This window comes from Myotis myotis, unplaced genomic scaffold, assembly GCF_014108235.1.
Source record: "Myotis myotis isolate mMyoMyo1 unplaced genomic scaffold, mMyoMyo1.p scaffold_m19_p_6, whole genome shotgun sequence".
Lineage (NCBI taxonomy): Eukaryota > Metazoa > Chordata > Mammalia > Chiroptera > Vespertilionidae > Myotis > Myotis myotis.
In genome coordinates, this window is record NW_023416368.1 from 13431900 (window position 1) to 13720257 (window position 288358).

The 288358-nt window shown below is 43.7% G+C and overlaps 1 protein-coding gene and 1 non-coding gene across 6 annotated transcripts; both read left to right on the forward strand.

Moving 5' to 3' along the window:
* Positions 1 to 60557: 60557 nt before the first annotated feature.
* ATP10B (ATPase phospholipid transporting 10B (putative)) lies at positions 60558 to 240913 on the forward strand. Of its 5 annotated transcripts, XM_036314368.1 has the most exons (23): positions 60558 to 60808; positions 161656 to 161950; positions 162944 to 163138; positions 177080 to 177284; positions 188910 to 188995; positions 190378 to 190484; positions 194158 to 194289; positions 195942 to 196069; positions 197588 to 197840; positions 199042 to 199280; positions 204035 to 204226; positions 206158 to 206764; positions 209130 to 209239; positions 211153 to 211279; positions 214106 to 214290; positions 218543 to 218864; positions 221675 to 221751; positions 223073 to 223198; positions 227665 to 227865; positions 229096 to 229176; positions 230218 to 230322; positions 234720 to 234907; positions 238140 to 238593. In XM_036314368.1, exons 2-23 carry the CDS (start codon positions 161676 to 161678, stop codon positions 238591 to 238593), a joined length of 4395 nt encoding a protein of 1464 aa, XP_036170261.1. In that variant the 5' UTR covers positions 60558 to 60808; positions 161656 to 161675. The 5 variants fall into 5 exon arrangements, with proteins under 5 accessions (XP_036170261.1, XP_036170264.1, XP_036170266.1 ...); XM_036314371.1 differs by lacking the exon at positions 190378 to 190484 and having other exon boundaries at positions 194158 to 194285; positions 238140 to 240913; XM_036314373.1 differs by lacking the exon at positions 161656 to 161950 and having other exon boundaries at positions 238140 to 240913.
* Positions 240914 to 265670: 24757 nt separating this feature from the next.
* LOC118659410 lies at positions 265671 to 265772 on the forward strand. Its single transcript, XR_004968541.1, has one exon. It is a non-coding gene; the product is annotated as a U6 spliceosomal RNA (small nuclear RNA).
* The last annotated feature ends 22586 nt before the right edge of the window (positions 265773 to 288358 follow it).

The following is a 288358-nucleotide window of genomic DNA, read 5'->3' on the forward strand; positions in this document are numbered from 1 at the left end:
CTCAGAGAACACTTTTGAGAATACTGTCTCCTTTGTCCATGTATAACGATGACTGGTTTGAATCAGTCCCAGTCTTTCCATTTGGAATTTGCAAGTCAATGGTCAATTGGCTTTGTTAGATATAGTATTTTACTTAACGAAAACACCAAAACCCAGGAGCCAGTGCTAAATTTCTAATTTTGGACTCAGACATGTCTGAATATGAACCTTGTATTTTTTGCGTATACAAATTCTGCTATCTTGGGTAATTACTTAATGTTTCTGAGCCTCAATGTTCTCATCTATAAAGTGAAAATATATAGTACTTGCCTCAAAGGCTGGTATGAGAATTAAAATGTAAACTTTATAGGGGAGAAGAAGCATGGAATTGGGAAAATGCATGTGCATTTGAATCTGGTCTCTGAGACTTCAAAACATTTAATATGTTACTCAGTGGCTGTGTGTCCATATTCTTTGACTATAAAGGGGAATAAGGCCAGCCTGTGTTTCTCAGTGGTTAAGCATCAACCTGTGAACCAGGAGGTTACAGTTTGATTCCTGATCAGGGCACATGCCTGGGTTGCAGGCTCGATCCCCAGTGTGGGGCGTGCAGGAGGCAGCCAATCAATGATTCTCTCTCATCATTGATGTTTCTCTCTCTCTTCCTCTCCCTTCCTCTCTGAAATTGATAAAAATATATATTAAAAAAAATAATAAATGGGACTAATAATTCTTGTTTAAGGGTTGTGGTAAGAACTAAATGAAATAACGTATATCAGATGCCTAGAGCAGCCCCTAGCACAGAGTGCTCAATAGGTCTATATAGTTCCTTCTGTTTACATACATTCATATTTTGATGTCTTAATTTTTTTCAATCACATATAGCTAAGGGAAAATTCACTAATTAGATTGATGAACATGAACATCACTCAGGAATTCAGGGGATTGATATCTTCGTAGATAAATTAGTTTCTCCCAACTTTTATAGTTAGGAGTTGTGAACTGCAGTCATACAAATGCATATGGGTCAAAAGTGGGTCTCAGCAAATGGTGTAGTTGAAAGGTGTGTATTCAGCCACAGTGACCGAAAGAGCTCACGCATGCTAGTGAGCGGATAGCAGCACAGCCTGTTGATTCTGTGTGTGTAGAGCAGTGTGACTCTCTCTCCAGTAAGGGACACACTGAAGCCAAGTCTGTCCTGGGAGATGGGGCATTTGCTGGGGGAGTTAGTGCCTTGAGATGTTGGCCCTTCCCAAACTGGAGCTCTTGTAGCAGGACCTCCAGTTCCTAAAATTGACAAAATCTTTCCCGTGGTTTCTCAGTTCTTTTATTCCTCTTAAGTGTATAATTATTGGACTTCATTTTTCTGTTGGGAAAAGTAATTGCAGTTCTTGGGAAGTATCAAAAAATGTTTCCATGCTGGGTTTATATAAAAGTATAGTTGTATTGGCTCTTGGGAGAAGGGGGCTTGACGTTGCAGAACACACGTTCAGGGGCTTTCTGTGGCACTCCTTAAGGAGTCTGTCTTGAATAGACGTATGGAAACCTGTTTCCTCTAGGACATGTCTATGCATAGCAGGGCACTGAAAACAGGCAGATTTCTTACTCTCAAAAGCTGACTTCTAGGCCAGGAGAGGCATGTGGAAACCTCAGACCCTTGGCATAGGAGAGTCTTCCAGGTTGGAGACCAAGACCCAAATCACAGGTGCAGTACTGTTCCTGTAATAGTGAGCTGTTGAGAAAGAGACACTGTGGGGAGCTGAACAAAAGTATTGAGTTTAGACTCAGAGATCTTGCCTAAGTTCCGACAGTGTGACCTGGACTAAGTTGCCCATCCTCTCTGTACATGACCGTACCTTTCTGTAAGGGGGGATCCTAACATCCACCTCAGCAGGGATACTAATGCCCACCTTGGGGTTTTGTGAGGAATAAGTGAAATAACATACACAAATTCTTAGACTATTCTGGCACAGAATATGGACAAATGCATGGTAACCTCTCTCATTCTTGATTCCTTGTGAGGAAGGGGGGTTTGTCAAAGTGTTGCAGATTTTATAGTGTGTCTTCTGTCCTCCATGAATAAAAGGAACACTCAGACTAGGGTAGTAAGTGACCCTAAGGCCCTTTGTTGAATATTTACTACACACAGGCATGATATGTGTTCAACATTACAAGATCTCTTTCATCATCATCTCCTTTTTTTCTTTTAAATATTTTTTTAATTTTTTTAGTATTTTTTAAAAATATATACTTTTACTGATTTCAGAGAGAGGAAATGAGATGGACAGAGAGACACATTGATAGGAGAGAAACATTGATTGACTGCCTCCTGCATGCCCTTTGCTGGAGATCTAACCCACAACCCAGGCATGTACCCTGACTGGGAATCAAACTGGCAATCTTTTGGTGCATGGGAAGATGCCCAACCACTGAGTCACACCAGCCAGGGCTATCATCACCTCCTTTTTACAGATTAAGAAACTGAGTCTCCAGTTTTAAGTAACTCCATCAGTAACCTACTTAGGAAGTAGCAGAATCCAGGTCTACCAGGAGAGCCAATAAATACAGTCCATGCTGCACTTACAGCCACACTAAAATGTTGGTGGCATGCCTGTACTTTTTTTCCCTTGTTCCTGACCTTTTTTCAATATCTTTTCTACAGTAAAGCCCTACTCATGTGGGATTTTTAAGCTTCTGATGTTGAGGCTACCATTGTACATTATTCAGCAAACACTTCCTTCATATCCAGTTTGAAGTTATGGGTGTGTTGGAACCACTTGGAGAAGCAAACTGTCCTCAAAGGCATTGTAAACACTCGGTCACATAGGTGGGCTGAGTATCATTGTTCTTGTTTACTCATTAAATCAGGTCAACTCTCCTGGGCAAACAAGTGTCAGTCCTAGCTCGGGGCCTATCTGTTTCTGACACTGAGCTAGAAGTAGCTTTAGAGTTGACCTTGTCTGTCGTCTTCATTTTCCACCAAAGGACCCTAGAGTTTAGGAGCAGTAATGCAGTGGAATAGCAGGAGCTACAGCCATAGTCATGTTCGTAGCAGCAGAACTGACTGCTCTATGAACCAGGTAGAGTGCTCTGCCCCCCATTTGAACTATTTCGTTTAGTCTTCATAAACAGCTATGAAAAACAAACATGATTTTTATCTTCATTTTATCGGTGAAGAAACAGAGAGGTTAGGTAATTTGTTCAAGGTCAGTTATCCAAGAAGTAATGACACTAACACATTTGCACAGTGTATTCAACCGAAAAATAAAACATCGACTCCATCTTAAAGGCATCGTCACATTGGAGTCCCTCAGACTACCCCACATGGGTTTGGTGGGTGACATTTTCTGAAATGTGCAAAACCATATAAGTAAGGCAGATATAAATCATGAAGCCTAAAAAGGCAAAGAACAACTATGAACAGCCGTGGATGAGGTCATTTGACTTCCTGTGAAGAATTAAAACAGGGATCAGCAACCTATGGCCTATGGGTCAAATCCAGTCCAGCATTTGTTTTCCTAAATGAGGTTTTATTGAAACACAGTCAAAGCCCTTTATGTATATATTGTCCCTGGCTGCTTTCATGTGACAATGGCACAGATGAATAGTCTCCAGAATGACTTAATGGCCTGCAAAAGCTAAAGTATTCACTATTTGTCTCTTGACAGAACAAGTTTGCTGACCCCTGGCCTAGAACGTCACCGGTTCTAATGATGTCCTACATTCCTCCCAGATCACATGGCCACCTCCCGCTGCTCCAAGAGGTAACCGCTATTCTAAATGTGCGGTGCACCATTATCTTGCTTAGTTTTAAAAAAGCTTCTTTTTTCTCTTTTAAAATATGTTTCTATTGATTTTAGAGAGGGGGGAAAAGAGAGGGATAGAAAATCTATCAGTTGCTTCTTGCATGCCCCGTACTTGGGAGCGAGCCCACAACGAGGGCATGTGCTCTGACTTAGAATTGAACTGACAACCTCTCAGTGCTTGGGACAACATTTGAGCCACACCGCCCAGGGCAGGAAACTTTTTATTGAGGTACACACGTAGAGAAATGCACAAACCCCACGTTTATTCCACAAGTGCATGGTCATCTGCCGTACAGTGGTTCTCGCATCGGATCTGGTTATCCGGTTAACTTTCAGAAAACGGAGTGAAATGATGCCTGACACAGAGACCACAGCAAGAACAAAGGGGTGCCAACGAACTCTGCTGATCTAGCTGGGAGCATCCCAGAGGCTAGGCTTGAAGTGAACCAAGTGGTTCCCCAGAATGACCTTGGGTGGGAAAAGTCAGAGGTCAAGTGGAGGTTGTATGAACAAGAGAAGCAATGTGGGAAAATCCAATCTGCTTCACTTAGGTGGTTGGAAGTGGAAGAAAATTCGCACGAGGGCTGGAACAAAATGAGAAGCCGAGGGAGTGCCCAGGAGTGAGGCAGTGCTCATGGCAGGGACCACTGCTGTGCCCATTCTTAGGGGGAGTGGGTTCACTGGGCTGGTTTCAAGGCATCACGTTGTAGCTGGTGTAGCTTTGGATTTCTCACCACAGGAGCATAAATGTGTCTTAAAAGAATGGGTGCATACTACCAAAACAGGGTGGGACAACATAATCAGACAAACTAAGGCCTCCCTCTACTCACCCACCCAGGTCCCAGTTACCACGAGGAATTTCATTATTAAAGGCAGATGGCTCAAAAATATTCTTTCCTATACTTTTACCTCACACTTTTTATGACTTTGAGGACTCAAGATTTTACTTTTCCTATTAAAAAAATTAAACAACCTGGGATCTCTAAAAGCAGTGGTTCTCAACCAATTAATATGTGATTTACATATTAATCACAAAAACAATATGTAATTATATATGTGTTTTCCGATGGTCTTAGGCGACCCCTGTGAAAGGGTCGTTCGATCCCCAAAGGGGTCGCGACCCACAGGTTGAGAACCGCTGTTTAAAAGTGAAATGCCAGTCTTTGTTTCAGATTATCTGAGAGTTGGGAAAATCCTGAATTGTTGTTTACTGTGACTACCAGAAAGATTACACATATATTATGTACACGTCACTTTGGAATGTCCTTCTGCTGGGCATCAGGGTGAAAGGATTTCTATGGTTTATATAAACCAGAAACGCTCTCTACTCTTTTGAGAAGGGCTTAAGCTATCACCATGCTTTCTCTGGTTCAAAGCCCCTTTTCTCAGTTACCTGGGCACTCTGGGAGAGAATGTCCCAAATCATAACCGCCTGGAGAAACCTGATTACATTGAATTAAAATAAGTTTGCCACTCGCTCTGAATTACACGTTAGAGGCATCAGAGCCCTGTGTTTGTTTGAATTCTGTCCTAAAGAAGAAGGTGTTGGGAGGAGCTGCCTGGATGAGTTCCTTCCTTCCGGAACAATAGATTTGCAAACACTGAACTCAGGAATATGTATCCTGTCATAGAAAACATGAAAAGTGCATGTATCCTCCCAGCATGGGTGAATATTCCAGTTCCAAGTTCCCAAGCTGAGGTGTGAAAAACAGAGAAGGTGGCAGAAAAAAAGTTGCTGCTGCCCCTTCAATGCACATCAGATTTAGAGGCTAATTTGGAAACTGCATTTGCCTTTATTCTTCTTGACTTAAGTTAATGGGATGAAAATAGCTTCAGAACACATCATTTCTTTTCCAATTTCACAAAGCCACAACCCTTTATTAAGGCACCTGACCTTCCCCACTCTAGTGAGTGTGTTTTGTTTTCTTAATTTCACCAGCCAGCAGATAACCAGTCCAATGTCACTCACTGAACCTGACATAGGACAGTGAACACCTAATTAGCCCCGTGTTAAATGTAAAGTAGACAAAACCATCACCGGGGGAAAATCGTTTTTCCAGAAGTGTACACTCAATAGGATTCGCAATTTCCTATCTGGGATGCAATGTTTTCAATAAAGGGAGAAATACAAAGGATGCCTGTGGTTAGGGTTTTGTTTGTTTGCATAAGTTACCTTGGAGGATCATCAACAAAGATGAAAAAACAAAAGAATATAGAATTTGGATTCAGACAGACCTAGGTTAAGTACTGGTCCCACCAACGAGCGGTATAATCTCCCCCAAGTTACTGAACACACGGTTTCCCAAACCTGATTCATACACCAGAATGACCCAGGCTTTGGCCAAACAATCTGTTTTTTAACAAGCACTTTAGATGACACTAATGCACAGCCAGGTTTGGGAGCTTCTCACCTGTATTCTCTACCCCCAGTGTCCCCATCTACCCGATGTGCTTCAATACCTTCCCCACATGTGAGTCCTCAAGGAGATAAAGGACATGAGACATCTCTGTCATTGTCCTGCACTCAGTACAGTCTAGATATTCTCTTTTGGACTAAATGCTTTGAGATGATTTCATTCAGATTTCAGCTCGCTTTTAATTCATCATCACTGCCATGGGTCTCTTATTTCATTACCACACAAGTCAGTGACAGCAGTTTTGCTGCTAAAGAAAACCAACAAGTCACAAATGAAACATCTCCCAGCGGAGGGGCATGCGGTGAAAGTCTAAGAAACATTTTTCTTCCTTTAAACCAAACATTGAGCTCTGCAAAACCAGTTCAACAAAATGGATTTGAAGGGATTACGGGTTCTTCCCCATTTTCTTTCCATCTGGAAGCAAATGAAGATGTGAGAGCCACTGTACAGCAGGTGACCATGCTAATTTTCTGGGTCCCTTCCTCAAGGTATCGATCATCTCTGTTCACAGCAATTTCCTCCCATTTGACCCATCAGTTCCTCAAATGGTTGACACCTTTTAATAGCTTCTTTCTGTTCCCTCACAAAGCATTTCCTGTGTGGACTGGCGTTTTCTCCAGCCCTGTCCACCGTGGAAACCACAGCGTTAAAAACAACCAAGCTCTTACCAGACGATAATTTCAGGATAGATGGCATGATGATGTCTGTATAGCAGTTCTTTACTTCTCAGTCTGTTTCATAGCCTCATCATATCCGCTTGCCCAACACTGGAGGTAGGTAAAGCAGGTATCATTGCTGCCTTTTTAAAGATGATAAGAGAGAGGAATCTGAGAGAGCAAGGTCACAGAGCTGGTTGAGTGACCACGATGGAGTCAGAAGCACCAGATTCTTAGGTTGAATTGTTCAGGACTCCAACCCACATGGATGGCCTTAAGGATGCTGGCTCTTAGAACCAGGAAGTCTAATGAACAGGTTAGTGTTTTAGGCACAGATGGTTGCAGAATACAAATGATACCATCCAGCATAAGTGGCACCGAGTCCCTCTGACTCTCTCTGCATATACCTTTGTCTCTGTGTATGTTTGTATGTGTCTGTGTGTGCTTTGCTTCCTGGCTGTGTCTGTGTGTCTGTACCTGGGTGTAAAGTAACTGCCCTTTCTCTGGTTTTGTTGCCATCTTCCTTTTGTCTCTTTCTGCCTTTTTCTCTCTATCAGTCTCTCCCCACCCATCTCTCCAACTCTCTTTCTCTGGCTCCCCTCTCTCAGTTATTAGCTATTTTCTTCTTTTTGAATTTCATTCTTAGATAGATTTCTTCAATAGGGTGTTAAGATGGTCCCTTGTAGTTTCTGTAAGCTTCCCTGCTTACAGAAACATGGGGTACAATGGAAATCTCTCTCTCTTTCTTCCCTTCTCCACCCCCCTCCCTTCTCTTCCGTTTTCCCCTCACCCCCTCCCTCACTCTTGCTCTAGCTCCTACTCTCATCAGAACAAACCCCTAATACGGCCTCTGATTGACTTTGCTTAGTCGTGCTCCTCACACAGACAACACTGGTGCCCTGGACAATCTGAGTCACATGCCAGCCCTTAGGATTCAGTCCCATCAGATTCACTTGGAGGGAGGAATAACAGCTTTGTACTGAAAAGCAGGAGGCTCTCACAAAAAAAAAAAAAAAAAAAAAAAAGAGAGAGAGAGAGAGAGAGAGAGAAATCTGCTGCATTGGCAAAATCAGTACACATTCATACAGCCTTCATTTTAGTGCACCACGTATTACATCCCATGTATGGTGTTTTTAAAGATTCTTAGTCCTTTGGAGTTAGGTCAAAGAGAGAATTCCATATTGTTACCTGAAATAGTGCCACGTGATAGGAATCACTGAGGGCAAAAGCATTTGAACAGGCTGATGACCTGCTTCTTACCGATAAACCTCACCCATAATGGACTTTTATGAGAAAATGTGTTCACCTGTGCCAAAGGAAGATGATAGAAGGAAGGGCTGCTTAAACAAGTCACATCATCTGAGCCTCAGTTTCCCCATTGTCACATGGGGTAATATAAGTCATAGGTACTTTTGCAGATCACAGAATCCACCCTGGTTAGTTCCAACAGAAAGTGCTTAATTGCAAACTTACATAATTTCTGGGAACCATACTGGGCTGCTGTTTAACCAGCACCCACGGCAGTTAGCAGAAATGTCCATTCATCCTACGGGCCATTCTGTGGAAGCTCTGTTATAGATTTCACCCCCAACTTGGACTGAAGACGATGGAGACAGAGAACAGCAATTTCACCCCAGCTGCCCCCCAAGAGCCTCCACCATTGTGTTTGCAAGAAGATCCCATCTCAGTGTGCAGAGCCCCCACCTCTTGGTGATCATTTCCCACAGACTGCCGGGAGCCGGTCCATCCTTGCTGTTTCAAGGGACCTGGCATATATGGCATACTGTTCTTAATATGTTTGCTCACCTTCTAGGCACTATGTGTTTTAACCAAGGTCTCTGAGAAAGGTTGTTTCCCCAGGTAGGGATTTTCCCCTGAAGTTAGGGAGGGAATAAAACCTCTTAACTAAGTGCCAGGCGGGTAATTAATCACTTTAACTACGAACAATCATGCTTAAGCTACATAATCTTTACTCCCTGGAATGGAGATAAGAAACGCCCTAACCTTTGTAATAGAGATTGATAGGATTGAATCAACTGGTATAAATACAGTTGTAACAAGACAGCAAGACACAGAACTTAGAATACAGAGCTTAGAACACAGAACTAAGAGAGACAGAACCTAGGCACAGAACCTACACAGAACGTTCTCTAGAGACAGAAGAACTTCGCTGGAGAGAACATGGCAAAAGATCCTGGACAGAAACTGGCCTCAGAACCTAAAGACAGAACCTAGCGAGAGAACATGGCAAAAGATCCTGGACTGAACCTGACTACAGAAATTGGCAAGAGAACCTGACTAGAACCTGGTAACTGAACCTGGCTGGAGAACATGGACACAGAACCTGGCTGGGGAACCTAGCAAGAGAACATGGACACAGACCCTGGCAGGAGATCCTAAGCAGAACTTCGCTGGAGATCCAGACCAGAACTTGGCTGGAGATCCTGGCTAGAGATCCTGGCTAGGCTGCTGATCAACTGAACGCTGTCTCCGTGTCCTTCCTTCTTCGCCGACTCCGTCTACACCTTTGGGGACCCCTGGACCTGCTGGGGCAGGACCCCGGCAACAGACAGATACAGAAACCACACACAAGCCTGCGCCTGGTGGGAGGGGAGGCCCTGCCCATGCGCTTTATCTATGGCATGGGTCCTGTGGGCCCTTGTTAGACACTCCAGTGTTAGGTCAACAAGCCTGGGCCTTGCATTCAGGCCAATCTGGGCTCAAAGAGGTGTGATTTTTACTTTAGCATCTTTAAATTCTCCATTTTTAGCCCCCTCTCCCCCCTCCGTTAAATAGAAATCCCTGCAAAGAGAGACCAAGCATGCTGGGCACCTGACACATACCACACACTCAGCACAAGGCAGCTATTTGTGTTTTCTCTATGAAACTCAAAACTGTGTGAAAATATATCACAGACACACCTTTTCCTTCTCTCTTATGATCATCTCCTTGGCCCATCTTTCTACACACAATGGCACTGAATATATGTGTCTGCAAATGTTTGCTGCGAAAGCCTCCTCCAGTGAAAAGATAGTCCTTGGCAGCCTTTATTTTCACCTTCTAATGACCCCACCTGAGACCTTCCTCTGCAGCTCATGCCTCCTCCTCCCAGGCACAGGCGGGGTCCTCCCACAGAGGCCACCCTGCCGCTCTCCTGGACCAGGAGTCAGAAGGCACGCCAGGACACATTGCTTAGATCTCTGCTTCCTGGACACCAAGCCCATCTCCATGGCATCACTCAGCTGAAAATAGACAAGAGGTTTATTTCAGACCCATAGAGAAAAAAACAGATAGATGGGGAGATGATTAAAACGAGAGACTGGCAAGTCTTCCTGCACATTCCAGAACCAACCTCCTCCTCTACAAGCTTTCTAGCCACTTCAGCCCTAATGTCCCCATTCCTCCTGACCCATAGCACTCAACTGCCACATTTCAAACCCTGAACCAGAGTTTTCATTTAATTTTGCTGTTTTCTGTCAATTGTGGGTTGTTATTTTTGGGGGATTTTTTTTTTTTTTTTGGTATCCTTTATAAACTACAGGGGAGGAGTCAAGATCTATTATTTTCCTTTTATATATATATATATTTTTTAATATATATAATTGATTTCAGAGCGAAAGGAAGAGAGAGAGAGAGAGAGAGAGAGAGAGAGAGAGAGAGAGAGAGAGAGAGAGATGATGAGAGGGAAACCTTGATTGGCTGTTTCCTGCATGCCCTACACTGGGAATTGAGCCTGCAACCCAGGTATGTGCCCCAAACAGGAATTGAACTGTGACCTCTGGTTCATAGGTTGATGGTCAACCACTGAGCCATGCCAGCCAGGCTATTCTTTTTCTATACTCCCCCCATTCCTAAATCAGGAGTATGGCTTTGAAATAATCAGACTTGTCTCAACTACTTACTAGCTATGTGGCAAGTCTCTTGATTTCCCTGTTTAGTATTTTGGGGGTGGGAACTGTTTAAATAAGATTATTGTAAATCATGCAACATAATACTTGCCACAATAAGAGAGAGCTCTCCCCTGAAAATGTAGGTCCTGAACTCAGGCTGTCCGGGGTTGTATGTTGGCCCCAGCACTTATTGGCAGTTTTATGTAACTTCATTGTGTATCATTTCTATATCTTTAAAAAGGAGTCCAATGATGTTGGGAGAGTTGAGTGAGACAAGCCATAAAAAGTGCTTAGTAAAATGTCTGGCTCACATACACTTCAGCAAAATTCTCTGTCGCCTGCTCCTGAGAGGCTAAATTCAGACCAGCTGAAAGAATACACACCATCTGAATCTGCTCAGTCTTTCAGAAACATTGTTTGAGTCTCTTTTTAACTCAACTAAATATTTCCTTGTTACCCACTCTTGTATTTTTATCACTGTACCCCTCCTTCAACCTTAGACTATCTCTTGCCCTTGACTGTTACAAAATAAATTGTGTAGGTGCCTTCTGATAAAGTGGTGGATATGGAACATCAGCGCTTTTAAATATAGCAAGTGAGTACTTTGCTCTACAAAGAAAGCTGCCATACTTTCCTTTCCATAGCCAATAGCCAAAGAGCAGAGGTCTGTTCAGGCAACTTGGCGCCCCCTGCTGGCTTCAGGGGATTTGGGCCCTCCTTTGGCTCTTGGATGAAAGGAAAGAGTCAATGCAAATATGTAAGAGCTCTCCCAGCTTCCCACACTACACATGCAGCTACTGTTCTGGAGGATGTTCTCTTCTAAACTTGACTCTGGCAGCTGAATGCCACACGAAGCCCCAACCCACAGTCATCACCCCCTTCTCAGAATGCTTATTATGCTCCTGGTCTAATTTGGAATTGCTTACATCTTGTTTATGTTCTAGCTTTGGGTTCTTCTGTTTAGTTTCCTCAGCCACCCCTGCAATCATTAGTTTTGTCTCTATTAAATTTTCCACTTACAACTTATACTTAGATAAACATAGTCCTAGGAAAGGACCTTAAACTTCCCCTTCTCTTCCATCCCGTGTCTGTGACTACAAAAGAAAAAACAGGGGGACTATTAAAAATGAGGGCAGTGAAAACAGAGGTGTTCTAAAAGAATGGTTAATGAAGGAAATTGTGTAATAAGTGTCTGGTCTGAGCCCTGAAGTCCTCACAGTTAGCTGAGAAAGACAGACATGAACACACTCCACTATGGCATGAGAAGACACACCCATGCCTTGGCTCTCAGGGGAAGGAGCCTCTATAATAATGGCTCAGACAAGAGTCAGAAATAGATTTGTGAATGTATCTTCTCATTAGAATCAGCTATATTTCCGGTTTTTCCCCCTTCATAAGGATCCAATCTCTTTCAGCTGGTGACCGTTCATGTCTTTGGAGGACTTACAAAAAAATAGAAGCCATCTCACTCATCTGAAGCCCTGTCCTCCTTTGGAAACCTTTCAATTGTTGGTGATATCTTTTATTTCTCCACCCCGCTCATTAGTGGTTGGGTTCTCTCCTTTTGGTCTCTTCCTTCCTAATGCTTTCAACTCAACAGGTGATGATGTCATGTTATGGGGTTGGATTGTGCTTTGGCTGGGACAGGAGTTGTCATTGCTCTTTGAGGTTGGTAGGAAGAAAAGGCAAGCCCAACATCACAGAGTGGGTTTTTCACTCTGATTTTGAAGAGATATCAACTTTTCCTGGTCATTGATTCTTAGAAGAACCAGATAGAGCTGGGCAGGATCTCTCAGCTAATGAGCCGCTGGGTGGCACTGAAATCAGACAACATTAGTAGCCTGAAAGCCAGTGTCCAGGACAACCCCCTAACCAGTGAGCAGTGCACCGATTCACTGGAATGAAGCTGCAGTAGAAGACAGTGAGACACACACTGGGGGGGGGGGGTCCTTATATTTGAATGCTGGTTATAAAAAGTGAAGCTGAATTAAATGAGTAACTGCACCTGCAGCAGCAAAAAAAGAAAAATGAATCCTCTAGGAGAAAGTGAGACAGACTCAAACTTCTAATTTGAAAATGAGCCAAATTATAGTCTGGTACTTGTCTTCTGATCTACCAAGTGGCAGGTGGGCCAACAGATACAGATTCTAGACAGCGATTTCCTCCTCTCCTTAATATATATATAATTTCAGAGAGGAAGGGAGAGGGAGAGAGAGATAGAAACATCAATGATGATAAAGAATTATTGATTGGCTCCCTCCTGCATGCCCCCTACTGGCGACTGAGCCCACAACCCAGGCATGTGGCCTTGACTGGAATTGAACCTGGGACCCCTCAGTCCAAAGGCAGACGCTCTATCCACTGAGCCAACAAGCTAGGGCCCTCCTCTCCTTTTGAGCACAAGAAAGAGAAACAGACTTAGTAGACTCAAGCAATATAAAATCTGGAAGCAGCTCTTGAGATCATTGCTACCCGCATATGTTTTAAGTGAGGAAATCAAACCCAGATAGTGTTCGTGACATGCCCAGTGCCACCCGCCTATCACTGGCAGGCTGAGATTTGAACTCAGGACCTTTGACTTCTTACCTACTGCTCTTTGAAATCTATAGGATTTCTATATTGGGGGGCAATACTTGTTGGTCATTATAATTAGAGGAATCTTAAATATTGCCATTAAAAACCACCTACCAGTTTTGTCTTATGAATATGCAGTATTATAGGAGTTGTCCAATATCCAGACATGTATTCACCCAGCAACACGCTTTGAGTTGAGGTTCCAATGTCTCTAGCTGCAGTTAAAGTGCATGATGCCTGATCATGTTAAAGTCAGAGAAGGAAGCAAATAGGAGATTGACTGTCCATTGTAGAAATCGGTACAGAAATCTCACACCTCGACTGGGGACAGGGGTCTCAAGTCAGCTTCTAAAGCAAACACCACAGATAGTCAGAAATCACCCATCAACACCCCTCCAAAGGCACGAGTGGAGATCATAATACGAGCTCTCAGCGTACCCAGCACAGACTGCATTAGCTCCGATTTGGGAACAGATTGCTCTTTCTTCGACTGAGCACCAGATGAAGTGGTGAGTTGGCTTGCATTCAGGGGCAATGTTGTATGAAAAATATGTATCTTTAAATACTAAACACTCAGCGGAGTGAGAGGCTCACTCCCTGGGAAACTCGCTACCCAGGGAGAAGAGCATATTGGTAGCTCCGTGTCAGGATGCCTCGGGCCATATGGTTCAGTGGAATGACTGGCGAGTCACCTGCATTATTTATTCTCTGCCCTTCCTCTTTGCGACTCCTTGTCTTCGCTGAGCCCCTGGAGTCAAATTTGCCAAATGTAATGTATATTAGGACTTCAACGAACTTCCCTGAAATTTAGCCACTTTGGTTGCCTAACTCACTGGCCCAGAATAATGAAGCTACATATATACACATATGAATTTATTTTTGCGGATTTCTCTGCCAAAGAGCCTCTGTGCTTCCATCTCAGCTCAGTTATCGCTGCAGCAATTGTATGGTGAAATTTTTTTTAAACATGGTGTAATTGGGAGTTAAGAGAACTAGGTTCTGATCCTGGTTTTACAATGAACTAGCTGGGAAACCTTGTACAGTTTGTCTAACCTCTGAATCTCACTTTCTTCATCTTCAAAGAGAGGGCTCAGAAAAGATATCCACGGTGACTTTTAGTTCTAAATTTATGTTAGGACGCTGCAAGTACTGGGACTTCAACCAGAAATAGAGCACAGGTAACATCAGTCATTTAATGCCTCTCCTTCCTGTTCCCTTTCTTCTCTGCCCTTCTCTCCCTCCTTTCCTAGTACCTTTCTGATGCCCCTCTCCTGATCCCTCTCTCCCTATTGTCACTTACCCCTCCCTCCTTTCTTTCCTCTCTTTGTTTCTTCTTCCCTCCTTCCCTCCCTCCCTTCCTCCATCCCTTCCTTTCTTCCTTCCAAACCATAATTAGGTGCCTATTGTGTGCTAAAGTATATGGAGGCCCTACGGTTATAAAAACAACCTTGAGATTAGAACATACTGTCTCTTGCACATTGAAATGGCTCTTCGCTTATCATAAATGAAACTGAGCAAGTCCAGTCTAATACTATTATCATAGAATAATTCAGTGTAAAGTGGTTTGGGAAAAGCACATCTTTTATCCAATTTGGATAAGCAAAGATGCCTTTTAGATTCCAGCAGGAAGTCACACACATTTTTCCTGAATTATGTTTTCTAAAGCTGCACTATTTATTGGTAAAGAAACAGAAAGGACTAGCCCTAGCTGGTTTGGCTCAGTGGATAGAGTGTCAGCCTGCAAACCAATGAAACAGAAAGGACTAACGTTCCTAGCATAATAGTCAGGGCCATCTGGAATCTTCTTCCATTATATTCCATTCACCCCCAGTGCCAGAGCAGGAAGCCGGTACAGTTTACAAGAGCCCAGGTGTGGAATTAAACAGACCTCATTCACACCAGAACGCTACCACTTCCTGGCTGAGTCACCCTACATGCACACCTTCACCTCTCAGAGTCCCTGATTCTGCTTCTATAAAATATAAGTGAGAACACCTACCCTGCAGAGCTGTGGTGAGGGATGATACTGTGCGGGCAACGAGCCTAGGAAGGTGCTGCACCACAACAGGTAGCAAACAGAAGGTATCTCAGCATAATTATGAGCACAATTCAAGGGAGAGGAACTCACACTCACATCGCACCTGCCATGTGTCAAGAATTATATCCTTAGACGGGGCCAGGCTGCTGTGACACATTGATCGCAAAGTGTATTATGGCCCAAACAAAGTACAAGTTCATATCACTCAACAACAGCACAGGTGGGTTCATGGTCAGCAGCTGGCTTTCCTCCGCGTGGCACCTCCGAGACCCAGTCTCCTTTCATCTTGTGCTCAGCGTCACCCTCATCATCTCGTCTGGCAGAGACGGCAAGAAGAAGGCATCCCTACTTCTTGAAAGCCATGGCCCAAAAGTGATAGATATTACTTCTGTTCTCAGTCCATTACTGAGAAGTGCTCACCAGGCCACCGCTGGCTGGAAGCAGGAGCTAGCTGGAAGCAGGAGCTAGAAAATGTCCCTGCTTCAAAGCCACTACCTAGATGTGACTGCATCCCAGAGAAGGACAGCCAAAGGCTGGGGGACAGCTGACTCTGTTACGGTGACTTTGACTGTTAAGCCACTTACCTATGACGTAGTTATGATCATCCCCCCTCTTATTAATAAGGAAATTCCAGGCCAGTTATTGAGTAACCTTCCAGGTCAGCGGGACCCAAGTCCAGCAGTCAGACTCTGAGGCCAGCATTCCCAGTCTCACCTCACCTTCTGCGGCCCAGATCACAGACTCCGGAATGGTGGGTTGGACAATATCCACACAGCATGCCCCAGAAGGTATTAATCAACATGCAAAATGAGCATTTATAGCCTTTCTTTATAATTCATAACATCTGACAACTCTGGGTCCTTATTCTAGCAAAGCAACAGCTGCCTGAAGATTACCCCACCTCCAGTGCTTTAGATGGGTCATGTGCTGTCCCTACCCTCCCCAGCTTATCCCCATCCAACTTCACCCATAAGCATGACAGCTCTGTTATAAGCGATATCTTTATAATTTAATTTCTTGACAGGGAGAGTCGGCATTTTGCTCTAAAAAACTTGTAATAGGCATGTGGAGATCAAAGAAATTTATATATATAAATACATACATATATATACACACACACACATATATATATATATTCTCAGAGACTAATACTTTTTGTGCTTCTTTAAATTTTGTGCTTCACATCACTATGTCTCACCTCAGATTTATTATTCTGTCTGGATTCACAAACTCACCTAAACAAATGTCCCTCCCCCAACCACCCCCATGGGTTCAAAGACCTCTCCTCCTCTCCAAAACCGGCTTTGTGTCTCTTTTTCTAGTTCCCTCCCTCTCTGCGCTTATCTGCACTCCTCATTCCACTCCCAACAATAGCTTGGCTTCTATCAGTTTCATCCATCTAATCAATACAGCAGCTATTTGTCAACAGAGCCCAGAGAGTTTTGACTTCATGTTCTTAAGATCAGAGTTCAGTAAAGACTCAGAAAAGCAAAGAACAAAGGACGGAGGGGGAGGATGCACACTGATTGTGGAGCGAGAGCACAGGATGAGCCAGGAATTCACTTCTCAGGGGGCTTGTCCCCGAGCATCATCTCCAGCTTTGCAGTCTGCAGCACAGCACCTCAGAGGGTGGGGAGTGACCAGCCAGGCCAATCTCACCACATTTAATGAAACGCACTTTTAACTCAGAGGCATAACTGTCTCATCTACCAGGTTTGGCTTTAACAATACAGTGACTTGCAGCATGGAAGGTGCTCATTGGATTCTCAATTTCTAAATGTATTTATTATCTGGGTTCCCCAAGGGCATGATTTTTTAAACAGTTGCCTCACTATGTGCATTTCCTATTACCAGTCTTCATTTAACTTTCTAATTGGTCATTCTTCTGCCCTTACTACTGCCCTAATCCTTCTTGAGCTCACCAGGAAACCTTTCTAAGCAAAAGATCAAGAAAACCTGTTCCCATTGGTCCACACAACATGTTCCCAAATGAGTCCCAGGGAGCACTAGTTCAACAGGAAGCTCCTAAAAGGAAAGTTTTATGCTCCTGTCAGTTTTGCTAGAACTACCTACTATACTGTCCTTTAGCATATTCCTGACACAGGTAAAACAATGCCCCTGTTAACAAAACAAACACCATTGAAATGTAACTTTGTATTCCCCATACTTATTCTACTATAGAATCCCACCCCACACACCCCACCCCTCCTTTATCCTGAAACACCTAGTCCTGTCTGCTGGAATGAGTGTTCCATGATAGATATTTTAGGAACTGTTTTTCCAGCACCAAGATGGGTGTTATTAGATGGAAATGTTTATTTCCTTTTTATTGCCTTTTTCAACCCTGCAACAAGTGTGCTAGAATGAATTTTTGGTTACAGTTCTTCGTCACTTTCTACATTCATAACTTTTCAGTTCTTCTCATAAAAGATGACTGAGGTCTTAACCATGTGGTTTGCTGTGATCAATGGTATATATCAGATAAAACATGAGCAATGGCTGAAAATGGCTAACATAGTTTAGCTTATCCTCCTGCACTTCTGCAGTGATCATGAGAAGAACATGCTCCAGGTAACCAACTGGTCCCAGAAAGAGGATGAGAGACACAGGGGATAGAGCAGCCCCAGCCAACCCACAGACATGCAGCCTGAAGCAGGACTTCCCCTGCTGACCAGTAAAGCATGATCCAGAAATCAATGCCAGTTGCATATGAGTCTGAGCTTTCCAGAGTATTTGTATGCAGCCATAGTTGGTTAATAAAACATGAAAATGTTGAGCTACCAGAGAAAAAATAAATAAAAAGTACTCTCCGCCTTCGGAGACCTCATAGTAAGAGAAAATAGAAATAAACAAGTAATAATTCAAGACAAAATAAAATGAGAGTGCCAAGAGATATTCCAATAATACTCGTGGTAAGTAGAAGTGAAACCGATGCTATCCATAAGAAGAAGGTAGAATTTAGGTTTCTTAAAGGATTAAAAGTATTATATTGGAAGAAGAAATTAAGAGGAAAGACAATCCAGGAAAGTGGGACAGCATCCATGAAGAGAAGTATTAACATGTTCCCTCCCAGGGGATGGTAGGGTTCTTTCATGTATATGACTGGTATGCTTTGTTTGCAACAAACTGGATAGCTACTCAAGGTCACATATGGCAGAACTGGGTTCTAAGAGTTAGGTCTCCAGACTCTTATTTTAGATCCCTGTTCAATAGGTGTTTACATAACCTGGAGTAGAATGGAGAAGCAAAACTAGGAAATTAGCTTGCTGTTGTGTCTGGGAGTAGCCACAAGGGTCCAGGCATAGGCAAATGAAATGTATATATCATACTGGTGATCATCATCATAATCACTTACCATGTTCTCAATCAGTGGTTCTCAACCTGTGGGTCACGACCCCTTTGGGGGTTGAACAACCCTTTCACAGGGGTCGCCTAAGACCATTAGAAAACACATATATAATTATATATTGTTTTTGTGATTAACCACTATGCTTTAATTATGTCCAATTTGTAACAATGAAATTGGGGATCACCACAACATGAGGAACTGTATTAAAGGGTCGCGGCATTAGGAAGGTTGAGAGCCACTGTTCTAGATACTGTTGTAAGTACTTTTTATGTGTTATCTGTTCTTCATAATAATAACCCTATGAGGAATGTACTATTATTAGGCCCATTAAACTAAATAAATAAGGAACAGAGAGGTTATACCACTTTCTCATGGTCACACTGTAGGTGGGGAAGTTAGAACACAAAACCATCCTTGACTATGTCAGGAACCTGAGCTCTTACCACTGTGTTCAAGAAAAAAATGAGAATCCTCTCTGGGGCTTTTTAAAAAATACCGATGCCCAGGTCCTGCTCACACTAATGAAATTAGAACCTCTGCTCTGAACCATCTTAAAAGCTTTCCAGAAGATTCTTTAGTACAGTCAGTATTAAGAGCCACCGTGGGAGCAAGGCCAAAGTCAGAGGCAGATGGGTCAGCTGGATTCAGAGTGTTTCCAAGGAGCAAGAAAATCAAACAACAAATCAATCAGACAGAAGCCAAATAGGGTGAGACTGGCCTAAGAGTTATAAATCAATTGGGAAAACCTTGGAGTTAACTTACTGATAAAGGCAATGTTCTTAATGGAGAAAAGTTTCCAGAATAACCCACTAGGGCCCACTGACCATACAACGAGCAATCTAAAGTACCAATAAAACTAGATGGCATTTAGGCTCTTGAGATTAAGAAGGGAAAAGAGCTGGTGACAAATTCTGCCATCTTTCCTTGTCTGGTTCTAAAATTTTGAAATGGTCCCTGTTAGATTTTGGCATCCTCTCATCTTATTTTCTAAATTGCCCTGTATGCCTTTCCAGGGGCCTAAAACCTACACAGCTCCCCATGGCAGTGGACACACTCGGGTCCCCAAGGCAACTTGATCTATGATGGGTCTACCCTACATGACATAGTTCCCTGAGCAACCATTGTTCTCACGTAAAACTCTTCACTGTAGCTGACACAGGCTCAGAATCCTTCTCAGCTTAAGGTCAGCCTTGAGAGGAAACCAGCATTGACACTTGCGGGGGGAGAGAGGGGACAGATCAGGTAGCCATCCCTGCCCTGAGAGCTAGACACAGTGATGATGAGGCAGGAGTATGGCTTCAGCACCCGCTGAGGCTGAGTCAGGGCAAGAAAGTCCAGCTGCTGGAGGTACATGCTTCTCCTGCCTCTTCCATGTGTTTAACTGCTCCTAGCTCTTCCTCTGTCCATGACAAGGGATGTTCCTTTCAGTTTCATTTGCCAAATCAGACCTCATATTTGCATGTTTCTTTGTTCACTACATTTTCATAAAGACCTCCTGGTGGTAGGTTCAGCCACACAAGGTAGAAGATAAACTCCCTCCTGTGTGTGCTGTGCTTTATAGTTCACATCCAAGGGCAGGGTCCCTTTGCTCCCGTTCTCAGAACCCTATGAGGGATGCAAGGACACTGGTATTTCCCCCATTTGTCAGATGATAAAATTGAAGCTAGAAAGAGAAAGACTGTTCGAATTTTGAAATATTAGTTGGAAGGGAAATTGTCTCAGCTCACGACATAGTTTATATCAGGACTGGTATCATCTATTCAGCCAAGAATCATTTTCTGAATACCCACCATCTGCTAGCTCCTAGAAACACACAAATTGTGTTGGTATCCTGAAAACTCTATGATCTGGAACAGAAATCAACTAACTATAGACTGTGGGCCAAATTTGTCCCAATGCCTGTTTTGCTAAATCAACTTTCATTGAAATACACGCATGCCCATTTGTTTTCATATATGTGTCACCTGCGGCCACTGTCACGCTTTGGCAGCAGAGTTGCGCAGTGGTTGTTACTGGAACTGTGTGGCCCACAAAGTGGAAAATATTAACTCTCTGAGTCTTTACAGAAGGCGTGTGCGGACCCCCAATCTAGTAGAAGAAGTCTTAGGTGAAATCAAGTGTTTCAGGCGTTATTATAGAAGTCTGTGTCGGGTATATAGTGGGTGCTCAAATTAAGCAGGGGAAGGCTTAATTAAGGCTTCACGGAAAAGGTGAGGTCTGGAAAGATATCCAAGGGGCGAGACAAGAAACAGGAATGCAGGCGGAGGTAACAGTGTGAGCAAAGTAACGGAGAGAAGAAATAGCAAGGCTCACAGGGGAACTGTGGTAGCTCAGCACAGCTGGCCTCTATGGTGGGGGCGATGGGAAAGGAGGAAGAGTCAGCAGAGAGCAGTGGGTGGTCAGGGGCCACCTGAGGAGCGCTTCATCTACAAACCTAAAGCCATGGACTGTGTCCAGATACCTGTGAGATTTTTGTGTGACAGATACAGGCTATTCTAAAAATAAAACCCTATATTTCTCTTCCAGGCTGGGCAGCTCCCCAAGACTATTTAGGGTTCAGGAACCATGATGCCAGTATAGCATAAGTAGAGGTATAGTTTCAGTGGAATGCATTGCATTTTTGTTAAATGGATTTCAAGTTAGTTCCTTCTCTTAAGATTGTTCATGGCAACAAAGGATAACAGCTAAGAGGGAGAGTTCCAGGGCTCCATGGGAGCCTGTGATCAGAAGAGCTGGTTTACTCTGGGGGCATGGACAAGGTTGTCCCAAGGGAGTGGCATTGAAGGCAAAAGCTGAGAGCTGAGTACACATTAGCCAGGGAAAGACTCAAAGAGTCACATGAGAACTTGGTCTGAACATTTCAAAATCTGCAAAATTTAGTCATTCCAAATTGGTACTCCTCTTCTTGGCAGAATTTCTGGATTAAAATATCATTGGCCCACCTGGGAAATGAAGATAATGATGTCCCCACATCACAGGGTTGCTCTGAGGATAAAATAAAGTAATACTAAGGGTGCTTGGCATAGGTCTAGCAGAGTATAAGCATGCAATGAATGCTAGATATCTCAGTATCTGTTTTGTCATTGTTGTTGTTCTCTAAGCATGGTGAGCCTGTCTTGCTTGTTTATATAAACTTTCACAGTGTCTATATATAAAAGAATGTTGGCCCATATATTATTGTGGAATATCAATTAATACAGTTTTGTTGTTGTTGTTATTTTTGGTGAATCAGTGAATCTCAGACTCAGAAGCCATGGAGCTTCACCTCACTAAGTGAGCAGATGGTCTTCCAATATCCACATGGATGAGTCCAAAGATCCCTTGCTCCCCAGCTGGGCATCTCTGATTGCAGGAAAATTCTTCTCTATATGGAGCTCAAATTAACTTTCCTGAAACAGCCACCCATTGGTCTTACTTCTGTCCTTTGGATCATGCAGAACATGGATTCTGCTCCTTCCTTAGGACAACGCTTCAAATGTCCTCACAGCAGTTTTCCCATGCAGAGCCCAGACCATGGGTGGGATCCCTCTCTGCTACTGCACTGTCTTCTCTCTCTGACCTTCCGTGATTTTAAAACATAGAGGTCCCACCCTGGCCAGTTTTCTCAGTGGTTAGAGTGTCAGCCCATGGACAGAGGGTTCTCAGGTTTGATTCCCAGCCAAGGACATGTACCTCAGTTGTAGGTTCATCCCTAGCTCACGTGAGGGAGGCACCCCATCAATGTGTCTCTCTCTACCCCTTCTGCCTCCCCTCCATTCTCTCTAAAAGATCAATGAGGAAAAAAGTCCTTGGGTGAGGATTAAAAAACAAACAAAGAAAAAAACAACAACACAGAGGTCCTTTACCACAAAGCTCACATCTTACTCGTCTCTGTATCCAAGCACCTAGCACCATGTCTCTCACTTAGTAGGCACTCAGCAAAAGTTTGTTGTTAAAGGAAAACATGCCTATTTCAAAGCTTATTGCTCTTTTAAAAGCAAAATGAGACTGTATAATCTTTCAGCCAATTTTGTTCCAAACTCTAGTGTGCATCAGAAAACATCATGGGAAACTTAGTGGAGATACAGATTTCTAGACTACACCTTCAGACCTCTGAGTCCATCAGTCTTGAGTTTTCCTGGGCATTTGCAGGAATATAGCTGAATCCGGTGGTCTACGGACCACACTTGGAGAAACACTTCTTGGAGCATTCCGAACAGCAAACCGAACAACTTCTATTAAACTTGTCACTTGGAAGTAGCAGACACATTTCAGTTACATGTACTTGGAACAACTTCACATTTGTTCTCTTATTATTTTCTCCTTGAAGCATTTTTTTTCTGGGTTACCCAGCCATAGCTCCCCTCCCATGCTGAGAGTTAAGTATGCTCCATCTATTACATTCTTTTCAGACCTCCTAAGGAGATAATTAGGCATTGCAATTGATTGCAATTTATTAATCAGAGCAGGATGTTATAGAGTTTGGGGGTGGGGGGAAGCACAGTGCTGAAGTCTACTATAAATGCTAGGCAAGTGCAGAGTGACAGAGGAATAAGGCAAAAAATAACCATCAAATCACAGGATGTTTTTAAGCTGATTCCCTATTTTATACTGCAGTATCCTGATCTATGAAAAGAAAATATTAAAACCTGGTTGGTCTACCAGCATAGCTAGGTGTGAGGTCTATTCCATAAATATTTACTGAATGCATACTATATAGCAATACTGTCCTTGATGCTAAGGATACATTAGAGAACAAGACCAAATCCTTGCCTCAAAGAGAGCTAAAAACATGTAAATATATACATGTGTATTTATACTAGACGACAAGTAAGTAGAACTGAATAATGGAATAGAGAGGGAGGGAGGGAAAGTTGTAGGGAAGGTCTCCTATACCATAGGAAGGTCAGGGGAGGAATCTCCAAGAAGGTAGTATTTAAGAAGAAATCTAAATGATATGCAAGAATGCCACGTGAAAATCTGCGAGAGGATGCTTCAATGGAAAGGCCAAGGCGGGCATCGGGATGAGGAGCAGGCTCTCCTGTTGGAGGAATAGCAGAAAGGCCTGTATGACTGTAGCTGGTGAGTGAATGAGGAGAGTGGTAGATGCAAATAGGATGACACAGATGGATGCATAGTGGAAAGTAATCTATAATGGTTGGTATTACTCTTATACAGAGCTATAAGCCATCAAGGACCTGAGCTATCACCTAGTCCAGTCCATTCATTCGATAGGTGGAGAAACACAAACCTAGAGAGGCTAACAGATCTCTCTTAAGTACGAGATGGTGCCCAGGTCTTACGTTGTGTCATAGTTTTTGATTCATCTTTCCTGGTTTTCTTCTTACTTTTCCTCCATTTTCCTTGCTTTCTTTTTTCTGCCCCATTCTACTACTTCCTTAGAGTTCCCTTATTTCTCTTCCTTATTTCCCCCTAGCTTCTCCTGTTTTCTCCATTCTACTGCCCCTTCTTCCTATTCATGGTCTCAGTCTTTTTAACTCTGTGACTTGTGGTCAGTATTAGGTCAAGGCAATAAGATTTATTCCTATATGAAAATAGTTCTGACTAGCAGGCCTTTTCTACTCAACAGCATCAGGTGATTTCAAATCTTGATATCTGAGAATCTCAAAATATCATTCCCCGAATTTCTCTCTACTCTCTTTAGAAGCATCATGTTAATTCGGCTAAAAAATTCCTTTTCCAAGTTTCTGATACACAAACCACCTTGATGATCACAGGGGTTGTATATCTGTTCCCCAATGTGGGGTATGTGGTACAGAAGGTGCAAATCAAGACCTGAGTATAACAAAATCCAAATACAGCATCTAATTCAATGGGGCAGGCATTAAGTACAAGTCACTGCTATTAGATATGGGGGGGGGGGGGGATTGAGATAGTAAACAAACCATAGGAAATCCACCTCTTTTAAAGAGGTCTGTTTGTCCCTGTCTGGCCATTTCTGAAAGCAGTTGTCTTACTTCAGCCCAGATTCCTATGATAGGTACTAGGGTGATGCTCTGAGCAATATTAGTGACCCAAACGGATGTCTGATTTCTAAATTGTGAGTGTAGAAGTGATGCTTTGTGACTTCATCACATCCTCTTCCCAGCACACATCCCCAAGTGAGTCCTAATAAAAATCTTGACCATTATATTTCAATTTCATATTTCTTACCACATAGTTAAGAAATACAGAGCTGGCATCTCTAGAAATTGATTTTTCTTTTTCTGTAAAAGCAGTCCTTTGCTGTCACAACAAAGCATATTCTTTTCCTTAGAAAAAAGTAAAAGGAATTACTGGGCATACTTTTATCCTGCCAAACAGCCAGAATCAGTCTTCCACACAGCTTCTCACCTCCTCCAACCCTACCTGCACTGCTGAAAAATAATAGCTTCATACACATAAATGAGTCCTTTAAAAGGAGCAACCCAAAGTTTACTCTGACAGATGATATTCCTGGGACTCAGTTTACTCATATTTAAAATGAGGGAGTTGAATAAATGATTTTTGGGTTTGTGGCAACTCTACCATTCTATTCCTTCTAGCTTCTCAATTCGTTATATCAGGAATGATGTTACATGGGAAATAGGATAAGTACCAGACTTCTCCCTTCTCTTCCTCCTTAATAATGAGCAATGAAAGAATGTTCCATGTCTTTTCATCTTGATATTATTAAAATTACATATTTTTCATGAAATTTCAGAGGGAATAAGAAAGAAGTAAAAATTTGGTTGTGCGTTGCTGTGAGATGCTGGAAGTACTTCATGGTGGTTTTGGGATTCAGCTTTGGAGCTTGATTATATTTCTAAATAGTGTTTAAATGTACAAGAGAATTTGCTTTATAAAATGTATATGCTTAGACAAAGAAACACAAACTCTCAGAGAAGCTCAACAAATCCTCACCCAAAAAGCAATGATAAAACTGGACGGAATTGTTAAAACAATCATTGTAGGGTTTTGTAAATTGATCAAGGGCATACAATAAATTGAGAAGTATTTACTTAAGAAAAACTACTAAACATCTGTAAGGACAGTAAGAGTCAGTGACTTTTTAGGCTGTTCGCCCTTTCACCTCCATGCCATGTAGCTCGACCATGACTGGGCAGAAGATGAAAGCAGACAGCTCTGCCATCATGGAGGGCTGGCTTGATGTGGAACAGAGGAGAGAAAAGCCACATGCCCAAAGGCTTTGTAAAAAACAATAGAGATCTCAGTGCCAATCTATGAGGGCAAACACCTCATCAACCTGAGGCTGTGATACTGACCAGGCCAACCAACAGGTTAATCAGAAATGTAGCAGGGCAATACAAGGAATAAGGTAGGCATGAAGCATTTTGATAATAATCCAGATGTTTCTGGTGGTCTGGAAGGCTATGTGTCTGCTCAGGAAAGACAAGAAAAGACCCGAGCTATCTACTCATCCCTAGCTGAATATAAGGCCTTACGCAAGCAGAAATTAAAATGTGAAGCATAGTTCATAACTGTGTCTTGAAGCCATTCTGCAATCTACAAAGAGAGCCATCAGCAAAATATGAAAGTCTCAAAGTCTATAAGCACACCTTCTGACCAGTCTTTTTAGGTGACCACTAAGATATGCTGACCAGGGACAAACTTAAGAAAGCCAGGCTTCAAAGCTAAAAAAAAAAAAAAAAAAAAAAAAAAAAAAAAAAAAAAAAAAAAGAAGTAAGAAAAATAAGCTAAATAGAGACAATGGTGGTCCCAAAATTCAGAGTAAACATTCGACAGAAGCCTGTTCACTAAACAAACAATGAATACAACACCCCTTGGGAGAGGGGAAGTCAGAGTTGAAAGGATTACAATGTATTATCTTAAAATGCCAAGATTTCAAAAAAAAATTATGAAAAGTACAATGTAATAGGAAAGTTTGACCAAAACACAGAAAAAAAGCATTAGTAGAAATTATCTTTGAGGGGATCCTGATGTTTACTTTAGCAGACATTTCAAAGCAGCTATTGTAATAAATGTATTCAAAGGAATAAAGGGATCCATGTGTAAAGAATTAAAGGAAAATATGGCAGCAATGAATCACCAAATAGAGAATATTGATTAAAAGATAGAAAGTATAAAATAGCCGAAACCGGTTTGGCTCAGTGGATAGAGCGTCGGCCGGCGGACTGAAAGGTCCCAGGTTCGATTCCGGTCAAGGGCATGTACCTTGGTTGCGGGCACATCCCCAGTGGGAAGTGTGCAGGAGGCAGCTGATTGATGTTTCTCTCTCATCGATGTTTCTGACTCTCTATCTCGCTCCCTTCCTCTCTGTAAAAATCAATAAAATATATTTTAAAAAAAAAAGATAGAAAGTATAAAATGAATAAAATTAAAATTCTGAGTTAAATTGTACAAGACTGAAGTTTAAAAATAGAGGGGCTCAATCATTCTGAAAATCCATTTCCCCTCAGCTTCCCATTTTTCTCCGCTGAATATATTGACTCTAACTTTCTCCCAACAATTTAAAATGCTGTTTCAAACACTAAATTTCTTTGGGATTTGAGATTGGTTTCCAGACTATGTTCTACTTTATTGTTTTTCTGTCCAGCCCAGATTGGTACCACTCTTTCAAGTTATATTCTTCTGATAGGCTTAGTTTTTTCTTTATACATTTGTTTTTATGAATCATTTTCATATGGCTTCTCTGTGTTTTCTTTTCTACTTAAACTACTGTATTTATTTCCACATTCTAGATCCGAAAACTGAAGAGCATGGAGATAAACTGTGCCACCCCAGTGAGTGCCAGGGTAAGCGCTGGATATCAGGTATGTCAGCCTCCTCTGTGTATCTTCGTATTTGTTTTGTATTTTTTTATGTGTGTAGGTTTTTTATTGCATTTGACTTTGCCTTTTTTCCAGTATTTTGTAACAGAAAAACCTAAACCCTGTTTGAAATACTTTACCGTCGGTAATGTTAAGTGTACCCCCGGGCATCTGCCTGAGAGAGCACCTAATGCAAAGGGTTTAGAGCTGGATTCCTCCATCTCCGGGGGCCTTGCATGGTGGTGGCAGCTGTGGAAAGCAAAAGTCAGAGAATCTCAAAGTGGCAGTAAGATTTAGGGGGCAGGCTCATGGGCCATTTTATGAAACTTTTCATTTGAAAATAATTTTGAACTGACAGAGATGTTGCCTGAATAGTTAAGAACACACTACCCAGATTCGCCTGCTTTTAACATTTTGTTCCTTTTGCCTTATCTATATGCACACATCACTACTCTTTTTTCTTAAACATTGGAAAGTAAATTGCATGCATGATTGCCCATTAACTCTAAATACTTCAGTGTGTACTTCCTAAGAAGAATATTCTCTCCTATACCCACAGAACCATTCTCAGCTTCAGTGAATTGAACATTAATACAGAACTTTTATCTAATCTGCTGCCTGCATTTCTTGTCAATTTGCTCAATAGTGTCTTTCATTGAATTGGTTTATCCTTTAGTACAGGCTCCTGTCTAGGATCACATATTATATTTAGCTATCATGTCTGGAGTATCTTTTCTTCTACTTTAACGACATTACCATTTTTGAATAATAAAGTGTTTGGGCCTTCTTGAGAAAAATAAGGGCATTTTTCTCTAGGGAACTTGGTGAGCTGACAGAGGGACCTCCCTCATCAGAGAAGTAATGGGTCACCCTGCCCAGGAGAAGGGATCAACACAGACTGGGACACCCGAGTTATTGCCTCAGAAAAGACAGTCGCCTCCAAAAAGCAAACACAAAATCAGGATGAGCCATTTGTTAATGTAGATTTGTCCAAGGGGAAAGTGAGCAAGTTGCCCTAAAACCAAGTAGGTTAGTGTCAGCCTCCCAGCAGCTGAGTCTGAGGCATCCCTTTCGTCCCTCCCAGCAAGCCTTTGTCTTCCAAAAGGACCCACCTCCTGGCTCCACCGGAGACCTTCCTTCACCTTGCCCTCCCTGCTGAATCATGGGCCCAGAGAGAAGTGGTTCTAATACCTACATTTTTGCTCATTTCTTATTCCCCAAATTCCCTTGCAGCTGAGTTTAAGTAATGGAGAGGCTTGTCTCCTGAGTTTGAGAACTTCCCTTGCTCCTCTGTCTTGCGTTCAAGACCTTCCTTCCCATCTTGCCCGTTAGACTGTGAGCTCCATGAGGGCAAGGACCTCACCTCTGTTGTTCTCTATTGTGTCACCTGCACTAAGTGCAGGGAACAGAGCTGGTCGGGAGTAAATGCCCAGAGCTCAGAACTGGTGTCTGAGTTGTCTGCTTTTTTCTACAAGAACATCTGGTTCTGCAAACCCAATTGGCAGGCATGCCTGTTGCAATGAAAATGAAAGTACTAGAGGAGAGTGCTCCGGCTGGGTTTTTGCTGTGAGGCTCATAGCAAGCTTTCATGTTTCAGGTTCCTTTTGACATAAATATTGCTGCTCTGTGGGGAGCTAGGCGCTTACATCCTGAAGCAACATAAATCTCTGGATTTAAATTTCATGACTGCATCACAGAGATCTCACAGGTAGGAACAGATCCCCAGTTTTGAGGGGTTAGGCTGTGTGACTTCTGCAGCTCTCTGAGGCTGAAAAGCCCCTGGCTCCTGGCATCTCCTCCCAGAGCTGCAGCCTCATTATGCAGCGATGACTGTCACTCACAGGAAGGATGGGGGATGAGAGCCCTATCTCATTACACACATGGTCACTCAGAAGGATTCTTATTTGTGGCTTTCAGTTTTCATTTGGCTTCTTCTGTTTCAGTCAAAGAGATTAAAATGAAGGACCTAAGAAAGGAATCAAAATATTAACAGCTTGTTGTTTGTTTTGATATTCCCCCTGACCTCTTCTGGTGACAGTTTAAGGTCATAGGAAAAAAGTTTAGGCTAGGGGTAGGAGATCTTGTTTGTCACTACACCCTGGTTTGTCATTATTCTCTGTATGACATTAGGCAAGTTAATGTGTCACAGTCACTATTTCTTCAGCCATAAAATGGAAATGACTGGATTGTTTTAAAGAAAAGAGAAACATAGTTATCAACTGTCCTCTTGTCCTGGTGATCCTTTGTCTCAATGGGTGTCTCCATGATCACCCAGCACCCACTCAGATGCAGATCTCAGCACCTCCTCAAGTTCCTCTAAAGAACCCACTCACACAGCTGTCTCCATGAGCAATGCCTGTTTTATTAAAGCCTTTATAAGTCTGAGGAGGAAGTTTATATCACATATATGACTCTTTTTTTTTCACTTTCCTTACTCGTTTTTATTCTCCTAAAGATCCTCAGCTGAGCTGCCTAGGTGTGATGGGGGAGAGGTGTTTTCCAAATCTTCCTCCCCAGAGGGACCAACCTGTCTGCCCCCTCTCATTCCCTTCCTGGGGAACTTGAATGCCCCATCTGACAATTATTATACAGAATAGTTTTCCACTCTTTAGAGCCTTGGGGCCTAGACCCTGCAGCCCTGAACCCTAAGAGGCTTATGAAGCAAATGGGCAAGTGTCTTTAATGAGAAAGTAGTGTCCTTTATTATAAAGAAAGTTTAAAAATCTCCCTAGGATCAGCCTACTTGGATTGAATTCTGGTTCTGCAACTTACTAGCTGGTAACATTCAGCAAGTTGTTTTCCCTTGTTAAATTCCCATTTCCCTATTGTAAAATAGAAATAAGAGCATTTACATTACAATGTTATAATTACATAAGATAGTCCCCAAAAAGTGCTTAGCATTGTTCCAGGCTTATAATCCTACAGACATTAAGAAATCATTATGTAATAAACTGATGAACAAAAATAGATCCAGAGACATAGAAGCATTGAACAGACGGTCAAACCTCAGAGGGAAGGCAGAGGAGGGAGGGGTGAGGGTGGAGAGAGAGGGGATAGAGATCAACCAAAGAACTTGTATGCATATGAGCATAACCAATGGACACAGACAATAGGGTGTGAAGGCCTGGGCTGAGAGGTGGGGGCGGGCTGGGAGAGACCAATGGGAGAAAAAGGGGATATACGTAATACTTTCAGCAATAAAGATTTTTTAAAAAAAGAAATCATTATGTAAAAGGCCTCATACCTAGTAGGCTTTTACTAAGGAGCAGTTATTGCTATTTTGTAGGGTTTTGTGTGAGTCAGATGCCCTATACATTAAAAATAGTAGCGATTTAAGGCATTGTTGGGAAAATACTTTGAAAATATGTGATTCAATGAGGAGCATTTCTGTAGTCATCAAATTGGAACTGTCTGTGAAAAGGAGTAGATGGATTTTGGAAATGTAAGGTTTCCTATGTGTCCAGCAACCTTTTAAATTTGGGGAGGGGCGAGATGCATTATCTGCCCCCAGACCAAGATATCATCACTGTTATTTCCTTATTAAGTAGAATCTGAGTTCATGGGTGGTCTTTCACCTTAACCAGAGGCCTGGCCAGTGAGGTTCAGTTCTACAGGTATTTATGAAACTTGAATTTCATAAGCCTGTGGATGTAAGAAACCTCCAAATCTGTAGAGAATTTTTATGAGTTTATTTAAGCCAAACTGACAATTGTCGGGATGCAAAATCTCAATGGATTGAGAAAATGCTCCAGAGAATGGTAGCATTGCAGTTTATTTTCTATATTACAACCAAAGGAGGAGGTGTAAGGAAGGTTACATGAAATTCATTGGTGATACTTTAGGGAGGCGGGAGAAAGCAAAGCAAGGAAACATCCGAGATTGGACAAAGAGCAAAACAGAGAGACACATACTTTTCTTACACTGGTATGTGCAGGATAGCTAATAATTAACATTTGTAGCACTTACAGATGGTATGTGGGGGAATAACATAGCAACACGGGGTTCTGTGGTCTCTGCTCTGGTGGGAGATTGTGCCCTGAGGGGTCTAGAAAAAGGGGATTACACTGAAATTCCAAAAGTATATTACCTTAGATACAAAAGACAATAGAGAGGCTCAGTAACAGTAATGACTGACCTTTGTCAAGCAAGATACCAGCCTAGGACAAGACTACATGCCATGACTAACTTTTAGTTAGAAAGTTTTAACTTCAGACCACCCTATGGGGTTACTATGGGTCTGTGAATTTGTAAGGCCCAAAATGCAGGCCTCCCCTGAGCTTGTCAGGTTTAGTATGTGGCCCCTTTTTCATCCACAGGCTTTTATTGAATTGTGTCACCAACTTTAGGGTGGACAGGAGATAGACTACCCACATTCCCATTCATGGAAGGACTTGTTGCCCAAGTTATCAGCAGGCAGCCTCAGCGGACCAACAGCTTCTCCAGGCTTTGCTCCAGTGGCAGAAAACCACCCAAGGGTCTTCCTTCTAGGGGGCCTCACGTATAAGGACTGATCAAGGCAGGGACTGGAGATAGGAAGGCCCTGTCATTTGGGTGCTTTGTAGAATAATTCTGTGAGGTTAGCTGAGGTTTTGTTGAGTCTGGACTCTAGTTGGACACTTTCTTCTGCCCAGTCCTTCTCCAAGTTTCCTCCCACGTGCATTGATCCCAAACAAATATCCTACAAGCCAAACTTCATCCCAATGCCTGCTTCTGGAGAAGCCAGCGCATGCCATAATATTGTGGGGCCTATATCCTTGACCTCTTAAGGAATGCCTAGGACCACGCTACACACTACGGGTTTTATAAATGAAGTACACATGTTCTTGTCCTCAAAGGACTCCATAGGGAAACAAACAATACCCACACAGCCCTAAAATAGCTAAATAATAAGTCAATATCATTTATGTGATAATATGTGACTTTACATGATTATGTGACAAAATTAGAGGTAGAGAGAATGTAAATAGAAACTAACAATTGGCCAGGTTAGCAACGGGTATTTTCAGAGAGGAAATAAATAGGCTTGTGTGGGCTCTGACGTTTGGGGAGAATTGGGACAAACACTGTAATAAGCAATTTAAAAAGGTTTCCCTTTTAGGAGGCAATAGCCAGACTGACCTTCTTAATTCATGATAAACAGAGTAAATTCAGCTACTGATCCCAAGAGTCCTTGCAGTTCTTTGGGAAATTGCAAAACCAGAGCCTAGAAATCACTGGGACTGCAGCACTCGCAGGGGCTGTGCTCATTTTAATCCAGCTGACCTGGCAGCTTAAAGGGTTATCATGATGTAGTGGGTGTGGGACGTGTTGGGCAGCCTTAAGGAGATTCTGGAAGGTTATAGATAAGAAGGTTTGGCAAAGACCAAGTCTGAGCTCAGGTACCATGCCCCAACACTGCCTCCCAGACAGCTACCTGCTCAGTTGCAAGTAACGGATGGCAGAGCAGATGTCAGGTCAAACCCTGCATCCCCTTCATACACACACAGGGGGTAGAGGTTCAATAGGCACTTGTGGAATGGACACATAAATGAGCTGACCACAGGCAGAAGAACACTTTTCCAAGCTGCCTAGCAAGCAATCATTCATTCAAGCATCCATTCAACATTATTCATTGCAAGTTTATCTGCCAGAAACTATACTAAGTACTGTCTGCAGAGCTTAACAAGGTCTAGTGGGAGCTGGAAACCATAAAGAATAAAGTCAATACATATGGCAAAGTGGGGGACAGGCCCTTTAACACAGGGTAGTGGGGAGGGCTTTTCAAAAGAGAAGACAAACAAGTGGAAACAATAAAACCAGAAAAAGTTGACCAGGTTGAAAGGTAACAGCTGGGATAGGAAGGGGGATGGTAAATTTAGGCAGGGAGAAGAGTGCATCGGAGGATTCTGCGACAGAAGCTTGGCTCATATGAAGAACTACAAATAGGCCAGGTGGCTGGAGCAAACAGAGGCAGGGGGCAGGTAAATCAGGTGAAGATAAAAAAGAAGTGGGGCCAGATCCCATAGGAGCATATTCAGGAATTTGGATTTTGACACAAGAGCAAAAGGAAACTGTTTGTTTGTTTGTTTGTTTGTTTGTTTGTTTGTTTAATTTATTGTGGTGACAGTAACTAACAGAATTGTGTAAGTTCCAAGTGTATATTTCCATGATACATGATCTTTATATTGCATTGTGTGCCCACCACCCAAAGTTAACCCATCTTCTGTCACCATATATTTGACCCTTTTTACTCCCCATCCCCACACCCTTCTCTCTGGTAACTACCATACTGAGGTATGTGTCTATGAGTCTCTATTTTATATCCCACGTATGTGTGAAGTCAAATGGTGCTCAGCTTTTTCTGAGTGACTTATTTTGCTTAGCATGATATTCTCAAGGTCCATCCATATTGTCACAACATGGGTGGTTAGAATTACATTGTGTATATGTGCCACATCTCCTTTATCCAATCCTCTGTTGAAGGACACTGGTTGTCTCCATGTCTTAGCCACCATGAATAATGCTGCAGTGAACAGAGGGGTGTATTTATCTTTGCAAATAAATGTTTTTGGGTTTTTAAATAACTCCATTCTTAGTTTTTTGAGGAACAAACTGCCAGTCTATTTTCCACAGTGGCTGTACCAGTGTACATTCCCACCAACAATAAATGAGGGTTCCTTTTCCTTCACAATCTCTCCAACACTCATTATTATTTGTCTTGTTGAGAATAGGCATTCTAACAGGTGTGAGGTGGTATCTCATTATAGTTTTGATTTGCATTTCCCTAATAGCTAGTGAAGCTGAATCTGCTGACCATTTGTATGTCTTTTGGGAAGGTGTCTGTTTAGGTCCTTGACCCATTTTTTTTAATTGGATTACTGTTTGTTTGGTGTTGAGTTTTATGAGTTCTTTAATATATTTTGGATACTAACCCTTTGTCAGAGCTGTTGTTTAAAAATATCATCTCCTATCCAGTGGTTGACTTTTTGTTTTGTTGGCAGTTCCTTTTACTATGCAAGAGCTTTTTAGTTTGATATGGTCCCATTCATTTATTTTTGCCTTTACTTCTCTTGCCTTTGGGTCAAAGTCATAGTGTTCTCTATGACCAAAGTAAACGGAAGTGATCTAAACTTTAATAATGGTCAAATTAAATTTAAAAGCACATTCCCACTGTAGGATGGGAAAAAATCACCCTGCTTCCAGATGACTTCGCCAAAGCCCCTTGAAAGGCCAGTGATGATGGAGACTTTCTGTGTCTCCTTGTCTATTCTTTCTCTTTGTAGTGCCATCAGCACCAGAGCTATGCTGTAGAGCTTGCCACAGTGTGTGTGCAGGCAGGCAAAACTGATAATTCTCAAAGCTATGTTTTGGGGTTGCATATCAGAAGCAATGGAGAACATCAAGAAAGAACATGTTGATGCCAGAGATGTGGCCTTTGAGCTTTGACTGATCATTTTACCTTCCAGGGCCTCGATTTTGTTCATCTTTAAAGACAATTAAGCTGCACCCTTCCTACTTTTCTTATATAAGAGAGGTGAGGAGACATGAGATAATAGATGACTTAGAGGCATAGTATTTTTAAAAGATAGAGCCATTTTCTTTGTAAAGTCTTAAATAACCAGGAAGACAGGTTGGCTGCATTGGTGAGCAATCAGAAGTACAGAACTTGAAAGGAGAGACACAATTTTGCGACTTTCAAGCACATATGGTTACATATCAAGTAGAGAAAAATGTATTCTCAGCAGGATTCTGCAGAATTTCTCTTAAGAAGCCAACCACATTTCTCAGATGAATGCCATGAGAGGCTTTCTTGGGGTCATTGAGTGGCTCTGGGGCAGGCTTGTCAGCTTACATGGAGCTTTCGCAGAAGGGCAGAGCCACCTGCTAGTGACAGGAAGGGGAATTTTTTCCTAAGAGGGAAAGTGAGAAAAGGAAGAGGGGAGGGGGGGGGAGGTGGCAGAAAACTTTGCAGGACACAGTGACACCTCTACCATTGACCTTTCCAATGTTCATGGGTTTGCAAAAGAACAGATTACACAAAGCAGTTTCCTTACTGTAGAAATTCCTGAAAGTTTAAATGTGAATGTGCACTGCAACTTTTGAAGGGAGTTTTCTTTGCAGCCCTTGTAAAACTTCGTTGATGCAAGAGTCATTTCTTTTTCTCTCAGTGGTGCTCACTTCTTGGAGCAACCTTTGAGAAACATGGAAGCAGGCAACCAGCGAAGTCCTTTCTGACTTCAGCAGCCCTAGGTTTTGTAAATTTGGGTTTAGGAGAGCAGTGGAGGAGGAGGAGAAGCAGATTTCTTTATTGTTTATTTTTTATTTTTTCAAAGGTCCTCTGTGCTTTATTGTGCAGCAAAGACCCCTCCTGGAGCTTGTGTCTTGGCATTCCTAGGGGCTCCTGGGGCCAGCCCCTGCCCCAGCTCCAAGATGGAGAGAGATTCCAAACCACTGAATCAGTGCAGCCTCATTCAATGTCTGCAGTAGAGCAGCAGAGTTAAACTTGCCTTCCCTGGAGCCCAAATCCACAGGCCCAGAGGAGCTTGGGCTGTGAAGGCACTATTTCTCCTGTCTTATTAATCCTTCAAGATAGAACGATGGGGAGAAATTCTATGGCATTGTAAAGTATTATAAGTCTCTTGTCACTGGAATCTTTCATAATTCAGGGAAAAGCAATCTGGACAATGGAATGTTAGATTTCTTTTGCAGAACTGGTCGAGAGAATTGAGCGCTCTTCACCTGTCTGATGCTGATAATTATCCATGAAGACCTCTCTTGCTCTCTCAGATGAGTTTCTCTGGGTTAAGAAACTCATTCCACAGCCACATGAAAGGGTAGGAAAGAGGTTTTCAGGCACATAGTTGTTTGGCATGAAATTAAAAATGCTGAGACTTAACATAAGAAGGAACTTCTAACGGGTCGTTCTCAATAATAAAAATTAGAAAAGTCTACAATCACAACAATCTTTCATACAAAGTACTTTATAAACAAACAAAATTGTGTTATAATTTTTTCAATTTTGTCTTTATTACAAATTCAGTGATGAGGGTATTAGAAAACTTGTAATTTGAACATATTAATGAACGACATGGAATTATAAGTATTAAAAGTAAAAAGACCTTAGAAGACGGTCATTTGCTTTCCTTTCTCATTTCAAAGAAGAAATTAAGTTAACGATGTATACAAGGTCACATAATAAATTAGTGTCAGAGCTGAGTTTAGAAATCTTGTCTCAACCCCCCATTCTCTCTTTAGGTGAAGTTAGATTTGGAAGAAATTGATCTGGTATTTTGTCTTTAAAAATATGACAGGCTTTTCTTTTTAAATCCTCACTACAATCATCCATGGAAATATGAATGTGTAAATTTTCAGAAAGTTCCCTATTATCCCTTTAAGAATAATAGCATGAACAATTATCTCTATTGAGCACAGTAACAATACTCCTTTAATAAAACGCCACCTAGTGGAGACTTGGAAGCAGAACATACTTCTTGGAAGCAGAACATGTAGTCCTCTTCAAGAGATACCTTTCTTAAGCTCACATTTTAATCAATATCATCATCTTCCCCAGTGGTACGTGATTAAAACTAATGCTGAAAATTGTCCTACTTTCAGAGCACAGAGGGGAAGACAAAAATTAGTTTGTTCGCAAGAAATAAGGTAATTATTGTTCCTGTTTTATACACAAATAAACAGAAGCCACAGTGACAAAACAATTTGTCCAAAGTCTACGATTGGTACTTTCTAGTGCTTGGATGCAAGTCCAAGTCTGTGTGATTGACAATGCCCATGGCTGCTCTTGCACTCCCTCTCCCTCACATTCAGAGGGAGCACTCCTGACCATCAGGAACTGGTTTGCATTTATGTGTTTATGCATCCGACTATGACATCCCTGTCTATCTCTCAGTTAAAACTTCCTCTTCCTGCTAGGCAGTGTGGCCAGTGGCCTGATTGTGGGTTATGTGGGGTCAGACAAGAGCCAAAATTAGTATTAACCATTTGCTCATGGAGGGGCCCTCTGGGTGGACAATTTTGAAAGAGTCTTATCATTGCATGGTAGCACTGTTGTCTTGTGTTATTATACCACGTACAAGTGTCACTCCTTCAATTAAAAGAAAAGCCAGGTATGAAAGGAGAAGACAAATGAAGGAAGAAAGGAAAGAAGGATGGAGCTTTTGAGATGGAATTAAAGGAAACATGACATTTTGAAAAACAGAAAATAGGAGAAGACATTCTGAGAGCAAAAATTTGAAGAAAAAAAAAGCTTGTGAGAAGATATAATGGGCTGAATTGTGTTCACCCCAAAAAATTTGTGTTGAAGCCCTAACCCCCCAGTGCTTCAGAATGTGACTGTATTCAGAGGTAGGACCCTTAAAGAGGTGGTGAAGCTAAAACAAGGCCATTGAGATGGGTCCCTAATCCAACATGGGTGGTGTCCTTGTAAGAAGAGGGAGAGACACTGGTGAGGCACATGTACAGAGAAAAGGCCACGTGAGGATACAGGAAGAATCTAGCCATCTGCAAACCAAGGCGAGAGGCCTCAGGGGAAATCAAATGCCATCACCTTCACTTTGGATCTCCGGTCTTCCATTCTTCCAAGGGAAAAAATGTCTTTTATTTAAGCCACACAGTTCATGGTATTTTGTGATTGCAGCCTGAGCTGACTAGTACAAACAGTGAAGTCCAACGTCTTTGTGCAGAAGAGTCTGAAGTGGCCACTATGATGGAAGGTCAGGAGGGATTATATAGAGAGAGATAATGTAGGGAAGGCAGATGGGGAAGATCCTGGAGAGACTTTGATGTCATTAAAGATGTTCAAATTTTAAGACCAGCTATGAAGAGTGAGAAAAAGGAAAAAAGTGATTTCTCATCTATAAATCTGCACATCTCAGAAATACTTGTAGCACAAGAGAATCTGCCAAGAATTTCTAACAATGCTTTTCTTTCCCTGGCCACTCGTAAAGTTACTTTATCTAACCAAATTTATGATTTTCCACACTCTAATTGTTGTCTTCCTTGCCCCATTCTATTTATTTCTGTCTTGATTCCATCCTCTACCTCATTTTTGTATCCCAATTTTATTCTAAACCTTAACTTTCTGAGGATTTTGCAACAGCAAAAACATTGACCTGCTACTCTGCTAAATAGAATATCACTGTGAGAAGAGCTTCCAGAGTATCTTGTCTGGTCCCCTTTGATCACAAATAACGAGTTGGAAAAGGCTCTCAGAAGGTCACGCAGGCACACTTAGTCCAGTGTCCTTCTGGCCAGTTCCCTGCGCCTGGGCCGTCACCTCTTTGCCTGCACAGCTCATTCCAGGAGCCCGGTTTTTGCTGATGTCAGAGCAGCTCTCAAACCAGGTTGTGTTTTCTCTACACACAGAGACTATCAGTCCCTTGCATGCAGGTGGCAGGAGAGAGTGCACAGGGAGGTTAGCGGCTGACCTGAGGTCTTCTCCACAGTCCTCTGGCACCTTCATTTTCTTCACCCTGCAAGGTGATGTCAGCATGAAAGTCTCGATGGAAAAACAATTCCCACACCCATTTCCAAACCTAAACAAGGCTAACTTTCATCCAAGAGTCCACCTGTGCACTCTGTTCCACCCCCAGAAGCTTTTACCTGACAGTTGACTAGAGCCTTGATCTGCTGTGCTCTGGTGGGAGTTAGAGCAGAGTTCAGAAATTAATCTATACACTACTCTCCAATTAATTGTCTTTAAGATTCTGCTTAAATTTCATGTGATAAGCCCTTAATCCTTTATCAGGCAATTTTTCCCATTTTCAGGCAATTGTTTTAAAGTTGTATCTTTTTTTAAATGTAACCATTATAATTCAGGGACACAAGTGGCTCAGTCTCAGAGGAACTTTATGTTGAAAAAGTATAGTCACTATCCAAAAATAACATGAAAGGAATTCCATTCTCCACTCCGTAGCACTAAAAGGGACCCAGACCAACAGGAAATGAAATTATCTTTCTTCTTCCATCCTTCTCTCTAAGCATGAGCTGTCCCATCACCAACCTCTCCCTCAGAAATCCCTTCTCTTCTCCCACTCAAGTAGATTTTCTTTCCTTTTCCTTTTTTTGTCTTCTCTCCCCCAACTCTTTATTCTATAGGTTGACTTAGCATATTGGATGGTATGAGGAAACACACCTGATAGGCAAGAGAAAACGTCACAACAGCAAGCAAAAGTGTTCCAGGCCAGTAATGAGATGGTTCAGACAGGTAATGAGGGAGAGAAATAATGAGCATGGTTCGGTTCTATGACATGTTTTAAGCCAACAGGATCTTGGTTTTCTCAGTGAGTTTTTGACCACCACGCCCATGCGACCTTCCTGAAGTTTTCTGTTGCAGCCTCTGACATCTATGGGCCACTGTTCAGATAAAAATGCACACATCACCCTAGAACAAGCCACCAATTTTAGTCATATTTAAGTCTCAACCCAAACTTAGAAAGTTAAAAGTATCCCCCGAAGGAATGTAGTCTGAAAATACATTTCTCTGCCTACAGCACAGAAAATGTGTTCAATGATTACAGAGTAGTTTAGCGCCTTAAATCCTCAGTCGTTGCAACCTTGACCTCCTATTTTGGCCTCATTTATATTGTTTAACTAACTGCTACCTTGCCCATGGCCAGAGTTAGAACCCCAGAACACCAGTACTGTTAGTTTGATCCTGGAGCTCAAGAGGTGTGGGCATTTATGGGTGACTATTTATCGCTGTTCTACTCCAGGTGACTAGTCTAGCTAGCCAGGTAATTCCACACCCCTTGCTCATGGTTGACTCTGAAATGTGCCATGTGACCCATCTGGCTAATAGAATTCTAGAAGACAGTCTGCTGGGGATGTCTACTAAAGGATTCCTTGTCACTAGGAAAGAAACACAGAAAGTCTACCTTCTTCCTCTGGATGTTCCGAGGTCTGGAGGGGAAGCCTGCAAATCCAGCAGCCATCTTTGAATGTAATCACTCATAAAGTGAAGCCAATGCTGGTAATGACAGAGTAAAAGAATGGGAAGAATTTGAGTTCTTGGTGATATTATTAAGGCACTGATCAAAAATACCTAGAACTTGTCATATTGCTAGACTTCTAGTTTTGTGAGATAACAAACTTCCTTTTTTCTCAAGTCAGTTTGTGTTGTAGTTTTCTATTACATTCAGACAAGTTTGTTCTGCCATATATGTTGAGTTTTATTTTGTTTTTAATTCAGTAGATATTTATTGAGGATTCACTTTGTGCTATGCACTGTTCCAGGTGCTGGTGATACAGAGGTGAATAAGACAACACCTGCCTATTCTCATAACAATAATTTTCTGATTGGGGGGACAACAGAAGAATGCAGAAATAAATGAGTTAGCCTAGGTAACACCAAATACTGTAAAGAAAATAAAGTGTGGTGCTAAAGAATTACTAGGAGCATGGAGGAAAAGGGAAAAGTTTTTTTAAAAACTATTTAAAGTAGCCCAGCCAGTGTGGTTCAGTTGATTGAGCATCATCCCATGCACCAGGAGGTCACCAGTTCACTTTCCAGTCAAGTCACATGCAAGGGTTGCTGGCTTAATCCCCAGTAGGGGGCATTCGGGAGGCAGCCAATCAATGTTTCTAATCTCTCTTTTTCTCTCTCTCCCTCTCTCTGAAATTAATTTAAAAAATAATAAAAACAAAACAAAAATAACAAGAGTCTATTTGATATAAAAGGAAGTGGGTCAAGTACAGTGTTTGTAAAAGCAAAACTACTTATAGTTGCTACAAATTACCTGGATGTCCATCTATAACAGCCTAATGCAATTAATTTTTATACATTTGTGTGAAGGAATAGTATATTGACAATAAAAAGACAAGAATATAAGATTACATTGCTTTTATGATGCTTTCTCCAAGATAAATTATTAACAAAAAATAAAAGCTGATTGTAGAATAGTGTTAGTGTTATCCCACTTCTGGGAATTAGAAAAAGGATAGATGGATATAGACATAGGTAGAGACAATTTCTGGATGGATACATAAGAAAGTTTACCAGTGTCCTTTAGGAGAGAGAAAGAGAAGAGACTTTTATCTTTCACTTTATTCCTTTCTGTACATTTTTATAATTTACTAGAGGCCAGGTGCATGAAATTCATGCATGGGTAGGATCCCTAGATCTGGCTGGTGATCAGGGCCGATCAGGGCCTTCTGGCTGCTGGCTGGGGCCTTCCTTCATTCCGCACCGCCCCTGGTGGTCAGTGAACATCATAGCGAGTGGTCAAATTGGTCAAATTCTGGAGGGGACACTTTTCATATTAGCCTTTTATATATATAGATTTTGCCATATACATATTTAATATATAAAATAAATACCTTGAAAAATGTTTAATGTCTAGATTTCCTTCCAAGGCAAATCTGAGTCCAAGAATAACTAATGGAAGTAAATATCACTGCTTAAGAGGAGTAGCTTTTAACATGCATGACATCAGAGGAGAAGAACCTGACTTTAATTAGGAACCCAGCAAAAAAAAAGTGGGGCCATCTGTTCTATCTGGTGTCACCTGGCATATACTCCCACCACCATTGGAGTTAAAGCTGCAGGAAAAGATTCTACCACCAGAAGCTCTGCAACCACCATGAGCAACCTTGTGTGGGACCAGCTGCCAGGATTATCCACAAGATAATTTCAGGGCAGAGATGATGGGAGAGGATAATAAAATAAAATAAACTCTTGAGGATGCCAGGAGAGGTTAAAACCCTGACAGATCATGGGGGCACCTGAGGAAGGACCCCCATGACAATGGATCCCTGAAGATGTGGAGGTTGATGAGGGGTTGTCAGGTTATGTCCAGGTGTACTTACATGACCTTTCGGGGATTTTACTCCCCGGGTCCTTAGATCTGAGCCAGGCCAAGAACTCATGTTGATTTCACTTAAGCTCTGACCACCCTCTTCACTGAACATGTGTTTTGAAAAATCGTCATCTGCTACATGTCATACCCATATTTGTAACACAATCAGCAGGTCTCCAAAGGAAGCTGATTCAAAGCCAACTTCAAGAGGAGGACGTTGGACCATCCACTACAATAGTGATGAAGATTAGTGCCAGGGCGCTTTTCTGGATGGCTGACTTTTTTTTCTTTTCAGTTCTGTCTTCTTGTCTTATCAATAACCATCACCTATTTGGTGACTAGTGAGCCGGTTTTCTGATAAATAGCACATGTGGTGAGAAATGATAGATCAGGAGGAGGAAAATAGGTTTTTGTTCATCCATGGAAGCTTCCACACATTCAGCGTCAAGCTCTGTAAGTGCCAATATTTCAATGTGTCAGAGGCAGTCACTTAATGATAACCAGAATTGCTATAAACCTTGAGACTTTTTACTGTTTTATACATTAACTCTTTGGGTTCAACCAGGTCCTTTAACCTCTTTCTAATTTGGTTTCTTTGTCTCTAACATGGGATATTATGCAGGGGTGGCAATCCATGGAAGAGGAAGGGATGCACAGTGGTTCCCATTCGTTTGTTTTGCAAATCCTAATCTTTAAAATGTTTTCTCTAACTCAAAGCAAGCAAGGTTGTGACAGATATGGCTTTCCTGTGCCCATGGCCAGCCTCACTAACCCAACACAATGGTACTTTCTTCTAATGCTTCTAGATGAGGTCTCAGAGCTTCAGGCAACTACTGTGCATTAGAACTGACAAGTGAGCTAGACTCTCTGCTATCCCTGCAGCTGCTCTTACCAGGCTTTTTCTTTGAATCCTACCCATGGTTTGGTCCCAGAGGTGTCAATTTCCCTTGCATTTGTGCAGTGTGATGTGTGTGTGTAGTGTAGCATTCATGCCATTAGCTATGGATGATGGCTGAGGAGCTTGTAATTTGCAGATAATACATCCTTATGCTGGAAAGGAAGCTAAACTTGCTCATGTATCATCCTCTGTCATTGAGAGAATGTCTGGAAATTTATGGGTTCCTCATTAAATCATTTCCTGGAGACTTTCTGAAGAGTTGAAAAATAACCCAAATAAAGGGGGAAGGAATTTTAACTGTCTTTTCTATCCACTCCTTTCAAGGGAAGGGGGGAGAATGACTAGCATAATTGGTCAGAGATCAAGAATTAATTGTGCCGTGAATATTAGTGGTTGGGGCCATTGCATTAAAAGACCTCACCCCAAGTTCTGCTCCTCTCTCCATGCCTTCCTTCCAGTACGCAGTTTGGTAAGTCAAACTTGTCCTTGGCAGGACTTGTCAGCTGCCTCACCCCTTCTTAAGCTTCAGGAAACACTCAGATGCTGAGTCAGGATTCTCCCTGGAGCCCTAGCATCGCTCTGTGTGTGCATGCCGAGTCATGCTGGACATTGCCCTGGGTTAGCGTCTCATTCGCTTCAATTCTTTACAAGTAACAAAAATGTTTTAAGCATCTGCTATGTGCAAGCATCAAGGTAGAGGGTGAGCATATAGCAGTGTACAAAGCAAAGAAAAATAGATTTTACATCCTAGTCAATTAGTAAGAAAAACCTAGAGTTTGCCAGATAGTGATAAGTACTTTGGAAAACAATAAGGCAGGAAAGTGGGACAAGGGATGCAAAGGAGGGGTGCGAAGGAGATGTGTTCTGATTTCAAGTGAAATGGTCACTGAGAAGGTGACAGTGGAACAGCACCCAAAGAAATGAGGATCGTTGTTTTGGGAGAAGAGCCCTACAGGTATGGAAAGATCAAAGGCAAAAAGCAGGGGGTGTGCCTGGGTGTGTGAGGAGAAGCAAGGAGGCCAAGTGACTGGAACAGAGTGAGCAAAGGAAAGAGTGATAGGAGGTAAGGTCAGAATTATAAAATGGATTGGGGGGACCACATTGTGGGGGCCTTGTAGGTCATTGTGATAACTTTGTATTTTATTCAGGATGAGAGGGAATAAATAGGAGCTGTCTTAGTTTCCTGTTGTTAAAAAGGACCACAATCGTAACAGCTTAAAACAATACAAATTTATTCTCTTACAGTTCTGGAAGTCAGAAGTCCAAAATCAGTTTCTGTGGACTGAGGTCAAGGTGTTAGCAGGGGTGGTTCCTTTTGGAGCCTGTGAGGAAAGATTCTATTTCCTTGCCTTTTTCAGGGTGTAGTGGCCCCTTCGTCCATCTTCAAGCAAAGCCCACCACTCCAATCTCTGCCTCTGTTGTCATATCACCTTCTTCTCTAGCCCTGACTGTCCCAGCATCCTTTTATAAAGATCATTGTAGTTACATCAGACCCACCTAGGGAATCTCTTTGTCTTAAGATCCTTAACCAAATCTGCAACATCTCTTTCACTATACAAGGTAACATGGAGGCCATTATTCAGCATACCCTAGAGACCCTGATTTGACTCAGGTTTCTAAAGGGTTCTTTAGAATAGACTTTTTGATGTGCAAGGACAGAAACAAGGAAACCAGTTAGATGGCTCTTGTAATACGTCAGGGAAAAGATGATGAGGGTTCAGGATGGTGGCAGCAGGGTTGTTAAGTCATACCTTGGACATGTTTTGAAGACAAAACCAACATGATTTACTGATATGGGTCATGAGAAAAATAGAAGAGAAACTGATCCCTCCAAGTTTTTGTCTGAGCAATTAGAAGGATAGATATGCTTCTTCCCAAAGTGAGAAAGCAGATTTAGAGGAAAGATAATGAGTTTGGTTTTGTACATATTATATTTGAAATGTGTATTGAAGATTCAAATCGAGATGTCAACATTTGAATTAAATCGTAGGACTTTAACCTAAACAGGTGAATCAAAATAGCCTTTACCAGAATTGTGCACTGAGGGTTATTATACATTGTACTTTAAATACCCTTTAGCTATTATGCTTTGCATGTAATTCACATGGGAACACTGAGAGCAGGAGAACATGGAAGGTGGGCAATCGCAGGGCAGGACTCATATACTCCCAAAACTCTGGTTGTAATATCGTCAAAATAGCATGGAAAAGACCAAAAATCCCATTTAACCCTAAACACTGTGTTTTTCAAATATAGTTGCAATTTTCAAGGAGAGAGAAAGGACAGATAGATTGTGGCAATGAGTATATGTGGTGGGATTTGATGGGGTTTTGTTAAGAATTCAGTGAGCACTTACCATGGGCAGGTATGATATCACTTTATTCTCACAACACCCTAAGAGACAGCGGTTCTCAACCTGTGGGTCGCGACCCCTTTGGGGGTCGAACGACCCTTTCACAGGGGTCGCCTAAGACCATCCTGCATATCAGATATTTACATTACGATTCATAACAGTAGCAAAATTACAGTTATGAAGTAGCAACGAAAATAATTTTATGGTTGGGGGTCACCACAACATTAAGAACTGTATTAAAGGGTCGCAGCATTACGAAGGTTGAGAACCACTGCCCTAAGAAGTGGGAGGAAAGTACTATTACTAGTCTCCTGGTGCAGATGAGAAAACTGAAGCCCTAAGAAATTAGACAACTTTCCCAGATCACATAGCCCGTCAAATGCAGAGCTGAGATTTTAAGCTGGATTGTTTGCCTGACTCCCACATTTATGCTGGAACCCAACATTCTGTATTGGGATGGGAACATGGACTGATTGATGAGTGGTTGGGTGTGTGAAAGGGCATCTGGTTCTATTGATAATGTCTGGATTATGTAGCTTGAGTTCTAAAGCCAGGTTGACGGGGTTCAATCAAATGTGGATTCTGCCACTTGCCAGTGACATGACCCTGACCCTGCTATCTCATCTCTCTAAGGCTCACTGTTCTCTGAAAGTGGGGATAAAATAGCACGTGCACCACAGAGTGACTGTGATGGTTAAAAAGGTAACACATGGAAGTCTTATTCACCATGGCCTACAATACAACATCTCAGTGTGGTCTGCCATCTGCTTCCCTCTCCAACCTCTGTCTGTCCCACTCTCTCCTATTGTACCTCTTGCTTCAGAGATGCTGGCTTCTTCTTGCTCCACAAGTAAGTCTGCTTCATTTGGGATGCTTACCTTGGGATTCTTGTCTGCTAAGAAAACTGCCCCCACAAACTGTGACAGGGCAAGGTTTGTGGTTGGTTTGTTTTTTAATGTCAGTTTAAATGTGTCTCCCATAGAGAAGTTCTCCCTTACGTGTAATGGAAAGTAGTTTGTTATCCCTGGGTCACCATCATATTACTCTGTTTTATTTATCATTTCCTAGTAGGTATTACTCTTTGAAGATATATTATTTATTTGTTTACTTGATTATTATTAGTATCCCTCCAAATGGAATTTAAGGTGCATAAGATCACTTGTTCACTACGGATAGCCTGAGCTCTTAGATGAGTACCTGATATGTACAAGGAACTCAATGGATAGTTGTAGCAAGGAAGAAAGAAAGGGAGAGAGAAATAAAAGAAATTAAAGGACTTAGCATATCACCTGTTGCGTAGAAATACTAAAAACATACTACTATTATTATTCAACAAATAGTTATTAAATACCTACTCTAAGCCAGGCATTGTGCTGAGCTAGATTTATCAGCTTTACAGCGGAGTATATCCGTATAGCCCTCTAACCCACTGCTGTGTATGGACTGGAAAAGTTGCAGGGGACACAATGGGACACAATGAGAATCTCTGACTCTTAGGGCTCTTTGAATTCTGGACTCACAACCACATTTTCAATATATTTAGGAAATTCTGATTTGACTGGAACCCATCCCAAACACACAACTCATTCTCCAAGTCCACACCAGACAGAGCGACCGAGCAGATGGACTCTGCATTGCACCCGGGAGTCCAGCCAACTCTGGCGGTGCCGGCCGCATTGGAGAATCTCACAGAAACGGGGCAGGATTTGCAAATTTCCAAAGGGGGCTGAGGTCCTAAGTCCCACTTCCATTTTTGAATCATGCAGATTATGGGTTTTAAATGGGCCTCTTCATTATTTCACTCCACTGAATGTTTGCTCCTTTTACATTGGGATGATGAGACACATCAGGCCCCTCTGCCAGCCTCATTACCATAACTATTTGCCTGGCAGAGGATGGCTGGTTTGGGGGACATATACAGCTTCTCTAGAGAGTTCAAACATACACATTTCTCTTCTGCGGGCTGGTGGGCATTGGTGAGGGAACAACAGGGAAGGTCTGTGTATCCAGAGAACTTTTAGGATTTCTTATTCCTTCACTACCTTGAATCAGCAACTGAGCAGAAATGTCCTTCAACTGAAACCGAAACAGAGTAATTCCCAGAGTGGAACCACAGTCTGTGTTGGCAGTTCTGAGTCCTCTCTGGGCATCTGCAATGAGATTTTCAAGAGGGAAGCACCAGTAACTTGCTCTTCCTTAAAAACATCCATTCTAACCAGACTTGGAGCCAGTCAGTCTAGTAGTCGGGCCCGACCATCCTCCCTGTTTTGGCAAAGTAAATGTCAGAATTCAGTTCAAAGATTTAGAGAACATGTACTGTGTGCCAGGTCCTAGGTGTTGATGTTACCATGGAAAACAAGTCACTTCTCTCATGGAGCTCAGAGTCATATGGAAAATAAAATCAAGGAAATGGCCCAGCTGTCATGGTTCGGTGGTTGAGCATCAACCTATGAACCAGGAAATCATGGTTTAATTCCTGGTCGGGGCACATGCCCGATTTGTGGGCTTGATCCCCAATGTGGGGTGTGCAAGACACAGCTGATGTTTCTATCTCTCTCTTCCTCTCCCTTTCTCTCCAAAATCAATAAAATGTATTTTTTTAAAAATCAAGAAAATGTGATGAGAGCTAGGCTACTTTTTGGAACCCAGAGATATTTACCTAATCTAGACTTAGGTAGACAGAAAAACCTGTCCAAGGAAGAAGTATCTTAATCCGAATCCTGAATAATAGAACATACCTGGAAGAATCCTGAACCAGAAGTCTGTGGATCTGGGATCCAGGTCCCAGTTTTTGAGTTATTAGCCTTGTAAACATGAGCAAGTCATTTAAAATCAAAGAACACCAGTCTCTTAATCTTGGAAATGGGGATAATTATCCATCTCACAGAATCAGGTAGCAAATGTGTGCAAGTGATTGGCAAATTCTAAAGCATTCTACAAGGCGAGAGGCAAGGTATCTCATAAGGTCATTGCTGTCAGTTCCCTGGGATCCCAGCCTGTGTGAGCTTGGATTAGAGCCAGAAAGTGCGGCTTCCCCTCTTCCCAGCATCATTCATCCTTGCCAGAGCTGGAGTTATTTTGCAACCAAGCCCCACAAATGGAAACCCACACTTATTTCTAGCTTGACTCTGCTGATGTTCAATCTTATCTTTCAACACACCCCACTCTCTGACCGCATAAGGTTTTTTTCTACTCTTCATACTTTGCTAGGAGGCCAAAGAGCATGAACCATGACTATTTACCAGCATGATTTGTGATTTGTAAGTAGGCTCGAAGATAAAAATGTTAATATTTCAAGCATCAAGGTTGAATAGTTTTCAAACTGAAACATAGCTCTAAACTAAAACATTCCAAAGTAAATGTGAGGAACAAGCCCTTCCGAGGCATTGCAGCAAGGTTTATTTTTCACATCTCGTCTTTCACAGAGCACAGCAGCATTCTCAGCTCATGGGGCAGCCACTTTCACCTACCATCGCTGGAGGCAACCGAGTTAAAATCTCTCTGCCTGAATAAAAATACATTTTTCCCCTAATGAATATAATAGTGACCAATGTGTTCACATCCAGGTGGCATATCTGGAATCACATATGAGATAGAAAACCAAACTTTAGAAATCCTAGGCCCAATGCTCAGAAAACTAGTGTCAATTCCTTAGATATATTTGGACAAAAAACAACACCTCTTATCCATGTTTTCACTTTCCACGGTTTCAGTTACTCGTAGTCACCATGGTCCAAAAATATTAAACGGAAAATTCCAGAAATAGAAGTTTTAAACTGTGTGCCCTTCTGAGTGACACGATGAAATCTCGCACCATCCTGCTCCGTCCCTTCTGGGACATGAACCATCCCTTGGTCCAGGTTATTAGTAGCCATGCAGGTTACCAACTGTCGTGGTATCTCAGAGCTTGTGTTCAAGTCACCTTTATTTTTCTTAATAATGTCACATTCACATAATTTTATTACAGTATATTGCTATAATTGTTTTATTTTATTGCTACTGTTGTTAATCTCTTACTGTGCCTAATTTATATATTAAACTTTATCATAGGTATGTAAGTACAGAAAAAATTGGTACTATCTGTGGTTTCAGGCATCTACTTGGGGTCTTTGAATGAATCCCCAACAAATTAGAGGGGACAACTGTATTTTCACATTTTTAATGTAAAAACTGGTTTTCTGATGACTGGTGAACTAGCTGGTGACTCCTGGTACCCTAACTGTACTAGTCCTGACTATGTTTTTGGAGGTTCCTGGAGACAAATGCCTTCATAAAAGGAATTCTATGTCTGATTCCAGATTGTTTAATAGGTCAATGGAAATATAATCTGGAGTGGACAAGCTTTCTAATCTTCACATCACACAGCTTGCAACCCAGATGTAGTGAGGCAGAAGCATCCAAAGGATGAATGTGAAAAATTAAGATTAAGAAAGCATAAATCATTCTGTTTTCAAAAACTCATGTCTAGGTGACGCACCAAAAGCCTCCTAGAGGAGCAGCTGCTGGAGAGAAGCATTGTATTTTATGTGTTTAAATGCATTAATCTTGGAAAAATTAACAAGCAGGCAGGGAGGCTGGGGGTTTCTTATCTGTGGAAGTCCAGACCTTCAGGGTGTCCTCCTCCTCTTTAGTTTCTTGCATCTGCTGTTTTGCTGTAGGCTGCCAGGATGCCAAGCTGTAAATGATCATTACAAGTTAAATAGGCTGCTTTGGCTAAAGAGAAAACCCAAAGGGAAGATAACAGAGGGTGCGGGGGGAGAGGGGGAGGAGTTGGGGAGGTTCTACTATAGGCTGTATAGGAAAAGAGGCGACTGTGAAGGACATGATTCTAGGTGGGGGAATTTGAAGAAAGACAGCTTAATGTTTTAGTCCATCTTCAATTTTGAGAGGAAGATGAATACTTAACACAGAGGGAGAAGAAAGAATAGCAGAGAAGTAGCAAAGCATGGTGGGAAAAGCAGGTCTTTAAATAAAGACACCTGCTCTGTCACTATATAGGATGTTTCCATGAGACCAAGTTGACCCAGATTAGAAATGAAGATGTTGGACCAAATGATCTCCCGAGTCCCTTGGAAGCAAGCTGTGATGTGCAAGTTCAGAAAACTGCGTGGGGAGCTTTGAGCCTATCAGCTCCATGATTAACATTTTCACTGAGGCCCACTTTCCTCTGGTGCAATCTCAGGACACTTGGCCGCTGGTTAGGTAGACGGATCAATTCCCAGGCCTTTGGATCTGAAAAACGAGGTGTCACTTTCTCATCTTTGATTCCAATTATGTATTTTGGCTTATGATGTATAAAAGACTACAAAAAATAAACTCTCCAAGCTGTGCTACAGAACCTTAGACACTGCATCTCATCTGTAGGTCAAGTTTCTTAAAGGGTTTGTCATACAGATACACCATGAAAACCAACCATAACGATGTGATGTGATGTGATGTGATGTGATGTGATGTGATGTGATGTGATGTGATGTGATGTGAGGTGAGGTGATGTGATATGAGCACTTCAAATGGGCCATATTTCTGCTTGAGAGGGAGTACAACTAGGCTCAGACCTTTGGACATTGAGGGCATAATACAGAGCCTGCGGTTGGCACGGGGCTGCCTCTGTCTCAGTCGCGCATCCATTCAATAAATATCTATTGAACATCAGTTGTGTACAGGCACTGTGCTAAGCACTGGGGTCGCAGTAGTAAGACAAACTTGGTCCATGTCCCAGTGACGCTTACAGCTTAGAGGTTTCTGTGACAGTTTCATAGGCGAGAACCTAGAGTTGAATGTCAGAGAAGCCCTCCCTTGAAGACAGCAATTGAGAATTACAGATAGCTGTCCTGTCTTTCCTACACCTTCTGGTTGTTTTACATAGTCCCCCTATGAGAAATTTCCCACTTCCTACCCCAGAATGCACATCGTTTATCGGGGTCCTCTTTAAGTGGGGCCAGAAGTGAACCCCAGATGTATCTAATCTGAGAAGAGGGGAACAGGATTCTTCATGCTCTCTGTTCCAAATACATTAATAAAGCCTATGATCCCATTGGCTTTAGTTACAATAATCATGATGATTATAAGGATGGTGGTGAGAAAAACAATGAGAACGCCAAGACTTTGACTGCCTGGACTAGTCTATTCCATCTCTATCTTGGTTTGGGTTCCCCCGAGAACAGGGATAGGTTGGGGAAGATACAAGGCCTAGGTCACCTGAATCTGCAGTATATTCTCTACATGTAGTTTCTTCTGCCAAGAAACCCTTTCCCCTTCTTTTCTTTTTTTTTTTTTTAAATATATTTTATTGATTTTTTACAGAGAGGAAGGGAGAGAGACAGAGAGTTAGAAACATCGATGAGAGAGAAACATCGATCAGCCGCCTCCTGCACACCTCCTACTGGGGATGTGCCTGCAACCCAGGTACATGCCCTTGACCGGAATCGAACCTGGGACCTTTCAGTCCGCAGGCCGACGCTCTATCCACTGAGCCAAACCAGTTTTGGCTCCCCTTCTTTATATTTCTCTTCTTATCCACTCCCCAGCTGGCAGTGCCTATGAAATTTTCCAGTCCTATCCTGGATACCACTTCTTCCAGGAAGCCTTCCTCAACTCCCAGACCTGATTGGCTTGCCATCTTATGTGTTTCCACAGCTTACTGCCTTTGCTTCATCTTGCTATACTTGAATTGCCTGTTGTTTGTTTGGATGTGTGGGACCTGAGTTCAAAATGGGCATAGAGGGTAAATAAATAAATGAGTGAATGAATGAGTATATGATGTTGCCTACTTTGCTCTGGGCCAACCAGGCATGATCTTCCCCATGATTTTTTAAAAAAAACAAAACAACAACAACAACACAGATCTCCCTCCAGCATAAATGTATATTTATTCCCAAAGAGTATTGTTCTGTTAGGCCTACTCTGATTTTCTCCATTTCATGAAATCTGACTTATTTTGGTTACTGGAACATAATGAAGAAACACGTGGTGTTTAAGACTGGTGGATGTAAGGGGAGACAATCCCACAATAATCCCAGTGAATCCCTCCAAATCACTTCTGGGTGGTCTGCGTCCAGGGCACTACTCAGACCTCAGGGTCCCACAGGGCAGATGTCCTGGGGATAATGCTATTGATGATGCGCTAATAAAACTCTCAGAATAATCCTCATGCAGCTCAGGAAAACAAAAGCCAGGGCCCAGGAGCCAGTAGGAGAATAAGAGAGAATGTAGCATTTGTGTCTGAGAGATGTAAGAACATTAAACCCCAGGTTTGTCCGTTATCAGCTGCAGGTCCTCACACAAGTCGCATTCTCAGAGCCTCATTCTCCTCGGCTGCCAAGTTGGGTAGCATTTACTTCTCTTGTAACCACACCTGGAACTTAATACGTACATCCTGATCTTAAAAGCTATATGGTAGCATATAGCCCAACGAATATCCCACTTAAAATAGGCAGGGAAAAATAAGGGCAGCAGGTTGCTACTCTTAAGAAGCAAATGGCTTTTCTAAAAAGATTCTTATGCATCAGGCCCGTTAAAATAAAGGTCAATGGGCCTGAGCCCCAAGTTTCCAATCCAGCAGGTATGGATTGGCCAGGACAGCACTGGGCCCTGGGGGTGTGAGAATGAGCTCACTGGTCTCTATCTTCACAGACGTGGCTGTTTAATGGACGAGGTGGACATTAAACAATGTTCTGATACATGGAGTTTTAAGAAGACAATACCACGTGCGGACGCCTCCCAGAATATCGTTAAATGCTCTGTTGGTTCTCCAATTTTGGTGCGCATAGACATGATCTGGGGCGGTGGGTGAGTGTTAAAATACAAATATCAGGCTTCACTTCAGAGCGGTCAGTAGATCTGGGGTGGAGTCAGGAACCTGAATTTTACACAAGCTCCCCAAGTCACCCTAAAGTACATGGTCTTTATCCCACACTCCAGAAACACTGCTTTATTGAAGGCCATCATTTCTTGTTGATGCATTTTTGTTTGTTTTATTTTTTAGTTCTTTATTGTTGAAAGCATTATGTATGTCTCTTTTTTCCCCCCATTGATCTCTCCCTGGCCATTCCCACGCCCCAGCACATGCCCTCACTCCCCTACTGTCTGTGTCCATTGGTTATGCTTATATGCTTGCATATAAGTCCTTTGGTTGATATCTTACCCACCCCTCCCTACTTTCCCTCTGAAGTCTGATGGCCTGTTCAATGGTTCATTTTTAATTCAGTCTCTTATGTTAGGATAGACCAGATTGTATTTCCTTCTCTTTTAATAAAGGAATTACTCAAAATTACATTTATATGCTTCAGTATCTCCCTCTGGTATTTCAACGGCCTTCTGGGAGCTGTTTTAATTAAGTAATTCATGCAGAGAACACCTGCTCAGGTGTACCTTGACTTTTTTGTGGCAATGATTAAAAACCAAAATCTCACTACTTCTAGTACAAGATGTGCATCTGTTTGTTTGAAGGCATAGATAATATTTGTAAAATGGGAGAGAACGTGAGACTGTATCGTAGACTGTATTCTACATTCAAGCACCTTCTGATAATCCTGATGTGCATAGGCAGTGCAAATAGGTCTCATCTCCCATAACCATTCCAATTACTGAAGGGGTCGCTGTGTGGACCTATGTGAGCGAGCCATCCTCAATTACTTCTGGGTTCAGTGGCACGAATGCATAGCAGGCTTTAGTCTCTGTGCCTTCAGGACCAGGGTGCACATGAACAGCAGAACACAGCTAAAGCAGAGGCAGTTTTAGAAGGAAGCCAATACAGACATAAATCATCATAAACCCAACTGGCCCGAGGCCTCTGAGAGACTTCAGAGCAAACAGTCCACACCCCAGGAAACAAGTGGAATGTTCTGTTAATGGCCCTTCCCTGTCATGAGGCTTTGTCCCCTCCCAGGAACATGAGATGGGAGCACAAGGGTACAGTTTCACTGTCAGGTTACCTTGACAAGACATTAGCACAACATGTAACAGAAGAGAAGAAACCTCCAACTTTTTATAAAAATTAACTGGAAACCACACCACATATCAAATGGAGGACTCTGGCCAAGAGGAAAAAATAATATATCAGAGAGAGATAAAGTAATTGGGCTGCTATCAGATCCAAATGCCCTGTGTTGCTAACCTGTATTATGAAAGTTGAAAAATTGGTGTTAGATTGCAATCTAAAAAGAGATCCCGAGTGGCATGCACAGTGAGTGGTGGCCCATCGTCTTTTATTAATATAGCCACGTGTGAGTCTCCGCAATTGGGTCATTCTTCAAGTCAAAAGTGACCCACCCATTGCACCATTATGCCTTTTTTTAGCATTCACTCACAAATATTTGTGGACCATAACACATGCAGAGCACAGAGTGAAAGACTGTGGGAGGGCACAAAATTCAATCACAGGGGGGCACCCTCTCCATTAGGGGAGACAAGGTTCATGTGAACCATATCATCCCACTGTATTGTAGAATCAACTGTCCATATCCTCACTGGCAGCTCCCACAGTGAGGCGATAATCAGGGCTGAGGGCAATCAGAGCAGGCTTCCTGTAGGAAGCAGAAGAAAATCATGTAACGAGTTATAAGGGACAGAGTAATTGCAGTTTGTTGAGGAGAAAGCAAGAGTTCACTCTCCACTGATGATCCAAAAGGCCAGGTTTTTAATCAAGTAAGTCTTTTCTTGGTGAAAGCACCTGAAATTATAGAAAAATGGTCCATCCTTAATGCTCAAATAAATGAAAAAATAAAGCAATCATCTCCACAATTAAATTGGCCATCTAAAACAATTATCAGCAGGATTGGCAAATCCTCCTCTGGGGTCATGTGTGAAATGCTTCAACTTTTCTTGAGGGAAAACTGGCCATGTCCTTTACACTTGTCATAGCCTTTAGGATAGAAATGCCATGTCAATGAAATGACATCCACATTGCTAAATATAAGAAACTTCATTGCAGAATTTTTACAAAATGAAAAAATTACAAAAACCTCTACCTATAATAATAAAAGCATAATATGCAAATTGACCAAATGACCAACCAGCAGAATGACCATCCAGATGACCTTCCAGACGATCACACTATGACATGCACTGGTACCAGGCCAGCCAAGGCGGGTGCGATGCAATTGGTGGAGGGGCCCTGCCATTGCCCCACGATCATCCCACAGAGGGAGGCCCAGACCAACCTCTCCAGGTCGATCAATGCGGGGGAAGAGGGGCTCTGCAATTGATCACCCCAAAGAGGGAGGCCAGGCCACCCTCTGCATGGTGATCAATCATGGAGCCCGAGATGGGTGGGGTGATCGATCTGGGGGCCCCGTGATCGATCGCCCCACAGAGGGAGGCCCAGGCCACTGGCCAGTGATGCTGTGTCAGGTGTGCGGGGCCAGCCAGCGATCGCTCAGCAGAGGGGGGGGCCCAGGCCAGCCAAGCAATTGCACCCCATGCCTGTCGCCCGTAGAAGGAGGCGACCAGTGGCAGGGGAAGGGGGCAATGCCACACAGATGGCAAGCAGTGGCAGCGGTGGTGGTGGGGCCAGCTGCCAGCAGCTGGGGGAAGGAAAGCCCCAATAGGCTGTGATCACCAGCCAGGCCTAGGGATCCTAACTGAGGGGTCCTGGATTGTGAGAGGGCGCAGGCCAAGCTGAAGGACACCACCCCCACCATCCCCCACCCCACCCTGTGCACCAGGCCTCTAGTATCTAATAATTTGGAATTAGTGAAATTATATTGTATCCATAAGATGATAATGGGGAGACTATTTAATAAACTGGAAAATTTTCATAACAACTGAAAAAGAATATGATCAAATTTTTGGTCTTAAAAATGCTTTATATATATTAAAAAGCATCTAAAATTCCAGAAATCTGTTAATAAAAATAGCAATCAAAGATGGTGCTCTCTGAATGGTAAAGGGTGAATTTAATTGTATTTTTTACTTATCTGTCGTTTTCATATTTTCTTTAATGAACATGTATTACTTCACAAACCAGAAAAACATAAAAGTGTTCTTTTAATAACTAAGGAAAGAGGTTATATGGGTAAAAGTCAGTGTTTCCCCATTGCTCACAGTATAAACATCAGATTCCCTTACATGACCCCCGCCCCCTCCCCCTACAGCTCTGGTCTTGTCTATCAGTATGTTCCCACCAACATCTTTAGCATTAACCATACAGGCCTCCAGGTCTTTTGCCATTTGCCTTTTATCACAAAGCCTTCATACAGTAGACTGTATTATCTTTGCAATTATTCATCCCCACCCCTTCCATGTAAGAGGATTATGTCCCAGCCACTGACATATACCTTGCCATGTCCCCAGTGTTGAGAACCATACATCCCTGTCCCATTAACTTTGGACTTTGGCCTTGGTCTCTACTATTCAGGCTTCAGTGGCCCCTTCTTTTGGATTTGGAGACTGTTAAAGAGTTCACTGTCATTAAAAGGAATGTAAGCAGTCACAACAAGGCTATATTGGAGCAGAAGCTTTCCGAGTCATGGCAAGCTTCCACCAATGTTCTTGACCTTTCTTTCTGCTACCAGAATGGCATGTCTCACATAGGGACTCAGTTTGAGCCTCTGAATGAGAAGCAGAGTCATAGCCCAAGCAGAGCTGTGGTCAACCTACAGCCTACCTGTGACATAAGTGATTAATGAACCTTCATGGTGTAAGTGACCGAGGTTCAGAGGTCATTTGTTACTGCAGCAAAACTGACTAATACACATGGCACATGCTATTTCTTTATCTGGAATATTCTGACAGGCCACCCTTACTCCACAGATTTAACTCCATCTCTTCATTCACATCCCAGCTCTGCTCTAACCCTTTGACCAGGTCAAGTTCCTCTTCACACACTTTCTCAGCACAGGTACTACTTCTTCTTAACAGGCATCACAATCATAACTTCACAGTTTTTGTGTGATTTTTTAAAATCACTCCCTGGTATGCCAATGGACTGTAGACTCCTTCAGAGCAGGGATAGTTGCTGTCCATTCATCTGTATCCCCCATACCTGGAAGAGCTGTTGGCACATTGTAATCCTAGTAAAAAAAAAAAAAAAAAAAAAAAAAAAAAGTTAAATGAATGCATGAAGAAAAGCATGGATAAACTAATAAATATCCTTGAACACAGAGCTGAGAAACATAAATCAAATGGAGCAAATATTTGGAAGACATTATTGGTCTTCAGGTGAGAAAACATGAGTCTTTTATAGTGCAAATAAATACACGGTAACCATGTTCAGGATCTCCTGAGTAAAAATATTTAAGCACTATCACTGTTCAAAGCACTTTATACACATTAGTGCCAGTATCCTATCAGCCTGTATCAGCCCTGTGATGTGAGTACTATTATTATCCCAGAGGGAAGGTCGACCCTTTGCCCAAAACCACAAGCTGTGAGCTGGTGGAGACAGGGCTTGAATCCAAATAGTCTGTGTGTTTATAACCTCTGGACTGTGCTGCATTCATGTGATCTGAAAGCTATGAATACTGGGAAAGTTGTGGAACTGCACTGGCAAGGCAAGAAAAATTTTATGTTTAATTTCCCTATCTTATCACTTGGGATCACCTGAGTTCCTACTAGGGTGGTGGCTGGCAGAAAGAGAGCATTTCCCCTTGGGCAAACCAAGCACACATTTTCCCACATCACTTTCATTATTTGATTCCTATTCAGTGCCCTCTGCCCAGTTCATTTGTAGAATTGAAAGGGCGAGTCGTCGCGGGGCCTACGTGGGCCGGCCGCTGGGCCCCATGAGGCACAGCCTGACCACGCTGCTGGCGGCCTCAGGCACCGACTCCCCAGCCCACGGCGAGAGCCTGGCACAGGCCGCCACCCGCCCGCCGCCCCTTGACCGGACACGCGCAGTGGTGGCGGGGCGGGGCGCGTACCCTCGCCCGAGGAGATGGAGGAGGAGGCGATCGCCGTTGCCCCCGGGGACGAGAAGGAGGATGTGGACTTCCTGTCTGGGCTGGAACTGGTCAATCTGCTGGACCCCCGGCAACCGGACTGGCCCCTGGAGCCCGGGCTCAGCTCGCCCTGGGAGGGGCGAGGACTGCGCCCTCCATCTTGCCCTGGGTCCTCCATTTTTGGGCAGAGCCATGTGCTTGGCCGGGGCTTCTCCCCGGAGGCCCAGGCCTCTGTTGGCCACGCCCAGGATTTCTCTGGACTAACCAATGATAATCAAGGGTAGTGCACGCCATCAATATGACTACATCCTGTGTAATGAGACACCAACTCGCGCCTGGCCAATCGGCAGGGCCCACAGTCCCCTCTCCTGCCCTTACTCCACCCTCCTATAAAACCCCCGTCCCGTCAGGCTTCGGTCTCTCTCTGCCACTGGGCTCACGTTGCATTGGTGAGTGTGGTCGGGGAGCCGAACTAGTTCGAAATGAAGGACTCTTTGCTTTTGCATTGGACTCACTGGCTCCCTGGTGGGCTTTTTGGGAACCTTGAAATCTGGGCACAACAGAATAATGTCAATAACAATGTCATCATCAACACCTTTGGGTCTTCTTCACCCCTTTGCTGTGCCTATCACAAGTACCTGCACATATTAGGTGCTTAGTAAATGTGTTTTGAATCAAATGGGTCCTATAGTTCTTGCCTATGATTAAGTCATTGACTTGGGCAATGATGAGATCTAGTTGACTTTATAATAATTCTATTTGAGGGAGCAGGCTGAGAATCTCATTCTAAACTAAATTGGACTCAAGAAATAAGGAACCTGAACACAGGTTGCCTTAGCCATGGAGCAAGGAGAGGAACTGATTGCGGGACCTTTGCTCTTGGCTTCTTCTCTGGCCACAGTGGTACTAAGACAGAGAGAAAGCCCTGGAAGGGGCTGGCGTGGGGAGAATTCACTTTGAGACAGAGGGTGTAGAAGTGGCAACAGTGTGAGGTCTGGGTCTCCGGTGGGAGAAAGGTGGGACTCTAGGACTCACTGTCTTCCCTGGTGTGATAAGAAAGAGTTCAGTGACATCATTTCAAGGGCCCCTTAGAGCTGGACTATCTCTGAGGCTAACACTCTGCCCTCTTTCAAAGTTTCTTTGGGAGTTAAAGGAAAGAGGAAGATATTGGAGTCAGCTGAGAGCAGGTTAGAAGAGCCAGTAGAAAACAATGGAGAAGAGCTGGTCTTCAGCTGAGTTTTAAAGGCACCAATGTCAGGCTGAGAATAGAGGGGACAGACCTCGTCTAGGGCCGGAGTCCTTGAACCACAGGTGCCAGGCCACCCACATCAAATCACCTGGGAAATTTTTAAAATGCTCATTCCTGAGCCTTTCTGGAATCTGGGAGTTTCATATAGAAATCTACATTTTTAATACCCCAGATAATTCCTTTGAATCCTAAAATCTGGAAATGTCTGACCGGAAGAGATAATGCTTACTTGCTAGGGTAGGTAAATAACATCCCAAATGCTTTTGTTTGGGACCTATGCCATTGTCTTATTTCAAGGATAATTTAACTCCTTATCTTTAAGACCACCTGTGTGTTCAGTGGAAGAGCCATCACCTGGGATGACTAAGTGCCCTTTAATAACAGACATGCCTGCCTGACCCAGCTTTCCTCGCTGATCTCCCAACCCCTCCCAGAGGAAGAAGCAGGCTCTCCTTTCAGCCTCTCTCACCTCCCACTGGGAATAAAGGTAGCTCCTCATCTGCTGTAAGAAAAGCCAGGACCCTAAGGGAAGGGTGCAGTATAGTCAGGTCTGGCCTGGACTGAGGTCACCCCGTGAAGCAGCTCAGCTGAATCCCCATCTCCTGACACTTGGCCTTCAAAATCCTACAGTTTTCAGTTAATCACCAGAAAATGGAAACTCCATGTGCCCACAGCTGGGCCAAGTTCCCAAGTTCTGGCTCTAATTAACACAGCAGCATAAACTGGGGTGGAGTGGGGGGCAGACCAACCACTCACCAGTTAACAGCACAGCAGCCTCTCTGGGGTTAGCTCAGGCTCCAGAGCTGGTTAGGCCAGCCCTGCCAGGCAGCCTCAGGAGGAAGAGGAGGAGGAGGAGGAGGGTGGAGATGCAGAGCTTGGAGGAGGAGCCCGAAAGCCTTGGGCAGGGCGGGGCTAAGCAGGCCGGGAGAGGAGGAAATGGGGTGGAGGAATTGTGTGCAGGTCTGTGACATTGAAGGCTGGGCTTCTGAAAGGGCTTGGGGCTGCCTTCTCAGGTCAGAGATGAGAAGGAAGCTCTCACTGGCTGTCCCTCTCCTTTGATGGGATAACTGGAGGCTGTGGCAACCCAGCCTCCCTCCCTAGTGGCCCCACCAGAATAAAACCGCCCAAGGAGTGTTGACTACCCCGGAGAGCTTCGGAGCCTGCACCAAAGAGGAGGAGGTAAGCACCCTGCTTGATGCTGTGATGGGAGGGTGGTCTTTTCCCCTGAGCTCTCCTTCCTGCTTGCTGGCCTGGAGCAGGGATGCTACTCAAAGGGAGCCTCTGAGGTACCCTGGGTCCTGGGGCTGCAGCTGGGTCCACCACCAGCCACAGGCTTCCGGGAACCTCATTCCTCTATTTGGGGAGCTCTCTGCTCATGATGGAGGGCCCTGTGCGTGCAGTTGACTGGGTTACAATGGTAGCTGTGGATGGTGATGGTGATCACTCTAGTCTACATGGTCAAGGCTTCTTCCATGCACTGATGAGCAGGCAGCCTCAGCCTTTGCTGCCTTAGCTTGGAATGAGTTACCTGTATGGAGGGCCCATAATATGTGAGCATTGGTCATTACCTGTACTATGTCAGGGCCTCTTTCCAAAAACTTACAAAACCATTATGCAGGACTTTGAAAGAAGTACGTGTGTGTGAGGAAGAGAGAGAGTGAGACGGAGTTGGGTTTTTGATGATGGTGACTCATGAAAATAGTATTAAAAGCTTATGATTTGCAAAACATGAGGTTGAAATACTATACATCTTGTTGCAAACCCGTGAGGCAAGTGTCAGTATTACGTACAATTACAGATGAGGATGCTGAGGCTTGGGGAAGTTAGCTGAGCCACTGTTCCCATTGCGCGTTGGGGCACTAATTTAGACGTGGGTGTCTACTTCTCAGGCCTCGGTAGCCCCTTCGTATGGATTTAGAGACTCACTGTTAAAGGGTCACTGTCAGCAGTACGTAACCCACATGGTCTGTGCATTAAGAATCAGAGACTATCAGCTGAGCAATGGAGTTAGTCTTTCAAACACTGGAGCCAGCAATGGAGAGGAAAGGGAATGTGTTTGAGAGCTGGATACTGGATCAGTGCACTATGGCCGATTAGAATTAAATCCAACCCCAAAATGGTTTATCAGCCCTCCCCTGTCTCTAGCCCTCACCCAGCTTCCAAGCTGGCCTATACCAGGCCCCTCAGTTCATGCTGAGCCAGGACCATGAGCTATCTCTGTTCCTCCCCTCTGCTTGGGACACATTCCCAGGGCTTTTCCTGTCTTCAACCAAGTCGCAGCTCAAATGTTGCCTGTTCAAGAGGGCTTCCCAGACCACAGAATCTAAAATGGACCCCTCAAAACCACTACCAGCCCCATTAACTTCCCTTGCAGTGTTGGTTAATTTCGTAAAGCTGGCAACAATCTGAAGTTCTGGATTCTTGATTGTAACGTAGGTTGGGGACCTTCCATGTCTTCTGCCTGCTGGACACTGCTGGGCCTCCAGGGTTTTGCAGATTTCCCAATAATAACAGGGGCTCAGTTAATAGTTGTCAAGGGAAAGAAAAATAAAGGGATCAGGAGAAATCATGACCACCTGTTTGTCTCCTGCTCATCCAGCACCTCCACTCAATCTCCCTTGGGAAGGCAAACATCTTGTTCTAGAAAGTAAAGAGCTACCTGAGTTTTCAGGTATTCGATGGGGGGGATGATTTCATTTTGGGGGTAACATAGGGAACAAGGCTAAATGGCATCAAATGGATTTAGTTTCCTAGTAAATAGCAGGGTATGTATGATAAGGCTGCCTCTGCTGCCTGCGACTCACCCCAGCATGTTCTTCTGGACACCAAACCTGGTCTTGATCTTAGCACGTAGGGTACTCGCCATGCCTGGGGTACTCGCCATGCCAATACGGCCTCAGAAAGCTCAGAGTGCACCCTTCTAGCCCTGCTTTATCAAGCCGCTCATTCATATTCTCACCAGGCTATGCTATTTTGGGTGTCATCCATTTATAGGATAAGAAGGGCACCATATTTGCAATCAGGGGATCCAATGTGCTTCTATGGGCTCTACCACTCTGCCACTGTGGGCAAGTCCCTTTGAGCCTTATCTCACATTTATCCTCAATCAAATAGAAGGCTAGCAGCTGACCTTTATGCCTGTGAGACTAGGAGGTGCACCTGTGATAGCAGTCCTCACGGAGCATAGGCGTATGTCATTCTATTGTGCTTAGCTTTATTGTGCTTTACAGATGTTGCATTTTTTACAAATTGAAGGCAACACCCTCCACCAGCAAAAAGATTAGGACTCGCTTGATTATGGTACTCGTTTTATTGTGGGTGTCTAGAATCAAACCCACATCATGCCTGTATTCTTTGTGACAGTGATGTCAACACCAGAGCCATTATCTCTGGCTCACAAGCAGCCAGCCCTGCAAGCAATGGGTGGCAGAGGATACAATTGCAGAAAATTTTGGAGGGAATCCACAATTCCAAAGAAATCTATCAGAGGAAGAGACTTCTCTGCAGGAATCCTTTTCTCCGGCAGCTACCTTCCTCAAGAATCGACTTAGGCGCTGTAATTAACACCCAGTATTCGCTTTGCAGCGAGGAGCAGGAGCAGTAGAACCCAGCCTGGCGATGCTTCTTCCTTGGCAAGCATGCAGCATTTGGCAGTATTTTACAAGCTGGTGGTTTTATGAGTCCCTTCCTGCACTTATGTGCTCTTCATTGTAATGTGTGTGGAGCCTTCCTGGCATCAGCCCTGGCCCTATTTGATTTAAGAGACATCTGATTTTTATTTCTAATCCTCAGGTTGTTCTGTGATTTTTTTTTTTTTTAAAGACACTCCTTATCTGTTCTATTCCCTCATGCTATTCTAGATTTTTTATTGCCTTTTATCAAAAACATATTTTGAATCAGGAGCCAAGCGACAGAGTCCTGGTGGTTTTCTGGGAAGGAAGAGGCTCACAAGCAAAGTGGTATTATGGAAAGAGAATCGCATTAAGTGCCTGAAGACATGGGCTTGAGTTCTGGCCATGCTTGTCACTAACCATCTTCCGATTCCTTGGGCCATGCTGGGAATAATAACAATATTGACAGTGGGCTTTTATTGAGAACTTACTAAGTGCTAAGAGGATTCCTTGGATAATCTCATTTAAATGTTCGTGCTGACTGTCTCTGTTTTTGGAAATAAGCCAATGAGCCTTAGAAGATAGGAGGCCCTCAGGTAGTGAGTGATAGAACCCAGTTTTGATGCATGCTGATGCTGATGGATTTATTTCTTTTCTCCAAGTGGCCTTTGAAGAAAATGACAAATATTTTCATAAAGCAAAATTGTGCATCTTGCCAAAAGGGAATATGAAAACCATCAGACCTATTCCAGAACATACACTGGATACTTGCCGGAACCCAAACTGTTTTAAATTCTTAAAATCTGTAGGTAGGAGACCTTGCAGGTACTATAGGCTGTGCCAGGGACTAATGATACAATGATGGCAGTCAACATTTATTAACTAAGTCTTCATACTCAGCACTGATAGGAGCATTTTCCTCATATTATCGCATGTGCAAGAGGCAGTTCATCATGGTGTAGAGCAGTGATGGCGAACCTTTTGAGATTGGCGTGTCAGCATTTTGAAACACCCTAACTTAACTCTGGTGCCGTGTCACATGCCGGGAGCCGGTCCATGCTTGCTGTTTCAAGGGGGTTGGACCCTGGCAGTCACATATAGAAATTTTTTGATATTTGCAACCATAGTAAAACAAAGACTTATATTTTTGATATTTATTTTATATATTTAAATGCCATTTAACAAAGAAAAATCAACCAAAAAAAATGAGTTCGCGTGTCACCTCTGACACGTGTGTCATAGGTTCGCCATAACTGGTGTAGAGTGCCTGGCTCTGTCAGCTGCTAGCTGTGTGACCCTGGACACGTTTCTCATCCACACTATTGAATATTCCCCATCTGTACATGAGAATATTCCCAAGCTTTCCCCCCAGTGAGCATGGTATACGTGAATACACATAAAGGGCTGAAACAGTGCTCGCTGTGTCATGTTCTCTCAAATGTTTGCTGCCCCTGCTTCAGTTCCCTCCGCGCTTCTATGAGCAAGGTCCTCTCACTGCTCTTACTGCCAGCTGTCCAATCGATGTAGAAACTGAGGGAGGGTCAGATCGCATGGCTGGATTCACGATTTGATGCTTCAACTGTGCTCTCCAGAGCCTTCTCTCTTCTGTGTCATATTTCCCCAATAAACTCTCAAGGAAACACACATTCCTCTGGGAACTCACAGTGGGATGGGAGCTGATACTCCAAAACCCAAGCTACTTTCTCTCCGTGCGTGTTCCTAAGCTGATACCTTTAGGCTGGTGAGTGAAGGGCCTTGTTGAAAATGACTAACATCTCTGGGATAGCGCCCAACCAGCCAGAACTTTCTCCTCTCTTCAGGATTCTTTTGTGGGCAGGCAACCGCACTGCCCTTGAGGTGTGAAGTTTGCTGATTAAAAGCAATCAATGGTGCTGCTGTTCCCCCAGACAGAGAGCTGAGCTGGCTGGTCCAGGGCGTCTTCCAGCTCTGCAGTAACATTGTCCTGTGCTGGCTTCCATCTGCTGATAGTCTCTTAAATTAGCGTCAGTGTTGGGATAAAGAACCAGAAAAAAATTGTGCAGAGGTCTGTCCTGGGCTGGGCAAAGACAGATGCCAGCATTTGCAGTCTCTAGGCTGTGATACCCAGTTGGGTATTGGAGTTATTTTCTGGGTCCATTCCCCTTTGGATGGGGACTTGCTTCTGCCAAGAATCCAGCCCACAACGTAAGACCAGCATGACCCCTGAAAAGCAGTCATCCTGCTGCTGCCTGCTCTGAGGGGGCGTGGCTCTGATATGCCTTCCAAATAATGACAGTAATTAATAATTAACAGCTTCCTTTTATTGAGTACTTACTACGTGTGAGCTTATTTAATGAGCTCATGTAATCCTAACATAACAACCCTCTCAAGTAGGCTCCAGCAGTGTCCTTCCTATTTTAGGGAAGAGGAAGGTGGCATTTGGGAGGCTACACACTTGGCCAGGGTCCTCTGCTGAAAGAGGCACCACCATGACCCAGTCCTCACCTCTGTGCCCGACTGCCCCAAACTCCTCCTGCCTGAACCACCCTCTCTGAGATGGTTTGATAACATGTTACTGATTAGCTGTGGAAAAACCCGTCCAGCTGGGCCAGCCCACGAGGGATGTGGGCAAACCTGCCTTGCCCGGTTTCCCTGGTCCTTCCCACTATGGGTACTGAGCCTGTTTGTTTTTCTTTTGCCGCATCTTATCCAGATGCAGCTGAGCTCCATAACTACTCAGCTTGGCTTCCCCTACCACCACCACCACCCCACCCCCAAACCCTTTAATTTAGGAAAGTCACAGAAGGAAAGCATGAGGGTGAAGTTGTCTCTCTCCAAGTCACCCTCAGTCCAGTCCTTACCCTTTTCAAAAGTAACCCTTTTGTGTTTGCCAATTTTTCTTCCCTTCTTTGTTTTCTTTTAGCCTGGTTTAAGAGCAAGCCGATAAAGCACATTTTCAATGTTGTGAGATAGTTCAGTCATTGGCATCTTAGCCTGAGGACTGGCCTGTGAATTCTGTCATTTACAAAAGCAGACAAAATCTTGGTCGGCCTGTGACTGTGTATCCAGAAAGTGCTGTCCCTCACAAGAAGGGACTTGTGTAGCCGGGCTGTTCCCAGCAAGGGATGCAGAAAGGACTTGGAAAAATCTAGTTGGGTCTTGAATATCACACCCCTTAATGCCTATGTGATATTGCACAAATTGTTTATTCTCCACGGTAGCATGACACTGCTTTCATTTTGTTCAGCTCTGCAAACATTCATCGATAATACTTCTACATTGACCCCTGTATGCATAGCATTTCACTCAATTCTCCCACCAACCTAATGACATAAGTACTGGGATCATCACGTTGCAGATTAGGCGACTAAGGCTGGTAAGGTTAAGCACCTGTTAAGTAAGTTATGGAAGTGGGATTTGAACCCAGTGCTTTCAGTGGCAGCAATTCCTTCCCCGGACCAGCTTAATGCACAGGCTGATGGTTGATATGAAATTCTTCCTTTTCCACCACAATATCACCAGTCTTTCTCTTGTGCACAGCAAAGGCAGCTGGGCTCAGCAAATGGACAGGTGGAGTGTCCCCTGCTCCCATCCTTCATGGTAGCAACTTCATATCTTGTGGCTCAGCCAGGGACAGCCTTCACTGATCCCTACAGGACATCATTATTTCAGTAGCAATTAGATTTGTTTGGAAAGGAAACTTCTTTAAGTGGGAAATTAGTATTTCTTATCACAAACGGAGTAACTGAAATTAAGTACAAGGAGTAAACGCTAGCAGATACCACTGCTGTCTGCTGAAACCTGGGGCCCTGAGGCCAGAGTCTTGCTTTGTTGAAAAGGAGACTCGACATTAACTGGCTCCATTTCCTGTGTATGCACTTTCCATCTGGGACTTTCTGAAGCTGGTGGCAGTGATGGTTGTGCAATGTGAGTGTGCCTACTGATGCCACTGAGCTCTGCACTTAAAAAATGGTTTAACATAGTGAATGTTATATATACTTTGCCACAATTTAAAAATCGGGCAAACCTACATGCAGTATGAAACTCTCCCCAAGATATATTACGTGAAAAAAGCAAAGTGCTAAATGGTGCAATTAGAATGCTGTCATTTGCAGGTTTTTAAGGATATATACACGCATATGTCTATGCTTGTATATGAATGGATCCCTCTGAGGGGATGACAGTATTTGAATCTGTAGGAAAAGAGCTTCTGGCATTTGGGATAGAGAGTGAAGGAGGGAGGGTCATGTTGGCTATTTGATTTGTATTTCATGTGTAGGTATGACTCATTCTAATGGATAATCAATTTTTCAAGCCTAAAACCAAAGAGTAGTGAGCATCAAATGGAAACTGTCTCCCTCAAGCAGTGGTTCTCAGCCTTGGCTGCTCCCTCAACTGGAGCTGCTAAGAGTAAGGTCCCCCAACCAGCAACGAGCATCACCTGGTTAAAAACACATGGTCCCAAGCCCCACCCAGACCCACGAAATTGGAATCTGCACTTGACCAAAATCCCCCAAGTCATTTATAGGACATGAAAGTGTGAGAAGCACTGCCCAGGGCTGATTCAATGGGGGCGGGGCGGGGCGGGGGGGGGGGCGGTGTCTGAGGTGGGCTTGAGCCTGGGGATTTGTTAAAGCTCCTGGGATGATTCCCTGGGGCAGTTGAGTCTGAGACCCACTGACAGCATAATTGGGAAAATTGAAAGGGTTGAAATAGGGCCAATATTACTATGCGATTCTGTTATAATCAATGTGGGCTCCGTGTGCCTCTTAAAAGTCATTGCATGTTCCACGCGTGGGAGCAGTGGCCAGGATGGCTAGCTCAGATCTCACGAACGTTACAGAAACATACAATAGTGAGACGTGCCTGAGTTTGATAGGACAGATGTTCCTCTCTACTAGCTTTGACCATATTTCCCTCTAAAATAAAATAGATGATATAATTCTACGGCAAAACACATACCGATTCAGGGCTCTTTTGATCCAGAGATGTAGCAAATCATCAGGACATCATAAAATCAGATTTTGGAGTGAGAGAGATACAGATTTGAATTCACCTCTCTGAGCCCCGTGTCAAATGAGGTTAGTGCCGACCCCATAGAATCATCATTTGAAATGAGATGGTGTAGGTGATGCTCGATCCCAGAAGTGCTTCAGCACTGTTAGATGATAATTTTGCTGTTCATGTGCACACACCCCACATATTGTCCTGGGCCCCACTCACCGTCACTGCTACTTTCACATTTGCTTATTCTGCCTGAGCATGTCATGCACAGATGACATTTGTCACATTGCAGTTGAAGTCATGGAACTTGAGTCCCACCTCCCCCATCTCCTGACAAACAGAAGCAAATATCTACTGTCTCTTACCAGATTACCTGACACATTTCTCAAATAGCTCCGAGACCTCATTACATGGCTGAGTGGCTTTCTATCAGCTCGTTTCCAGCTCTGATGTTAATATAATTGTTGCCGAGACATTGAAGTTGGCCTCAGACACAGTCGGGAAGGAGTCATTGCTTGCCCCTGCCGCCCCCATGGTTCCCAGTGCAGAGAGAGTGAGAGGAAGCTGCTAGGATTTCTGCGTGGATAGATGATGCTACATACAGAGTACATTTCATGGTTCCCTTCCATTGCCGTGACTGTTACTGCTTGCAGAGGGACAGGGTGTCCAAGTCAGAGAACAGACACTCTCCTCTCACAGCACCAGAATCATCTCTCCAAATGCAAATCCGAGCATGTTTAAAACCTGCTTATAACTCTCAAGAGCTTCTTACTACTTAGAATGAAGACCAACATTCTTTGTTTTAATTCTTTATTAGTTAAAGTATTATAAACATGTCCTTATCCCCCCCTTGACCCCCCCCCCAGAGGGAAAGTAGGGGAGGGAGGGGGTAAGGGGAAGAGATCAACCAAAGGACTTGTATGCATGCATATAAGCCAAACCAATGGACATGGACAACATGGGGATGAGATGACCAACATTCTTAATGGGGTCTACAAAGTTGGCCTTCTAGCCCCTCCTCCCAGGCACCTTTGCACCTCCCTTTGTCTGACTGATGGGTTGTCTTCCTCACTTGATGGGGTCCTTGCTGCGTGTGAACTCTAATTCCCAGGCCATGGGCCAGGTCTGATTCTGTGCAATATCATAGCCCCAGAGTCTGGTTTGTAGCCGATGCCCAATAAATGTTCATGGAAAAAATATATGCATGCAAGGATGTCACACAAGGACTTCCTGCCTAATCTGCCACCACCCCACCCCTTCCCCACCCCCACCCCCCCGCTTTACAATGTGCCTCCCAGTATCACCAAAATGCTGGTAGTTACCTGTAAAGGTACCATGCTATTTTCCACACGTCAGCTTTTGCTTAAGTCTACCCTCTGCCTAATCATCTTAGTCCTCACTTTCTATGCCTAGGAAATCTTACTCTTAAGCAAGGGTTATCTCCTCCAATAAACTTCCCTGGCTCTCCAACCTTCTAAGCTACTCTGGCTGTGTCCACATATGCTCCATATAGGACCTCTCATTTCACTTAGCTCTGTTCCATGTTTGCATCGGCTTCTCCAACACTCTGAGAAAGAGAAGTGAGAACAAGTGCACTCACTGTGTGTGGGATGGTAGGTGATGAGTAGATAGGATTGTGGTGTGAGTGCATGTGAATGGGTCACTGACACTTCATGGCAAATAAAGAAGGGTGCCCTGTAGCCTCAGTGCTTTGCACTTGCTGTTCCCACCTCTTCTCCTAGTCATTTTACCTGTTCTGCCGTCCAGTTTTATCACGGCCACACGGAAGTTTTCCTTACCACAATGCCTAGGCTCAAACTCCCAGCTGTATGTTTTCACTCCTTGTCTTTTTTTTTTATAAAGCTTCTTACCAATTCTACTTCTAAACTGTGTTTTTATTTTATTTCAGTTTGCTTTTCCCTTTATACTGGCTGCTGCATGAGGCCTTGCTTTATATCCATTTCCCCCCAGCACCTAGCATAGTGCCTGGCACCCTGTAGATGCTCCCTGAAATGAATGGTGGATCATCTGCAGCCCTTGTGAAAACCCTGAGTGTAGAGAGAGTGTAGGCAGAGGAGAATGCCCAGCTTCCCCCTCACTCTGGTCCCGGGAGGGTGTTCCTCAATGACTATGCATAGTAACTACGCCCAGTCACTCAGTAGCCAGGGGACCTGCCAGGAAGCACTGTGGCTGCCGATCCCCACCCTGCCCCGCAGGGCTCCCCTCCCTGCTTAAATCATGCCACAGCTCTCCTGAGCCCTTGCTCCTTGGAACACTCAGCCAGGTCCAGCTGCCAACTGCTGAGGCAGCAGAGGGGCGTGATGGCAAACCCAGAGGGAAGGCAGTTGGCAGGGAGGACAGCAAAGTTGTGTCTTATAAGTAGGTCTGACAGCCCCAGACACATTCTGTCCAGAGACTGAGCCTCACCAGATTAGGGGGGCTGGCAGGGGAGAGGCTGTGACCTTCCTTCCTCCCACCCGTGGCTACCCCACTCAAGCAGACAGATGGTGTGATTTGACTTGAGGAGTATGAGTATGTTCTAGATGACACCCCCCCCCCCATTACATCACTTCTAGCTGAACATTTTCTTGACATCACCAAACCACCCCAAAGCTCTTCTTCCATTTGTCCTGCCCTAGAAATCCTTCCGGTGGCTGTCCCCAGCCAGCTAGAAGGTTAGACGCATTCAAACATCCAGGCAGCCCAGGGAGAGGCTTAGAAGATAGCTATGTAAGTGTGGTAACAGCCCCATGGCCACGAGCAGTGGCCTGGTTACAACAAGGAGATGGAGATGAGGCAGAAAGTGCACTGGGCCCAGGATCCTGGGACCCACACCCAGCCACCTGCCCTTCGTGCCTCATTTCACCACCGTAAAGCAATGCGCAGGGCAGTGGGAACGATTTCCACCCTGTGTTCTGTGGAGCTGCAGGGTTTGGAAGAGATGGTTTGGAGCCACCGTGGAGAGCAGAGGGGCCAGACTTTGAGGCACTCATCCCACACACTAACCTCTACATCTCACACACATGCATATTCATACACTCCATGTAACCATGGCATGCACTCTGTTCTTTTCTCAGAGACGCTGCCATCTGTTTGATGTGACAGCATGCTGTACAGGACACGTGGCACTGTAGGTGATAAGGAAGTAGGGTCCAGTAGAGTATGCAAAGGTTTGGAAGCCACTGAACCAGATGACCTCTGAACTGTACCAGCCCCTGGAACCTTCGGCTGTCACTGGGATGGATGCACAGTCCTGTTTCAGATGTCTATTAGAAAGTAATGAGAGCGTTAAAGACAATGGGTGCTAGAGCCAGACTGCTTGGGTTCAAATCTGGCTTCTACCAATTACTGTGTGTCCTTGGGAAAGTTACTTAACCTCTCTGTGCTTTCATGTCCTCATCTCTAAAATGGATCTAAAGCAGTAGAGTTGTTGTGAGGATTAAATAGGTTAATAGGTAAAATGCTTAGAATCATGCTAACATATAGTAAATATAAGTATGGGCAATGATGATTTTATTGCTTAGCGTCTTTAGTGGCTCTTAACGTTTGGGGGGGGGGGGGGGTCGTGAATCCCTCTGTAAATTTGTTACAGCTGAGAACCCTTACCTTGGAAAAACCAGATACCAAAATATCTTGTGAATTCAGTTTAGTGAGCAGCGGGTGTGTGTCTTCATTGGAAAACTGAGGCCCCCAGCAGGAAGGCTTTGCCAGGATCATGCAGTACAATAGCAGTGGAGCAGGGACCAGAGCCCAGCTTCCCCAGTTTGCAGCCTAGTATTCTTTTCTTGCAAATGCAGATGTCTGAGGCAGCCACAAAGATTTGGATTCCAGTGCTGCTCTCCCCGCTGTGAGCTGTGTGACTTTTGCACGTTTCTGAATATCTGTGAGCCTCAGTTTGCTTGTTGGTAGAGACATACTGTACCTGAGGGGTGTTATTCCAGCCCCACTTCAGTGAGAGCACAAAATAGGTGAGCTACTACATCCTAACCCCCGTTCCTATGGTAACAGAAGGATGCTCTGGGAAGTGAAGACTCGCCTCCACACAGATGGCAAGCTAAGGGAATGGGGAGGATCTCCTCTGCAAAATGCGGTGGTAATGGAAAGTAAGTTGGCGCACTTCAGGGATGGCCCTGTGCCAAAGCGGGAAGGCTAACGCCTCATTCTGTCTTTTTATGTTGGCCCCTTGGCTAGAGATCCAGGAAGATGGTTCTCTCAAGAGGTGACCTCCAAACCAGGGTCCCTCCTCACTTCACAGGCCATCTCATCCTACTTCAAAAACTTGTAAAAGTGTGAATCGTTCAAGGAGGGAGCTACTTGTGAGACTGGCAGGGGTACCCAAGCATTTATATTCTGAATTCAGGACCCTTCCTTTGTTATCGCATGTACCTTGGTCTTTACGGAATGTTGCCCTGGGGCCCTGAAGCTGGTTGCAGGCTTGTGCTGGGGCACCAGCCTCCCCAGAACCCTGTCCCAGTCTTTACAGACACCTCTGCCTGTAGTGGCCGGGATCCTGGCCATTATGCTGCTTCTCAGGAGAGAGGCAGCTGTGCCCAAGGTCTCAACCCTGAAAGGAAGTGTTCCCATGGTCCTTTCCAGGGGAGCATTTTATAAAAATCATAGCAAGTCCTCCTCCTTCATCCCATGTTGGTAACATCTTTCCCTGAACAGCTGTATGATTAGTGCCTGGACTGTATATCATTGTGGCTCCATAGAGCCTTGCATTTTCCTGTAGTTTATGTTTTCATTCCCCAGACTGGCTTGTAAAAGGCCTAGAGAGGAGGGGAGCGTTTTACCACCTCTTTGCCAGTGGGTCTAGCCCGGTTCTGAACATACAAGAAAGCATAGTTGAACAATTTGGTGGGTTTTTTAAAATATTTATTGTTGAAAGTATTTCATATGTTCCCTTCTTTCCCCCCATTAAACTTCTAGCCTACCTCTGCCACCTGCCCCAGGAACTTTGCCACACAATTGCCTGTGTGCATGGGTTAGGCATATATGCATGCAAGTTCTTAGGTTGATCTCTTCCCGCCCACCCACCCCAGCCTTCCTTCTGAGATTCAGCAGTCTGTTCCATGCGTCTGTGTCTCTGGATCTATTTTGTTCATCGGTTTCTTTTGTTCATTAGATTCCACATATGAGTGAGATCATGTGATACTTGTCTTTCTCTGACTGGCTTATTTAGCTTAGCATAATACTTTCCAGGTCCCTCCATGTTGTCTCAAAGGATAAGAGATCCTTCTTTTAACCTAACCAAGCAAAACACAAAGGGCTGCTTGCTTTTCTTTCAGAAATAAATGCATGCATATGTAAATAAAGACACACATATACATGCATGTATATGTAAGTGGCACATAACTGGCTTTTTTTTGGGGGGGGGAGTATTTTGGTGACTCAACACAACCTATCAAATAATAAATAACCAGGCAATTAACAGGTTCTGATAAATAATGGCTAATTAAATTTTATGGCAAATAGAGCAAAGCCAATCTACATTTATATTAGAAAGCACATCTCTTGAATTGCTGCAAATCTCTCAAATAAGGTATACATTTATTTAAGCACCTTCCAAAGGGGCCTGGTTTCATAGATTGCAATTTACTAAGAGATTGGACTGGGGATTTCCACGGCAAATAATTCCATTTACCTTACACCCAGGCCCCGTAACACGGCATGCCATGAATAACTCATTACGATCAGTGCAAGGTGTCAGCCACATAATAGGTGCAAGAGCATAAAGAATATATAAAAGGGGATGAATATACAGGTTCTTCACATTCCCTCAGGTTTATACCAGCACTCTCTTCTCCGGGGCCTTTAGCGAGGGAGAAGTAAAAGGAGTGAGTTGCACATAAGAGAAATTAGGATAAGAGATGTGTGCACTGAGGTGAGGGAGGCAATAGATGGACTGGGATGATGAGCTCAGAGACCAGCTTGCGAATACTGAAACAGGATGTGCAGCTCTCATTCTTCTGAAGCTAAGCTTGGGAGGCTGCGTTCCCATGGCAGGCGCCTCTGGTGCCTACTCGTCCTCCGTGGTCCAACCAAGTGCTGAGGTGGGGAAGAAATAAAAGGAGCCAGGGGGATCCCTCCAGTATCCACTGTCTCCATCAGTCACAGAAGGGCACCAGGAGCAGCTGGTTCCTCTGTGTTGTAGAGGGTGGTTAAGAGTCCTTCTGCAGGGTGCAAACAGCACGGAGCTGGGGCTGGAACTTGAACTTGGATCTCCTCATTCTCATTCTCCTGCCAGTTCCTTGGAAAGAGGAGGAAGAGATCTCCTATCTGTGTATCCTCTAGAGACCCCGGAGAAGGGGTTCTTTGTTGTCTTGTTTAATGGAGTGAAGCGTTTCAATCACATAAAGAATTTTGTGCCAAAACCGGTTTGGCTCAGTGGATAGAGCGTCGGCCTGCGGACTGAAGGGTCCCAGGTTCGATTCCTGTCAAGGGCATGTACCTGGGTTGTGGGCACATCCCCAGTGGGAGATGTGCAGGAGGCGGCTGATCGATGTTTCTCTCTCATTGATGTTTCTAACTCTCTATCTCTCTCCCTTCCTCTCTGTAAAAAATCATCAATAAAATATATATTTTTTTAAAAGAATTTTTTCATAATGTGCAGATTGGCTGTTGTATACGGGACATTGTTTCCAGGATAGTGAATTCTTGAGGAGACTAAACTTGGCAGAGTATTTTGAAAACGAGAGAGACCTATACACGCACTGGTGGTTGTCACTGTATTATTACAATGCATCGGCGACTTGGTATTTACTGAGCATATGCTGTGTAGCAGACTTTGTTCTCAGGATAGGGACTGGAGCGTGGAAGAAGAAAAAATAATGACAAAGTCCCTCCTCTCCTAGAGCTTTCCTTATTGGAAAGAGATTGGGAACATACACACAGAGAAGGGAGATTTTAGAAAGTGATGAATCCTGTGAGTAAAACAAGGGAATGGAGGATGGCACTAGCTCAAAGAGTCAGGAGAAGCCTGTCTGGGCTGAAACCCAAATGTCAAAAAGGAACCAGTCTCATCTTGAAGGGAAGAGGCTGAGAAAGCATTTCAGACGGAGAGAAGGGCAAACCACAAAGGCCATGGTACAGGTTTGTCAAGGGTCAGAGGAGAAAGAGTGGCCAGAGCACAGTGGGCAGGGCAAAGGAGGGGCCGAGAGAGAAATGGCCAAGGCCACTCATACCGGGCCTCCTCGGCTCTAAGGAGTTTGGATTTTAATTGACCCAGTCCCTGCTTTTCACAGACGCAGGAACCGAAGCCCAAAGGTGAAGTGACTTGTTCCAGGTCACTGAAATACTCTGTGGTTTTGGACATGCGATCTCTTCACTTCCTGACCGCTGTTCTGCTTAAGGGGGCATACGGCAGCGTTGACTGGTCAGCTAAGGCCTCCGAGATGGAACCCGACACGCCCCCGCACTCCTCTGTGATTTTTTTTCTAGTTTTTCTGATAACATTCTTTTCCTCCTAATTAGAGATGAGTATGTGTGCATAGCTTAGCTGTCTTATGAACAAAAGCAAAAAATAGAAGTGATTGTGAACCATGTAAGTTAACATTAGTCACTAAAATATTGAAATAGTCAAGATGGAAACAATGACCTGATGGGTCGCCCTGCAGTGGGCTCTGGTATCACAGCTGACATGGAATCATTCTTCAGTGTCATTATTTTTCTTCATCTATTATATCAAGATAATAGAACTCAGAGGGTTGTTACCGTATTCCACTGGACAGTGTACACAAAAAAGTACTTTGCATACAAAACTAGACAAAGTGCCCATCTAGGTATCTGGTATCATAATGTCCTGTTCCTTCCCACACGTGAGAATCGAGGGCAATTTGTGCCCCAGATCAGTCTGCCTCTTTTTGCTCTATACATCACATGCTGTTTACTGAGCACCCACTGAACGCCTTGAACTGTGTGTGCCATGTATGCCCAACTAGTTAATATTTCAGGAGTGACCCTCATTGTACCAAGCATTGTGAAGTTTACAGGAGGTTTAGTGAGACGTAGTTTTGCCTTAAAGAGCATAAGGGATACTCACAGGGATAATTTTCAAGTAGGATATTCTTAGGATTTTATATTTTCTAGATGCCAGAATGTATGTCGTTGGGAGGAAGAGAGAGAGGAGAGAAGGATGAAACTGGAGCAACCAGAAGGCTTTGTGGGAAAAGCTGAGGGGAGAGTAGAGGCCTGAACTGGGTAGGATTGGGGTAAACCTAGAAGAGATGGGGTGGTGGCCCTCCAGGCCAGGGGACTAAGAGCAATGTAGGCATGGGCTGGACATAGGGCAGGTGAGAAGGGGAGAGGATGGTGAGGAGGTAGTGACCTCTGACCCTACCTGGATTAGATGACTTGTGAGGAAAGGGGCATTGTGAGGAGCTGGTGCAGGAAATTTGGGTACCAATGCTGCTTTGTCCCCGTGATGTGAATGTGGCCTTGGTGCTTCCAAGCTGAAGAGCCCAGAAACACTGATACTTTTAAATGTCTCATAGTTCCTGTTGAAGGTTCATAAAAAGCCCCAGAGATAAAAAGGCAGGGATGTGGCAGAATCCTCTCTTGCCACACTATCTGTACAGAGGAGTCCCTAGCAGCTACCTGTCCTGTTTGGGAACTAGGATTTCAAAAAGAATATATACTGCATCTTATTCCACTCACCTCTCCCAACAATTTGTTTTCTGAGTTCTTTGACAAGTAAATTGACTCTTTAGAAAGCTGAGAAAGGCTTCCTGACAGTTCTGGTTACAGTGACTCTATGCTGGTCCCCCAAGCCCCCTCAGACTCCCCCATCAGAGTTTAGTGCCATTGCCTGTCTGTGTCTGACCCCCACAAGACCACAGGCCATTTGAGGTGAGCAGGTCCCATATTTGTTTTTATGTCCACCATTCATATGCCTTGCATAGTACCAGGCACTTAGTAGAGATTTGATTCATATTTAATATATTAAACTGAGACCAGCTTTCCTCAAGCTGAGGGTAGTGGGTGGGCTAGAAAGAAGTTGGGATCAGAACTTAGAGCCCATTGGGCCTGACAAAAGGTTGGATCTGATGAGAGTTCAGGAGAGGATTGGCCAGAAGAGGAAGGAAGTAAATAGTAAGCATCAACATGCACTGCCTGCCCCCTTCTCAGCAGAGCCTTTCATGGGGATGAATGGAATAAAATTAGCAAAATCATTAGCAGGGTGATAACCAGAGTCCCCTCATGCTGGGAGCTGGGAGGTAACCAGAGGTGTTCTCTGCTCTGGGCTGCCAAGCCTTCCAGATAGATCACTGTTGCTTTCCTGTGGAGACAGAGTAAAGGATGCTCAAACCGGGCAGGCCCCAGGGTCCCCTCTGTCATGAGATCTCTGGGGGGAAATGGGGGAAGGGTGAGGGAGAGAAAAAGTACAAAGCTGACTCCAGTCGTCTCTTCTTTGGAGGCAAGTGAGCCTCACTTAGGAGCACTGAGATTTGGAGCCTGAGTCTGGGCTTTGAAATTAGATATTCCAAGGTTTGAATCCAACATCTTCCATTTACTATTTCAGTCGCCAATAGCAAGGGAACATTCAGTAAAGGGTAGAGGTAGTTATCACCTCCTATGGCAATCCTCATACTGCAGATCAAGAAAACAGAAGGGCATATCTTCCAGAGAGGCCCAGGCAAGGACCAGAGAGCTAGAAAAGGGTCATTTTTTAGTAGGTATCCTTTTTATCTCCTCTCTTAGTTCTGTATTGTTTTGTTAAAAGATAAAACCTCGAGAAGTGAACCAGAAATGATTTCAATTCACTCTGTCAACGCTTTGGGCAGGATAATTAACTGTAAGCGCACAACAAATAAACCATGAATTTTCAGTGGCTTCATGGGTAATAACTTACTTCTCTCTCATATCACAGCCCAGTGTGGGCTGGGAGACCATTCTTCGACCCATAGCCAGGCCATCCTCCAAGGTCTTCAAGGTCACTGAGGCAGGTGGCAAGGAATAGAGGAGATTCGCCAGCTCTTACCTGCCTCAGCCTCCTAGTGGCACGTGTCACACTGCCACTCACAGGCCATTGGCCAGCACTAGTTACAAGGGTCCAACCTGAATGGATTGTTATAAGCACTTGGTATAATACCCAGTCGAGAGTTACTGTTCGATAACTGTTAGTTGTTATTTTTCTTCTAGCCTGTTGGAATTTCATCCATTTACCAACTTTTTTTTTTTTGATGGTTTTTTTTTTTATTAAATCTTTATTGTTCAGATTATTACATTTGTTCCTCTTTTTTCCCCCCATAACTCCCCTCCTCCCAGTTCCTGCCCCACCCTCCGCCCTCACTCCCCACCCACTGTCCTCATCCATAGTTGCACGATTTTTGTCCAGTCTCTTCCCACATCTCCCACACCTCTTTCCCCCCCAAGAATAGTCAGTCCATTCCCTTTCTATGTCCCTGATTCTATTATAATCACCAGTTCATTCTGTTCATCAGATTATTTATTCACTTGATTCTTAGATTCACTTGTTGATAGATGCATATTTGTTGTTCATAATTTGTATCTTTACCTTTTTCTTCCTCTTCCTCTTCTTAAAGGATACCTTTCAGCATTTCATATAATCCTGGTTTGGTGGTGATGAACTCCTTTAGCTTTTCCTTATCTGTGAAGCTCTTTATCTGACCTTCAATTCTGAATGATAGCTTTGCTGGATAAAGTAATCTTGGTTGTAGGTTCTTGGTATTCATCACTTTGAATATTTCTTGCCACTCCCTTCTGGCCTGCAAAGTTTCTGTTGAGAAATCCGCTGACAGTCGTATGGGTATTCCCTTGTAGGTAACTGAGTTTCTTTCTCTTGCTGCTTTTAAGATTCTCTCTTTGTCTTTTGCTCTTGGCATTTTAATTATGATGTGTCTTGGTGTGGTCCTCTTTGGATTCCTTTTGTTTGGGGTTCTCCGCGCTTCCTGGACCTGTAAGTCCATTTCTTTCACCAGGTGGGGGAAGTTTTCTGTCATTATTTCTTCAAATAGGTTTTCAATATCTTTCTCTCTCTCATCTTCTGGCACCCCTATAATTCTGATGTTGGTACGCTTGAAGCTGTCCCAGAGGCTCCTTACACTATCCTCGCATTTTTGGATTCTTTTTTCATTCCGACCCTCCGGTTGGGTGTTTTTTGCTTCCTCGCATTTCAAATCATTGACTTGATTCTTGCGCTCCTCTGGTCTGCTGTCAGGAGTCTGTATAATATTCGTTATTTCAGTCCGTGTATGCTTAATTTCTAGTTGGTTCCCCATCATAACATCAAGGGTCTCATTAGTTTTCTTGTAGATCTCATTAAGTTTATCGGCGGCTTCTAAACAGTTCTTGAGAGACCTTAAAAGTGTGGTTCTGAACTCTATATCTTCCATTGACAATTTTGTCCTGTTTCTTTGTCTCCGCATTTTGTTATGCTTTCTTGGTGCACCCCCTAGTGGTCTTTGTGCGCAGTCTTGTAGTTAAGCCTTGATTGTTGTAGCTAATACCAGGGAGGGTTTGACCTCCAGGCCAAGTGGCTGTGAGAATCAGCTGTGTCTGCAGTGAGAGAACTTCTGTCCTCTAGGGAGGTGCTAATCTAGCCTTTGCCTGAGGCTATCCAGCAAATGCCTCTGTGCAGGGCTTGGGCGGGGCGGGTCGCACAGGATCCACAGGGTGGGCCGGAGAGAGCAGTTATGGCGGCTCTCAGTCCTGTCCCCAGGGGCTCTGCCTCTCTGAGTCCCAACAACCGCTGCAAACCTCGGAGAGAAAGCTGCACTCGCTCTGACCGAAGCCAGACAGTCCCGCTTCTCCCGTTTGAGTCTGGGTCCCTAAAGACTCGCCCGTATCTGGAGCTCAGAGTCTGCGACTCCCTCCCGATTGAAAACGCCAACCGCGCCCTCCGCCGCCAGCCCGCTCCGCGCACTCCGCACCTCAGAATTTGACTTCAGCACTGTGCCTCCTCTGAGTGTCCGTATGCGTTTCTCTTTCCTCCTAGTTGTAGGACTTCCACTCAGCCAGCGGTCCTGTGGTTCTGGGTGATGTCCGTTCAGTCTTTTAGTTTCACTTTTGAAGTAGTTGTTCAAGGCAGCAAACTCCGGCGTTAACCTATGCCGCCATCTTGGTTCTCCCATTTACCAACTTTTTGTATAGCCTTGGGAATCTCTCCCTCTCTCTAGGCCCCAGTTGTCCCATTTGTGAATAGAAGAAAGTTGTCTCAGTACCCCCCAAGGCCCCCTCTAGGTGGCATTCCACGCCTCTCACACTGCACAGTCAGACGCCACATGAAGCAACGCTGTCTTGCATGGGCACCTAAAGAAAGCATAAGGTCTCCGTGAAAATAAACACGTGGTTAATGTTGGCAACAGAAGTGCCAGCAGCCCCCAGCTTCTTAAGATGATAATAGCTATCATTTGCAGAGTGCTTGCTACGTGCCAACCACTCCTAAGAACATTATAGACACATTATTGTGGGCAATTCAAGAATCAACTCATCCCTTTCCTTCTCTCTTGCTGATGTTGGCAAAATATATATGGCAATTTGGGCTGGCAGGCTTGATGAGGTGTCACATTAGCTAAAATATATATCACAGCTAATGTGACTGATACACAAACACACCCATATATATACATATATATATATATATACAAATACATATGTATACATGTATATACAGGATGGAGCAAATGTAGGTTTACAATTGTTCACATGGAAAAATAATACAATAATTAATAAGTAGTAATGCAAGATTTTGCATAATTACAACTGTAAGCCTATATTTGCCCTACCCAGTATATACATGTGTGTATGTGTGTGTGTATGATTGTGTGTGTGTGTGGGTGTGAGGGAGGGAGAGAAAGAGAGTGAGTGAGAGACAGGGAGTGAGGGAGAGAGAGAGAGAGAGAGAGGATAATGTAATTACCTTTCAGGGCTGTCTGCCCATCTTTCATGTCTAGATGGTGAGGACCCAGGAGAGGAAAACCTAATGTCTATTGGATAACAACTAAGTTCCAGGCATCTCACATAGGCTGCCTCATCTACTCCTCACAGTGACCCTGTGTGTAGGTACTACTCGTATATTTATTTGTAGATAAATACATAAGATGCAAAGAGATTAAGTAGCATGCTCAGCTAGGAGGCTAGACCCCTACCTGGCAACTCCAGAGCCTTTATACTATTAAGTTTCTAAACTTAAGCTCCTTTAAAAAAAAAAAACAAGTAACCATGTCTAGCGTCCTGAATAGTAATAAGAGAACTGGGATCTTTCCTGGTCCTGGAAAGAAGTGCAAGAGTGCTGTCTGAGGCCCTCAGTCTTCATGCCTTTGGTGACAAAAGCAACCAGGTGATTCCACCCCATGGATATTCTGACTTCCACATGTCACCCCGCAGACACTAACTGCATCACTAGTTGGGGATGACCTTCTGGTCTAAAGACACAGCCCCCCACGCCTGCTACAGACCTCACTGACTTAGGATGCCCATAGAGCTGAGGCTTACAGCGACTCTGCACACCTGCACTCCTTTCTGCACAAGGAACACAGAGAGGGAAGACAGGGCCATACTCTGCTCCTATTTTGCTATTGTTGGAAGGGTGATCCCTGCAGGGAGCAACCAGGCTGTAACTTTGTCAGGCATGTGACAGTGACTCCTTAAATGATGACTGGCAGCATTCTGCAGTGAGCCGACTGGGAGAACAATAGGGATGTTAAAATTTCATCAAGACATCTGTAATATTTCATGTGCAGTGGGCCGGCCGTCAGATGGTTAGGTAGTTAGTCTTTTGTGCAACAGGAAAGAGCAGATTCATGGTAATGCAAGTCTTCCATTTACCGGGAGGGAGCTCTGTGGTTCTGGTCCATTGAGGGCTCTGTGGTGCCCACTTGCCATGGAGACAAAAAAAAAAAAAATGTGTTTGAGCCTGTGAGAGCTTGTGCACCAGGGCCCGCTGGAGAGGTCTTTCTGTGTTTCCTGAGTGGTGAGCTGGGGACCACACGTGGGATCCCTTCAAAGCCCTGTGCCTGCCACCACCTCGGTCTCACTACAGTTAGAAAAGGACTGGCTTTGCTGGACCCAGTCTAGTGACTTAGAAACTTCGAGTCAGCAGACCAGGTTCAGGTCTTGGGTCTGACACAATGAATCTACATAACCCTGAGCCAGGTGGTGAGCCTCCGCCTTCCTATCTGTAAGATATGGATGTAATGTTTAGACTAGAAGGTCTCTGAGACTCCTTCCTTTTTAGAATGTCACATGGCAGATAAAGAACTCTCGGCCATTTTCTGCTGCTATTAATATAGTTAACTCATATTATTAGTTTGGGGGGCAAGGCCGTTGATCTAATAGGTTCTCGGCTCCAAGAAGGCAGACTTGTTTTGTTTTGAGATTCTGTCTCCTGTGTCCAAGGGGACACAAAGTGGGTGCTTAATGAATGTCAGGTGGAAAGTAGTTGGGTGGGTGCAGTTTCTCTTCTGAATTAAACATTGCCTCCCATGGACACCCATAGCCTGTACTGACATGCACCCATCAGATGTCGGCTCACCCTTCTGTGTATACTCCCGCACGTGAAGTGTGTCTGTGCTAATTGCTGGTGACAAACTCCCTGGAGCTTACGCAGTGGATCCCTTTAGTCATCTGGCTCTGTGTCCTAGTTTAGTCTGTCACTTATCAGTTACCATGTCTTTGCAGTTACAGTGTCCTTTCCCATCTCTCAGAATATTCCAAAATATTAATCCATCAGTCATCTAATTATCTACTCTATGCTAGGACCCTCTGACAGGTTCTACAGGAAAAAAATAAATTAGGAAAAACTGGCCATCAAGGAGTCTGGCCATCTGGGAAAAGCAAAGATGCATCCGTTTTTCTCTGTCATCCTCAGTTCTTACCCTGTTATTATTTTTTCTTCTCCACTATGAGCTCCATTCCTTTCCCCCACAGCAGACTTCAAAGCCATGTTCCACGCTGCCATTCTTTATCTCTTCAAATGCCCAGGGTGTCTCATTTTCAGGGAACTTTGACCCCACAGGTTCTCACCCACACATGTGCCACAATTTCTCACGTTGCTGAGAGTTCAAGAGCAAGGGCACCATTAGAGACCCTGGTGTCAAGAGTGGTGAGTTCATTTCTCTGAGGTCACGTAGCACATCGATCACAAGGCCAGCCTAGGAAATAGAATGCCAAGCCCACCCAGTCCATGCTCTTGATTCTCCTGACCATAAGGACGTTTTCTGGACATCTTATCCTATCTCTGAGCTATTACCGAAGCAACAAGACTTCTCTTTTATCTTATAAAAATGGTCTTTTTTTTAAATATAATTTCACCATACACTTAAAAGAGGGGAACATTTTTCTGTAAAGCTAACATTTGATTATGAATTTTCATTATAGAAACAGTGATATGCTTAATGTTTAGTTACTTCTCACATTAAACCCTGTTGTACATGAGCTCATACCTTTGCTCTTTCCAGAATGAGTGGAAGCAGGTGCATTTTGGAGCTTGCCCAACACAGATGGGCTTTGAGCTCAATTCTGTTACTCTCCAGCCATGTTACCTGAGGCAAGTTCACTGAACATTTTCACCAGCAGAATGTAGGTTCTTTATTTAAAGGACTATGGCCTGTGGTTGTTGGGGAGATTGAGTGAGGTGGAGACTATAAACGTAATGCTTTGCAGATAACTTGAAGCTCCCTAACCTACTGTCTGAATCAAGTTCAACAATTTATTGGTCTCCTGAATGTGCAAGGCCTGTTGATAGATGCAGAAAAGGACTGAGCCAGCTGACTCATTTCCAAAACCAATATTTAATATGTGGCTTCCTACCCAATCCGCAGACTTCCAAGTCTCAGCTCAGATATCATCTCTATAGAGAGGCCTTCCCTTCTGCCATATCTAAAACCAGCCCCTAATGACTCATTGTAGTGTCACCTTGTGTATTTCCTTCCTGGTGTAACAGGGTTTTGTTGAGTGCCTTCTGGGAGTCGGAGTTCATGGTTTCTTTTTCCATTTCTCACTAAAAACTGTGTTGCAGCCCCAGTCCTAAGCCACTTCTGACAAAGCAACTGACTCTCAATATTTCTTCATGTAATACAAACGCTTCCATATCAACTCTATCGCTTTGACTTCCTTGTGGAACTGGAAATGAGGCTCGTTGGGGATGATATTTGGCACCACCGCTGAAGAGAAATGCTGGCTTCACACAGCCAACAAAGGGAGGTTCTGTGTGGGTGGCTGTGTGCAGGGGAGGGCTGGACAGCCCAGGCTCCATGCCTCCCAAAGCTCACCATTTAGAAAGGGGGACTGACTATATCCAGATAAGTACATAATTACTTATGAAGGAAGACAGAAAGCATGCAGTGACAAAACTTGTGTTTTGGTTTTCCTTGTTAATATAAAGCATAAAGCATGGCCTTGGATGGAAGCAGATAACTAAGTTGATAGCAGGTTCTTTCTTAGCCGACAGCTTGGGGAAGCCTGGGGGATAAGGTTCTAGGCTGGAAAGAAATTGGGGCCTCGGGGAAACAGCGGGCCGGGCCGGGGTGGCTGGATCAGGAGAGACATGGAGAGAGGCCTGAGGACACAGCTGGAGGGGTGGGCAGGGGCCAGATCACAGAGTCCTTAAAGGACTTGGACAGATTTGGGGTTTTACTCTGAATGCAATGAGAAGCCATAGGGAAGCCTCAACCACAGAAGTGACACAATTTGATTCGTTAAAGATTACTGTGTCTCACTAATGGACACCTAAATTTTTAAAAGGTTAACTTTCTGATTAAGACAAATTATTATGAATAGCTATAAAATAATTATTACAATAAAATTCTCTCTATATTATTTGTTATTAGAGAAAAATAACAAATGACAATTTTATACTGAAGCGTGTTATCAGGCACAAGTCCGGGCACTTGCCTCTACAAAACAAGTGTTATCCCTATTTTAAAGACTCAGAGGTTCGATAATTTCCCCAGGTTTACAAAACTGTGAGACTAGCTTCCTAAGGAAACCAATAGGACCAATGGACACGTCTCTTTCTAGCAAAACTCATCTGCAACTTTTGGCCCTCGGGGCATGTTTAGACCTGTGTCCCAGCTCTAAGCTAATGGCCTTTGCAAAGGAAATCGGTCACCCAAGGAAAGGAGGAGCAGATGGAGGAGTCACTGGGTGAAGAACACGTGTTGGGGGGACTCCCGGGCCAGGGACAGCGAGCCCACGAGGGTCACCCAGAGTGTGGTGGGCTCCTCTCCACTTGGCAAAGGAACTTGAGGGACAAGTCAGGGACCCAGACAGTCTCAGCAAAATGAAACATTTGGAAAAGAGGAACAGACTCAGCACCGCACAAACACGGGCATCTGTTCTTCACACAAAAGTCCTCAAAAACTTACAGAAACTTATAAAAATATGGTCATAACTTTCACCAGCATGCAGACCCTGGGCTGGTTTTTAGAATGGCTCATAAAATGAGGAAATTTGAAACACACTGCCTGGCCTTGAGGGAATTCTGTTGGCTACTTAATGAAGTTTCTTAGAAGCAGAACTCCTGGGTCTTCCAAGCAGAGTGACCAAGTCGGGCAGTGGTGTCGCCCTCTCTCTTGGCCTCTGCTGCGTTTGTGTTTTTTCTAACAGGTTCCTTTGTCAGAAGACTGATTTTCTCGTCTCTGAGCTCATTAATTTCTCAGCATTAATACATTCCCTGTGTCCTCTAATGAGGTGCCACCTCTCACATACTTATGGTAGTGAATGCCCACAGGCCACGGGTGCCCCTTCATGCACAAGCCAGTCCACACCTGTGATCTGCGCTGAGTGATGCATGGACAGTTGGGGAGCTACTTGTCAAGTGTGAGTCACCTAGAGCCTTTTATTCAATGCATCAAACAAATATTTGAGCTATTACTGCATTCCAGGTACTATTGTAGATGCCAGAGATTTTTGCAGAGAACAGAAGGCAAATATCTCTGCCTCCCAGCATGAGTAAACCATATCATAGGTTAGCAGTTCGTAAGTGCTGAGGGGGAAGAAGCAAAGAGTGGGGGAATAGAGGCTAGGAATGCTAGTGGCAACAGGGTACCGAGTGTTTGTAAATAGGGTGTTGAGAAGTTGACCCTTAACAGGGACTGTTTGAGGATATCTGGCCATGCAGATGTCTGGGGGAAGAGCAATACAGACCTTGGGGAGAGTGAGTAGAAGACCCTAGGAAGGGTGCATGACTGATATGTCCAAAAACTAGTAACAAGAGTGAGGAGGTCATGGTGAGGTTGAGATCTAAGAAGTAATGGGGCAGATAGCATGAGATCTTGGGGACCTGGGTGAGGGCTTGGGCTCTGACTCAGTACAATGGGGGCCAATGCTGAGTTCTGAGCAGAGGAGCAATGGGATCTCACTTGTGTTTTATTCATTACTTGTTTGTTTCTATTCACCTGATAGTTTTAATATTCCTGAATCAATGACATTAGAGCTTGCACAGCTTTCTCTAATTTTGTCACTCATCTACCCTCGCTGGCTGACATTCCTTTGTGAAGTGGAGCTTTCTCTCATCAACTCTGGGTATTTGATTGTCCAGGAATACATTTCCTGCTGGAAGGTAAAATAAATGCTTAGGTCATTGGCTTAAATGGCAAACTTTCAAGGATAGCTTTTTAAAAAATAAAATAAAATAAATAAATAGCCACCTAAAATGGAGACCTATGTGACTCATGCTTTAGAAGGACTCTCCCTTTTACATTATTTCTTTTTACCGGGGATGACATTTCAGCTGGGAGCCACTCCTTGCGTGAGCTGTTATCTTCTGGAGTTCCCTTGTGGGTGGTGCACCCATGACACCTGGAAGGAAAAGGAAGACCCCGGAGGAGAGGATGTTGATAGCACTTCCCTAGATTTGTTGGTCAGACGGGTGCATTGCTGTGTCCAGATCCTAAAGGGCAGCTTAGTGGGTGCCATGCTTCTTCTTGACAACCTTCATTCTTTAGTTGCGCTCAAATAGCTTCACCCGGTTTTACAGACGCTCCGAAATCTGTGCCAAGGTGATCTTTTAACTCCTTGATTCTTTTCCTATCTCCCTACACACACACACACACACACCTCTCTACATTCTAGACATTACTGTAACCCCTCTAAACTACCCAGTACCCCAAAAGCCAAAAGACACTCTTTTCTGTTCCACCTCCCAATTTTGTCTATGGTATACTTGCCCCTGATTTTATCGCTGGTACAATTTTCTCTTGGGACATCCTTCTCCAGTTTTCTATTCCTGTTGAACTTCATCCTTCAAAGCCTCCATCAAATGCGCCTTCCCTCATCCCCCCCCTTCGCAACCCCAAAGCTGAAATCTGTTTCCTCTTCTGCTCACCCACATCCCCTGGCTTCCCCCCTCTCGCTTGTTTCTCATGCTCTCAGTCAAATGAAAGTTACTAGTGTTCATGGTTATCTCAGCCGCCGGTTTACAAATGTCTTCAGAAGTGAGGCTGTTGCTCTAAAGCTTTCCATTTTTCCCAGTGGCTACAAGTAGTGTCTGGTTCATAGTAAGTGCTCACACATTCCTGGAAAGAATTTACACAGCAGCTGTAGCAATATTCAAAAGTCTGCTTTCCTTCATGCATTTAGCCAGCACCTATGGAGCATCTGTTGTGTCTCAACCAGGGCCGTGGACAGTACAAAAGTGAACCAGAAAGTAGATCCTGCCTTCTGGGAGACTCCAACTTAGAAGGAGAGAGAGAGGGCACGTACGTACTAGTACATTGCTAATGGCAAAATGAGAAGTGCAAACAGCTAGAGTCAAGAACAATGGTCAGATTCACTCTGGTGTTTCTCTTTGCCCCTGATACTTTCTCCGGCGGTCTCTGACTCATCCCACCAACAAGGATGAAAACAACTTTCACTAGGCCGACAGGGACTTTCTCTTGTCCCCACTAGAGCTTTCAGTGTCATCCCGATGTCCTTCCTGCGCAGAGAACAAAGACAGGTCATGTTTTTGCTCACTCGTTAATGCAGGCTGGGTTGCCACTCCAATGGGATTTTATAATTTTCTACCAGCAACCAAGACTTTTCTTTTCATGATTCCTATAAAACAGGAATCAATGCAGTTAGTCCGGAGGTTTAGCCAAGGTGACCACACACTCTGGCTTCCTCCGACTTGCCTGAACGTTTTCTGGGTCCATTGTCTGTGTGGGTTTGTCAGCCAGCCCTGCACACACATCTGGGAGAAGAAAGACACTCACTAAAGAACTGCCTTTTCTCTAATTTCCTGCTGGTTCTGACTTGCCGTTTCCCATCTGGGCCGTGCAGGGTGCTACCTTCCTTGTTAGAATCACAGTGTGCTCCTTGCACCCTCTCTCCTTACTAGAAGAGGCGAGCTGAGAACAGTTGGAGCTTTGCAATTCTCAGTTCGTTTCTTTTCTGCTTACTTAGTCATTCACTTATGTATTCATTTATTCAACAAATTCTGATTAAGCCCCTCCCTTTTTGTGTACTCTGCCTATTCCCAAAAGGATCAGAGGTGGCCTAGGGGATCAAACATAATGCAAATCAGGGTAGCCAGGATTAAAAACAGAAAAGGAGCAGGAGGCCTTGCCACCACCTCCAAAGGTGCTTGGAGTTTGGCCATAGCTCTATTTCAGCAAAAGAGAGATTTGTCAGATTTCTGGGTTGTTGCTTTCTATCCAACCAAAACATGCAAATTTGTGTGCAGCGTATAATTTTTTCCCCCTAAGTGAATAGGTTTATTGAGCATTTAGTGAACATTTAGTGGAGTGCTTTGTTCTTATATGCAAATACCTTCATAATAAATGAAAGAATTAATTCACTGGTTCCCAAATTTTAGTCATTTGCCTTCTACTTTTCAAATTTTCACTTAACTACATGACTGTTATTTATTTTATAGTTATTTAAATTAGCTTTTAAGTTTATTCTTTAAAAACTTGTGCTTTTCATCAATGGAATATTTATATCGATTGTCATAACTAGAAAGTAATGATAAAATAAATGTAATAAAAACTAGCATCCCTTTCCAAGTAAACAATGGTATATATCAGTGATGGTGAACCTTTTGAGCTCGGCGTGTCAGCATTTTGAAAAACCCTAACTTAACTCTGGTGCCGTGTCACATATAGAAATTTTTTGATATTTGCAACCATAGTAAAACAAAGACTTATATTTTTGATATTTATTTTATATATTTAAATGCCATTTAACAAAGAAAAATCAACCAAAAAATGAGTTCGCGTGTCACCTCTGACACGCGTGTCATAGGTTCGCCATCACTGGTATATATCTACCTAAAACCCTAAGCTGTACTATCTTCATTTGTGTTACAAGGGAGGTTTGAAGGTGTTTAGGACTAAAATTGCACTAACACCTATTCTGCTGAATAATTTCTGCACAGATGCACATGAAAAACTTCTCATTCTTTGGAAAGGGGATTCACATCTATTCCATTCAAACACAAACACATATGCATCATAGACTCTGCGACTAAAAATTCCACTTTAAACTAGTAGCGATAGCATAACTCTGAATGTTCCCCACTCTTTGTCATTGACCTCCTGAACCAAGTCAGGAGTATTATATATGGAGATTGGCCTGTGTTTTGGATTTGTGTACAGGTTATTAAAATTATACAATTTTAGAAACACCTGAGATTCATCCTATTGACCTCCTGTGTGGCTAGCTGCTCAGGAAAAAATCTCAGTTCTGTGTGTTTTTTAAAATAAAGGAGCCTCACACTAAAGCCAAGAGCTTGTTTCTATTTAAAATAGATGTGGCTCATTGGTTGAGCACCAACCTATAAACCAGGAGGTCACAGTTCGATTCCTGGTCAAGGCACATGCCTGGGTTGCAGGCTCGATCCCCAGTATGGGGCATGCAGGAGGCAGCCAATCAATGATTCTCTCTCATCGTTGATGTTTCTATCTCTCTCACTCTCTCTCTGTCTTTTTCTCTGAAATTTCAGTTCTGTAGATGCTTTTATATTCAGTTTTATATGACTCTTATAAGATCCTCGACATACGCAGAGATATTTATGCAACCTATACAGTTTGTTTGTTGTTTGTTTGTTTGTTTGCTTGTTTGTTTTTGGTCCTAGATTGGTGCCTCCTTCATGATTACTGTTCTGGAAACCTCTATTTAATTTGCCATGTCAGCAGAGAGATCTTAGAAGCCTAACAACTATATCAGGGGCCTTGACATTCTTTAAAAGTTACAATTCTTGATTTCTAAAATTCTTCCCTAAATCTAATCAATGAAATACTTTCAATATGCCTATACACATTTATAGTTTCCCTTTTGTCAGGGAAACTTAAGGACAGACCTTTTGATCCTGTTTAGGATAAACCACTAATGTCAAAGCTATAGTGTGTGTGATGATCCAGTGAGAAAAGCACTGGGTAGGATGTCTCTTCCCCTGCCACTTCTTTGTGCTTGGACTGTTAGGCGGCCTTTTAACTTATTGCTCTGGCTCCATTATAATGACTCATTCTAACTAACATCAAATGCATTTTGCCAACTAATACCTGACCCCAAATCACCATCCCAATTCAAGACCTCTGATTGACTACTTGTTGCCTAGAGGAGTAATAATGATAGTAACATTAGTAATTATGGGAACCAGAACTTTTTCGATTTACTCTAAGCTAGCTAGACACTATGAAATATACTTTACATACATTTTATCATTTAATTTTTATAATAACTCTCCAAAATCTTATGGTTGTGGGAACTGAGGCTCAATAGAGGTTAGGTAATCTACCCAAGATTACATAGCTAGTACTTGATGGAACCAGAATTCAAACTCAGATCTGTCTGATGAAGTTCATACTCATAGCCATGATACTATTCTGACTCTTCTTCCTAGGGAAACCAGGTTCCTTGGCTCATTTTTTCATAAAAATGGAAACCCTTCATTTGTCTCATAAATGTCTTAATACTCTGTAACGCATATCCTCTTCTCCAGCTGTTTTCTTTTTATTGTCTTTAAAAGTCATATTCCATCTTTTAATTCTTTAGTGTGTGTGTTTTTTATTCCTCCCAACTTTTCCACCTGTGTTCTTCCTTTTTGCCTTTAGGTATTGTCCCCATCTTCTGCGACCTCAGTCAGTCATTCAATAAACAGGTTATTATTAAGCACCTACTGATTGGTCATTATCTCTGTCTGTCATGAACTCACTGACTCCTGGGGGCATCAAATATGGAGGGGGATCTATTCCATAATAAAAATAGCTGGAAAACTGCCTAGTGCTCAAAAGTATTGGGAAAGGATTAAAGTCTAATCTCTTTATTAAATCGTGTCTAATAATTTCAGTGGTAAATAATCTTATTTCTTCCAGGTAAAGTACAATAAATTCCTTGAGCATAAAACAAACCCCTGCATTTCTTTTGTATAACTTTCATTTTGCTTGTTTAGTGAAGATTCACAGAGACCCTTGATTTCTCATGGCTAAAATTCAGACAAATAGCACTGACTTATCAAAGTCATCATAAGAAGATTTTTCTCTACAACCTCTTCCATTATCTTTCAGTTTGTTTGAAGAATTTTATAATCCTGTTTTGGCTTCTTTTGTTAACTTTTTTTGAAGTGGGAAAATTTCATGAGTACTTATTTATTTAAGTATAGTTGGTATATAAAACTGTCAGTTATATTAGTCCCAGGTGTACAATATTGCCATTTGACATTTTTATACCTTGTAATGTGATCACCCCACTAATCTTAATATTTTTTGATGGGAATAATTGTGGTAATTTGTTAAAGTTGTTGGAGAATTAAATGAGTTGAATTATTTACTAGTAGATAATAACATGCCTGTTATTATTTACACTTACTAAGCAGCTCTGGAAATGGGCCTGTGCTTTGAGGACTCCATAATCATTGGTCAGCATGACAGCCTGAGAGAGACTCCAGACTCTTGTCCCAGAATGATGTGTGCCTCCCTTTTGACTGGGGAAGTGGCGAGGGAAAGAGCACTGGCCTCAGGAGTGGGGTCATGGGGTCTGTGGTCCCATCTCTGCCACCAACTTCCTGTGTGGCCTTGAGATATGAACTTCTCTAGGTGTCTGTGGCCTCACCCACAGCACAAAGAAGCGGCACTAAATGACCTCTAATTACCTTCGGAGGCCAACTTTCCGTGATTAACCAAGTCTGAGTCTGGTCACACTTGTGCCAAGAAGCCACAGGATACTGAGAAAAGGGAGGAAAGGAGCAAGGACTTGCAACATGCCCCTCTCTAGCAGATGGGGAAATGTGAAATGCCAAGTGCCTTTTTAAAACCTCCAGACTATCGAAAGCGTTAGGAAAATTTCATGTTCTTAAAAACCGCTAGCTTGTGTCTTTCAGCTCTTCAGATGTTTAGATGTTGTGGGTGATTTATCTTTTCTAAAATGTTTTCTGTATCCCTGTTTCTTCTGAGTAGTCTGATAGGATCCTATAGTACTCATAAATTCACAGTTACCCTAGCAACCAACCGAGATCATCGAGAAGGATTATCATGAAATTATATTAATTTCTTCCCACCTTTTATTCCCAAGCTTGGGAATATACCCCTCTTGCTTCCCTCAGAAAATAGGCTTGCTGCTTGTTCTACCTTCTCTTATATTTATGGACCCACCAATAACTACCCATCAATAGGGCAACTGACTCATAACATTTACCCCAACTACAAGAGTTAGAGGAAACTCAGAATAAAAGATTATACATGAAAATTTCCGGACAAAAGGCAAGATGGCGGCATAGGTTAATGCCGGAGATTGCTGCCTCGAACAACCACTTCAAAAAACAACTAAAAGACAGAACGGACATCATCCAGAACCACAGGTAGGCTGGCTGAGTGGAAATTCTACAACTAGGAGGAAAGAGAATATCATACCCAGACTCAGAGGAGGCGCAGTGCTGAAGTGAAATACTAAGATGCGGAGTGCACGCTGAGCAGGCTGAAGGCGGAGGGCGCGGTTGTTGTTTTCAATCAGAAGGGAGTTTCAGACTCTGAGCTCCAGATCCAGGCGAGTCTCTAGAGACCCAGACTCAAACGGGAGAAGCAGGACTGTTTGGCTTCGGTCGGAACTTGAAGGCAGCTTTCTCTCCGAGGTTTGCAGCGATTGCTTGGACTCTGTGAGGCAGAGCCCCTAGGGACGGAACTGAGAGCAGCCATAACTGCTCGCTCCGGCCCGCCCTGTAGATCCCTGGGGACCCGCCCCGCCCAAGCCCTGTGCAGAGCCATTTGCCGGATAGCCTCAGGCAAACGCTAGATTAGCACCGCCCTAGAGATCCAGCACAGAAGCTCTCCCACTGCAGACACTGTGGACTCCCATAGCCAGTTAGCCTGGAGGTCAAATCATCCCCGGTATTGCTGACAACAATCAAGGCTTAACTACAACAAGACTGCGCACAAAGACCACTAGGGGGTGCACCAAGAAAGCATAAAAAATGTGGAGACAAAGAAACAGGACAAAACTGTCAATGGAGGATATTGAGTTCAGAACCACACTTTTAAGGTCTCTTAAGAACTGTCTAGAAGCCGCTGATAAATGTAGTGAGATCCTCAAGAAATCTAATGAGACCCTCGATGTTATGATAAAGAACCAACTAGAAATTAAGCATACACAGACTGAAATAACGAATACTATACAGACTCCCAACAGCAGACCACAGGAGCGCAAGAATCAAGGCAAAGATTTGAAATGCGAAGAAGCAAAAAACACCCAACCAGAAAAGCAAAATGAAAAAAGAATCCGAAAATACGAAGATAGTGTAAGGAGCCTCTGGGACAGCTTCAAGCGTACCAACATCAGAATTATAGGGGTGCCAGAAGATGAGAGAGAGCAAGATATTGAAAACCTATTTGAAGAAATAATGACAGAAAACTTCCCCTACCTGGTCAAAGAAATAGACTTACAGGTCCAGGAAGCACAGAGAACCCCAAACAAAAGGAATCCAAAGAGGACCACACCAAGACACATCATAATTAAAATGCCAAGAGCAAAAGATAAAGAGAGAATCTTAAAAGCAGCAAGAGAAAGAAACTCAGTTACCCACAAGGGAATACCCATACGACTGTCAGCTGATTTCTCAACAGAAACTTTGCAGGCCAGAAGGGAGTGGCAAGAAATATTCAAAGTGATGAATACCAAGAACCTACAACCAAGATTACTTTATCCAGCAAAGCTATCATTCAGAACTGAAGGTCAGATAAAGAGCTTCACAGATAAGGAAAAGCTAAAGGAGTTCATCACCACCAAACCAGTATTATATGAAATGCTGAAAGGTATCCTTTAAGAAGAAGAAGAAGAAGAAAAAGGTAAAGATACAAATTATGAACAACAAACATGCATCTATCAACAAGTGAATCTAAGAATCAAGTGAATAAATAATCTGGTGATCATAATAGAATCAGGGACATAGAAAGGGAATGGACTGACTATTCTTGGGGGGGAAAGGGGTGTGGGAGATGCGGGAAGAGACTGGACAAAAATCGTGCACCTATGGATGAGGACAGTGGGTGGGGAGTGAGGGCGGAGGGTGGGGCGGGAACTGGGAGGAGGGGAGTTGTGGGGGGGAAAAAGAGGAACAAATGTAATAATCTGAACAATAAAGATTTAATTAAAATAAATAAATAAATAAATAAATAAAATAAAATAAAAAATTTGAGGACCTCTGGTACAGAGAGGAAGAAAAAAAAAATTTCCTTTTAGGGCAGGAATCAAAGCTCTCATTAAGCCCATTAATAATCATGATTTTCTGTATGTTTGAAGCATTCACATAATCCATAAGTATAATACGTTGTTCCTACTTATTTTGTTTAATCAAAAAGTAATCAATAAAAACTATGACTACTGTGAAGTGGGACTTTTGAAGCTTTGAGGCAAATTCATCACCAGAGTGCATGCAAAAGTCCCTGCAGAGGGCGTTTTCTTAAGTGCCCTTGAAACCCAGCAACTGACTTCTATTCCAGGCCCCCCAGGAGAGCTACAAGGTTATAATTGTGTCACACTTAATTACATGCATTGCCAAAGGTGGATGGGCAAAGTCATTTTTGTACCATTTGTAGAGAACAAAATTGCTTCTGAATTTTGATATCGCCGGCTCATTGAATTACAGAAAGTAGAAATGGATGCACGAACCATGTCTAACAGTGATGGTGCTGTGTAAACACGCAGCCGAGCCGAGAACAAGTGCCTTCGCTGTCTGGGCCTGGGGCCCACCCTCACAGACATGCTATTCTTCTCTTTCTCTGGCGGTCCAAGGGCGGCGGCTTACTTTCCCCTTTTCCTTTACTGGTCACAGTTGTTTCTTTCCGGGCCATCTTTTTCTCTGAATTTCCAAGCGAGTGTTAGCTTAAGGCCTGGCCTCAACACCATCAGCTATAATCAGAGAAATGAAAAACGCCATAGGAAGAGAAGTGATATTTTAGCTGAGATGTACAAGAGACACGATGCCGCATTCAAGCCTTGTTTTCCGTAGCTTCTCTTGGAGCCGGCTCAGAAGGGATGCCGGCTTTGCTGGGGTGAGTAAAGCAACCTGGCCCCTCCTATACCGTAGGGTAGCTACCGCCGATTCTAAGGTTTAAATCAGGCCCAGGGCAGAACTACTTTTGTTTATGCCACATTTGGAATTTCATGTGGCTTGCTGGGTGTGAGATCCACATCCCTTTTGTAACAGAATGTTGTCATTTTCTTCAGTTGATTTCGTTAGGATAAGCAGATAGCAAATGCTACTTCCTTATACAAGGGAGCTTGCAACCCTCTATGTACCTGAATACCTTTTATAACAAATAATCTACCCTGCATCATCCAGTGTGGCCCGAGGGAGCAGATGGAGTTAGTGTCGTGTTCTCAAAACAGAAAGAAACTACAGCTTTGGGGAGGAGAGTGAGATCATTGTGTGGCTTCCCAATTTCATCTTGATTAACTGAAGCTGGCACACGGCAGTAGTTTTCAGCGGTAGGTGGGAACTTTGGTCTTCTTTTGAGCTCAAAAGAGAAAACTGATGCTTAGAGGAAAATGTATTTACTCTCTGAATATTAAGTACTCGCTCCAGGAAAAGCCCCATGCATACAGGGAGGTCCGTGATGAGCACCTCTGGACAGTCCTCCTATGGCACACTGTTCAGGTTGGGGTCAAATGTCTCCAACCACAAGGTGAAAAGTCAGGTTTTGTAAATCCCTGCGCAGGTTGTTGTTTAGCCTGCAAATGTTCACATCCATGGTAGAACTCATTTGTGCTCTGAATGTGCTAGATAATTCTGGTCCCGGCAGCAGAGCGGAATTCAAACTTCTGGGGAGGAACTTGACCTCCAAGAGTCCATCAAGCAGCCTGCTCCTTTCTTCTTCAACAGCCCTTTCTCTGTTTCCAGATCTTGCAAACGCACAGTCGAGTGGGCTAGGAGTGTTATTCCATTAACAGATGCACTCCTACATGAGGCCATTAATCAGGCAAATCACAGATGTTGTTTTCTTTCAAGATGTTCCTATAATGACTCCTAATAACACCTACTGAATTTGTCATTTTATTGCCACTGATGACTTTTAAAAATTACATCAGATGACTTATTTCTTAAAGTCCATCTGTATGGATTTCAGTTGTATTTGTACCTTGGAGGGTTGGGATTTGTCCTCCAGTTGTCAGCACGTAGTTCTTAAAGGATGTAGCAGGGTAACCTCACACATGGGTAGATTCAAAGGCTCTGGAGACACTGGAGGTTGAAACTCACATGCCGAGTTTGCAAGCAAACAATAGTCTCCTTATGCTAAAAGATGGGTGTGCTCGTTCTGAGGCATATGGTGCTCATAAATCAGTTGAAGGAATGTGCGTTCTCAAAGGCAGAGCCAGGCAGGGACTTAGTGCGTCTGTCGGGTTTGCAGAGGGTGAGGCTGGGACCCAGAGAAATGAAGTCGGAGTTACTGAGACAAAGCAATGACCAGAATCCAAGGCTCATAGCTGCTGCTGGTGTTGGTTTCTCTAGCACACTTCTGAAAGTCCTTGCCATACCAGAAGGGACTGGCTCAAGCGCAAACTAAAACAGGCTGCTTTCTGAGACTGGTTCTACCCACTTACTCTCCTAAAAGCAAAACTTTGGCCAGACCTGGTTTAAACCTAGGAAGCTCTATCTTCATGGCTGATTAAATATCACCGATTTGTCCTTTATTCAGTGACATTGTTTTAAAATTTTCTTCTAAACAACTCAAGCATCTGGAGCCCTTTTTCCTTCTTATCTTTTAGTTCTCTATGAAATACATGCTTATTGAGAGATGAGTAAGCGGGTAGTAAGTAATAACGGTGGTGTGGCTGCAGTCCTCAGAAAACAGTACGCACTTGCTGCATTCTTATTTCTGAAGCTTTACTTGGAAGCGACATAGCCATGTGGCCTTCCGAATACCATTTTTGCCTGAGGTTCAGAGTTCTTGTTTGTAAAGCAAAGAAGACTTAATGATCTCAAAGGGGCCGTCTAGCTCTTCTTAACTAATATGTATTTATAAACACATATGTTATGTGTATAACATACATATACTGCATATGTAATAAATTCTGTATTTCGTAGACATAAACCTTGAGTGCCTGGGAATAATATTGAAAGTGGCCCTAGTTGTTCTGGCCCAGTGGATATAGCATTGGCCTGCAGACTGAAGGGTCCTGGGTTCGATTCCGGCCAAGGGCACATACCTGGGGTTGTGGGCTCGATAGGGGGAGTGCAGGAGGCAACCAATCAATGATTCTCTCTCATCATTGATGTTTCTATCTCTCTTTCCCTCTCCCTTCTTCTCTGAAATATATATATAATAGATATTTTTTAAAAGTGGATAGGTTGTGTTGGAAAAAAATCGGGTTACAAGGAATGTGTGAGCTGATGTACATGTCAGAGCTCAAAGGTAGTTCCATTGTGTTTTATTATCATCTGTCAAACTCGAAGCAAGACAGAGCCTAGAAAACAGATTGTCATGGAGGTGTATGATGACAGTGGTTTCCATGAACTGGTGTAAATATATTCAGAGAGACTTGTTCCCACTTAATAACCACATTTTTCCCTCTGCATTGCTGATGCATTCACTCATAGCATTTGAAAGGCAGTTTGTCCTTTGCTGTCAACTGAACTTGATAGAATAATAGAAGATCCTGAAAAATTCAATCAGATCTTGTTGCTTCTTGAGGGAATTTCTTGACTACTTACTCTATTTAAGGAGTAAAAGAGAAGACATTTTTTGGTCTTGTACAAAACACTGAACAAGTTTAATAGCTCACGTTCTAGCTATTTTCCCTTCTCAGCATCCCAGGGTGGTGCTGCTGGAACTTGGGGGCCCTTTAGGAGGGAAAAGCAATACCTAAGGGGTTGCTACAAGATTGCACTGTTATGAAATCAGAGGTGATAGCTATCAACTTATTTATTGCTCATAGCATTCTTAACAATCAGGAGACTTAAATTTAAGAAATGGTGAAATCAGTTTCTCTTAATCAACATATAAAATAGCTTGCACTGTCTCTTACATAACCTGGCCATCAAAGTATCCCAGAAACCAGATCCTCCCTGATATTGGCAATTCTGATGAAACACCCCAGTGGGTGTTTAATGTAGTTGTCACTTAGTTGCAAATGACTATATAAGGCATAGGGAATGTGCTTGGAGCTAGACCGGCCGTGGGCAAACTACGGCCCGCAGGCCTGGATCCGGCTGTTTGAAATGAATAAAACTAAAAAAAAAAAAAGACCGTACCCTTTTATGTAATGATGTTTACTTTGAGTTTATATTAGTTCACACAAACACTCCATCCATGCTTTTGTTCCGGCCCGCCCGTCCAGTTTAAGAACCCATTGTGGGCCTCGAGTCAAAAAGTTTGCCCACCCCTGAGCTAGACAGACAAGGGTTCAAGTTACTGACTTAACTATCTCTTTAAGTTCCAGCCTCTTTATCTATAAACTGAGGATAAAATATTCCTACTTCACAAGAGTGATCTGAGGATTAATTTAATTAAGGAGGTAATGCTGGAAATAACCAGAAGAGCTCATATTCACTGAGCACTTACTATCTGCCAGGTGCATGCCAATGGCAAGGACCATTTGAGCCCCAATAAATCTCTGAGGTAGGTACTACCATTAGCACCAGGTTATGGATGTGGGAACAGACCCCAGAAAGGACTTAATTAACTTTGCGAGACATCATGTAGTCTGGCTCCAGGTGCCTCTTCTTTTAAGGCTTTAAAACACTTGACATTGTTCTCAGCGTTTGAGTTGAACCATGTGAAATTACCTATATAAATAGCAAGTTCATGTGGTTCAGCCTAGTAAGTATTGAATATGGATTAGCAGTAGCTATAACTGCAATGGCTAATAATAGTATCAATAATAACATTGATTTTATCTTTGAATCTCCTTAATATAAGTAATGCAGGTGGCATTATAGTGTAAAGTTCATTAGCTTGGCAATCAGGAATTAGGTGAATTCTAGGTCTCAGTTTCCTCATTTAAAAGAATGGGGTCGGAAAAATAAATTAAATAATAGGATTGGCCTTTTTTTTTTAGCTCTAATAGTCAATAGCAGAGCTTTAAAAATTACCTATGAAAATAGCTATTTTTTTGTCCAATCATCTTGGACCAATACCTAGTTCTATTATCAATGAATAAGCACATTATCATCCACCACATGCTTGGATATTGCGGTAGGGTCAAATCAATGTACCCATTTCTCAGTACACATTCTCAACTTCTGTATGTAACAGTTGTAAACTCGTAATAGTGTCCCTGAACTGACACTGGTCCATGGACTATACATTGAGTAACCTTGGAATTCTATGATAAATATAAGTAAACTCTTAAAGAAAAGGCAGTGTGTGTGTGTCTGCACACATGCACGTGTGCACATGTGCGCTCGCGTATACACGCACATATCTTCACCCCTTTAAAAATCTATTATTTGGAGATCAGAAATGAATATAATGAAAAACGTAGGGAATTTTATAAAGAAAGGCCACAGATGTGTGATAGTGATAATATTACTTGGGGCATTTGAAATAAGATCTGAAAAGCAATATGTGTACCAAAGTCTGTTAGTACATCTATTTTTTAAAAATGTTTTAATTTAAACAATAACCACCTTGCGTGTTGTCATGTTTGAAACAGTAGGGAAATGGAGGTAAATGAAACATGGCCCTATCCTACAGAAGCCCACGATCTAGCCAAAGGTGCCAGCGTACAACACATAGTTGTAAAATAGTAGATAATTCTCTGAAGAAAAATCAAGGAAGAAGTATTTAATTTGGCTTGGGTGTCAGCAGGGACTGCACCTGTAAGGTGTATTTTTTTAATATTTTATTGTTTAGAATGCTTTTTTTTTATTTAAAAATATTCTGATTAGTGAATAACTTACATACAATAGACTAATCTTCAGCACACAACATGATGAATTATAACAAAGTGAACATGCCCACATGGTCAGTTGGTCAAGAAATCACCACTTGATAGAGAAATAGAACAATCTGTATATGATCAGTGTTAGACACTCCTTGTTTTTTTCAAAGGAATCATGAGTGAAGCCACATGGCCCCTAAATTGGAATGTTTTAAATAATGAATTCAATTGCTTTAATAGATATAGGGCAATTTAGATTTTTTCTTCTTATATCAATTGATAGGTTTTATTTTTATAGGAACATGTCCATACCATCTAAATTTTTAATTTTATTGATCTAATGTCACTCATAATATTTTCCAATGGTATTTTTTGTCGGTTGAAGCTTTAATGATACTTTTTTCATTCCCTTCATAGTACTGGCTATTTGTGCCTTCTCTTTCTTTTTTAGATTAGCCTTCCCAAGGGTATAACAGTTTTATTAGGTTTTTCTGAGTGGCAACTTTGGGATCTTAAAAATTCTAGCTACAGTACATTATTCTTAAAATTTCACTAACGTTCTTCCATTTGCATTCTTTGGGTTTCATTTGCTTTTTTCCCCCACCTTATCTCTTTGAGAAAGATACTTAGCTAATTGATTTTTAGTCTTTGTTCTTTTCTGATAGATGCACTCAAGGCCATGATTTCTCTCTAAGCATGGCGTTAGCTATATTCCAGAAACTTTGATATGCTATATTCATTACAATTCAGTTCAAAATATTTTCATTTGGTTCAAAATATTTTCTAAACTTCCATTATGATTTCTTCTTCGGCCCATAGGTCATTAGTGGTGTGTTGCTTAGTTTTCAGATTGGGAGAAATGTTTTCTAGTTACCTTTCAGTTATTTATTTCTAGCTTATATCCACTGTGGTTTGAGAACATAATATGATTTCAGTTATTTTGAAATTTGCTGAGACTTGCTTTCTGGCCAGCATAGAGTCTGTTTTTATAAAATGTTCCATATGCACTTGAAATCCTTTACAACATCCTATGCTTAGATATTTGACTAGTTTCCTAAAACTGATACTGTAATAAATAGCCTGTGCATATTTATTTTTGTGCTGCTGGGGTGTACCTTCACGATAAAACCCTAGAAGTGGGATTTCTGGGCTGAAGATAGATGTAAATATGTGTTTTATTATGTTTTGCCAAATTGCCCTCTAAGGATTTTGCATTCCTACCATTTTGTATGCCTATCAGCCAGTAATGCAAAGGCTGTCTGTTTTTCTATTGCCATGGGAACAAAGTGCATTGTCAAGCTTTTGGATTTTTGCCAATCTGATGAGTGAGGTGTAGAATCTCAGTGAGTTTTATCTTAATATGAGTGAAGTTGAATATATATACTCATATGTTCAAGGCTCATGTTTATATATCTTCTCCACTTCCTGTCTTTTATCCATTTTTCTGTAGGATTTGTTTGTATTCTTTTTTTCTCCAAGTGTTAAAAGTTTTCTCTATGTGTATTAAGAATGTTGGCCCTTATCCTGTAATATAAACTGCAAACACTTTCTCTTTGTCATTTGCATTTTTACTTTGCTTTTGATGATTTTGTAATGTATAGTCAATTTGTCAATCCTTTATCACATCTGGAATTTTTAGTCACAGTTAAAAACATTTCCCTAAATCCAGATTATAGATGAATGCACCATTATTTTCTTCTAATACTCCTAAAATTTTATTTTTCAAATTTGTATTTCTGATCCATTTAGAGTGTCTTTTGTATATGACATGGAGAATTGATCTGGGTTTTTTACTCATTTATTAAAAAAAAAAAAAAAAATGGTTAGTCCCAACATCTTTTATTAAGAAGATCACTTTTCCCAAGTGATTTGAGATACCACTTTTAAACTATACTGTACTTGTATAGATTTCTACTCTATTTGGTCATTCTATCTCATAAGCCAGTACTATACTGTTTTAATTATAGAGGCTTTATAGTATTAATATCCAGAGAACTAGACCCTGCTCTCCACCTATAGCTCTTCCTACTCACTCTTTTCCTATCTTCCCTTGTGTATTTACTTTTTCTTTTATTTATTAGACTATAGGCCTGGTGCACGAATTTGTGCATGGGTGGGGTTCCTCGGCCTGGCTGGCGATCGGGGCCAATCGGGCTGTCTCCCACCCATGGGAGGTTGGCCAGCTGACCCGCTCTGATCAGGGCAAGCCGGCTGAGAGGCGGGACCTGGGGAGATTAGCTGACCACGGGAGGTTGGCTGTGGGAGCAGCTCCTGCATTGAGCAGCTTCCCCCTGGTGGTTAGTGCACAGCATAGCAACCAGTCGACCGGTTGTTTGGTCACTTAGGCTTTTATATATATAAATAGTGTGAGGCATCATTGACAAAAAAATTATAAGATATTTAAAGTATAATGATGATGACATAATGACTTGAAAAACATATGTATTTATTTTTATATGAACTTTAGTCTCAATATATAAATAGCTTGATAATAAAGCTTGTAATATTTTCATTGGGTAATATTAATTTATATTAACATGCTGAAAAATTAGTTGTTGATTATGTTGAGGCATCCTCAACAAGAAAAAGGATTATCTTTCAACTTGTTCAAATCTACTTTTGTGTCTTTCAAGAGTGTTTATACTTTTCTTCATATAGATTTTTATCATTTCTTATGATGTTTGTTCCTAAATATTTTCCCTTTTTCATTGTTATTATAAGATTTTTCTCATTCATTATATCTTCTAACTGGCTATTATTTGCATATATAAATGCTACTAAGTTTTGTTATAGTTTCATTGCAAAATATGGTTTCTAACATTATAAAATGTCTTGGACTCATTTTATGGTTTTGGCTTGAATTCTACTTTGATTTGAGGATTTTAATTCCTGCTTTCTCATTGTTTTCATCTGCCTGGAAAATCTGTGCATTCCTTTACTTTTAGCCTTTTTGAATTACTGCATTTCAGATATATTTCCTATATACAACATAGGGTTTGGATTTTCATTAATGGATCTATTTGAGAATAATTTTAATAGATGAGTTAAGCTCATTCATATGTATTGATATAACTTAGGTTTGGTAAAGTCTGTACTATTGTAATTTCTGTGAGCATAATATTTACTCTGTTTCTTTCTCTGTTTGATGTATCTTCTTTTCTGATCCCACCCCCTTTGGCTATTTATAAAATTTTATATTTTTGCCATAGTGTTTAGTTTTGTATCAACAGTATTCTTGATTCCCTTTTGTCTCACTCAAACTTTCATCAACTCAAAGCTTTCAATGGTTCCCCTATCTAAAAATAAAATCCAATATCCAAGGTTTTCCCCAATCTGTTTTCTATTACTTCTCTTGAATTTTTTCTTATGACTCTCTCTTAACTTTAGCAATATGACTTTCTTGGTCTTCCTTAAACATTTTCCTGTCTCAAGACCTTTGCAGTTAGGTTTTCTCTATCTGAATATCTTTCTGCCAAATTTTTACACTATTCACTCCTTTACTTCATTCCTGTCTGCGCTCAAATTTCAGCCCATCTTTCAAAGAGCTCTTGACCCTCATGTTTAAAAGAACACCATTACTTCAATCCTAACCCCATACCCTATCAAGCATGCCAAACTCGCTGCCAGGGGGCGGGTTGCATGCCTCGAGGCAAGCGGACATGCTTGCAAGTTTCCTTCAAAGTATGTGCTACCACTTGCCATTATTAATATAAGTCACAGGTGGACCTGTTTTCTTATGTTCCCTGGACTATTTTAGTAGGAATTCAAAGTAAGGGTCCATTCTGAACCCATGAGTAAAACTGGACAATGTGAAAACTCCTAGAATGGAAGTCTAGCACCAGCTGTCCAATGCAGTTTTCCAACTTCACGCTACATAAAGCAGAGACGAGAGCCATCATGAACTGATGAGGTATAGCATAGTAACCTGGGGCTTCCAGATCTGTGCCAGATGAGAAGCCAATTGGAATAGGCTTCTAAGTATCGGCATAATCTCGTAATTCTGGCAAAAGTTTTGAGTGAGAGATATCCTAATCCCAAATGGTGCCTGCAGTCTGTAGCTACATTGTAGAATCCTGAGGTAGATAAACTTGGTTCTGATAATGTTGCTAAAACTTCTATGAGGTAATAAATATCTTTATAAACAATAATGGTTATTGCATCCTTTTATGAGCTAATTAATGGAATATCTCCAGGGGATGGAGAATGGATTGAGGAAAGAATTCTAACAAGGTTCTCCAGGGCTAAGGCATAAACCAGATGGTACTGTATTTTAAAAATGGGAGAAAACAAATTATAGCTCTTTACATTTCTGCTCTGAAGGTAATGCCTGTATTTTATATAGGATGGCTTCTTTGTTAAGAACTATTAACTTGAGTGGGGAGAACTACCACCAAATGATATTTTAATGGCCAGCATAAAAAATGTGTTACTTTTGCTGTGATTTCACTGGAAAACAACAACCCATATCTTGGTTTTTTTGCAAAGAGAAACTTTGATCCTATTTTAGAAGCTCTATTGGGTCTTTCTCATGAAATAAAATAGTGGCATTTCAGGAAGAGAAACACTAATATGGACTTATCTTTCAGAAATGATTCAACTCCACAAGTGTTTAACAAGCTCTTGCTCTGTTCATGGCACTGTACTAGGTACCAAGGGGATCTAAAGAGGAATAAGATATATCCATTGAGTGCATTTATGATTTTGTGAAAAATATTTCAGCAGCAAAAGCTTCTGTAGTATATGATAAGAGATAGAAACAATATGTAAATGAGCCACCTCACCCACATTTATAGCAACTGATTTTTTTATTCCTGCTTCAAATGGACCTTTCTAGTTTAAAAAAACAAAAAAAGAAACTCCATAAAACTCTTTCTTAGACCAGCCAAACTACTTGCAGTGTTAGACGAATGCAATCAGTCGTGAGGAGAAAACATGACAGACTGACTGATGAGGTGGAAAGGCTTTTGATTGTCTGGGTATGTGATAAGACAGTGAATCCATAGCTTTAGAAGCCAAGTGATAAATTTTCCAAAGGATTGTTGTGCTGAAAAACTCACAAAGAAAGAAAAGTGAGACATTAAAGAAAGATATTTTTAGTTAGAGCAAGAGACTATTTGATCACTCCAGGAAGAGAATCTATTGCATAACCTCCTAGTTCAGGGGAAAACTGAAAGGAATAATGGCACTGTGGAATACAAAAAGGAGGAGGAAATGAGGAACAGAAATGGGGTCTGAAGGAAGGATCCTTGGAGGAGGTGGCATTTAATCTCAGGCTTGAAGGATGCAGATGGGACAAATCCATGGGAAAGAATGATTGAGTCAGATGAACCAGAGTGAGCAAACATGAAACCCTGAATTTGCTAGAAATCTTGTGAGGGAAAATAATTTCTCTGCTGGGTTGGTAAGAGTCGAAGAAGCAAGGATAGTTTGCAACTAGTTCACAGACGGTGTTCATTTGAACTTTGTTCAATAAACAATAAAGAAAATGTTGGGTGTGAAGAAGAACACAATGCGATCAGGGTTTTAGAACGGTAACTGGAGGAACAAAGGATAAGTACATGTGACAGTCCAGACCGGAGAGAACCCTATCTCATTTTGTCCTCTACAAATAACTAGCATATTATCGAGCATATGGAAGGCATTCCACAAATATTTTATTCACTCAGTGCTTGAATCTGGCATGTCTACCACATATAAGCATCTGTGGAGGCTAGAGAAATGTTCCATTGTTCCCAAGAAATTTAAATTTTTTTTTGGTTATTCATGAATTTACAAGGTTTTGGGGGGTCATCCAAGGTTCAGTTGCCCAACTATTTTGAAATGGTCTGCATTCCACTCTCAAGGGTATTTTAATAGTTAGGACCAAGCTCTTATAAATTGCATGAAATAATCAAACTTGGCTCTCTTATTGCATCTCCACATTGATTTTACTGGTTTATTTCCACAGAAATTGAAATGTTATCTAAGAGACTAAAATGAAAAATAGACCTGTCTATAGGGGAGCAATCAGAGCCGCCTTCTTTTTGTATATTTCCAGTGCATGGAGAAAAATCCCTAACTAGAAGCCAAGCACCCTTTGCTTTTTAAACATTATTCTAACATGTGAAGTGTAGGCAACAGCTGCTTGACAGATAGGGATTTGGAATCAAGGAAGAGGAAAAGACATTTTGGTCAAAAATGGCATCGTGATATTTATGTTCACAATGCCGTGTATGCCCCAAGCTTGCCTTCATCCTTAACCCCCAAGGAGGGAAATAAACTGGATTCAAGCCGGTGGGTCAGGATCCAAACGTAGAACATAAGCTTGTTCCCGATGCAGGTAGGAGGTCCCAGAGAACAGCATGTTCTGTAACACCTTGGGCAGCAGGGAGAGATGACCATATGCTCCTCTTGCCATTTCTACTTGTCATTTTCCACTCCCCTTCCCCCTGCAGGTGACTGATAAGCAAAAGCTTAACTTTCCTTTAAAAAAAAAATCCACAAGCTATACCCTTCTTAGCTTGTTCTTCATCAGGCACAGTGTGTTTCTGATCTGAGCCAGTGTTTGGAATTTGAGGTGACAACTCGACCCAATAGTTTTACTTCCCTCTCTCTTAATCTCAAATTAATTTTTTTGCCAGACCTTAATCCAAGGTATAAGGAACAGGGCTGCCATAGAATGAAAAGAGTCTTGCTGAGGAATGATCTTTCCTTCAGTTCTACAACATCTCTTTTGGATATTCTCCCACTGAGCATGTGTTCACAGGGACTTCTCATCTCATATTAACCTTTTGAACACTTGAATAGTATGCCATCATATTGGCTGAGCCATCATTTATCCAAGGAATTTCTTATTGATGGACATTTCATCATTAAGTGTTTTAATATTAAATAAAATATCTATTAACAATCTTTATAATGATATTTAGAGTTTTATGGGTATTCTAGGGTTGAATTCCTAAAAGTAAAGTACTTAGTTAGAAGGTATTTACTTCTTTTAAAAGATGACATTAAATACAATGCAATCTTTTCATATCACTCTGTAACATCCTTATGACTGTTACCACTATATTACTTGGATGCCCTGATTACTTGTTGACAAGTGTTTGTGTACTCGACTCCTTGCATCCAAAGTAGGTTCTATAGAACACTAGTGGCATGAATATTTCATAAAAAGGGGTTCTGTTGTCAAGTTAGATCAGGAAACCCTATATATCATACCCACACACCCTCCCCCCCCCCTTAAAGATTTGGAATGTACTTCAATATATTAAAGAGTTTGTGAAGCCATACATAAGAGTAATCTATTTAACTTATCCAGTGTTTTCCATACCTATTAATCAAGGAACTCATCCATTGCCTAATTATATAGTGACATCCTATGGACAGAACACATTTTGGGAAATGTTGTTTTAAATAATTGTGTTCCTTTAACAATAAATCCAATTGTTCCTGTTTCTTCTATCTCTTCCCTCATGATCGGGCTTTCAGCACTCTTCACAATGAGTTGCCCTTTTCTCTTGATCTCTGAATCTCCTTGTCCAGAAGGGCTATTTTCCCTTGGAGATGGAGAAGCTATGTGCCTGTTAGAATTCTCTATAAACCGGAAAGAAGCAGACTTTCAGAGAGAGCCCGATGAGCTCCCCCATGAGTCAATAGTGAAAACTTCAAATGCCCAAACTCTATTGCACTTATTTGGTCTTCCTATAACTCTTCTGTTTTTCTTTCAGGATTCTCACCTGTGTTTTCCCCTTAGTGAAGTGTGATGTCCTTGTCTGTCTTCTGAAGTCCTAATTTAGGAAAGTCTCTTATTTACTTAAGGCTTAGGCAGGAGGAGTGTATCCTATCAGAGAGAAAAAGGAGAAATTTTCAGTAATCTTATTTATTCTGAGGTATCAGAAGAGAGCTGTGTAGCTAAACAAGAGAGACCATATGCTAGATAGAATCACAATTAATTGTGAACTTACTGTATGTCTGCCATGATGCTAAGTTTACTTGAACCATCTTATTTACTTAACTCAATAGCAGACTAGTAAAATAACTACCATTGCCCTAACGGGTTTGGCTCAGTGGATAGAGCATCAGCTCACCGACTGAAGGGTCCCAGGTTCAATTCTTGTCAAGGGCATGTACTTTGGTTGCAGGCTAATCCCCAGTAGAGGGTGTGCAGGAGGCAACTAATCAATGTTTCTCTTTCATCGATATTTCTAACTCTCTATCCCTCTCCTTTCTTTCTCTATAAAATCAATAAAATATATTTTTTAAAGTAACTATCATTATCTTCATGAAACAGATAAACAAACTTGGTCCCAATAAAATTTTTTAAATAATTCATTTAAAGTCACAAAGAAAATAATAATAAGTGGCAGGGCCAAGTCTGCTGGATTTCAAAGTCTGTCTTTAACTACTGCACTATTCTGTCCACTGTGAGTGTGTGTGTGTGTGTGTGTGTGTGTGTGTGTGTGTGTGTGTTTGCTTGTGTGTGTGTAGTCGGAGACACAGAGACAGAAAATGAAACTAACCAAAGCTGTTGTTCTGATTTGTCGGAATGACTAGAATGAGAGTCAGAGATTGAAGGCCAAGCCAAGCTGGGGTAAATTTCCACTTGTCATTTATCTATCAGAATCCCATTCTATGTGCTGTCCTCATTTCTCCTCTGCAGCTTCCACGGACATCAGTTGGAGAATATGCATTAGAATTCTGCATTGCAGATAAAGGGACTAGAGGGCATCTCTAAGCTAAGGGGGGAAAAACAGTCCAGAGAGGGTGTCATACATATAGGAATCTGGCTCAATTCCAAACGAATCTGCATTGCATGCAGTCAACACTGTTTTCTCTGTGGATAACCAATCAATACATGTACAAAAGAAGGCTGAGTTTAATCTGCAGCTAGAAGCACTGTGGAGAAAACAAAGCACAGGTTTTCAAAGCTTGAAAAACCTTAGGCCTATTTGATCTAGTGTCATGATTATAATTTGTCACATGAAGAAAACATATTTATTCAGTAAACATGTATTAGAGCATTTGACTTCCCAGTGCCACGCTGATGGTCACAATGCCTACACAAACACAGTAATTGGAAAAAAAAATTAAGGAGTGAATTGCTTGAGTGCATCTGGGAAGATTATATGACATAGAAGATTTAGAAGATTTTAAAATGTATAAAAATGTGTGCTACTAACTTCTGACATACAAATAAATGTTGGCAGGAAATCATTTCAGTGGAATTGGTGAAATGAATTTTATATTCAAAATCTCATATTCATTCAACAAATATTTGCTGAGGAACTCTTACAGACTAGATATGCGCTAGGTCCTGGGAATGAGGGGGGCACGTGGTACAATTTTTGACCTCAAACTTCTTGCAGCTAAGTGGGAAAGAGAAACACAACTTATTAAGGTGTTTAATAATGGCATAAACAAAAAAGTGAAGAAAAATCTTAAAGAATTAATGACCAGACATGAAAATGCATTAAAACTAGTTGATGGTACATTTAGCTTCCTGAAACATTAAAAAGATTTGGGGAATCATAGGCTGATGCCCTATTTTCCCAAAGAGAAAGCCAGTCCCAGAGAGAGAAGCTGGCCTGCCCAAAGCTAGCAATTGGCAGAGTGGGACTAGCAAAATCCTTGACATAGGCTAGTGCCCTCTCTCATACAGTTGAGAAGACACGTAACCTTTTCTGGCCCACTTCTCACCTGCCACGCAGCTGTACCTACTGCTGTTCTCCTGAGCTTCGTGGTTAGAATAAATGTTTGTGAGCATGCCCAAGCACTTGCCAGAAACCACAGCAAAATGCCAACAGTTTGAAATAAACATTTCATTACACGGCGTGACAGGGGCTACTTTTCAATGGACTATCTTACATTAGAACCAAGTGGGAAAGGCTGGCGTTTGCTGGGAAAAGCCCCTTCTTGGTGTAACAGGAATGGAATTAAACAGCGACCGTATTTCTGCAATCTCACTGCTGGGAGGTGTGTGGAAGCACCTCTTGTCTCTCTTGTTTGTGTTGGACGTGTCGCTAGGCCATGAAAAGCGGCTTTTTCAGGAATTAGCTTAATGCCCTTTATTATTCATTAAATAATGAAAACTGGAAAACCGGTATGCAGCTGAGATTCTGCCTAAATCCCCCTTTCGCTTTTTTTCCATTAGACTGCGTGATATAAAGGCAAGGAAGCTTTGTAGAAACTGGATGGGAATCTTAAGCAGGTCCAGCCCCAAAATGCTGCTCCTTGGAGTTTGTCTGAGAAAGGTTACTCAGATGAAAAAAAAAAAGATTCATTGTATTAAAGACACTTTTAATACAACTGGTTATAACAGTCAAAATTATGCAGACGCTGTGCCTTTCAAATAGTGGAGACAAGTTAGATATATTAGATCATTTGGGAAACTTTAAAAGCCATTAGAAATACTAATTAAGTTGCCTGTATAAAACCTGAAACTTCAGAGAACTGCAACTTCGGGGGAGGGGGACAGATGTGTTACCTAGACAGGAAGCAAGAAGAGAATTGTTATTGATGGAAAACATAATCATGTACATGGAAAATCCTCAAAGAAGCTACTAGAACTATAAGTAAACTTAGGAAGGTCACAAGGTAAATATATGAAAATCTTCCTTCACAAATGATTATTTGTTTACCTTGATATAGTCAGTTCCCCTTTCTAAACTGAAAAAAAAAGATTCAATATAAAATTTAAAATATTGTTTACAAGCATTTTAAAAAACCGTTAAACCAAATATGTTACCAAAACTCTTTGCTGAGATAAATTTTTTTAAAATATAGACATGTTAAATTCATGAATTGGAAAACTGTAGTTAAGATGTCAGTTCTATTAAAATGTGTCTATGGATTTCACACATTCTCAATGAAAATCCAAGCAGACTTTATTATAGAAATTAAAAAGATGATTCTACAATTTATATGGACATGAAAAGAGCTAATATTGCCCAAGAAACTATTAAAATGAAGAATAAAGTTGGAGAACTTGTACTATCTCACTTGAAGAATCACTATAAAGTTGTTGTAGTCGGGATAATGTAGTATTGACAAACTTATGGACACAGATCAATAGAACAGAGACACCAGAAATAGACACACACACATACGCACACACACATGCATGCACACACACATTTGTGATCAATTGTTTTTTGACAAAGCAGCCAGGGCAATTAAACAATGCATGTAGTAAATGCTATATAATTATTACTGTCATTATTATAGTTTTATCATCATCATTATAGGCCATATTGTATTACAGGATTTCACTTAATCCTTATAAAATAGACACTTGTATGGTTTCCATTTTACAGATGAAGAAACTGAGGCCTAGAAAGACCAAGCAACTAGTCAAAGTCACTTAACTACTAAAATGCAGAGCCAGGATTAAACCGAGGGTGACAGACTTTAAGTTCATACTTTCAACCACCCTCCTACAACGATAGGATTATAATAATGTCTATGAAGTGCCAACCAAGATTTTTGACACTCTATATATGACATCTATGATCATTTATTGATGAAACTGGCATGTTCATTATTACCAATGGCACACAACTTCCTTCTTAAATGAGATAATGAATGTATAAGATCTGTTACCAGTTGTTAGGGTTCCAGTGCAAAAGGCCTTATTACAGCTGGCAAAGAGTGAGGTCCAAATTCCTAATCAGAAAACTTTGCATCTCAAATGGATGAGAATTATGGGGGAAACTATCCGTTGTAAGAGAAGAAGGAAAATAATTTTCTCACAGACTTTTAGAAGCTGAGAACTCCAGATTTTATCAGGCTGCCTAAACCTGTACACTCCAGAACTTTCTGTCATCTGCCCTATTTCCCCATTTGGCCATTCTTCCCCCCAAGTTATGTGTTTTTTGCATAAGCAGCAGACAGCTAGCGCTCATGAATGGCTTAATTCGGGCTGTAATTGGGCACCTGGATCCAGTCATCCATTGATTTTTTTTTTTAGGCTCATACGGAAAGTTGTGTTCAGAATTAGAAGAACTCTTCGTTCCACAAATAAGCATTTTTTTACAGCAATGTCAGCAAAGCACACATCAGCATTAATTAACAGTGACTTTGGAATGTGTAATGTTTTCCACTAGATCTGAAGGGGGCTAGAGGGAGGAGGACAAAGGACAGCACATGTGTCTGGGGGGAAAAGGAGCTACATTCAGATGCAGAAGGAATCTCCTGTTGGCCTAAGAAGATCAGAGAAATGGTTAGAAACTCTAGTGCAGTGGTTCTCAACCCCCTTTGGGGGTCTCACGACCCTTTCACAGGGGTCGCCTAAGACCATCCTGCATATCAGATATTTACATTACGATTCATAACAGTAACAGCATTACAGTTATGAAGTAGCAACGAAAATAATTTTATGGTTGGGGGTCACAACATGAGGAACTGTATTTAAAGGGCCAGAAGGTTGAGAACCACTGCTCTAACGGTTAACATGGAGTCTGTTAACCCAGGCGGTGGGTCTTCCAAGAGCCACGCTGTGCCTGGTCAATGGGCCGTTACCTTGTTGAAGACGCTGTGAGCAGCACAGGCAGCTTAGCCTGAAGGCCAGACGTGGGAAAGTGTTCTGAGCATGAGGACTTCTTTCATTCATTCGACGTACCTTTTTAAAAAACAAACCTTAAAAAAAAAATTCATTCTTGCCCCTGCCTACCAACACCCTTTTATGGATCCCCATTTCACTAGTAATGAAACACTGTCTTTTCCTTGCCGCCGTGTCACTGCCCTGGGGTACCGTAACAAATGACCATGTTTGTTATCTTTAAACACCAGAAACTTATCCTCTCACAGTTCTGGAGGCTGGCCATCCTAATGGAGGTGTCGTGAGGACCGTTGTCTCTCTGATGACTCTCTGGGATGCCTTCTCGCTCCCTCCCTTGCTCCTGGTGACAATCCTTGGCATTCCTTATCTTGTAGACCAGCAGTTCTCAACCTGTGGGTCACGACCCCTTTGGGGGTCAAACAACCCTTTCACAGGAGTCGCCTAAGACCATCGGAAAACACATATATAATTACATATTGTTTTTGTGATTAATCACTATGCTTTAATTATGTTCAATTTGTAACAATGAAATTGGGGGTCACCACAACATGAGGAACTGTATTAAAGGGTCGTGGCATTAGGAAGTTGAGAACCGTTGTTGTAGACAGATCACTCCAGTTCCTGACTCTGTCTTCCCATGGCCTCCTCCCCTGTATGTGACTCTGCGTGTCCCCGTTTTCCTTTCTAGTAAGGACACCAGTCATTGGATCAGAGCTCATGCTCCTCCTGTAGGACCTCAGTTCAACTAGTTACATCAACAAAGACCCTGTTTCCAAGCAAGGTCACATTCTGAGGTCCCTGGTGGACTTGAATTTTAGGGCGACACTAGTCAACCCAATGTACCCCATGTGCTCCCACTGAGCTCTAGCCATAGTGGTCTCACCTCACCTCTGAGGGTGTCTGAGTCTCTCCCACCTTAGCCCTGTGCACTTGCAAGTCCTCTCTGCCTAGAAGACTCCCTGGCTGCCATCTCTAGGGCTGGCAGGCTACTTTTTGCCTCTTAAGATTCAGTTTAAATGTCACCACCTCAAAGAAACCTCCCTTCGCCCACCTATCTGAGCTCCTTGATCCCATTACCTTCTCTCAGTCTCCACACTTGTCTCCGTTCTAGTATGCAGCCTGTGCCAGCCCTGTGTGTGTTGTGTGTGTTTTCCTAGCTTTCTCCCTAACATGTGAGTTGCACAATGAATTCGTTCCCTCCTAGTTTGTTCACCCAGCACCAATGAAGTCTCTGACACCTATCATGTGCTAAATGAATAGTTGTTCATTGAAGAAACCACTGGAGTATCTGTGCTACGCGTGGAGTATGTGAAATGTAATCCCTGCCTCCGAACAATTTCAGCTGGGGGTGAGGTCAGAGGCCGACACAAAGAATTCTGAGATTTGATAAGTGTTAAGTCCAAGCAGAGAGAGACTGAAAAAGTGCTGAGGGCGCAACTCAGAGCAAACAGTTTAGCGAAGCTGGCAGTCTCAGGGGAGTGGAGGGACACAGGTGGAGATAGACTTGGAAGGTTGCCTTCAGAGCAAAAAGGGAGCTGGTATTGATGCAAAAAAGTGAGAGTAATTCAGGGTTCATCCACCGTGGGTAACCTCCAGGGCTTTGGGCGCATCTGGGGACCGGACATGGTGGAGCCATGGGGAGTGGGTGTCTGAGCCCAGCTGCAGGGCAGTCAGGGGGAAGATGCAGGAAGGAGGCCTTTCCCACTGCAGGTCCCTGGGGCTCTGGTGCCTGGGCTCCTAGAGGCCTGGAAGCCATATGTGTTGAATGAGTTCTGACACATCAGAGACTCAGGGGAAGCTCCCCAGGCCACCCTCAGTGCCCCTGGCAGCTGACGCAGGTCTGCGTGGCATTTTGTTTAGGTTTCTGCCTCCCTCCTTCCCCTCCAGTCCCCAGCCTAAGAAAACCACGAAGACTGCTATTTTGACATTTGAAAACAGCTTGAATAAGATAAACAGTGTCGTGAGAGATTCTACTGCTGATGATGCTGCTTTGGTGGAGAAATTAGAAAAGGTCTCTGTAAAATTTAGGTGAGATTTGCTTTCTAAACATGACACCCTAAGGGGCCAGCAGGATTGGCATGTTCTTGGAACAGTCAGAAGGCGATTGTGGCCGGAAGTTAGACCTGGATGAAGAAGGCAAGTGGTATGAGATTGCAGAGGTAGGCAATCCAGGGAAAAAAGTAGTCCAGGAAAAAAGTACAAATAAATACAATGAATTAAAGAGATGGGTGTGCATGTGTGTGTGTGTATATGGGGATCAAATATGCATTTTTCAAGATTTGTCTGGAGAGCAGATTATTACAGTACAAGGATGAAGGAAGAATCTGTTAGGAGTTTGAAGCCTCGTGTAGGCAGCAGATGGTACAGATTTGGACTTGGGTAGTAACTATGCATATAAAAATGAGAGGAGGGGTCTGAGATATCATTTGAAGGTGGATCCTATAAGACTTGGCTAATATATTAAATGTTGAACATGAGGATTAAAAAAATAGATCAGGAGCAAAGGGTGAATGGAGGTGCCATTTAAGAGAAGGTATAGAACAAGGAAATAACAAAACGCTAGGGAGGGCAAGTGAGACCAGATTCTGAAGAGTTATTGTAGAGTCATGTTAAGTTGGAGAAGCCTATGAAGCATCCAAATGGAGATGTCAAGTCAGACATTGGATACATGAGTCTAGACTAGAGCCCCGGGCATGGTCTGAGCCGGGGATATAATTTAAGAACCAACAGCCTACAGACGGTATTAAAGCAACGGGATTGCATAAGGCCGCCCAGGGAGAGAAGGATCAGGTATTCTGCAGAAAATGGATGGAAATCTCACTCTGCCCTGATTTAAGTCTGTGTTCTGATCAATTTTGTATTCTATGCTTTTCTAGCTTATAGATAAATTTCCTCTGCTGCTCTGAGCCCTCTGGACCTTCAAAGTTCACATGAATAAAACATAACAATACCCACAAATGACTTTACGGAGAGAAATCAGAAAATGTGTTTAAGGACGGTCAATGTGTAAAGTGCTTGGGCCTGACTTGTAGTGCAGTCTTTCACAAGAATGGTGTTTAACTCTGCACTTGGCGTTCTCATGGGTGTTCCCATCACTTCCTCTCCTCCAAAATATGGCTGGGGCTCACGAAGATGGGATTTGTACATGATGGTATACTCACCTGAAATACACTTCTATCATGTTTAGTGTTTAACTGCCTCCTGCTTGCTCAGATCCTTAGGAACAGGGATATTGTCACTGTTTTCTCCATGCTGAAGATGGTTCCTAGAGCATATTAGCTCCTCAAAAACTGCCCATTGTATTCACAGAATGAATTAAAAGAATAACTAAATATCACTGTTATGCCACACTATTGCTGAGGACTGAAGAGCTAGGGGCTAGGAATACTAATACTTATGCTACATAACTTATCAGGCTTCCCTGATGATTAAATGCTATTAGATTGTGAAAGGTCTTTGAAAAGTATTGAACAACATACAAACACAAGGCATTTGTTGTTAATATAGTCAGCTAGAAAATGAATGCTCAGCAGAATTATCAAAATAGGCTCTTAAAGGGGAATGGCAAAAAAAAACACACAGCAGTTTGTAAAAGTTTCAAATGGCAAGAAATACTTAGACAGCAAAAGACAATTTTCTAAAATGATGGGTTTGAAAATAATGAATCAGGAATGAATTTCAGTGCAAAACATTATTTAGAAAGTCTGGACATACTTCTGATTAAAGATAGTTTCAATGACTCCAGCAGAAATAATAAAATGCCAGGAGAGTCTATTCACTCTCCTAGGTAACCAGGATGAGAGCCTGAGCTCACACCTCCTCCCATGAAGTGCTTCTGGCTGCTTTGAAGGCACAGCATATGTATGTTCAGTTGTATATTTGGTGCTGTACTGTTTTCCAGTCAACAGGAAGGGGGTAGGAGGAAGAGTCCTGGCAAGAAGATTTATTTTTATGAAGCTAACCCAGAATTTGCATATATTACTCCCATTTATATTCCATTGGCCCTAATTTAGTCACATAGTCCCACATAACCCCAAGGGAGACCGGCACTGAAATATCTAGTTGAAAAACCATGTGCACAGGTAACACTTAGGGCTGGGGTGTGGGGTGGTTGATTATAATAGGAAAAAAGGACTTGGGGTCCTGGGGACAAACTAGCAGTGTCTGTTCTGTGGTGCATGTGTTGAGTTCATGCCATGTTTGCAGCTTTCACCTGTGAGTAAGACAGTGGCCCGCATCCTAGAAGGCAAGAGACACGCTCACAGCAATAACTCGCCACCAGGTGGAGTGTGACAAAGAGTAAATACAAAGCCAGTGTTATAAACGTTTAAGGAAGGGGAGATTACTTCCCTCTGAGTGGAATTTAGGAAAATTCTTGGAGGCGATAAGATTTGAAGTGGGCCCTTAAGATTGGGTAGGACCAGTGCAAACTGGGAATCAGAGATAAGAACAAGGACTGGGAAGCAGCAGATGGTTGAGGGGCCAAATTGAAGGCCCAATATTATAAATGCTGGCAGTTTTCTCAGGTAGATGTGGGCTGGGGACCAGGGTTAAGATTGGCGTTTGCCTCTTTCTTCAAAGCCAGAACCTGTAAAAGCCTGACCAACTTAGAAAAAGGGCTTAGGACAGTGGAGTGGGTTGCAAAGAGCGTGTTCTTTACAGAATCTTTCAGGTTAGAGTTGAAGGTAAGATTGGAGAATGAGTGCTTCATACCCAAGGCACAGTAATTCCAGAGGGAAAAGAAAAGAGGAAACAAATACCCCTTGAAGGAAATGATAAGCTGATGTACCACCCAAATTATCGGGTGAAGCTGGGGAAAGGTCACCTGAGTGGTGGTGTTCTCCTTCAGGACCCAGTATGGCTTGACCATTGCACTTTGTTTCTTGTGCCCTTTGGTGGAGGGAAGTATGGGGTCATTGAAACATAAACTCCAAGAGCCAAGGACCTTGTCTGCCCTGTTTTCTTTAGCCCCAGCTCTCAGAGTACTGCTTTGCACAGAATATCAACAAATATGTATGTCAATGAATGAATGAATGAATGAATGAATGAGTGAGTGAGTGGTAGGCACCCAAGTCCTTCTTCAGTTGTTTTCCCACTGGGACAGTATGGCCCATGGTTAAAAGCTTATTCTCTGAAGCCACACACAAGTCCTTTCTATAACATGTAATCAATAATTACTACTTGGTGTTGTGAGGTTTTATTTGTATCCTATATAATAAAAGGCTAATATGCAAATATACCAAATGGCAGAACAACCAGTTGTTATGACATGCACTGACCACCAGGGGGCACACGTGGAACATGGCGGGCATTGGCAGCAGTCAGCAGAGCGCAGAACATGGTGGGCATCAGCCGCGGCGGGATGGTGGAGCAGGTGAGCAGGGCACCAGACCAAGGCAGGGCGCTGGTCGCTGTCATCGGGACGAGCCTCTGTCTGGTGGTTACTGAAAATTCTTCGCTCCCGTGAGCTGCAGTCCCACCCAGCGCTCGCACTCACAGCCGGTGCTGGAGCCACCGCTCACACCCACTGCGGGGGCCGGCTCCAATCGCTCTGCACCATCAGTGGGTAAGAGTGGGACCAGCGCCGTCAGCGTGTGGGAGCAGTGGCGGTGGGAGCGGGGCTGCCAGCAGGCAGGGGCCTGGGAGCCACTGTAGGAGAAGCCAGACAGGGGTGCAGAGGATGGGCTGAGACCCATCCCTATGCCTACTGCAGCCTCACAGCCCACAGTTCCTTTCAAGGTGCACGAATTCCTGCACTGGGCCCCTAGTAGTAGATAAAAAGTGCTTAGCAAAGTTCTAAGTAGTCAATGAGTGTATGCTCTTAATGTTAGTCTAGACCAGCGGTTCTCAACCTGTGGGTCGCGACCCCTTTGGGGGGTCAAATGACCCCTTCATAGGGGTTGCCTAAGACCATCGGAAAACACATATATAATTACATATTGTTTTTGTGATTAATCACTATGCTTTAATTATGTTCAATTTGTAACAATGAAATTGGGGTCACCACAACATGAGTAACTGTATTAAGGGGTCGCGGCATTAGGAAGGTTGAGAACCACTGGTCTAGACTCAGACCCTCTGCTCATGCGAAAGTGGTCTCAAGTCAAACTTAATTCCAGTCTATGTGCCTTTGCTTGCATCAGCTATCTTGTCCTGACAACATTTTATGCACATTTATGGGTGTGTTCACACACTCATACACATACAAATATTATCAGAGCCAAAACAAATTTAAATGCTATTTCCCCATGAAGCCAGATATTATGGCCCTAATCGAGAATTTATCTTTATAATTGTTGGATGATGATTTACTCTCTTTTTTCCCCATTTATCACGTGTAAATACCTAGCACAGTGTCTGGCATGTAATATAGAAACCTAACATATTTTGGATGGATGGATGGATGGATGGATGGATGGATGGATGGATGGATAGAAAATTAATTTATATTCTCTGGCAGTTCCACATGAATTTGTTTACCTTTATATCCTCCCTGGTCAGCCCATCACCTTACCCACAGTAAGGACTCACTGAGTGTTGTTTGGATAGGGTTAAAGGGGAAGAAAAAATCAGTAAAAGGGAAAATCAAGACCAATGCCCAACTGGACCCATTCTCCTTTCTATTGAAAGGAGTTATTGAGAAGAGAAGCAAGGAGGTGACAGCCAGTCTCTGGACTCTCTCCTAGGGCCTTTTTAGCACACGAAAGTTAATTATGGAACCAGATTAACAGTTTCTTTTTTGACACAGTGGAAGTAAAACCAGCAGGATGCAATTTAGCTCTTCCCCCACTTTCCAAATAGCAGCAAATTTTCATACAAAACAAAGAGACACTTGAATTGCAAATTACTTAGAAAATCAGCTAGCAACCCTAATGGAAGATTATTTCTGCTACTTTCAAAACCTGGCTGTTGCCCTTGCAGATTTAACCATGAAATGGGACATTCACAAAGGCTTGGGTGGCTTGCTTTTTCAACTGTGGGCCAGCTGGTGAGGAGGGGTGGCGACTCATTAAGCTTTACCAGAATGCTACAGCATGTCTTTTTGCTCAGAACATTTTCTCTTCTCCAAATCGTCTCTGACTCTCAGATCACCTGTCTCCACTCCCAGAATTGGGGCTGATGGGTGCCTAGAGGTCATCTCTTTCATGCGTAACAAGAGAAAATGCTTAGGAGGGCAGGCAAGGATTAAATGAATAAAGCAAGTGGTCAGGGTACCTGTCTGCATCCCCTAGGAAGTGGGTGAGGACTGGGGTGAATTCACAAGCCCCATCGAACCATCGTTGTCATGTGGGGATGCTGGACCATTGCCTGTTGTTGTTAGGTAGTTTTGACAAGTCTTCAATCTGAATTCTTACCTAAAATATTCTTTTTGCTGTTGGCATAAAATTGATACAATTTTTAAAGTACCATCTATTGGCTAGGTATGGATTGTGGCCAGCAGTTGAGCCAATAGCTCAACTTCCTCTCTTTTTTTATTATTTATTTTTTTATTTTTTTATTATTGGGTTGTGGTTTTTTTTGTGTTTTTTTTATTGCTTAAAGTATTAAAAGGGTATTACATATGTGTCCTCTTTTTTTCCCCACCCTTGACAATCCCCTGGCCTCCCCTACCCCCCAGTGTCTTATGTCCATTGGTTATGCTTATACGCATGCATACAAGTCCTTCGGTTGATCTCTTACCCCGCTCCCTCCTGCCCCCCAACCCTCCCCGGCCTTCCTGCTGCAGTTTGACAATCTGTTTGAGGCAGCTCTGCCTCTGTATCTATTATTGTTCAAAAGTTTATAATGGTCTCTATTTCAACTTCCTCTCTTGATAGATAAGGAAACTGAGGCAGGGTGAAGGAAATCTTTTATAAAAGGTCCCAAAGTCACACTCTTCTGACTTCTCATCCAGTGGCTAGCTGGCTATACCACACAGCTTCTCTCAAGTCCCCATCCCCTGCAGGACACAGGGTAGCTTTATTTTCACAAGCGCATTTATAAAACCTTTTTTTCTGATTCAAATAAATAATTCCTGGTTTTATAGAGAATCTAGAAGACAGAGCAAGAATCCTATAGAATAAAACGCTAATATGCAAATTGGCTGAACAGCAGAACTACCGGTCGCTATGACGCGCACTGACCACCAGGGGGCAGATGCTCAATGCAGGAGCTGCCCTGTGGTGGTCAGTGCGCTCCCACAGGGGGACCTCCACTCATCCAGAAGCTGGGCTCATGGCTGGCTAGCACAGTGGCGGTGGCGGGAGCCTCTCCCGCCTCCACTGCCAGCAGGCGGTAAGGAGCAAGGCGTCCCAGACTGCGAGAGGGATGTCTGACTGCTGGCTTAGGCCCAAGAGGAGCAGGCCTAAGCCAGCAGGCGGACATCTCCTGAAGAGTCCTGGACTGCAAGAGGGCACAGGCTGGGCTGAGGGACTCCTCCCCCAGTGCAGGAAATTTCATGCACCAGGCCTCTAGTCCTATATAATAAAAGCCTAATATGCAAATTGTCCCCTTGACCAGAGTTCGACCAGGGGATAGGGCCAGCCGGCCAGCCGGCCAACCACCCACAGCTCCTCCCCCCCAGCTGGCCCTGCCCCAGCCGGCAGCAGCGGCAGCTGGGGGAAGGGGAAGGGAGGCCCCAACCAGCAGCTGGCAGCTGCTAGGGACCCTACCCGTGCATGAATTCATGCACTGGGCCTCTAGTAAGAAAACATAAAATAAAATTGCACAGTGGTGCCACTTGATTTTATTTGGGGAGATATGGGAAGCTGGGGTGGGAAGCTAGGGTGGGAACCTGGCTGGAGACAGGATGCTTCCAGACACAGCCACTGGAGGGCGAGGTGGCATCTCACTTGGGTTAGCCCCAGGTAAGTTTGGGAAAGGTAGGATGGGGTTGGAGATGTGCACAGCCAGCCAGGCAGGTGGCAGAAATCAAGGAGGCCAGATAGGGATTGCAGTGAAGGAAGCAAACATGTCTAAAAGACTCAGATGCCATTCAGCTTCAGCCTGTGTCATCCTGTGGGAAGGCACACAGCGCTTGCAATCTAAGCTTTTCTGTAACATTTTCCAGTGTAACTCAATTAAAAAAAAATGTGAGTCAAAGAAAACACACAGAGGAGCAGGATTTGGGTTGCGGGCTTCCTCTCTGTGACCTCTGCTTAGTGACTCGCTGCAGGCGGACCAGGCACTGGCCAGGGCAGACGGCTGGGTGGAGAGGTGTTTCTGATTAGTTCAGTCACAGACCAGCAGACAGGCTGGCACAAAGACATCAGGGTCAGGAAGATAGACTGAGGCAGGAGAGGTCAACCGTGGACCTAGAACTACAGTCCCATGGGGAGAGGGCTGCAACCAGATCCCACCTGCAGCCTGGACAGGTTCTTGGGGGAGAACATCTGTGCAAATATAAAGCACCTACTGTGCAGCCTTATATAGTATGTGTGTGGGGGGTGCATGAATGTGTGAGTGCACACACATGTTACCACCTTTACTTTGCTAAAATAATACAGATCATCTATCACCTCCCTTGATAGCCCTATGGGAGACTTCTCCATTTTCTCCAGTGCAGAAATGTTCAGGTCTGTAAGATAAAAATGCATGTCAGTTGTTTCCACTTTACTGCAATGAATCACGGAATGAGTAGTTTGGAGACTGCAAGGAAGGAGATCTTGACCTCCTGTCCTTGCCTTTCTCTGAGTCTCCATTTCATACTTTGTAAAGTGAGAACAATGGCACCTGCCCTACCTCCCTGTAGTAGTGAGGAATTTTGTTTGGAAGTGACAGAAAACCCAACTGGCTAAAGCAAAAAGAGTATTGGTTCACACAACTGGAAAGTTCAAGCCTTTCCATTATACTAGTAACTGGAGCCAGGTGCCCAGATAACAGTAGGGTTTGGTGCCTCTCACTCAAAATTGCGGTCATGATTTCCCATGTTGGCTGCCAGCCACTCCAGGTGTGCATCCTTACCCTCCTAGGTGCAGTAGAAAGAAATCTTCTCATCCCTTACCTTTTCAACACAAGTTTCAGGACTGACTTTTGTTGGCCCCAATCCGGTCCTATGCCTGTTCTTGAACCAGGTGAAGTGGCAAAGGAGATAAAATGCACCTAGTAGCTGAGTCAGTGTGCGTTCCGTAGAGCAATCAGGCATTTAGCTAGAGTCTATCTATGGGAACATGATGTGCATTGTGGAGGGCAGTGGTTCGAGTAAGAGACCTGATTCCCTGGTAGGAATAAATCGTTCCAGTTGAGACAACTTCCTGGAAAAATGTTCAGCCTGATCTGTAGAGTTTGTTGAAAGCTGGAGCCATCCAGCTGGAGAGGAAAGGGCAAAATGCTTGATTACGGCCTGATACCAAAATGAGATGGTGCATTTTGTATCTATTTTCTCTCTCATGTCTTGCAGGCTTGCTTCAACAAGAGGATTGGAACTAGTGACACTTGTTCTGATGAGAGCAACTATATAAATATAATTAGTAATATAAGTCTAGGAAGACTTCCCTCTATGCATTTACAAATCTGAATCTTCTGTATCAGTCATCATTAAGGCTAACAATAAAATAAAATGGAGGTGTATAAAAACAGTCCACTTTAGCCAGGTAGCATATATTTGTGCTGTAGCTGGGACCTTCAAGGCCCACATCAGGGATTGGTGTGGCTATTTTAAGCAGATAAAAGAGAGATTTGGGGCAAGAAAGTCTTTCTGTGCCTCTTCAATCACTTCCTATAAATATTCAAATATAAACTCACAGGTGACTCTTAAAACCAAATGGAGACATCTGGGGAAATGTGATCTTCCTTTGGCTGCACAAAGCAACTGCCAATACCTGAGTGATGGTAGTCAGCACACAATGAATAAGAAATCTGAGAGTCATTTTAATACAATGAACTCCTATTGGTAATTTTCAGGCATCAACCCAATGCTTTAACTAAAAAAAAAAAAAACGAAAAAAAAACAACCTGGGTTTTATCTTTTCTATTCTTGCTGATTTCTTTTCAGACAGGTGGAAGGTTTTATTAAGCACTCAGTATTATCTATAAAGCTGTGCACGTCTTTGTGAAGATCCCAGACAAATTAAAAAGTCAAATTAGCAATGCATATTTAATACTGCTTTGTAGTTTGTTTTTTAAAAAGCTGGCAGCAATGTTTACTCTTTGAGGGGAGTTTATAATTATGCAAATCGGAGGCACAGTCTGCATATGGTTTATGATAATGCCTTGGGTGTTACATCCAGAGTCTAAAGTATTTCTGAACATTTCTTCAGTTTTATCTATGACTTGGAGGGAGGTTAGCCAAGGCTAGGGGCCTGCTTTTTCTTCAGTGATTTAATATATGATGCCTTGGAACTTAGGTGTCTGTACGAGCTTTTAACTTGGAAAAAGCACCACTGAGATTTGCATAGCATCACCTCATAGCAGATACTGCTGGTTGCCTTTGCCATAACCACTCATCCTTCCTTTCTAGTGGGCTAATCAAAGTGAAGTCTGGAGGCCAATAGCATTCTAATCACCTGGTCGTTCCTTAGGAATGCAGACCCCCAGACCTACTGAGTCATAATATATATATTTCAAGACCCTTGGGTATTTGGCATACACATTATAGATCTAAAGGACAATCCCTTGGAGTCATTCTCACTATTTTCTTATTTCCAAAATATCTCATTGCTTGAACCAACAAAATGAAGCTCATGTGAAACAAATAATAACTAAACACGCATTACTTCAGTAGCTTACACCAAGCATGTCAAACTCACGGCCTGTGGCCCATGAGTTTGACATACTTGATTTACATTATTATCATGTTGAGAAAAGAAAAAAAAAATCTTTCATGCCAATTTGAAGGACATTTTCTCCATTTAAAATCAACTGTTTACTCCTTAGAGCATTTTATCATTTCCAAATCAACTTTCCCTCTATTCTCTCATTTGTTCAAAATGGCAGCCCTATAATGAAACCAAACCATGGTAAAAATGAGGGTTAGGATAAGGTGACCTTTGGTGCTCCCAGCCCCTCCTTCTGGGCTAATCTTCTCTATTTCCTTAAGGTTTCCAGTACTCTTAGACTCTCTCTCATCTCAAGCAAAATATACTCTTGGTAAAATATAGAATGCCAGCTGTTTCTATTTTATATACTTTTACAAATTTGTTCTAGTAATTTGTAGTCATAACCTCTCATAATGAAAGAACATCATGGTTTATCATTAAAGGAATATTACACATGAGAAAGAGTGAAGCCATAAGAAGTATTGACTATATCAGAATTAGCAAATAAGTTTCATCTGTGCATTCGATAGCATCCTGGAGTTCTGTGTTAGTAAGGATTCTGAGCCTGCATTTGGTTCACCAGGAAAGTATATTTCGTTATTTATCAGTGGTGTCTGATAATAACCTTGAATAAAGGTGGAGATGCAGCCATAAAATGGTTTATATCAACATTCACTAAATCTTTGCATGGTAGGCAATGTCAAGTCAGTTGCATGCTGGCTTGGTTATCTTTTGCTGAATGGCAAATTACCCCCCAAAATTTAGTGGTTTGAAGAATAATATTTATTATCTCACAGCTTCTGTGAATCAGAAACCTTTGAACAGCTTTCCTGGTTCTCTGTCTCAGAGTTTCCCACCAGGACACAATCGAGGTACCAGCCATACCTGCAGTCTTACTCAAAGGCTGGACTGGGGAAGGTTCCACTTCCAAGCTCACTCATGTGGTTATTGGTAGTAGCATTGAGTTTCTCGAAGGTTGTAGCTCTGAGGGTCTCAGTGCCTTACTGGCCATCGTCCAGAAACTGCCCTCAGTTACTTGCCAGATTGCCCTCTTAAGAGGGCCGGTCTGCAAAAAGAATGAGAGAGGATGTTAGCAAGAGGGAAGTCACAGTCTTTTATAACCTAGTTACAGAAGTGTAATCCCATCGCCTTTGCCTATTGCATTCATTGGATGCAGCTCACTATGTCCACTCAAGGGGAAGAGATTACACAAGAGTGTAATAAGTACTAGTAGGTGGGAATCATTGGGAGCCACCTTACAAGCAACTCACCGTACATGTCTTATCCCATCTGATCTTGATCATGACCTCTTAAGGTCCAGGCTATTTATTGTCTCATTTTCACAAGTGAGAAGGCAGCATAAAGAGGCAGTCATTATTCAAGATGACATAGCTAATACAGGGCAGCTGGGATTTTGAGCCACATCCATCTGCCTTTAAGGCTGATATTATTGTCACTTGCCTTTTGCCATCTCTGGAATTATTCTATTGAATGGTCTTCAAAATGTTTTGATCATGAACTTCTATTAGCAAAATCTTTCAGAATACACCTTTTCTATATGCAGAAGCATTTATAAAGTGCTTCTTAATCCGTAATTAAATTGAGGAAAGCTTACTTTTCATTTCTAAAAATTATTTATAAATTACTTTATTCACACCATAATGGATTGCTTTGCCCTCCCCTGGGATAACTCCCACGTGGGAGACTACCGATCTAGCACCCTTCTAGCTGTGACATTCTATGATCCATGAGTCCCTGATGGACAGTCAGGTGGGCTGATTGAAGATACAGTTGGAAACTTCTGCTGCCTAACCACTTAAAACAGGAGAAACTGTCAGCCTTGTCCTCATCCCATGATGGATGTTAGGAGAAATAATGAGTGAGTAGGAGTTAGGACAACTCCTTCCTCTCACTTGGTTTCATCAAGTCCCTAAAGGCAGAATTGGAGCAGTCTTCTTCCAGCCTCAGAGCCATGGGGCTTCATTATGGGAGAAAAGAAAAATGTCTTTCCAGCTACCTCCTGATTAGGCTTAAGGTATGGAGAAAAGTTCAGATGCAATTTCCAAGTGGGGCGCTATACTTCATGAAGAACTATTATCATCTAAAGATTTTGCATGCGTTTATTTTTAAGTAGGTAATTCGTGCATGTGATTAAAAAAAAAATGTTTACTGCATTGTGGATATTTAGTGACAATTAAGCTTTCTGCAGAGACTATGTCTGAACTCTCTGCCCTCCTCCCCTAAAATAACTACTTTGTTTGTGTGTATCCTTCCACTTAGTCGGTATCCATCCAAATACACATGTGGATGCCCCTCCCCCCATATTTTGGTAACCCAAATGGTATACACATTGTTCTACACCTTGGTCTTTTTTCACTTAATATTTCTTGGAGATGGTATTATACTGAACACACAGCACTTTCTTGTTCATTTGAATGACCCTATAGTATCCTGTAGCATGATTGCACCAAAACTTATGTAACCAGTCCTGTATAGATGGGTATTAGGTTGATTACATCTTTTGCTCTTATAAACTACTGCAATATCTATATCCTTTAGAGAATTGTATTGGAAAGCATTTGGCTTTCAGTGTTGGTGTCTGACCACTTAAGAACCACGTAGTCATTGTTCAGGCCAGGAAGGGGAGTGACACTGAATAGCAGGGTCTTGTAACAGCCTTCTGCGCTCCTCCTGTGTAATTCTCTGACAGTGCTCCCCTTGCTCCAATACCTGGTACCTCAGCTGAGCAAGCCCCATGGTGCTAAGAGATGAATAGTGTGTGACTTTCCTGGGAGACTAGAGAAACCAAGGCTTCATCTCCCATCTCTGGATTCTCCAGTGCAGTCCTGGGAAACGAGTGTGGGAACTCTGTCAGGGGCTAGCTAACAGGATTTATGCAGGGGGGGTACCGGGGGCCTTGAACGGAGGCAGCATGGTTGGTGGGAGAGTGCCAGCTTTCAGGTCAGTGTCCTTGAACTGTGCTGGTAGTTCTCCAAACCAAGAAACTGCCCCCGGAAAATGGGGGACTGGATGCTGGCCAGGCATAAACCGTAAGTGCCCGTTCTCGGGAATGTTCAAGGAGTCCCTTTGTCACCATTGCTTTTATAGCTCCGCCTGACCCTGCTGCTCTGGCCCTCTTTCCTCAGCAAGACTAGATGCCTTCTGAGATGCCCTCCAGCTCCAGCTTTCCCCAAGTTTGTGATTTGCCATCATGTAAGGGAGAGGGGCGGTGCCAGGCTCAGGCATCTGCCTTTTTTTGTTTGGTCCCCATGTTGCCTGATCACTCAGAACTCGCCAGATGTGGAAACCCGCCTCTTCCTCTTGCCTTCCTGACCAGCTGCAAATGGGAACTATTCACAGTTGCTCAGCTGAAATGCCTTCCGAACGCATGTGTTTGCTTTGCTTTTCAAATCAGTATTCTGGCCGACAGGCACGTTCACTGAAATCGCAGCCCCGGAATTCTGACTGGGCAGGATTTTTTACATGTGGACAAATTGTTATAAGCATACAGGTGACAGGGCTGACTATATCGTTCCCTTCTGCCAGGTGTCATGGGGAGTGAAGGGGGTCAGCTAACCCTTAATAACAACCCCAGCAGCAGAAGCTACATTTGAGCTCCTATTTCATCCCGGAGTCTATATGAGACAATGGACATTGTGCTGAAGAATACGGGACCTGACATCAGTCTAACTGGTTGGGAACCCCATCTCCATCTCTCAGAAGCACCAAAGCACGTCCTTGACCTCTCTGAACATTAATTACATGATCTACAAAAAACGGTGTTATAAACCATAACCACACCAACCTCAAAAGGGCTTTGTGAAGTTCAACCAGGCAGCCCACAGAGAACACGTAGCCCAGTGCCTGGCACCTAGTAGGCTCGCAGTACCAGTTAGCTGTTCTGGCACTGTCTCTGCAAGATTGTTTCTTCCAGTTTCATAAATGTGCAGACTCAGAAGCACAGAAGGTCAATCATTGCCCAAGACCACAAGTAGCAGAACTAGGCTTCAAACTGGGATTTAAACTTAGGTCTGTCTGTCTCACTAATTCTTCAGCGATTTATTAGGACATAAAGCCACAGCCCAGTTCTAAGTACTGGGAATAGAGCTGCAAGTGAGGAAGACAGTCTTGGTCCTCATGAAGCTGACGGTCTAAGGCAGCGGTTCTCAACCTGTGGGTCGCGACCCCTTTGACGGTCGAATGACCTTGTCACAGGGGTCGCCTAAGACCATCCTGCATATCAGATATTTACATTACAATTCATAATAGTAGCAACATTACAGTTATGAAGTAGCAATGAAAATAATTTATGGTTGGGTCACAACATGAGGAACTGTATTTAAAGGGCCAGAAGGTTGAGAACCACTGGTCTAAGGAGATGGATGGAGCTCCCTGACATACCTCTCGTCCACTGCCTTTGCAAAGCTGGCCCGGGCACCTTGTTAAAATCCCCCCTGGATACTCTTGACAGTAATTGCAATAGCTAATATTTATTGGGTGCTATTGGGTGCTCACTTATCTCTACTGTAGCTCTGTGAGGTAGCTTCTATTGTCATTTTACAGATTAGAAATCTGAGGCTTGCAGAAGGCAGAATGACTTGTCAAGGTCATGTGGCTAGCAAATGGTGGAGCAGGGATTTGAGCTCAGCACAGTCCAAGAAGTCAGGTGGCTTGTGGACTAGGATCAGAGCTAAAACAAAAAGCTATGTCACTGCTACAGCCCCCATGTAATGATATATAAGGACTGTCCCATTCTTTGTGCCCTGAGTCCCTGTAGTTACCTCCAAGGGTTGAAAAAAAAATACTAGAAGAGACATGTAGCCATGAAAACAGAGAAATCAGGTGGCAGGATTTAAATGACCTGTGCTCCCCTGAGCTCTACTTAGTTGCATTTTGAGGACCCCAGCACCCAGGGACAGGCACCGTTAGGTCAGCCAGCGGCAGATCCTGGCCCCCTGCAGCTTGTGGAAATGGAGTTTGGCTTGTCTGGGTGCAGACAGGCATGGCTGAGAAGGGATGGGCAGAGGCAGAGCCTGGAGTCTGGCTGATAGACGCAGCCACAGCCTGGTGACTTCTGCAGAATGGTAGATCGCAAAGAGGACTGTGTTCAGAGGAGCTGAACAAACGCAGTTCTGCCTCCCCGATTCTGAGGATTCATCTGCTTGTCTTCAGGCGCCTGGGGGATCCAGGGAGCCGATGATGCTGGCAATGAGTGAAGTGCGGCCAGCATAATTTCCTCCCCGTTTGCTGGCTTTCTTCATGGCTCACCGTTACCAGCCCTCGAAGGCAAGGGTCTGCCCAACTCTAAGGCACCATGAGATTGTTGAGGAGTAAAAAACAAGGCAGAGAAGAGGGACTTCCTGCAGAAAACCAAGAGGCCTTGCCCTTCATAAACAAAGCCAAGCTTGGCTGAAGCCTGAGTTTGGGTCTGTGTTCCTTATAGAAGAGAACACACCACCAAAACCGAGGCCAGGTCTGTCTTCTTGTTTGCAATCTGTAATTAAGGATTGTAAAGCAACAGGATCTTCCAGGATGGACTCCCCAGCTTCCCCCTCAAGGTGAGCAATCACCATTGGAAAACAGAGAGTACAGCCCGGGACTGCTGAGAAGGCGAGCATAGTTGAGAGAACCAGACAGATAGGATGTCATCTCTATTTGAGGTCCATGTAGTCCTGGTCTACGATGTGTTAGTGACTCTTTAGAGCCCTCAACAGATTTCTGCCTACGGATTTCCTCTGTGGTCCAGGGAAATTGGGGGATCTGTCTGGGTGTTAAAGCATCACTGACTTGCCTTAGGGAAGGCTGGGTTTTTAGGACACAAAGCCACAGCCCAGGCATCCACACAAGGCTCCATCTGGAGGATGGACATTGTGCCCAGGAGGAAAGGATCACATCAGAAGAGCAAACCTGGCCCACAGTGCGTAGGGGATGGCACTAGCTATAGATGTAACCTGGGGATAGTACGAAGGAGCCCTACCATGCCCTGAGAGCTGACTCTGAGCCAAGATATGTGTGGAGTATTGAAATAATTTCTTGCAGCAGCCCTAGGAGGAGAATGCTCTTGTTAATCCTTTATTCTTATTTATCATTGAGGTGTTTATCATCATTGTAAGGATGAGGAACTGTATGCTTGGGGCGAGAGCTCAGGTCTGAGATGAGCAGAAAGGCATAACAAAAAGAAAAATGAAAGATTCCTACATTTACTAAAGGGAGCAAAAGTTATTGTTAACCAACACCATAATTGTTAATCATGACTTTTTTTCAATAACAATATTTGTTGCCCTCAATATTTCTCTATGGTCCATTTTCCCCTCCGTTGTAAAGTAGATTCATAATGTGCCCACATCCTAAGGTTGTAAAGATTAAATGATTTAATGCATGAAAAGCACTTAGCACCATGAACAACTCGAAATTGTTCAGTGAATGTCGGATATTCTTATCATTACTATTATACTGTGATTTGGTTTTTAGAAGCAGTAAAATTTATTCCAGTCTAAGGGTGGGAAATACAGTGAACAATTCAGGTGAGTGCACTTATATGTGCTGATAATACGTTTTTTATAATATGACTTCCACTTAGGGCTTTCAATACTGTATTCGCTTTTTATTGCTGTGTAACAAGTTACCAGAAACTTAGCTTAAAGCAGTGCCTATTCATTATGTTACATTTTCTGTAGGTCCAGGCAAGGCATGGGTGGGTCCTCTCCTCAGGGATTTATCAGTCAAGGTATTAACTGGCTGAGTTCCCTTCCAGAGCCATTCAAGGTGTTGGCCAAATTCAGTTCCTTGCATTTGTAGCTCTGTAGTCCCATTTCCTTGCCAGTTGTCCTTAGAGGTCACCTGCATTCCTTGTCATGTGGCCCCCTCCATCCATCCATCTTCAAAGCCAGCAAAGAGAAATCTCTCATCCAATCCCTCTCACACTTGCCAGGAGGAACACAGTCCCTTTGAGGGGCTCACCTGATGAGTCAGACTTACCCAGGACCTGAATTACATCTGCCAAACCCCTTCCCAGCAACACCTAGAATAGTATTTGAATGAGAGAAGGCTTGTGTACTTGCGGACTCTGTTAGAGTTCTTCCTACCACAGATCCACATTCTCAACCACTCTAGCTTGGGTCAAAATCAGATGAGACAGTGAAAAAATGGGAGTGATTCCTTTTTGTGTACAGCTTGTAACAACTCTTTAAAGGCTGTTCTCGTTGTTTTATAACCATACCCCACACGTGGGACACCCAAGACCCTTGGCCAGCACTTAGCAGAAACAAGGGTTCAAGATGCTACTGGTGATGTATTATTAGCCCCTCTAGGAATCCCAATTACAACTCAATACTGGCTGTCACTTAACCTTTTAATGCCTATTTTATCACCTACAAAAGAAATAGATGAACATTGACATAAATGTTTAAGAATATGTTTTACATGAATGATAATGCTGACAGCCAGCTGTCATTTCTTGCAAGCTTACCAAATTCAAGCACCGCACGTATGCCTAGGGGCCTTGTCCTATAATGGAAGGTGTGTGGCTCCAGAACTGAGCCAGAGTCATGGTTCAGTCCTAGCTCTATCTCCTTGGGTGAACTTTCTAACAACTCCGTAACTTTAGAGAGTGGTGACTAAATGCACAGACAGAAGGTAATAATAAAGGATAGATAATGGTCCCCAATGTAAGTGTGGATGCAGTATGTGGTATTCACCCAATATGTGGTGATTATGTAAATACCGACCCGACAGTTTTTCCTAAAACTGTAATCATTTTAATACCACCTTAATGATTTTTGCCCTAAATGCATACCATCTGTTCATACTACCTGCATGCTATATATTCTTTTAAATCTATGTTTTTCTTATCTGTGAAATCATAGTTTTTATATACTTGTTTTGTTTTTCTAAATTCATGCTAAAATAAATGCATAACTATTGAAATGTACCACACTAGAGATTTAAATTGTGCATGTTGCACAGCTGGCGTGGCTCAGTGGTTGAGCGTCAACCTATGAACCAGAAGGTCATGCTTCAATTCCCATTCAGGGCACATGCCCAGGTTATGGGCTCAATCCCCAATAGGGGGTGTGCAGGAAGCAGCCAATCAATGATTCTCTCTCATTGATGTTTCTATTTCTCTCTCCCTCTCCCTTCCTCCCTGAAATCAATAAAAATATTTTTTAAAGGAAAAAAATTGCTCATGCTGAGAAGCACTGTAGTGAGGACATGAAAAGCCCCCTTCTAAATGGAAGACAGTGCTCCTTGAGGTCTCAGAGGAAATGAATTGAGGGCTACACAGACTTTAAACAACTTCATTTTGTTTCTTTGAAAGAGTGCCTTTGAATTGGATTCATTTCATGTTTAAAGTAAGCCCAGGAAATAGGGGGTCAGGGGCGAACATATTCAGTTAAAACAAAAATGAAAATATGCCAGGGCCAGAACTTACACTCAAATCTTTTTCATTCTAAGGCCCACTTTTTAAAAAAAAATCACAAGAAATGGGGCAATGGGAAGGAGTTAGCTGAGGAAGTGTGTGTCGGGGTGTGGCAGGGGCAGGGGGAATAGAGAAGGAAAGATAGAAATGCAGAGGAAGAGAGGCTGGCAAATGGGGGCGGGGAGGAGAGAGAGAGAGCATTAGGAAAGAAGTTGGGGTGGGGATGATTTGGCAAAACCTTTCTTGTTACCCATTCTCGGTAACAAAGTGCAGTTCCCTCCTATCACTTCTATTTGTAAGTTATTTAGGTGGTTGGCAGCTCTTCTGCCTTTAGAACCCCTCTCAAAATCCACATGGCATGGCTGCACACAGGGCAGAGTTATAAACTATCCAACATGCTCATGATCAGGCCAGTATGACTCCAGGATCTGAAAATCAAACTGAGATTCTTAACTCTGAGTCCCTGTTTGGTCGAAAGAGCAGCCACACTAATTGCATTGTGGTAACCAACAGAAACTGATGTCCAACAGGAGAATGTCGAACGGGAAAATGGGATGATTGCAGTGTTTCCTTCTGACTTTCCACTCGTTGCTAAGTGGTTCTCAGGAGATGGATTTTCTCATAGCCATTTGCTTCTACAACTAGAATTCAATTCTCTGCCTTGCCACTGCCTGTCCCAACAAGTACCTGGGGAAGAGCACTTTCATTCTAGATTTGAATCAGGCCCTGACATCTGGTATGAACTGTGGGTGCTTATTTGCACACCTTCAGGCTATTGGCTGAAAAGGAGCCCAGCCTATCTGGAGATTAGTAGTGCAGATGGAGACTGTAGTCATTTAATTTAATGGAACCATTGTGTGGGCCTTGTCAAATGTGCTGTGATTGTGAAATGCGGGCCCCACCTCAATTTCAGGTTCTCTGCACTGTTCCTCGTATAAGGAGTATTTCACCTCCTCTGTCAATCTCCATAACGAATACAGTCAATGAGAAGGGCAGCCTTGGAAACCTTTCCAGGGACAAGGAAAAGGGGGAGGGGAGTGTCTCTGGGAAGGATTTGAATTTATCAAGACAATGAAATTTGCCAAGGTTTTAAATGATAATCTTCCCTCGTCTGTTAAACAAATGTGCCATGTACCACTCCAACCGCATCTAATGAGCCTCCATCTTCAGTGTGCATCAGGAAGGGAACAGCTGGCACCCAAAGGGAGCCAGTGTGGCAGGAGATGGTCAGAGTGGCCTCCTGAGCACTTGTGTTTCCATGACATTGAGATGACCCCTTACTTTCCCATGCCTGGAGCACCAACTCAAGACTGAGGCTCCTGTTTCATGGAACCTTACCTGTAACACTGGTTTTAGTTCCCACTGTGTCCCCAGTACCTCTCCCAGTGTCCAACACAGCTTCCGTGCTCAATATGCATTTGTGGGAAGACAGGATGATTAATAAGCCCACTGAGGTAGTATTTCCACTAAGTCCCATTAGTTTCTGGAATGCATCCCTCTGGATGTTCTCAAAGCTCTGGGCCCACCTTGGGTAACTTGCTGGAAAAATTCCACCTGTCTGTGTATTCACTGGCTATGAAACTGGCTGCTCTTACATTGTTTCCTAATCATCTCTTGCAGGCCCTTGGCATCCCAGCTAGCTTACATTTTAGTTGAGGAGAGGGGCATTTGCAGCACAGTGGCAAATGATACAACAGAATAACGCTCCATGGAGCAGTGCTGGTTACATGCTGAGGAGTTCAGAGGGGAGGGACTTCCTGTGGCCCAGGAAAATGAGAAAGACCTCGCTTTAGGTCTTGAGTGTGGGTAGTCAGAGAAATTGTGGAAAGTCTTCCAGTTAAAGAGGATGTAGAAAGCAGCTAACAACGGGGACACATCGGCTTTACATTCCCTGCTTCACTGTTAACAAGCCAATCCTGGAGAGGAGCCCAAGCAACCGGAGGGAGGGTGGGGGGGGCAGGCATTACTACAGTCACACCCGAAGCAGAGTTAAGAAAACAATTCACCTTTGGTGAAGATGGAGGTGAAGAAGGAAATGTTCGCATGAAATTGGTGAGGAGAGATGATAGGAGGGAGCTTAGGAGAGAGCAGACAGATGGGTATTCCTTTGGGAACAGACGCATTGGCTGTTCTTGCACAGCCTATTGCTAGAGGTGTCTACAAAACATACGCTCTGATGTTTGGAAAGACTAGATTTAGAAAGACCTGAGACGTTCACCCAGGCCTTCCTGCGTTCAGTAAAACACATGGTGAAACAAGGATCTTTTTTTTAAAAAGCTGCTGTTTTCTTTTTAATATTCAATGAAAGATAATTACCCATGCATCTTTAACGGGAGACAAATCTATTCTCTTATTATTAAGGTTAGAGCCTTGGAATAAGTTACCAGGCTTACTTGTGTAGCCATTCCCCTCTTAAGAATTTACCCAAGGAGAAAGAGAAATAATATGTTGATACAAAGAATTATAGACAGATGTTCAAAGCAGTTTTATATGTAATAGCCAAACACTAGAAACAGCCCCAATGTCCACCAACAGGTAAATACATAAATTGCATATATCTATACAACAAAATATTTATGCTAAGTAAAAGAAGCCAAAAACACACCCACACACACCAAAAAAGTACATATTCCGTATGATTTTGTTTATAAATTTTTCTAAAAAATGTACATAATCTATAGGTCAGAAAGCACATCAGTGGTTGCGTGGAGGACAGGGGTGGCAAAGGATGGGGACCTATAAAGGGACAAAGGAAACTTTTGGGATGATGGATACATTAATTCTCTTTATTGCAATAATGATTTCATGACTATACTTGTGTCAAACTCATCAAGCTTTAATGACACTTTAAATATGAGTTGTTTATCGTACATCAAATATACCTCAATAAAAATGTAGAAAAAATGAAATAAGGTCAGATAAGGTGGGTCTGTGGGTCCTTTAGCTCCCATTCCCCAATGGGTGGCACGTGTTGCTATCTCTGTGGTGCTAACTACAGTGGTCACACAACTGTCTGTGTCCTTTAGTGCCAGCCCCGTGAGATCTGCTGACCTCTGTCATCTCTAGGAAGGTTCTACTGGGGCAGCCAGCACACACACAAAAAACTAAAAAGACTGCAATTGCTTAGAGATTGCACACAGGTGACATCGGTGGCCTCCTTTTGGGCAGTCTTCATCAATAAGTAGGGAGCAAGTTATACTTTGAAGCTCGGAGGCCATGTAAGTCCCCATCTGCTAAAACAGTGTCTGGACACTTCTTCCACAGACCCTAGCAATACATCATCCTTGCGTTTCATTTCACATCTTTATTTGGACCACTGATTATATGTCTTTGAAACTTTATTGGTTTTTACTTCAATTTTTCAATGTCTCTTTCCTGACCAAGAAACAAAATCAGATTTATTTCCCAGCAACCTTCTTCTTGGGGATGGGTAAACCATGTTCATGAATTAGGAATTTGCATGGGTGGTGTTTGAGGATGCTTTTAACAATTTTTATCATCTAACCATCTCTATTCTGTATATATTAAACAGAAAGTGGCTATAATTTATATTATAATGAAAAGCTGCCTGCTATTATAGAAATTACCACAAACTTTGGACTCAAACCTGGACTCTAAGACTATTTGTATAATTTCCTAGCTACATGATGTTGGCCAAATTTCTTAACTTCTGTGAACCTCAGTTCTCTTCTATAAAGTGGGATATTGTTGTAAGGGTTTAATAAGATATTTTCTTTGGAGAAGTTTAAATAATAAGAAGAAACCATAGTGTAGTCATTCAGATCATGGGATCTCAAACCAGACCACCTTTAGTTAATCTTGACCTTGCTACTTACTTAATAACACATTGTGTCAGTTTCCTCATCTGTCAAAATGGGGATGACAAAAACACCTACTTCATAATGCTGGTATGTGGGTTAAATTAGTTAATACATATAAAACATTTACAACAGTACCCGGCACAAGATGAGGACTCATTACATGTTAGCTGCCATCAGCATGATTATCACAGTCATTTGTTATGACATGTGCCACATAATAGGTGTCGGATAAATGGCAGGCATTGTTCATTTAAGACCCGCTGTCCATCTTGGTTTTCAAAACAACTCTGTCCCCTATAGCCATCCCTGAAGTACTTCCAGGAAAACCCAAACATTCTTGAGATTACAGTAAGAAGGACACTTTTCCCTCTCGTGTGTGTGTGTGTGTGTGTGTGTGTGTGTGTGTGTGTGTGTGTGTGTTTTGTTCGGCAAAGCAAATAGAATAATAACTAATGTGAGATTTTAATTATCATGCATGTCAGTGCTGCTGCTTTGCAAATCAAATGTAATTAATTCTGAGTACTTGCTACTTCTTCAATCCTTCTACCAGCTCAGGAGCAAGCATGCTAGACATATGTAATCTATAATAATAAAAGCATAATATGCTAATTAGACCAGATGTCCTTCCAGATGACCTTCTGAACAAAGCTAGGGCTGCAAGGGAAGCCCGGGTCCCAGGTGCCTGCCAGCAGCTGGAGGGAAGCCCGGGTCCCGAATCCCATGGCTGGAGGGAAGCTGATGCCGGCAGCCGGGGAAAGGAAGGCCTACTCTTGCACAAATTTCATGCATTGGGCCTCTAGTATGTAATAAATAGAAATATGTAAACAGCCAAGGTGAGTCTAGAAAGAACATTGTAAACAAGCAGGATGCTATCTACGCAGGAGCAATTACAAGGCTGAGAATTTAGACTTATCATACTGAGTTCCACCCAAAGTATATATCCTAGAAGGGGGCAGGATATTTCCTCACTGCAGTATTAGTTACCATTGGGCTTATCCACCAGAAAATGGTGCAAATGTTTTGAATTGATGATTTTGTCTTAGCCCCCAGGAGCACTCCTTAATGTAATGGGTTCAGTCATTTATTGGACCATTATGTGAAACAGTACTCTCTTTTATTTATCTAAATGCATGTTTTTTACCCTAGTTATGTTTGCTCACACTGCATCTTGCATGTACATGTAATTCATAAAGCAAAAAAGGAGAGGAGCCAAGGGGTATAGGTTGAGAAATGAAGCCAGTGCGCCCCCCACCCCCCGCCGCCCCGCCACCAATTGCCATATGCATTCCTATCTTCTACAACTGCCCCCAAAGGACTTCAAAAAAAAAATACAAAATGTTCTTCAGATCACACTTTCAAAACCTCTGCTCTAACATACTTTTCTTCACTCAGTTTTCGAAAGAAGCTTCCTCATCTTCATATTTGTATATTTCACAGAAAGTCCATAATCCCTCTGACTTCATTGGTTGTGCTTTTATCCATTTCAACCACATTGCCTTTAAGCTGCCTACTTTCCAAGGTGAAAAATCCTAAATTTTTCTATAAATCAAAAAATTACTCTTCCTATCCTACCGTCCATTTTCTAATCATTGCAATGATTAAGAAAAAGAAAATAGACTGAAATTTTCCAAAAAAAAAAATTTTACTCTGGAAAAAACACAAGTGAAACTTTGGAATGCTTAAAGTCCATAAATCATCTTGGGGCTGGAAAGGAAGAAGATGGGTTCTTTCAGCAAATTCTTCACTAATGGACCTCGGGGGTTCTTTCTTATAGCTTGACATTACAGATCCACACAGAGTATGAGAACTTATTACTAAAGCAAACAGAGATAAAAAATTGAAACCACTTTTTAAGAGACCAACAAAGATGATACATAAAACTATCGGTGTTTGTTACTCAGCAGCCTTGTGAGGGCAAATGTATGACATGCATGCCCCTATTCCCATTTCCAATGCCCTCTAGAACCCACAAGGCGTAGATCACTAAAAGATCATGGCGTAGGTGCAACCTCTGAGTCCTTCACAACACAGAGTTCTAGGCAGCCACTACCAGTTAGTTAACCAGCATTGGCGTGTGATTTGAAGCCCTTCGGCCAATACTAATCTGGTCCAATCACCAGATCTTACATATGGGAAATAGCAGACCAGAGGGTGGACAATTTGCTCAATGTCACACAGCTAATGAATGGCAGATAGCCATGGCCTTCCACCAAACAATTCTTGGTCCATTGCACTGCACATGCTAGAACACATATTGGACCCTATCTGAGAATTCCTGTGTTCTTATTTCTCACATCAATATATACGGAGCTAGAAGCATTTCATGGCCTTCTTTTAGTCTTAAAGTTGTTTTACCATGTTCGTTCCTCTGTAGCCTTTCACAATTGATGTGACTTATGCTACATGTGGGAGATAGCATCTTATAAAGATGAAGGGCACAGACTTTACCTGACCACAGGTTTTACCTGATAGTCCTGCTTAGCCACATACTAGCTGCGTGGTCTCCAGAATGCAGCCTAACCTCTTTGAATCTCGGTTTCCTCACGCACAGAATAAATACCCCTTCAGAGGGATTCTATGAGACTACATCAGATCCTGTATGTAAAAGTGCCTAGCACATGGCCCCGAACTTCCTTCTTTCCTTTTCTCTTCTCCTTTAATGTGGCTCCCAAAGTTATTACCTTCTTGACCTTGGGCAAGAAACTTAGCCTTTCTGAACCTCTTTCTTTACTTAAAAAATCAGGATCATGTTAGTACTGATCATACTGGGTTGCTATTAGGAGAAAATGGAATTACAGCAGCAGTAGTAGAAAACTCAACTTACAACATTGGTATGGGCTCTGGACCCAGAATCTTCTAGAAGACTAACCAGATTGCTTGGACTTAAGTGTCCAGTCCCAGAGGCTTTTTTCATGAATATTTGTTATTGCTATGGAGGTAGAGTGCAAAGGAGATGGACACTGTCAGAAGCCCAGCTCACTCTTGAGAGGGAGTCTTTGCTTGGTGAGCAGGACAGTCATTGGATGGCAAGTGTGCAAACCTGGATTCTCACTGAGCCTGTCCTGAGCTTGCTCTGTGACCTCTGGGAGGTCATTTAACCTCTCTGGACTTCAGGGTAATCCACCATGCCTACCTCACAGCATGGGTGATCCAGATGAGAAATGACCCAGGGAAATCTAAAGACTCTACAAATGGAAGGAATTGTATTTTTGTCTTTTCCCTGGACCAAAAAAAAAAAAAAAAAAATGGGTGAGATCTGCCCCCTGGAGTTAGAATCAGCTCTAGTTTATCTTTATTCTCTTGCATGCACAAATGTCTTTTTATCTGAAGATTTTTATTTTACTTGATTGGAACGGTGGCTGCCCTACTTAGAGTCAAAAATGTCTATGAGCAGCATCTTTAACCCCCATGTACAGCCAGGGAGAGGATGCAGACTGATCTTGGCCCCAGAGAACCTGCTTCTGAGCTTTGCGTGAAGACTTCATGTTCAGAGTCCCTGAGCTATTCCATCTAATAGTCTAGTTCAGCCAAAATGTAAAACACATCTTCCATTTTACCTGCCCGTCCCATCACAAGCAGACACACATGCACATGTATACACACATTCACACTCACATATTCACACACACTCACACTCACACTCACACTCCTTTCTCCAGACCCCTTGTGTCAAACATTTCAGAACTCCTCCTGCGAAGGTGTTGAGACTCCACAATGATAACCAGAGGGAAGGCACCAGTGACAGCATTAGTTCTGATGGACCATTTTGACCAGCAGCAAAGAGTTTCCAGAATGATCCAAAAGTACTAGGTAATTGAGAATGAGTCCTTTGGGCTATTAGGTATCTAGCAGACAGTAAGATAAATCCTCATCTCTTGCTTAGTTATAGAAAACAGACATATAGCTTCCCCCTACAAACACAGTGAAAGGACGAGAATGTGACAGGTTGCCATGGCAACTTGGATGCACTACATTCAGGGTTCATCCTGTCACTATGGAAGACTGGAGGAGAAAAAGAAAACAACATTAAGTTTCTCTCTGTTTTGCAGGGTTGTTTGTTTTTTTTGTCAAATATTTTGTAGTGACATTTCATGGCATGAACCTGAAACCACTTTTTATGAACAGAAAGGAGAGGAGAACGAGATGGGGAGAGGATAGAAGAAGCGTGAAGATCCTGGGGACATGTTTGTGAGGAATGAACTGTGGCTGGTGTGGCTTGTACCAATGAAACTGAGCGGGAAGGAAAAGAAAGCAATAAATATTTATTGAGGACCCACCACATGCCTGATGCTGTGCCTAATAATGAACCGTCTGCAAGCTCTCGGAGCTCTCTGTCTGGAAAAGAAAAACAACTAAACAAGTGATTGCATGTTCTTCCAGGGCATAAGTGCAGGGGGTGATGGGCACAGGAGGCAGATGGTGCTGACACAGGTTTGGGGTACAGTAGATTTCCCACAGGAAATGTCTGTCCACATTGGAAGACTGATGAGGGGAGAGCAGGTGAAAAGGTCCTGGGAAATCCTGGTTAAACGTGTGAAATTTCCCGAGGCCTTGAGGAGAGAGAAACTAGGGACCTGGGGACTGCAGGAAGTTCATTATGTAAAGTTACGAGTGTGAGGGATGCATTGGACAAGACTAGTGGCAGTGGACAGACATGGGTGGAGTCTAGAAATTCTAAGAATTAGAACCAACAAAAGTATTGGGGATGAAAGATAAAGAAGTAAAAAATGCAGCCCAGGTTGCTGGGCAACTGAGTTACTGACAGAGCCATCTGCTGCATGGGGGTCAGTGATGAAGGAGAGGGTTTGGCGTTATTTTGTCTAGTTACAAAGAAGCCAGATTGGTTATGTTGTGTTAAGCCTTTAGCATGTCACCTGTCGAGCTTTTGTGTGAGACTGTGGGTGGGTGTGCTCTGAGTTTAAAGCAGACCTCCTGGAACACCATGAGAAGGTGACATGTTTAGCTTAGAACATGACAGGAGGGATCTCGTGTTGACCCCACTACCAGGTGCATAAGAGCAACCTCAGAATATCTTCCTACTCTCCATCTTCAATGACAGCCTGCATCTCTTTGCTTCCTTCATTACTGCTACCAGCATATGAGCGACAGGAGGGCATCCTTAGCCTTGGAGGGAGGAGGAGATTTAATTCCCCTGTTGCTATTGGCAGATATCCAGAAACTTGGCTCTCGTGGAGTCAGACTACCTCGATTCAGTGCTGACATTTACTAGACGTGTGGTCCTGGACAAGTCATTGAACTCATGTGTCTGTTTCCTCATCTGTGAAACAGAGATTATCCTTCCCCAATGTTCTCACAATGATTAGGGATCATTTATGTAAGGGACCCAGCACAGAGCAGGCACTGAATAAGCAGTAGCTATATTCTTTCATTTATAATAATTTTTAATAATCTATATATATAAAAGCCAAGCAACCAGAACGACCAGAATGACTGGAATGACCAGTCGCTATGACGCACACTGAGGCTGGCCAACCGGCCCGATGGGGGTGGGACCAGCCAGCCAATCTCCCGCAGCCTCTTCTTCCCAGACGACTGGCCCCCACCCATGCATGAATTCGTGCACTGGGCCTCTAGTAACAAAATAAGAGTATATGCTTCCCCAGACCCTTAGCCCACCCTCTCTCAGACTTGCTGTGATTTACTATGGCTGTATAAGGATTTCTTCATCCTGAGAAAAGCATCTGAATTCAGTGGTTATGAAAAGAGTTGGCATGAGAAAGGATTGGGAAAAATCATGTCTCCAGCTCCTGCTTGAAAATCTCGGCCAGCATCACTCTAGCTGGTATCTAAAAGTCTCTCCAACATCTCAGAGCACCTCTGAAGAGCCAGATCCCGGGGGGGGTTGGAGTGGGCGGGGGTGTGTGTGGCAGGAGTGAGCAGAGTGGACAGGCGATGGGGAGAGATGTCCAACTGGGCCTGTGCTCCCGCCACTGCTCCTTACTCAGTGGCTGTGGAAAGGGTGGATGAAGGGTATTTGGTTTTAATTGGGAAATGCTATCCATTGTCCTAGGCTCATTTAAAAATCCATTAGTATCAGGAAGTGAGCAGATTAAGCAATGAGGAAGGGGAAAGCTGTCAGCAGCCTGCTTTGCAGGGAGCAGGCGGCCTGTCCAAGCTTCACCGGTGAGGGCTGTGCTGAATGCTAAGAAGCTACTGGAGATGCTGGGGAGAGAGGAGGTGTCTGGGCCAAGTCACACAGTCCTGGGCAAGCTTGTTCTCACAGCCCCAAAGGTGGTACTCCAGTGGACATGTCTCAGGTTCCTGAAGCTGTTTCTAGCAGCCTGGCAGCAATGCCACCCAGCTGTGAGCCCTATGAATGCCTGCAAACAGTCACTCCCCTTTGTCGCTTCCCTATTTGCCCAAATCCAAACCAGACTCAACGACCTTTTCATCCTGGAATGCCAACCCCTTGCACTGGCTGATACCTCACACAGACTCCCATGAAGGATGGGGGGAATGGTTTGTGCCTGGAGGACTGCAGAAACTTCTTTGAAGGTGAAGGGCAAAGAGGGGGCAGGAAGGCCCCTCCTTGGCACTGCATTATTTGACCTAAGATTGCATCACTGAGCTTTTTTCCCCCCTGTCATATGACAATTTTGATTCAGGCTTCTGAATAAGAGAAATCTGGTTTTAATATTGGGTGACATTTAGTCTTAAAAGCGCTTGATGTGAAAATGAAGCTTCCCAATGGCTTTTCATATTTATTTTTAGCAAAAAAAAAAAAAAAAAAAACCTTTTTCAGAAAAGTAAAATGCAACCTACAGAGAATGTCAGCGTCTGAAATGAAATCAGCTGGTGTCTATTACGTGCTACTAAGGCACACTGATAATGAGGGTGGTAGTAATAGCCACAGCTAATCCTTGCTGAGTACTTGCCTGCATGTGGGCCACTATTCACCCTAAGACCTACCCGAGGAGGGAACTAAGGCTCAGAGATGTTAGGTCATTTGCTCAAGGTCACAGAGCTCAGTGTGAGAGCCGGTCGGGCTGCCTCAGGCTGCCCATGACCTTTCCCACCCTACTGCTCTGCTGTTTATCCCAGTTCACTACTCGCAGAAGAACAAGCTGACTGCGAATGAAAGCCAACAATAGAGACAGGCCTCTGTGGCTTCTGACTTGGGGTCAGATTGAAACCATGGTTTGAGCTTATAGCCACGGGGACTTCATACACGATGACAGCTGCACAGGCCTGTCAGTCTTAGGTCGTCTGTCCTTGAGCTGTTTCATAGGGCCTTTCAAAGAGATATTCACATCTGCTTCAGAGAGGACAGTGTAAGTCAGAATATCCCAAATGTGAGTCTCCAAAGTTGGTAAAAATCTGTCTAGCCTTTAGAGTGGATAGGAACAAACAGGCACCAAATTCACTGTATTTGTATAGATTTTTAAAAAAACACTGGCCTGATCCAAGGGAGAAGGGGACCAGCCGAAGTCTGGGGGACACCTTCAGGGAACCTCAGGTTCTGGTCACCTGGTCGGGAAGCCCTGGTTCTAGCCCGGAAGAAACAGGCTTGTCTGCTGTCCAGGAAAAGCAGAGAACAGTGTCCTGGGCCGGGGAGGAAAACCAGCATTGGAAGTAGACTCAGCTTATGGGAGGGCGCGGTGGGGAGACACAGCCATGCCCGGCTCTGACCCGCGGGCCCACGAGCTTTGCGGCCCCTCTGAGACCTTGGTCAGGGCTGCCCTCAGCTTTGCAGAGGCACTGCTGGCATCTGGCTTGTCTGGGACCAAACACGTTGCTTAAGTGGCATGAGTCTGGGCTGATGGTACAACTAACAAGTTAAGCCTCTCTTGAGCTTTCTTTGCTCTACACTCTACTGGTAAAATATGACTTTGAAATAACACATGAAACTTAAACACCAAGCTTCTGCAGAGTGGAACCATGGCAGGCTTCTAGCTTCGGCATGACTGGCATCGAGCTAGATGGCACTTTCTCCTGGGAGCTGTCCTGGGCATTGGAGGACCGAGAGGGGCATTCCTGGCCGCTACCCACTACGCGCCAGGAGCATGACCCTCCTCTCCCCTGGTCTGTGACAATCCAAAATCTCTCCAGACATGGCCAAACGTCCCCTGGAGGGCAAAATAAATTCCGGTGAGAACACTGAGATGATTTCAGAGGTTCCGTTTAGCTAGGGTCCTATGAGCCCTGCGATATATATATATATATTTTTGTTAACCGTCACCTAAGGATATTTTTCCATTGATTTTTAGAGAGACTCAGCTTATGGGAGGGCGTGGTGGGGAGACACAGCCATGCCCGGTGGAAGAGAGAGGGAAAGACAGAGAGAAACATCGATGTCAGAGAAACACATCTATTGGTTGCTTCCTGCACGAGCCCTGACCAGGGCCTGGGCCGGGGAGGAGGAACCTGCAACCAAGGTACATGCCCTTGACAGGAATCAAACCCAGGACCCTTCGGTCCGCAGGCTGATGCTCTATCCATGGATTGATGCCAAACCAGCTAGGGCTTTAAATCCATTTTAAATAAAAAGTTTAACTCAATATATTTTTCCTACTGCTAGACTTGTCCATCGTCCAGCTGCCCTGATTCATAGGTTAGGGCCCAGATCACAGTGGTTTGCCATCTGCATAATTGCTCCTGGCTACTTCTCCTCATGTCAGTTACTTAGAAAGTTTACTCCTGCGAGGCACAGGCTCCTTGCCCGTGAGCCTGTCGAACAGGTTCTTCTCAGGCTTGAGCCTGTGGAAGAGGCATTGCTGCTGCACCCGTGAGTGGGATCCTGAGAGGGACCAGCCAGCTTTCAGATCTAAGGACACAATAGTGAACGTTGCAGGAAAATGTGGATCTGCCACACAGCACTGGTGCACGCACACGCCCGGAGATGAGCTATATATAAAGTGACGATGAGAACTTTCCTCTTTGTCCCCAGCTAATTATTTTTGCCAGACCCAGATGTTGAGCCTCGTACAGCAATTCTCAAAGCGTGGTTCGTGGACCCCTGGGGATCTCTGAGACCCATCCAGGGTGTCTGCAAGGTGAACACTACATTATTGTAGCACTCATTGTTATCTGTCGTCACTGATGGTGAGTAAAACTATAGCATGAATCAAGGCAGGAGTACCAATGATTTTTTTCTTTTAATGATTTTTTAAAATATATTTTTATTAATTTCAGAGAGGAAGAAAGAGGGAGAGAGAGATAGAAACATCAGTGATGAGAGAGAATCATTGATCGGCTGCCTGCCACACACTGCACACCCCACACTGGGGATTGAGCCCACAACCCAGGCATGTGCCCTGACCTGGAATCAAACCATGACCTCCTGGTTCATAGGTCGACGCTCAACCACTGAGCCAAACCGGCCAAGCCATGGTCTTTTTATCTTTACCACCATGACTTGTGGTTAAAAAAAAACAAAAAGAAAGCCAATTTCATTTAAAAGTATCCTTGATGAAACAGTAAAAATTATTAATTTAATTTTTAAAAATTTACTCCTGAAACTCTTAGCTTCAGTTTCATTATCTACACAACGGGGATAGCAGTGCAGCCCCACAGGGTGGCTGTGAGGGTTTAATCAAATACAATGCGTAAAGTGTTTGGCAAAATGCTGTGCATACAGTAAGCCTTTGCGTACACGCTATGACCAGTATCATCACCACTATAATTACTTTTCATTTTCACTCATTCCCTCTCCTCCTATTTCAGTTGGAAGGATCTGGGCGTAATGAGTTCAGGCAGCCAGAGGATTGCTTTAGGGAGCTTTGTAGAAATAAACATTTTTTAGAAAAGCAATTAAAACTTATTTCATCAGACCTTTCCATCTCTATGAGATTACCAGTGAAGACATCCATAGGATGTCTGTCATGAACTCAGGAGCAGAAATTGGGAAGTCACCAAAGACCCCGCAAAGTCCCCCAAATCTCTCTTCCTTTCTTTCTCTTCTTGGGCTCCTGCAAGGCCTCCTCTGCTCCTTCCATCTTTCCAACTGTGGCTACTGTCACCATTTGAAGTGGCTGCACTTGAGTTCAGAATGACAGGAGCAAAAAGATCTTGTTTCCTTGGTGATACGTACATTTGCTCAGCTTGCAAGAAAGAGGTGAATCTCAGGAGCAGCCCAAGTAGCCGCTGCCTCTTTCTCACGGCCCAGCGTGAAGTCCTCCTCGCTGCCTGTGGGCCGAGCATGAAAAACAGCCCTTTGGGATGTAAGGGTTCAAAAGATTTATTGGCCTTTTTTAAAAATCAACAAAGACTTGAGTGTTTACCCTGGAGTCCTCGTTCTGCTGTGTAGGTGACCAGCAATGAGGGGTCTTTTTATATATATAATTAGTTTGCTGTATAAATAGCATTGTGCTCACACCCTCAGTCAGAAAATGCACAGGCCTGGGTTTGAACCCCAGCTCCGCCACCTACTGGCTGAAGAAAAGACTGTCCTCTCACACATTTCAAGGCACTCTCCTACCCATGATCCAGATGCTCCCCATGCTAACTAGCCCTTGGGAGACCAGGAGTAGATGCCATTAACCCCATTAAACCAAGAGTCCCAGAGGTGGTCAGCAGCTCAAGATTCCCTATCAGTTTGCTGTGAATCAGAGAATAACTCTGGCAAGGTCTTTGACCTGTTTGAGCTTCAGTGTTCATGTCTGTATTTCTTCTGCACAGAGTTGCTCTAATGATTCAGTTCGTAAACAGTGTTTGTGACACACATAGCCCAAAGCCTGGCATCTAATAAGTGCTCAATAAATAGCACTGGAAATAATGGTTATTTCGATGACGATAATGGTGGTCAGTGCAGAGCAATACATATGGAAAGACCCCTGCATGACCAATTAGGGGACCTAACCTATCTGAGTCCCTAGATCTGTCCCTAATTGTTAAGTTGAGCTACTCTCATCTCAACTGCTGCAGCACAGTTTTCCATCGGGCTCAGATGAAAATATTACCTGTCTCTAATTGCATAAAAAGATGGTGAAAGGCCCCACCCAGCTAAAGAGAAGAAGGTATCCTTGAAAAATGTAAAGTGTGAGATATATTTGACTGGTAACCATTTTCTCACCCTTTGCATGCTGCCCTGGTGATTTTGTTGCAGGGAAAGGCTGGTTACCCCACAGGCTCTCCCAGCACATTTCTAGACAGGACGAGACTGCTAGAGACCATTGCTGGAGGCAGCTCAAGGCAGAATCAGGGTTGGAATCCAAGCCTCTGACCCCTCATTTCTTTCTCACTCATGGGAAAGGGGCCTCCTCTCTGTTCTCTGGGACCTCTTAGGGAAGCTGGGTAATTTGACTCATGGTATTAGCAAAATGAGAGGCATCAGATGGTTCTGTGTAGCCATTGCTAAATTTCCAGAAGCATTTCTTCAGAGCTGTTTGTCCCTCCTTCCTTGTCTAGTCCTTCCAGGTAAAAGAGTGTGCAGCTGCTGACAGCCGGTGACGTGGCTACCTCTCCCCTCTTCTCCCCACCCCCGGCAGTTCATAAAGCACGACTGCTTCCCGGAGAGCTGTTTGCACAAGTTGCACAACCGTTGGAGAGGGCTCAATCCACTCACGGAGGCAGCAGACATTGCCTGCAGAATAAGCACACAACCTCTTCAAGATCATTACTCTAGATTGAATAGCTCCCCGATGGAGGCTGGGGCCAGGGAAGTGAGGATTAGGGAGGCCGATTCCATTCCTGGAATTTATAAAGTTCCCTTGAAATGGGAGCCACCTTGGTTAGAGGGCTACACAGGGATGGTGATCTCCCAAAGCAGACCGGCGACTTGGGAGGAGGTCGCACACCGATCGGGAGGCTTCCACCTCTGCTTCTTGCAGAACTCAGCCGGAAACACACAACCTGCACAGGAATTCCTGGTAGTCAGGGCCTCCTGTACTTTGCAGTCACCAAAATTGTTATGTAAACCGAGGACAGATAGTGCTAATTCAGCATTTTTTCCGGGGAGGCCACAGGCCATTGCTGGACGGATTACAGAAGGGAAGAAACGTCCGTCTAGAACTGGAATTGTTTAGTATTAGAAAGAACGAAAACAGAGGTAACCCCAGCAGCCCTTCAGATACTTGACTCAGATGCTCTGGGAAAGGATGGCAGGTTTTATTTTACTGTCCTGTGAATGGACGCCATGGGGAGATAACCCCCCACATCTGGAAAACTGACAATGGAAAGAGGTGCCTTGTAAGATAACAAGTTGTATTCAGGCCCAGAATGGTTTTCACACTTTCAGGCATAGCCTGAGGGTTCTCCTAACGTTCCGTACAGTCACAGCACATGCAGGATTAGCTTTGGAAGTTGGCCTGCAGATAAAAGTCACCTTTGGTCCAAGTTAACTTTTGATATGTGTGCGAGTGTGTGGCACATACAGTTGAGTGTGCCAATTGAAGATGAGATATGCTGGTTTATGAATCTCACAGGATGAGGTTGGGGTGACATCTGGGCCTTCCCATTTTTGCTACAATTTCAAAGGCTCTTCTGATATCTGTCTTACATGTTAGAGGTGTGTTTTTTTCCTCCAGTTTCATTAGGGTATAATTTGAATATACTAACCATTTTTAGATGTATAGTCTGAGTTTTGACAATCGTATATAGTTCTAGAACCATTACCAGAGTCCAGATCTAGAACATTTCTATCACCACCAAAAGTTCCGTCGTACCCAGACCCCTTTGAAGTCAGCCCCTTCCCCTTGAACTTGCTCTTGGCCACTGGAAACTACTGATCTGATTTCTCTCACCACACTATTCCCTATTTTGGAATTGCCTATAAGTGAAATCATATAGTATATATGAGTCTTACGTGTTTGACTTCTTTTACACAGCGTAGTGCTTCTGAAACGCAATCACATCGTTGAGTTTATCAGGAGTTCTTTCCTTTTTATGGCTAACAGTCCATAATGTAAATCTATGACAGCTATTTTACTAGTATGAAGAATGCTACTGTAAATACGTGCATTTGGGTTCTTCGTGTGACCATATGTTTTCTTTTCTCTTGGGTAAATAACAGAGGTGGGATTGTTGGGTTGTAGGGTATTTATTTAACTTTATAAGAAACTGACAAACTGGTTTTCAAGCCAGCTGTTGTATTTCGCAATGGCATTGGCATTCTATGAAAGTCCCAGTTTTTCCAAATCCTTCCCAATACTTGACATTGTCACTCGTTTTACTCTGAGTTAACTTAATGTGTATGCGTAACTGATTTTTTACTAAAACCACCATGATTTCTCAAGCGGTAATATTACTTCAGTGACCTCCAAACCAGTCATCCTACTTCCACTCTTTGCTCCAGCTACACTGGTCTCCTGTTCTTCTCAAAAATGACAAGCATGCTTCTGCCTCTAGGCCAGTGATAGCGAACCTTTTGAGCTCGGCGTGTCAGCATTTTGAAAAACCCTAACTTAACTCTGGTGCCGTGTCACATATAGAAATTTTTTGATATTTGCAACCATAGTAAAACAAACACTTATATTTTTTATATTTATTTTATATATTTAAATGCCATTTAACAAAGAAAAATCAACCAAAAAAAATGAGTTCGCGTGTCACCTCTGACACACGTGTCATAGGTTCGCCATCACTGCTCTAGGCTTTCCACTGGCTCTTTTCTTTTTCCGGGATTCTCCCCAAGATATCCTCGTGGCTTTGCTCCCTTCCTTCCAATCCCTGTCCAGATACCAGCTTGTCTGAGAGGCCTTTCTGACCTCGCTGCATAAATAGCAACCACACCCCATTACCTAGTTCCCTTACCTGCTTGATTTTTTCTTCACACCACTTATCATCACTGAATTATATATGCTTATTAAACACACACATGCACACTTGGAGACAGGGGTTTCATTTTCTTTTGTATTTTTTGTCTTCACTACTGTCTCCCCAATGCCTAAAACAATACCTGACATATAACAAGCACTCAGTAATCATTTGTTATTGGGCGAATGGGCAGATGGGCAGATACATGGGTAATACTAACGGAGGTCTAATCACAGTGCCTGGAGTATAGTTAGCATTTAATAAATCATAGGCTTCATTATCAGCACTTGATAAATATGTGTTGAATGAATGAATGAATTTGTTCAAAAGTAGCAACAAGAACATTATATTGAGCCAGGTTCACCATCTGCCTCTTGATCTTACATCTCTCCTAATACCACTTTACCAGATTCATCCCAATGCTAGGTGCCCAGAAAGTCATTGCTTCATTCTTGTGAAAGACCCTCTTCATGTTACCTTACCCCCAAGTCAAACACGTGCAAAGGTGTGAGGAGTAGCCACCTGCTTGCTTGTCGGAGAACATCCCTGTGCAGTCAAACTTACAGAGGACCAGCCCACATAGGCCTGGCTGGTCTTTATGACAGAAGGCCGGGCCAGACCACATAGGAGTTGAGGCTTTTAATGTATTTAATATAATGCTGATGTATAATAGGTACCCAATTAATTAAATTGACTTCTATCTTTCATCTTTTCTTCATCCTCCCCTCCCCCCTCTCAACCTCCCCCCCCCCCCCCTTACTTGTTCTGTTTCCTTTTCCAATCTTCCATCTCCACACAGGATGGGAGGATGGCACTTCAGTGTGCTGTGACTAAGGAAATCCCAAACTCTAGGGAGCCACATTCTAGCAGCAGCCTTAGGATACCCCAGTCCTAGAGACATTCCCTGACGGTGTCAGATGAACAAAGCCAGCTGTCCGGGGCTGAATGAACAAGAGCTAACACGTTGTAATGATTTAACTCCACTCCAGATCTGGTGTAAATTGAAGTTGAAAACGTGTTTCCAAATATACCCCGGCTGCGACAGGCGTCTGAGCCTGTTTCGCCTTTGGTTATACAGTCGTCTTGCCTGGGCTTTCCTTCTGGGCTCTCCGGGACGTCTGGGCTCACATGCTAGGAAACTTTCCTAAGAAAAGCCCTGCACTCCTCCCTAGCGTTAACAATCAGTGCACCCACCGCACAGAGTAAGAGTCTAAAGCACCCACGAGTAATATTGACCACGTCCTGAGGCCGAGACCCAGAGCTCACGCCATCTGAGTTAGACTCGTTCAGCGCTCCTGACACTGCCTGGCATTGTTCTGTGGTTTGGGGGAAAGCAAACCCTCCTCAGACCCATATTCTGTGGTTGAGATCAGTCTTCTGCATACACTTCCCCTCAAAATACCTCTCCTACTGAGCTCCAAAAATGAAGGAGAGGAAAAACATCCTGGTGTAGGGCCTGTTTTTTCAGTCTGGTAAAGATCTGACTCGACCCTGGCTGGTTTGCTCAGTGGATAGAGCGTCAGCCTGTGGACTCAAGGGTCCCAGGTTCGATTCCGGTCAAGGACACATGCTCAGGTTGTGGGGGCCATGCAGGAGGCAGCTGATCAATGATTCTCTCTCATCATTGATGTTTCTATCTCTCCCTCTCTCTTCTCTCTGAAATCAATAAAATATAATTTTTTTTATATTTATGAGCTGACTCATAGATTAGGCCATTTCCTTCCCAGCACCTCTTCCCACCGACGTGGCAACTGGGAGGATCTGTGATGAGGAGCTGGTGCATTCTCTGAGAATTCCTTGATAAGCCTGTGACACAGTCCAAGGCAGTCGGAGCTGGTGCACTGCCCTTACCTTACCTGCAAGGCCTAGAGAGAGAAGTCGCTTCTCCAAGATCACAGGCATTCTTAGTGAGCTGAGCAGGTAACTGGTTAATCTCAGGAATTAGTGAACTGAAGGGAACTAAGGCATACTTTCAGGCTTTATTTTATTTTATCTTTTGCATATGTTCAGGCTATTGGCTTGGGCTTTATGCCTGCCCTCTCTTACTTAGCTTCAAAAGATACTTCCCCTGTGAGCATTCCTTCATTTCTTTATCGTATGTGTAGTCATTTCTCTTCATCTTCCTCTTTCATCAGGCTTCAATCTTAATGTCTTTTCATTATCATGTCAGAAAAACAGGCCCTCTTCCTTAATTCATTGATTAAATAGTTATTTATTAAGTGCCTCCTACACACAAGGAACTATTGTAAGCAATCTAAAAAATAGGATGGATGAAACAGACAAAAATCCCTACCCTCCTGTAGTTTATATTGTAGTAGTGGAAAGCAAGCAATAAACAACAACAACAAAAATAGTAAAAAATAGTGTATATATATCAGATGTGATAAACACTTTGGGAAAAAATATAAGGAAGAATGATAAAGAATGTTGGATAGTAGGGTGGTCAGGGATATTCCCAATAAAAAATGACATTCAAGCCAGATCAAGGGAGCCTGGTGGGGATCAAGACAGAGGTAACTGCAGGTCCTTGGGATTTGAGGTGGCACCTGCCTGTTGTGCCCTTGGAACAAGTAGGAGGGCAGTGTGGCTTCAGTAGAGCAAGCAGGAGGGGAGTGAGCTTCGACAGGTAGTCAGAGAAGAGAGTGACTAAGGAATCCCAACATAAAGGACTTCTCCTCTGAGCATGTAGGAAGCCATTGGGGCATGTTGAGCAGAGCTGTGAAATGACATATTTTTAAGCTATGGTTACTCTTTTAAGAATAGACTGTAAGGAGAAAGAGTGAGCATGTGGAGTTTATTGCAACAAGTCAGTTGAGAGATAGATGATGGTGGCTCGGACCAGGATGTATCAGTGGAGGAGGGGAGCAGTGGTCAAACTCTGTATACGTATACTGAGGTAAAGAAGGTGACATTTCCTGATTAATTGTATATGATTAGATACTAGAGGCCTGGTGCACAAAATTCATGCACAGGTAGGGTCCCTAGGCCTGGCCAGTGATCAGGGCCCATCTGTGGGGCTACCGCCTGGGGCCTGAGGGTTGGGGGTAGCTTCTGCATTGAGTGTCTGCCCCATGGTGGTCAGTGTGTGTCATAGCGACCAGTCATTTCACTGGTTGTTCCTCCATTTGGTCAATTTGCATATTAGGCTTTTATTATATAGGATAGGGTCCAACAGAGAGGCAGAGGGACAAAGAGAAGTAAAAATGACACGACAATTTTTGACCAACAATAGAAGGATGGAGTTGCAATCAAGGATGAGAACAAATCTTGATTATCTTCTCTCTGCCTCAGTTTTCTCATCAAAATGATAAGGTTGTGAAAGTTAAACAAGTTGTTACAAGCCAATGCTTAGACTTATGCCTGGTGCATAAAAAGCAAGTGTTAGCTACTATTCTCATGAGTATGGTCCTCTCCGTGCTTAATTCCTTCAGAGAACTGAGCACCATCAGATAGGATCTTGTTTGTTTTTCATTGTCCTCTCTCTCCTCCACAAAATAAAACTTCATGCAGTCAAGAATCTCATCTGCACATTCATGCTGTGTCATCAGCTTCTACAATGGTGTTTCAACCTTAATATATATTTGATGAATACTTATGAGGAGAAGCATGAAGGGATATAACACTTAGTCTGAATTTCCCATGACATCTCTGCTTGGTATATGTACTGTCCATCTCATACACTCATTCTTGCTCACTTGCAGCTTAGAAAATTGGCTCACTAACATTAAGGAGGGATTTACCAGGAGGTCCACACATAGGTTAGACAGTTCACTCAGAAAGGTCTCTCTGTGCAGTGCCTCAATGGAAGGGAAAGTTCTGCCTAAATGCAGCCATTAGCAGGCAATCTGAGATTCAGGCAACATAGCCTATGACTGAAATCAATGCACCGGCTTGTTCTTTAATTAGCAGAGCCTCTGCCCTACCTCCATCCCCTGGTTGCACTGGCAGGATGCCTCTCATCTCTGGGCTGGCTTTCCATCCCACGATGGTGTATCTTGCTGTGCATGGCTGGAGAAAGGCAGGCAAAGGGCAAGGAGCCAATTAGATTGAAATGGAATCTGGTCTTTGGAGGCCTCTTGTCAAGGTGAGGAGTATTGGATGTTCCCAAAGATGACAGATGCTTCTTTATTTGGCCTGATCTCAGGGGTGAGAGGTCATTTGTAAATAAGATTTGCTCTATTTGGTATGGCAAGTCCTGTTCTACATGCCTTAGGTTTTTTTAGTCCCCGAGTCTTTTTCTCTGTGTTTTGACATGTTTGCCCGCAGAAGAAAGGTTCTTTCATCTGAAATGAATATTTCAAGTCCTTGGGAGCAGCTGAAGTAGCAACCAACAGTTAGGTTCAGTGAGTACACCAGCCATCAGCTCACAGGGAGCTAAAACGACCAATGGGAAGAGAAAAGGGGGAATAACTGATGGGATGGATGGATGGATGCATGCATGCATGCATGAGTAAATGCATGAATGAATGAGTGAATAGATGAATGAATGAATGCACCAATGAATTAATAAATGGATGAATAAGTAGATGCATAATAAATAAGTAGATGCATGGATGAATGAGTAAATGAGTGAAGCCTCAGAAATTATTTCCTCTGATTTGAGCTATGAGGAGAGAAAGTAAACTAAATTATAATATTTAGTCTTTATGTTGTTGGCCTGTGTAAATTTAGTGTTTATGTGGGTTATATTCCATGAAATGTAATCTTCAAATAAATAATAACCCATTCTGAGTATAAACACAAATTTTAATCCAAATCAGGGATTTTTTAACACATGTCCATAAGTATCCATGAATTGCTTGAAATGTATTTAGTCAAAGAAAGCACTTCCTATGGGGCAGTCATTGTAATGTTTTAGAACTATTATCTCATGAAACCCCCATAGCCCCAGGAAGTAAGCATTACTGTCCTCACGCAAATAAGAGCACCGAGAGACTAAGCGGATAATTAGGACTCACAGCTAATAAGTGGCGGAGCCAGGGTTTCGGCTCAGGAAGTTTGGATCTAATTGCATGTACAGTGTCATGATAGGTCAAGGCGAGGGCCTGGATGTGGAGCTGCCTTTTGGTTGTGTTTTATTAAGGAGGGTATGCTGAGAGGAATCAGTGCATCTCATAGAATCCAAGCAGAGCAGCCGCCCACAAAAGGGAGCAGAACCGGAGCACGCCAGGTCATCAGGAGCCTTCACGGCGTCTCTCTGGTGTCTTAGCGCTTCTCTGCAGTATCTCTGCACTATCTCTGCAAAACCGACCTGCGAACCCACCCATCAGCCTGAACGTGGCCCATCACAGCTGACCAACATACAGCCCCAGCTCCGTCTCACTCTCACATTAACCTCTCATCAGTGACTCTAAAGATAATAACAACTGGCCTAAATGGACAGTTAAAAAGTTTAATTTCCAGATGTGTCGTCGGACATTCGGAGTTGTACTGCAGCAGCCTATTCACAACCCCACCCCATTCCCTGCTCCTTCCTTCATGGTGTTGAAACGCGGGGTTTGGGGTGCAGACTTTTCTTCCCATGAGTGCTTGTCCTCATGAAGTTTGAAGAATAAACTCACAGACAAGAAGTCTCCTTTAATAAAAAATGTAGACGTTTATTGGAAGCAGATACAAACTCCATCTGGGCAGGGGTTTCCCCAAAGGGGACCCCATGCAGAAGGGCCCTGCCCCCAATGGGAAAAGCCTGCTCTCTCTCTTTAACAGGAAAATCAAAAAATCCCCGCCTCGTGTCCCTTTGTCTCCAGCTTATATATGCTGCAGTTCTTTGTCTAAATCTGACCTTTTCTTATTGGTCCCTTTCCTGAATTTGGGACCCCTATGTTTTCTTCATTGGTCATCTGCTACATAGAATTAGTTTTCAAAGCTGTTTCTCTCCCCCTTATCTTTCTGGTTGGCGTTGGCTTAGATCTCCCAACTGCTCAGACCAGAGATAACTCTGTCCTGGGTTTATAGCTGTTCTAATTGCTCAGGCCAGAAATACCCCAGTCTGTCTTTCTTTGGTTTATGGCTGTTTTCATTGCTCAGACTAAAAATGTTTTCATCTCCTGGATCCCCTCTTCCCATGGCATTTCTCTATCCTCTGCACAAGTAAGATAAGCACCCTGGCGTTTGCAAGTCTCCATCTATGTATTCCTCACCCATGGACCCTCCTCACTCCCTAAACCTTCCTAATTAAGCTAGCTAGCTAACCCTATCAGTGTGAGACCCAGGCAGCAAACCCTTTTTATAAACTTTGCTTTTCCCCTTTGATAGAATGAATATGGTCAAGCAGGTCAGCCTCACCCCAATGACCTCTGAATCCTCACAGCTCAGGAGGCGTGAGCATTCCATCAGGACAGAGCAGCACTGTCCACGAATTCCTAGGCGTCCTGCTTCCAAGAAAGCATGAGTGTACAATGTCTCCAGCCTAGGAAGGCCTGCCTGCAACTTCTCACCTTCATACTCTTTCAGTCATAACATTCGCACCCATACTGACACACATTCCCTCACACACTCCTCGGCACCCATGACCGGTACTAACACTGGCCTACTTACTGCAACCAGTGTCGCCCAGTTGTCAGCTGCGTGAGCTGACACCACCCACATATCAAAAGGCAGTGTGCCCAGTCAAGAGGTAGAATGACTTCTGACCATGTGGCTTCCTGAGCAAACATGCAAATCATATGCTTATCCATCAGAGCTACAATTTTGACCGAAGGAACATGTCTCTTGGAAAAGCTAACCGACATGGTGACACGTTAAGGTAGGAGTTTTCAGCCTGAGTAAAGGCTATAAACTCAGAGGGAACCACCCATGCAGAAAAGCAGCAAGGAACTGGGCTGAAACTGTTGGGGTTCAAGGCTGGTAATTGCAGAGTATTTTACATCACAAAACAAGAACCAGGGTTTCATAGCCAAAGTCAGCTTACAGCGGTTTTCAGACACCTCAGCTCCTAAGGAAAGTTTTTAAGTGAGTTAACTTTAATTTTAATTTAGTTTAAAGATCCCTGGAGCAAAGAAAAGGGCTTAAGACTCTTGTTAGAAAGAGATTTGCCAGGAAAGAAAGCCAACATTTTCATTTCAAACTTCATTGCACTCAGATTTTTTTAAAGCCTCTTTAAAAAGAGAGAAAGAAGAAAAGAACAGTATAAAAATTATAATGTAGCCTTCCCATTCAGTATTTGTGTTTGCAAAAGCACGTATTTGCGGGGTTCTTTTTCCCTTCATATGTTTTCGTGAATAGTGTTAGTACATTTTTATGTACATAAGGTTTCCACGGGGTAATACCTATTCATAACATCACTCCTGTGGGAAATAAGGGCTTACATTAAGTCAAGTAAATGTGCCAGCCAAAAACAATTAGGTTAGTAGTTGCAGCTCAAGTACATTCAGAGTAGCCATCAGCTCGCCAGTGCCTTGGGAGGAGTTACAGGACATTGCAGAACTTTTCTCAAGGAAACGGGCAACTTCTTTAGTGCCCTTTGTTGCTGCTGCAAAAGGAAAAAAATTCCAACCTCGCCATTAACTTGGGAGCCTGAGAGACTTGCACTTAACTCCTAACTGGTCCATTTAGGATCCGTTTGGTCCTCGGGCGGTCACTGAACCTCCCGGGGCTGGGTCTCTTCATTGTGAAATGGTAACGATAAAATCTAAGTTTTAAAGAGCATCCACTCCACAGTGCCTGGCACACAGGACAGACCAGATAAGTGGTAGCCATAGTTATTTTGTTTTTGACAATGACGACAAAGATGTTTCTATTAGAGGTTTGGGATCGTTTTCAAACAAGCTGGCTCTGTATATATGGCTCTCTGGAGGGCCTCCTACAATTCCAGGCCCTGGTTGTAAACCCCTGTTTTTCGTTTGATAATTCATCTGACTTCAACCAACAGCTGTTCAGCAAGGGTTGCTTCTGGCATGCTCCTCCCTCTCTGAAAGTAATAGGTTTACACAATAAAAGGATTACACAATCCCCCTTTGCCTTCTGTTCTGCTTTGGGAAAGAAGTCATTTATTTGGAGGAAGGTAGGAGGATAGATTAAGAAGCTGCCTCCCTGTGGCTGGTGTTGGCCCCTGCAGCCCATTCTCATGACTCGGGCCAGAAGGACTCTGATCAATCATGTCACTTCCCTGCCTAAAACTCTGCGGGAAGCAGTCTTCCCACGCCAGCTGGCCCTTGTCTGTCTCTCCAGCCTCACCCTTCACCACCCTTTGCCCCTCACTTCGATGTACTCCACTGGACACACCTGTGAACTTTCTTTTTCTAGAATCAGTTCTTCTACCTGGAACAACCTTCCACAACCACCCTACCTAGCTAACTGGTATGGGTTTCTTTAGGAGACTGTGTAAATAAATACTCCTTTCCCAGGAAGTCTTCCTTACTCTGCCACCTTGTGTGTTGGGGGGGAAGGAGTCTGTGTATGCACATGTATGCATACCTATACCAGTAAATATATACATTATTTTCTTAACCATTGGGATGTCTTCTTTACCCATATCTACTTTAGAATAGATTTCCTAGGAACAAGAACATTTTCTTATGTAACCACCATAGAATTATTAAAATCAGGAAATTCAATATTATTAAAATACTATTCCCTAATTTGCATTGATATTCAAATCTTGCCCATTGCCCAATATGTCATTATACCTATTTTTTTTTTAATTTCCCACAAGTTCAGGATCCTATCCAGCATCATACATTACATTTAGTTGTCAACTCTTTTTAGTCTTTTTAAATCAGACACAGTCCCTCTGCCCTTCTTTGACCTTAGACATTTGAAAAATGTAAGCTAGTTGTTTTGTAGAATAGCCCCCAATTTGAGTTTTTTCAGTGTTTCCTTGTGCCTACCACAGACGTGATGCCATGCCCTTCTAAGTGCATCATATCAAGAGGCCCAAGATGTCATGTTATCCCATTATCAATGATATTTGCTTTGATCTTTTGGGGAAGGTGGTACCTGTCAGGTTTCTTTACTACAAAGTGATTCTTTTTTAACATTGTAAGTAATTATTTGGGGGGGGGGGGGTAGCTGGGGGGTAGATACTTTGAAATGATGGAAATGTCTAGCTGTTCATCAGAGTCTCATCCATTGATCTGGCATTCATTTTATATCTGCTTAATTTTTAAGGAAGCTTATTTTACATTGTTAATAAAGAATAGGATTTTGATAAATGGGCTCTTTAAACCACCCCACGTAAAATACCTGCATCTCCCATATCAACCTAATCTCTTCATTTATGAAGATCTTATCACCTAAAGTTGTGAGAAGACTCATATGCATGGCACTAGCCAAGGCAGTACTTCTCATTTGCATTTTCCACTCTATTCTTGAATTATCTTTTCATTTCCTTTTCCTTTGCAATAAAAAAAGAATTCATAAAAAGAGGCATATTTTTTATAATGAGAAAGAAGATATACATTATTATTTCTGGCTTGTCACATGTCATAATACAGCTTCTGGTCACATTATGATGGGCATCAGTAATTGCATTTATTTTTTCATGCTTGCTACAAGGACTCACTTAGGACTCTGAAGAGCTTCTTGTAGCCGTGGGGTTTGTGGATTGAAAATCATTTGGATTGATTAAAGTCATGAGGAGAATTATGATAAGGGTCAGATCACATGGGCACCAGGAAGGGAAAATATTACCATTTAAACGAGAAATGGGATTTTTTTTCTCCTTAAGTGAATCATATTTACAGTGACAGGTGGGGTAGCTCCTTATAAGATTAGTAATACCTGATATTCACTCATCCATTTATTCAAAAGAAAATTATCCTGTGCGAAGCACCATTATATACAACTTTTAACTTTACCAAGGATATCTTTGCATAACATCCTTCTGGGTCTTTAAGCAAGATTTGGCTAAAAGGAACCTTGAAGAATTGCCCATAAGTTTCACTGAACGACCTCAGAAATAGAAATATCCCAGATCAAGCAATATTTGTCCACTGTCTAGGGAGATTGGCTGCTTGACAAGCACTCAGTTTCTGAAACCACCAAGTGGAGTGGAGAGGAAGGAAGGGATCTCCCGCCCCCCAACCCCGGTCAACAAGATCTGAAAAAGCCAACTGGCGTTCCTGGGACACCACATAGCACATCCTAGAATGTCCTGAAAAAGAATCTCTCTCTTCTGGCCCACCTGTCACTGTCCTTTGAGGTTCTGGCCACAACTGGGGTTCTTCGAAATATTATCAGTGTCAGAAAAATTTAGAGCTGGAGAAAACCTAAAAAATAGACACCTTTCCCTTCAAGACATGTCTGAATGTACTTTTATGTACTATTCAATTTGTTCCTCACTAAAAGCTTGTGAGAAAAGTCGAGTAAGAATAGTTTTCCTCATATTATGGTGAGGAAACTGAAGACCAGCCAGGTGAAGGTACAGTTCAGGGTTAGCAATGAACCAGACCTAGAGTTCTGACCTCTGGGGTCATAGCCCACCAGGCCATACTTTTACTGATAGCTGCAACTCGGTCATCAGAATCTCTTCCCCTTAAATGCTTTCGTGGCACTTATCACAGTGTTAGTTGTGTATTATTTACATGACTAGAGGCCTGGTGCATGGATTCGTGCACTGGTGGAGTCCCTTGGCCTGGCCTGTGCACTGTCACAATATAGGACCACTTGGGGATGTCAGAGAGCCAGTTTTGGCCCAATCCCCACAGGCCTGACCCAGACAGGAGGGAGCTCAATCCTGTATGTTGAGCATCTGCCCCCTGATGGTAAGTGCACATCATAGCAACCGGTTGACCAGTTGAATGGTTGAATGGTCGCTTAGGCTTTTATATAGAGAGATTATTTGCTCAATGTCTCTCAGCCTAGAACAAAAATGGATTATGGGGATTGAATCTAGTTTCCTCACATTGTATCCCAGTACCTTCCTTGTTGGATGGGAGGTCAGAGGGTGGATTTGAGCTGATATACCACATATTTCTTCTGACCATGGAGACCTCATGTGTCTGTTTTCAGCACGTAGCTTGCTGCCAGAAATGGCCCTGTCAGTGGACTCATCTTGGCACCGGTGGCAGTGGCGTATCCGAGATGGCCTCCTCCAGTCCCCATCAGAAGCCACACCACTGCTGTCCCCAGAGAAGGAGAGTCAGAGCTACAACCTGGCTCGGCAACGGGTTGTGTTCCCCAACAACAACATATTCCACCAAGATTGGGCAGAGGTCTCCAAGAGATACTCGGGCAACAGAATCTGCACAACCAAGTACACTCTCCTCACCTTCCTGCCCCGGAATCTCGTGGAGCAGTTTCACAGGTACACTTGGCCAATACTCACTTGAAGCGCATATCTGCCACTCAGAGAACCTCAGAGGTGTGCACTATGGGCCACCTTTCCTTTAAAATCTAAATGCATGTACATTGGAAGTCTTGTCATTCATTCATTCAGTAAATATTTACACAGATTCTGCTCAGATATTAGAGATTCTATACAGATTCTACTCTGTTGAGTTCTAGAAATATAGAAGGAACAAAAAGAGACTGTCCTGAGTATATTGTCCAGTGAAAGAGACATTAATTTTACTAATTATGTAAATCGGTGTAAAATTATAACTCATATATTCCCCAAGGAGAGACCTATGGTGCTGTTGGAGGAAGAGGGAAAGCTGGCCTCATTAAAAAAAATCCAGGAAGACTTCCAGGAGGAACTGATCATTGAAGTATAACCTGAAAGAAGAGAATGTGTTAAGTAGGTGAAAAAAGGCAGAGAGGAGTCAGAGAAGGGAGCCAGAAGACTGTTCCTGCAGATGGATCTTCATGTACAAAGGCACTGTGGCAAGGGGGAGCAAGATGCACTTGGAGAACTTAAAAATGCAACCCACTGTTTAGAGATAACATATGCAAAATCATCTTTTCATTTTGTAAAGCAAAATGTGCACTTCGATATCATCCTAACCTTTGTAATTATTATTATAAGCTACCATTTATTGAGCAACTGCCATGCTCCAAAACCCTCTATTGTGTACATAAATATTAGCTCATGTAATATCTATAAGAGCCCTTTACAATAGGCAGTACTATCCCTATTTTACACAAGACGAAGCAGGCTCGGGAGGTCACACAACTAGTAAACAATAGGAACCCAGTTTGAATCTAGATAGATCTGGCTTCACAGCCCTTACCATAATGTTCGAGGTGACACTGAGAAAGAATGTCATTTTAGTTGGTTAAAGGCCAATAGTAGAAATAGTGTGGAAAGTATATTTTTCTCCTCCGTGATATTCACTCACACCTTGCTTGCCCCTTCCAGGTGGGCCAACCTCTATTTCCTGTTCCTGGTGATTCTGAACTGGATGCCCACCATGGAAGTTTTCCACAGGGAAATCACCATGTTACCATTGGCCACTGTGCTGTTCATCATCATGGTCAAGGACGGCATGGAGGACTTCAAGCGGTACTGCTTCGATAGAGAGATAAACTTCTCCCACATCCAGATATATGAGAGGTAAGAGGAATCATTCTCCTGCCGTCTCTCTTGTAAATAGGTCATGCAGACTCATCCACACTTTCAAAAGGTGGGTCTCTCTTCTCATACATTTTCTTACATTCACTTAATTCAGTGATTCTCAACCAGGGCACGTTTGCCCTGCAGGGGACATTTGACAATGTCTGGAGACATTTGTGGTTGTCATTTTGGGAAAGGAAGTTGCTACCGGTATCTAACTAGTTGGTCTTACTATAAAGGATCATATTAAACATCTTACAATATATGAGACAGCCCCCACAGCAAACAATTATCCAACCTCAAGTGTCAAAAGTGCTGAGACTTAGAAACCTTCATTTCACTTGTATAAACTCTCACCTACTTAAACATAGCGATGTTATATTATTAGAAATAGGGCTAAGAGCTCAAAAATCAAACTCTCGTATTGACTGGATCATCTCAGGAGACCAAATTGAGGAGCAGATCTTAGAGAGTGACAGGCAATGTCTCCCAAACAAGAAAATGAATACCAGTTTTCCAGCATTTAAGCCTCTTGGTTAAAAATCCTTGCCTTTAGAACTTAACTAGATAGGTTTTAGGACCCAGAGTAGACACACCTGTTCTTGGCTGCCCGGACTGGAGGACTGGAAACGAAAGATACCTGTGGGTGACGTCTACATTCCAACAGGTGGAGTCTCAACAAGTAGGAGGAAGTGGCCTGGCAGGTGGACACCTGCTCTTAGCAAGCTCTTTCCTTGTCAGATTTCTCCCCGGGTGTTTGTGGACCAGCTTTTTATTTTTAATATGCCTTGTAAAAGAAGAGAGAAATTTTCAGCAGAGAAGGGAGGTAAACAATGTCAGGGACGTGACTGGCTGGTTGCTGAACAATGAAACTGACCAGGGGAAAACCTCCTTCCTGTGGAACTCACATGAGAATCAAAGAGACGGGATTAAGCAGAGATGAAAAAGGAAGGGAAGGGACGGCGGAAGAGGAAAGAAGACAAGAAACGAGTGGTGGTCTCCAACCTGCCCTTCGAAGGATGTGCCCACAAAGAGAACCCCAACAGACATTACCTTGGGAATCAAATTAAGACCAGCAAGTACACTGTGCTGTCCTTCGTACCCAAGAACGTCTTTGAGCAGCTACACCGGTTTGCCAATATCTATTTCGTGGGCATTGCTGTTCTGAATTTTGTCCCCGTGGTCAATGCTTTCCAGCCTGAGGTGAACCTGATACCCATCTGTATCATCCTGGGGGTCACTGCCATCAAGGATGCTTGGGAAGACTTCCGGAGGTACAAATCCGACAAAGTGATCAACAACCGAGAATGCCTCGTCTACAGCAGGTAAAGCAAAAATCCTTCAGGGAAGTCTCGTGGGCCCAGGTCTGTTCTGTCTGTGGCTGCTGCCCCTCTGGGCTACTGTTTAGAGAAGGGATGGAGTAGGGAGATAACATTATTTTATCTCGGTGAAGCTGTTCAGTTCTTCACAGTGAAGATAATAGTCTAAAACAAACAAAACAAAAAACAGGAAACAAAAATTAAAATAGAGGCTTGACTCAATTGTTCAGTTGTTTATTAAAATTTGGCCTTTATTATGTGACATTTTCTTTGCTGTATCAAATGTGTTCAGTATCTAAGAATTTTGCATCAGCTCTTGTGTATTCTTAGTCCTGAGTGGCCATGAGCACATTAGAGTTCAGAGCCCCTCCAGGGCAAGAGGCATGTCTATTGGGGGAGCTGTAGAGTGTTGTTTTAGGAGAAGCAGCATCGGAGACACAATGCCTGGGTTGAACACTGTCTCTACCACTAGGGAACTACGTGACCTTGGGCACCTAACCTAATCTCTCAGAGCCTCATTTCTGCATTCATAAAATCAGAACACTTCCAGGGTGGTCCCCATAATTGCACAAGATAATCCTTAGAAAGTTCTTAGCGCTATGCCCGACCTATAATAAATGCTCAACATGTAAGCTGTGACTGCTTTATTTTTAGAATGTAATACTCATATTAACTCCATCATTAGGCCTGTCCTTAAGCTTTCTCTCTGATGTTGTCCCAACCAAAGCAAAAACTGCACACCACCTGTCTTGCCACATTGTTCTCTTATGCATGTCATTGTTTTATAGAGTTTCTATCGAGCAATTGACCAAACTCGGTTGTTTGGAAAAGGACACAGTCTTGGTCAGTAAGGGAAGAAAATAGTTATTGTGTGTCTCAACTTTGTAACGTAGCCTGGAAGAAGCAAGGCAGCCGAGCCTGGGCTTGCAGAGACTGCCGGACCGAGTGCATGCTGGGCTAGCAAGTAGACGCCTTAGCTGATTGACTCACCGGCAGGTGAGGACTTGACTTGTTGGCAAATTAGGAACATGTCTCATTCAAGGAGCACTATCTGTCTGACGTTTTCCCTCTGGCTTTATCAACCTGAATTCAGTAGAAGTTCCACAGTCGCTCTGACCATTCTTGCTGCAAGGTGTGCACTGCAGCCGTACGTCTAAGTGTAAGGTCTGCTTCCTGCTAAGGGGGGGGTCCTCTTCCTCAACTTGGAGCTGCTGATGAGAGCGTTTCTGAGCCCAGCTTCACCTGGAAAGTTGTCGCCAGGGAAACTTCTAAGGAGACATGTAACATAGGGGACTCATTCGTCCCCAGGACACCCCCAAGAGAAGCTCCACTTTCTCCCGCAGCTTCAGATGAGCTTCCAGCCCCACCTACGTCTAAAAAAATTAATCTCAAGGCTTTTGGTTTGGGTTAGTTGTTGTTTTCTCAGCTAGACCCAGTTGTCCTGAATGTTGTTGGCACAACCTAGGGTTGAGATTAGTCATTCCTCACCTGTGAATAGGAATTGTAAAGAGAAGGACAGATGACTGTTGGGGTCCGATGCCTTTCTGTGAAGAGACTGGCTTTGAAGAAAGCACAGGTTTCACCTGTCACCAATCCACCCCATCACTTTGTTTTCCACCTTTCCCCTTTGTTGTTGTTTTCAGAGAAGATAGGGAGCCAGGAAGCTGACTTCTTGGGGAGGGATGCCTGTGGACCTCAATTAGGCTGGTCCTGTTCTCCCTGCTCTGCCAGAAATCCTCTGTCCTAGGCATCCTAGAATAATGGGGCTATTCTTCGGGATAGCGTCAGTGTTGATCAGACCACAGACTGGCCTGTGCTGGGTGCTGGCCTGATGGAGACCAGGCTGCTATAGTTCTGTTCTCAAAACAACTTCCAGGGAATAGCAGAGAATAATTCCAGCAACAAGAGGCATTAGTCCGCAGGCTCACTGACAGGAAGGGACATTGTGACAGTATTTCCCAAGGTATATTTAGTTGATAATAGGGACAAAAACATGGTTTCTGAAAAAAAAATTCATGCCCCCTTCCCAAAAATAATACATGCTGGCCCTCTTAACCCCCTGGCCCATGAAGCACTAAAAAAAGATGCACAGTAAAGAAACTTGTTCATCATCGACTCACTCAGTTGTTCAGAAAAGGACATGGTCTTGGTCAGTAAAGGAAGAAAAGAGAGTTATTGTGTGTCTCAACTTTGTAATGTAGTTGTTGCAAAATTACTGAACCTTGGAAATATTTTTTAATATTTATTACTTTTTCCAGGATAGCAAAATAATTGACTATTGGGCCAGGAAGGTAATTGAATGAAATAGACTGGGTATAAGGAGGAAAGCAATCTTTTTTGTGTAGTTATAAATGACCACTGACACTTAGCATTAGTGTTAGGGTACAATTGAGAGTGGCAGGGACTGTGGCAAAAGGAGGTGCCCATGCGTTCATCTCAGGAGGCAAAGATGGCCACTCGGCTCTAGCTGGTTCCTATGTGGAAATACAGGGTGAAGCAAAAGTAGGTTTACAGTTGGGAGCATACAGAACAAAGAGTTTATTCTTGTATTATTATTTCTTAATTTATTGTGTTATTTTCCATATGGACAATTATAAGCCTACTTTTGCCCCACCCTGTATAGGCCTGGTGTTGCAGGATTGCCTGAGTTTTATTGGGGAAGCTAGAATTAATATTTTTATTTGAAATAACCTGATTTTTACCTTGTAACTGATTGATTTTTTTTCAAATACTTCAGACCTATTTTATTTGACATAAAGTTTTTATGTTGCCTATGAGCCCCTTAACTTGCAACTTTTGCATTATAATATACTATGAATCTGAAGTCTCTGCAAAAGAATAATTAGTTTCTTCTTTTAAGATTTATCTTCAATGAACCTCTTTGGGTAGAGCGGGGGTGTGATCTTCAAGGGAGAATGCAGGCCTAGGAGCCAGGAAGCCTATACTCTAGGTCCAGATCTGTGACTACCTACCAATACTGTCAACTCTTGAACAGTGTGATCTTGAACAGCACAGAAATCCATGTAGAAGTTACCCACACAGTTCAAACTTGAGTTGTTGAAGAGCCAGTGGTAATAACTTAGAAAAGTCATTTAAATCTCTAGGTCTTAGTTCATACTTTTGTAAAATTTAGGAGTCACACTAGGTCTTGTGTTGTGAGATGCACTGTGAAAGAATGAAATGCACAGCCAAAGAAATTTGGGAGATAGTACAAAAATGCTTATTAACATAACTAGAGTCCCAGTGCACGAAATTCGTGCACTCGGTGGAGGGGTTTTGGGGAGGCCCTCAGCCCAGCTCATGCCCTCTCACAGTCTGGGAGCCCTCAGGGGATGTCCAACTGATGCGGGGAGTGGGCCTAAGCCTGCAGTTAGACATCCTTAGTGCTGCCGCGGAGGTGGGAGAGGCTCCCGCCACCACCACTGTGCTCACCAGCTGTGAGCCCAGCTTCTGACTGAGCAGCACTCCCCCTGTGTAAGCACACTGACAACCAGGGAGCAGCTCCTGCATTGAGCGTCTGCCCCCTGGTGGTGTGCATCATAGTGACTGGTCATTCTGCTATTCGGTCAATTTGCATATTAGCCTTTTATTATATAGGATAAAGTTTCTAGTGGACTCTCCTTAAGTAACCTAACCAACTTTGTTTGACTCAGTTGTGTCAGTTGAAATGTTTTCTGCTGCAAGCAGCAGAAAGCTCAGCTCAAACAAGTTAAAATGACAAAGAGACTTGGTTTAAGTCACTACAAACATTCTGAGATGGGCAGGTGATCAGAAACAGTTCAATCTGCGTTCTATATCCTGCATTTAGCTGTCATTTTCATTGAGTCCCCCTGTATCATCATTATTCTTAGGCAAACTCCCCTCATGGCAATAAGATGGCTGCAGCAGCTCCAGCCTTCACATCTACATAGGATAATTCACAAAGGGAGAAAGAAGGGCAGTCTGAAAACATTCTTGGAAGATTGAGTCCCTCCTCACACGTCAGTGACCACAGTGGGTCACATGCCCATCCCTAAACCAATTCCTGTGAGCAGGAGGTGGGATTATGCTAATTAGGTTATATCTGAGCCACAGAGTCCAACATGCAGTCTGCTTCCCTGAAAACACCTGAGCTACCCAGAGAAGATGGAATACCAAAATGGGGGTGGGGGGAAATGAGATAGTACCTGAGAAGGGGGAACAGATGTTAGAGAGGCCACCTTCATGTCCTTAAAATTGCTCTCATCACCTTAAAATTCTTTTGAGCCTAGACTCTTTATAAATTGCTTTCCACATATTAACAGACTGGAACATACATTTTGGGACAATGTGGACTGCATATCCCTAAAGTTCTTCCAACTCTTAAGTAGTTTCATTCTATGAAAGACCCCAGAATAGGAAATGCCAGATAGTGTTAGTTATTATGTTAACTGACGGATGCTCAAAGGCACTTCCTTTTCTCAAGTAGATGCAGGATGTCAGGCAAAGAATGCAAGATCAGAGAGGATAATTTCTTTTTTCTGAGAAGCATCAGAAAAGCTTATATATCAAGGACTAGCTCTATCCCTTTTGTCTCAGATTCACACATTTGAGAAACTGATGTCCTTTTGCGGGGAGTTATTTTCATTTTTGTGCAATTGAATTCTAGGGCCCTTCGACTTTTGCTCAACCTAACCCCATGCATCATCCAGCCTAGACATGTTTCGGCTGTGAGGGAATCTTCTCGCAAACGCCAGCAGCCTTGTTAACAAACTCACAGTCCTGTTAGAGCATTTTCTTTTAATATAGCCACTGTGCTTGTGGTCGAAAGGTGACCCATTAATCAGATTCGTGGAATGACTTAAAGGAGAGATGAGCTTTGGAATTGGATTAGCTTTGTTTCTCCCAGAGCTCAGTTTAATGAATCTAGAAACCGTACCCAACAAGAGATTTTTTTCATCCAGTTTAGTAAATTTTTTATTTGTATTTAGAACACATGCAGTAAGGAGGCAGGAGTGGGAACCAAGAGAATACAGGCCAGTTTTTGTATTTTGTGTATTATAATGTAGCAAAAGTGCTTAGGGGGCCAGGTGCTCCATTTATTCCTCTGTTTAGCAAATATTAATTCAGGACTGAGTGTGTATGCACCACCGTGGGCCCTGGGTGCCCTCGAGGGGCTCTCAGTGGTCCGGGGGTCAGGAGGTACCATGTGCATTGGTAGCTTGTGTATAAAGGGGCACAGTCACGCAGGGGATATGGTGACTCATCTTCATGTGACAAACATCCAGGCCGAGGGAAGCCTTCCCTGAAGAGGTGACATTTCAGGAGGAATTGAAGGATGAGCAGCATTTAGCCAGGCAGAGGGAACACCTTTCGGGTCACAGTCTGTTCACATGTCAACTAAAGGCTGTGTGTGTGGCCTAGGCTGCTATCAAAAGGACCAGAATCGAGAAATGTCAGAAACCCAGGAGAGGAATGACTCAGATGAAAATTTCTTAAATTCTGACACTTTACCAAGAGGTGGAGATTGTCTTTTCTATAAGCGCAGTGGCTGCTGTTACATAGAAATAATTGCAGGTGCTGCAGGAGTGCAGGCCTGATTTCCTGTCAGTGCCCCCATTGGAAAGCCTGAGCATGAGGAAGGAGAGGTCCTGCCCCTGGGTCTGTCACTAATTAACCGCATGACCTGGATGAGGCTGCTTAAGCAGTTGGGGCCCCATTGGTCTCGTCTTTAAATGGTGATCATAATCTCTCTACGGTACATTTGTGAAAAGGTGTACAGGTGACATGCGAGAGGGCTTGAAAGTCACGCAGAAACAAAGTACACAATGCAAAGTGTAAAGCAGTCTCTTAAATGTCTAAACGATGACATTTAACATGTGACATCTTACTGGATGGTTGGCATCAAGGACTTTGGCATCAGACCTGGGAGTGTCATCTCAGAACTAGATGTGTGGATATATGTAATTGCTAGATCACTTGAGCCTCCATTTCAATATCTGTAAAATAGGAACAATACTAGCACCTATCTATGGATTGAATGAGATAATCCTTATAAACCATTTAACTCAGTGCCTGCACCCTAAGTAGTAGCACTAAGTAATTTTTTTTTTATTCCAGGCACTTCAACTCTAATTTTATCAATGACAGGCCCAGCCTGAGCCTTCATTTTTCTTGCTACATCCCCCCCCCCACACACACACACGAGAGAGGAATTGCTTATTTTATTAGTAAAAATCAAATACATTCACAAAGCCACATGTCTCAGTGGGCAGGGTTACAGTGTTTTAACAGCAAAATCCTGTGCTCTGTTCTCTCATTTCTCATCTATTCTAGGAGCAGAATTTGAAATCTGAATGCAGGAAACCCCTCTGTGGCCTGTCTTCCCCACTTGCCCCTGCCCCTTCCACACCACACCACACCTGAGTATACTCATACCAAGATTGCGATTCAGGCGAGGGATGTAGTTGCTCTCATTTAGCCCAGAGCCGAAGCCACTTCATTTAAGCCAACATCTAACATAGAATATGTATTAGGATATCCTTCTTGAGCAGCTATTAATAAAGCAGCTGTTTGGACGCATGCTGCTATTATTTCTTCCAAATAGCAGCTCTCTGGGGAACCCAAAGAAATGAGATGATGGACAGGGCAGAATTTAGGTTTTTCCAGGGCTACTCTAACATCTAAATACAATCATAAATCCATTTTCCCCCCTAAAATTACATCTTGGGTCGCTGCAGGTATTAAATGAGATAATGCATGTAAAATGCTTAGCACAGTACCTGGCATTCAGTAGCACTCAGAAAATGTTAGCTAAAATATTGCTAAGGAGGATATAACCTTGATAGCCAGCAGTCATCATGAGCTTGACGCTAGGGGAGTAAGAAAGAAAGACCATTGGCTGGGACTTGGAACCAGAGGAGAAAATACAAACTCTTTGCCATAGAACCGGACTGCAAGCTGTAATAACATAGCAAAATGGGCCTGGGGAAAGAATCTAAAAAATGCAGACAACAAAGGAACATCAGTCATTTGAAGCATGACTGTGAAAAGCACCATTGGCTGGAGTTTGTGGACCAGCAGACCAGTGCATCCATCCCACAGGTCAGCTGCAAACTAAGCTCCTCTTGGGAGGCATTAATTTTGCAAGTGCCTGCCCTCCTCCCACTGCTGGGCCCTGTGCTCACAGAAGACCATAAACTATTTGGGCCAATTCAGCTTGTCATTTCAGGATAGGGTGCATGAGGTCTTCCCTGAAACTCAATGGGTGGAAGAGTCATAAAGCAAGAACTCAAGCATCACCAAAGCTCTGCACTGTGTCAGCATGATGAGTATTTCAGCGAATGAGGATTTATGGCCTCTGTTTGCCACTAAGGAGCTCACAATATGGAAAGGTGAGGCTTCTGTCCTCAAGCCAGCCTCCTTGATGCCTATGACACCACCTTCTGAGGCCTCATCTGCTTTGCACCTCCCTCCCAAACAGAACCAGGAGACCACGACAAGCCATGAAGCTCTTACAGCTATCACTCATACGTCCTGATAGACACAGCTATAAAGATAACCTTGACCTTACCAGATAACCTTTTGGGGCCTAAGTTTCTCATCTATGAAATACAGATATAATGGTAATAACAAAATTTGTTTCATTATTAGATAACTAAGTGGTAATATAGGTTAAGTGCTGGGTTCATTACAGGCACTCAATAGATATAAGCTTGTTATATTTATTACATTAGATTTATATAAGATATACATTATATATAATATTACTTATATCATGGTATATTCTATTATAATATATTATCATTGTTGGAAGCCTCTATTGGTGAGGCCATAACAAGAATAGATAGACTAGATGTTAAAATGGCTAAAGGTCATCCCAGCTCTCAGCAAGCTTCTTATACGGTTGAAAATAGAAAGCACATGAAGCAATTAGGAGCAGCTGACTATATTTATGTGGGGTTGCTTCTTGGCTCTCTCATCTGTGCCATTGATCTATTTATTTGTCTGTTCTTTTGTCAGTACCACACTGTCTTGATTGCTATAGCTTTATAGTAAGTCTTGAAGTCAGTCCTCCAGCTTTGTTCTTCTCCTTCACTAGTGTGTTGACTATCCTGGGTCCTTTGCTTCTCCATAGAAACTTTAGAATCAGTGTGTCAGGGTCCACAAAAGGACTTGCTAGGCATCCCTGGTTTTAAGGGTCCCCTTTTCTGGGAGTTTGTCTCAGTAGCCAGCATCTTAAGCCTTCAATCTGCTGAGTTTGGGTCCTTCTTTTCTGGGCTTAGAGAAAAGATTTGGATTTTTAGAGTCCCTTGTGTTTGTACATTGTGTGCTTGGGCCCAAGCCATAGAATGTAACCAAGGGCATAAAATGGCTGTCCCTACAGCATGAAGAACACCCTGGGGCTGGCTTCATAGTGCTTAGCCTTTGCCAGAACACTAACAGCCATTTGTCCTCCTTATCATCGTAACAGAAGCTTGTATTTATTGAGCACTAAGTGCAAAACCCTGAGCTCAGCACTTTACCTGTCACATCACCCATCCTTCTGAGGCAAGTGCATATATTACTTTCTATTGAGGGGGGGAAAAAAAAAAAAAAAACAAAAAACCAGAACAAAACAGAGGCACCGAGTGGTTAAGTAACTTGCCCAAGACCACACAGGGAGTAGGCGGTGAAGCTGGGATTCAAGCCCGCTCTTAATCCCTGCCCTGCACTCATTCTCCCCGACATTTCCTTTTACCCTGGGCAGCAGCACTGGCCATTCTGGGCTTGACTGTCAAGCTTCCTGGACGATAGCCCAGGCCAGTGCATCATCCTCTGTTAAATTAAAAGTACCACAGACAACTAATCCTCCTGATAAATTCCCTAAACTCCAGTTCCTTGAAACCCTTTTTTCTAAAACCCACATATTTGAGAAATGAAACCTTAAGCATCCTCTTCTCCCCCATCCCTCCCCACCCTTGTATCTGCTTCCCCATGACATCTGGTTGGTTACAAATCTCTCTTGCTGTTTATTTACCTCTTAATAAGCCCTATCTCCTCTCGGAAAGCCATTTAACATGACGCCACTTAATTTCTCCTGGAGGCAGAATCTGCCAGATGGAGTCTTTGTCCCAAGCCACATTGTTGATTTGTCTCATTTTTAAACATCAGTGAACATTCCATGAAATTAAAATAGCAATCAGTTCCCAGGTGTGGACTCACTGAGTGGAGGGGGTGGGGGGTGGACCTGTCCACCTGGGTCAGCTGTTCCAAATGGGCTGGATTAACCAGGGGATGACTTTCTCAGGTGGCTGCCAGCCTGCAGCTGGCCGCATCTGGCTGTCACTCAATGCAGGAGCACGCTTTTCCGCCTCAGCTGGACTCAGCCAGTCATCACCTCCTCTGGCTGGAGCCCCACGGGCTGTGCATCCTTGCCTTTTCCATGTTCATGCTCCTGACAGTTGAAGAGACAGAATGGACCCAGAGGCTCAGGAGAACAACACAGAGTGGCCCAGTGCAAGAAGGCAGTGTCCTTGATGTCTCCCTTTTTTATCCCTAAAAATCCTCTGATTTCATAACATAATATATTTGAGTTAATATAATTCTTTAAATTATGTGGCAGCTAAATTACTAAGCCATATCCCCCACCAAAAAAATTCTTTTTTAAGAACTAACACCCCAAAATCATGTTGATTTCATACCTTCGTGACTCCTAGACATGCACGATGGGCTGTGTGCCTGGAGGTATACGTGCCTCTGTTGGAGAAGCACATCTGGGAGATGAGCAACCTGGCTTGGGGAGGGAAGCCTACAATGAGCATGTTTCTTCACCACCACATGCCATCGTAAAGGAGAGAGGCCTATGTCTAAAGAAAGGACAGAGGCAATTGTCACCAGTGTCACAGTGACCTCCCTGGGATCCAAAGAATAATGGAAAGAAGACAGAGATTGGTCTGACTTACAACTTCTTGGGCGGCTCCATGGACATGCGGTACCTGTCATCATGGTGGCTATTGACAAAAGAACACTACAGCCCAACTCGCAGAAGAGACTCTTCATAAAAAAAAAAAAAAAAAAAAAAAAAAAAATGTATACCATAAGCTCATCTCCATAACCTTCCATCTTCCATCACCTTAGTGACCCACATCCCATAATAAGCAATCAGTCCTTTATAAGAAAGGAGAAGAGTAAGATCCAGTGTTAATCGGTAGAGTTGTGTTGGACTTGCCTTTGATAAGCCTATGTATGCAGCACTCCCAACTAGCATTTGCAAACCTGCATCAGCGTGCTCTGAAAGCGCTGGCAATCAGGAGATTGCTCAGAGTCAAAGTGTTCTCCTTAAATCCTACTTCAAATGCCAGGTGGAATGCTGAGATTATAGCAATCAACAGATACCCCAACATCCCCAAAGCCTTTATCCCATAGGACACAGATGGTGAAGAGAGGAAGTGAGGAAGGAGGTAGAAAGTCAAATGGTAAGTCTTTGTTTCTTGGAGAAATTTTGCTGTTAATATTTAAGACTCCTTTCTTAAGGCATGCTCTCAAAAAGGGGGAAAAATGCAATAGAGAAAGCCATCACTCCATTACCCTATGAACCCATTCCAGTTCCTTTAAGCAGCCTTATATTTGGACATTTAACAGGTGCTCCTAGGGCTGATCTGAAGAGAGACCAATATTTCCCTGGATCCTTCCCCAAATGGATTATTTGACAGCAACACCAGCACTCTCAATGGGGGCGTATCCACCCTAAATACATCAATAAACAGATGCATGTATTTCTGAAATGACATTGAGAAACAAATCTGGGGTGACTGTCTGTTCTTCGTGCAGGAGGGAAACATGATGTGGGGAAGAGAGGAAGTATAAAAGAAGCTGATGGACTGAAAGTGCTTAAAACCCTGTGACATGCTTTTCCCTAAAAAGAATTTTTAGTAAAATGCTATGGGAGCATTGCCCCCACTCCTCAGAAGTGGTCTCAAAATCCATGGGTGGACTTAAGCACCAAGCTCTCTGGGAACATGGGTACTTCCCCAGAATTCTGAGGGGCTTAAAAGTTGTAAGGCTGCTTGCTCTCCAGTTCCGAGGACCCCAATTGTTCCCCAGACTCTAATGAGAGCTCCCCTTGGACTTCCGAAGGGAAGCACATTCACGTCAGGGGACTGAGAGAGTCTCTGGGCGGGTCTTTTATAACAAGGAAAATGGGGTCCTAGGAAGGTTTGCCTGGGGTTCTCCAGAGGGCCCCCAGAAAAGGGAGGCGGACATCAAACTCCTTATCCTCCTCGGGATGTTTGTGAAGTAAAAGGGAAATTCCAGTCATGCCTCTTTCTCTGAAAGAGTGGACTTGTCCTGCCCAGGGCAGCCCGGATTCCTGTAGAAACAGGAGCAATAACATGCCCCAGGGGCTCGGTGTCAGGAGAGAAAAACACCAAAGGAGAACCTGCCTCTCCGGGCCAGCTGGGCTCCGTTAAAAAGGCCTTGTGGGTTAGTGGTTTGTTTCCAACTCCCACATTTAAAGAGGGACTTTCTAAATGCAGCCTGAAACCGAAGAGCCCAAACCTGCAGGACAGATCTTGAAAGAAAAATTGAGGGCCCTTGGGAAGTTAAATTCAACTTGACATGTCCAGAAGACTTCATGGGACGCATATGAACACCTTAAGTTATTTTTAAAATGGTATATGAGAGCTCCTTGAAGTGGAGTGCATTGCCTTGGGTAATAGCAAGTCCTTTTGCTGGCGGTGGACCAGCTGAGGCTGCCCTTCCTCTGAGAGGAGAGGGGGCATGTGTTTGAGGAGGGGGCTGTCCAAGCAGTACAAACTCTGGGATTTGGTGTCAAGTTGGACCCAGGCTCAGGTTCCAGCTCCATCTTGGTAAGACCTGGGGAAATTTTTCTTGGACTCTCAATTTCCTCATTTGTGCAATGGATACAGTAGTGTCTACTCCATTGGATTATTATGCAGGTAAGTGAAGCATTAATTAACACCAGTACTTGGCACAGTAGAAATGCTAAATTTGCTATTATTGCTGCCACTGCTATTATCTGAGCTTGATAAATTGGATGGGAAAAGGAAGTATATAATATCCTTAGATTTCTGTAGTCCTCTGATTTTATTACCACATGGGTTCTATCCAATCAAAGTTCCTGGTGCCATCTTCCTAATTCCCTAATGACCCAGAGTTCTCTATTTCAGAACCACTCAGATCTTCCCATACACAGGCCTATATCCTCACCTTTCCTATGGCCACTCTCTTCCTGTAATCAAAAACGGTCTTTCCTACACCCCAGTTCCTTGCAACCCGGTGATAACTGGGTTATACGGTGATTGCTGGCTATTCTGGGGAAAAGATGTATATTCAAAGTATATGCTAATATGACTGCGTTACCTTCTCCTTTCCTTGGCAGAAGCAAAAGCTGAGCACAGTCCCCAGTCAACAGACAACAGTCAATGAAAACTCTAGATGATTATAAGGATGGATCTCGTACTGGTGGGATTTGAGAGATCATGCTTAGCTTTTCTAGAGAGATTCTGGTGGTAGTCATTAGGGGCAAGGTCAAATACAGAGCAGTCATGTGACAGGCTGCCTGGGAGATATTTCAGTGCAAGTAGAACCTTCCTCCATTCACTCATCAAGTTTCTGGAGAAGCTCAGGACTCAGGCTGACCCCTGTGTTTCTCCCACCCAAGAAAGGAGCAGAGCTACGTGCAGAAGCGCTGGAGGGATGTGCGTGTGGGAGACTTCATCCAGATGCGATGCAATGAGATCATCCCGGCCGACATTCTCCTCCTCTTTTCCTCGGACCCCAGTGGGATCTGCCACCTGGAAACTGCCAACTTGGACGGAGAGACAAACCTCAAGCAAAGGCGTGTGGTGAAGGGCTTCTCTCAGCAGGTAGGGATCTTCCTAACATCTTCTTTGCAGGCAAAGGCAACTCTGCTGGAAAGTTGAACGTAATCGGGTGGGTAGAGGGGAAGGTAGTGACTGCCTCCTTTTCCCTCTGAAGTGGGTATTCTCCCCTTATCACAGATGAGGAAACTGAGGCCTAGGAATGTTAAATAACTTGCTGAAGGCCTCAGAATTCCTAAATGGGACCCACCCTGTTCATCTGATGACACTATGCTCTCTGCTCTAAACCCAGGAATCTAATATTTGTTCAGTTACCCTGGGACCAACCTGCTTTGCTGTGTTTATCTAATCCCTGCTCATCCTGCCCAGATCAGCTCCAGCAACCTCTCCCTCCATGAATCTTCTCTCACACCCCTTTGACCCCAACATGAACTGCAGTGAGGCATTGCTAACTGTTTCCATTTGTGTGTATTTTACCTTCTCGGCAGTCCTGAAACCTCTCTGAGGACAGGGAGCAATCATTGACACTTTTGTTTAATCCCCACACTTACATATATGGTACTTCGGACATCATGGCGAAGTTTTATTGTTTGATGGTTAAATGCCCAGAGCTCATCTGTAAGCCCAACCTCACGGTTTATTAGCTGTCTCACCTTAGGCAAGTTACTGCTCTCACACCTTCATTCCCTCATCTGGAAAATGGGTAGAAAAGTAGTACCCTCTCCACAGGATAATTCTAAAGACTAAATGATATGTACATGAATTATTTAACATGAAGGTAAAGGCACGTAGTTAGAGGCCAGTAAATAGTTGGCAATAAATGTCAATGGTGTTCATAGGCAATAAATGTTGTGATTGATTGAAACTGAGTGTGATATTCTAATTTTCAACTAAAATTCCCCTTGAAAGAGTTGATTTCCAATCTGGTACCTTTCTCTGCCCATGGAAAAGAATAAAATTATGTCTCTTTCCCTCACTCTGCCAGTCTGTGGCTGGGGAGAAAGTGGATGAGGCAGGAGATTTAGGATAAAGAGGGCAGGGGCTTCCCTCCTCAGAGATGCCCACGCATTCAGTTATCTCTAGTGAAACTTCTCGAGAAGAGACCACCCATCATCGCTCACTCTGCCTCTCAAAGTACTGAATGAACAGTTTTCATCAAAGCCCTTTCCTATGATTAATCCCACCCTCAGAAGTCTGTTCTCTCGTCCTGGCAATGGGAATGATAACTGTCCCATAGTTTGGCCATGAGATTCCTATGAAATAAAAAAAAAAAAAGTAAAGAAGAAAATACAGGGTTTGGTTCAAAGTAGACCCACAGTAAGTGGTCTATCGCTGCTACCTTGGCTGCAGTCACTACACTTGGAATGAATCCACCATGACAATTACATACACGCACGCGTGCACATGCACACACACACACACACACGTGTGAATATGTGAGTGTGTAAAACTGCCACCTCACTCGAGCTACATGCAAAGCATTTAAGAATTTCTATTCTATTTCTTTTTGTTTAAGTCCTGGGAACAGTGAAACTTGTATTTGCTTACAAACCTCCCTGTCGGCCTCCTCACCCCAACACCCTCATCACAATTCGGAGTCCTTTTCACTCTCGGGAGTTATGCCGGTGTTGTTGAGTTTCACCAGGCAGTTTTGTTTTTCTCTCTGTCTTGGCAGCAGCTCCCAAGCTGTTTCTTGTATGTTAATTAGTCAGGAAGTGTGGGATTTGACTAGAGTGAAGAGCCAGATGAAAGGGTCATTCACACTCCAGTGCCATAGACCAGCCAATTTAATAACATCTCTCAAACTCTAACCCTGAATCCTCACAGGGTACTGGGCGTAATGACTTACAAAAAAGGTAAATTCATTTGTGAAGGGAGGAAGGTTTACTTGAGCTTGAAGTTTTTTAGCATTCCCTCTTCTGTTTTAATTATTGATTCTCTCTCCCTGACTTCGCTCAAGTGTATCTTTTTCCCTTTATGGGTAATAAGAGTAGTAATAATAATAATATGCTTTTATTAAGCCCTTACTAAGGGCTTTGCATGATTACCTCATTTATCCTGGCCATAAAACAGTGAGATGGGTGCTATTATTGTCCCCATTACATACATGAGACCGAGGCATAGAAGGTTAAGTAAGTTGCCCAAGGTCACTGAGCTGGGAAGTATCGGAACCAGATTTCAAAGCCAGGTTTGTCCATTGTCTCAGCTCTTGAGGTTTTCAGTAGCTCATCTCCCCCTTTATTACCCTGAGGTTACCCAGAGATGCTTACTTGAAAGTACCCATTTATCATTCTATATAGTATATAAAAGCCTAAGCAACCGTTACAATCAGTCGACTGAACGACTGGTCGACCAGTCGCTATGATGACACACTGACTACCAGGGGCAGACACTCAAGACAGGAGCTGCCCCTGGTGGTCAGTGCACTCCCACAGCCAACATCCCACGGTCCCTCCCCCCGGCCACTGGTCCCAATCGGCCCTGATTGCCGGCCAGGCCAAGGGACCCCACCCGTGTGCAAATTCATTCACTGGGCCTCTAGTTTTCAATAATCTTTCCACATATAAGTAGTGGGAATAAAACTAGGCTTAGCTGCCTGGGGAAGAGGAACTGGCTGCTCTTTGTTTCCTTGATTTTCCCTTATGTCTTTAATATAAAAAGATTTCTGAAATGGGTAGAATTCTCTTCTGTTTAACTCTGTATTATATAGTTTTTCTCAAATATATTGAACAAAGACATTGATGAGAGTTGCAATGAACATACATGTTGCAAAGTCAGATAAATTCAGAAGGAGAAGTTTGCAAATATTGTGCACTGAAGGACTTCTCAGATACTTCAAAAAACCCCAGGGAACTGCTGGGGCAGCTACTAGTGTGTAATCTTTTTAAACATTTAACCACAGAAACCTTTTATTCCAAGGATCATATTCCAGGACTACTGCAAAAGAGGTGAGACTACAATTTAAGGATTTTCCCCCAGTTACATTACAGGGATTTGTGTGTTTTTTAATGTACATGCGCCAGGTCTGGACATGCATATTTTTAAAATGTTTCCCCAAATTATCTTTATATGAACCTGTCACCACCTTTTTTTAATATATTTTTATTAATTTCAGAGAGGACCGGAAAGGGGGAGAGAGAGGAGAGAGAGAGAGAGAGAGAGAGAGAGAGAGAGAGAGAGAGAGAGAGAGAAGAAACATCTATCTATCTCTGTATATATAAAAGCCTAAGTGACTGTTAAAACTGGACTACGGGCTGGTAGCTATGACGTGCTCTGACCACCAGGACGCAGACACTCAACGCTGGAGCTGCCCCCTGGTGGTCAGTGCGCTCCCACAGCCAACCTCCCACAGCCAGTCAACCTCCCATGGTCCCCCCCCCCCCCCGCCCCCCTGACTGGACGAGATGGGCCCAATCGCCAGCCAGGCAGAGGGACCCCACCTGTGCATGAATTCCTGCACCTGGCCTCTAGTCAATAATAAGAAAATCATTGATTTGCTGCCTCCTGCACACCCCCTACTGGGGATTGAGCCTATAACCTGAGCATGTGTCCTGCCCATTTCGTGACCTCCTGGTTCATAGGTCAATACTCAACCACTGAACCATGCCAGCAGGGCTATCTTCTTGAGAAGCTATACAACCAAGGGAAGATGTACCTCAAGTACTTAAAAAAAAGACCCTAACAGCAATGAGAACAAAGCTGCCATCTTGAGCTTCTCACCTATACTGGTGTTTTTCCATGCATTGTCTCTTTTAGTCCTTGCAACCTCCGTGTGAGGTGGACATTACTATTCCCATTTTACAGATGAAAATGCTGAGGTACAGAAAGGGCAAATTTGATCAGTTGTCTCAGAGAAAATTTTGAACACCTACATATAGTTTTTTTTTTTGGAAATTTAATATCTTAAATAATAAGTATTAATCATTTTTGTTAGCATGTTTTCCCTCTCAATCCCTAATGTCTATGAGACCTTCACCTTGCCAAAAGGGTTTTTACTAGCCACTGAGACTTCTGGAAACCTCCCACCCTACACATGTACCCACACCCATTTTCACCATCTTATAGATGATGAGAGATTACTATATTCTGCTAATCTGAAGTCAATAAAACGAACTTTTTTTCAGCCCCCTAAGACCAGTATTTCTCAAGGTGGAATCTGCCAAACCCTTAGCTTAAGAGATAATTCTTGAGAAGCAAGATTCATGGTCAAATCTGATTGGGAAGCCTGTGTCCTATGGAGTCCTCTTGGGCATTCCAATATACATTAACATACTAAGGTCTCTGAGAAGAATTGGAGTCCAGAGGCTGGTTCAAATCCCTAACTCTGAGCTTTCCAAACTTATTTAACCGCTGAACCATTTTCAGCACAATAATTTTTAACATTCCTGTGCAAATTTGAGGGAAAATGTTAAGCTGGGCTGTGGAACACCCATGATCACAACAGGTGAGAAGTGAAATTCAAATGAAATTCTAAAATATGAAAGAGCTTTTCAAAAGAGTCTTCCTTCTATGACATAGCAAGTCATTCTCAAGGTCGCCAAAGAGTTGGTTTCAAAATCCTCTTTTCAGAATGTAACTCAACCTAGCCAAATTTTTTCTCAGTTGGAACTTTTATTGTGGTGAACCATCTTTGAATTCACAAAATTATTGACTTTTCATGAAATATTTATTCCCAAATCCCATTGCTGGGAAAAAGGCCAAAAGGGAGGGAATCTAAAATTAGGATTATGTTAAGAGAACATCATTAGAGAATTAAATGTACAGTTTTCTCTTTGGTGACATTCTGATACCTAATTCTTCTTAAAAGGATTTCCAAGATGGACACTAGGCATTTAACATCTGGAAATGAGTGTGTGCCATTCATTTTGGGAAATTGGGCAGTTATCAAACCAAAGAATCAGAAATGAATTCTTCCAATTAGTATTTCACATCAAACACATTCCTGAGTAAATTGAAGGTGTAATTGGCTTTATTAAGGGATTCACAAATCAGGCAGAATCCCATCTAGTAACTAAAATGGCACTCTGAGGAGGTGTAAAATGTGGAAAGTTTTTATAGGAAGAAGGGTTGGCAAGAGAGCTATTAACAAAAGAAAAAAAAGATTAATTTTAGACTAGGACATCTTTTGGAGGGAAAGGAGTGGTGAGGGTTTTTATTGTCCTGATTGCCTCTTCCTTTAGTTGGGGGGGGGGGGATTAATGGAGAGACCCCAACATAATAGATTACCTCATTGATGTTGACCAGAAAATTTTAGACTGGTTGATTAAGGTTGCATTAGTGGGAACGGTTGAAACAGCAATTAGGTCAGGTATTAAATCTAGGTTTGGTATCATGGGCTTTAGCAGGAGTGATGCCATTTTGGACCAATTGGTACCTGTCATTCAAATCACCAGATCCTAATTTTTATGGAAGCGTGTGTCAGATTATTTCCTGGTGCCAACCAAGAATTTGTGACACCAAGTGAGACGTGAACTAGCCTCTCCAACATACTTGAGAGTTTGTGATAAATGTAGAATCTCATGCCCTACCCCCAAATAGAACCAGAGTCTGCATTTTAACAAGATTCCCATGTGATTTATGTGCACATTAAAGTTTGGAAGCACTGGCCTCGGCTTCATTGATTATTGCACTAATTGTGCTTACCTGTGTATTGCCCAGTTTAAAGAGTCTTACTTGGCTCTCCCTTTTAATTAGCTTGCATTCCACCGATGGTTAGTGTTTTTAACCCATTTGCTCAATTGGGAACAGCCATTGTAGCTTGGACCCTCTGCATTGCAAGAGTGTGCTGACTAACATACAGGAGTGGGCCAACGTAGGTTTACAGTTTTGTGTACGTGAAACACTAACTTTACTCTTCTATTATTAATTAATGATCATATTACTTTCCATACAAACAACCGTAAACCTGCTCTTGCCCACCCTGTATTTAGGCAGAGGAGCACTTTTCTAACAGACTTGAGATAGGGTAGGGAGTCATTTATGGCCATCCCAGTTCAGTGATGCTGCACCTTAAGTAAAGCAAAAGGTAGCAGCCTGTCACCTCAACCTCGCCTGCCTTAAGAACCAGGGGAAAATCCTCTTTCCTGCCCCTAACAGGCTGTTCCATATTTCTGTTAAGAATAATACTGTCTTTTTACCTGTTGATAACTGCTTAAATGTTGAGCTGAGATCATGTGGTTTAGGGTTCTTTTAATATAGGATCTACATAATAATATATCATAATAAGTAGTATCACTAAATAACTTGATTGAGCACAAAAAATAGGCATAGATAGACAGTTCTTCTAAGTGTAGTATACCTGTCATCTCTTTCCACTCCTCAGAGATAATTCTATGAGATAAGCACTTTGGTTATTCTCATTTCACAATTGGCTGAGCTCAGATTTAAACTTGGGCAGAGTTCCTTTTTTCTTTCTTTCTTTCTTTTTTTCTTTTTATTATGGAAATGTTCAAGTATATACAAAAGCAGAGAGAATAATATGATAATTTTTAGGTACCCACCTAATTTCAATAATCAACTCATGATCAATCCTGTTTTATCTTTATTCCCTCCCTGTTCTCTCTGCAAACTGTTTGGAAGGAAATCTTCCATATCACATAATTTCACCCATAAATATTTCAATATCTGTCTCTTAAAAATATGATGTTTTAAATGTACCATTATATCATTGTCATACCTAAAATATTAAAGGTAATTCCTTGATATCAACTTTCAGGTCAGTGTTGGATATTTTTAATTTGTCTGAATCAGTATTCAAATATTGAGATTAGATTATTAAACCTCTTGCTCTATAGATTGCCTATTCTGCTTTTTTTTTCTTGCATACTTCGTTTTTGTTTCTGAGTAAACCAGGTTATTTGTCCTGTAAAATCTCCGATAGTCTTGATTTTGCTGATTGCACTGTCTCCCTGTAGTGACATTTAACATGCTTCCCCGTGCGACGTATTTCTAACATTGGTAGTTAGATCTCCTGCCTAAATCGGATTCTGGTTAGATTTGTGTCTGTGCATGTTTATGTCAATGTTAGATAAGCTGACTCCCTAGCATCCTCCAGAGGTGACTGATGAGGTTTTTTCCTTTTTATTATCCGTATGAACTTGTGGATTTAATCATATTGGTTGATGTCAAATCAGTGCAGTTATTACCTTTGTTGATTGTCTCACTCAGTGGGAACGTCTTCAAATTGACTCCTGACTTCTTTTGCCATGACCTCAGTACTCTTATGTTGACACCTAAAACTAATATAATTTTAAGTCAATTTAAAAAGAAAGATTTCAAGCCCAGCTGCTATGGCTCAGTGGTTGAGTGTTGACCTATGAACCAGGAGATCATGGTTCAATACCCGGTTAAGGCACGTGCCCGGGTTGTGAGCTCCATTCCCAGTGTGGGGAGTGCAGGAGGCAGCTGATCAGTGGCTCTCTCTCATCATTGATGTTTCTATCTCTCCCTCTCCCTCCCTCTCTGAAATCAATAAAAATATATTTTTAAAAATATTAATAAAATAAATAATTTTTTAAAGAAAAGATTTCAAGATTACATTTAGTCAACATTTGTCCACTTGAGAAAAGGGCACATGGACTATAAGGCAGAGCCCTCCAGATCAATCTGTGTGCTTTTGTAGGAGGGACCCAGAGTCATTGAATATGCAGACCATTTCCTCACCCAGATCAGAGGGGACAGTAGCTGCCAGTCAGCCTATGGTGGCTGATCTTGGAAAGGACTTCTATCCCACCCGGGAGTAAGAAGGTTATCAAGTGCTGGTAACTGTCATTAGTTTTCAAAGAGGATTCCCAGAAATCAGCGGGTTAATTTGTATGCCAGGAAGGAAACCTCTGTCACCTGGCTCAGCAGCTGAGGCATGAAGAACATTTGCTTCTACAATTTATCCAAACGAGTATGCAAAAAAAAAAAACAAAAAAAAACACAAAACTTTAAATAGCATTCTTGCAAGATTGCAGTGTACCTCCTTCTAATAGCTGCCAGGGTTGGTGAAGATTGTGTACCCTGTAACCCTGGTCCCTGCAGAGTCCACAGGCATGCACTACAAATGAGTTACCACTGCTGCTTTGCCACCCTAACAACCCCTGTGTGGTGTGGGGGGGGTGGGGTGGTAGGGGTGGTTCTAACCTGAGGGTTGTATGGGTAACAGACTCTCAGAGCTAGGGCTCCATTTTTCTTTAAATTTAAATCCCTGTGTCTATCAAAAATTTTTTGAAATCTTAACCCACCCCCTCTAAGCTCTCCTTCCTGAAAGTAGTTGTCCTTTCAGAGTCCTTTATTTAGGAAAAGAATAACAAAGAGTTACTATGAATTTGATGACTTCTTAAAATGGATTTGTAATTTATTGATTTCAGGAATTCCTATAGAAATTAGAAAACCATGTATAAGTGAGACTTATTTTTACTCTGTCTACAGATGACATTTGGGTGTATATGGAAATCTGTGGACCAGTTGCCATACTTAATCTACCGATAGGCTTATAGAAACAGCTTGGTACTTGCCACTTAAAAGTATAAGACAAATTTAAAGTGAGTGGCATAGATATTTAAGAATTGTCTAGGTTCAAAGGAAGGAGAGAGTGCAATGGTATGTGGTGAACAGAGGGTCCTTAAGAGGTGTCACTCTTGAGCTTGGCTATGAAAGTTTAAGTGAATTATCAATATGGAAAACTTGCAAAGAAATCATGAAATGGGCCAAGAGGGTTTGCTCTGTTGGCAAACAGCATTAATTAGTTAAATCAAGCAAAGAACAGTGCATATTTTAGAACCAGACAAACCTCTGTGCTCATGAGCTGTGAGACCTTGGGCAAATTACTTGAGAGTAATCAACGTTTCGTTTTATCTTCAATAAAACAGAATAACCTGTCCTGAACATGTCACGGGAGAGTTGTGAAGATCAAATAAGGTCAAATAAATAAGAGGCAGCATTTTCTGAACTGTAACGTTACCAAATTAATAAACATCATTATCCTTTAAAGGCCCAGATATGCCCATGCAAATGAGTAGGCCGCTGTGTTGGTTAGGATTCTCGGTCTGCAAGCAACAGAAATGATCTAACTAAGCAAAACAGAATTATTGCAAAAAAAAATGTGGTGGGGGATGGGATGGACGGGAAGAAGCACACAATATAGCTCACAGAATCAAAGGAAAGCTGAAGACTCTGGCTCAGAAACAAGAACCAGGAAACAGTGCAGTGGGATAGATGGGTAGCAGCAATTACTTAATGGTCTCATTTGGTTTTTCCTCCTTGCGTCATTCCACTCAAGTCAAAGTCCCACAGTGGGAGAGTCTAGGGGACAGGGCATCTTGACTTAATTCCCATTGAAATTGTGAAACCATGGAGGTGAGATAGTTTCCCATAAGGAAGTTAAATGGTTCTTCATGAAAGAGGAGTAGAGTGAACAGTGATCACCAGAAAACTACAAAGTATTTCAAAAGAGCGTTCATGCCTTTATGCAATTATATGTATAGAACAACTTGAAATTCAACTGTGAAGAATAGTGGAAACTCAGCCTAGAAAAGTAACAGTTAAGACTTGTGCAAGTGAAATGGCCTGTTCCAGTTACTGGAATATATTTCAGGCTGTTTGCTTCCCTGTGGCCTTCCCAGTGGGGCTGGGAGGAGGCAGCTGGCTGTTTCTGGGCCATAGGTCAGTGAGGAGTACGTTCGCCTGGAGAGTCATTACACACTGACCCTTGGCCTTGGCTGATTTTCCTCTACTTTCATAGATACCAATATTGATACATAAGTTGAACTGGGAACTTTGAGTGGTGTTACAGCTGCAATAACTGATTTGTGTCAATCACCTCTTCTCTCTGATTCTGCCTCACTCTGGTTCAGATAGCATTCAATAAAGCTTGCATGCATGAATGAATGAGTGAGACTAGTTAGATCCTTTTCAGGGAATTAAAGGAAATAGCATGTATAAAATACATAGTTGGTTCTTGACACAAAATAAGCATCCAATAGATGCTAGAGCAGGGGTGGGCAAACTTTTTGACTCGAGGGCCACAATGGGTTCTTAAACTGGACCGGAGGGCTGGAACAAAAGCATGGATGGAGTGTTTGTGTGAACGAATATAAATTCAAAGTAACATCATTACATAAAAGGGTACGGTCTCTTTTTTTTTTTAGTTTTATTCATTTCAAATGGGCCGGATCCGGCCCGCGGGCCGTAGTTTGCCCACAGCTGTGCTAGAGCAATAGTTATCACACTAACAGGAGGAAGAGGAATAAATATGATGATGATGATGATGATGATGATGATGATGATGATGATGATAGTGAGTATGATCACAGTTGGCTTTGGATTCCAATCATATCCATTGCAATCCTGGCTCTGCCACTTACAAACTGTAAAGCAATGGCTTTAGTTCAGTCTCCATTTGCACATCTGTCAAAACCTCTTACGGCTACTGTGAGGACTTAGTGGCAGGTTCCTGGAACATACTACGTGCTCAGGGTAGGTAGGCTTGGCCCGGAGAATGCAGAGACATGCACTTTTCTTTCTGGCAGGAGTTTGTCTTTTCCTGGCCATTTTTCTGTTAGGGAGACTTCCACCAGGGTCAGTGCCTTCGGTAGAAGGCTGGGTGAGAAGAGAAGTTGCTTAGGTGAGCTTCATCCACAAGCTAAGAGAAGCTGTGAGGCAGGGAATCAGAAGGGAATCCAAACTCCTGATTCAATTAAGGGCCTGGCAGGTTTGGAAGGCGTGGCAATGCCCTCCTGTCCTTGGTCTCTCCTCACAGCTCCCAAGAGTAAGTTTCGGCAAATGCTTCAAAGGAAGCCGGGCCTGAGGAGTTGTCTTTGGATGCAGCAGGGCCCACACACTCCTCTCCACAGCCCATCTTGGGGAGGGAAGGAAGGTGGCCCAGGGGACAGGTGGTTAGAAAAGGTAAGGTCACTTCTCCAAGAGGAGAGGGAGTCAGACAGAGGACCCAAGGCCAAGGCCCAGAAGCAAAGCAAAGCAAGGGGCACTTTAAGAGGAAGGTCACTGGGACAAGAAAGGGAAACTTGGCCATTACCAGGGATCCACCAGCTGCCATTAAACAGACATCGGGGACTCGCTGCAGCAATATCTTTAGCTCTCAGACTCCGAGGCCACTCCTCCCTGAACTGTGTTTGGACTCAGAAAGCCAGCGGCGAGCCGAGTGGATGGATCAGAGTGAAGCACACAGCTTAATCAGGGCACGAAAGCAGCTGACAAATTACAGCATGATTTGTCATCATCTCAGAACTCGGCAAGTGTTTGTCCCTGAAAGAATCGATACCTGGAGGGAAAAGGGCCATATTTTTAGAAACTCCTGGATGGGTAATTTATTTCAAGTGACTGGAGAATTTATTTATGCTGGTGCCTCCACAGATCCAATGGACAGTATATTTACACGAAGCCAGAAAATGCTATCATTTCTTCTAATCAATTTGCCCCTTTGAACAGCTAGCTGTACTTTGGAGCTTTCAGCCGTAAATTCACTCCCTTTTCTCTGCTGTCAATCCAAATTTTATTTGCATCTAGGTTTTCCTCTTTCATGAGGATTTAACTTTTTCTCCTAATACGTGGCAACTATCACATTGCGACAAAGCAGGGATTATCTTATTTGCAACAATTAGCGCCCCAACGATCTATGAAAAGTAGATCCCTCTTAATAATCTTGTGACATCCTCTCTCTCACAGGAGGCCCAGTTCAAACCAGAACACTTCCACAACACCATCGTGTGTGAGAAACCCAACAACCGCCTCAACAAATTTAAGGGTTACATGTAAGTATCTCATGCCCATGTGCTGCTAGTAAATATCTCCTCTTCAGCGAGAAACATTTTTTCCTTAAAATGGCCAAGCAAATAAGCATTCGGGTCCTGAGGAAATTTCTTTCTTTTTTATCACAAAGAACAGCTAGAGAAACCTAAGTGAAACCCGCAGGAGGTTTGGTGTCTGTGGCCTGGGTTCCCGAGTCCTAAGATGCCCCGTGTCCCAGGTGTGTGGCTTTGGGAAACTCTGTCATCCTCTCTGAGCTTCACCTTTTTCACAAGGAAGGATGACCACCCTGCTTCCTTCCCAGAGCCTTGAAAAGTCAAATAAAATAACATCAGACAATGCAGTTTGTAAACAGAGTAAGGAATAATTCGTATTAAAAGATATTTTGAGTTACAATAGAGCACTCTGGAGCCAGGCTTCCTGGGTTGGAATCCTGCTCTGCCCCTTACTATCTCTCTGAACTTGCCTCAGTTTCCCTATCTATAAAGTGGGTACAATTACATGACTCTATCTTACAAGGCTGTCATGATGACTGAGTTAATACATTTTAAAAAAACCACATATACCAGCCCTGGAAAAGGAAGTATTGAAGACCTAGGAGGAGAAAAAGCCCTAAAGGTTCTGATTATTATTTTTCTTCACCCCAATGTTGTGGGGAAGTTATGTTTAAACTTCTGAAAACTCCCAAAGGAAAGGCATCAGGTGAAAGAAGGGCCAGACACGGGGTAAAATCTGGTGTTAGTAGGACTCAGAATTTTCTAGTGTGCAACAAAAAAGTGCAATTTCCCTGAGCCTGGAGCGAGAGAAAAAACTCGATCTTGCTCTAAGAAGTCGCCTCCCCTACATCGCACCAAGGCCCCTGACCACCTCCCTTGAGGTCTGTTTATTTTATGAGACGCAGCCAGAGGAGGATGGTACAGGAGCGAGGCCAGCGAGAGAAGGAGCTGGAGGAGAGGAGCCCACCAGCTGCCCTTCCTGACCCGGCTCACATCCAAGAGACAGGACTGCCTGGTGTCAGCTGTGGACTCGGACGGTCAGCTTGTGCAGTTCCGTCCCTGCAGCCAGGTGACAGCAAGCACGAGACCACAGCCTGGAGGGAACACATGCGTCCCTGTAGGTCCAGAAGCCAGATCCCTTTCAGATGGGGGATGAGGATTTCCTTCGGGTGGGTCATTCCCTCTCAGGGTCCAGCTTCCCAGGACAATCAGGAGTTGCACTTGAACATGGAGACTAGATTCCGAGTTAATATCCCTCTTCTGAAAAAGAAGGAGGATAGGGATTGTGTTCACTTACTGCTTCTAGTTCTGGGATGCCATGGAGATACCATTGTGCCCAGTGACGGCATAGAGAAGCCATCAAACTACTCCCTGTCTTTCCTCATCCCCAGGGAGCATCCTGACCAGACCAGGACCGGCTTTGGCAGTGAGAGTCTTTTGCTCCGAGGCTGCACCATCAGAAACACCGAGGTGGCTGTTGGCATTGTCATCTATGCAGGTCATTGTCCCTGGACAGTTTCTTTGGTCCCCCTCTACGTTCCCTCCTCTATCCCCTCCTCCAAATCCATCTCCACCAGGGGAAACTCACATCAGTTCTAAGGGGTAGAGTCACGTAACTTCCCATTTCTCAGCTAAGCAAACTGAGGCTGGAATCACAGCTGCTCACTCGGTCCACAGGAGACATAATAGATTTCAAGTTACTGTCACTCAACTGAACAGACAGGGAGGGAGATTCCTGCTCCTTTACCTCCAATGGTTTTGTGACACTAACTGTACAGGCAAGATGAAGTGTATCTTACTGAGCCTGAGGAATAACCTCACCAAACTTAATAACTTCACCTTTTGTGCCTCGGCTTCCTCATCTATCCACTGGGGAAAACATTTGTATCTGCCTTTGTCCTTGTGAGGGTCAAATGACCCAACACATGAAAAGCACTGCATCTAGCACGTAAAAATGTGATGGTTTTTCATTGTGTTTTGCAGTTATTATTATTTATCTTTATTCATGTTATGGCTGCAGTTATGATGATGTATCTGACCTTGCCATGGCCATTTTGCTTCCCAATTAAAAAGATAGCAACACATCTTACAATGAAATCTAAAGTCTTACGACTACTGTATCCCTGGAACCTAGAACCTGGTGCTCCATGGGTTCTCGATAAATATCGGTTGTAACATTGACAACTGCAGACTTCTTGCTCTGTAGGGGAAACACGGTCTCCCCGAGGTGTCTACTCTCACAGGAGGACTCCAGAATACATGTCTCTGGGTCTTGTATTCACTAGGATACCTTGTAGCATTTTGTTTGCTTGTTTTGTTTGATTTGTTTTGGTCTGAGTAGAAACCCACTTTTGATGGACATAGAAGAGCATTCTAAACATCAATCTACTCTAAGATTCACTTTTTGGGACTATCAAAAAAAAACCCCACAAAAACAGGTTTTAAAACAAATAATGACACAATCTAGCTAGCTTTCCCTAATTTGGGGGAAAGGAGGTTGTGTTTGTCAGTTTAGATGACTGTTTTTAAGGGTTTTTGGTAATGAGTTCAGTGCCATCTGGTAGACGCACTAAAGGTGGGCTGTGTAGCAATCCCTGCCCCAGCAAGAAAACCCTCATGCACTTAGAGTTTGCTTTTCTGAGTGACCAGAAACAAAGAAAAAACTCTATGTGAATGATGGGAATGCTGTATGAGGGGACAGGTTTAGAGAGAGCTCCCTGTGGCTCTGGGGGGTCAGGCTGCCTGGGTTCAAATCCACTCACCAGCTGCACATTCCAGTGCTAGCTGGCTAGGCTTTCAACACGGGTGCACTAAGAATTCTATCTTGTAGGGGCATGAGGTTCAAATGAAATTACCTGTGAAATGGGCTAGCACAATGCCCAACACATATTAGGTTCTCAAAAAAATGTGAGCAAAAAGAGTACTAATTATTTTCAGTGTTATCATCTAGAGCACGGGTGCTCAATCTTGGCACGATTGACTTACAGGTCCGGGCTGTTGGTGGTGGGAGCTGCCTTATAGGATGTTGAGCAGCATCCCTGGCCTCTACCCACTATCAGCGGTTCTCAACCTGTAGGCCGCGACCCCTTTGGCAGTCGAACGACCCTTTCACAGGGGTTGCCTAAGACCATCCTGCATATCAGATATTTACATTATAATTCATAATAGTAGCAACATTACAGTTATGAAGTAGTAACGAAAATAATTTTATGGTTGGGTCACAACATGAGGAACTGTATTTAAAGGGCCAGAAGGTTGAGAACCACTGTACTAGATGCTCTTAGCACCACCTTCTCAAGCCATTGCCAAATGTCACCTGGGGAGTAAAATCCCCGTGGTTGAGAACGACTGGTCTAGAGTCTCTCCCTGGACAATATGGACAGACAAAACAGGAGTATCCTCAGTATCTAAGGCCCCAAAAAGCCAAACTGAGCTTTGTAGAGGAAGAGATCGAGTGTGGAGGTGTGTACCCCTACTGTGTACAAGGAACACGTGGAGGTACTTTGTGTATATTAATCCACTCCCCCGCCCCAAATACATACACAACCATTATCTCCCATTTTGCAGACAAGGAATTGAGGTGCAAAGGGAATCATTCACTCAAGGCCACTTGTCTCCTGGTATTAATTGTATGTAACCCAAGGTCAAGCATCGTCAGGGTCTAGCTCTGACTCTAGAGCCCAGGTTCTAACTGCTACACCATGCAGCCTTCCCCCCTTGAGTCCAGCTCTTGCCAAAAGAACAGAGGGATCTCAATGGTGAGGAGCAGGTGTTTGAAGAGAGTAGTCCTGGGATCCCTTGTATGGGGTGACCCTAAGGAAGTCAGGAAGGCAGTGTCGTCAGCACAGTCAGGCTGTACTCGCTGTGCCATACAAACGCCCTCACAACTGAAGTGACTTGAGTCTAATTTAATAAGCCTAGAGTTTGCTGGTCCTGCTGTTTTGTTGCCACTTTAAATCCACAGGGCAACTACCTAAACAGCATTAAACCCATTCGCCGCTGGAGCTGATGTATTCGTTTTCTTTAATTTTGCACAGAAAACATGTGATTGGTGTTTTTTAATTTGACCACTAAGGAGTACAGCATGGTAGTTAAAAGTTAGCAGCCCTAGAGGACAGGCTCTGCCCAAAGACAGAGTCTCAGCTTGACTCAGCAGCTGGCTGTGTGGCTTGGGTACCACCCGGGGCTGCTTGGAAGGAGAAATAGGCTGGGAATTAGAATCCAGGGTTCTCAGTGTGGCTCTGGCGGTCATTTATTCTTTCTTTATGGGCAGGTCCCTTCTACTTTTCTCCAACTAGAAAAAGGGGTGGTTAGGTGAGATTAGTAGTTTTCAAATTTTGCTGTCCTTTCTTTGAACAACACATTATGCATACAGAATTCCGAGACAGGAGTGGAGCTGTACAGATTTAATGTTGGGGTAGAGACCTTTGGCCCTGACCACTCTTACCCAAGCAACACCAACATATTTGTCACCAAGAGACAAATACGAAAATTACTGGCCCCAAGCAGTGTCCTGCCCCAGGGCCTTGGCACCTACTATTCCCCCAGCCTAAAACCTTCTTCTCCCAACTCTTCTCTCCCTTCAAGTCTTCCTTAAATGTCACCTCTTCTGAGAAGCCTTCCCTGACTATGCTTTCCAAAACCATCTCTTATTATTAGCCTTTTGTTTATTGTTTATTTCATGGGACGTATTACTGACTGCAGTTATCTCATGTATTTGTTTCCTTGTATATTTTCACCAACATGTGAGTCATCTGTCTTAGCAGTGTATTATACCACCACTAGCCCATAACAGTGCCTTTGTGCAAATTAGAAAAAGCCCTCAAAACAGTTTACTGTCATTTGCCAGAAATGTGTCATAATAAACTTACAAACCTATGACAACTACAAAATGAGGGATACCTCTAGGTCTGTGCAGGGCACAACCTGAGCATGGTAGCTCTGTCCATGCCCACCAGTGGCTGGCATGTCGGGGATGCTCAATAAGTACCTGCTGACCAATTGTGAGAGGCCTCTCCAGCAGTTCTCAGCAGCCTCCCTGAGGCAGGACAGAGGCAGGTGAGGGCAGGAGGCCCCTCTGTTACTGGGCTCCTGTGAGCAGAGCCAAGGCTATGGTCCAGACCAGAGGCAAACGGGGGGCAAGAGACTGATAATCTCATTTTCGCTTGCAGGCCACGAGACAAAAGCCATGCTGAACAACAGCGGCCCGCGGTACAAACGCAGCAAGATAGAGCGCCGCATGAACACGGACATCTTCTTCTGCATCGGGCTCCTCTTCCTCATGTGCCTCATCGGAGCTGTCGGTATGGAATGTTCTGGAAAGAACAATGCACAGTGCCACAGTAATCTTCTTTTTCTTTGGACAAGTTGCTTCAACTCTCTGAGCCTCGGTTTCCTCATCTGTAAAATAGAGTTCATAAAAAATAAAGCCTCCCCTATATGAACACAGGATACCAATGTGAAATCTCTTGAAAGTATTAATTACACAAAATATTAGAAATATCATCTATCATTTATTTGTTCAAGAAATACTGTTAGGAGTCAGATACTCTCTTAGCGTGAAGGATAACAAGGCGAGCCCGTCCCAGCTCCTGGTCCAGCAGGAAGGAGCCAGCACGTGGACAGGATTCCTGACTGTCTGTCCTCTCAGGAAGGGCTGCACACAGAAAATTAACGTCAACTTACTAGTTTAACAGGAGTGGGGAACTGGCCCTTAGGCCATATAGGGCCTAAGAAATCATTTGGTCTGGTCCTGCCAATGCATTGGGGGTGAGTTCATTAAATGTTTGACTAAATTGAGCAGGCTAATGTTTAAGTTGCAGGAACCGCTGGCTGCCTTTGCTTCAGGACAGGTTTGTTTAAGAAATGTCAGTACTGGAAAGGACATTTGAGATCATCTCACTATGTCCCCAGAGAAAGGAAGTTAATGGTTAAAAGGTCACACAGGGAGATAAGGTGCAGAAAAGCCAGAATCAGCTTGGCAGATTGCCCAAATGATACATAAATTGGGAGTTATGGGAGGGGCAGAATCCTGTTCTTTTTGAGAATAATGACTCACACACAGCGATGGGCCCCTGCAGGAGGCGAAAGCTCTCAACGAACTCCCTTCCGGGTTCTTTATCACACATTTACTTGGACTGTGTGAAGGTGGTGGCTCTTTTTTCTTAGCCCAGAATGCATGGGGGGAGTATAGAGGATAGGTAAAGGTTGTCAGGACTCCCAAGCCATGCACTTCCAATCACACAACTGGAAAGAACATGTGTCCCTTTCTCTATTTCCAACCCCTATATCACAGAATTTCATCAAAATGTAAGCAATCCCCATGATACTCTCCTCTGGCAGGTCAGACTTAATGCCTACCAAGAGACTGACACATAGGCTGTATGAAGGACTACTTCAGAGCTAAATGAGTGCATGGGCGCGCAAACACACACACACACACAGCTATATTATATAGAACTAGAGGCTCAGCACATGAAATTCATGTGCGGGTACAGTCTCTAGGCCTGGCCTGCAATCAGGGCCATCTTCCTCAGCTGCCCACAGCCAGCCCATCCTCCACCGCCACCCACCCCCGGTTCCCCGTTCGCCATCCCGTGATCGGAGCCTGACGGCTGTGGGGAGGAACCGAGAGGTTGGCCGTTCTGCCCACTTGCCAGTCCCATCCCCCACTGTCACCAACCCCCAGATCCCCGTTCTCCATCGACGATCAGAGCCTGATGGCCAGGAGAAGGGACCGAGAGGTGGCCAGTGTGCCTCATAGTGAGTGGTCGAGCAGTCATTCTGGTCATTCCACCATTAGGGTCAATTTGCATATTATCTTTTTATTATATAGGATAAGGGTGGACTCCTCCAAAGCAAACTCATGTCCAGGAATAGGTCAAGGGCTGATGTAATTGACCAACCTTGGAATTAAGTGAAGCTTCTGTCTCATCCTGGCTTTGCCTCCTCTCAGGTCACAGCCTCTGGAACGGGACGTTTAGGGAACATCCTCCCTTCGATGTGCCGGATGCCAAGGGCAGCTTCCCTCCCCTTGCCCTTGGGGGCTTCTACATGTTCCTCACAATGATCATCCTGCTCCAGGTAGGAGCTCCTCTCCCACTAATGGCTAGGAAGGCCTGTGGCCAATACCATACAACTCTGTGAAGGAAAATTCAGTGCTGGTCCCAAGAAGGAACTGACTGGACTGAGATGGGGAAATGTTCATGGCTTTCTTGTGGGGGCCTTTGAAAGTATTCCCATTCGGGGTCATGTCAGGACCAGCCCTGCTTTGTGAGGGGACCCTCCTCCCAGATAATTGTGGAGAAGAATATTTATTATGCTTTTCTATATAAGAATAAGATTACAGCAGTGACCCATGTGTGCCTGGCCCTTTGCCAAATACTGAACAGGTGAAACCTAATAACTGGGGTATAAAATAAAGTAAACTAGCACAGAGAACTGTCAAACCCTCAATACTGAAAGGAAGAAACCACAGATTAGTGTTTTAGTATTTTATCACTTGAGATTTAAAAACACAAGGTGGCGGGGAGTAGGCTATTGACCCTATAAGGAGAAAGAAACAAAAACACAGAGAACCTACACGAGAGAAGGAGGAAAAAATGTGCAGGCTCTATAAGAAACTAATCTATGAAAAGATGACTCAGCTTCATCTACACTCAATTCCTTGTACTACTTGAAGGTGTTTCATTGTCCTTTTACTGGTGAACTCTTTTGAATCATTCATTTGTTCATTTGTTTAGCAGAGTAATCCATTTTTACGTGTGAATCAGGTCATACCCCCTGCTTTGCACAGACCTGCCAGTGATTTCATATCCTCTCAAAGTGAAGTCCAAAGTCCTTGCTGCCACCAACAAGCCCTCAATGATCTGGATCCTGACACCCTCCCTGTCCTGTTCACTCACATACTTACTCTCACCCTGCCCACTCCCACTGCCCAGCAGCTGCCGGAATGCTCCTCCTCCTACAGATATCCTCAGGACACACCCCATCTTCAGGTGTCTGCTCAAAGGTCATGGTTGATAAGAGTCCTTCCCAACCATCACCCTCTACCTTCTTTACTTTTTCTTTATGAGACTTACCACTACCCGGTGTATAATTATTTGTTTGTTGGAATTTGAGGTCTTCAAGGCCAGGAATTCTGTTCTGCTCACTGCCATGTCCAGAACCTAGAATAATATGTGACTCACACAAAGCGCTCAATAGATATTAGATATTGAATCAGTGGCCAGTAATCAACAATGGGTCTGAACACCTGTAAAAGTGGGAGGCCACCCTCCATGGCACCGAGATCCGGGGGGATTCGGGGGACTCCAGACAGAGGAACAACTGTTCCTCACCCACTTCCCGCTCTGCATTGAACAACCAATGGTGAGTGCCTGCCTCATTCCGACACCCCTGCCTGAAGAAGGCATATCCCCTAAGAATGTCAAGGGAGGCATGAGGCACTAACCTTTGATTTCCCAGAGAAAGCCCATCACGCGAGCGGACATCAGCTTTCCATTCAAGGCCTTTGCCTCCCATCAGAGAGGGTCCTGAGAGAGGGTCCTGACACAGGGAACCGGCCTGGCTTCTGACTCCGTGGGACTCGGTCTCTTGCAGGTGCTGATCCCCATCTCCCTGTACGTGTCCATTGAGCTGGTGAAGCTCGGGCAAGTCTTCTTCCTGCACAACGACCTCGACCTGTATGATGAGGAGACCGATCTGTCCATCCAGTGTCGAGCCCTCAACATCACGGAGGACCTGGGCCAGATCCAGTACATCTTCTCCGACAAGACGGGGACACTGACCGAGAACAAGATGGTGTTTCGGCGCTGCACCATCGTGGGCAGCGAGTACTCACACCAAGAAAACGGTACGAGGCCCCCCGGGAGTCCCCATCTTTCTTCCTGAAAGAATCACCTGCTCTCCTAGAGGCTGGTGATTAAAGACGTCATGCTGGCTCCCCACAGAGGCTATGTGGTTTGTGGAAAGTAGCTTCCTGTGTCCCTGGGGCTTCCTGGTCACAGAGCAGTGCTGTTTTCATCACCTGGGAACCTTCATGTGTTCACAAGGCTGTCAGTGATCTGTGTGTTGCCCTCCAGTCCGCTTTGTCCTGTGCCATTTACACACAGCATTTTTACCTGTCAGGAGTGGCCTGGGGACATGTCCCAATGATGTGCCCAGGGTCACCTTACCAGAGAGGACAGGCCAGGTCTAGGCGCATGGTCAGATTTGATACACCCGGGAAATGCCTTCCATGCTCCGTGATCTCTTGAAAGCTTCAGCTTAGCAGCTATGGCTATTAAGTGCCCAGACTGTCATCCTGTATGGACTAAAGATGGCCTGTAAAGCTGACCTGATCCCCTCAGCTCCATCCCCTCCCCACCCCCACCCCCAACACACACACACTTTTTAACTAAGAGAAGAAACTCTCAAAAGAGCAGCATTCATTCTTTTAAATGGGAGGGATGGAGAAAGAGAAAGAAAGTGATATAGGGAACCCAATTCCCTTTACCATGATGGTAACTATTTATGTGGGAACTTCTGATCCTTTTTAAAAATATATTTTTTATTGATTTCAGAAAGGAAGGGAGAGGAAGAGAGAGATAGAAACACTGGGGATGGAGCCCACAATGCCAGGGAATATGCCCTGACCAGGAATTGAACCATGACCGCCCAGTTCATAGGTCAATACTCAACTAAGCCACACCGGCTGTGTCCTTCTGATCCTTTTTAATAATAAAAACAGCTATCATCATCAGTACTTAGAGTATTCTAAGTCTCCCAAACAACCCATAGAGTTCGGTACTTTTTTAACCCCCTATCTGAGGAAATAGAGACACAAGGTTTAGCCAAAGCTCAGAGCCACACAATGAGGAGGTAGTAGAGCCAGGATCTGCACCTTGTGTCACTTGGTTGCATCCCTTTCTCCAGTCAGAGTAGCCAGCTCCCTGCTTGCCAGAGCAGCAGTGTTCTTCCTCGGTGTTCTTCACCACCACTCCGAGTCTGGGATTTCCCCAGCCATAGTCCAGCCCAGGTATGACAGGGGCAATAACAGGACTCCTTTCCCGCAGCCAAGCGACTGGAGGTCCCAAAGGAGCTGGACTCAGACAGTGAAGAGTGGACCCAATACCAGTGCCTGTCCTTCCCGGCCAGATGGGCCCAGGGCCCAGCAGCAGTGAGAAGCCCAGGAGGCATCCAGCCTCTGAGGAGATGCCAGAGTGCCCGGGTACCCATCCAGGGCCACTCCCGACAGAGGTCCGAGGGGCGCTGGGAAAACACACAGTCTTCTGTGGCCTTCAGCAGCTCCATCGTAAGTCCCTGCCTTTTCCTCTTTGAATTGCAAGTGGTCTCTACTGGGGAGAGATGGAAGGGGGCTCTGGGGTGTGAGGGACAAAAGACAATAAAAACCCTGAAGGGCTCTCCAAATGCCAGCCCTTGGTCTTGTATGCAATCTTCATACGCGTTTTATTGGGCATGCACACTTCTTGTTCATTTCCGATGTTTAGTATTTAGAAATTAGGAGATTTCACATAAACATAGATTTCTGGCTTCTGTTTTTTAAAAATGGAATTGGGAAAATCCTTCACACTAAGCTAGCATTTCCCTGTGGAAGAAATTGGCTTGAGTTAAAGAGTCGATGCCGTTTAGTCTGGGCATGTAATCTCTAGTTCATCACAGTCCTTGCCTCACTTGCATCACTGAGCCGAGGGCCAGCGGCATGTCCATTATGCTTGTTTTTCAAATAATACAGTTAAGAGGAAAGAGAAACATTTGCCATCCCCCGGTTTCTATAAAGTGGAAAAACAAAAGATAAGCCTACGGGCTTATGCATTTCAAGAAAAATGGGAGAATATCTTTTTTGTGATCATCAAAGAGAGTCTCCAATTGTTATGAAGCAAAAACATCAATGTCAAAATTACCCGGCACATTCACTCCCTTAGGTCAACTGCCTGGCCCCTGTGGTCCTACACCCCTGCAGCTTTCTGCATGTGGTCCCTTCACATTTGATCCACAGGGACACCCATCACTAACTGTCCAGGGAGCAGGTGAAGAAATTGAGTTTCTTCTACAAGATCTCCAATATTCCCTGGTAGTGAAAGCCAGAACCGGGCCTCTAGCTCCTGCCTGTCTGCTTTCCTCTGCACCTTGCTCTTTCTCTAAGAGACACGTGGTCTAGAATCTTCTGTTCTCACAGAAAGGCCACAGGGAGCCCCAGCTTGTCTTGAACAAGTCACAAACTTAAAGAGGAACCTGAAGTTCTAGTATTCCATGATTAGAAAATATGATTTCAAAATGATCCTTTCGGTGAATTTCCTTCCAAGCTTTTATTTCCCCCATTAATACACATGCATAACTCCATCTATTTAACATTTTTGCAATCATAGTACATATAATTATAGGTTCTAGGTTTTTTGGATCTGACAAGATGTCAGAAGCATTGTCCATATTGCTGCCTCATATTCCTAACCCAGGACTGCGCTTTCTGACTGCAACAAGGGAAAAAAACGCTGCAAGTCTGTGTGTTCTGGGTTGTTACTTCTGTAACTCTGAGTACAACATTGAGTTAACTCTGCCCTGGCCAGGTAGCTCAGTTGGTTAGAGCGTCATCCTGCTACACCAAGGTTGTAGGTTTGATTTTCGGTCAGGGCACATACAAGAAGCAACCAATGAATGCATTAATAAGTGGAACAACAAATCAATGTTTCTCTCTCTCCCCCTCTCTCTCTCTCTAAAATCAATAAAGTTGAGTTAACTCTATTTTGTTATTATGCACAGACATGCAACATTAACAAGGATCAAATGATAACAATGTGTTAAGACATCTGATGTTCATAAACTCCCAAGACAAATGATCCGTAGACGCCTTTAGGAAGCCTTTTGATTTGGTGTGGTTTTTTTCCTGTGTTTTTTTTTCCCCCAAATGAGATAACAACAGGACCTCCATATTGTCAAGTCTTTCCCTTATTTAATTCTGTCCCCTCTGAATGGAATGCCTTTCCCCCAGCTCTTTACCTAAATATTTGAACCATGAATTAGTGAATTCTCATTAGGCATGGGTTGTAGATCTTGCATTTGTGTGTCTTTGGCACTTTCCAGTTCTAGACACCACAGGTGGCCCATGTGCCTGAGAATGTCTCCGCCAGGACCAGTGGGGAGAGAAAGGAGCCTTTCCTTGGTAGCTCTCAGTTGGGGCTCACAGATTCACTGCCCCCTGTTCAACCTGACAAATCTCAGTCACCCAGAAAAACTGCAGCCCTGAGCCAACCCAGTCTAACTTCTATTCGGGGCCCTTCGCTGCTTGCTGGTCAGTGAAAGGGACACATTAACCTCTGAGCTATATCCATATCCTGGATGTCACCTCCCGCCCTGACTGGCACTTCTAAAGGCAGTTCTAAGTTCATTCCAGAGCAATAAGGAAATTGACACATAGATCAACAGCAAATCCTTGTTGTCTAGGCAGATGCAGATGGTGACGCGTTCTCTTTACGAACTGCCACGTGTCATTCTGTTTGCTTGAAGATCTGGGGTTAGTGGGACAATAGCATCCCCAGGAAGGAAAGGCACTGGGCTAAGGGTCAGGAAACGTAGGTTCTCATTTCAGCTGTGCTACTGGCTTGCTGGGTAACCATAGCAACATGTCAGACCCCTTTCTATCCCTTTTATTACCTGAAAATACTTTACTTACAACTCTCACCAGCTGTTCTAAAACTCAAATAACATAATGTTGGTGCTGACCTGCAAGATCCCTTCCAGCTACGAGTCAGGCACATTTGGGGTCATCTCGGCTCTACCATTATTAGCTCTGTGGCTTCAGTCAACTTGCCCAGCTTGAAGCCTCCACATTCCCATCATTGTTCTGCCTCTTGAGCTTCTTTGGAAGATCTAATTATTCAAATCATGCATTCTAGATGGATGGGTAACTAATCGAAGTTTTAAGTCATCTTTCTGAAAGAAAGCTCTCTGTTTTGGACAAATGATCCCGTCTCTGGGGACATGGGCATCTTTGTAAAATGCAATGCTGAGCCCTCTCCTCTGAGATGCTAGCCTATTTGGTCTATGGTAGGGCCCGAGCACTCATATTTTTATTTCTGATGTTCTAGTGAGCAACCAAGATGAGGACCTCTGTAAGCATACCAGCCCCTCACTAGGAAATCATCTACCTTTATCTCAAATAGGCTCCTTCTCCAGCTTGGAAGTCATTGGCTGAGAGGGTGGTTTATGTTTCCTTAAAGGGCTCTAACTACCTGTAAAATATCTGTGGCTGGAGTGGCAGATCCTGGAATGAGTCCATGGACCATGTTGGGGGCAGCCCCAGAGGATCTCCTGGTTCCTGCCCCCACCCACTTCTTGGCAGGTTCCTGAACTTGCCTCTCTGCCACCTGCCCATCTGGCAGTCAGCTGGTCCTATCATCTCCTGGCACCGCCAGGTCTGTACTTCCCTTTGTAAACACCATCAGAACTTGCCTCTGAATCCCCCAAGGTGCCAAGTCGTGATGGAGCACCAGGCCACATTCTAAAGGAGCCCATTCTCAGTCTCCTTGGCTCTTGGCTCTAAACCAAAAACAAAATGAGTATCAACATTAACAACAAAAGCTGGCTTCTTTCTTTTACTACAAAGAACAAGGAAGCATGGGTCGTTTTTGCCTAATAGGCTACTATAAAAGCTGTGGTCTGAGGGTGGGGTAGCACACTTATGACAGGGTGAGGGCTGAGCCAGTGTTTAATAGACTGGCAGATAGAAAATGAAATGCCTTTTTTTTTCTTGGTCTGCAAGCAGCCAAGATTTGAGCAGAGAGTCTTTGTTTAAAAGTGCCACTTGCAAAAGTTTTCCAGAACCATCAGATCAAAGAATATCTTCCTGGTCATAAAATTTGCATTGGGGACTGTCCAGTCTCCAAACATATCACCACTCCCTTCTGTAGGCACAGCCCCTCCCGCCCCTCCAGAAAGAACACCCTGGCCCTCTGCCTTGTCCTTCGTCTTGGTTTTCCTTTCTTCCTTTGGAAGAGACTGATGCAGCACTCCAGTCTGTTCCTGTGGGTGGACAGCCCACATACCCACGCTGCCACACCCCCCCGACACACACACACACACACACACACACACACACACACACACACACACACACGATGGCTAGGTACTGATTTAATCAGCCAAGCACAGAAAAATCTTTTGAAAGTGATGTGGCCACACAGGCAGGGACAGATGAAGGCCATCTCAACTGTGCTTCCCTTGGCCCCCAGGGTCCCTATTAGAGACGCATGGCTGCAGTGATCCTATTCCTAAGAGGTGGAAAACTCCCTTCTTCCTAGCCGACTGAGGTCCGTCCCCCCACCTCCATCCCCACCTCCCCGCCCTTGCAGCATGTGTCGCATTTGGAAAAAGCTCACCATAACAATCCATGTGTTTTTCATGGTTACTGAAGTCCAGGTAAAATTTTGGTAGACAGAAGGAGACTTACAAACAAGGTAAGATCACAGGCATAGAATGGGTTCATCCAGGAGACAGCAAACACACCTCCTGGCTAAGCTAATAGTCTGTGTTGAGAAGTGGTGGGAACAGAGACTGCGAAAAAAATTTAGATGATAGAGTAAGTTGATTGTGCCAGCGATGAAGATCTCCTGAAGGTCTACTGAGCTCAAGAGTACCTGAGGGAAAAGGTGTTTAGAAAGATGCGGGGGAGATACATGTGAAGGGTTAGAAGGAAAAGAGGTGAGAGGCAGCAACATCAGCTTAGAGGTGATGCAGAAATCCAGGAGTGAGGCCACAGGATCTGAGCCTGTTGGTAGCATCGGGACTGAGGGACAAATGGTGGGGAGACAATGTAATGAAAGAATTGCCAGACCTTATAACTGATGGACATGTAAGGTGAGGGAGAGGGAGGAATCAAATAAGAATCGGTAGTGACTGGGCTTGCAGAGGGGGCGCTGTCTGGATTCAAGAGTACAGGGAAGACTGTTATCCTCTCCCCAGGCATGCAAAGAACCTGGTGTGTTTGGGGTTTGGGGGTAGGCTTCCTCCGAGTCCCTTTAGGAAAGACTCACCAAGTTCTTTCTCTCTCAGGAAAAAGATGTGACTCCAGATAAAAACCTACTGACCAAGGTACAAGATGCTGCCCTGTGGCTGGAGAGCTTGCCAGACTCCAGACCTGCCAAGGCTTCCCTCTCCACCACCTCCTCCATCGCTGACTTCTTCCTCGCCCTAACCATCTGCAACTCCGTCATGGTCTCCACAACCACTGAGCCCAGGCAGAGGGTAAGGATCGGTGACGGAGGGAGTGGCAGGGGAGGGGAGGAAGGGTAAGGGCAAGGGGTGACACCCTGAACAGAAAGACAAGACACTTGAGCCCTAGCCACAGTATCGCCATTTCATCCCTCTGAGACCTTGAACTCTTACCCTTTCTGGGCCTCAGTTTCCTCATTTTTAAATAAAATAGAAAAAGTTATATATGAACTCTAATGTAGCTTTCAAATTTTGTGTCTATCTGTCTGAAGGGTAGATATTAAGAGTTAATATCGCCCTAACCGGTTTGGCTCAGTGGATAGAGCATCAGCCTGCAGACTGAAGGGTCCCAGGTTCGATTCTGGTCAAGGGCATGTACCTCGGTTGCGGGGACATCCCCAGTAGGGGGGGTGTGTGCAGGAGGCAGCTGATCGATGTTTCTCTCTCATCGATGTTTCTAACTCTCTATCCCTCTCTCTTCCCCTCTGTAAAAAATCAATAAAATATATATTTTTTTAAAAAGAGTTAATATTTACTGAGCACTTGCTACATGCCAGGCTCCGTGCCAAACACTTCGGCTACGTTATCTTTTAATCCTCATTATCCAACAATCCTACGCTGTTTGGCTTTGCATTTAACAAGTGAAGAAACAGTGCTAGCCAGTTTGGCTCAGTGGGTCCCAGGTTCAATTCGGTCAAGGGCACAGGCCCGAGTTGCGGGCTCAATCCCCAGTAGGGGGCATGTAGGAGGCAGCCAATCAATGAGTTTCTCATCATTGATGTTTCTCTCTCTCTCTCTCCCCCTCTCTCTTCCTCTCTGAAATCAATAAAAATATATTTTTACAAAAGAAAGAATAAAAGAGATTCCACCAAAGTTAAAAAAAAAAAAAAGTGAACAGGCTCAGAGAGCTTGAGTAATTCAACAAAAGATGTATGGTTAATACATGACAGAACCATCTGTATGACTCCATAACAGCATATTACACTGGCCTCTGCTTTTATATGGGGTTTAGAAGAAATACCGCCATGTGTGATGTTCTGCCAATTGGGAGATAATGCAGCTGGATGGCCATTTATAGGAGATTAGACTCTGAATTATTTTTTAGTACTGAAATTAGCTGTGTCTTTAATTATCCACTGACTCTCACCCAGGCTCCCCTGTGAGTACCTGATGAGAATAATTGGGTGTTATAATTTGTGGCTATGAAATTAAGAAAAAGGTTCACCCAGGCACCAACTCAGAGCCCCCCTCCTTCTTATATCCCGATCCCAAACCACCCTGAGAAGTCACTTCAGCCACCTTAAAGTCACCAGGTTATCAGAAGTCTTCAGGGAGCTTTGAGAGAAGGTAGCGTTACCTGAGAACTCTGTTTTCAAGAGGAAGGAGCACCATTCTGGGGAGGACAGCATCCGCCTCTTAATCTTTAAGTAAACAGCGAGGCTTCAGCTGGCTGGCCGCTGGAGGTCCCAACCTCTGGAGTCACACAGAACCAGGCCTGAGGCCCAGCTGTACTCCCTGTACACTGGGTGGTGATGGCCAATTTATTTAACCTCTTTGTGCCTCAGTTTCCTCGTCCATAAGTTGGGATAATGATAGTATAAAGTTAGGGAAGATGAAATGAAATGACGCGTGCAAAGATAAAGGCTCCGGTAAGGGTGTGGGAATGTGAACTCTTACTATGGGTCTGGCTTTTGTCTCCTTTTCTTTCCTTTATCTCTGATTAGAATGGGATGGTCATTACCAATCCCAGGCATGTCAGGGCTAGAGGGAACATCTGGCCTGAGACTCTCATTTTTATAGGTGGGTAAATTGAGGCTCACCTAGAGGAGAAGACTTGCCCACGACCACAGAGGGCCCAAGTAATCCATTTCTTGCAAAATGACCTGCAGATTCTGCCACAGACCGCATGACTTTTTTTCCCCAATATTGAGAGTAATGTTCTCCTTCCCTCCTTCGATCCCAAGGTCACCATGCCACCCTCGACCAAGGCTCTGGGGACCTCCCTGGAGAAGATCCACCAGCTCTTCCAGAAGTTGAAGTTTTCCAGCCTCAGCCAATCATTCTCCTCCACCGCGCCCTCTGACACCGACCTGGGGGACAGTTTGGGGACCACCATGCCCACCACGGACTCAGAAGACAGAGACGACGCATCTGTGTGCAGTGGAGGCTACTCGACTGATACTGATGGCGGCTACAGGAGCAGCACATGGGACCAAGGTGAGGCCCTGGCGTCTGGGTCAGGCACTTCCTTGGAGGAGGTGCTGGAGGACCCGGCCCTCGGCCCGGCCAGCCCCGAGCTCTGCTACGAGGCCGAGAGCCCCGATGAGGCTGCCCTGGTGCACGCCGCCCATGCCTACAGCTTCACACTGGTGTCCCGGACGCCGGAGCAGGTGACTGTGCGCTTGCCTCAGGGCACCTGCCTCACCTTCGATGTCCTCTGCACCCTGGGCTTTGACTCTGTCAGGAAGAGGATGTCCGTCATTGTGAGGCACCCGCTGACGAGCGAGATCATCGTCTATACCAAGGGCGCCGACTCGGTTATCATGGACCTGCTGGAAGACCCGGCCTGTGGTGAGTCCCCCCTCACCAGGGCTCCAGGAAGAGAGGGCTCCGTGATTTAGGAGGCAGCTTGGGAGGAGAATGATGAGTTCAAGTTACAGCGCCACTCAGCCCAGCAGATCCCCAGGAACACGGGCCACAAGCTGCTCTCTTCACAGCGGTTCCTAACACTGGCTTCTTTCATTCCACGTGCCCTCGACCTGGAGAATGACAGAGCTTGGGAGCTAGACTTGGGGAGGTCTTGTAAGAGCAAGTCTCTTTAACTCCTTTATCCCCATTTCTAGTTTTCTAAACTCACTTAAACATGGATTATCCATACACTATATTTTAGCAGGACATCCATTAACATATCCTAGAAAATACTGTGGTCCTCATTCTTAGTTTTGGAGAGAGACCAACTGAACCCAGAGAGGGAAGTGACCTCAGAGAGGAGGCGAGGTAACCAGTGACACATCCTCGGCCCGGGTACCCTGAGGCCTTCCATGCCGCCAGACTTCCCTGCCAGGCTCCGTGCACTCTGGGAAGCCTCAGGTGGCCCTCTTCATCATCCTTTCCCCCAGCCTCTCCCAAATGGATTTCCATAAACTTGCACCAAGCCAGAAAAATGTTCCATGGTCCCTAGCTATCAGTGTCTAGCTTTGGAGCAGCATGAATCAGTGCACAGACGCTTCTTGATGGCTAACAAGGAGAAGATGGTTATGGGGCTGTGATTCTCTCAGGGTAGCTGGTTCCAGCCAAGCTTTAGAATTGCCAGGCAGCCCTGTGCCTCCTGCATTACCAGCTATGGATCAAAGCCAAGAGGTTCATGAGGATGGATGAGCGTTTAGAATGGGAAGGGAGCTGATTAGGTTTCTTTATCCCCAGACTCTGGCAGAGGAGTGAATTCCGTGTTTTGGAGTCAAGGGAGCCACAGTATTCTGTCCCTGGGCAACAGCCATCAACGCTGCCCTGGAGATGGTTTTTTATTTGTTCCTCACCTGAATGCAAAATGGATTAGAGATGTTTCCAATAAAAGACACATGAGCAATGTTACTATTAAGAATTGAGGACTAAAGCTTTGAAAAGGAAGGGGGAAACTAACCCTAGGTGTAACATATTTATGGTGTTTGAACGTTCAATTTGACCATGAGGTTTCTGTTAGCCTGAGCAAAAAAAAGGTCAATTCGAAGGTAACCAGATAGAAGGCAAAAGGGTTTAATCTTAGGAACTGATGTCTTTGAGAATAAAATACTTCAAATAGTGCTCAATAAGACAGTGCATAAAGACTGTGCTTCAGGCACTAAGAAAACAGTCACACCTTCTGAAAAAAGAGAAAGTAATCTTTGAAAGAATTTTTGCAGTATATGAAAACAGCCGTAGAATAGTATCACGGGGGAAATCAGAGCTCATTGTGCTTTCTTATACTTATCTTACTGTTAAACATTGTATTTTTAATTTTGCATTATATGAAGGGATGGATGAGGTGCCCGAAACCTGTTTACTACTTAGAGCCTCTGAAGATCTCAATGTAGCCCTGGTTTAAAAAAAAATGACTGAAGCTTTTTCCAAACCTAGCTTTATAAAGTGCTGCAAATGATTAGAGATATCTGGGACATCTTAGATAAAGTAAGTGGCAATAGCATCAATCCTGCCCCATACCCACAAACCCAGGATGAAAAATTCCTTTTATCTGGTAGATAAAAGTACTAGAATTCAAGAGAAAAAGATTAATTTTTTTCTAAAAGAAATGTATTATGTAGGACTTCATAAAGGGGACTTTGAGCAACACAATGAAGTCTTTTTCATTCTAAACACTATATTGGTAGGAAATGCAAATAATTTTTTTTTCTAAGACCATTTCTTGCAGTGTGGTGAAGAACTTAGCAATGAGATTCAAGTCCAAAGCTGTCTTGGAACCTAACTAGATATAAGGACTGAAGTAGATGACAGAGAAGGTGGTGGATAGGATGTCCAACACTTAGCAAACCGTTGGTCATCCAGGGCTAAAGTGGCTACAAGGAAAGCACCTGGGGTCATAATAAAGATCCACTGTCGTCCCTGATTCAGCAGAGCTTCAACTGGACCTGGGAATCTCTCTTTTTTGTTTACGTTCTCAGATAATTCTGATGCAGACAGGTGTTTGGTAAGAACACCTTGGACCACCTACCCTCGTAAGTAGTGCATTTCTCAGCCAAGCTTGTGATGATCAGCTGTAGAGAGCAGACAATGGAAGGACTCCCAGAGATCACCTTCCTGGGCACCCTGACAGCCAGGAGAGTCCCTCTGGTTCTGTGGAGGGCTGTGAGGGGATTTCTCCACTAAAGATTCCAGGATGTTAAGAATGGGGATCCCTGAGCATTTGTATATGACCTCATGCGGGACAATGACTCCTTCACAGTGACTGACACTGATGTGGAAAAGAAGCTGAGGAAAATCCGAGCCCGGACACAGAAGCATCTAGACTTGTACGCAAGAGATGGTCTTCGAACACTGTGCATCGCCAAGAAGGTGAGAACAGATTCCTCGTTAAGTACGTGCAGGGCCGCAACCCTGATTTTATCTTTTCTACTTCTTTTTAGAAGACCCTTAATGTGGGTTGCTTTAACATTTTCAAACTTAGCTATTTTGACTCACCACAAAGACCCAGGACTTTTGACAGTTTTGCTGGGGCAGAAATCTGAATGGCAAGGTTCCATATCAGTGTGGCTATTTGTATATGTAATTGGTTACCTCTCACTCATAAAATAATGTTTAATGTTATAATTTTGCCTTGAGCATATTCTTTTAAAATCTGCATTATTTGCCTAGATTGGGAATTTGGGAGATTTTATGTGATCACCTAAAAGTCTAGATTTCTGGTTTCTCCCAAAAATTTAGAGGAGCTGTCAAAGTGGGTCTCCATTCTCAAATGGAAGCAAATAGCTACAGCCACGTAGCAGCTGATCCCTGAGGAGAAATGTATTCTGCTGTGTTGTGGTTGGCCACAGTCCCCACTATTCCCTATTGTTTCCCTTGGCCCAGTTATAGTCATGTAGATTACCTACCTCACCTCCTGCAGGTCTTTAACTTGGCAGCCCCTGCAGGTGAGGCAGACAGAGAGTTAAGAGTCCCAGAGCACCTAAAATCAGGGAGGGAACTATGATGGACATATATTTCTAGATGGCTGGATTTATTTCTCCATAAATCCCCAGAGCTCATCTTGTTCATGGTCCTTAGGCAACCATAAAAATGTAAGAGTTTATGAGCACCCACTTTAAAGCCAGACCTACCTGGGTACAAGTCTCAATCTCGCCACTTATCTGTTGAGTGACATTGGGCAAATTTCTTCATCTCTCAGAGTTTTGGATTTTCTTATCTATGAAATGGTGTCAGCGCTCCTTACCTCATACAGTTGTCATGAAGATTAACATGTATACATGGGACAGCAACTAGTGCTTACTACTCTGTAGCTGTAATTATACTCTTCTATTTTCCGTTGAAATTATTTGTGCCTATTTTGTCTCCTCTAATAAAACTGTGAATTTCACAAGAGCAAAAGACCTACTCGTGTCCCCTTGGTTTTTCCTATGTGCCATTCACAGAGAGAAAATCTAGGAATATTCATTGCTGTATTCATGCAATTCCAGCACAGGGGTCTAAAGTACTATGGGACTCCAAGGGAGGAAGATATGTCCTCTAGTTGTATTCTTCCGGCTTTGGGGTACCACCTCCAATAACTGGTGGAGAATTCTACCAGGCTGTGCAAGATCTGGATGCTGCTTACCTGTCCAGCCTCATTGCTGGCTCTTCTCTTCCAGACTCTCCATCCTTCAGCCAACTGGTGTTTACAAGGAATAGATGAAACCAAGTTCATTGCTTTTTCACAGCCTTTGCACTTCCCCCTCCCCATGACTGAACCCTTCTCGTCACTGGCTCTCAACTTGTATGTCGCCTTGTCTAAGAGACCTGAAGATTCAAATGAAATAGCCTTTCTTCCCACAGCTATCCCTCTACCCAGTCTCTCGCTCTCTCTCTCTCTCTCTCACACACACACACACACACACACACACACACACACACACACACACATCTTCAGATCACGCTCTTTAATTTCTGCATAGAATTCCTTGAAATGACCTATTATTTTAAATTATTTACTTGGACAATGTCTCTCACCCTCCAGTAGCACATAAGCCCAGGCATGCAGGGATCTCATCTGTCTTGATCATTGCTATACCTTCAGTGCCCAGAGCAGGGCAAGAGCTCAACAGATGTTTGGTGATAATGGAACATGAGGATCAATCCTCCATTGATTTGTACACTCAAGAAAGCAATCATTGAGGAGAAGGCCCCATCTAATTGTGTAGAGAAGCTCAAACAGGCACATGGGAAAGAGAAGGGATCCACTGAGAGTTGTGAACGAGACTATTCCTATCCCGTAGGTCCTAAGTGAAGAGGACTTCCGGCGATGGGCCAGTTTCCGGCATGAGGCCGAGGCATCCCTCGACAACCGAGATGAACTTCTGATGGAGACCGCCCAGCATCTGGAGAATCGACTCACCTTACTGGGTAGCTAAAAATAAGCCCTCATTAAATGAAAAATAGGAATGCTGCAAGCTGGAAAGGGAGTTCTTGGCCCTGATTCTGACACTGCTACAAATGTGTCTCAATTAGGAGCCTTCCCCGGGGCGCCTTTCAAGAGATTTGGCACAGACTGTGCCAACATGCAACCCAGATTCCACATGCAGCCTCCCGAGGGTGCCCGGGAGCATTCCTGCACTCCCTGCTGCGTGAAGCCTAGGAGTCTGGTTGCTTCTCCCTCTATTTGTTCAAATGTTTGTTGAGCACCTACTGTGTATCAAGTAGCATGCGAGGCATTGGGGCTACAACAGGGAATAAGAGCCACAGGGGCCTGGGCTCCCAGAGTCTAGTGAGGAAACAGACTAAACAAGTAATTAAACAGTGTGATGAGGGCTGGGCTGGAAGACTTACCAGATGGGATGGAAACACAGAGTAAAAGGTGCTAACCTGGCCTGGGGCCAAGGGGGTGCAGGAATGCTGGAGTGAGTGGAGAAGAGGACTTGGTCAGGCCAAGGGGGAGAGTGTTCCAGCAATAGGAAGGGGCCGGCTGGTAACTCAGGTCTGCTATGGTAGCCCATGGAGTGTGGGGGAGAGAGGTCAGCAGGACCCAGATTAGGAAGGACCCTGCACATCACATGCTGAACGTTTGGAGAGGGGACGGGAGGGAAAGCAGGGACAGACCTGTGCTTTCTGCACAGAAGTGAGATTGGTATGCTGGGGGAAGAGGAGCAGCATGGAGGCCACAGTTAAAAGCCAGCGATGGATTCCTGGTGAACGAAAAGCATTGCTGAGAGAGCAGGGGAGGCTTCATTTATCCGGATTCATCTCACAGCTCGGGAGTCAGATCTAGGAAAGGCCATGCGGGCCCAGCATGCACACACTGGCCACAGGGCCGCTTTCTTCCACCTCAGAAGGCGATGCTGACCTGGGCACAAGGGCCAAGGCGTGGCTCTGCCGGACCTTGCTGTGTGCCCAGGGACACATCCCCACAGCCTCCGAGCCTCGCTTCTTCTCTGGATAAAACCCACACCCCAGGCTGCTCAGCCAGGTCAGGTGCAAGGGAACAGGAAGGCCCAGCGCTGCTGCAGGAAGCCTTTCTATATAAAAGCAGCAGCAAGATTTGGACAGGTGGGTGGCCAGCCGGGTCGGAATTCTGCTCCACCCCTCCTCCAGCCTTTCGCTTCTGTGTTTCGTTTCTGTGTTTTGTTTGCTGCTTCCCAAGGCCCCCTTGAAAGCTGGTCACGAGAACTCATTTCAACAGGCGCCAGAGGTCTCTAGGCCAGACAGCTCCACCCACCACACAAGGTCACCGGAGGGGTCATCCCACCAGGGCGCTGACCCTCCTCGCCCCTGATGTTCCTTGTTTCGGGAGCACTGGCCTCTGTTGGTGAGCAGAGCTACCCGGCTGGTTCCACAAGAGAGAACACACTTGCCAGGGCCCGTCGGCCCCCTTTGCTGGGAAAGGCCTTCATGCCTTCCTCTTTCATTTTCTCTTTCACACACACCAAAAAAAAAACACGTGTTTTTCCTCCTCTCGCCTTCACTCTGCCTCCCCACAACATCCATCAGCTTCAGAGGCCCACCTTCCAAGCGAACCCTGGGAGGGAAAGCTGAGGCCGGGCCATCACTCTTCCCAGGGTTGTTTACCTGGCTGTTTGGGCCTCAGATACAAAACAGGCACATTTCTTGACAGCGAGGCTGTTTTTCTTCCCTCGAGGCGGCTCGGGAAGGAGAGGCTGGGGCCAGGCAGAGAGCTCAGCTTGCCCCCAAGAACCCGCCCTGCTCTTGCAAAGCTGCCTGGCATGCTCGCTCGGCCCCAGAGGAGGGTGATCTCTTCCCTATGCATCCAGCGTAGCTGCTTTGCCAACCTATTGTCACTCGGAATCATTGAAAGAAATGAATGCCTTGCTCCTGCCCAGAGTGAAATGGGTCTGTGCTCTGAAATGCATCTCAATTTAAATGCCGGTTTATTTTTGCTTAATCACTGTTATTCAATATTTAGGTTGATGCAAAGCTGGAGATGATTCAAAATGTATGGAAGCTGCATGTTTAATTCTCTCCAAGAAAATGAGCAAAAACCTGGGTCTCTATTAATTCTGCTGGGAGCGGTTGCATAGCCAAGATTTCAGCCTCTTTGTTTCTCTCCACTCCCACTGCCACTATGCCGGCAGCTGTCTGCACTCCTGCTTGGCTTCTAACTGTTAGCCCCAAATTATTCATGCTGCTTGCTGCAAACTCCAATCCGTTCTCTAGAATGATGTTCTTATGACTCAAAACTAATCCTGCCACTGTCCAACCTAAGTCTGTTTAATAGCTTTCTCGGCTACCAAATAAATCCCAATCTTTTAATGCCCTGCTCAGCAAAGCCTATCTCCTGGCCTCGTTTCTCACCCCACTCTGCCTTCTTTTCTGTGTCTTCTCTTACTCTGGCCCCAGGGCCTTGACACATGCTGATCCTTCTGCTTGGAATTCATTTTCTCCTCCACCCCTTGGCTTTATCTTCCAGGCCTGAGCTTAAAGTACACTTTCTCAGCAAGGCCTTCTCTGACCTTCCAGATGAAGTTTAGGTCTCCTGGCATAGGTTTCATCCTGGGCTTCTCATATAGCTCAGTTACAAACCCTTATTCAACAGGGCCTGGAGCTTGGAGGGTAGGGGCCAGCTCTGTGTATTTCACTACTAAATCCTGGGTGCTTAGTACAGCCTAGAATGTGGAGGATACTTAATAATTACTGCCTGGCTCGATAGGCCTTCACGGAAACCAGGCAGCTGCTTTTCTGTGTGAATGTGATCTCCGTTGTCTCTAATCACTCCAGGAGCCACTGGGATCGAAGACCGGCTGCAGGAAGGAGTTCCAGACACAATCGCAGCTCTGCGGGAAGCTGGGATCCAGCTCTGGGTCTTGACTGGAGATAAGCAGGAGACAGCGGTCAACATCGCCTACTCCTGCAGACTGTTGGATCAGACCGACACTGTTTACTCCATTAACACTGAAAGCCAGGTGAGGCCACAGTAGGGCCCAATGTCTAAGTGCAGAGTAGCTTGGGCCAACAGAGGACGGGCTTATGGGTGGTACTGGGGTATTTGAGGAAGCCACTCTCCCAACATCTTGGAGCTCTGAGGGCCCTGACGTCAAGCAGCCCAGTGTCCTCTAACCTCATCCCCACATCTGGTGGGCCAGTGTATTTACAGTATGTCTAACAGCACATACGCAAAAGTCCTACCTCTCCTGAATTCTTCCCTTGGCCCAGCCTCCTCGTTCTAAGGTAAAGAAACTGACGATCACTGAGGCTGTCACCTGCCCAGGGTCACCTTGTGGTTCTGACAGAGTAAGTCTAGAATGCTGCTCTCCTGCAGGCCAGTGCGGACTGCATGACACCATGCTGTTTGCTCTCAGAGCCTCCGTGGTTGGTTGGTTATACCTTGGATGAACCCTCCATTGAAAAAAGCCTCAGTTAAATTGAAATTATTCTGAGTTTACAATTTCAGCTCCAATTTGTAAGTCACTTTGGTTTGCCACAGAATACATCCTGGAGGAGGGAATGACACACGAGATGAGTCCATTTTAATGGGTTAGGGGAGAGAGAGAAGCACAGTTCTAAAACTGTGATTTTTTTTTTTTCAACCCAACGAGGTTATGGGTGGCAGAGAGCAAGGTTTAGAGAAGGGCTGTGTACAGTCTGAAGAAGAATATTCAAAGTTGTAATGCGATTTTATATTTAAGTGTATTTTCACAACGCAAACTGCAGAAAGTGAACTTCCACTGTCTTGTTGGGAATATGGGAAGTGGGCGCTGACTTGTATGCTATCAGAAGGAGGCAGGGATGGCATTAGATGTGGGTGTTAACAAGGAAAGCACTGTGTTGCAGGGGTGGTGAGTGCAGGGGACCTGGAGACCTAGAGCATGCCACGGGGAGAAGGATGGAGCAGAGGGAGGGAGGTGGGAAAGAAAGACGACAGGAAAAAGGCAGGAGGAGGATGGAATCTCGGACTTTCATTGTTGCCTGAAGCTGATCAGGACCCAGAAGTTTGTGAGGTTCGAATTTGTCATTTATTTCATAAAGAATCCACATATGCACCTTTTTTAAAGGTAGTGTACAGCCCTGACCGATTTGGCTCAGTGGATAGAGTGTCAGCCTGCGGACTGAAGGGTCCCAGGTCCAATTCCAGTCAAAGGCATGTACCTTGGTTGCGGGCACATCCCCAGTAGCGGGTGGGCAGGAGGCAGCTGATCGATGTTTCTCTCTCATCGATGTTTCTAACTCTCTATCCCTCTCCCTTCCTCTCTGTAAAAAAAATCAATAAAATATATTTAACAAAAAAAAAAAGTAGTGTACACTATGAAAGTGCCTGAGGCTCTTGAGATGAGTTGGAAAACCCATTTACTTTCTTGTGAGGTGCACAGATGATGCTATGATTAGATGAAACCCCAAAGAATTGTCTAAATGAAAATAATCTCAGGGAAATATCTGGCATTAAGATGATGCTTAGGAGAGAAAGTAATTTGCAGCTTGCTTGAGTGCTTGATCCCTGTAATCGTGTCGATGTCACCCTTCTCTGCTGACAATGGAAATGTTGTTCGAAAAGATCATTTCACTCAAGGTGATTCTAAAAGGACTTGACAACATCTCAAACCTGTGAGCCAGCCTGTGTGTGTTGGGGGTTGAGGGGGCGGCTTCTGTTAAATGCAATGAATCCCTGCAGGAAGCAGATGTTTGCTGATTAATTAGTGAAAGGTCCAAAGGAGCAGTGGGCCACACTCCATGTTTTCAGTCACTATCAACTCTTTAAAGTTGTCTGGGACCTTCCATGATGGTGCCTGATTGTTAATTTCTACCCACACCCCTGGACGTGCTAAGCCTACGAGTCTTTCTCATCTTCTTGTCTGGGGAAAAGGAGTGGATGCCTGGATATGTCAAGAGAGACCCTGGGGAAATCCATTCTAAATCTCGGATTTATTTCAACCCCCGTTTAATGTAATTACATATTCAGTGGATATTTTCTCCAAGGGTTTTTATCTGCCTAATTCATTATAAATTGATTTAGAGCTACTGTTTCTTTGTTATGCATCTTAAAGCCATAAGCAAGTTAGGGGACCTGTCTAGACCTCAGGGTTTTCAGCCATAAGATGAGAGAATTAATAACCCATCACTGGAAGTGTTGATCTGTTAAGGGATCTTAGAAGGGACTATAGTATTAAATAGAAACTAATAATAGCAGCTATTATTGTTATTATTAACAACATATTTGAAAGCTTAATATTGTGCAGATACCATAACTCTGAACTTCATTTAGAAAAGATTTATTTCAGAGGCTATTTGGGATGATTAAATAAGATCATAGAAGGAAAATATTTATTAGCATAGGATTTGTTAACAAATTATATCAAAACTTAGCCACTAAAAGAGGAGAAACATTTATTATCGCACAGTTTCTGTGGGTTAGGAGTCCAGGAGTGGCCTAGCTGGGTACATACCTCTGGTTCAAGGTCTCTCTTGAGGTTTCAGTCAAGCTGTCAGTCAGGGTTGTGTGTTCAGCTAGATGCTCAATGGAATGGGTCATTTGGGGGTGGGGAGGAGAGTCCTTCTTCCAAGCTCATGGACCATAATTGTTAGCAGGCCTGGTTCTTGCTGTGTGGGCATCTCCAGAGAGTGCTCTACAGCCTGACTGCTGGCTTTCCCCAGGCAAGCCAAGCCATCCAGGGCACAGTGGGAAAGAATGCAGCATTGGTAGCCAGTCTTTCAAACTAACCTGGAAGTGGCATCCCATCACTTCTGTAGAATTCCCTTCATTAGAAAGGAGTCACTTAGTCCTAGCCCTCACGAGATTGCACAAGGGCATGAATCCTGGGAGGTGGAGATCACTGAGAACCAGCTAAGGGGCTGCCTACCACAGTATCTGACATACCAAATGTTAAATTAACAGTAACTATTGGGATTATTACATAGAAAATTCAAAATTTGGGGTTTTTACTTGGAAGCTTACGTATCCAATGACTTGCTGCGGTCCTATGCTGGAGGAATTTTTAAAATGTATGCTAATCCCAACTTCCAGCAAGGACTATCTTGATCTCTTTCCCAAGTATTTCAGGTGTAACCAGTAGCTCCTTGAACTACTTCCTGTGGCGCTTTAGGTCTGTGCACACTGACTGCCTCTTTAGTGTTTCCTAAAGGAAGGCTCGGGAATAATAAGCTGCAGTCCTACTGCCTCCAGAAAAATTATAACATTTTCAGAAGCTTCTAGATCAATGGTTCCCAAACCTGTCATTTTAGAACAACTTCCACAATTTTTAAAAATCCACATATTGCCTGTACTATTTTTTATTTAATGACTTCATTTAAATTGACTCACTTTGAGCATTTTAAAATTCATTTTTGGAAGAAATTTTTGGCACAGCAGTAAATGAAAAATACTGCTAAGTAAAGACCATGCGAACGGCACAATGCTATTAAAATCGATAATACAATTGACTGCCACCGTTTTTCTCTAGCTTTATTTTAAAATGATGTTCATGGAACATAAAGAGGATGAAGAATATATTTAGAACCAAAATCTGACATAACCAAAAGGAATGGAGGAGAATTGATAGAGGAAATAAACTTCTTCACTATGTTTCAAGGTAAACTTAGGGCAGAAAAAATAAGTTTCTTTAAACCAATAAGACTTTCACATCCATGTACAGTGACCAACACATTCATACCAACAGATAAACACACAGTTCGTGTATTTTTTCAATTAGGAGGCCACAATTTGAGTAGTATTGGTCTGCCTCCACTACTTAGTTGGATGACCTTGAGCAAGTTACTAAAATTTCAGTTTCTATTTCTTCTTCTCTAAACTAACATTGGTAATAACCACCCTACCTACACACAGGACTGTTCTGAGGAACAAAGGAGAGCTAAAATGACTGACACACAGAAAACATTGTTCTAGCACATATTGTCCTATTTACCATCACATTAGTATCTCATACCATCCCCACATCAGTCCCCATCTTGCTGAACTATTGCCGTGCCCATTCCCAAGCAGTATCTCCTATTTTGGCCATCCGTTTTGATTCCAAATTAATATAGCTTTGATGTTGTTTGAAATATTGCAGGGCAATGTAAAAATCAGAGAATGTTTCTCAGGTAAGCCATCTGTATGGTGGTAAAGTTTGGTAACTATTTTACTGAAGGATAAAGCGAGATTTTTAAACCCACGTTTCCAATGTTGCTTACCAACACCAAATGCGTTATTCCGACTCGTTCCAGGAAACTTGTGAATCCATCCTCAACTGTGCCCTGGAAGAAGTGAAGCAATTTCATGGACCCCGGAAGCCAGAGCGCAAGCTCTTTGGGTTGCGCCTACCTTCTGAGACACCTCCCCCCGCCTCAGGAGCCGCGGTGCCAGCAGTTGGATTGGTCATCGATGGGAAGACACTGAACGCCATTTTCCAGGGAAAGCTGGAGAACAAATTTCTGGAGTTGGCCCAGTACTGCCGGTCCGTCCTGTGCTGCCGCTCCACGCCGCTGCAGAAGAGCATGATCGTCGAGCTGGTGCGAGACAAGTTGAGCGTCATGACCCTTTCCATAGGTACCCATCATGCTGAGATGTGGGTGGCAGTTTTATGGGGCTAATCTGATGAGAGGCCTGGACCAGGTTGGGGGAGGGAGGGGGGGTTGTCAGGTGTCAAAGTCAACATGCTTAGGCTGAAGGTCATTGTCTTAAAGGGAGAGAGGTCAAAGTGACAAATGTGGCAGCCAGGAGATGAAGCCGAGGTGGAGAGTGAATCAAAGTTCTCAGGATTAGAAAGTCAGCAACAGAAAAATCAGGACTTGGATGGAGGCCAAAGCCAAGAGGGGCCTCAAATCCAGGTAGCTCATCTAAACCCAGGCCAACTCAATTCTGGGATGTAGACCATTTCCCCTTCAATACTTAACACGTGGCACAATGCTATGAACCTCAGGTGTTTGTGGATTTGATACTCTGTTGAGTGCTGATGGCTGGTGGGGAGATTTAAAAGTTGGGCCTGTCCCATATTTAATTTTGTATGTTCATTGCTATATACAAGACCCAGCACAAAGCACACACTCAATTAAATGCTGGCTTGTTGTTTGATGAAGAATTCCTCATAGGAGACTAAACTCTAATCAAGGTTGAGGTAGAGAAGTAAAGCTTGTACTTACTTCAAACCTTCCAGGAACAACCAATCCTGGTTTACAAGAATCTTACTGGTCTCCATTAACCCTCCAGCCACCTTCTTCTCTGCAGCCACTTTCCTCTCCCCAGCACTCTAGGTTCCAACCAAGAGAAACTACTTCCCATTCTCCAAGAGCCTCGTCCTCTCTCTCGCTCTCCCTCCCTTCCATTCCCCTACACTCTCCCTCACCCCTTTTCTCTCTCTTCCCCTCCCTCTTCCATGCCTTTGCACAAGCTATTTCCTCTGTAAAACCCTCCTGCTTCCAGTCCCTCCTAACCTCCCTTTTCTCCGGGAGCTCCCGTGGCACACAGCCCGCCTAGCTCCAAAGTGCTAGTATGCTTTCTATGATGGCCTGCCTGCTCGGGAGACCATGAGTCCCTGAGTAGAGGGACTTACCCACCATTTCATCCCACGCCCAGCATATCCCATACAAATAGTAAATATTGTACTTACTTAGGGGCATTCTTGAAAACAGTTCCAGGTTCTCTTCTTCTTACACAGACATGGGAAGAGATTGTCCTTCCTGGCATTCCAAATAAGAAACCTATTATATGTTGTCTTTTTCTCCTGGTATTCAAGTAAAAACAACACCCCCCTAAAAAAAAAAAAAAAAGAGGAAGTGGGCAGAAAGAATATAGGGAGCATAGCGTTAGCCACTGCATTCTAATTTTATTCCCCTGAATTGTCCTCTTCAAAACTTTAGACACACACAAGGCAATCACCTGAGACTGATTCCCTGAAGTATGAGATTGGCTTCATTCCCATAGCAACAGAGACAACATCAGCAGGGTGAGGAAGAGCATGATTATACACCTCCACTCCCACTGGTTTGCTACGGGAAGAGGTGAAAGGGTGATTTGTTCTGCCATGGGGGAAGATTAAAATTATGTGCTGCTCTGCTATCAAGGAAAAAAAAATCATCATAAGAATAATGGCTACTAATAATCATAAAATTTTTAAGATCAGTACATTTTGTTGCCCCATAATTAGGGGAATAAAATTCTCTCCCCCAATGACATATTTTCTATGATGTCTAATAGAGAGTTAATTGCAGATTATGAGAACCTTCTGGGAAAAGAGGGTCAGGAGGTGAAGGCAATATAGTGTACAAACCACGGCCCACAGGATGAATCCAGCCCACTGCATGCTTTTCTGTAGGGATGGTGAGAATGGTTTTTATTTTTCTAAATGTAAGGACAGTTGTTCAATTTTGCATCTTGGCTGACAAAGCCTAAAATATTTACTATCTGGCCCTTTACAGAAAAAGTTTGCTAAACTCTCCTGTAATAGATAAATCATTAGGAAGAGGCTTATGATCTATACAACTCAATGTGTAGAGCTGTGCTGTCCAAGACAGTTGTCCCCTAGCTATCTGTGGCTATTTACATTTAAAATTAAAATTAAATAGAATTTCATGAGCCACATTTCAATAGTCCCATGTGGCTAGTGGTTTCCATGTTGAACAGTAAAGATATAAGACATTTCCATCATTGCAGAAAAATCTATTTGGTAGTACAAGCCCTAACAACCTCCAGTTTCCTGAATTTTCATTGAATGAGAACTCAATGTGACTAAATGTACCTCAACCAAAAAAGTAGTCAATCTGATTTGTCTATATTCAAAAACAAAACTAAACACTGTCCCGGTCCTTGAATACCATTGACAATCTGATGACTTAGTTGTCCAAACATACCAGTTGTCTTAAAATGGCCAGTATTTCATGTCATAGTGAATTCGGGAAGGTATGCCAGCTTTGGAATTGGAAAGATCTCAATTTTCCTAAGTGTCTTCACTAGCACTTGTCTTGCATCACTCTTGCCAAGTCCCTATGTTGCTCAAATTCTCCATTTGCTCTTTAGTAAAGTCCATTGTAACATTTGTGAAGGCCTTTTGTGTAAACTATAAGCACAGTTCAAGTCCCACTCACTCCCCATTGTATTCCCAATAGCTAATACTGTGCCTAGAAAAAGGACACAAATATTTGTTGAATGATAAAAAGTAGGGCTTCTTGTCCAAAGAAGAAAAGACATCTCTCAGGCCAAACACCATAGCAATTGACTTTTCCTGTAAAACTAGAGAAATGTTAAAAGGATTCAATTAAGTACAAAATGGAACACTTCAGAGCTACTGGTATAAAAACCCTCCTATGTCCCACAGCAGTTGGACCAGGAATAAAGATATTTTATGACCGCTCTTCTTTCAGGTGACGGAGCAAATGACGTAAGCATGATTCAAGCTGCTGACATTGGGATTGGAATATCTGGACAGGAAGGCATGCAGGTACTGTTCCCGTTAACTGTTCTTGTTTCTTCCTTGCTCTCCTTGGTCACTGTTGGAGAGTTAGGGCATCCTTCGCAGTTGGGTGACCTTCTCCCTGAGAATTTTGCAGAATTATCATTTGAAAGTCAGGAGGCGTCTGTGTCATAAGCCTCCATCACCAGCTCCCTCCTGCCCAGTCCTTCAGAACACAAAGGAGATCAAAGGATGCTTGGCTTTTTACAAACAGCTGGTGATACTTATGTTCTAAAGCCAAATAGTGCCCAACCATTCAGGGAAGCATTACCACCAAAACCTAATGTTTTTCCTTAAGTCCATCTGCCTGCATGCACGGGCCCCAAGATATGCACCAGCAGGAGTTTGCAGTATAGGAAGTTTAATACTGAATTGGCCGGGGACAGGGAGCTAATGTGAAAGCCAGATTCCCAAAAAGCATATAGGTTACAGGCTGTACAGGGAAAAATCACAAGACACCATGGTTCAGGGGTCCAGCTGGGAGCTGGTTGTCAGAGGTGAAGCAGGGGTGATGAATCCATTCTTCAGGTCTTGAGGACAGCTCTGAGGTCTTTTCCGGTCCCTCTGTCCTGTCTCATGGGAAAGGAGTTAAGGGGTCCTCCACCTTAGGGCTCAGGAACTGAAACATAAATAGGTCAAGATGTTATCATTAGTCTGCCATGTTAGTCAGGTCTGGGGTACTGTCTTCTGCTGCCTTGGGGGTTGCTGAATCTCTGGAGGAGAGGCTAGGGGAGAGAGAGAGGTTTCTAGAGTAAGAATTTAAAGGTCAATTTAATCAGTCATAAGGACCCCCAGTTTCAGAAGCGTAAGCCTTCCTCTGACTGCATGCTTCCTCCCTAGATTCATGCCAGGAATTATAACTAAGCTTGTCTAAACCTCACAGTCTTAAGAGTTCTAGGAACTGTGTCTCATTCTGAGTGACCCCAAGGGCAGAAGACACATGCCATCTGAGCTTGGAGCGAATGGCCTGCCTCAGGAGGTGGCCAGGGGTTTGAGGATTATTTGCCTGGAAGCCCCTACTCTCTGGGTAACCATCAAATCCCTAGCATGGTGCCCGAAACACACTGGGCCATAATAAACGCTTGTTGAACAAATAGAAGGAGATAAAAGGCCAAACTAGACCCCTGGCCCCTTCTGCCCTGCCCTTTTTGGATTCTAGTGAGAAAGAGCCACCCAAGGGCACCACATGAGGGCAAAAGGCCTTTCAGACTCTACTAGCTATGGACCTAGAGCAAAGGCCTGCCCGCGGGGAGCCTCTTGGTGCACGGGCAGCAATGATGGATGCGCTGTCTCTGTTCTGCCCTCGTAGGCCGTCATGTCCAGTGACTTTGCCATCTCCCGCTTCAGACACCTCAAGAAGCTGCTGCTGGTGCATGGCCACTGGTGCTACTCCCGGCTGGCCAGGATGGTGGTGTACTACTTCTACAAGAACGTGGTGAGTGGCCCACGGCAACCTCCTACCTGAGCCTGGGGAGTCTTTGCTGGGGAGCAGCTGTCCCCACATTAGACAAAGCATCTCAGCAGGTGTGGGAGGAGTCAGGCTCACCTGGATTTTGAATCCTGATACAGTCCCTTACCAGCTCTGTGACCTTGGGCAAGACAATGCACTTCTCTGGGCCTCGGTTTTGTCTGTGACAATATGGGTTAAAGCATCTGGTACCTGGGAGGCAGCATGAGTAGTTACAAACATGGACTCTGGAGTCAGACATAATTGGTTCAAATCTAGGCTCCTGTATTTGGCAATGGCCCTACGCCTTAGTTTTTCCATCTGTAAAATGGGGCTGATAAAAGTACCTTTCTCATATATTTGCCCAGTAGATTAAACGAGAGCTTGTGTATAAAATGATTGGCATGTAGTAATTACACAGTAGAGTTAGCCATTATTTTTCATCATTGTTGCTGCTGCTGTTACTCTCAGACAGGCTCCATAAAAGAAATTTATTTTCTGACTGCAAGGAAGAGAAGGATCTGAAGAACAACTAGTGTGGGCTGAATTATTTGTGGATTTGGGTTCACTAGTATGGCTTTTCTCTTAGATTTCCTCCCCAGATAGAGCCACTCTAATGCAAGAGCCAAGGTAAAGGTTTAAGATGAAGTCCGTGACTTCCACCCGACCCAAATGTCACTTCCCAACAGGGGGTTCACAGAGGTCAAGACACTAAATAAAATATCTATTGGAAAAAATGTTTAGACTAGGGAGGTCATCTGAGTTTCAGTCTTGCCTGATCCAGCATGCTGTGTGAATGTGGAAGAGTCACTTAACCTCTCTGAGCCTTGGTTTCCTCATCAATAACAGGAAGACTATCACCCTCTCTGTCCCTAGGAGTCTTATCAAGCAGCTTTAGTGTCAGAGCTCTGGAATGCACGTAGCACTTTACAAATACAAGAATTTGTTTCTCCTAAAAAATATGTTTTCTGTCTTGTTGATAAAGGTCCAAAGCAGGCACACACCAGCTGAGGTATTAAAACTGTCGGAGGCCCTTGTTTGAAAAACCCTGGATTAACAAGGGGTATAGGGAGAAAGCAAGGGCCTGAGTTTTTCATTATCTAGTTCAAGGACCTTTGACAATCCCCAAGAGTGTCCAAATAGATTCCACTCCTGTTTGCATAAGGGAAGAGGGAGGACTGGGACCAGAAGAGGATGGAAGAGAATAACATTAGCCAAGTAGCTGCCTCAAAATTGCATTTTCCCCCTCCTGCTCCATCCCCCAGTCCTGTTTGTGAGCACCCTCACAGTTACCCTTCTCAGGAGTGAGCATTTTTGTGCAGAATTCAATATATCAACAGAATGGCAAAAAAAAAAAAAAATGTTAATTTGATAAGCTGGATGGTACTATTTCAGCAAGTTTATGCAAAGTCACAAGTTGACTTGAACCCACTTTGTGCATGAAAGACTGTTTAGTTAGAATTCAGCATACCTCTGTTTAATTTTTTTTTTCTCTTGGCCTCTAAGGGAATAGTTCTTCTGAATGAGCCCAATCTCTTCTCTGCATAAATTTGTGAAATAGAAAAGGCAACCTTGCCAGCCAGCCATGCTTTCAAAACTTAAATGATATTTATTTCCAGCCCGATGCCTCACTCACAAACGGAGATACTGACGCGCATTATCTCCCTTTGCAATTAGAGGGTGGAGAACTATGAGTTCCACATCCGAAACCAATTTCAGAGGGGATTAAAGCCCGGCCTGCTCTGCAATGCGAACAATGAATTAATTACCTCACCCTGGCTTCTGGGAGGAAAGGCAGGCGCCCAATCTGGCGACGCCATCACCAGGTTCAATGCACTCCCTCCAAGGTGCCAAGACTCCCGACAGAGGAAGTGGAGAAAAGCAAGGTCCTCCCAGGGCCTCAGAGGAAGAAAACCCTCTTTAATGTTAAAACTCCAGCATGAGTGTTAGGAGAAAAGAACAACTAAGATAAGCAAATGATTATTCAAATCATTATCGAACACCTACTATGTGGGGAACAACATCTGTCTCTATGCCCAGTGCCTGATATAGATGCCTACAGTCTAAATCAGGGCTCAGCAAACTTAATTCTGCAAAGGGCCATGTAATAAATATTTTCAGCTTTGTGGACCATCTAGCCTCTGTCACAACTGCTCACCTCCTCTGTGGTCCCATGAAAGCAGTTATAGACACTGTGCAAATGAATTGAGGTGGCTGTGTCCCGGCATTTGTGGTTGGATTGGCCTGTCATCTCCTGGTCTCAGTAATCATTGCTTCTCGAGATATTGTTTGGGGACCAGCAGCATTAGCATTACCTAGACATTTGTAGAAATGCAGATCCTCGAGGTCCACCCCAGGCCTGCTAACTCAATCTGCATTTTTAATACAATCCCAATATGATTCCTACGAACCTTAAAGATGGATAAGAACTAGTATAGGGGAAAGAAAGTTAATTTTAAAAATATCTGCCTGGAGGAAGGTCAGGGTGCTATGGGCATATCTCTAGGAGACAAGGAAGCCAAGGCTCAGAGAGGTTTAGTGACTCTCCCACATTCACACAGCCTGCTGGAGTCGGGCAAGATCAAAACCCAGATGACCCCCTACTCTAAACATGTTTGTCAGTAGATATTTTATTTAGTGTCCTGACCTCTGTGAACTCCCTGTTGAGAGTGAATGTAGGGTCAGGTGGAAACCAGGAAGAATAACCCAAAAGTGGACTGAGAAGGCTTGAGGGTGGTTGATGAGAAAGAATTTTGAAAACTCACATGCTGGTTGTAGCACTTTCTAGCTCTGAACTTGGGCAAGGGGTAACTGATTATCTTAGAGCCTCTGATTCTTCATCTATAGAGTTGGGCTAGGAGTATTATTAACATCCTATATAATAAAGAGGTAATATGCAAATTGACCATCACTCCAACACACAAGATGGCCGCCCCCATGTGGTCAAAGATGGCCACCACAAGATGGCCAGCAGGGGAGGGCAGTTGGGGGCGATCAGGCCTGCAAGGGAGGACAGTTAGGGGGGACCCAGGCCTGCAGGGGAGGACAGTTGGGGGCAACCAGGCTGGCAGGCAGAAACAGTTAGGGGCAATCAGGCAGGCAGGCAGGCGAGCTGTTGGGAGCCAGCAGTCCCAGATTGTGAGAGCGATGTCCCAGATTGGAGAGGGTGCAGTCTGGGCTGAGGGACACACACCCACCCCCCAGGCACGAATTTCGTGCACTGGGCCTCTAGTATTAATATAATAATGCATAAATATGATAGAATTATATTAGCAATAATATTAATCTTGCCAAGTTGATGGGACAAATTATAATGTATATCACATCTAATAATGTACAATGTACTCATATGCTATGTCACACAAATAGAAGGTCAAATAACAATTAATGGTATTACTAATAGTATTAATGTGTCTATAGTATTAACATGTTTATATTATTATAATAATAATACATAGCCAGACTCTTCAAAATAACCCTGGCATGGCAGTTAGGGAATGAGAATTCCAACCTGCTGAGTGATTTCTCACAATACTCTTTGCCCCTCGGGGCCTCAGCCACACACAGCAGAGAAGGTCCAGTCCTAACTCCAGGGCTAACTGCTTACTTACATGACCTTGCTCAGGTCACCAAACCACGTCACAACCTGGATCGCTATTCTCAAGCAGTAAGAGCCCAGCCCAGGTGGGAGGACTGGAGTGAGAGAGCTTCAGAAAGCAGAAAGCAACAGTTAAGCAGATTTCCTCTTTCACCCTTCTCAGCTGCGTGACCATTAGCACAGTGTGAGAGAGGAACCTTCTCATGAAACCCTCTTCCTGCCAGGCTTCCTGCCCACAGTCCAGTCTTTCCATCATGCCTGCCTCAGGGCCATCCCTTTCTCTTTCCACCCTACTACTACTAACTGCTGCCTCTCAGGCCAGGTACCGTAGTCTAGGTCAGGGGTGGGCAAACTTTTTGACTCGAGGGCCACAATGGGTTCTTAAACTGGACCAGAGGGCCAGAACAAAAGCATGGATGGAGTGTTTGTGTGAACTAATATAAATTCAAAGTAAACATCATTACATAAAAGGGTACGGTCTTTTTTTTTTTTAGTTTTATTCATTTCAAATGGGCCGGATCCGGCCCGCGGGCCGTAGTTTGCCCACGGCTGGTGTAGGTACTACTACTACCCCTATCTGAAAGGTCGCAAGGTCATGTTCAGAAAGGTTGAGCAACTTGCCCAAGGTCACACAGCTCATAAGTGACAGAACTAGGGATTCAAAACCCTCTCTGCCTCCAAAACCTGTGTTCTTAACCATCAAACTACACTTACCTTAACAAGGTTCTGAAGACATTACTGTAGTTAGCAGGAGTAGTAGTTAGCAGCAGTAGGTAGTGATAATAGGGTCAGGAGCCCCTGCTCTAAGGATTTGAGTATCTCCAGTCCTTACCCAACCCACGTTGTCCACCTGCAGTGCTACGTCAACCTGCTCTTCTGGTACCAGTTCTTCTGTGGTTTCTCGGGCTCCACCATGATCGACTACTGGCAGATGATCTTCTTCAATCTCTTCTTCACCTCACTGCCTCCTCTTGTCTTTGGGATCCTCGATAAAGACATCTCTGCGGAGACACTCCTGGCGCTGCCCGAGCTGTACAGGAGCGGCCAGGACTCCGAGGTAAGGGGCTCGGCTTCTCCCTGGAGGTGTCAGGGCATGACCACGGGGCTGGGGGTCAGGAGCCCCGCATTCAGTCACCACTCTGCCCCTCACCTCCCACGTGGCCAAGCATTTGCTGTGAGGATGACTTGACGAACCAGACCAGTGAGTATGTTTCTTTTAGATATTTCTTAATTATATCACCCATTATGGGACTGCCCGAGTTGAAGAGGGAGAGGGCATGCAGAAAGATCCCCCTGAGCCAGCCCCCCTCTCCAGGCCTTCCACAGAACCCCTGGGAGTAAAAAGCAGTTAACTCATCCACGGGTGAGGCGAGGGCTTCCACCACAGGTCAGGAAAGGCGAAGCTACAACTACAGGTGGCCTAGAACTTGCTGGTATGAAGTAGACTGAAGAAGGCCTGGGGCGCCAACAGAATGGTTTCTTAAAGGACACAGAGCGGCCACAGTGGCACCTGACTGATTTGGAGAAGTCAGACGGGTGGTCAGGAGGTGGGATGCAGGAGGAGCTCTGGGAAAAGGATCCTTGGCACCTGGGAGGGAGGAGCGCACAGCCAGGTGGGTGCCTGAGGGCTGGTGATACATTGTGGACAGCCAGCAAAGAGGCAAGTGCAGTCCTAACCCGAAGGCAGGAGAGCACAGCAGCCCCGCACCGCAGGCGAGGGGGACATGCGATGGCGCGGGTGCATCCTAGGCCCTCCACCAGCCCCCTCCCCACAGGCACGCTGGTGGGATGATGTATTCCATAGATACCTATCATTCAGAGTTAATGTTGCAAAAGCATAGACTCTAATATATATATACTAATAATATATGTATTTACCAAAAATATATACCCTTTGGCTGCCATTATTAATTGCAATGGGTTAAATCTGAAAAGAAAGAAATATCAATTGAGCTATCAGCTGTTAAAAGAATGTATACCTGTTTTGGGATACCCTGTACAGGTATATACAATCAACATAGGGGTACATATTTCTTTTCAAATTAATGTTTTGTTTTCTTCAAATCATATCCAGAAGTGGAATTTCTAGATCACGTGGCAGTTCCATTTTTAATGTTGTGAGGAACCTCCATACTCTTTCCCACAGTGGCTGCACCAATGTGCATTCCCAACAACAGTGTCTGGGGGCTCCCTTTTCTCCACGTGCTCACCACAGCTCGTTGTTTGTGGGTTCACTGATGAGAGCCATTCTGGTGGTGGTAACTGCTCGTGTATTCTTTCTTGGCAGTGCTATAACCTGATGACTTTCTGGGTTTCCATGATGGATGCTTTCTACCAGAGCCTCATCTGTTTCTTTATCCCTTACCTGGTAAGTCATATCAATCATTCCATTCTAACCATACAAATCACAGGGTGACACTGGTCCTGTTTATAGGAAATCCTAGACTAGTAATGTCTTTCTAGACACTTCAGAGCAGAGGCTCAAAACAGGTAGCCTGCGACTACCTCCAACCTAGGGTGTTTGACAAGTCAGAAAGCTTTGCCCAAACATTTTACTTTCTGCCAGGTTTTGGAAAACTGAAAGCTATCATTACATGGGATCATTTTTCCCTCATGACACAAGTCCAAAATTAACTCATAGTCCTGCTTAGATGGGGCCCATATTCTCGTTTGCCATAGTCCCCACCACTCCCTTTTGTCTTATCCCAAGCCTTCTTCACTCATTTACTGTTGCTTATTTGAGCACTAAACGTATCTGTATTTACAACCCTTCATTTAGATTTGTGCTTCAAGCATTCAGGCAGCAAGTTCTGATAATGAAGAATACTACATTACCTGAAATAAAAGCAGGAATACATACAGCAAGGATACCAGCCCCACCTCAATCTGGTTCCTCAGTGGAGAGTGAGAATTTAGATAGTAAAGGGTATCTATTTCTCCTGGACAGGGAACCATAATGTGGGTTAACTGCTATCAGGTATGGTAGTGTCTACACAGCCTCGGGGCTCATATCCTTTTGCAGTTATCAACACGAGGGTCGATAAAGCAGGCATTTTATGCTTTCTTTTCATTTCCTAGCTTACAATACCCTCCCTGGTCAGACCTCTGCTAGTCTTTCCTGCTGAATCATTTGCTACTATTTTGAGCTCAACACACCCACCATCTAGAACTATTTGACATTCCACAGCCCACCACATCCACCCTCAGTTCTGGCCTTTGGCTGGACTGCCTTCCCTCCCCTCTCCTCAAGAGATTAACTCCTCCTTACGGTCTCAGCTGAAGGCAGGGAAGGGGGAAGGGGACATATGTAATACTTTCAACAATAAAGAATTATTTAAAAAAAAAAAAAAAGCCAAGGCCTTGAGCCCACAGGCACATCTGAGGGTACCTATTTGTTCCTCCTCTGCAGACCTACAAGGACTCTGACATTGATGTCTTCACCTTTGGGACACCCATCAACACCATCTCCCTCGCCACAATCCTCTTGCACCAGGCAATGGAAATGAAGACCTGGGTAAGTGCTTGTTTGGCTTAAAATTTGTGTTCCTGACTATTGACCACATTCAGATTTCTGAGTTGTACTTTATGTCACTGACCTACTCGATTAATAATACATATTGAGCTTTTACCTGTGTCTGTCCTGTGCAAGGATGGAAGAGGTGTAGAAGAACAAAATTCCTGGCCTCAACTTGCTTATCATCTAGCCAGGATGATAAAACTAACATATATAAAACAATGAAACAATTAGTTGCAAAAAAAGATATTAATAAAAAAATTGAGGGGTGTTTTCAGAGACAAGGAGAACCATGCTGTTAAGGGGATATACTCCCCATTTAATTTCAGGATAAAAGATTAGAAAACTGCCGAAAACTGCCTCTACGTAACTACATTTCAAGCCCAACTATCACACTTTAGTATCTAAAAGGGCACTGCCAGCTTTTTCATTAAGTTCTTCTTAAAATTATATGCCTATCTACACAATTTTTTAATGTAGTATCTCATTTAACTTCCCAGAGTCCTTTGTGTTCAGTAGGTTTTGTTTTGAGACTTAATTGACTTACAGCATTGTGTAAGTTTAAGTGTACAGCGTGATGACTTGGCGTACATATATCACAGTGATGGATAAATACATGTATGTGTTAAGTGTTTTTTTTTTAATCTTTAGTGTTGAAAGTATTACATATGTATTCAAAATAAATCCAAATATATCAGTATTCAATTTACCTATTAAAAGCAAAATTTATCAGACTGGATTTTTTTTATCCAGAAAAATATAAGGAGAAATGGACAAGTTCACAATGCTACTATGAAATTTTGATATAATTCCATTATAAAGAGACTAGATCATTTGGGAAAAAATGGGATATAGAAGCATTGAATTATCACACTTGACCTAATATATAAAATCATGCTCCAAACATGCATCTATTTAAACACATAGACCATTTACCAAAAATTTAAAAGACCAAATTCTGAATCACAAAGGAATTTGAGAGAAACAGTATCATAAGCAATAAAAAATAGCCAAACTCAATGTGCTTGGAAATTTAAAATGCATTTCTAAATAACTCATGAGGGAAATTATAACATACTTGTTACTAAATGACTATAAAAATATATACAAATTTGTGAGAGTACCTAAAGTTTTATTATTTAAAACAAAGGTAAAAATCAAGGAAACAATAGAATCAATAAAACCGAAATTGAGCTCCTCGAAAATGTAATCTCTAGCAAAACCCATTTAGGAGAAGACACAAAAGACCACAGAAATGATACTCAGAATAAAAAGGGCTGTAATTGTAGATATGATCAATTTTTAAACATATTTTTAAATGTAAAATTGACCAAAACATAGTCAAAATCATTCAGCAAACCTGAGTAAACCAATCACCATTAAAGAAACTGAATTTATAATCCTGTGATCAAACTTATACGGGACAGATAATCTCTACCTTATACCAATTATTTCACAGATTAGAAAAAAATCGGCATTTTTTAATGGCTAGCATGACACCAAAATCAGCATGGACAGATCGAGGAAAGAAAATTATAGACCAGTCTCACTAAATGAACATAGATGTAAAAATTCTAAATAAATTCCTGGCAAAGCAACTCAGCAGTTTGTTAGAAGCAATAAAGGCCAACCAAGGAACTTTCATATCCTCTTAGTAGATCATAAACTGATACCAGCACTCTGGAGAACAATCTGAAAATAGCCAGGAGTTAATGTTCATATACTATGACACGGTTCTAAGTGTGCACCCTGGAAATAATCTTGCATCTGTGTATACAGAGACGTATATAAGAATTACACCATTGTTCTTAATAGCAAAAAAAAAAAGCAAAGAGCCTAAATGTTCATCAACTGGAAAATATGCCAAATTGTGGCATATTTATACAATAGAACAGTTAAAATGAATAAACTAGAGCTGTATCTATCAATGTAGTAAAACTCCAAAGCATAGTGTGTAGTTTTAAAAGGTACAGAAGGATATCCATACCTGATAAAGTAATAGAGCAACCATAACCATGGCTGCACAAACATGTATGAATAAAATACGCATTGGAATGATGAACACTGAATTTATGTTCAAGATTAAACAAAGCATTTACAGGGGATATATGGATGCTTTGATTATATCTGTAAGCTGTAACCTTTCCACAAAAATCTGAGACAAACATTACATAAGGTTAAATTGATAAAGCTGGACGTTGATAAAGGACCTGTCATAGGAAACTAACACAGCTGCCTCGGACAGATTTGCAGCCCAGGCTCGTATCACCTGGTGAGCCAAACTCGAGAGAAAAGTATCTCAAACTAAGTCTCAAATTGTCCCTACTAACTTTTCCAGGGCAATAAGCACCACGTATTCAAAAATAACCAAGCTCTAAGGAAACAAGAACTCATTAGTGAGGATATAAAAAAAAAAGTCAGAAACCAATATTTCAGGAGATGGTATTATCGGATATAAATTATAGAAAAGCTATGTTTACTATATTTAAATAAATAAAGACTAAGCTTTAAAAATATCTACAGATTGGTAAACTATATAAAGCAACCCAGCAGACTGGAAAATAGACCTAATAAAACATTTAGAAATAAAAAAAAAAATACAACAAATGCAATTTATTTTCATGGCTGGCTTAACAGCAAATTAGATACAGCTAAAGGGGAGAATTAGTGGACAAAAGAAATTATCCAGAATATAAAACAGAATGGGGGAAAAGAAAATTATGGAAGAGGTATTAAATATATAGAAGATAGGGTGGTATCTTAAAAGGTCTAATATCCATTTGGTCAAATTCTTAGTAACTTGAAATTTTTATAGAAGTGATGAAATACATCAATCCAGAGTTTCAAGAAAGTCAGCAAAACCCAAACAAGATAAAAAGAAATTCACACTTATTATATCATAAGGTAACTAAAGACAAAATAAAAATGATAAAAGCAGGCCAGGTTTGAAGTGACAGATTTCCTTCTAAGGAACAACAGGTGAAGAGTTGTTAACTTCTCAGTAGCAAAAAATGGAAGCCAGAAGACGGTGGAATGTTACCTCAGATATGCCGAATGAAAATAACTTCCAATATAGAGAACAACATAGACTGATGAACAGGGACAGATCCAAAGACAGAGAAACAACAATCAGACTATTAATCCCCAGAGGGAAAGTAGGGGACGGAGGGGGGCAAGGGGAAGAGATCAACCAAAGGACTTGTATGCATGCATATAAGCCAAACCAATGGACATGGACAACGGGGATGAGAGCATGAGTAGGGTGGTGGGGAGGATGGGGATTTAATGGTGGGGATGAGGACACATTTGTAATACCTTAACTAATAAAGAATTTAAAAAAAAAAAAAGAAAATAACTTCCAACAAGAATGCTATATCCATCAAAAATGAGAATGAAATAAAGACTAAGAGAAATAGATCACCAGCTCACTCCCACTAAAGGCTGCACTTAAAGAGGAAAGAAATCTCTCATGGGAGTTCCATGAGAAGGAATTAAGACATAAAAAGTGGGGAACATAACTAAACCTGAATATTGACCATATTACACTATAATGACATGTGTGCTTTAAAAAGATGAGACAGTCCTAGCCGGCTTGGCTCAGTGGATAGAGCATCGGCCTGCAGACTGCAGGGTGGTGGGTTTGATTCCCATCAAGGGCATATGCCGGGGTTGCGGGCTTCATCCCCAGTAGGGGGCGTGCAGGAGGCAACCAATCTGATTCTCTCATCATTGATGTTTCTATCTCTCTCCCTCTCCCTTCCTCTCTGAAATCAATAAAAAGATGAGACAGTTAAAATATGCAGTAGCAATAAGATACATTGGAAAAGAGGTTAAAGTAAAGTGCTCTAAAGCCCTTGTATAATTCAGGAAGAGAGAAAGCAGTTCTAAACTTTAGACTGCGGTAAGTTAAGATTGCTTATTATCATTTATAGAGTCATCACTGAAAGAATAGAAATGGAGTACATAACTTTCAAACTAGTAAAGGGTGGCAATAAAGTTATGCAAAATAGTCAATATGTTTTAAAAAAGGATACAAATAGGGAAAGAAAGCAGCACGAGACAGGCAGGACAAAACAAGATTAGACAACATCACTGAACTCTGAAAACAAACTACAGCCACATGTGGAAAAGATGGATTCATCACACCAGACATGATTCTATTTACTAACATTTCAAAAAAACAGTCTGCATAGAGAAACAGAGAAAGGTGGTAAAACATCCTAAGACAGCTTGGAAATTATCACCAAAGTCAAGGCTGAGACAGAAGATTGAGGGGTGCTTGGGGTATGTGTGTTCAAATTTTGTGTTGCATTTTCAAAAAAAAAAAAAAAGAAGAAGAAGAAGCAGCTTAAAACAAAGTTATACTCTCAACAGTGTTTACTTCTTCCCTTCCACAGACCATCATCCACGGGCTGGTTCTCGTAGGCAGCTTCCTGATGTACTTTGTGGTATCCCTAGTGTACAACGCCACCTGCGTCACCTGCAACAGTCCCACCAACCCCTATGGGGTGATGGAAGTCCAGCTCTCAGACCCCACTTTCTACCTCGTCTGCCTCCTCACACCAGTCGCGGCTCTTCTACCAAGGTTTGAGCACAGGGGCCCTTTCTTCCTAGAACTACCAATCTCCCCTCGATGAGCCGTTTTCATAGCCCGGGGGTCAGTAATTTCACTCCTGGTTGGGATCCTTGAAGCTATAGTCTCAAAGATAGGGTCCTAGGACAGAAAGAACAATGAACTTGGAGAAAAATGCCACAGCGGAGCCAAGTCACCAAAGCGGGCATGGCCTCAGTTGTGACATCTGTAAAATGGGAGTGATAATTCCTGTCCTCCAGCCTTACAAATTTCGAATAAGCACAAGTCTCAGAGGATATATTTCCCACCACAGCCCTTCTGCAGCCCAACCCCTTGAGAGATGGACCCTGGGAGAGACCATGAGGATTGGAATGTGTGTTAAATACTTTTGTCCACAGTTTTGGGGTTAAGCACGGTTGTGATCACTACTGACCAAGGACTGAGCTCCTCTGTTCTGTGTCTTTTTGGGGGTGTAGAAATAGAAATTTCTCAGCCCCGTATTCTTGGTCGTACCCTTGGCTAGAAAACACACTTGGAGCCAAAAGCTACCAGCCTGATGAGAATCCTTGAAAAGAATAAAAGATTGTTGACACATGCTTTGAATAGATGGCGCTGAACAGTACAGCTTGTTAAACAGAAACAACTTAGCAAATATTTACTTGTTAGTTACCATAGCACATAAGTTAAATCTTTTTGCTTATTCTACATTATCATCATAAGGTTGAATTTCTGTTTAATTCTGTTTACTAAGAAAAGCAAAGAGGTTTCTTCTGAGAAAGGATTATTGTAATAGTTCCAAGGACTGTTGGCTTGTAACCTTGAAAAAATTAATGTTTGTTATAGAAATCTACATGATAGAATGTCTGCTGCAGAGAACTATTTGTTCACTTAAGGTTATAAGCTGTATTTATCATAATGGAGGTAGATTTCACTCACCAACCTTGTGATAATTAGTCCCCTAACCATGACCTCACTAATCTTGGTCTAATTAATTCAACCAGTACAAAAGAACTGTACAGAGTCTCTTAAAGCCAAGAACATGTACATTGTTTTGCAGATAAAAACAAAAGAAGCTAGCACACACAAACCTTAAAACATAATGAGCACTTTAATTAGCACCTTAAATAGAGGATACCAATTTTTGGACACTGTCAGTTTTTCTCCTACTGCATGTCCTTGACATGGTGTAGGTCAAGCCTTGGTCTTAGGCTCTTTTGTCTTCTAACTTTGTAGTCTCTCCGTAGACATAGCAACCACTATTGTGAAGATAGATATTTTGAACATATGAATCTCCAAATTCCCAACCCAGACCTCTCTTCTGAATTCCAGATACATCTTTCTAGCTACCTATTCACCACTTCCACGAGGCATCTAAGTTCAAAGAAATTGGGAGACATCTATAATTTAAGTCACGATCCTCCCTTTATCACCACCACCATCTAAGATACCTGGGTCTCTTCCAGAGTTTCTTCTATCAAATGCTATCCAATTAGGACCAAGGCAGACCCCTGCAAGTTATCCTTGATACCACCCACCACCTCATGCCCACATCTAGCTCATTACCAAAACCTGACAATTCTATATGCTCTATCTTTCTCAAATCCATCTGCTATTTTCATATCTACAGCCACCACCATGGATAGATTATATCCTTTCTTCCCAAATTACTGCAAAAGTATCTTAATAGATTTCACTCTAATCCACTATCACTGAGTCAAAGTGTAATCATGTCATATGCTTATTACCCTACCAGGGCTTCCCAAGGCTTTTACAATAAAGCACAAAAAAACAAAACACAGCTCTCCGTCCTTGCCTGCTCTGGCCCTGCCAACCCCTCTGTGTCATTTTCCCTCTTGTCCGCTCTCTACATTTCAGCCATTGTGCATGGATTTGGTTCTCACCTCCTCTGCATGTCTCTTCCTCAAGGAAGGTGTCTCATACCAGATCAGGTGTCCGACACTCTCACTGCTCCTTCTGCTTATAACTCTGTTCAGGTGCCATAGGAAAGCAAGAACCTGTCTATCCTGTTCTCAGGTTAATCTCTCGGGGGAGTGGCCCAGTGTAGAAACTTGTTAAGTATCTGTTGAATAAATGGATGGAGAAGGAAAGTAGCATCTTGGTGGAAAGGTTTAAACTGAGCAAATTCCAGCTTTTAGGCAGGAGGTTGAGTCTTTCCTGAAATAAACATGCCCACCTGTACTGCCTTTCTGGGCGAGATGAGAAAGAATAGGGCAAAATTTACCTGATGCCATGGGCGTCTTCAGAAACCCCTGTGCACTGTGAGGCTGCCTAAAGCTTTCAGACACAGTGGAAGGATGGGAGTCTCTGCTTTTAAGGCTTTAGAAATAAACATTTTAAAAAGGATTATTTGGAGGAAAGATTCTGGATGTCTACTTTTTAGATAAAAAACTTGATACCCAGAGCCCAGTATCACAAGCTGGGATATGCTTTCCCCATAGACCACACAATTGTATTCACCTTCTTATTCTTTCCCCAAATGTGGAATAGAAAAGACTCCAGGCACAGGTAGAGACTTCCAATCCCAGAGTCCAGTACAGGCTACCACGCAGCTTGGCCGGGGAAAGGAACCCTGGGTTAACCATCAGGGAAACCTAGCAACTGCTCAGGTGACCTTGGAAACCCTATCTCATCTCTTGGGGCCTCAGTTTCTTCATCTGGAAAATGGTGCAAATACAGCAATGCTGGGAAATTAGTATGGCCCACAGATTCAAGAGAATATGTACTTAGAAACTACTTAAGTTCCACAAAGGGTTGATATTGCAAAGCAAGTAAATTTGCCTAAATCAGAATAGCCCAGAAAGAGAAAGGGCTGCCCTTTACATGGTAGATAAGAGAAAACTATAGGGATCCAGAGTGCTTGGTTCTGACCACAGCAAGACCACTGTGTGGCTCTGGACAAGTCACTGCCTCAGTTTCCTCGTGTGTAACATGGGGGAAGCAAAAGTACCAGCCACATGGGATTGTTGGGAAAGATGAGTTAATAATACTAAAGCATTTAGAAACGTTCTGGTTCATGATAAATGTTAGTTATTACATATTGTTATTGAACTTCCAAATCCCAGAGGTGCCCAAGCATAGATTTAATAACCACAGCCAGGAGCACAGTGAAAAGGATCTTGCCATGGGTGGGGCGTCGGATTCGAAGGTCCCTTTCAATGCTGAAGTTCAAGACGTCAACAAAAATCAGAAAAAAGATTTATTGTTGTTTCTCCTTCCCCACCAGGTACTTTTTCTTATCTCTACAAGGGACATATGGGGAGTCCCTGATCGCAAAAGCTCAGAAAATTGACAAACTCCCCAAGGACAAAAGAGACCTGAAAATCCAGAGTTGGAGAAGCAGACAAATGCCGGTCCCTGGAGAGGCTCAGCGTACCCACCGTCCAATGCCACCTGTCCCTGAACAGGACTTCAGAGCCAGCACCCCAAAGAGCTCCCGCCTACCCAAGCAGAAGTGCACAGAGAACCAGGGGGTACATGGAGAGAGAAGCAGCAGAGACCACAGGAGGGACAACCCAAGCTCAGCAGACTCCTCAGCTAAACTCTCATCCAAAGATCACCTCCTTCTGGGGCCCAATAGCAGGATGGCTTCCGGGGCCTACCCCAGCGAGCAGACTGATGAATACCAGCGCTCGAGCAGGGGCAGCCATCGCCGATCCCAGAGTTCACTGACCATCTGAGGGGCCTGCAGAAATCTGTACAAACTTGGGGGAGGCCGCCCAATCGCCGGCCTAATTAACCCAAGACTCTCCTTCTCCATGGAGGAAAGAATGAGCCAGTCTTACTCTCTTCTCCCCGCCAGGCTTGACTTCCTTAGATGAAGTACTGGCCCTAAGGGCGTTGACCAAAAAAGGCTGGAAACCACTCAACCTCCAGTTTTCTCCTGCTGCCAGGCAGCATATCTTGCAGAGTTTCATAAAGAGGCTATGTTTCTATGGCATCAAGTCCTCAGAGACATTCTTCTGATCCTCTAGATAAGCACAGCCTACAACCCAATACATACGTTTCCAAGATTCCAAGAAATGTATAAACCCAGACAATCCCTCAGGCTGTGGAAGTTTCTGGTCTTGCCACACCATCACTTCACCGCATGGGTGCCAGAGTTTAAATTTCAGAAGAGACCCAGACATGTAGGTGTTTCATCTTGATGGTATTGCAGAGATGGCCATGTGGGGGTTAACATCCCTTTCGCTCACAAAGAGGAAGGATGCTGTTTGTCTCTAAGTCAAATAAAACTACATCTAAATATTAAAACTAGACTTGAACTCAGTGCCACTGATACTTCAGAGGGTTGTGGGGCCACAGCTGGTGTAAGAGGCAGGAAGAACAGAAGCATTCTAAGAGAAATGGGTAGACCAGAAGCCCCATGCTTTAGCTGACAGACCACATGTCCCACAGCCTGGGGAACCTACTTTTTTAAAAAGCTATTTATTTTATTTGTTTTTATATTAAAGGACCCACTCTCAGTCAGCTCTCAGAACAGGAAAACTCTAAGATGAATAGATCTTAGCAAACCTGCCCACAGAATAGACCCATATGATGCAAGCAACTCTGAGCCCAAACAATGACATGTTCAAGGGTAGGGCCAATGTTAAGTCCTGTTCATTAAGCGTAACCCAGAGAGGAGTGCTGCCTGGAGGATACTGGCACATGCTTCCATTAAAGGGAGAGTGATAGGAAGTCTCACTTCACAGGGAAAAGAAAGTTTACATAGGCTTCTTACCCCTAGAGATAGTAAATACCAAAAATATAAGAGCTCAAAAACACTGTTGAAATAAAAGAATGGATGATAGAATTCTAATAGGCTGTCAGGAGAAGCTATGTTTACTATGGGCAAGGATAGCCTATCCCTAGTCTTTTAAGATAAGTCAGGGAGGGCTACTAAGCCTTATATCTTATTTTAATATATATAGGCAGTACCTATATATTAAGCAAAATCCTTATAGGTTAGGAATGAATGCAACAAGTCTTTGAGCCTAGGAGTCATAGCCACCTCATTTGAGTAACTTCAGCAACAAAGCCCCCAAAAGATCTCAAGTTGGCAAATGGCAGACTGAGCTGGTCCTCTGACCACCCTACTGACAAACCTGAACTGGAGAAGCCATTTGGAGCACCTTCCTGGAGCCAAAATACTAGGTCTCATTCACTGACTCTGTCACATAATGACACGGGCACTGGTCAGCTGGTAGGTATTCAGGGGAATTCTACAAGAGGATTGCTAAAGGGGGAACACAGCAGGCAAAGAAGTAATGACTTTGTCCCAAATAAGAGGACTAAGCCAAAACTCAGATTTCAGGGTCCCTTTCTCTGTATGATTCCTGCCCAGTCCTGAAAGCCAGATGAGAAAGGATGCTTCCGAAAAGAACAAAGCCGTGGGAAGACCACTAGCCTCAGGAGATCTGAGGCATAGATCTTTGTTTTCTAGAGCCAGGAACCTTGAAGCAGGATGCCACACCTACAAATTAGGGTAGAACTGCCCTACCTCCCAGGCTTGGCATAGGAACAAGTCGAAGTTACATACATAGGAGGTGAGGGAGAGAAAACCCTTTGAAAGCTGTTAACACCGTCAATAATAACACAGGGATATTTATTTCAGAGCTTAAAGGAAAAGAGGTGATGGAGAAATTGAGGAAATGTCTGATCTTGACCCCTAAATGCCAAACCATACCCATCACTGTGATGCTGTTCTCTTTCTTGCATGACCAACCAGCCCAGTTAGCCTGGGATTTTCCCAGTTTTAGCACTGAAAACCCCACATCCTGGGAAACTACTCAGTCCTGGGTCAACTGGTCACCTACTCCTGCCCTTCTTTGTAAACCAAATCAACTGTGACTATCCAACATGCCACCTTAGGGGGAAAGTTATAACAACTATTTCCCTATGACATAATCCTAATGATTGTACTTAATACATTTTTATACTTTTATGACCTTTTACTAATTGACTGGAAATGTGCTGTCCTTTATTAGCAGAAAAAAAAATAAACACGATTTTTCAGAATTGCTTGCAGTTCTGAGTCCTCTCTCATCCATCCATCCTTCTTTGCATTCACTCACTGTTCAGTCATTTATCCACCCATCCATTCACTTATCTACCCAATAAACTTCTATTAAGCCCCTGCTAGATGCCTGTGATGTGCTGGGAGCTGCAAGGAACTCATCCCTGACTTAAAGAAGCTCATAGCCTTGTTGGGCATAGAGTGTCAAAACATATTTGATCCAATGTAAGAGTGTGACACAAACCAAACCGGGTCCAAGCATTAGAAGCAGCACACACTGTCCCCTCTCTCTCTGAAACTCTACCCTAGCTACTCCCCTCTCCTGGAAGCCTGCGCCAACCTCAAACCCAGGTTGCTTAGGCGCCCTTTCTCATTCACTCATTCAGCAGATGTCACACAGCGCCTGCCTTCCACAGCATTGTGGCAGGCAGCAAGCATAAAAGAGGGGACAAAGAGAGGTTCAGCTCCTGACCTCCAGGGATTTACAGTGTAGAAGGGGCGACAGGGAGGAGGAGAGGAGATAGTTCCTATGGCAATCAGAGAAGGCTGCTCCAAGAAGGAGAGGTTCCAGCTGCCACCTTAACCATGAGAGAATTAAGTCTGAAAGCCCTGAAAAAGGAACACAGTTTGCTGGATTCAAAAAGTTAAGAGAGAAAAGAGGTCAGTGTGACTAGAATCCAGTGAGCAGGAGGAAATGCCCCATAACAATGTTAGTAATCACAGCTGCATGAGATTACTGTGGGCTAGGCGCCGATCTAAGCACACATCACCACAGAACCTCACAGCCACCCGGCAAGTCAGTACCATTATTCTCCCCTATTTCATTTAGCGTTGGTGACATAATGAACCACTCCCAAGATTTAATAGATTAACACAATTGCTCATGTGCTCACGATGCTGTACCTGGGCAATTTGGGTTGGGACCTCCCTCCACATGGTCTCCATCCTCAAAGACATCAGCCAGCCTTGTCACATGGCAGCAATGTTCTGGGAGTAAGAACAGAAGCTGCAAAGTTTCTTGGCACTGAGGCTCAGAACTCACACATCATCTTTTCCACCACACTCTCTCAAAACAAGCCGCAAGGCCAGCCCAGTTACAGAGGGGTGGGAAAATATACCCCACCTTTAGTGGGAGGAGTTACAAAGAAATTTGAGGCCATTTATAATCTACCACATCCCATTTACAGAAGGAGAAACTGAGGCAGAGAGAGATTACATGAATTTGGCACAGTCACACCATTAACAAGTGGGGAGGCAGCATTCTAACCCCAGAAGTCTGAAACCAGAGCCTATACTCTTAGCCAATGAGCTACACAAAGGTGAGACAGGGGCCAGACACCAGAGGGGCTTGTCTTCTCGACATTCCTTTGAGAGACAAGGTAAGCACAGTGCTTAGCTAGCCTGAACTCCATCCCAACTCTGTCACAGGCTGGCACGGTGACCTAGCCCATACTGTTCAGCTGGGTTGTTCACGCAGACAAAAGTTTCAGAAAGTAAGGAAGAAAGCAGCCTCAGGAGAACTGGAATGCCACTATCTCCCGTGAGCTGATCACCCAGCCAGAACTTTCCATTCTGCACACAGAGCCCGAGGAGAAATCAATCCCATGGAAGTGAATTCCCCCAGGTAACCAGAGAACCAAAGGAGGATGGAGGGGTGGGATCCAGAAAGGGAGGACCATGAGCTGGGGTAATGCCCAAGGTAGGTATTAGAGGGCACAAGAACCGCCCAGTCAAACTTCAGGACTCCTGCAAGGATTCGAGCATTTTCAGCAGCCTATTGTTCAAAGGCGTTCTGGTGCCACCTAGCCGCCGTGGAGGAGCAGCAACACCTGAGGGCTCTTCCTGCAGCCAGAGCAGGGAATCAGGGCAGGGGGAACCAAGCCAGGAGTCAGCAGGCCAGATTTCAAGTCTGGCTCAGCCCAGGGTTTCTGCTGTGACACTAGACAAATCCCTTCACCAGGTTTCAACTTCAAACTGAGGTCTAGTTTCCCCAAATGCTCAAGGTGGGAGCTGGGCTGTTCTAACATCCTGTGGTTCTGAAAGCTATTTTGGGGAGGCTGGTTCCAGTATAGGAATAACCCCTGGTAAATCAATTTATTGTTAGATTCTCACATGTGCGTGCATAAACACACACACACACACACACTCACGCACAGTGGAAGATCCCATGAGGGAGGGACCTGCCATCTGTTCTCTGCTGTGTTCCCAGTGCTGGGCTCACTGCAGTGCTCAACAAGGTTGTGTTCTTGCTGTTAAAGAAAAATCATAGGGCCCAGCCCGTGTGGCTCAGTGGTTGAGCATTGACCCATGAACTAGATTACAGTTCAATTCCAGTCAAGGTACATGCCCGAGTTGTGGGCTCAATCACCATTGGGGGCATGCAGCCAATTGATGATTCTCCCTCATCATTGATGTTTCTATCTCTCTCTTCCTCTCCCTTATTCTCTGAAATCAATAAAAATATTTTTTTAAAAGAAAAATCATAAATGGGGGCTGGTCTCAGCAGAAGCATAAGAAGGCAGGAGGGCAGCACCCGCATCTGGGGAGATAATGGACCCCCAGTCGTTTGGAGGCCCCAGATTGCCTTTTTCAGATCAGTAGATATTAAGGAGTTTAAGTACCTACAGAGAGGCAGGGCAGGGTGCCCCATCTCCAGCAGTCAAAGGGAGCTGGTGCTAGGACGCCTCCTTCCCTGACACAGGCTTGGACTCATTCCAGGTGCTAAGCTGTGTAAGGAGTTGGGGAAGAGGAGCTTTAGTCTCCTACAATCTCCATCAACATCTCCAACCACCCCCAAAAAGAACAGCTGCTCACCACCTAAATAAAGCACTGAGACAAGTCTCCAGTTCCCCTCCCTGCACAGCACTTTCCCTAGCCCCTCCTGTGCCCACAATTAAATGCCAGTCTGTCTATAGAGGGGCCAGCTCCACACAGGTCACACCCGGGGATAGGTAAGCCCAGGCACCTCAGGAACCAAGACCACCTGGACCCAGCAGTATCCTCAGAGCCTGTCCTCAGATCCCAGTTCAACAAAGGGAGGGCTAGCTGACTGAATTTTGAGGGGAAAAAAAATTGTTGGGGTTTTGGGGGTTTTTTGTTTGTTTGTTTTTTCAGTAGTATGAGCCCTTCTCATCCCAACTAACCTATGTTCCCACAAGATGAGGTGAAAGATATTCCTGAAGATGACAAAACTCAGAGAAGAGATAAGCAGAGGAGCTCAAGGTCACTCAATAATTTAGATTTAGAGCTGAGTCTAGAATGACACCCCTCAGTGAGGGCTCTTCAGCCACCTCATCAGCCAGAGCTGAACTAGTAATCCTTCCCGGGGCTGTGTGGACATTTACAAATGAGAAGATTAACACAAACGGGTAACATTTTAAAATAGGCCACATGACAAGTGAGTCAGAGATCTGGTGACTATGGAGCGCTTCCAGAGCTCCTCAGGTCACCCTCTGCAAAGGGCAGCCTGCAGGTGAGGCTGGGGCTATACCAGTAAGAAGTCACCTCTCAGAGTCTCCACCTGCAGAGGCGAAAATGAATTCTGAAGCCCCAACAACTGCTACTTCTGAGCCTCCAATCCTGCCTTTAAAATAACTCACCTCTCTCTCTCTCTCTCTCTCTCTCTCTCTCTCTCTCTCTCTGTCTCTCTCTCTCTCTCACACACACACACACACACACACACACACACACACACTATATATATATATGTATATATATATATATATATGTATTATATATATGTATTATATATATGTATGCGTATATATACTATATATATATATATATATATATATATATATATATATATATATTACATACACATTTGTCCCTTTTATTGGATACAAAAGACAAAAATGTGAACAGAAGCATACATTTGCTTTCCCCATTTATAACAGACTGGTATGTTGGACAGTGAGTTCTTTTTCAAAAAGAGAGCACAAGAACCCTGGGCAGTGGGCCACTTCCAGCAGCTTTTCCACACAAGTGGCCTGCATTGGCTCATGCTGAGGACTTTCCTAAAATTTCCCAATGGCCCATAAACCCCAAACCAGGAGCAGCTGGCCTCAGTGTGCCCTATACCTCTTGCTAAGCAGCCCCAAGCCTAGCATAAGCAGAGACCAGTCTCAATTCGCTGTAACTTGGTGGCACCAAGCCTGGCATGAGCTGCAGCCAGTGTTGTCTTAGAATAGTAATGGTGAACCTTTTGAGCTCGGCGTGTCAGCATTTTGAAAAACCCTAACTTAACTCTGGTGCCGTGTCACATATAGAAATTTTTTGATATTTGCAACCATAGTAAAACAAAGACTTATATTTTTGATATTTTATATATTTAAATGCCATTTAACAAAGAAAAATCAACCAAAAAAATGAGTTCGCATGTCACCTCTGGCACGCGTGTCATAGGTTTGCCATCACTGTCGTAGAACATAGCTTCAACTAAGCAGCCACAAATCAGGCACACGTGGCAGCTGGCCTCAACTCACAATGTGGTGCCCACCAAAAGGTCCCAAGACCAGCACTAGTGGAAGCCAGCCTTGACTCTGAGCATAGCCTCTCCCAAGTGCCACTAAGCCCAGCACAAGAGACGATGACCTTAGCCTGCACAGGAGCCACTCCCAAGACACTCCAGAACAAAAACACCCAATGGCCAGCTTCAGATCACACCAGGTACCACCCAATCAGCTCCACAAATGACAAACCAAAATGCAGACTCTGTTGACACCAGAGCCCTGCTAAAGTTAAGTGACTCCAGCTCCATGGGGTCAACCCCCAAATAATAGCTTGTCCAATGTAGTCACATCCAGCCTTCACAGCCAGTCAACGTGATGGTCAATCCCAGCCACTGACATGCCAACAGCAATCAAAACTCAACTGCAACAGGAGAGCATACACAACCCACACATGGGACACCCCTGTAACACCTGGCTCAGATGAATAGGCAGACTGTGCCACGGGGCCTCACAGGGCACCTACTACATAATGTCATTCTACCAAGACTGGGGAACATAGCAGATCTACCTATTACATAGAAACAACCACAGGAAGGCAACCAAAATGAAGAGACAAACATGTCTCAAATGAAAGAACAGGACAAAGCTCTAGAAAAAGAACTAAACGAAATGGAGGCAAGCAATCTACCAGGTACAGAATTCAAAACACTGGTTAGAAGAATGCTCAGTGAACTTAGGGGAAAAATAGATGAACTTAGTGAGAACTTCAACACAGAGATAGAAAACATAAAAAGGAACTAATTATAAGTGAAAAATATATTAACTAAAATGAAGAACACAGAAGAATACATTAGAGGGAATAACAGCAGACCAGATGAGGCAGAGATTGATTCAGCAGAGTAGCAGAAAATACCCAAGTGGGACAGTAAAAAAGAAAAAAGAATTTTAAAATGTGAGGATAGATTAAGAGGCCTTCGGGATAACATCAAGCATCCCAACATTCACATCATAGGGGTACCAGAAGGAGGAGAGAGCGAGCAAGGGATTGAAAACATATTTGAAGAAATAATGACTGAAAACTTCCCTAACCTGGTAAAGCTAATAGAAATATAAGTCCAGCAGATGCAGAGTCCCAAGCAAGATGAACCCAAAGAGGTCCAACCCAAAACACATTATAATTACAATGCTAATGGTTAAAATATATGCACCCCTATATTCATTACAACATCATTTACAATAGCCAAGATATGGAAGTAACCTAAGTGTCCACTGAGAAACAAAATAGATAAAGAAGATGTGGTACATATTTATAATGTAATATTACTCAACCATAAAACAATTTTTAAAAAATCTTGCGATTTATGACAACATGAAAGGACCTAAAGGGTATTATGCTAAGTGGCATAAGTCAGACAGAGAAAGATAAAATACCATATGTTTTTGCTTATATGTGGAATCTAAAAAACAAAAATAAATGAAGAAACAAAACAGAAACAAACACAGATACCAAAAATAAATTGATGGTTGCCAGATGGGAAGGGGTGGGAGGATGGGTGAAAAAGGGGAAGAGTTTAAGAAGTACAAATTGCCAGATATAAAAATAGTCATGGGGATATAAAATACAGCATAGGGCAGCCGTGGGCAAACTACAGCCCGCGGGCCGGATCCGGCCCGTTTGAAATGAATAAAACTAAAAAAAAAAAAAGACCGTACCCTTTTATGTAATGATGTTTACTTTGAATTTATATTAGTTCACACAAACACTCCATCCATGCTTTTGTTCCGGCCCTCCGGTCCAGTTTAAGAACCCATTGTGGCCCTCGAGTCAAAAAGTTTGCCCACCCCTGGCATAGGGAATATAGACAATAATATTGTAATAACTATGTATGGTGCCAAATGGGTATGAGACTTAGCGGGATGATCACTTTGTAAGTTATATAAATGTCTGATCACTATGTTGTATACCCGAAACTAATAAAATATTGTACGTCAACTGTAACTGAAAAATAAAATTTTTAAAAAAGAACCCTGGGCAGCTTAATGCTTGCTAGGCTTCAAGTGAAGCCATCCTCTTTTTAAGGCGTGAAGAAAGCAGAAAGGAGACGCAAGACCCAGAAAGGGGATGTGAAGTTGCAGGAGGTTCTGCTACTCTCAATTGTCCCATGAGCCTGCTAGTTACGCATCTATTTTTCTTTTTTCTTTTTTAACCACTCCTAGAATGTTAGAACCTGAAGTCACAGGCCATGAATGATTGATTCCCCTGTAGGTCACCCTGGGCTAGAATTAAGCCTTGGCCAATGGTAGTAGCGGGCTGGCTCAAAGAGTGTTTTCTCATCTAGTCCTGACCACAAACCCAGAAGAAAAAAGTGGGAACATTTCCTCTGCTTTCCTATACCAGGAAGTCTCTGCCTCAGTCACCCAACTTCTCTTCCCCATAGGCCAGTGGTTCTCAACCTTCTGGCCCTTTAAATACAGTTCCTCATGTTGTGACCCAACCATAAAATTATTTTCGTTGCTACTTCATAACTGTAATGTTGCTACTGTTATGAATCGTAATGTAAATATCTGATATGCAGGATGGTCTTAGGCGATCCCTGTGAAAGGGCCGTTTGACCGTCAAAGGGGTCACGACCCACAGGTTGAGAACCGCTGCCATAGGCAGATACCAGATGGTGATCCAATGAGCCAAGTTGCAGGAACATCATTAGTTCTTGACAACCTATCTCCAAAGGATTCCATGCATGCCATCCTCTTGTCTCTATCTCAGATCTCTTCCTTCCATGGGTCAGCCACCACAACTAGGCTGAAACTCACCTCAGGAGGAAGCCAATCTCTCTTTTGCTCACTTTTCTCTCTTCTACTTCGAACCACTGGACTCAGTTATAAATAAAACAATTTTCCCATTCTGCTAATGTTTCTTATGGCACTAGTCTGGACAGAGGGAAGCAGAAGAATGGGGAAGTGGAGGCCCAGAGAGGGGAGAAGTGACTGTCCACATGGGGTAGACATGCCTGAGTTCTCCATGATGCCACGAAAATACCATCAAAATTCCAACACTCTTTTTATCCCCATTTTAGAGGTACACAAACCGAGACTCAGAAAAGTAATTTACCCAGAGATGCACTCTTCATAAGAGGTAGACCAGTGTTCCAAACCCAGATCAGATTCCCAGCTCACTGTCATTAGCAAGCAGGACAGCCTAGTCTTTGGGAAGCAGCAGGCCCTGTGATTTTCCAGAGCAGTCCTATCTCATGACCTCCCTCAAGGTTTCAAACTGTACCTCCAGCAACTTAAAGGTTCTAGCCTCCTTCCCTCCCAGCTTCCTACAGGCATACCCTCCAAACACTGCATGGAGCCTGGGGGAACGATTGGCACCCTAGCAGACCTGTTGCCATTGGCCGAGCTCTAATTGCAGCTCCCACAGCCTGCACTATGCCTAGTAGACAAACCATAGCAGAGACACATTAATTTCTGCCCCAGCTGGCTCCCACCATGGGCAGGCTCACATCAGCATGCTCAGAAGCCCCTGCCTGCACCCCTGACATGGAGGAATGCTCCAGCCCTGCCTCTCTTCTTATTTTTAATTAGAAGTTCCATTAAAACCACTACAGCAATGAGGCACACACCAGGCAGCATACTCCAGGACAATTAGCACACTCCTCAGGTTGCTAAAATGGCCTGGGCCCTGGTCTGAGCCGACATAATTACACCAAAACATACAGTCTACCAGGAGGCGCCCATTGTTAAGGGAAAGAAACAATTAGTCACACAATCTATCGAGCAGTTAAATCTGTAGGAAATTATTCAGTACACATGAGTTTGCCAGGGGTTGAGATACATGGAGATGATCTCTTGCCTTTGGCTCAATAGGACCGTGAGCAAACCTCTATGGTTGCCCACCCCGCCCCCATGCTATGAGTGCTCTGAGTGTTTGTGTGTAGATGCCTACCGCACGCAGAGAATGGTTGTAATTATCCAGTGTCTGGATCACTGTAGACCTGAGCATTCCATTCCTGGATTACGGGAAATAATCAATGGGGTGCGTACCTCCCTGCCACTCTCTGAATCCCCAAGCCACTCATTAAAAGCTGCCCCTAAGACAGCTCCTGGCCAGTCATTCTGGCGATTCTGAGGAGTAAATAGAAAGAGCTGCAGAAAAACGTCCGAGGCTCCTGGACCATTTGAAGCCATCCTCTTGGATTCCACAGGCTTCCATCCTCCCTCTCCGGCTCTCAGGGCGGAAACCAGCGCACCATCCGCTGGCCAGCAGGGCCACTACAATTAACATTCAACTGGCATTTCCACTGCGCACTCCAGGCCTGTGCTCTCAGCCTTTTCAAATCCTATTCAGCCCAAAGTAATCTTTGCCCTTGCATTTTGGTCTGAGCAGCAGCAATTATTAAGACTGCAGATTGTGGTTTATTAGCATTTATTGAACAGCGAAGGAGCCTGGCACAATAGCGACTGTCACCAGGTCTCCGACTCCCAAACTGAAATTAACAAGGCAGCAGGACACAAATACAAACGACGGAAAGGAAGCCATTTCAGGAAGAATTGTGATTTATGGTTTTTCATACAAGGCTATGGATGAGATGGGGAGGTGAAGTTTTGGGAAATGGGGTGGTCAGGCAGACAGGAGCCAGCCCCTGATGGGCCACTCACCTGAGAATCTCCACAGTCACACTTTAGGCGTCATTATTTGTGGATCTAGAGAAAGTGGTCAAGTGTAAGGGGGCTGTGATTCAAATCCTGGATTAATCCATTGAATGACCTTGTACAAAGTACTTTCCCTCTTGAGGGAAATCACCTCTGGCCAATGGCTTTGAATATTACCATACCTAGAAGGGAGTATACCAGCTGACTTCCAAACCTATGGTATTTCATTTCTTTTCCCTTCATCCTCTTCTTACTTACTAATACTAGCTTTCCAGACAAATCACAGTCAAAGACAAACTCCAGATAGGTGCCGGTCAGTGAGTTTCAGTTTAACATGAGATCTCTGACCAACAAGCAGTGGCTTCTTAGAGCCTCAGGTTAAGAAGCAACGAGACTGTAACAGGCACAACAGGAAAATGCAAGGTGGTAGGTTAGCACCGTCTGTCACGGACACAGTGAGGATTCTGGTGGCCATTATAACACTGCTCTAGACAGTACTCTGTCCTCTGTTTTCTCTTATTATTTTTTAGAGAATATTTCTAAAAAGAGAGACCTAATTTCTGACGAGAGATAATGAGAAATGATTTTTTTAAATTGCCTCTATGCTGCCCTTAACTATAGGTTCTGCTTGAGACCTTGTGGATGCCATGAGTCAGATGTAAATATCCCCTGAAATCCATCAATGTCTGGGTAGCTGATTAAGCACCATGGATTATAACAGTGTTCCCTCTTCTGATCTTCAGGCATTTTCATTTCTGTGAGCTGATGTATTACCATGGTGAGGGGACGCTCTCACGCATTCTGCTCAGGATAACAGATGAGGTGTGAAATTGATTCCGAGCACCTAGGAGGATTATGATTTATCATCATACATTAGGTCCTGTGGAGCTTCACTGGATGAGTCCCAACGACACTCAGATCCAGCCACACCCCTGGAAAGAGGACCCTGGGTGACTTGGGATATGTTAAGCACAGCTACTTCAAGTTGGCACCCAATAACAGCTCCCTTTCATTGTCAGTCAACAAACAGTTAGTGAGCGTCTACCACGTGCCATGTGCTGTTTGAGGAGCTGCAGATACCACACTGGACAAGAGAGGCTCACTCACCCCTAGACCTGCCTCCTCTCCCCAATTAGAACTTACACTCACCATTGGGTAAACAAGCCAACAGCCTGGTGCCTGGGGATCAATATTTGACGTGGCCTGAACAAGACATCATCCTACAATTTTCTGAATGACAGGTACTTGGAGCAGCCAACCAAACAATAGTTAATGCTACACTTTCATCATTATTATTCTTCGTACAAAGGATGGGCCCATGAAAATTTCTTTTTTAAAAATACGTTTTTATTGATTTCAGAGAGAGGAAGGGAAAGGGAGAGAGATAGAAACATGGATGAGAGAGAAACATTGATTGACTGTACAACCCCCACTGGGGATCGAGCCCTCCTGGGGATGTGCCCCGACCAGGAATCAACTGGTGACCTCCCAGTGCATGAGATGATGCTCAGCCAACTGAGCCACACCAGCTGGGCAGCCCATGGAAATTTCTAACGAGGGTGTACCGCACATGAGCCCCGCAGGAAGTCGCTCAGTCCAGGGACCTCAGGCAAAAGCCTTCCCTAACTGGAATTGTGTGGAGATCTAGAAATAGTTCACGCTTCTGACAATCAATACCTAAAACCATGTTCTTACACAGGATTGGACAAAGGAAAAGGGAGCAGGACATCAGAAATGCATTAGGAAGCTTTCTGAAAATACATACCCCATGGCTTTGTTCTGACACCCCAGAATCTGCCTCTGAAGTTCTGTGCTGGGCATCAGACAGATCTATGTTGAAAAAGTACCCATGGGTGATTCTGGTCAATTTAGGAAACACTGCTTCATTCAGATACAGGCCTGGCCTCTGTCAAAATACAAGGTTCAATTTATAGTAAAGGGCACAGAAACCCACTCTACTAGAGTTCTAGTCCTCATTTCATCTTTAATCTGCTGTGTGACCTCAGGCAAGGCCCTTACGCACTCTGAGCCCCATTTCATTAGATGCCCATGATAGGAGAAGGAAGAAATGACTTTTTTGTTTTTATAAATATATTTTTTTAATATTTTATTGATTTTTTACAGAGAGGAAGGGAGAGGGATAGAGAGTTAGAAACGTCGATGAGAGAGAAACATCAATTCAGCTGCCTCCTGCACATTCCCTACTGGGGATGTGCCCGCAACCAAGGTACATGCCCTTGACCAGAATCGAACCCGGGACCCTTCAGTCCACAGACCGATGGCCTATCCACTGAGAAAAACCGGTCAGGGCAGAAATGACTTCTAGAGCATCTTAAAGAGCTGAGATTATGCAGTTATGTTTTTTCACATTTGCAGGCCAATTTCCAACACTAATTGATTAAGCCCGGTATAAATAATCATTGTTAAATAGTTCTTACAGGAAAGTAATGCATATTTAAAACACATTTGTGCCAGATCAGTCCATTGCATATTTAAATGTCATAATTAAGCCTCTGAGGTGTTCAGTGTGGAAAGTTTATAAACCTCCCAGGAGCAGTCACCCTTGGACTCTGTCACCCTGCCTTCTGCCTTCCCGTCTCTTGCCCCATCTTTTGGATGTCCCTACAACCATAGTACTTATTGTCTGACTCTTAAGTGGAAGCTTCTAGATTTCTCTAGAAACATTTTCTGTAAATTCCATCTCTTCATTAAAGAATTCAGAGTTGTGTCTTCTTACACCCCTGTAACAGACTGACTTTTTGCCTGATCATCTCCATGTAACTAATATTCTTGCACTTTTTCATTCTGATCACCTGCCTCTGTGAACTCATGAACACCTGCAGGCAAATACTCTGTGCTGATGGCTAAGCAACAAATCAAGTGGCAAACATCGAGATTTTTATACCTATTAGGCCTCTAGACAGATCATTTCCTTTGATGAATGGGACTGAAATCTGGCTTTCTTGCCCATTCAAGCTAATTATTTTTTCCACACCCCTATCTCCAGCCACATTATAGTTCAAAACCAGCAAGAGTAATTCCCTGGGAATTCTTCACCTGTTCCCACTTGACTCGGCCAGTGTTCACCTGTGGAACAGGGCTTATATTTCCCTACTGTGCTAGGATCAAAGCATAGGAGAACAGATCTCAAAACTTCCATGGCCCTACTCAGTTTGGCTCAATGGATAGAGCGTCGGCCTGCAGACTGAAGGGTCCTGGGTTCAATTCCAGTCAAGGGCACATGCCCGGGTTGTGAGCTCGATCCCCAGTAGGGAGGTGTGCAGGAGGCAGCTAATCAATGATTCTCTCTCATCATTGATGTTTCAATCTCTCTCCTCCTCTCCCTTCCTCTCTCAAAAATCAATAAAAATAAATTTAAAAAAAAAAAAAAACTTCCATGGGATAAGAATTCCATGGGGTTGTGGCAACCCCACACTCTCCCTTCTATTCCCTCCTCCATGCTGCAAGGCCTAGAAGCCTGCACACTGCATTTCCCAGATTCTCTTGCCAGGGACTTTTGCTTAGGTTTGGCCAATATAAGTCCCTGGCAGGCAGAAAGGAGAAGTCGTCCTGGTCCCCGCACGAGCACAGGTGGTGCCTGTATAGCGTCCAGCAGCAGCAGCCTGGCAAACCTCCCTCAGAGGTCCCAGCATTGCCTGTGTGGGCTCCAATCCAGTAGCTTCCACAAGTGACCTCCCCAATCCTGTTTAGTCCTTCGCACACCCCTTCTTCTTTTTACTCCACCATTATCACTAGGATAGTGTTGGCAAAATGGCCTCAATTAATCTACCTACTCCCCTTTGCGATGTCACTATAAAGCTCCTCCCATCAAAAGGTGGAGTCTATTTCCCCATCTTGAATCTGGGCTGGCCTGATGACTTGCTTTAGCCAATAAATGGCAGCAAAGCAATGTTGTACCAGTTTCAATTCTAGACCTAAAGACCTTGCATGCTTCCTTTTGGAATCCCACTGAGCTTCTATGTCAGTGAACCCGAGCCAGCCCACTGGAACGTGAAAGACCTCATGAAGGAATGCCAACTGCCCCAGCCAATCATCAGCCAGACCCCAGAATCAGAGCCACACCCACCACAGATACATGAAGGAGCCCAGCCAAGACCAGAAAAACAATCCAGTTGGCTAATAGACTGGTGAGCAATAATAAAGAGTTGTTCTTTTAAGCTTTTAGTTTTAGGGGGTTTTGTTACCCCACAGCAGGTAACTGATGCAATAACTAATTCCTTACATTAAGTCTCTCTTCTAGTGCTGTTTCTCTGACTGGACCATGATGGATAAAGGAAACTTCTTAAAAATGCAAATCCCCAATGAACACCCCAGGCAATTTTGATATATGTGGCTCTAGAATATTCTTTGCCAAACACAGCTTGCTTTCAAGAGGCTATTGAGATCATTTTGTCTATACTGTGCCCTCTCGGGCAGTTTACAGATAAGATCACATTTAAGAAAAAGCCCAGGGTGATTAAGTAAATACTTAGTAACCAATTCCTGTGTCCAAGAAATGTCATCCCTGTCAAGGATTCTTTTCTCTATAGTAATTGCTAGCCTCATTCCCTCAAGCTGTGGTTTTTGTCTCTTTCCTCTTATTTCCTGCTCAGAAGAAAAAAAATATAGTGGTTGGTAGACATTTTCTATAAGTAAAACACTTTTTACCCACTCGGTTAAATAGTCCCAACCAGATACTTTAAATAAAATGAAGAAGAAAAAAAAAAAACCTTTAGTCTCAGACTGATTTTAGATAACCCAAATCTACTGTGTGATTTTCCACAAGCCATTAATCTCTCTGAACCTCAGTTTTCTCAACTGTTAAAAGATCTGTTATGAGAAATAAATGAAACAGAGTTTGTAAAAACTTAATGTGCTAGGGCTTGGCTTTCATTTCTCTAAGGTAGAACTGCAGAATAAAAAATGAAAACCTAAGAATCTGACAGGGATCCAAATCCCCAAATCCCAGACTTAACAGAGCATATGAATAGATTCTCCCATAATGACAGCTGAAAGGCAACCATACCTATGGCTACCAATGTGGGGACTAGGCTTAAGCCAACCACCCTCCCCTATCCTATGGGGAGGGAATGCCCTATAGACACCCTGTCTCAATGGAAGACCTCCAAAGAGGCTGATCAATTCTTCTGAATTTACCCAAGCAACAAAAAGAGGTTTTTTTAATATAAGCTAATATATTTAAACAACAAAGAAACAATAGAAGTTAGATTCCTATTGCCCAAAACAATGACTGTCAATACTTGAAGTATATTTTTCCACACTTTGTGAGCTGTTCCTTCAACCTCCACTTCAAGCCCTCCCAAAAAAGGCCACAGGCACCACACAGGCAGGGGACAGTGTGGATGAGACTGTGGATCTCAGAGGAAGAGGATGGAAGTAGTTTACATCATGCATTCCACAGAAGTCCCTTCCACTTCCCCTATCAGCTCTCTGTTCCCTTAAAGTCCCTCCTAGGTTGTGCTGGGGCAGAGGAGGGAAGAAGTGAGGTGGAGGGAGGCCAAGGAAGAATATAGAGTTTCTCTTCTTTCCCATATGTAATATCCAGCCTTGTTGGAACCTGCCTCCCTCCAAAACATTCCTTTACTATCTGGGGCAAGTTAGCAGCTATTTTGGGTTATTTTAAATTTTTTTTATTATTCTGGATTCATAAACCATTCATAACCATTGTATTTCTTTTAAAGACATAGTGTGTGCTCCCCAAGAGAGAACATATGACAAAATTCAACATCTGTTCATGATAAAAACTCTCAACTACAGTAACTGAGTATGGAGAGAAAGTACTTCAACATAATAGAGGGCATATATGACAAGCCCACAGCTAACCTCATATTCAATAGAAATGCTGAAAGCTTTTTCTCTAATAAGAATGAGACAAGGGATTGGAGAAACTAAGATGGCGGTATAGGTAAACACCGGGAAATTGTCGCCTCACACAACAATTGAAAATTACCACAAAGGACAGAGCAAACATCATCCAGAACAACAGAAAGGCTGGCTGAGTGTAAATTCTACAACTAGAAGGAAAGAAAAGCACGCTGAGAGCCAGAGGAGCTGCAGAGGTGAAGTGCAGAGGTACAAGTGCAGAGGTACGGCTGGCTCGCATGCGCGCGCACGAGTAAAGGGGGTGGCACCTGAGGACGCGGCTGTCTTTTTGAATCACAAGCTCCCGACTGCTCTGAACTCCGGTTCCGGGAAGTGTCTGGGGACCCAGGACTCATTCGGGGAGAAGCTGGTCTGTCCGGCAGCGGGCGAACTTGAAGGCGGCTTTCCCTCAGAGGTGCTTGCAGCAATTAGCGGGTCACTGAGACCCGAGACTCCGGGCGGAGAATCAGCCATAGCTCCTTGATCCGCCCTTTGATTCCCTGAGACCCCGCCCCACCCAGGCTGCGGCAGAGGCTTTTGCATGTGAATGTACCTAAGTGCAGCCGAGCCAGGCAGACCCGGAACTTCCAAGAGAAGGCCCAAGGCCCCGCAGCGGCTTGCATTGCTTCACAGCTGAGCCTCTTCGTGGCTCCTGCTGTGTGGCCTCAGGCAGAGGCTGAATTAGCACCTCCTTAGATCCAGGAGCCACTGTACCCAGTGGTCAGAGGGGGACCATCCAGACTGAAACTCCTCAGATCCATAAGGGACACACTCAGGGAGCAGACTCAGTGAGCACCAAAGCCCCACTGAAGCAAGTCTTGCCCCAGAAGGGTGTCTTCAGCACAGAAGTTCTCCCACTTTAGACACAGCTGATTCTCACAGCCAATTGGCCTGGAGGTCAATTCCTCCCAGTGATTCTACAACAACCAAGGCACCAAGAGTGCACCAAGAGTGTCCACCCCAGGTAACTGGGGAGGCTGAGTACTGGGCCCTACAGGACACCTGGCGCGCAGGGCCACTCTATCAACACAGGGAAGCTGCCAAAATGCGGAGACAAAGAAACAGGTCACAAATGGCAGAAATGGAGGAAAGCAAATGATTGGATATAGAGTTCAAGGCCACGTTTATAAGGTTTTTCAAGAATTTTATGGAAACCGCCGATAAATTTAATGAATCCCTCAATAAGTATAGTGAGACCATGGAGGACATGAAAAAGGACCAACTAGAAATTAAGCATACACTGACTGAAATAAAGAATAATTTACAGAGATCTAGCAGCAGACAAGAGGATCCCAAGAATCAAGTCAAAGATTTGAAATACAAAGAAACAAAAAATACCCAACCGAAAAAGAAAAAAGAAAAGAGATTCCAAAAATATGAAGATAGTGTAAGGAACCTCTGGGACAACTTCAAGCGTACCAACATCAGAATTATAGGGGTACCAGAAGGAGAGAGAGGGCAAGATATTGAAAACCTTTTTGAAGAAATAATGACAGAAAACTTCCCCTACCTGGTGAAAGAAATGGACTTACAAGTCCAGGAAGCGCAGAGAACCCCAAACAAAAGGAATCCAAAGAGGACCACACCAAGACACATCATAATTAAAATGCCAAGAGCAAAAGATAAAGAGAGAATCTTAAAAGCAGCAAGAGAAAGACAGTCAGTTACCTACAAGGGAGTACCCATATGACTGTCAGCTGATTTCTCAACAGAAACCATGCAGGCCAGAAGAGAGTGGCAAGAAATATTCAAAGTGATGAATAGCAAGAACCTGCAACCAAGATTACTTTATCCAGCAAAGCTATCATTCAGAATAGAAGGTCAGATAAAGAGCTTCACGGATAAGAAAAAGCTAAAGGAGTTTATCACCACCAAACCAGCATTATATGAAATGCTGAAAGGTATTCTTTAAGAAGAGGAAGAAGAAAAAGGAACTCTTACCATTTGCCACAGCATGGATGGAACTGGAGAGCGGATAAATACCACATGATCTCACTCATTTGTGGAATATAATGAACAACATAAGCTGATGAACAAGGACTGATCCAGAGATGGAGAGGCATTGATTGGACTGTCGGGCCTTGGAGGGAAGGTAGGGGAGGGTGGGGGTAAGGGGGAAAGATCAACCAAAGGACTTATATGCAAGCATATAGGCCTAATCAATGGACATGGACAACGGGGGGGTGAGGGCATGAGCGGGGGGGGTGGGGGGTAGAGGGTAACGTGGGGACAAGGACACATATGTAATATCTTAATCAATAAAAAATATATTTAAAAAAAAAAAAAAAAAGAATGAGACAAGGATGCCCACTTTCAGCACTCCTGTTGAACATAGCACTGGAAGTCCAAGCCAGAGCAATTATGTAAGCAATAGAAATAAAAGGCATCCTAATCTTAAAGAAAGAAGTCGAAGTGTCTCTATTTGCAGAGAACATGATATTAAATAGAGGAAACCTTAAAGACTGCCAAAAAAAAAAAAAAACTCTTAGAATAAACAAACTCAATAAAGTTGCAATATACAAAATTAAGATATAAAATTTAGGTATATTTCTGTACACTCATAAATTATCAGAAAGAAATTAAGAAAACAATTTCCCATATATATTATCAAAAAATCAAATACTTAGGAATAAATTCAAGCAAGGAGTTGAGAGATCTGCACACTGAAAACTATGACATTAATGAAAGAAAGTGAAAGCAAAAAATAGATATCCCATGCTCATGGATGGGAAGAATTAATTAATGTTAAAATGTCCACAGTGTCCAAAGCAATCTACAGTTCAAAGCCATCCCTATCAAAATTCCAATGGCATAGTTCACAGAAACAGAAAAAACAACCATAAAATTTGCATGAACACATAAGACCCAATAGTATAAACTTCCAGTTATGAGATTAGTAAGTTCTAGGGATCTGAGGTACAGCACAGTGATTATAGTTTATATTGTGGTTTATATACTTGAAAGTTGCCGAGAGTACATCTTCAGCATTCTCATCACAAAAATGAAATGGTAATTATGTGATGTGATGAAGGTGTTGGGAACCTTATGGTGGCAATCATTTCACAAGACAGAAGCATAGCAAGTCAACATCCTGTACATCTTAAACTTACACAATGTTATATGTCAATTATAGCTCAACTAGAGGCCCGGTGCACAAAAATTTGTGCACTCAGGGGCGAGGGCAGGGGTCCCTCAGCCCGGCCTGTGCCCTCTCGCAGTCTGGGACCCCTCGGGAGATAACGACCTGCTGGCTTAGGCCTGCTCCTGGGTGGCAGAGGTCAGGTCTAATCCCTAGGTGCAGCCCCTGGTCAGGCTCAGAGCAGGGCCGATTGGGGAGTTGGGGCGCCGTCCCCTGTCATGCACAGAGCAGGGCAGATCTGGAGGTTGCGATGCCACCCTCAGTCACGCTCAGGGTAGGGCCGATTGGGGGGTTGGGGCACCGCCCCCTGTCACACTCAAGGCAGGGTCGATGGGGAGGTTGCGGCACCACCCCGTCATGCACAGAGCAGGGCCAATCAGGGGGTTGGGGCGCTGCCCCCTGTCATGCACAGAGCAGGGCCCATCAGGGGGGTTGGGGCTCCGTACCCTGTCATGCACAGAGCAGGGCCGATCAGGGGGTTGGGGAGCTCCCCCCTGTCACGCAGAGAGCAAGGCCCATCAGGGGGTTGAGGAGCTCCCCCCTGTCACTCACAGAGTAGGGCCGATAGGGGAGTTGGGGCGCCGCCCTCTATCACCCACAGAGCAGGGCCGATCAGAGGTTTGGGGCGCCGCCACTCTCACACTCAGGGCAGGGCCGATGGGGAGGTTATGGCTCTACCCCGTCACACACAGAGCAGGGCCCGTGGGGTGGAGGGGTTGGGGCGCTGCACCCTGTCACACACAGAGCCGCAGGGCGATCAGGGGGTTGGGGAGCTCCCCCCTATCAGGCACAGAGCAGGGCCGATCAGGGGGTTGGGGCGCCTTCCCCTGTCAGGAACAGAGAAGGGCGGATAGGGAGGTTGTGTCCCTGCCCCCTGTCACACACAGAGCCTCAGGGCGATCAGGGGGTTTGGGCGCTGCCCCCTGTCACGCTGATCCCGGTGCCGGGAGGCCTCTCAGCTCCGCTGATCCCAGTGCTGGGAGGCATATTACCCTTTTACTATATAGAATAGAGGCCTGGTGCATGGGTGGGGGCTGGCTGGTTTGCCCTGAAGGGTGTCCTGGACCAGGGTGGGGGTCCCCACTGGGGTGCCTGGCCAGCCTGGATGAGGGGATGATGGCTGTTTGCAGCTAGTCACAGCCCTTTCAGGGTGGGGGTCCCCACTGGGGTGCCTGGCCAGTCTGGGTGAGGGGCTAAGGGCTGCTTTCAGGCTGGCGGGTGACGGAAGCTCCCAACTGCTCCTTTTTTTCTTTTCTTTTTTTTATTCTGGGCCAGCTTAGCTCTGAGGCTCCAGCTCTGAGGCTTCCGCTGCTGAAAGCAGGTATCTGGTTTGTTTGGGTTCTATAATCAAAACTCTGTATCAACTCCAGCTCTGAGATCCCGGCCGGCTGAAAGCTGGTTTCTGGGGTTTTGTTTAGCTTCTATATTTGTTACAATGTTTCTTAAACTGCAGGCTCAGAGGCCGGCAAGGCAGGCGGGAACGTTGTAGTCCTCCGTCACTGAAGCAAGCAAGCCTCATGTTCAGTTTAAGCTGCCTGGCTGCCGGCTGCCATCTTGGCTGGCAGTTCATTTGCATATCTCGCTGATTAGCCAATGGGAAGGGTAGCGGTCGTACACTAATTACCATGTTTCTCTTTTATTAGATAGGATAAAGCTGAAAGAAATCTACAACTCAACAAGTGATTTGGAAATTAGAGTAATTTGACCCATGATATGCACTACAACTTACATCATTTGCCAAAGAGTTTTAAATATATATAGTATGTAGACTAAAAGGAGTTTCATATTATTTTATATTTTGGTTTATATTACCAAACAAGTTATTAACTCTTTTGAGCATCACCTGTGTGTGCCAGGTGCAGTATAAACTTCTTTACTCCTGTACTTCTCTCTCCCGTTAGAGTCTGACCCATTCCATTGCCCACCCAGACTGCAGCATGCCTTCCCTCCTATCATAAGATAACATGCTAGCACACAGGAAGTGTCTGCAAATACTTGAATCCCAGATTCACACAGTTGGAATGGACTTTACAGGTCGGGTCCACGTTTCACTTGACCCATGAAAAAGCTGAGATCTGGGCAGGGGAATGGACTTGTACAAGAGCAGCCAGCTTTGGTTAGAACTCAGACCTCCTGTCTGTCACTTAGGAAGGACACTGTAGCATGAGGGCTAAGAATTTATGCAGAGCATGCGCTGGGGGTGGGAGTGGCTATGGAGAGGTCAATGGGGGGAAAGGGAGACTTATGTAATACTTTAAACAATAAAGAATTTAAATTTTTAAAAAAGTGAGAAACACACACACACACACACACACACAGAAAGAAAGAAAAAGAATTTATGCCCAGAGATGTGGGTCCGAATTTCAGCTTTGCCACTTACTAGCTATGTGACCTTAATTGTTTCATTTCTTCCAGCCTCTGCAAAATGTATACTCCTAAGTCCTAAGGTTGTTAAAAGACTGAATGAACCTATGAATGTGTGCATGCTTGTATATATTCTAATTCTCATTATCATGGTTTTGACTAGTACTCCTGGGAAATGCCCTATTTTCTTGTCCTAATCCAAATATCCCTTGCCTATAGCAAGGAAACAATACCTTAATCAATAAAGAAAAAAATTATATTAAAAGAAGTATAAAAAGGGAAGTGGGAAATGAACAAGATGACAGTGGACTCTTAATATGAGTAACAAAGCTTGTCTAGGTACACAGAGCAATACCGATGGCCATGACTTTAATACCTGCTGGCTCCAATGTCAGGGTGGCTCTGGGGCACCATCATGGTTTCTACATTACTTTCAAAATTGTGCTCAGGAAAGCAAGCCAGCAGGCACACACAGCTCAAAGCAGCCAGGCGGGGACCTGGAAGAGCCTGCTCTTGGGTTAGCGATATCCTAACATCTCACTGTCAGCCCAGGGAACACTTCTCAGTGAGAGTCTTGTCGACTCACCACCAGTAAAACATCCTAACAACAAAATGAACTTCATTAGGAAATAAAATTAAAATCTGTGCAATGGATAAAACCCCACCGACTGAAAAAGATTCGTGGTTGGAAAGGCCAAAATCTCCTGGAAAGAATAAGATTAGGAGAAAGCTAGGATAACCCAAATAAAACTAGGTCTTCCAGTCCTGCTTTGTGGCTGCTCTCTGAAGTAAGGTCATGCTCTAAATAAACACAAATCATTCTCCAAAAGCCTCGAAGAGTAACCAAGTCTTTAGAAAAGGAATCTTAAAGATGCACAAAAGGGGAGTTAACTACATCACAACTAGAGAACAACAATGAACTCCCCAAAATCCTCCCTGGCCAGCCACACCTCCTTTGCCCAGAGGTGTCCTGTGCACTGAAGCCTCCAGGTGTGTCCCATCCCCAGTCCTCTCTCCTCCGTGACCTCAGGCCCTGCCTCCCGCAGAACACCCACCTCCTCACACTTTCTACAGGTCCCCTGCCCCATCCGCTGCCCGTGTCAGCACCACAGAGGCCGGTGGCTCTGAAGTGATTCCCCTCCTCCTTAGCAGGCAAAAATGGGAGACTGAATATTGGCTCTTTACTTTCCCTCGTAAGAAACCATTTTTAGTTCCATTAAGTACATCTTCGGGCCACAGTAAAGTTCCAAAGGTCATCACAAGCACTGGAAACCAGCAACTGGTTTTCTGAATCACTTTCTTCTCCTGTTGCCCAGAAAAGATCTCTACAGTTTGGGAAGCTATTCGGACACCTTCTCCTACAGGTTTTATATTCAACAGACTGTTCTGTCTTTCTAAGGTTTTAAAGGGGCTCTTGTTGCTTGAAATTTAATCTTTTTTTTTTTTCTTTCAGTGTTTCTTATTTCATCTTTTCAAGCCTCAGCCAAATGCTTGGAAACCACATGACCATCACTCAAACCTCCCCTTTTGTAAAGGGCTTATTTTCCTAGGCCTGGATTTCCATGAACAATTGAGAGGATGACACCTAAATTAAGACACACCTGGGCACAGTGGTTCTCCTGGAAGGGAAACCATTGTTCGGTTCTCATTTTAAAGCATCTACACTGAATTACAATACCCCAAAAATGAAATTCTCATATACAAATGAAAACCTATGTTACATCTAAATCACAGTGTCTCAAGAGCATGACATTATTCAACAGACACACCTGGTGCCCAATGTCCCCGATGTCAAAGGGCAGAAAAACCTTTGCCTCATCCTGAGCTAAGTTTAGCTTTGCAGCAAAGTGGTCTTGCTATAGAAGAAAGGTCACAATCCCTGGAATCACAGGCATCGAGTTCAAGTCCTGACCCTGACTCGTATGGGTTCTGGGACCTCGGCCAAATGCTAGTAAAAAACTATACTTGCTGATCTCCGAGCAAATTAATGTAGCTGCAAATTCTTCACAGCGTCTGTCATCAATAGGGGAGCTTCTCCAACCTTTGACTCTTAGCTGGTCTGTGACCTGCTTTGACTAATAGAATGTAGCGGACTCAACATTGTGTCAGTCCCCAAAGCTCTGTGGCTTCTGTCTCCACCTTCTTGGAATGCTTCCCTGAGACCACAGTGTGAGAAAGCTTACCTCAACGACTAGAGAAGCCACATGGGGAAAAGCAAGGCAGAGCCCACATCTGGCATCAACTGCCAAAGAGACAAAAGAGGCCTTCTCCTACCTTCCAATCCAATGACCCACCGGCATCCAGCATTCTGAGTCCAGGAAAAACCAGCAAATGCACCTTGCAAACCTAGAAAAGCATGAAGAATGAGCCATGTTGCCTTGAGCTTTGGGGTTGTTTGTTACATAGCAAAGGCTAACTGAGTCCCTATTTTCTCATTCAAGTGAGATGAAAATGCCTACCCAGCTATTAGTTTGTTTATCCAACAAAGCTATTGATGTCCTACTATGTAATATCCATAAAATATATACTCACATATAATGTTGAGAATCAAATGAGATCATGGATGTTAATATACTTGGTAAATAGTAGTTTTTATTATTGTTACTAGCACCTCCCTTTCTCTGAGCGCCCACATTTTCTAAGCACTTAAATTCCTTTGTACTTGATCCTCTCAGCGGCTCAGACAGTATCGTTTCCATCCCTCTCTGATAGAACTGATCCTTTGACACCTGCCCTTCTATTCGCATGAGAAGACAGGTCTGCCCTTAAATAAAGGAGTTCTGGGACTTTCTTTTTGCAGGACCAGAAATTCACGCCTTATGGGGAACACACAACCACTGCTAAGATGAAGGGCTTTCCCATCACCATCCCAATACGAGCCTTTCAAAAAATTCTTCAGTAACAACAATAATTGCTAACATTTATTGAATACTTACTAAGTGCCAGGTGCAGTACTCAGCTTTTAGTGAATTGCAGTCTGCCTCAACAGCACTCTGAGGCAGGTACTATGACTATCCCTAGTTTGAGGTAAGGAAACTGAAGCCCCAGCGACATTAAGAAACTTGTCCGGGGACAGATGGTGTGATGTGGCCCGGGCTTCAATTCCTGGTAGTCTGAGCCCAGACTTAACCACCGCCCTGGCCAAACGCACTTGAATGTCCCTTGCCACATTTCACTGTGGCTCCCAATACTTGTCCAGGACTAAAAATATATATAAACATATGCATATATGTATACATATATGGAGAGAGAGATTTTTAGAGACAAAGAGAGAGGGAGGGAGAGAAACATCTACCTCAGGGTAACACATCCATTGGCTGCCTTCTACACGCCCCCTACTGGGTTCGAACCTGCAACCCAGGCATATGCCCTAACTGGGAACTGAAACAACCTTTTGGTGCATAGGATGATGCCCAACCAACTGAGCAACACCAGCCAGGGCAGAACATGTCCTTTGGAAGCTGCACTCATTGGAGGTCATGTCCTGTGGCCTTGGCCAAGCCGTCTCCTGCTCTAAACCTCTGCCCCCCGGCAGGGAAACTATGCAGGTTAGACCAGGTAAAGTTGAAAATCCCTCCAGCCCTGAAAATTAAGATGGTAAATTCTTCCCCAACATCTAGTTATAGTCTGAGTTTTATTCTCTTTCCTACTAAGGCAACTAATGAGCATTCAGGGAGGAAAAGAAAAAGCAGATGCTATAAGTGTTTTTTAACTAACATAAGAAAATGAAAGGAGAGCAGAAGGGATTCTATTTATATCTCCCTCGAGGATTAGGCCATAATCTAAACCATTTGATTTTTTTTGAATGCATTCAGTCAGAGCTGAAAGCCTGTAGGGTGCTCTTTAAGCCTGACACGGAATGAAATAATTCAATTAAAATAGGCTGAGGCTTTTGCAAGGTATTAAACATCCTGAAGAGAAGATTTAGGAAGTCCTCAAAGCAGTGTTGGGGAGACCACGGGAAAGCGTAAGAGCTCATTTGGGGTCTTTCTAGAGGTGAGTTGCAGTCAGGCTGCTTGGAAAGGAGGCCGTCAACGTGGGAGCTGTAACTCTTAGGAAAAGACCGCCCTGCCCCAAAGATTCCCAACAGCTCAAAAGATAAAGCCTATCCTTCCACAGCACGAAATGAAGGTTAATAACAATCATTAAAGAGAACCACTCACAAGCGCCCTCTATAGTCCACGTGGGGTGCTGACCTAAACCCTTTTCAGACTATCTCATATAGTGTTCACAATGGTATGAGGTTAAAAATCAAGCCCAGTGCTTGTTTGGGCAGCACATATATGTACTAAAATTGGAATGATCCAGGGATTAGCATGGTCCCTGTGCAAGGATGAAATGCAAATTCGTGAAGCGCCCCATGTTTTTCTGTACTGATTTGTACTTTTTTCTTTATGTAAAAAAATACTATAGTAAACAATTTAAAATTTATAAAAAATCATTAAGCCCATTTTATAGATAAGAAAACTGAGGTGCCAAGAAGTGCCCCGACTTGCCCCAGATTACCCAGCAAGTTGCACTTTTCAGCACGATGCCACTTAGAAACGCAAGTGGCATGTTACAGCAGGAATCTAAACTGGGAGAAGCGTGTGGATACAAAGAAATAAAGACACAGTCCCTTTCCTCAGGTGCATACAGTCTGGTCAGCACTCATGACTGACACGCAGACTAAATTACAAATGATTGAGGTCAGATACAAACCTGAGAGCAGGTTTTCACATGAGCAGAGCAGAGCAAATCAGATGACAGGAAGTGGAGGATATGAACTGGGCAAAAGGAGGGTCACCAAAAAGCCACCCTTCACATGTCTGCCCAGGACAGGCCCAGTGAGCTGCTTTCTTTCCTTTAACACTGATAAAATTCTTGACTGCAGTTCCAATGTTGGGGAAGAGAGGTGGGGGGGTGGGTTCTTTCCCACACCAAGCACTTCCACGCCAGCCTGGCATTCTACAGTTCAACTCAGTTTGTCACTATGCACCCAGAGGTAGCATCAGATTCCACAGGCTAAGGGCTCAGTCCCACATCAGGGCCCACTCCGTGTCCCCACTTCAGATGCCAGTTGCAGGCCCAGGTGTTCTGACTGTCCAGCTAAGATTAGAGGTTCCAACAACCTCCTCCTTAAACTCAGTTAATTTGCTAGAGCAGCTCACAAAACTCAAAGGAACATTTCACTTACTAGGTCACAGGTTGGTTATGAAAGGCTAGAGGTCAGGAACAGCCAGGTGGCAGGGGTGCAGTGTCCATGCTCTCTGGGCACCTAACAGTCCCCGAATGTCCACGTGATCACTGACCCGGAAGCTCTCTGAAACCCGTCCGTGGGGGTTTTATGGAGGCTTCGCAACAGGCGTGAAGGATGAAATCACTGGCCCATCGGTGAAGGAGCTCAATCTCTCCCACCTTCTCCTCCACGGAGGTCAGGGAGGAGGTGGGCCTGAAAAGTCCAGCCTCTAATCCAGGTGGTTTCTCCTGCCAATCAGCCCCTAGCCTTAGCTTTTCAAAGGTCGCTCATTTACATAACAAAAACACCTTGATCGTTTTCATCACAGGAAATGTAAGGGTTTTAGGAGCTGTGTGCCAGAAATGCGGGCGAAAACCAAACATGTACAAGGGTGTCCTCCAAAAATATACACACACTTTGAACAATTATTAATTCCAATGGGTTAAATCTGAAAAGAACGAAACATTAATTGAGCTATCAGCTGTTAAATTGTGTGTACATTTTGGGGGGACACCCTGTGGTTATTATAAATCACAATATCACACTGGGCATTCCGTGGGATTAGAAGCTGTGTCTTTCTTATTCAGCTCTAAATAACCAGTATCTGGCACCTACATTTTGTTGGGAGAATGGAAGAGTACCTTAAAAAAGAAAAAGAACATATATAAAATTAAGTAATCCAAAGAACAAGAAATCTCAACTCTAAATCTAACCATTTTCCCCTGAAGGCAGAGAGAGAGAGAGAGAGAGAGAGAGAGAGAGAGAGAGAGAGAGACACAAAGAGAGAGAGCGAGAGCGAGAGAGAGAGAGAGAGAGAGAGAGAGAGAGAGAGCACATGGAGGAGGTGGGAGGATCTGAGATATCCACTGGTTCAGATGGGAGACTCCGACGTCTGAAATGACCGCCTTGAATTGCTACACCTAGGTCAGTACCTATGAAACTTGAGTGTTCATTAGAATCACCGGGGGAGCTTGCTAAAACACAGGTTGCTGACTCACCCTGAGTTTCTGATTCAGTGGATCAGGGAAATTTTGCCTTTTTAACTAATTCCCAGGTGATGCTAATGTTCCTGGTTCAGGGTCTCTAGCACTTGGAGAACCGATAACAATCAACCTTCATTGCATATTAGAATCACCTTGGGGTTTATGAAAACACCCAGGCCGTACCTCTGACCAAATCCCTGGGGGCGGGACCAGGGTATGAGTGTTTTTGAAAACTGGGACCAGCTGATTCCAATGTGCAGCCAAACCAGAGAGGAACTAAGTAGGCAAGCATATATAGGCTTGAAGTTCATAGCCATGAAAATAACAGCTAATATTTATTGAACACTTACCATAAAACACTCACTTTGCTGAGTAAATTACTGCATGATCCCATTTAATTCACATAGGGATCTTTCTAGCAGGGACTTCTATTCCCATGTTGCTGATAAGGAGAGTCAGAAATGAAGTAATTTGTCCTAGGCCATAAACTGGTAAGTGACAACCTGGGAATCCAGTTTATGTCTCTTATCTGCCTGAAGACTCCTAATCACTAGAGGGCCGTAGCCTCTTAGTGCTCTGTCTCTGCCTTAAACCTTACTTTGTTGACCCCAGATGCCAACAATCTGGGCTGGAACAACTGGAATCAGCTTCATATTTGTCGATAGATGATAGATAGATAGATAGATAGATAGATAGATAGATAGATAGATGATAGATAGATATCTGCACTCATAGACACATACATAAATGAACAAATGCAAATCACAGAATGGTTGTTTTAATGAGTTCAATACTTTTCTTAAAATCCAGCCACTGTCCTGCCTATACCCCTTTGATGGCTCACAATCACTTCAAAGAAAAGTCCAAACCACAAAGTGGCATTCCAGTTCCTTGATGATGGGGCCCCTGCCTTGGACTCTCCAGCCCCTCATTCTTCCTCCTCTGTTCTCACCCATCTACTTTCAGTTCCCCAGATCCAACCATCACCATGCCTTTGTCCGCGTTCTTCTTTCTCCTTCCTCCCTCCTTGTCTGCTTGGAGAACTTCTTTCTACTCACCGTTAGACTCAAATTAACTATCACCTGCTATCCATAATCCTCCCCAGAGCCTTCCTCTGAGCAGTCACAGTGGCACCTGTATCCTGTTCCATTGTATTGTTTCTATTTTTCACTCCCTATAGGGCCTATACCCTTAACCTGAAGCTCAGATTCCCTGGCCCATTGCTATCATCACTCCCTCTTGCCCAGCCTTTTTAAGAGAATCCTGGCTCTGTCCTGAGAATGAGACTTTCCCTGAAGATCTATCAGGTAAAGACTGTACACTCTCCCGTCCAGTAGGCCTTGAAATAGGGTAGTATCCTTCTTCCTCTCCGCCAGAACATTCTCCTTCCTTCCTCTGTAAAACGCCAGCAGTTTTTAATCTTCATGCTACCAGATTACACCACCCACCATCCCTCCCCTTACAGTCCTACTCCCAGCCTCCCACACTTCATTTCTGGGATATTTATCTCCTGGCTCACTGTCCCTCTCTCTAATTGTAGTTCTGTCTTCATTATTGGTGATTTCAAGTTCTACTCTTTTGGGGAGGAGGAGGTTAAAATTTTTATGTTCATTTATTTTAAAGAGTCAATATAGTCACATGATTCAAAATTTAAAAGAAACACCTATGATGTTACCTCTCCTCCCCTCCCCCAAAAAATCAAACCTTAATCTGAACAAGTCTCTATCACTACCAATTTATAGAAAATACAAAAAACAGCTAGAGCATGTTAAATGATGCCAAGTGAATGCAGTTAGCAACATCCAGAATATTACATTTGACCCTTCTAATGTCCTGTTTCCTCAGCTCCTTGATTTTCCTGCCTCCAATGAGCTTGTTCTCCATCCCACTTCACCCCAGACCTAGACCTTGTCATTGCTATGGAGGCCCAGGGCAGGTTGTCCCAAGATATCCCCCCCGTGACATACTGGCTACTGTGAATTAGAGTTACTTTAAAAACTGCCAATGCAAAACTGCCATCTGACCTCTCTCCATCTGTCACCCTGAAAACAGGAGGTAAATCTGCCACGTGAAAGGTGCCTTCCCTGGCCCTGGAGGCTGAGGCAGACACCCTTCTCACCTGAGTGAAGGATCCAGGCTCAAAGTCGCCATAAATAAGCCTTGTTACTAATATTCTACCCAAGCCCAAACTTTGTGTAGATTCCTACTCATGGGCACCCAAGTCCAAGTATCCTGTCAGTTCTTCAGAAATGTATTTTATCTTTGTCTAAAACACATAAAAAGTTGGCTGATTCATCACTTCAAGGAGTATCATCTCTGGTCTCCCGTGTGCACACACTCAACTATTCATTCTTCTGTTAACCTGACCATGTGTCCATAGTATTATCAGTCCAGCCATAAGAGCCCAAGAAGGGAAGAGGAGGGAATTCTCTCCAAAATCTCACTTTCAAGCATCCTTCTCTCCAAGTGAGTATATGGCACTGGGGACAGAGGGAGAGACAGAGACCAGAAGCTCAGATTCCCTGGTCCATTGTTATCATCACTCCCTCTCCCCCAACCCCCTGGCCTCTTCTCACCTTGTCATACTCACTTGGCTACCCCACACATTTTCAGTTCAAACCAAGTCTCTGCCTGCTCTGCACTTGCACCCTGAGAGCTTAAAGGCACTGAAGAAAAACATAGCCACGCCAACTGGTCACTGTGAAATCGTGACCATGAACCTCAAGCAGCTCAGACTCCATGCACTCTCCCACCCTCCCAAATGATTCTTCCATGCCTTATCCTATCATTGCAAACCTCAAATCCCCTTCCCCATTTTCAGCTCTTGACTTTGCTTCTCCAAATCGTAAGGAAATAAAGGCAATCAGATAGGAACTTCCACAACTTCCTACCTTCACTTTACTCTTCTGCATCTGTGCCCAGGGTCTCACCGCCCCTCCCATGGCTGTGAGGTCTTCCCATCTGACCGCCCAGGGATCCCAGACCCTGCGGCACCACTAAACCAACATTCTGCCCTCTTCGTACCAAATTCTCTAGCTCTGCTAGATTGAATGATACCACAGAGACAGAAAATAAACTGTGATGGGGTGTAGATCTCTTTTGTCAAATTGGAAATTTATTCTTTTGTGCTTTGTTCCCAAGTAAAAGATAAGGCCCTTGATATGCTATTACTTCAACCAACAAAGGCTAGGCATCGCTATTGTTCTTACTGTGGATGCCTATTTATGGAGGGAGGGGGGTCGCTTACTTATTTCAAGTGCAATGACCCAGAGAAGACACATAAAATAGGATTTGGAGTCCTTAGTGTGTTGTGTGTTTAATGGGATTTACAAAGACCAATTGTTCAATTCCATTAGTAAAAATAAAGTTGTCTTCAGTCTTTTTCTCTTGTAATCTTTGTGGAGGATCTCAAAAGTGAATCGTTTATGGGGTGGGAGGTATGAGTGGTGGTGGAGTGGATAAGGAGAAATGCCATTTTTTGTCAAATTATTTTTGAGTCTTAACCTTCCTCATTTTTTAAAAAACATTGATTTGCTGTTCCACTTTATTTATGCATTCATTGGTTCCTTCTTATATGTGCAATGACCAGAGATTGAACCCACAACCTTGGCATATCAGAATGATGCTCTAACCAGCTGAGCCACCCGGGCTCTTTTCCCAGTTTTGTGTGTGTATGTGTGATGTGTTTTTTTATTATTATTTTATTGATTGATTATAGAGACAGAGAGGAAGAGAGAGAAAAACATTGATTTTTTTGTTCCACTTGTATATGCTTTCATTGGTTAATTCTTGTATGTACCCTAACTGGGGATCAAACCCACAACTTTGGCAAATCAGACAAAACTTTAACCAACTGAGCTATCCAGCCACGGTTTCCCAGACAATTTTTGAAAAAGAGTTTTCTCCCTTCCCTTTCCAACCCAAATTGTTGACAATTCAAATTCCCACTTTCTACATAGTTAGTTAAGGCCATAGGAAAGAGTTCCTAAGAGCATTTGCACTTTAATTTACATTGAGCACTTGCCATCTGCCTGGCATCATGCTTTATGTCTGTTATTTCAGTCTTTATGCTCATCTTTATAGGATAGGCAGTATCTTATTATCATCCCCATTTATAGATTTGGAAACTGAGGCTTGGATAAATTCAGAGATCAGTCCATGTTCTCTAGCTACTAAGTGAGGGAGCTGAGAATCAAGCCTCACAGGATGTATACATGGACTGTCACAACACCTCCCACATCCCTCTCAGAGATGTATCCTTTGTATCCTACAGTCCATTGGGTATTGAAAAGGAAAATGGGATGGATGGGTTCAAGTTTTACTGAGAAGATAAAAGATGAATTAAATCATACAGAATGGATTGACTTCCTCAGGAAGAGAATCCACAGAGGTAAACTTCTAATTCTGCTTGTGGAGAGGTTACATTTTATTTTATTTTTTTTAATATTTTGTTTTATTGCTTAATGTATTACATATGTCTCCTTTTTTCCCCCCCCTTGACATTCCCCTGGCCTCCCCTACCCCCCAGTGTCTTGTGTCCATTGGTTATGCTTATATGCATGCATACAAGTCCTTCGGTTGATCTCTTACCCCCTTCCCACCCACCCCGCAACCCTCCCCAGTCTTCCGGCTGTAGTTTGACAGTCTGTTCGATGCTGCTCTGCCTCTGTATCTATTTTTGTTCACCAGTTTATAATGGTCTTTATTATCCATAAATGAGTGAGATCATGTGGTATTTTTCTTTCATTGACTGGCTTATTTCACTTAGCATAATGCTCTCCAGTTCCATCCATGCAGTTGCAAATGGTAAGAGTTCCTTCTTTTTTACAGCAGCATAGTATTCCATTGTGTAGATGTAGAGAGGTTACCTTTTAAATTCTTATCTGCTAACACAGTGGCAAGTACAAGATGACCCCAGTCTCTAAGTGGCTGAGGGAGGTAGTTGAAGAAAACCACCAAGGTGAAAAACCAGGCTCTTCTTACTGTGTGATCTTGGGCAAGTTGCTTAACTTCTCTGTCCCTCAGGTTCTTCCCAGGTAAATGGAGATGACAGTGTTTTGACAATGTCTGTGTTGGTGTGGTGCTGACTTCGGATCTCCAAGGAAATTAGAGTTGCTCCCAAGAAAGGGATTTATGACAACTGAGTTCATTTGGGTTAGGGTTTGGGTTTTTTATTTTTAAAGTTTAATAAGAGAAAATTTATTTAGAAAGTTACATAGGTAGTAGAAGTGAGCCAGCTGGGCTGCGTGGGCTCTGGAAGCAAGTTACAGAGGCAGAAGAGCCCTGGGAGCTTAGGAGAGGGAAGGGGAAAAGTAAGGCGCCTGGGGGAAGAAGAGGGGGACGGGGAAAGGGAGGGTGTGCTCCCGAGAGGGAGAGCTGAGTAATTTTGAGTTCTTTCAGAAGATTCTACTTTTAGACTTTTAGGCAGATAATAGATTCAGAATCTCAAATGCCTTCACTCAAAATAACTTTTATACCACAGTGGCATATTTTGGACCTTTCCATCCCTTCACATGTTTCAACTTTTTTGCAGCTTATTCCCCATTTTGCAGATGTGGAGATCTTTAAGTCTCAAGGGTACCAGGAGACCCACACCTCAATAGGATCAGAGCCAGACCTCAAAACCAGTTCTGACACGGAAGTTCTTGCCAAATTCAATCACTGTGTGGCCTTGGCCAAGTCGCTGTCCCTCTCTGGGCTGTTTCCTCAGACGTAAATTGGGGCAGGTACAAGAAATGATCTCTACAGTTCCTTGCAGATCTCTGGTAAAGGTAATTACTTGGAAAATTAAAAAGCATGCCAGACTGATCTTCAAGTCCTCTTCCCATTCCACACCCATCCCTAATGATGTCACCTCCTGAGTGAGGCCTTTTCTCCCAGGCAGAAGCCCATGGTCCTGAATTTTCTCTTCACCCATTAACACTGACCTATCTATGTCCCATCTACCAAGGAATCTTTCCAACAGGGTATCTGCTCAGGCTATAAACTATAAAGTAATCAATACTAAGAGTAAAGGCAATTAAGAGATTAGGTCTCAAAAAAAAAAAAAACAGAAAAAAAAGAGATTAAGGTCTCATGCATATACACATACACACGTCCACACATACTCTCCTTAATAAGGTATCTGTCCTGCCCAGCTGGTGCTGCTCAGTGGTTGAGCATCAACCTATGAACCAGAAGGTCACAGTTTGATTCCCAGTCAGGGCACATGCCCTGTTGCAGGCTCAGTCCTCAGTGGGGAATATGCAGGAGGCAGCCAATCGATGATTCTCTCTCATCACTGATATTTCTATCCCTCTTCACATCTCCCTGCCTCTCTGAAATCAATTTAAAAAAATGTTTAAAAGTGCCTGTCCTAACCTTCAAAGTCTCTGCATCTGTTGCCAGTCATTCATCTTTTCCAACCCAAAATGTAACACTTGCATCCAAACACTACTGTTAAGAATAGACTTGCCCGGCCAGTATGGCTCAGTGGTTGAGCATTGACCTATGAACCAGGAGGTCATGGTTCGATTTCAGGTCAGGGCACATGCCCAGGTTGTGGGGCTCTATCTCCAGTGGGGGACGTGAAGGAGGCAGCCAATCAATAATTCTCTCTCATCCATTGACGTTTCTATCTCTCCCTCCCTCTCCCTTCCTCTCTGAAATCAATAAAAATATATATTTTTAAAATTAGACTTGATTTTCATTATTCTTCTTTAAATAGAAAATGGATGCTTATGTATTTTTCTTTTCACTTATTAATCTGTCCTAATGTTTCTACACTGAATACTTCTTCAATGCAAAGAATTTAAATAATGAAAACAACGAATGCAGAAACTCTATTAAGGATAAAGAATGAACTACCATCCTGATCCCCTCAATGATGCTTGTCTTTTTAATGCTCTTTTTCCCGTCTCCCAGGCAATTAAAAGACAAGCATCTGTGCTGGGGAAGGGTGTGCGTGTGCATGTGCGAGTTTCAGAGCAGAGGTGAACAGTAGGACAGTTTTGCCACCACCGATGCTATAACAATATGGCATGTCTTGACTTGTGGGAGAATCATTTCAATGTTTTTTACAAAGATAATGGTGAGCCTTCTCCTGGGTTAGCATCAGATCTCAAAAGAATATCCTGCCCAGACAAACAAGACACAGCACAAGTAGTCAAAGGTGCAAGTGGAACCATGGTCCCCCACCCAGGCTGCTGGTTAGAACGGTCTGAAGACCTTTAAAAAGCCTCATGACTGAAGAGCACTCAAACCAAAAAAATCAGAACCTCTAGGAGTGAGGTCCAAGCCTAGGAATAGAAAAGCTCTACAGGTGATTCCAGCATGTAGCTGACATGGGAAGCCCTGATGTATGAAGCTGTGCATGTAGAAGGAAGACAATGCAAACAACTTAAAGTTTATTCATTGGGTACAATTAATTAAGTTGTAATGTACCCACACAATGGGATACTTAGCAGTCCTTATCGTGTTTTTTTTTTTAATAAGGCAAATCTATAGGTGTTGGGCAAAGCCATTCTCTCCATCGATGCCTTGGGCACAATAATTGAGTTTTGGGGAAGCCTATAAAAATGTTAAAGACCTGAAAAAAATGTTGATTACAAAATCTATATATATAAAAGCCTAAGCGACCAAACGACAGACCAACCTGTTGACCGGTCACTATGATGCACACTGACCACCAGGGGGAAGACACTCAACGCAGGAGCTGCCCCCTGGTGGTCAGTGCACTCCCACAGCGGGAGCACCGCTCAGCTGATGGGCAGGTGCCAGGGGCTGGGCTTACTGCTGGCAAGCACAGCCGCGGCCACGCAAGCCTCTCCTGCCTTTGTGGCAGCGCTACTGTGTGGTGATGGCAGCAGGCGCAGTGGGGCTAGGATGAGCAGGAACGGCGTGGCGCCCGGCCCAGGCTCCAGCTCCTCCTCAGCTGCCTGCCATTTCGCACAGTACTACATCCCTCAGGGGATGTTTGGCTGCCAGTTTTGGCCCAATCCCCACAGGCCAGTGGGGATTGGGCTGAAACCAGCAGTCCGACATCCCCCGAGGGGTCCCAGATTGTGAGAAGGCACAGGCCAGGCTGAGGGACCCCACCAGTGCACGAATTCATGCACTGGGCCTCTAGTATAAGAATAAAACACATGTGGACAAACAAGAGAGGAAATCAAAGTTTACTGTATGGCAACTGACCATACTTCTTTGAGCCCTTGAGGTCCACCAGTTCTCTGATTTTACAAAAACATTGTGATATGTCATCTTGTCAGGTTGTCTGCTACTCACTATATTTGATCTGTTTGAAATACTTGCCAAGGGCTAACACTAGGGAATCCTCTATTCCACCCATAATGTCTTTATCTCTACACCAGTGGTTTTAAGCACTTTGGGGTCAAATGTCCCAATGATATTCTACTGAAAGTCAGACCCCTTCTTCAGAAAACCCATGTATACACAAAATTTTGCACAGTCTCAGTGGGTACTAGACCTAGACCACCTTAACACTTACATGACAATCATTTATTTATACACTCATTTATTCACTTACTTGCCTATTCACTTATTCCCTCAGTCATGTACTGTTAACTGCCAATAAAATTTATTAAGCTCTTTGTGTTCACGGAACTAGCCCTTTCTTGAGTATAAAAAATTGGACCTAGAATTAGAATATTTTAAAGCTAAACAGTAACTTAGATATCATCCAGTCCATTTTTTCCAACTCAAAACTTAATTGTAACACCAAAAAACAGTCATTAAAAACACAGCTGCTCTCATTGGAGAGGCTGGTAAGTGGAAACCTGCCCTTCCCTGGGACATAACCAGGGAACCCTAGGGCACTGCGGAGCACAGTTTGAAAACCACAGCCCATTCAACCTCTTCATCTTACAGATGAGGACTGTGGGACTTAATGGTCTAATTTAGGGGTGGGCAAACTTTTTGACTCGAGGGCCACAATGGGTTCTTAAACTGGACCGGAGGGCCGGAACAAAAGCATGGATGGAGTGTTTGTGTGAACTAATATAAATTCAAAGTAAACATCATTACATAAAAGGGTACGGTCTTTTTTTTAGTTTTATTCATTTCAAACGGGCCGGATCCAGCCCACGGGCCGTAGTTTGCCCACAGCTGGTCTAATTGATTGTCCAAGGCCACACAGTTCATCAGAGACAGACTGCCTGGGCTAGAAGCCAAATCTCTGATATCAAGGAATTTACCAACTAGCTATGGAGACAAGATATATAGAGACAGGGATGTGGAAGAAAATTTGGGCTCAGTTTTTCAAGTTGTATTAACAAACCATGGGCTTTGGCCAAGTCCCTTGCCCTTTGGGTCTCGGTTTTTCAATTGAACTTTCTGTTCTTAATAAGTTATGCCAATGTATCCATTACCATGACAGGAATGATCACTTACATGCCCAGGGACTTCCACCAATTTTTCATTGGATATTTTTATGAATTCATGGACTTTTTATGCATTTATTCCCTAAGTAAAATAAAAATACAAAATATGTTGGCACTGTAATTGAGGAAAAGAGTTTTGAATAAAACATTCTGTAATTTGGAAATACACAGGAAAAGCTCTGAAAGCAAGTACTTTTAAGCCTGATTTCTGCAATCTTTCTCTGTGCTGCAATGAAATTTATACCATTTTTATGTAGCACGGAAGCTGTATTCTTGAAAACTTACTAAGAAATAGTTCAGATACAGAAAATAAGCTCCACTTGCTCTGACACCCGATTCTGAGCCGGGCAGAGTGGCAGTGAAATGTGCTGCTGTGATTAGATGCAATTTTTGCCTAATGACAGGACTGAAGATGAAGTAATTCTGAAGATGGGTTGTCTTCATAACTTCCTACCAGGGTGGGACAACCAAAGGCAAGTGCTCTATCTCACACTACTAGGGGTTGACAGTTTGCTGTAGAGCATCCTCTAGTCTAGGCCCTCCATTTAAATCTCTCTCAAGACTGCATGAGCTTTTCATGGAAAAACCCACACACAATCTAGTCTATGTTTTGAATCCTACTTCAGAGGCCTCAAATGGAAACAGAGTGGGGCTTGCACTAGAGCACAGAGCAGAGGAAGTGGGGCCCACTCCCCTCCATCAGCATCTTCTCCTCTATCACCTCTGGGCCCAACACGTACACACAACACAAAGGATGGTGAAGGCCCAGCCCCTGCTGCAAGGTTTACTGTCCAGTGGTTTAAAATTTCAAGCACATAGACAGTAAAAGGAAACAGACATTTCAGGGGGAAATGTTCAATGCCAAGTGAGCTGAATGAATTGAAAAGCCATGGGAATTTTAACCACGAAGAAATCATTGCTAGTATTTAAAAAAAAAAAAATGAACCATAAACTAAGCCTGAAATAAAAATAAGAATTGGACGTTCAGGATAGAAGGTGTTCTAGGTGGGAGCAACAGTGAACAGAGACCCCACCCCATAAAAAGAAAAAGACAAGATGTATGGGAGCAAGTGGGAAGGCTTGTCTGAGCAGACATAGGCTATTGACTAGAGAAACTGAGGCCAAACTCTGAAAGGTCTTACATACCCTCCATTCTCAGTGACACTAACCTGATGAACTAATTCACAAACAGCACTCAGTGGCAGATGCCTCGCCTCCTCACTCTCAGAAACCCAAGGGTGGCACATACCTTTGCTGTTCCATGCAAATCCCATCAGTTGGTAGAAGCTGCAAGGAGAAGTCTGTTGAGAAAGATCCTAAGGCCACACCTGAGCTCCTGTGAGTGTTGTGATTTATAATTGGTGCCTGTCAAGGACAAAACAGGGAGGAACTGCAGTAAGGACAACAGTGTAGATGCTTTGGATTTGCTAACTGTACTTTATCCAAAAGGGATGGGTACCACGGTAAGAAATTCAGGCAGCCAGGTTGCTTATGGGAAAAGTACTGTGGAGTAGGGAAGGTCTCACAATTTCTGCTACTTAGGGGAACTACCAACTCTATGCTTTAGACCCGTGGTCAGCAAACTGCAGCTCGCGAGCCACATGCGGCTCTTTGGCCCCTTGAGTGTGGCTCTTCCTAAGCCTTAGGAGTACCCTAATTAAGTTAATAACAATGTACCTACCTATATAGTTTAAGTTTAAAAAATTTGGCTCTCAAAAGAAATTTCAATCATTGTACTGTTGATATTTGGCTCTGTTGACTAATGGGTTTGCCGACTACTGCTTTAGACCAACCCCCAAAGACAGTTCTGCCCCAGACTATCAGTGTGAATATTTAGGCTGACATCTGTCCTCAGTGGTAGAGAGTACTGCAATTGATTAGTGATGTCTGTCATGGGCTCAAAGGAAGAAGGAATGCTATGCATGCTACATACGAACTATGCCTACCTTTACCAAAATACCACACTGACAGTATTTCAGGCATCAGTATCAACTGATACAAGAAGTTAGGCATTCTTGTTTGGTTTGGTTTGCTTAGTTTGGGGTTAGGGAAAATATGTTTTTCAAATCTTTAAAAACTTGGTTATTATATAACCAAGTTGGCTGTTATCTTTCTGTGCGTCTATGTACTAAGATCAGGCAAGAATGAGCTCAAGGCAGGAGCACAAAGCCCATTCATACAAGAGCTGAGGTATTTTAAAGCCTTTAATCAAAGCAGTTGTGTTTATCTTAACCCGTTATTTTGGTGAGACCTACCCAGTACTTGAAAACTTGCAGCCCACACCCGCCAATGATTCCTGGAGTGGATCAGCCCTCCCTGGCAGCTTTCCCCCTGATCTTTGATCTCCCTGCCTCTAATTTTCTCTCCTGTTAGAAGCCCTTCGTCTCCTTCCCTACCACACTCCTGGGAACCAGGGAGTTTGTCGGCAGAGAGAGCAATTATTTTTTCTTCTTTATATTCTTCCTGTGAATGCAAACGAATGACTAGCACGACAAGAACTTTCATATTTGCAAACATTTCAGTGTGTTTCACAAAAATCAATTTGAGTTTTGACCAAAACCCATAAAATATAAATTCACCTGATACAAACACGGGATGACTATGGAGAGTTCTCCCCCTACCTCCACATTACACAGCATCCATACAAATGACTCTGGAAACTGCACCAATTACCAGAGCCACTGGATAAAGCTCAAGGTCAGAAGAATTTGCAGGGAAAAGAAAGCAAACAAATGCTCCGTTAAAGAGGTCCTCCTGGAGTGCATTCAAACAAAAGCAGATGATTTGGACAAGAAATAAATTGTCCACCTCCCCTTTGTGATACTGCAGCTGAGAATCACAGCCCCCTCACCACTCCCCCCTCCCCATCCCCATCCATTCCCAGAGGCGGCTCCCAATCTGGAGTCCAGGCAATGTGTTTCAGTGCCTGAGGAAGAAATGAGGATGGCACTGAGCCTGGGGGAAAGCAGACTGGAGGGGCATCGCTGCTGAATAGTTTATACATACAAAATGGTTACTTTCTTCTAATAGTACAAAAACATTATTTTAATATTTTTTTATTGATTTCATGGAGGAGGGGAGAGCAGGTTTGAACTCCAAGAGCCTAAATCCACAGTCTTCACGCTTCACATCTTCCTCCGTCTCAAACCTCTTCTTAGGTTCTCGATACTGTTCTACATCTGTCAAAGGGCAACATGGTATTCTACTGCACATACCAGCAGAACCTGAGAAATTACTGAGCAGTTCCTCTCTGTTCTTACCATGCTGTGTAAAGAGGATGTTAACTGAATTTTCCCATAACCATATTTTTATTTCCATAGAATCAATTTCTGAAATGGAATTACCAAGCCCCTTCTAAAGGATATGAACATTTTTGGAGGCTCTTGATTCATATCAAATTGCCCTAAAATATTGTAATGACATACACAGCCACAGCAGCATAAAGGTGCCTGTTTATCCTGTTATAAAATACAAGAACTTTAAGTACCATTAAAAGTATAAATTTGTGGCTGCCATGTTTGGGGGTGGGTGTGTTTTCGTTCTTTTCTAACAGGGGCACTTCTCACAGGGCAGAGTCCTGGTCATACAGTGGACAAAGAATTGGAAAGACACAGCTCCTCCCGACAGCTCTGGGGAAACTCCCCCTGCCTCTCCCTCAATATATTTTGGATTGTTTTGTGTTTGCATTTTTTGTTGTTTTGTTTTTACATCTTCACTTATGCTACACCCCCAGCTTTTTGGGAAGTTTTCATTTCCAGGCATTCCACAAATTCACCTCCTCACATTCCAGCCCTTGGTGATCCTGCTTCTCAGATTTGTGAAAGGCCTGCGAGGGCCAACGAAAGCCTTGTCTACTGTGATTATCCACAGAGTCCTGATGAAGAAATCAAGGCTCAGCCAGGCTGAGTAGCTTGCCCAAGGTCACACAGCATGTAAAGAGACTGAATCTGGATTCTCAGACCTGGAGCTCCTAACCGCCACCCTCCACAGCCTCTCCCTTGGCAGAATTTGCCACCTGTGAGAGGAAAAAGCCAAGCTGTGAATCACCAAATCCCAGGGCTGGCTGACCTGGCACCCCCAGGGCCAAAATAAGAGATCCCTTCTCCCTTCGCAGAGGAGGAGAGAAGGAAAGAGACTCCTCCTTTGCCCGGGGACTCCGAATGCAACCATCGCTCCTCCAAGAGTCACTGGCTTCAAACACTCTGCCTCTGGTGTAACAGAAATCATTATCGATCCAGTTTTCTCTATAAATGAGCTCACAATCTACCATAGCCTGCAGACAACCAGGCTCCTAGGAGCAGCTGCTTCTCTGATCAGCTCTTCCTGGCTCATATTTACTCTGAGAAATTAGAAGTTAGAAGTAAAAGCAAATAGAGAGGGACTTTAATTACAGTGAGCAAAGACACAGCAGGCAAGGGATGCTGTTCTTCTCCTCTGATAAGCAAGAGAATGGCTGAGTTGGCACCCAGGTATTGCCTGAGTTGACAGCCCTGGTCTGCTCCCTTCCCGGATCTCTGTCATTCGTTGATTGTGTATAAGCTTTGTGGGGGTGGGGACTGTGTCCTGTCACTCACCATGCTGATAGCTGGTAGGGCTGATAAAGAGGTTAAGAGTTCTTTATCATTGTGCACTAATGGTTTTCTAATGAGAAGCCCAGAGGAAGGCAGCCTCAAGTTGGTCTGACAGCTCAACCAAGTCATCAGGACCTGCCCTCCCTATTTTTCTGCTCTGCCAAAATTCTGTTGGCTCCTTCTGCCCACCCTTATTGCTCCAGGCTCTCAAGCTCCAGCCATCACCTCCCCACTTAAGGCAGGGAAACAGGAAGGGGGGTGGCACCACCAGGAACCCTTTCATTTCTTGTCTGCACAGCAGATCCTTCCCCAGAAGCAGCCATTCTTTCCCTTGTGCCTTCTCCAGCTCAGGATCACAGCCTGCAGATGGGGCAAAAGGGGGTAGGTGGATGGATAGTCTCCTGATCAGTTTAGAACAGTCATTAAGTCATCAATGGAGTGGGTCAAACTTTTGCCCTCCCATCCCCAATCGAGGTTCTATGAGAAAAGAAGAAAAGAGGGTTTGGCAAATAACCATCTCAGTCACACTGTACACTCAGCATGGAGCAGAAGGCCCAGCGCACAGCAAGGGCTCCGTGAAAGCACATATTCAATGAAGCCATGAGCACCTTTGTTCTGTAGCTGAGGATGAAGGGAGGAGTGTGGATTGAAGAGGAAAGTTGAAGAGGAGGATAGAGGAGGGTGGAAGGAGTGGATGACCTCTGCTTCCCATCTATTCTTGGAATGGGTTTGAGCTCCTATGAGTCGGGGAGTGAAGGCCAGACACTGATGGTACCACAACTCATGAGTAGACTAGTGATATTTGGGGTAAGGGGTGATGGCCAGGGGCTCAGGGAACTGTTCACAAGAGCTCAGTGACAACAGGGCATGAGGCTGGGCCACCACATAACCCAGCAAAGCTCTGTCCATGAGAAACTGGAAGCTCTGGGAACACCCAGAGAGACCACTGGCATGGAAAGCCAACAAAATCCTCAAGATGGGCAGCAGGGGGCTTCAGCAGGCAGCTCCCCAGGCAGTGAAAGCAGAAGAGAGGAAAGGAGAGGCTGTGCAGACAGTGCAGAGAACAGACTGGCTCTGGGAGCACGAGTCAAGCCTTGGCGATCCCAGAAATCACCAGGGAATACTTGTGACATTTGACTTGCAAATAGAGAAGACAGAGTTGGCTACAGTTCTCTGTATAGAGGAGTGTGGTCTATCTAGCTTTTCAGAGCAGGTGACACCACTGGTAAGAAGCCTACCTGGGAAGCCAGAGCTGGACTTCCCTATTAGGATGTGAGGATGATGCCAACAGAGTGGGATTCAGGGGAACCACTGGGCTCCCACTGCTTCCGGGCTACACAGGGAGCAAGATTCACTTCTCTCTCACTAGTTGAGATGGTCCCTTCTCCTCCCGGGGTCCTTAATTTCCTCATTCATAAGATGAAGAGACAACATAACATACCTAAGGTCCTCTCAACATTGGTATTCTATTTTGTCGTTAAAGAATCAACACACAAGAAAAAGGTTGAAATAAATCAGAGCGACTGGACTGAGGATCTGAATAAAGATATGGCCCCACCAACAGACAATAAGATTCAGGCTCTAGACTTGGCCAGACCAAGGCTTTAGTCCAACATCTGTCACTTACTGTATGGTCCCCTGTTTTTCAGCCTGAGATGAATTTTACTTAACTATAAAATAGAAATAATAACAGCCATCTCATGAAGTAGCGTTGAGAATTAAATAATTTGCTCATGTTGCCTAGTAAAGTGCTTCATAAAAGGTCCCTTGGACAAACCAAAAAGAAGAATTCTCAAACAAGAGTCATCCTTTGGGACTTCAGGAATCTCAAAATCCTGGTTTTGGCTTCCAGATCTTTGTTGCAAAAGGATTGTCCATTTTCTGACTAGCAACTTTGGGTTCAGGGAAGGCACCAGCACCATCATTCCTTCCTGGAAGTTTGAGGACCGTGTGTTTTATGTCGGGCATCGCTAGGGTTAGCCCAATACTCAGGGAGCTGTGCCGGGGCCCTCTGCTCTGGGAAGGACCCACCCTTCCTTTCATAGGTCTTGTTGGAGAGCCAAATAAAAGGCTCTGCCCACTCACATTCAAAAATCTATTCATTAATGGGATGCAATTCACATTATGTGCCACTAATTACCTAAGGAAGGCAGTAAAAATTAATAAGAAACTACAGTTTAATTGTTTGATAATGACAGGGAGTTCCAAAGTGCTCTCTTGAGTAATAAAATTAACATTTAAACTAGTTCAGTCAAAGAACCTTCCCTTAACTATAACTCTTCACGATTAGTGTGGCTTATTGATGTATTTTCTCTTTGGGTGGCTCTAAAAAATCACAAATTATTACTGAACTTTGAGAAGCTGCCCAGTGTCCCAGGACAGTGACTAGAGAGCCTGCAGTGTTTAGGTTGAAATGTGGATGGTACCCCACCACACCCAATAAAATCTGATTGCCCTGCATTTATTTAACAAGAGTAGAGAGGCTTCTCACAAGCCAGTGCATCTCCCTAAAGCAGTGGTTCTCAACCTTCCTAATGCCGTGGCCCTTTAATACAGTTCCTCATGTTGTGATGACCCCCCAACCATAAAATTATTTTTGTTGCTACTTCATAACTATAATTTTGCTACTGTTATGAATCATAATGTAAATATCTGATATGCAGGATGTATTTTCATTATTACAAATTGAACATAATTAAAGCATAGTGATTAATCACAAAAACAATATGTAATTATATATGTGTTTTCTGATGGTCTTAGGCGGCCCCTATGAAAGGGTCGTTCGACCCCAAAGGGGTCGCGACCCACAGGTTGAGAACCGCTGCCTTAAAGGGAGAGCGGGGTTGGGGGCCAAAACACTGCCAAGTGTAGAATCCCACAAAATGAAGTGTCTGCTATAAGGCCATTCTTTTACAAGTGAGCTTATATTGCTATTCCAGAGTCCTCTCTGGGCCTTTGTTTAAGGAAATGTGGTGGTTTTAAAATATGCCTATTAAAAAAAAGTGGAGTGTAATTTCCTTTCCCTTGAACATGGGTAGGATTTAGTGATTCTCTCCTAACAAATAAAATGTGGCAGAAGTGACTTTGGTGACTTCCAGAACTAGCTTCTAAAAGGACTTCAGCTTCTACCTGGCTCTCTCTTTCGAGATACTTGGCCTTGGAATCCAGCCACCATGTTGGGAGGAAGCCCAAGTGCATGAAAAGCCACACTTGGGTGTCCCGGCCAATAGACCCAGCTGGGCCCTCATCCAACACCAGCATCAGCCACCAGACTCATGAGTGAATGAGCCTTTAGGTGATTCCAGCACCCAGCCTTCGACTCACCCCAGCTGAGGCCCCGTGCATGGTGGAACAGACTCAAGCCATGTGTCCTTTGTTCTGAATTCCCAACCCACAGAAACCATGAGATATTAAACAATAATCATGGTCTTAAACCACAAAATTTAGGGATAAGTAAGAGGTGACTGCTACACGAAAGTTTACAGATATTGGGCTTTCTGGTTCTTGAACCAAAACCTTAAGGCCAGGAAGGACTCATCCACGCAGGAGAGATGGGAATACAGAGGGAAGGCTTAGCTATGCCCCTGCCACTAGCCTTCCAACATGCCTGTGACTCTGCAGAGTGACTTACCTCAAAAGAAGCTCTTTAGCCTAGAGCAGTAGTCGGCAAACTGCGGCTCGTGAGCCACATGCGGCTCTTTGGCCCCTTGAGTGTGGCTATTCCACAAAATACCACATGCGGGCGCGCACATACAGTGCGATTGAAACTTCGTGGCCCATGCTCAGAAGTCAGTATTTTGTGGAAGAGCCACACTCAAGGGGCCAAAGAGCCGCATGTGGCTCACGAGCCGCAGTTTGCCGACCACTGGCCTAGAGCAATTTTAAGGTTGAAGGGTTTTCTTATAATTCATAGAGAGACTAAGCACAGTTGATCAACCTGGTATCCTTGGTTTTCCTAAAGAGCTAAGGATTGGCATTGATAATCTCTTGAATGTGAACATTCAGAGAGTCCCATAATGTGACTTATTTCACACATGCTTGGGAGAAATAAAAACCAACAGAGAAGAAATGGCTATGTTCTGGGATGGGTCATGCCCACTCCTCTTAGCTCGGCACCAATCCACACCCCATGTCCACTGTCTCACACCAAAGCTGCTATCCTCTCAGGCCAGGCCAGCCATCTTCTAACCTCATTCATTCATGCATGCATGCATGCATTTATTTGATATGTATTGAGTGCTTGCTGAATCAGGGGAGACAGACATTTTAAAAACTAATCATAGAAGTAAAGAACTCCACTTGTCATAAGCATTAGGAGAGAGAAATTCAGGGTCCTCTGAGGAGTCAGGGATATTTAAGCTGACATCTAAAAAATTACAGAATTAATGAGGCCGGCAAGGGTAGGGTGGGGGCACAGGGAGAGTATCCCAACCAAAAGGCCACACAATAGGAAGAAAGTGTATGGTATCTGGGCACCTAAAGAAAGATGGGGAAGAATGCTGGGAGTGGAGAAAGCAGAAAAGAGAGAACTTCAGAACGGTTTGAGGAGGGAGGGAGCTACTGAATCATATGGGATGACATGAAAAAATTTTGTCTGTATCCTAAGAACAATAGGCAACTAGAAAAGTTTACAGCAGGAGAATGACAGGGTCAAATTTCATCTGTTAATCCATTCCAGTCTCCAAGCCCCGTCATTTCCCACCTGTGTGTACTCCCCTATGTAACCGAGATCATGTTGTATCTAGTTGCTTAGGTATCTTTCTCCCCCACAAGGCTGATGACCTCTTAAGAGCAGAGACAAGCTCCCTACTGCTCTTGGGAGCTGGTGCAAACTCTCATTGTGGTCTGCAAGACCTTGTACCATCTATCCCTTGCCCACCTCTCCAGAATCATCTCAAGTTGCCTCTTTTTCTCTCCAGTCACCTGTCATGGTCCAACCATACAGGCAGACATCTCACTTCCTTAGGGACCTTCCAAGAAGCCCTGACTTACAGATAGCACAACTGCTCGATATTCTCAGTGCAATCAATGCTTCCCTACCAAAGCACCTACCAGGATTTTCATCACAACTTGCATACATTGTTGATTTGCTGTCTGTCTCCCCTCTTAGACTGTCCATTTCACAAAAGTAAAAGAACTTACCTATTTTGGTCACCATTATATCCCCAGTACCTGGCACTGTAGTCTCATAGTGGATGTTCCACCAAGAGCTGTTGGATTACAGAATGAATGAGTAAAAATGCATGAATAGGGAAATGAATGGATGGATAGATGAATCAGTGAATGAATGAATGACCCCAGTGGCCATGCAGGCCAATTCAACAACTGATGTTGGACAGCTGTCTCTCTGATCTCCCTCCAGTCCCTTCAATGACATAACAATTTTGCTGGCCTCGCTGCCTCTCCACTGACTAGAAGAAATCAATGTGAACAAAGCCTTTATGGAATAAATGGAAAGTAGAAATGGGTAGGGAAGGCCAGGAAGGCATTTCTGGCAATCTCTGAGTAGTTATTATCTTAATTCTTCTGCCAAGCAAGAGGAGGAAAGCTGGCAAACACCTCTACTCAGTTAATGAGGCCTTTGGCTGCATCCATAAGCTCCCCAAGTCCAGGGCATTTCAGATTCTTCAACAGGAACTAATGGGGTCAGTACAGTCCTCTGGGTCAATGCTTCTCTAACTATCTCTGGTAAAGGGCCAGGTTTTATTTTTATTTTTAATCCATTACTGATCAATACTTGATAAAATACAGAAATTATACACTTGGATGAGACAGCAAAGTCAAGTTGCTTTAGAAGTTTCTAAATGCTTACTTACCATTTCTGTACTCATTTTATCATGGGCATCAAATGTTTTCAGACATCCAAGTTATAAATGTCAAATAGGCCATCGGAGCTGAGGGGATATAAAATGTTCAATGTATCCATGAAGGTGGGAATCGAAGTAATCGTCTAGTATGAGATCACAAAGGGAGAAAATATGGGATGGGCAAAGAAGTGAGCTTGGGATGAGTCTTAATATTTCATAATATCAATAAGCATAATACTGAATGCAGAGGAGGATGAACCTCAAGAGAAACCAAGGAGCCCTAACCGGTTTGGCTCAGTGGATAGAGCGTCGGCCTGCAGAATGAAGGGGCTCAGGTTCGATTCCAGTCAAGGGCATGTGCCTTGGTTGTGGCACATCCCCAGTAGGGGATGTGCAGGAGACAGTTAATCAATGTTTCTCTCTCATTGATGTTTCTGACTCTCTATCCCTCTCCCTTCCTCTCTGTAAAAAATCAATTAAAAAAAAATTTTTTTTTTTTAAAGAGGGAGAGAGAGAGAGAAACCAAGGAGAGACCAGAGAGACCGAAGGAAAAGCAGAATCGTGTTTTACACCTAGGGTAGAGCACAATCCAAGAAGGAAGAAATGATCACTAGAATCAAGTGCTGATAAGGATTAACTTAAGACTCATAAGTATTCATTAGATTAGTAACAGAGGTCATTGGTGCCCTTTCTTGATAGAGATTGAACTCTAGGTCTCTTCCCAAGATAGGTTCTTTCCTGTTCCTTGCCCCATGCAACATTCAAAACAGACCTCAAATCTCTGGGAAAACCAACGGTCCCTAGGGTCCTGACTAGCATGGCTGTTTCAATAGAACAGTTTGGGGCTTCGGCTATGCCTGTAATTTCCTGGAGGCCCCACTTCACCCTACATGCTAAGAAATCCAAAAACTGAGATTGGGTTTCCTCTAGCTCCCAGATGGCTAATACGCAGCATGCCTACCAACACCCAGCACACCTGAGTCTACATCAAACATCTC

Excerpts from the sequence above, each read along its gene's own strand:
- ATP10B (XM_036314368.1), top strand. The coding sequence starts at position 161,676 with ATGGCCCTGTCAGTGGACTCATCTTGGCACCGGTGGCAGTGGCGTATC. Across the intron at positions 161,951-162,943 it reads CTCGTGGAGCAGTTTCACAG|GTGGGCCAACCTCTATTTCC; the intron begins GTACACTTGGCC and ends TGCCCCTTCCAG. Across the intron at positions 199,281-204,034 it reads TGGCCTTCAGCAGCTCCATC|GAAAAAGATGTGACTCCAGA; the intron begins GTAAGTCCCTGC and ends TTTCTCTCTCAG.